The following is a 252,502-nucleotide window of genomic DNA, read 5'->3' as shown; positions in this document are numbered from 1 at the left end:
TCAAGGTTGGAAAGTCAGCATCTTCATGTTCTTTGCCTGCCCTGAATGTTGACACTTCCCCTTTGTCTCCCTATGACATCTTCCAGATGCCCTACAATACCTTGGTAGTTCTTCACCACTACTTAGAGGGCATGTCTCAGATGGGCAAGCTAGTGGGTCCCTTGTGTTCTTTGTGGCTTCAGTACTTTGGTTTTCCATTAGATCACTTACCTCTCTAAATTCCCGCCACATTTTTGGAGACACTTTGTAGAGCTTGTAGATACTTTCGAGCTTGTTAATGATCTCTTTAACGTAGTGCACTTCCTTAATTGTGTCTCCAGCAGTGAGCTTGAGGTGATGTGCCAGATAATGGACCGATACAATCCAGGAAAATTGTGTTGTCAGTCTTGCTGCCAAGCCTCAGTTATCCCTTGCATATTAGCAGCTCCGACTGCGCCAAGCCCAACAATCGAATCCCACCTGTCAAGGGAACCAGTGTCGCAAATAACTTTAGGGGGCGAAAATGTAAAGCAATCATATAATTTTGAAGTGTCACTGATAAAGATTACTTAGTGTAATGCTTGTTATAATTCAGATGATCATCATCACAGTTGTACAATGTAAGTTATATTTGACTGGATGTATCTTATCTTCAATCTGTGTTATACAAATGATGCACAGATATGAGTGCATCGGTAAGTTTTGTGAGCATAAGGTAACTATGGAACTGTTAAACCCACAAGGCACAGCCGAGAAGGTTTAGACTAGTTTCCATAGTTCTCGCATGCTCACTAGTCCTACTGATGCATGAACAAACTTGTGTATCATTTGTTTTATAGAATGGTGGATTTTTTTGGCGAAAAATAGATTTTTATCAACCATGCATAAGTAATTATTATAGAATGGATGGGAAAATCCCTGCAATCTGATTGGTTGAGAGCTATGCAAAAATTTTTACTGGGCTGCATGAACGATATCCCGATAATCAAAACGATATCCACTGTAAACAAGCTATCGTCCGAAAAGGTCATTGTGATGTCATCGCGCATGTACTGTTACGCTTGTTTACGTCAAAATTTTGAATTTTTGATCAAGGCAGAATGAATCAAATAAAGGATGCAAAATGATCTGTAAGTACAAATACGGTACCGTAATTGTCATAGGGATTAAAACTGCCTGCATACTCGTTAGTTGATTAGTCCAGACATACGATCGAACGTTAGATCTACTGCCCTGGGCTGGCTGAGCACAGTCAAATCTCCACTGCAGGCCCAGGCAGCCGTAGGCACTGGCCCCCGGAGCGGCCCGGGCATACACACACGGCTATTGGAGGTCTGAGGCTGCCTCATAGATCTAGTAAATGCAAAGCTGTATCTGGCATTTTAGGTATAATAATGCCTTTGTGCCAACATATTATCAAGTTAGGCATACATATTTATGTTGTCCAGGGTTATCAAAGGGTCTGCATTACATTTTGGAATTTTCATGCATCCGGTAATAAATCATGCGTCCGGTAAAATAAATCATGCGTCCGGTAAATATTTTCATGCGTCCGGTAAATTGAATTTACCGGACGCATGAAATTATCATGCATCCGGTAAATCATTAATTTTTGTGCTTTATTCAATAAATTTTTTCCATTCTATAAAACAGATGATGCATGGGTTTCTTTCGTGGGTCAGTGGAACTGTGTGCACGCAGTAACTTTGGCATTATGGTCTAAACCCACTCGGCTGCGCCTCGTGGGTTAAACCATGCCAAAGTTACCTTGTGCACACAGTTCCTACTGACCCACTCTAACCCATGCATCATTTGTATACTGGATGCTTGGCTGGCTGTGCATTGGTAATCACTTATGCATGGTTGCAAAATCTACAAAATTATTTTGTACTTCATATCAGTGTCCACCTTGACCTTAGATCTTGAGACCCTTAAATGTAATAAGGTCATCATTGCTCACATACATGCATCACTACATGAGACAAGTTGGTTCTTAGGTTAATGAACACAAGAACAATTCCATGTACACATGTCTTTTGTAATCTTTGACATTTTACCTCATGACCCCCAAATATAATCAGACTGCAATTCACCCACATTGGACCTAGCTACAAAGTTGCATGAAGATCTTTCCATCACACTGTGAGATATTGTGTTCACCAGCAATTAGTTATACCAACCTGCGACCTTGAACTTTTAATCTCATGACCCCCAAATCTAATCTAAGATTGCAGGTCCCCCACAAAAGACATAGCTTTAGAGTTTCATGAAAATCTGTGCATCTGATTTGAGATATTGCATTTATAATCTATTTGAACATACTTGTAGTTTCAATCTGTAACTACCGGTATGACCTTTTGACTGAAAGACCCCAAATTCTAGTCATTAGACCTAGCTATGAAGTTTTTGGAAAATCTGTCCTTTGGTTCTTGAGCTTTCCTGATCAAGGCCTTAAATCTTGTAAATATCAGTTTCTAAACTTTGGAAGGGGTTGAGCGGAGACTCAAGAAAATAACAATCAGGAAAGTTTGATACATGTATATCGACATTCATGCAAGCTTTCTGCTATGACCAGCCTATTAAAATTACTGAATAAAAACTCTTTAGACAAGACCAATTTTTTTCCCCCCAAAAAAAAATAAATTGAGGTCCCAAAGGGTAATTGTCTAGATTATCAAAGACCTGTAGAACCACAAGGATAAATTTGTAAATTTTCAAAATAAAGTAACCGTCATATAGCTGTTGCAAGTAATATTTTTAAAAGGATACTTTGCTCATTACACATGAAGTTTTATGGTTTTTTGGTTCATCTTTCATTTGTAAATATCTCAATTGGACAAAAATGGATGGATCTGTTCTTGCATTCAAACTATATGCTTCTGTGCCCATTACCCAGAGGCTCCAACCCTAAGCACCTTCTGATCTGGAGATGTAGAAAGATAGATCATATAGATATATCTGCTGATAAAATTTGTGTTTTTCTTAGTTTTCTGTTTCTGATTGTGAATTATGTCAATGCTATTGTTTTGAGGGCCATTCTCTACAAGCATTTTGCTTTTTTATGGTCCTAGCCATATTTTTTACCATTTGTTACATAACTATGTACACTGTTTGATTTGTATATACACATTTTTATGGTTGAATAAAATTGAATTGAATTGAATTGAATCATGCAATTGAATCATATATATTTCTCTACATCTGTGTTAAAGGTGAATTTTTTTGTCTTTCAATGTTCGTAATGTGCCTTAACACCCTCTACCTTCGTCTTTACGTCTATGTGTGTATCCCGGGGGGGCCACTTCCATTCACGAGTGGATACCATGTGCGACCATGGGGTCTCGAAATGCACCCTAAACACGTAATTTCCATATTCTGAAAATGCACCCCTTAACAAGTATTGGCGTGTAAAACCCTACCCTTAACAAGTATTGGAAACAAAACGATACTCTTGGCAAATATTCCCTGAAATTAACCCCTAAACAAGTACAGGAATGTCTTATTGTTACGGGTCCTTCGGTCATCGGCTTTACCTTATTTGGTTTAGTACGACCCCACCTTCTACACCTCGCGCAAATTGGACTCTAAACACGAAGTGTTGGGGCAAAATGGACATCCTTTATAAAACATTTTACTTTTGTTTTATCATTCCCGCAAATTCGACCCTAAACACATAATTTTCCTAGCGAAATAGACACCCTTTGTTCATTATTTTTGTGTTTTTGACACCCTTATCACGTTACGTACGTAACGTGCCCTATCGTGAAAAGGCCATCCTTTTTACGTGTTTTTTGGGTCGCGCATGGTATCCACTCGTCAATGTAAGTGGCCCCCCCGGGGTGTGTATTATGACGGAATAAACCCATTCACAGACTTTGCCCTTTCGTAGGATGTAGGCATAAAATTATATATATATGGGTATTTTCACGGTAAACTGACGTTACACGGCACAAGTTTACACACCTTTCATTGTGTGTATCTCTAAAACAACAAATGATGGGCGTTTGCTTTTCATAGAGTTAATAAAGTGAACCTTACTGTATACTCTGATGCTAAGTTTTTCAATGCGACCACATTTATTATGCATCAGCAAGCAAAAATGTGTCTGTAACTGACGTTAAGCAAAAAGTACATGTAATTTCAGGGTATTCAGTAAAATTGAAATATCTCATGTCCCTGAGTAGATAGAGTAGTAAGTTGAATATGTAAATATACCTTCGTTACTAGGTTAAGATGTGTCAAAATATTAAATAATTTGTTATTGTCTTTGGGGGGCTATGATAATTTTTTCACGACCATGCTGGTAACTGACATTAAAGTAACTGATGTTACACTTAAATTGCCATAGAGATAACACATGGAAGTCGAATGTGTGGAATCATTGCATTGTATCTTCTGTGCAGGGCTTCACATGAAAGTGAGTTTGATGTGGCAGTATACCTGAGTTTCTAGGAACATTTCAATGAAATTTTTTTTTTCTCTTTAATTCCTTAACTTTGATTTGAACATTTTGTTATTAATTGTCGGTAACTGACATCACACATAAACATGTACCAGGGCTATATGATTTTCAAAGGCATTATTTTCTTGGTACTTATATATACGGCTTTTTAAAATCATAAAAGTTTCATAATACTTCACATTCTAAATTATCAAAATATAAGAAATGTATGTTTTACTTACTCGGGGGGGGGGGGTCATAGCAGCTACATGTATTCCTATAGTAATTTGATATAGCATTGTATTTACACATAGATTTTCTGACTATACACCCATTTACATATATTCATCAGTTTTATATTGACTTTTTAAACCTTTTCCTTCCCCTACCCCTCCCCCGAATCTCATGCAATCATGCAGTTTTATTGATTTTCTATTCTGGTCAGTACAAGTAATGCTTGTTCATATCTGTCTGATTTCAATTTTCTTCATAATTTGTTTAAGGACGTTCCACAGTTATGTTTGTGCGCATTATGATCTGCGCATAGTTTACACTCTGCGCGCTGACGTCACAATGGATGAACAGGTGATTAATTAGCTGCGGGTATGTGCTGATTTTTCTCATCTTCTGCACTTTAACTGCAGATCCGATGCGTTATTTCATGAAGCTAAAAAATTGAATTATTCCATGGACCATTCAAAAAAAGATTCTCTACAATTTCAAAATACTTTACTCTGCAGTGCTGCCAAGAATCACGAATATTACCCCAAGTTTGAATAAATGGTAGAGTGGTTTTGATTTTTTCTTCACATATATACAAAGCATTCGGCGCATTTTTGGTGTTTTAAAAAGCACATTTGCTCTAATAAAAATACTGATAGTTTAAAAACAAGCACATGAACCCCTATTTTTTAATGTTTGTTCCTCTTAGGTATACCTTCCTCTACAACTCTACAAATTTTGGTGAAAATGACATGGATTTTGAATAAAGTGCATCATTTATTGTACTTATGTAGTTTGTTACTGAAATTTCACATTTTTTAGATTGGGATTTTGTTATCTTTTACGCCATTTTTAAGAACTGACAGTGCTGTTAAACTTAAAATTGCAAACAAATAGCACTATAAATATATTCTCCATTCTAACGATACAATTATTAACTCTCTTGCGAAATTTGATTACTTTTTCATGTATTTTGACTAAGTAATAGAGGTTTAAACTCATTGTAGTAATCTTGGGCGGTCTAAAAATGCCAAATTATTTTGAATGCGCAATTCTTAAGAACATCAATTTGGGTGAACTTTGAAGTTCTATAGCAAAAAATTAAGCACATGGACCTATGTTAATTTTTGCATATTCCAAATATTAAGGTTCTAAAGTATTTATGTGCAAAGTTTGGTGAAAATGACATGGATTTCACTTTAACTGTGGAACGTCCTTAATCATCTTGTTCATATCTGTCGGATTTCAATTTTCTTCATAATTTGTTTAATCATTCTCTTTGCTAATTTCTTTTTTAAGCTGTCAACAAAAAATAAACTATTTTTATATTAGAAAAAAATACACACTTTTAGTAGATCCATGCAACATTGATCAGAACTGTCAAATTTCACTTTTCATCTATACTTGTAAACCAAAATACAAAAATTGTATCACACATATACAACTACTAACAGATATAAAAACCAGGAATTTACTTTTAGCCTGGCAATGCTCAAAAGAACCCTAGAAACTAAAAAAGGGCACTGGAAACCCCCATTCATCACAATGTTAAGCTTATGAAATGTTGCAGATATAGGCAATAGGTTGGAAAAAGTACCCCCTCCCCCCGAAAACCGAAAATAAATTAGGTACTTGGTAAGTGCATGTTCATATGCAAAACAATTTCATAGCAATTTTTTTTGCACGATGGGAATGCAACTTCCTTCATAATTTCATGTAGTATTCCTTGTGAACTATACCTTTTAAAAGTCAATAGCAAGCTCCTGGTGTGATTTAACTAAGTGAAAGACTTAAATAACAAGTATACAATATTTCTTCACCATAAAATTGACCACATTTGCATTTCATTATTGGTAACCAACGTTTTATCATGGTAGCTGACATTACATTTTCCACTTGGTAACTTGGTAACACATATGTAATAGTACTCTATGACTTGATTGTTAATTGATTATCTTTAATTTTGGTGTAGAAGGGAGGGGTGTTACCTAAGGAGGAAATGTACCAAGTTTCATATAATATAACCTTATTTCTGGGAAATGAGAAAAAAAAGTTCATGTTTTTGGTAACTGACGTTACATACCATATCACATACTTCATCAATATTTTTTATCAGATAAACAAATTACTGCTGTTTCTTTCTATGGGATTTTATAAAGTGTAACAAGCTAAATTACAGGGGAAAACATCATGATCAAACCTGTTCTTTAAAAATCTGTCAAAACAAAATATGTGTCAATATACCATTTTCAACACTAATTTGTATCCATACTTTGGTGGCCATTTTGAAATAAAAAATGGCTGCCAGAGTCGGGAAAAAATTGTCCCAGAAACTTCAGGTCTTGTTTTGTTAAGAAACTTAAAGCATTTGACATGAATTTCAGTTTGATTGTTTTGCCTATGTGTCCATCTGTGGTGAAAATTCCCATATATATATATATATATATATATATATATATATATCCCTGAGGAAGACGTATGTTTAACGTCGAAAATTTGGAATTCAAAATAAACTGTTGGAACAAAGTACAATGCATTACCACTTTGCCTCATTAATATCTTCTATGTCCAACACGCGGAACGTAATATCGTCATATATATATATATATATATATATATATATATATATATATGGGAATTTTCACCACAGATAGCTCTTTCACACAATATTTTAATATAAAAGAGTTGCCAAAAGCTGTAGTACATGTATAACTTCACACATTTGTATACTTTTTCCCATACGTGTACTGTATCAAAGCAATAGCTTTGATCCAGCTGAGGCATGGCGGCTTGTCATTGTTCAAAACCCACCTTCACCCGACAAAGGAAATTATAATTGGTATGGTGTCGAAAATCTGTCTATCTGACGGTCAATTGGATCGGGGTCGCCCTAGCCACTAACCCGTCGCTGTGGTCTAGTGGTTAAGGCACCGGCGTTCAAAGCTGGGGGCCCGGGTTCGATTCCCGGCAGAGACATCTTTTCGGCATCACCAATTTTTCCAAAAAGGGTAGATAGCTCTGGGGAACCTTGATTTAAGCTACGCCTACCATTGTTCTCTTCATCCATTTCTTTCACACAATATATATATATATATATATATATATATATATATATATATATATATATATATGGTACAACAACTCGGTCAGCAGGGTCAGATTTAGGAGTCAGTTTTGGGTCCAACACATAACAGGTTCAAATACACATTATCAGTGTAAAATCTTCAGTTTCTTTCGATGGGAGTCCAGGTTTTGCTTCTAAGGGCCCTATTAAGAGCTCTTGGGTTTTTGCTCTTTAGCCCCTTGATGATAGCACACCTTTGCCTGATTAGCAGATTGGGTTTTCATATTTACAGGAAGTATCGCTAATTGCTGTGTATATTGAAATTAGTTTCCAGCTAGGCCCACACCCCTCCCCACGTCAGTTTATTGATAATTATTTTGATGTAAAATGTCATATTGGACAGTTTGCCTACTGACCAATGATTTACAAATAATTTGTGATGGTCAACAATAAAACTTTGAAAATTATTTGATGTTCAAACTGTAGGTATTGTTGCATCAGTGATAAGCCATCATTGTTCAATCAATTTATTGAATGTGTGATACACTGATACTATGGCTATTTCTATGCCAAACCATTGTGACAGTTTCTTACCCATAAGAATGGGGGTTATATACTTATTACCTCTGTATTTCTGCACAGCAATATAAAATTATATTTATATGTTTCTTCAAAACAATGGAATCTCTCTTGTTCTCTACACAATACTAGGTCTCGGCGGCTTACATCTCTTGTATGTAGAGACCATATCTCCCTCTATCTTATTAAACTCGAAGATATGCTAAGTTTTGTCAATAACGGATATATGTGATGAGTAAATCATAATAATTTTGCTCCAATGAAAATGTAAAAATATGTGCTGTTGATGACAATACAATAAGTACCTTTCGTAGATATACTTTTATTACTGAAAGTCAGATGATTCTATGTATCGTTTTTAATATGTTAAACATGTTTACATTATGTACAATAAACTGATTATATTTTGTGTTTTTGTATTTAATAATCTTTGTGAATGTGTTTTTATTTGTAAACACAAAAGGGATTCTTTGACAGTTATAATTAGTCTGAGTTGTTTAACATTGATGTTGATGATTTTCCTTTTGTTGATTTTAACGAAGAATGTTGCAGTTATGCACACAAAAAATGCATATACAATATATTCAAAGAAGACGGGATGGGAAATAGATATCGAGAGATGGGAGAGAGAAAGAGAGAAAGCAAGAAAAAGCAGAAGGAGAAAGAGAAGAAAAGGTAATTCAATCCAAGGAAAAAGTTGTTTAAAAAGATAAAAGATAATCAGGAAAGCAGAATACCATTAGTGAAAGTTTGAACAAAATTTAAAGAACAATAAGAAGTCACAAGTAGTTCACATCTCTAAAAGTAGGGATTTCAAATTAGAGGGACAAATTCACCATTTGTACAAAATTCCTAAATGTCATCTTTTTTCAAAAGTTTTAATAAAAAACATTTTTTGTATTTTTTGTGATGACTTATGATGATATTCTATCTGAGGGCAATTCCATAAAATGATAAACCTTTTTGTACGTCCGACCCCCATTTTTCTCAAATCTTACTTCACTTCATAAACTTCCCAAGTCATGGTCAATTAGAGAACATTTCAGACTGTCGAAAAAAAAAATCAGAGACAAAAATTTTCATGAAGGTCCCATATACAGTGCGTCCCAAAAAAAAACTATACACTTTTGAAATTGCTGCCAAATAAAAAATATATCACTTTGGGGGAAGAGACCTATATATATGGAAAGCCAATAAAGTAAACTTTTAAATGACACCAAAAACTTGGAAAACTATTTATGCTTGAGCGAGCACTGCCCACTGAAACAAAGGGTATGAAAATTAGGGTGGGCTGGAATTAGCCTCCCAATTTCTTTCAGGCTTTTTGTTTGGTACTTGCAAAGTTGAGGGTTATTTGGTGAATTAATGATCAGTTGTGATCAGTTTGTTGTTTGTGAAAATGTAATGCGTTATCAAATTGAAATTTAATGCATGAGTGATCATGAATTGCAATTTTTAGTGCAGCATTTTGACTTTATCATGTGGATCTCAGCAATGTGTTCATGAGAGTCAGAAGAGTCAGATGAGGGGATAATATGACTTAGGTAGGTGAAGTACGTTGATGGGATAAAGGTCAACAGAACATTTAGCAACCCCTCCCTCCATCTCTACCCCCCCCCCTCCACTTCTCTCCTGAGAGACTAAGCTCGACTAGGCTGGGCAGGAATTAGCCTTACCGTGTTTTTTTTAGTGGTTAGTCCTTTGGAACTTGCAAAGCTAAGGGTGTTAAGCTAAATTAATGAATGAGATAACTTTGGTTTCTTAGGCAAATTTTATGAGTTACTAAATTAAAATTTAATGCATGAGTGAACAGGAATTGTAATTTTAGTGTAGCATATTCATCTTGTTGACCTCAAAAGTGTGTTCGTGAGAGTCAGAGTAATGTGATGGTACCTGTTACAAGCAAAAGGGCGAGATATGCTAAGACCTGGTTAAAAGGGCATTCCTCTTCTTTTTGTCCTTTTACAAATTTAAAGTCATATGTACCGTCCACCTCCATTTCCCAGTCCCCCTCTCTCTCTGTCTCACTTCCTGGATTGTAGCCTATTCAAAGCTTAACTGCCAAGTGACCAGTGGCTGATGGTAATTTTTTTTTCATTGAATGATTACCAAGAAATTTACTGATTATGATGATTAATGAAATAATTTATTGAAAAAAAAACCTGAATGTTTGATTGATCACATTACACATTGAATGAGTTGGTTTACTGATAAATTTTTGATTAAATGATTGATATGAAAAAGTTGATGCCCCAATTCAGAATTTATCATTAAATCAACATTCTGCTCTGGACTTCACGCGTACATGACAATAGCCATCAATCTCTCAACAGGAGGGGAGGGCCGTAAAGAGGAAGGGGGCGGGAGCTGAATGTTCTGTTGACCCTTATTCCATCAACCTACTTCTCCCACTTAAGTCCTATCTCACCCATGAACACATTGCTGTGATCCAAATGATAAAGTTGAAATGCTGCCCAAAAAGTGTAATTTGTGTTCACTCATGCATTACAGTTCAATTTAATAATTTATGAAATTTGCTTAAACAACCAAAACTGGTCACGGTTGATCATTAATTTATCACAACGCCCTTAACTTTGCAAGTTGCAAAGGATTTGCCTCTCAAAAACTGACATAAATTGGAAGGCTAATTCCAGCCCACCCTAATTTTCATACCCTTTGTTTCAGTGGGCAGTGCTCGCTCAAGCATGAATAGTTTTCTAACTTTTTGGTGTCATTTGAGAGTTGACTTAATTGACTTCCATACATATAGGTGCTATATTTTTCATTTGGCAGCCATTTCAAAAGTGTATAGTTTTTTTTTGGACGCACTGTATAGTGGGTCGGACGTACATATTTTATTGAATTGCCCCTGAGTTGTATTGCCAATGCCTAGGTAACACATTCTTCATAGTTAAAAATATTTATAATGGAAGAAAAAAAAATTCACATCATTGTCACAATTATTCACAAAGTTTCCAACTTGAAATTTGCAGAGTGTCGGTGATCTCTTTGTTTTTAAATATTTATTAATTTTCCAATTTATTTATAATTTTCACACCACTTTGTTGTTCTAATCGAATTGCTTATACAGAGGTTGAAAGATGGTAAGAGAGAAAGGAAGATGGGGGAGAGAGGAGAGCAAAGTAATTATAAGAGGGGGGACATGATATACAAAATTATAAACAGGAATGAAGTAATGGATGTGTGGTTGATTCCCTGACCTGAGGCTTCATGTGTGTGTGGGGGTCCTATAGGCTGTATGGGTGCGTGTGTGGATGTGTGTGTGACTGTCTCTCTCTCTCTCCTTTTCTTTACTCATATCTTCTCTTTATTATCTTTCTTATTTTCTATCTAAACACAATCAAAAGTGACTAGCTCCCCCTTTCAAAATACAATAGCTTAATAACAACAAAACAGTCTTTAGCAAATTAATTTATTAGGAGTTTTGCTACACTCATTAGCTAACTTCTGTATAAAAATAATGTTACTCTTTCAAGTCATGCAAGAGTGAACACACAATAAAGGCAAAAACTCTCTTCTCAAAAGTCACATGGGTCAAGTTAGGTGAATTTTTTAAACTCGCTATTGACAATCTGTTTTGGGGGTGTTGATTAAGCAATATTAATGGTAATCATCTATCCTTTGATCTCTTAACACCTCTCATAATACAAGTAATGTTCTTTACAAAAGCATAACTGAAAAATTATCTTTTACACAAAGAAATACAGTAGTAAAAGCCATTATATGTATACTTTGTGGGGGGGGGGGAAATGTAACTATTCTGCAAAATTTTTGTTTACATGTTATATGATCTCTGGCGGTTATAACCATGTCATTGAGAGAATACACTTTATAAAGATTTTTTTTCATATGTACATGTATATTGTGTTCTGTTAGTTTGGCACAAGAAATAACTCCTAACTTGGATAGTTACAATATGAGTAGAAGAGGTACTCTGGGCTAAAAAATAATTATATCTAAGATATAGTAAAATTTACAAGGCAAAACACTGTATTTCTCATCAAACTCAACGATAACAAATAACAAAGTTATTGAATTTTAAACAGTTGTATGCATGCCGTCATGTATTATAGATGGGCTGGTGATGCTATATCCTACTTTCCTTTTTATATGGTATTACATGAAATCATAATTATTTCATATTTTCATTGTTGTGAGCATTGCACCAATGAATATCATTCCATCGCATTAAATCAGTTGTTAGTCCATTTTTATTTCAATTTTTAGGGACAAAATTCGAATAATTGTAATTTGAAATAAAAACAACTGTAATCCCCAAAGAAGTTAATCTTAGTGCATATTCATGAAGACATGAATATAAATGTTTCAACAAAATAATGATGCAAAAACTTGAAATGTCATAACCTTATTTCTTGTCCGATTTTGATAACATTTTCAATGTTTTTCAAATCATATTATTTTCAGCTAATAGAATTCCGCACAAAATGTTCGCTATCTCAAGCGTGCTTCAACAGATCAAAGAAATATTCACTCTCCAGTAAGTTAGTCAGTTGGTGTAAAAATCATTAAATTATTTAGCTCAAACTTCTGTTATAAAATATTTATGATATTTTAAAAAGGGGGAAGTGTCAAATACCACAAGTACATATCCAAATTATTGCAATTCAATAATTCAATATACACCAAAGTTACATCTTCTAATTAAATTAACTATAAATTTTAACATTAAAAGTTTTTGACAAGATTTTTAATGACATGCAAGTGAAAGTATACTATTAATCATACTCGAAGGAATGGAGTGCATGTACATGTATTTACGAGTTATAACAAACATTTTGCATCTACAGAACACATTATCACGCGCGATCATCTATCTAATTATTTACACAATTATATTTACGTGTAAAACAAGTAATAACTTTTGTTTTTTCACAAATACACAAAACAAACTTTTTCAATCGTCTTTTAACGAGAAAAGGGTGGGGTTTTTTCCAGGATGCTTTATTTCAAAGAGCAATATGAATCCACACAACAGTCTATCTGGCTCGAGGGTACACAAGTGCATTTCATCTTCAATATTTTCATTTTGACGGTCCTCTTTGGAACCAACGCAAACAATATGTGCCTATCGTGTTGGCATGGATTTTGATTGTTTTCTTAGTGTCTTCCACCTTCCCCTTCTAAAATGTTACAAGATCCCGCTATTATATATCGTATTTCATAAGTAATGAAAAGGTAGAAATTAAAACAAAATTATGTTAATACAGAGACCACATTATTGACAACGAGCAAATTATACGAATTATACATTAATCACACTGCAAACTAGTCAGGATACGATTTTTAAAAGTAATTCTGAAAGTAATTCATATCATACCAGATGCATTGTCATTCGTTTCCATTTAATGCGATTTACCACACCAGACGCATTGTCGGTCGTTTCCATTTAATGTTATTTACCACACCAGACGCATTGTCATTCGTTTCCATTTAATGCGATTTACCACACCAGACGCATTGTCGGTCGTTTCCATTTAATGCGATTTACCACACCAGGCGCATTGTCGGTCGTTTCCATTTAATGCGATTTACCACACCAGACGCATTGTCATTCGTTTCCATTTAATGCGATTTACCACACCAGACGCATTGTCGGTCGTTTTACAAACTTTCTCTATTTAAATCCCATCTTCATATATATACATTCTCCAAAGAAAGTACTATTATTTTTTTACATATTTAATCTATTACAGATTTACAAGATCTATAATTTTACTCACGGACTAAACTTCGAAACAAGAGAGTTTTCGCTCCGCGCGACGCACGACGGATCCAAGAACACAGTTTAAATTGCACGTCAAACTAAGCTGGAAGGTATTTGTCGAATTGGTAAACCCGAACAGCAATTTCGTTCTAAGTTTCAGAGCGGAAGAAAATTGCAAATAGGTCGTTTGCCCCGAGTCCAGGACGAAACTGCTACTTTGATTCACCAATTTTCAAAAAAATACTTAATTATTGGTTGTACTTGGTCATGAGGGGCATTATATTGACGATACATTTTCTACGTTCTTGTGGCCGTCGTGCGTTGTGGAGTTAAAACTCTCAAACATCTTACATTTACTTGTAGCAACTTACTAAAAACTAGACAGCTTGGCTACAAGATCGCCACTGGATTTCGTTGAAGGTCATGGCTTTTGATATACTGATCACTATCCGGAGCAATATTCGGGGTTTTTAATAACTGCGATTAGCTATATTCATACTGTTCGTATCATTATAAATCATAGACAATAACCTTGTATTTCGGGAGGGGGTTGCTAGATCTGAAATAAACATGAATTTGGTTTATCAAAGTAAGTCGGCTATACCGAGTGACTCTGAACAAAAATACACCTGAAATATCGCTTTTTTTGGAAAATTATTCTACGTCCTGATACATGTATATTCACCAAAATAATTGAATATCATAATTTTGTACATGGTATAATAGGCATGACTGCAACGGATTATCCAGATGTCCATGGATCCATATTCCTACATCAGTTGCAGTAAACTTTATTGCACGTGAAAATTGATAAAAAGTATATTTATCAAACAATTTTCAGGTCAATTAAGTTGAAATTATATTTTTGCTATACATTTTACTGCAATTCATACATTGACATCTGGATTCATAAAACACAAATAATATTTTAATAATAATGATGATGATGATGATGATGATAATAATAAATCGGCTTTTACATTACGTGCAGTAAAATAGGTCTATCCTTCCGCAGAAAATGGTATTTGGGACAACATATTCTTTCACAGATATCTTTGTGTGCTCATGACAAGGTTTGGTAATTTTGAGGCCTATTCTTTCTGAATTACTCGGTATAATTATATTTTTCATATTCTTGGAAATATAAGACATTCTGGTGTATTCGATTCCCTTTGCTCTCCTTCAACCAAACTCACATCAGCCAGCATCGTCATGTTTCGTTTCATAGCAAGGCTCCCGTCCAGATCGGGTAGATTTAATACTCCTCTCTCCATAGCCTGTAGTGACTCTCGTCTATGAACAAATAACAAACAGCTCAAACCCAACAAACTAATATTCATAGATACATTATTCATTAAAACAATTGGGATTTTTCCACATTAGTTACGATCAGGTATCATCATATTCGCTATCCCATCCAATCCTCCTATACAATATACATGGGACCACGTGACAGATCCCTTTGACCAATCATTAATGATCACACTGAATAAAAGAACCGGTTGTGCAGGCCCCCCCCCCCCTTCTCTCTCTCTCCAGTTTATATTCCTTTCCATTTTTCCTTTTTTCTTATTCTTTTATTTGTAGGCCTATCACTCTCGATCCGCTAGCTCCTATTGTGGTTTTTCCTGCTTTATTCTCGATTACGTGAGGATATTATTAACATTGCTTTAACTGTTGAAAGACGAAGCCTGTATACTCTACCTTGCAGGAATAAGAAGACGTTTGGCACGTTCAAGGCGTGGATTGTAGGAGCTCATTCTGTCAATGTGAACTTTAACCTCACTTTTTAATGAATAGTAGTAACGACCTCGTTGCGAAACCACCTGAAATGAAACAAGAACGAATGATGATGATCACATACCTTAAATATTATTTTGAATCCTGAGAGTAATACACATTTATAATGTTGCTTTCTTTCTTTTCATTCATCATGTCAGCAAGTTTTAGAGACTAATGCGAGAAATTATAGCAGTACTGTTCCACTATGCATCCACAAGTTCATTGTTTTAAGTCCCTTGTGGCGCCGTTCTAGCTGGTTTAACTCGTACATACCGTATTTGAATCCGGGGCACCACAAGCCTTCCTCCGTGCATATACTATCTGCATTGTGTTTCTTATTTTCAAATTATGCTTGAATAAATCGCTCTGAACAGAATCTTACGAATCATTCAATAAATTCGAAATTGAATATATACGTTGCGTTAGCTTTCTGAATGCATTAAACATAAGAACGGCACTGTGATGTAGGCAAGTAAAAATAATGTTTATCGATCTTTGCAAGCTGATCGACATCGGTTTGATAGCATGATGCAACTTACAGAATAATATACATCAAAATTTCTTCATAATATTATGTTTTCTCTTTGTATGGTATAACTTAATGATTGATGAGAAAAATCTTACTTTGAGCATATCTCTTTGTTGACTTTCATCCATACAGTTGAGATGCCTGAAGCTAACTGCATGTGATTTCATGGCTAGTTTATTAGCTTTTAAATCAATCAGATCATGACGTAGTTGATCCTTGATTCGATCAACTCGAAATTCAGCCAGTCGAGATGCCTTCTCAATCTGATATCAACAAAAAAATAGAAGAAATAATTGAAATATGCATCAGTCAGTAGGCATATCTTCTCCATATTAGGAAAATATTTTCCGCTTTGATTCTTTGTGTATTATGACACTGATTAAGAGTTCGTTTGATTTCCGTTATATGTATATCGATGATTCAACCGATTTGTGTTAGCCTATAATTAGGTCAGGGGAAAACATAATACAATAAAAAGAAGATCAATCAAAATCAACTGCCTCCCTCAAATGAAAGCCTTCACACAGAGAGCAATATGTCAGTACCCCCCCCCCCCCATCATAAACACCGATCGACAATCATGCTTACAACAAAAAATAGCAGTAACTCTATATAACGAAACTTTAAAGTACAAAATCTTGATAAACACAAATCATATCAAGTAAAACGAGAGGGTTCAAGGAAAAAAATGTTCATAAAACAAAACATTACTTATGATTTATACTCGATTTCTTTAGTGCCGATTTTGCATGGTTATTGAAAATTTTAAATCAAGAGAAAATGAAATCACAAGAATACTGCAATTGTCTGATTGTATAGTCAACTATGAAGTATATTTACCTGTCGTAGTAGTAACTGAAGCTTTGTCTTTGCGTTGGAGTTGGATTGCCCCGTCTTTGGATATGCTGCACTCTCTGTCATTTTACATTGTTGAAAGATGATATACAAAACTTGAATAAATCTGCTAGGTAATGAAATTATGCTTTTTCGTTACAAAACTTCATCATGAATCTAAACCTCAATATCACAATAGTTTAGGTCACATTCAGTCGGTTCAAGCGAATCACCGTATTAAGGGCCGTATTTATACTTCTTATCTAGACCAAATTAGTTTCATCTTATAATGCATGCTTTTGGCAGAATGTAGTCCGTCCACTGTTTCACTAAAAATGTTCAGTAATTTCAAGTTCGTATAGTCGATTCTCTATACTAACTGCTGCAGAATAGATTATCCATCCGTTCGATTTCCATTGGGAATTATTGACGGAAAGTTAGGTGATGGCGATAATATAGATAAATCGGGTCGGATATTGATTTCTTTAAATGAAGGAATTGAGATTCAAAGATTTGTTTCATGAGTTCCCAACGGGTTCACACCTGCACGGTGAAAAGCTTGATAAACGAAAGAAAATATTAAGTCAATTTCGATGAGCTTTGTAGACTCAGAATGATGATGTTGCCACGAGTAATTACGCTCAATATACACACGTAAGTGTATTGGAAATGTGTTATAGAATCGCTGAAATATCAGAATGAGCTATTGTTGAAAAAAAAAACATCGTGCCTTCCGATGAATTTTCAGAAATCAGGATCTGAAAAATAAATGAACGTCACGATAATGATGCAGAATACCAAAATTCCGCACCTTTTATAACGGAGACAAGGTGATGCCCTCCTCGGATAATGACTACATATTCTTGAGATCCGTCTTTCACTAAATCGAACATGTCACAAAATCACATGAAATATTTAGCAAATCGACGTGCTCATTGATGCACCTACTTTGTTTCTCAATTATTTTACTCTATGTCTTGCTCAAAACAGCTTGGTGTTTACCCTCGGAGCGAGACATATTTGCAGAAAGAGGGGCATCAAACACTCGACGTAAATTAGCTGGTTACCGCTAAAGGCGTGAAGTATTGTTTAGGTCGTTACCCCATTGAATGTAACCAAAATGGTCAAGAGTTCGAGATGTGGTGAGAGTAATTTGTTCTGCACAGAGTAATGATGACTGTAGTACATTCAAAAGAAATCTGAAACCAATACCTTTAAAAAACAAAGTTATAATTTGAAGAAAAAAAAAGAATAAGTAGGTGTATATAGGCTAAACCTTTTCATTGGTAAATGATGCCGACTTGTTAAATTGTAATAAACATGATAAAGCTTGGAAATAAAGCATCCTTTGATATCATGGCATGAAAATTCAATGTTTCTTCTTCCTCCTCCTCCGATCTTCTTAAGTTCTTCTTCTTTTCCTTTTTCTCCTACTCCTTCTAATTTTTTCTTCCTCTCTTCTTTTCTTCTTCTTCGTATTCATCCTCTTCGTCTTCTTCTTAATTCTGCCTGGGTTTCGTGATACTAGGGTGCACCAAAATAGGACGATAGGGAAAAAATTATTGTTTTCTATAATGCTTACATTGCATAAACTTTCCATCATTTGAAACAATAATTGTTCAAGTTTTTTCTTCTTCTTCTCATGCACAAACGACCCAGCCCCCATCATTCCCAAACTCTTTCCAAAGACCTTGAATAGGTATTTGTCTATACACATTGCAAAGGAAGAAATGAACTGTGAACAAACATATAATTGGATTGGTCATGTTGGGGGTGCTTTTCTCTTCTTGCCTACCCCCTCCCCTTGCCCACACCAGCTAGGCCTCCAACCCGTATATATGCGAACATAAGAAAGAGGAAAAGGCAAAGAAGAAGGAGAAGAGGAAGAAGAAGATAAAATGGAGAAAGGTAAGTAAGAAAAATAATGATGGGTCGAAAGCTTCAACCCATCCCTTAAAAGGGGGGGGGGGGCAAAGGGCACAAATTAAAAGAAAACGAATACAGAAACATAAAAAAGCACAAAACATCCACGATATAGTTTCCCAAACTGACGTTTCTCGATTCTCTCTTTCTTTTTAAGCAGGTTAGCTAAGAAAGAATGAAACAAGACAATATGAAATAAGTCCCGAAGGCAAGGATAATTCAAATACATGTACTAAAAGATTAATGTTTTAAATGGCGAAAGAGCACTGGTGCCACAGCGCACTTGCGAGGGGAAAAGGGAAAGGCGAGGAAAAAGGATAAAAGAAGTGAAAAAGGTGAAGAAGAAAATGAAAGAAATTGGAAGAATATGGGTAGAGAGAAAATATATAAGGGGGATGGGGGGAGAAGCCCATAAAGAAGGAAAAGGGGAAGAGAAATAGAGGAAAAAGTGAACTAAGAGAAAGGGGTATTGAAAAGTGAAAAGGAGATAAAGAAAAATAGGGGACAACATATACAATGGGAGGAAAACAGAAGAAAAGAAGAGGGGAATCAGACGAAAACAACTAGAATTCGATCTTCTCCAACAGCGGCGGATACTCGGATTATGTTCTCCATGTTATAAAGATACACTGTAGATAAGAAGGGAAAGCTCATGAGTTACCAATTCTTCAGTAGAATAGGAGTACAAATTTTCGCAAATATTATCATGGTTATGAATATAGAAGAGAAAGCACTGAAGCAATTATTAAAATACAACACCCATCCCTTCTGATAGCCAAAATTTAGATATGTAATTGGCATAGGGTCATAGCTTTTCCCGTCACGGTCACGTCAAGTGGCAGTTTCATATAGAGCACTTGCTATAAATTTTGATCTCCGCCTATCGAATAATGTGGCCTTGGCTTGTAATAATGCTGTACAGAATGTGTATTATAATGCTTAATTAAAAATATATTGAATGAATCAACCAATCAACAGTATCAGCATAAAGTTGTATATTATATCACTCGAATATCCCGAAGATCACAGGAGCAACAATTAAATAATGAAAATATAGGATACGAATCCAGCGGGAAAAAATCAGGAATTACTTTCAAATTTTGAATTAAGAAAATTCACCTCCTAAAAAAAAGAGTATATATATATATATATATATATATATATATATATATATATATATATATATATATATATATATATATATACATATATATATATATATATATATATATATATATATATATATGCCTGCTCTAACCCCGCCCTCACTCTCTCAATTTCCCTCTCTCTCTCCCCCCTCTCTCGCACGCTATCATCGTCATGTTGAATTAAAGCCAGTTCAATATCATCATGAATATTTTGGAGAAAATTTTATGGGAAATATCATTAGCATAAACTCAGAGTGATAAAAAGTGAATTTAGTCCTTTTTGAAATTTGCCCATTATGGCTTATGGCTTAAAATAGTATAGCGCCACCTATATAATTGGAAATATTGTATTAGTTTAATTACATAATAAACATGTCAACCAAAAAAGTTAAAGAATAGTCATTAGTTTGATGTATTTTACATGCTCTTGTATCTGATATAGGCTAGTTTCAGACGCTTCTGCTAAAATTATTGTTATAAGAATTATCTGAAAGTGACAGCGCTTTCTCTTTTGTAAAAAAAAAATAAAATGGGAGTCTTATTGGGCATGTTGGGGGTCTTCTTTTTTTGTAAAATGCAAGTCAAACCGGGAAGTCAAACTGATCTTGTCCCGTAGTGATGACAGCACCGGGGGGGGGGGGGTCAAATATATTGCTGTACACATGCGTGACCAAAAAGAATGCGTTTAAAGGGGTGTTTTTTCAGTTTTGGACGCGGGCCGCGTGATGTATTTTACATGCTCTTGTATCTGATATAGGCTAGTTTCAGACGCTTCTGCTAAAATTATTGTTATAAGAATTATCTGAAAGTGACACAGCGCTTTCTCTTTTGTAAAAAAAAAAATCAAATGGGAGTCTTATTGGGCATGTTGGGGGTCTTCTTTTTTTGTGAAATGCAAGTCAAACTGATTTGTCCCGTAGTGATGACAGCACCGGGGGGGGGGGGGGGTCAAATATATTGCTGTACACATGCGTGACCAAAAAGAATGCGTTTAAAGTTTTTTTTTTCAGTTTTGGACGCGGGCCGCGCGTGCGTATAAAAAACACCGATTTTTTTTTTAAAAGGGGTAGTTTTGAAAAACTGGTCAACGGTCAATCGCAGGCTCAAACGTATTTAGGGTATTTTTCCCCCGGGGTCATATTCTGGCGACAACTTGTTTAGGGACCAAAATGTGTAAATAAAGCCCGCGAAAAACTTGTTTAGGGGGTGTTTGGAAATAATTTGGCCACGCGTATGTACAGCAATACATTTGACTGCCCCCCCCCCCGGGTGACAATTGCATTTATGTCGATTTTCAGCAGTATTTTTATTTTTTTTACATCAAGCACTTTGTTTCCATAGTCTGTTGTAGACATTTGAGAGACCATGATCCTTTTCCCATACAGAAATTAGATAGGCGGGAATCGTCTATCAAGGCAAGATACAATGAAAATAACATCGCCATATCAATCTTAAAGAGGTATTATGGCTCAGTGGATAAGCCTCCAGACTTTGAACCATAAGGTATGGGGTTCGAATCCCACCGCAGCAGTCACGTCCTTTGGCAAGGCATTTTTCTACGTTTGCCACTCTTCACCCAGGTGTAGTAAATGGGGACCTGCATGGTATATATGAAATAATCCCTTGAATGATCGAGCGACCGATCAGGGTAGTCATGCTAAAGCATAATAGTAATAGTATGCAGCGCTTAGAAACATTGTAGGCTTAAGTGCTATATAAATTTTGTATATGATTATTATGATGATGATGATTATTATTATGAAAACACTGGACAAATTTAGATGGTAACCCCCCAAAAAAAAAAATTATATATATATTTATTGGTAATTATTACTCAATTTTGGGCAATGTTTACGAGAGGCTAAAAGTTTACATACAATAATGGAATTCAGTAAAATTTGTTCGCTTGCCAAATATTGTGAAATTTACTATATATATCTTCAGAAACATAAATACTATCATGACGAATTTGGTATCAGATGATTGGAATGCCATTCGGATTCAAGTATATTTCAGGTGGAATTTTAAGAAAAAAAAAAGTAATATTTGTGGCAAATGTATTATATTGTTTGTTATATTTTCAAACATTGTTTCATAGAAATATATAACTGTCAAATCAGTGATTTATATTACATTTTCTATAATGATTAAATGATATGTCACCAACTCACCATTAAACAAAAAAGTGTAATCTGAAATGTTTGTGTTGAGAAGTACCTAGCACAAATTTGAAATGTTTTTGTCAAGTTTGTGTTGTTTATTTGTCTAAAATATGAAGATTTTGGGGAAAAAATGACACCCAAATATTGTTCAGCTCCTGATGACAAAGCAATGTGATGAATGGGCATGGAATACTCATTTGTTTGATATCAAATTCGTCATGATAGTACAAATATTTTATAAGATAGGCCTACAGTAAATTTTAAGATGTCTGCCAAGTGTCAACTTTTCTTTGAATTTCCTGTGTGTAGGCCTATGTAAACTTCTGGCCTCAACTGTATTTATATAAAACATGGGTCATTCTAATGGACTTTTTGAAATCAATTTTGTGTTTTTCTCCTTTCCTTTTTTTCTGTTTTCTGACAGCATGTGGAGGCATTTGATATGATGTTTCCCACGGGCCCAAAATCCGGTTGGGCACCGGTCGACGTATGTGCCTGGACCCCCTGTCCCTCACCCACTAAACACCAAACTGCTGACAAACGACTATTGGAGCAATCAGATTTAAAGGTTAGGCTACTTTATGATTTTGGATTTTTCTCAATTGAATAGCAGGGTTATTATTGATCATTTCCCAATTAAGTAACTTTTTTTTGTCATTCCCTCCTCTTATCCCCCTCGATCCCCTTATAAAAGTAATATCGGCGTTGCGCCTGCCCCTATGCAGTTAGGCCTGTCTACTTATTCATGATTTTCGACCTAGTTCAGAGGTAATCTAGCATTCAAACGGTATGAGGATTGGGGAGAAACCCCGTATTGCTCACCATTTCATGTTTTTAAGGAGCCCAACTTCCGAGTTTGCAAAAGGGCAGATTACATAAAAAGGTATTTGCGAGGATCGTCTTTCCTGTCGCTCATTACTTATGGTGCGCTGTATGAGGGAATTCTGAAAATATATTATAAGGTATTGAAATTACTTCGCTCCCCTTTTAGTCCATTTTTATGTAATAAAAATATATCATATTATTTGTGACCAACGGTTATCGTTCGTTTTAACGGTAAAATAAAACATATTTGCAGGTAATTTATTTAAAAGGCGTTTCATACGGCGCATCATAATAATCAGGGATACGAAAGACGGTCCCTGCAAAAAGATCCTCTCGTGCAATCGGGTCGGCGTCGCAAGCTGCATGTACCGTACTGAGCGCTATTTAGCTATACGTACGGTGAACAGTTATTGTATAGCGCAGAGTGGAATCAGACATCTGTGTCGGGAACTATTTCCGCTTTTTGTTTGTGGATAACATGTATTGGACATGATTTAAAATACCACCATGTGGCAACCGGTGAATGATAAGGAGAGAAAGTGTGGCATCGGTAAGAAAAATCAAATTAAAAATCTAGTTATTTTTGTGAAAACTCATTCAGATAAAAAGTTTGCAAAGCAAAACAAGGCAACACTGCTGTAGTGCTACGCACCCCGTCCCGGCCCGGGGGGAACGGGGCGCGGGTGGCCTGGCTTAACGTTAGTTGATATGGACCTACCTCAGGCGATGTTCGTGCAGGCTCCACTCCACTTCACTACCGCTACACTACGCTCCACCTACCCGAACATCGGGACAGTGAACTAGATCGGATATACCGAGTCACAAAGGTGGGATACGGGTGTAAAGTAAGATATTAAGTCATTCATATCCCTCTTTATATTTTTTTTCTTTAATTTTTACTTTATACCTTTATACCGCATCTACTGGAAAAATACAGTTGTTCCTGCAGTCAAGTTTCCAGGTCTATCTTGTTGTCTTCCTATCTTGTTGTCTTCCTAGCTTGTTGTCTTCCTAGCTTGGATAAGTTCGAAAACTGAGTCTGTGCTATTTGTGCAATGTGCTGTGCCAATTAATGTATTGGAATGAAATAGGCACTATTCCCATGCGTGAACATAATGCCACGCAGACCAGAACTTGTCTAACTTTGTCTTGAAGCCATTGATTGTTGATGCTGTGACTACCTCAGTAGGCAAAGAGTTCCAGTTATTAACCACTCTAACACTGATGTTCGGGTTTACGATAACCACGATTGCCATCCCACCTTTTATGACTCGGAATATCCGATCTAGTTCACTGTCCCGATGTTCGGGTAGGTGGAGCGTAGTGTAGCGGTAGTGAAGTGGAGTGGAGCCTGCATGAACATCGCCTGAGGTAATATGGACCGTGTGTGAAACTTCTACATTACAATTTACATTTGAACTCTAGATCTAGTTCTAAATTTACATTCACGAGGACATGCATAGAACTGTTTTACTGAAATATAATGCAAAGCTTTAAAGTGTTAGACATAAGTTATGAATAATATGAACTTATTCCTTCATGTCCTTGTCTGATTTTGATGAAAAATAAATCAGATGTACAGACAAGCCACCCGGGGGGTAGCCAGGCGGCTTCTTGAGAGTAAAAATAATTTACTAACGTAGGCTTACTCTCAATGAAGCCAGGGAGTCCTTCCTATTCACCTACACGAAGGACCCCAAAACCTGAAACTTTCACCCCCAAGATTTCTACTTTCCTTCTAAAAGATCTAGCTCTAAATCATGTACATGGGATAAAACTTAATTTCCGACATTTCTACGCTCTCGTTGTTATTTTTCTCGGGGGCGAAAGTTTCAGGGTTTTTTGCGGTACACGCAGATGAATAGGAAGGACTCCCTGGCTTCATTGAGAGTAAGCCTACGTTAGTCGTTAGTAAATGATTTTTACTCTCAAAGAAGCCGCCTGGATACCCGGGGGTACCTCAGGCGATGTTCGTGCAGGCTCCACTCCACTTCACTACCGCTACACTCCGCTCCACCTACCCGAACATCGGGACAGTGAACTATATTGGATATTCCGAGTCATAAAAGGTGGGATGGCAATCATGGTTATCGTAAAAAATAAAGAAAAAAAATATCAAGAGGGATATGAATGACTTAATATCTTACTCTACACCCGTATTTCACTCCGTGTCCATTCTCCGGTTATCCTCAAAATTGGTGATTTTGGGCCAGTATCTTTTTCCTCACACGTATTATTCAAGGCCGATTTCAAAACATCGCATGCGATCGGTCGCTGATCGATCGCGGTCGCTGATCGATCGCGATCGCGATCGCATGCGATGTTATGTAATCGGCCGTGAATAATACGTGTGAGGAAAAAGATACTGGCCCAAAATCACCAATTTTGAGGATAACCGGAGGATGGACACGGAGTGAAATACGGGTGTAGAGTAGGATATTAAGTCATTCATATCCCTCGTTTTATATATATTTTTTTAATTCTTACGATAACCATGATTGCCATCCCACCTTTGTGACTCGGTATATCCGAAATGGTTCACGGTCCCGATGTTCGGGTAGGTGGAGCGTAGTGTAGCGGTAGTGAAGTGGAATGGAGCCTGCACGAACATCGCCTGAGGTACCCCGGGGGGGGGGGGGGGGGCACTCGACCAAAAAAGTAGTAGGTGTGTGCCGCGGGCGAGACAAAAAACGGGGGCATTGGAGCAGGCTTATTGTTAAAAGGAGGGTCCTCGGAACTACAAATGTTTGTGAAAACGGGGGTCCTTGGAACGGGTCGCCTGCGTGCGAGTGCGTATGCAACCCTATGGAATGTGCATGCAGCTAGCACGGCGGCACGACTGCCGGGCGCGCTAGTGCAGAGGCGATGGTCGGACAGGGAGCTGCGGCCGCTTTTCACCAAAATTGCAACCGGAACGGCGTAACGGAAAATATGCGAAGCTTTGGAGCGGATTTCTTTCTTCTTTTTCCTCGATAAGAAGAAAATGCTATGCTTTGGAGCAGCTTTTTTTGTTCTTTATCTCAAAAAGACAAAAATGATATGCCTTGGAACGGAAATTTTAGTGTAAAAATGGGGGTCCCCTCCGCGGCACATACCCACTATGCATTATACTGAGTGCCCCCACCCCCGCAAGCCACGCGCCACAAAAGGTAAGGAATTATTATGAGAAGAAGGCCCGGGGCACTCAGTTACTTAATGCGTGGTGGGTATGTGCCGTGGAGAGGACCCCCATTTTTACACTCAAATTTCCGTTCTGAGGCATAGCATTTTTATCTTATTGAGATAAAGAACAAAGGAAGCCGCTCCAAAGGAAGCCGCTCCAAAGCATAGCATTTTCTTCTTATCGATAAAAAAGGAAGAAAGAAGTCCGTTCCAAAGCTTCGCATATTTTTCGTTATGCCGTTCCGGCCGCATTTCCGCTACAATGAGCTGCATTTGTTGGTGAAAAGCGGCCAGCAGAGCGCAGTCCGACCATCGCTTCTGCGCGAGCGCATCCGGCGCCTGTGCCGCCAGGCTAGCTGCATGCACTTACGCCCGTTCCATAGGGATGCATACGCACTTGCAAGCAGGCGACCCATTTTCACAAACATTTGTAGTTCCGAAGTCTGTTCCTAGGACCCTCCTTTTTACAATAAGCCCGCTCCAGTGCCCCCTTTTTTGTCTTGTCTGCGGCACATCTGAATCTGAATCTAGATGGTTGATGTACAAACGCCTGGTGTGGCTATCCCGTACATACCTACCACTTTTGTGGTTGAGTATCCCCCCCCCCTCCCGGGAAGAAGGTCTAAGTTTAAGTTAATTTTAATTCCACTCAAGGGTTCATTACATGCCGCCGCGCACAGAAAAATCAAGCCATAGAAGTCATGTGTTGTGGATGCCAGAAGTTGCGTCGCAGCTCGCACGACCCACTAGTTAGAAATCCACTGCCATTGCCAAATGCGGTTCATGCTGGTGCGAGGTTAGTATAGATCTACATGTACCTCGCACTAGTGACTAGTGTGAGTGGTCTAGATCTAGATGTACATGAACTCACACTAGTGCGAGGTTATTAGTATAGGCCTACTAACCTTGCATAAGTAACCGCGTTAGGCAGTAGAAATTGTATGGCTATGTCAAGTAGCTTCATGCAATTACTACAAGATTGGAAATTGTTCGAAGTTAAAATTATAGTCGACCATAACAAATTCGAAAAAGGGTGTACCCAATCTGACCTCACTTTCCTGCTCAATGAAAATTATTAAGGGGGAAGCTAGCTGCAGATTGCGAGATAAAAAGGAAGCATAAACAGCACTCCCAGAACAATGTTTGCGATTGGCTTTCTGAAACAACATTTGAAAATGCTGAATCTGTCTCCACAATGGAAGCATAAACACACCCTTATACCTTGGTCACATTTGATCTACGGCGGCCGTACGGCGAGTCGATAACAGCCGTTTTATTCATTTTTATTCAAACCACCTATATGTAGCTGGTACAAAAAAATGTTAAAACGGCTGTTTTCGACTCGCCGTACGGCCGCCGTAGAGCAAATGTGACCAAGCTATAAATGGAAGAGGAGGGTCTAGTCCTTGCCTTACATCAGTATGACATGAGGTCGGGACAACTTGGCCTTGCCTAAAAAATGGGGCCAAGGTATCCCACCTGTTTCTTGATTAATTATTCATGATTTAGTGTCCATTTAATCTTCATTACCAAAATTTCTTTAAACATTTTTTTAAAGGAATAGTCTAGTCCTGGATTTGAATAGGGCAACTCGGACTCTGGAACAACTCGACCCTGCTTCAAAAATAGGGCCGAGTTCTCCCACTCTGTTATATGATTTTTTTGAAGATTTTATTTCCATTTAATCTTCATAACCATACAAAATTTCTTGTAATATTTTTCAAGGAATAGGGTTGGATGGTAATATTACTTTGTGTAAGTTGAAACAAAAAAGTGTAATTTTATGTAACTTTCCTACAGTCCGTGATCCCCATAGCTGCACGTATGTATTTAATAGCTGTGTTAGTGCTTGACTCGGCCTAAGCCAGGCTGGCACATGCTGGAGGGAGCCCAGGATGCTATTCACACTATTGAACTTTTGTGACGCAGATGTACCACAAATGTACCTTAAAAGTTAAAACACCCCCCAAAAGGCCCAAATTATTAAAAAAATGGGAATCACGCACCCACCTCAATTTTATCGATGTTTGTCCTGAAGGTCTATCATCAAATAGTAAATGAAAGAGCTTGTCCCTGGAAAAATAAAATACACCGGCATCCGTTCTCTCCCATTCAAAATTGCACACAAAATGGCAAACCAGAATCAATGGGCGCATGCACAGTTTTTATGACTGAAGTTTAAAAATCAAAAGATCTTCCTGCGGCAGTTCACCCGTTCTTCCTAGGGTCCTGGACTGGACTGGACTCTCACCTCAAATGACCTTGACTTTGTATCAAACAAAATTGATTTTGATCAGAAAAGGGTCATGCAGTACCTAACGTTAGATTTAAATGTTATACCACTTCCATCAGTCCTATGAATATCATTTACAACTCTAGGTCTGGATCTTCTGCATGCATCATAGACCTATCAAGATCTTGAACTTTCATCATTCAAGGCTATCTAGAATAATCAAATTTTCCCTCAGCGCTGCGTACTTCGGGAAAATAAACCCTTTCGGAAAATAGTCTAAAGGAGTCTAAAGGACTCCATATTTGCTTATTGCTGAAAACAATGCATTGAGAGCATGATATAAACACATTAGAAATTTTAATAGGAATTTTCTGATGATCAGATGACAATTGCACAATATTGACAGTGTGAAATTATGTATTGAAAACAGGAAATAAATTATTTCGCATTGCATTATAGGTAATACAGGGACTTTCCATGATCGCAGCGATCGAACTTACATGACCGTATCTGGTCGAAAGAGGGCCAGAAATCGATCGGTGACTATCATAGGCCAAGAAGGGATTGAGTAAACAATCGCCCCGGGCGCTCATTGTAAAAACAGCATAAAGAGAAATTTAACTATAAATAAAGTGACAGCAATTTTGCCAGCTGGAAACAGGTGATGGCCATAAAATGCTCTCGTTGAATGTCCATTTGTAGTACAGTAGGTCCATGCCTATAACAAGTATTTCCAACGCTTTGCATTTGCATTATTAGTTTAGTTTGATATGGATACTCATTCTGTTCATGATTGCAAATGGTGTTTAGAATGTCCAGTTGTTAGATCTAAATCCCCCACCAAAATTCTAGTAACAGAAATGTCCTCTTCGTATTAATGGCTTACATGTTAAACAGTGCTTAATATGATAAATTTGATCTTCATGCTTGCATTATTCTTTTTTTTAATGAGATACACAATTCGTTCTTTATTTGCGTACTTAAAATGTGCGGTTTTCACATAGGTATATAAAAGAATTTCAGCTCGCATCGTTGGAAAGACCCATCTTTGTAATAGCTTGTGAAGTGGCTGTGTGGCATGCTGGGGCAAGGGAAGTGGTCAATAAAAATAGGTTTATCGGGGGCTTAGCAGTAAAGCGGAAATAGAACAGAATTTTAAATAACATGGAAAAATTAACTTTATACAGGTATACCCCTTTCCCATTAAGTTCCTTGTTTTTCCAATGTTTATCATCTATAACTTCATATTTTGGGCTCAAGGGAGGGGGGCGTCATGCTGCCAGCCCCTAGTCCCCCGCCTTGTACTAATACCAGACATGCCTCTTATTTTTTTGCTGCACCCTGGCATTTTGAGAGACGATGTCATCAAAATTCTAACAGAATATGATCAAATTAATGATTCAGTGGCATTTTGTCTTTCTAAGAATGCAAGTACAAGTTACATTGTAGCTTTTGATCTCTTTCACTTCTAGGCATTTTCACCACAGATGGACACAGAGGAAAAAAAATATGATATTCATGTCAAATGCTTTATGTTTTTTAATATAACAAGACCTGAAGTTTCTGGGACATTTTTTTCCGACTCTGGCAGCCATTTTTTATTTCAAAATGGCCGCTAAAGTATGGATACAAATTAGTGTTGAAAATGGTATATCGACACATATCTTGTTTTGACAGATTTTTAAAGAACAGGTTTGATTATGATGATTTAGCTTGTAATTCAGCTTGCTATCATAACACTTCATAGAATCCCATAGAAAGAAACACCAGTAATTCATTTATCTTATTAAAAAATATTGATGAAGTATGTGATATGGTATGTAACGTCAGTTAACAAAAACATGAACTTTTTTTTCTCATTTCCCAGAAAAGAGGTTATATTGTATGAAACTTGGTACATTTCCTCCTTAGGTAACACCCCTCCCTTCTACACCAAAATTAAAGATAATCAATTAACAATCAAGTCATAGAGTACTATTACATATGTGTAACGTCAGTTACCAAGTGGAAAATGTAATGTCAGTTACCGAGATGTAATGTCAGTTACCATGATAAAACGTTGGTTACTAATAGTGAAATGCAAATGTGGTCAATTTTTTGGTAAAGAAATATTTTATACTTTAAAGTCTTTCACTTATAATCACACCAGAAGGAGATTGCTATTGACTTTTAAAAGGTATAGTTCACAAGAAATACATGTACTATATAAAATTATGAAGGAAATTGCATTCCCATCGTGCAAAAAATTAATATGAAATTGTTTTGCATATGTATGTACTTTATATCAAGTACCTAATTGTTTGTATCAGACAAAAAATATATTTTTTATTTTCGGTTTTCGGGGGAGGGGGTACTTTTCCCAACCCTCAGTATTGCCTAAATCTGCAACAGTTGATAAGCTGAACATTGCGATGATTGGGGGTTTTCAGTGCCCCCTTTTTAGTTTCTAGGGTTCTTTTGAGCATTGCCGGGCTAAAAGTTAATCCCTTGTTTTTTTACCTGTTAGTAGTTGTAGATGTGTGATACAATTTTTGTTTTTGGTTTACAAGTATAGATGAAAAGTGAAATTTGACAGTTCTGATCAATGTTGCATGGATCTACTAAAACTGTGTCTTTTTTCTAAATAGTTCACAGTTTTAGCTTAGAAGCTGGACTTTATTTTTTGTTGACAGCTTAAAAAATAAATTAGCAAAGAGAATGATTAAACAAATTTTGAAGAAAATTGAAAGACAACAGATATGAGCAAGCATTGCTTGCATCAACTAGAATAAAACATCAATAAAACTGCATGGTTGCATGAGATTTGAGGAGGGGTAGGAAAGTAGACCCTTATTCATTTTGCCTTTTTTGAGGAGGGGGGAGGTTGGAGAAGGAAAAGGTTTAGAAGGTCAATATAAAATTGATGAATATATTTAAATTGGGTATGTAGTCAGAAAAATAAATGTGTACAATGCAATATCAATACAGTAGGAATACATGTACATCTAGCTGCTATTCCCCCCCCCCGAGTAAGTAAAACATACATTTCTTATCTTTTTATAATTTAGAATGTGAAGTACAATGTATTATGAAACCTGTATGATTTTAAAAAGCCTTATTTTATATGCCTTTGAAAATCATATAGCAATGGTACATGTACATGTGCAATGTCAGTTACCGACAAGTAATAATAAAATGTTCAAATCAAAGAAAAGAAATTAAGAAAAATATTTTTTTTTTCATTGAAATGAAACTCGGGTAGGACTATACTTCCACATCAAACTCACTTTCCCTACATGTAGGTCCGAGTTGTCTTGGATTCTATGACATCACCAATGTGGTCAATTTGAAGTCTCTGTGGATGTAGTGATTACCAAATTTTACACCATTTAAAAAAAGTTTATTTTCAATTGGACTAATGCCGATTTGTCCAATTACCAACTCGTCTAGTATCATTTGATCTACAATCAGTTCATCCGCTATCCACATGGTCTAACTGCCATTTCGTCCACTCACCATTTTGTATAATAATCAGTTGGTCCAATTAGCCATTTAGTCCATGTATCATTTGGTCTAATTGGACTAAGTGTTAATTGGGCGAAATGAACGAAAATAAAATGGATATTGGACCAACTGGTTATGAGACAAAATGGTCATAGATGAACTGGTGATTAGACGAAGTGATGATTGGACCAAATGGTTATTGAACCAGATGGTTGTCAGACAAAATGTTGATGGACAGAATGGCATTAGACTAAGTGAAGGTAGACCATGTGGTGAGTGGACGAGTTGGCAGTACAAATTGGCAATTTACCCTTAAAAAATTCATAACTTTCTTATTGCTTGTCTGATATTGTTCAAACTTTCACCTCCATGTATCTGCTTGTCTAAGTAAATTTCTTTTCCCTCTAAAAACAACTTTGTTTTGGTAGGATTTCCCTTTAAAGATAATACCAGTTCAGTTGTGGTAACAATCTCAAAATGAGTTCGAACAGAATCTACGGAGCCTTTAAAGTGCCATCGACTTGACGAGATACTTTATCTTGCCATGTCGACATAATAACCTTATTATGTCGACATGGCGAGATAACGTATCTCGCCAAGTTGACTTTAATATAAAACGTTATATGTCAACATAGTGAGATATTTTATCTTGCCAAGTCGACTTATAAAACATATGTCGACATGGCAAGATATGAAGTGTCCAAGGCCCGGCAAGAGTCCAAGTTGACATATAACTTTTTATAAGTTGACTTGGCAAGATAAAATATCTTGCCATGTTTCATAGTCTGCCCATAATAAACTGAAGTCATACATGTAGCCATTGTATGCATACATTTCTGAACACTACCTGTCAAGAAATAAAAGCTCAGGTATTGTCTGAAAATTAGTTGTACATGTATGTACTTGTGTACAAATCAACTGTATTAGTGTTTTATAGTACTTCATCTTCATTCTATTACTGTACATGTATATTTTCTGTTACTTCCTTATTCATCCATTCCTGTTTGTATGTCATTCTTGTTCAAAGGGGAAGTATCGTGATACCGTACATGAAGGTTTTCCTGAATGAAAACATGCTTTGTTCATTCAATTTCATCTTTAATTGATGCTTATTTTGTGCTATACAATTTTTACTTTTTCATGGCAGACATTAAATATTTCATACAATGTATTGTGAATTATCATTGTGAACATGTCTCTACGTATAATTTCAAATGATGGATGCACATGAATTTATGTTAATTATTTTAATAATAGGAGTATTAAAGGTAAATTCCAGTTTCGGGAACGATCTCAAAATGACTTTTTACAGAATTTAATATAATGATCACCAAAGTGTCTGTTTGAATGAATAAAAAATATGTGCCAAAGGATTCTGGAAGAAATTGTGTAATTGCTGAGAAATAAGCAAAATAAGCGCGGATTCGGTCACTTCCGTCGGGTCTTTATTCCAACAATAATAATACACTGTCCCACGTGTGCCTATCTGTGTACGCGATCTTCAGTGTGATCGTTTTTTTAGCTAGATATTATGATTTCACAAAGTTCAGTTTATGTAACTATACCAGATCTAGATCCACGATGATATATCAATACTTTACCTTGGTTTTACAGACTTTCTCACGAAATCAGTGTTTTACTGCAACTACGTTCATTTAGCTTTAAACTCAGAGAGCTCAAGATTGTGGATCATTGAAGACTAGTGGGGTATTAAACTGTCCCAATAATTTTCACAAAAATGACTTGAAATAAAACTAATTAAGATCTTAAGATGCACACTTTAATAAATTCTGTGCTTCATCTTGAATACATGACCTATCAATTAATAGTTGAAACCATACAAACAAACAAACAATAAATTTCATGAGCAATATATTGAAATTCAGAATACTGTAATTCAAACCAATGTACAAATACATGTACCATTTAACAAGAATGGTTTTAAATATTAGTCTGTCCACTACCTTTTTTGTAATTAGTTTGATAAGAATCATAACACAAATGCTATCTAGTTGAATGATGAGAGGATCGAGTGATACATGTAATCACAAGCATGTCAAATATTTATTTAAAATGGGAAGTACTCAGGTGCGAACATTGTTGATTTCAACAGAGAGAGTTATGCCAGCTATACTGTTTGTTCCCATGCAATATCAACCTAATATAAGATGGGTTGTAGGAGAGAAGGCTTCTGATTGGTCAATTGCCCTCTTCTTCCAATTACAATGTATGTGATCCGGTATATCGTGGCATATACCAGCAATTTCTGCACTCTGTACAAAACCTATTTTGATACAATTTCAAGTCAGAAGTGTCCCTATCTTAAACACATACATGTAGTAGGGGAAGGCGGGATAAGTTGAGCCATTTTTTGTTTTTTTTCTTGGTAGAACTTAATATGATTCATCTTGTAGAAATAGTACCTTGCCTTAAAATTTAATTCTTGGAAAATATTTTTTACCTATATCATTCTACCCCCACACTGAAAGTCATTGTCACCTTTATAAAAAAAAGTCAAATGCTGCACCCATGGGTATTTAGTTGAGCCACCTTCTGGGATAAGTTGAGCCACAAAAACTATGTACAAATGGTATGGGACAAGACCCAGCATGACAATTTTTTATTTAAAGTCTTTTTCACTTGCTAATTACGGACTTTTCGCTGGAGAACATGACCGCATGTTTACGACGGTAGTTGATTTTGGAAGAGACTTTTGGGCCCATTGTAAAAGACTGTCCTGCAATGCAAGTTTTGTGACTTGAGAATTTGTTTACCTTTCGCATCGACGCTTCCACAACGGAAACATTCAATCTGCAGCTCATGTGCAAAATACTATGGTAACAGCGACATATCCGATTTAGGACGAGTTTCCTGGAGCTCGAGGTAGCTGCATGGGGGGGGGGGGCACTTCCATTGACGAGTTGATACCGGGCGTGACCACACGTAAAGAGGGATTTCTTTTTCAAGAGTGGCATGTTACGTATTGTACGTAACGTCATACATGTTTAAAATACTGAAAAAAGGGTATCGTTAGGAAAGCTACGTGTTTCAGGTCTAATTTCCAGTATTTTTTTAAGGGTAGGGTTTCACACGCCAATGCTTGTTAAGGGATGCATTTTCATAATATGGAAAAGACTTGTTTAGGATGCTTATTGAAACCCCATGGTCGCGCGTGGAATTAACTTGTCAAGGGAAGTAGTCCCCCCCCCCCCGGAATTTGAAGAAAGAAAAAAACCAAATGCTGATCGTTCTTGAACAGATTTGCTGTGCATGCAGATAACTCATGTGAAATGGTTTAGCTGGAGAGGTGAATATGACCAACGGATTTAATTGCCAGCGATCCACCAATAATCCATGTTAGGTGCGAAATCGATTTGATGGACTATAATTATAAATACCTTTAATTCAGTAAGTTTTTCCTCACTTAATACATGTATGTACTCGATTTGTTTGAAAAACCACTCTATTATCCATGTCATAATACACCATGTATGCCTGCTGTTTTGTCATGACTGCTCATCGTCATCGAGCATGCGCCCCCGCCCCCGGGACTATAGGCCTAGGCCTACAGTCCTGGGGTCGGGGGCGCATACTTGATGACGATGAGCAGTTGTACGTACTGTGCATGAAAGCATGGCATGCATTATGTTGCATGAAATAATTTTGCACACAAAATGCAGATCTAAGGCCCATAACACCTGTACCATAAAGCTAAGCAATGATTGTAGAACAGCTTTCTACGATTGATTCCATTGAATATAATGCGCAATCAGTCCTAAATATCGAGTGACCAATTAATTGTTAATCTTTGTGTTACGGAACCCTAATGTTACCGTTCTAGAGGTTTGCGTAAAGTTGCTATTCTCTATACCGGTAAATACTAACATCCTCGAAAAAAATAAAACAACTGTCCTGTGAATTTGGTCCTTTCTACCTGCATATCAATGGCTTTTCAATTTTAGGTTTAATATACAGTGCGTATTAAAAAAACCTTTACACTTATAGAAATAATGCTGTAAAAATATATATATTTGTAATATCCTATATAAGCTTTTTCCACATTTAAACATTGGTACAGATCTCTTTAAGCAAATAATGATATAACTGTCAAAAATCGTTCTGCTTGAGTGAGCACCACTTACTGTACTTTTGAAAAATTTGTGAAAAATGATTTGTGCAGAATGTGGAAATAGTTATGTGAATAAAAGTAGATGTTAATCATGAAGAACACATGGACTTTAGCTAGGAAGATATCTTCTGCCTTTTTAGCTTGTTTCTTTGCCCAAAACACTTCATAGAGCGCCATTGCGCCCCCCTCCCCACACACCGAGGCCATCGTGATGATATTTGCTTTAAACAAAGCTGTGATTCGCACGAAATGGCTTAAAGGTCAAGTCCACCCCAGAAAAATGTTGATTTGAATAAATAGAGAAAAATCAAACTAGCATAACGCTGAAAACTTCATCAAAATGGGATGTAAAATAAGAAAGTAATGGCACTTTAAAGTTTCGCTTATTTTTCACAAAACAGTGATATGCACAATTCGGTGTCATGTAAATGAGTCAGTCGATGATGTCCGTCACTCACTATTTCTTTTGTTTTTTATTGTTTGAATTATGCAATATTTCATTTTTTACAGATTTGACATTAAGGACCAAGTTGACTGAACCATATATGGTATAAAACAATGCTAATTCCACATGTTCAGGGAGGAATTAATCGTTGTTTTACTTGACAATGAGGAGAAAAATTGAATATTTATATTTCATATAATAAAATACAAAGGAAATAGTGAGTGGATGATGTCATCAGTCTCCTCATTTGCATACCGACCAGGATGTACAAATCACTGTTTCGTGAAATTAAAGGAAACTTTAAAATATCATAAATTTCTTATTTTACATCCGATTTTGATGAAATTTTCAGTGTTATGCTTGTTGGATTTTTCTTTTTTATTCAAATCAACTTTTTGTTGGTGTGGACTTGTCCTTTAAGCTTGATTTTAGGTTTGTTAATCATTGTCAAGCTTGGGAAAAGTGTGGAGAAACAAGTATTGAATGAAATATGAAATGTGGTCTCACTTTGAATGATAAAAACTTAGTGAAAGAATACTGGAGATGTCTGAAATAAACTTTTGTTTACATTCAGTTGTGTCCTCAGATCCGGCTGGCGCAAAAATGGTAAAGGTTCTGCTTACCTGGGGTTAAAATGTTAATTTGATTGGCAAAGTTGTTAAAAAAATATTCAAATGTATCCGTTTAATTCAAATTTGTTAAAAATGCAAAAGAAATGTATGAGAAATGTACCACACGATCAGTTTGTTTTCGCCTTTTTCACTTGACACAGCATGAAAATGAGCATTTCTGCGCAAACCGAGCTTTACAAAAATGATGGACAGTGCTCACTCAAGTGTAACATTCTGTCAAAAATTTTACTTTCATTTGATAGATGAGACCCAAACCCAAGAATATATGTGAAAAAATTATCCCCATATTATTGTATATTTTTCAATTCCTAGGACTTTTTCAAAGTATAAACTTTTTATTGATATGCACTGTACATTACCATATGAAAATATCATGGCTCAACTTGCCCCATGTTTGCTGGCTCAACCTACCCGAGTCCGAACCTAATGTGATATTTTCACATCAACACATTTCTTATGCGTCCATCACGTAAAAGACTATGACAAAAATGGAGATCCATTCTTGGACTAACAATATTGTTCTTATAATGCCTTTATTATATTTAAAGATGCATGTGGGTAAAAAGCATTTATCTATTTCACACCTTTAAAAAAAACTTTTTTGACTGAAATTTGTATTTTTCCCTCTGAAAAAACATTTTTTTGTTTCAACGTTGAAAACAATGTGGTGGCGTTAGGGGTTATGCAATGGGTCATCAATATATGGCACCACCACAATGTCTGACTCATTCATTATCGGCTTGGGGGTAGTGGCTCAACTTACCCCAATGTTCAACTTACCCCACCTTCCCCTACACGCTAATTGTCGTTCAATATACAATATCATTTGTATACATAAATTTCGAAATTCTCTTGTGCGTTTATATTTCAACTTTGCCTGCGGCCTCGTTGAAATATAAACGCGTGCGAAAAGTTTGAAATCTATGGACACTCATATTATGGTATATTTAACTCCTTATCATGCTCTATATGCATAAAATGACATAATGTACCAGTACCTAAGAAATCTTAAGAGTTAAAATTGGGTATATAGAAAATGGTATAAGTATAAACCATACTGTTAGTAATGTTTATATTAATCAATAATGTATTATATCCATGTAATAAATGTATTACGGTTTGCCTTGCTAAACTGGTTTAGGTGTAGGTAAGATACAACCACTCTTTGGGAAGCGATCTTCACATGGAAGTACAAAAGTGTGCGCATGTTGGGCGCGCTACTCAGTACACACTGTTAATAGAAAGCCTATGCTGCTGTTTCAAATTTGTGCGAAACATGTGACCTCACTGAGAGTGTTTCCATAGCAACAAGACCACTTTACATCAACTGGAAACCAGTTAAGGGGATGGTAATGAGAATGTTTTTTAGTGAAGCGATCATCTAAACTTGTTTCCTTAACTGATTTATGGAAACCACTATTTATTTTTTTGTCATCGTACCTGAGCACTATTTAAAATAATCATATTCATTACCTATTTGTTATAATGTGGGCAGTAGTAACTAAGGAAACTAAACCTTTAATCTGGATGAAGAGGCGTCTACGGTAAGTGTTATGGTTTCCTTGCCAAAGAGTTTAGTTATGCTTCCACCCTGTAGGTACATGTATGATCTTTTGTACATATACATGTATATTAAAGGTCAAGTCCACCCCAGACAAATGTTGGATTTGAATCAATAGAGAAAAATCAAACAAGAATAACGCTTAAAATTTCATCAAAATCAGATGTAAAATAAGAAAGTTAATGACATTTCAGAGTTTCTCTTATTTTTCACAAAATAGTTATATGCACAACTCAGCAGCATGCAAATGAAAAAGTTGATTATGTCCCTCACTAATTATTATTTTTTTATCATTTGAAAACAATATTTCAATTTTTACAGATTTGACAATAAGGACGAGCTTGATTGAACCGTAAAATGTTAAAACAATTGTAATTCCCCATGTTCATGGAGGAAGAAAACTTGTTTCACCTTCCAGTGAGGAGAAAATTAGAATATTTCATATTTCATATAATAAACTGAAAAAGAAATAGTGAGTGACGTCATTAATCACCTCATTTGCATACCAGACAGGATGTGTATGTAACTGTTCTGTGAAATTAAGCAAAATTTTAAAATGTCATAACTTTTCTATTTTCCTTCCGATTTTGATGACATTTATGCTTGTTGGATTTTCTCTTTTTGTTCAATCAAGTAATCAACTTTGTTGGGGTGGACTTATGTTTGCAGTCATATCATTCTCTAAATGTATGATACCATTCTCCAAAGGTCTGTCAGTACATGTATACCTACATTTAAATGATTATGCTTGTTGGATTTTCTCTTTTTGATCAAATCAACTTTTTGTTTGGGTGGACTTGTCCTTAGTTTGTTTGCAATCATACCATTCTCTAAAGGTCTGTCAACATGTATATCTACATGTAAATGATTAAATTAAACAAATTTACCATTTATTATACAGTTAAAACCAATAAAATGACCACCCAAGGGATATGAGGAGGTGTTCTTTATGAACAGCAACTAATGGACAGGTTTCTTTACATTGCGAATTCTAGATTCAGTGGAAGCAAATTTCAGTCTTTATCTCAGGGCATTGTCAGTTTAGATCAATGAAACAACTACAATTCATACTAAATTATCAAGTGATAACTGTTATATTTTGTAACAATACTAGTTTAGGAAAAAGTTAATAAATATTTTTTACAAAATGTATTTATGAGTTTTATTCATTTTTCCCCCTTGACATGTACATGTACCACAGCTATATGGAATTTTGATGGAAAAGTTGATCATGGATTACCTCTTTCAATTGGAGATGCTGTCCACATCTTGGAAGAAAACATGGGTAAAGAACCTTTATCATTCTCTTTTCATTTGCTTTTGAGTTAAATGATACAATAGAAGTGAGAATAGAGAAAAATCTGCTAAGTTTCATGCTGTAGTACATATTATTTTAGTTTTTTAGTTGAAAAAAAATAGAATTTGTGAGTGGAATGTTAGAAAAAATATTGTCATATTAATTTTTTGTTACTACATGTACGTGTAGTAATTAAGTTGTTTTCTCTAGGGCAACATTGATTTTGTGTGTGTTTGTGTTTAACTTTGTTGATAATGTTCATAATTCATCATGTAGAGAGAACTTTAATACAGTACATACATGTACATGTACTGTAGGAACTAGTATGAGAAGATCTTTGCTATTAGCTTGAAAACATTAAATAGTATCTTGTCATTTGCAGAGCTAATATAAATCGGTCTTCTTGATGTTCCCTGATGAAAAATGTTAGGCAAGCATAAAATTGCTGAACCTACATACATGTATGGAGTTAAATTGAAAGAATTTTACCCGTAGAAAACAAAGAGCTTTCCTTAATAGCATACCCCCCAAAGTCATGAATTTAAGTATTAAAGTGCACAGTGAGCTATTTAAAGACAGGGATATTATTATTAGTCTTTAGAAGTTGAAAGCTTGAGTATAAAAAGGGTGTATAATGCACTAGGGTTTTATGTGTGTATACAGTATGTTCATAAAAAACATTTTTTCCTTTCATATGATTTTTTTTCACTTTCTTTTGCTTAGGTTGGTACCGGGGTTATTGCTCAAAGAAACCCATGGTAAAGGTAAGCATTGCTCAATTTAGTATGCAGATTTTATTCTCTATTAAAAATAAATTGGTAAAATGCAAGATTACATTGGATGATTGAAATACACTATACTTAAAATCAGGCTGGTGTTTGGATTGACTCAAGATATCGCATATTACCAGACATCATTTTTAGCAATGGTGTTGATTGTCGTCTGCTGGTATTGACGATCTGTTGTTTCCCATTCACTAACACCAGTCTCTAGGACTTGGTGATTAGTGCTGGTGAGAACATCAAGGTAAAATAAGTTGAAACACTTCAGTTGAGCATTAATCATCAGAGCCTTATATATTTTAAGGAGAAATAATACAGGCTCTTAATTTGCAGTTTTACATTTGCATCTATATGAGAAGATCTTTGTGCAATTTGGGTGACCCACTACATAAAAATGATCCACAGTTTCCACACCTATCAATATCATTGTCTGTTAGTGGCATGCTGGCTGTATGAGCATGCATCAGGGCTGGTATTCAATTTGATACTTAGCCAGTGCTCATTTTAAGTATTCTACTCAGTATTTTGCTTAAGTAAAATACTTAACCATCTTTGGAATTCAGTTGTAATTTCTGGCTAAGAATTTTGCTTAAATCTTAAGTCAGTCCCTACTTTGCTTAAATCGTGCAGTTGGCAAATCTATTGTACGCAAAGTCAACCATTCTGTGCACAGATGGATACATACATTACGCATTATTTTACATCACAATGCTTATAGTACTGTATAAGCTGTTCTTTTGCATACATAATTTTTTGCAATTCGCGGGGCTCCCAACATTTTCGTGGGTTGTTGAAGATGTACCAAACACTTCCACAGCAATTCAGAATAGCAAAAATATGTGCAAAAATATATTCCTCAAAGCCTTCATGCTGATGTATCTTTCGTACATATTATATGTAAATAAAAGTTTGAAAAATTTCACTTTTTGTACCTTTAGATCTGAAAAAACATGTCACAGTTTGATCTGTAAAAGCAATCTTTGGAAATTGTGTTTTGTTTATAAATTCTTTTTTTTATAAGTTGATTGAAGTGCAAAAATTTTGAATTTTGTGAACAGAATCTTACACTTCTAAAACCTCAAATCATGTGACTTATGAATATTAATGAGTACCGGTATGCAAATAACAGCCAATGTACCTGTGTATAGAGTCAATCAGATGACAATAAAATCAAATTATTTCATGGAAAATACATTGTAATGTTACAGTGAGTGAATAAATATTGATAAAAATATGTTAGGGAATAATTTAGGCTCTGATTTTGTTTGAGAAATAAAGAAGTGACATTCTAGCTAACTTTTTTAATTACATGTACTAACTACTTTCTCAACCTTAGATAGGTTCATATCTCAATTTTTTTCATCACGCAGGATGTTTGCTATAGCAAAGCTTTGCTGTTGAGGACGTTGGCACTGATTACTAAATGTGTCAATATTTTTACGCATTGTTACATACGTGGCAGATCGGCAATTCGCGAAATCTGCCAAAATAATAGCTTAACAGTATTAAAAAAGAAGAACAAAGAAAGAAAAAAAATGTTCTTATTACATTGCCTACATGTGCATGTACCGGTAGGTTTTATTCACTTTATAGGCGTACATACATTGTTCAGCAGGTGCATGATAGTAAAGAGCTGTTTACTAGATCAGCTGAAACACTATTGGCCTCCATGAATAAATCTCTACCCCTTAATGGCACTGTTCCCACTTTTGGAATGATTAGTCACAGGGTTGACAAAGCAATAGGCTCATCATGGGTTAGTAATCAATGAAATCATTATATACATTCTGAAAACAATCTTGCCAAGGTCAAAGTCTGTTCACACTCACTGTATTCAAGGGGATATTTTGTATTCATATAGTATGGTAATTGTTCTTAAAAGAGAGTCTTAACCAGATTTCAGGCATCTCCCTTTGGTATTACTTTGTATTTCCCCTTCAAATGCTTGCAATTGAAGGCCTGCATAGTTTGCAAGCATTTGAAGGACAAATATAGAAATCACTGAAAAAAAACCCACCAATATATTCTGTCAGAAAAGGATACTAGTTACATGGCTGAAATACATATAGATTGATTATTTCCTTTCATTTTAAGACTAAGATTTATCACATTATACGATACCATTTTCACTTTATGTGTTTAGCAATTGAAAACTTAAATTCATTGCTAATTTGAAAAGTGAAAGGTAAATCAGACCTTAAGAACTTTGTTCACTGCACTGGGTTGCAGTTGAATAAGTGAAAGTCTTCACACAATTATGACTACAGTGTACATGTATATTATGATCATATGGTGGCACCCCCCTTCCCTTGCACCTCCTAGAAAATGAGAGGAATTTAAACAGAGAGGAATATCTTGTTTGTTTTGACTAAGCTTTGATAGTTTAGATTCAAATGGAAGGAAACCTTTCTCATTCACTTCCCCCTGACATGATGATGATGATACTGTCACTTCTCATTTCTCAAAGTAAGAAGTGAATCAGTTCTTTACCCAGAAAATCATCACTTTTTGATTTAATTTGGTTGCTAATCTTGATGACAGCTCATCATCTAAAGTTGGCATCTATTCAACAAGTTTTAGATCGAGAAACAAATTGTGAAATCTTCCCATGTCAGTACATTGGTTGACATGTAACAATAGACCTGTGCACATGGTACAGCGATATTAAATTTAGTATAGCACTTCCTTATTTCTTTGCCGTCGAGAATTTATTTAGATGATGTTATGATCACATTTTCATTGTTCACTGAGCAAACAGTGTAGGAAGGGAGTTTTTATGGACTTCCTAAAGAGTAGTTTCAGTACCTAAGCCTTAGACTGCACTATAACACAATATACATGTACATGTATGTAAATGCACTCCATGTAGCTGTAGTAATGACATGAGTTGACAGATTATTGATTTGTATGGCTTCCATTCATTATTTTTTTTATCTTACCAAATCAAACTTTATTCTACAGAATTTCATCTGTAAAAAAAAAATAGAATCTAATAATTCACCTTTTCAGTTATACAAATGTAGTATGAGTCTATGACTACTGCTTGTGAACAATCCTGGTTCGCTCATGCACAATGTGGGTATTCATAGGATTTGAGAAAGCCTGATTGTGCTCATGAATGTAACGGCAGACAAAAATATGAATTCATACTGATTCAAATCACAATTTTGCATATGATTCCTTTTAACTCAAATGACAGCAAATTTATATGAATCGCTAGTCTTGTTAGTCTGATATTTTGAAATGTCCTACAGAATTCAAGTTGAATATAACTGGAGAATATGAAAACTACAGCTTGTTCATGAAAAAACAACCTAAACTGATATTACTTTGTACAATGATGTTATACCACTAGTGCTTAATACTGTGGCTCTAAGCACTTTATATATAACGCTAGTACATGTATTCCAATTATTATGAACAATCCAAATGTACATTGATTGAAATTTTTTGTTTATGTCCATGCATTTTACAGGGTATTTTTCCAACATCATTCATTCATATACGAGAGGCACCAGCAGATGGGTAAGTGTGCACTGTTCATAGCATGTCATACATACAAGTTTCTTTTGGGCTCTGAAACAAAAAGGTGTCTTTAAATCATAGTAATCCTTCTATGTATATAAATGAAGAATATTCCCTTCTTTTTTTACTCTAAAAGATCGTTTTCATTTGATGTCACACTAGATCTACTAACATGAATGTCTGCATGTGGTAAATAGAATTCTAGTTTCACATGTAGACTTGGCCTCACCAATTTCCCAGGGACAAGGTTCATAAGCAGTGATGCCACTTTTCCGTCTTTATACAGAATTCCGGCTTTTTCCCTACTATCTGTTTTATTTCTGTATTTCCGACTTTTCCTGTTTTCTGTGTATTAAAAAACCGGAAAGTCCTCCTTTCCCCCCCCTCTCTCTCATGCATGTCGATCGACCGAGTGAGAGATATTTCCCCGAGATATTTGCTATTATAAACGTGCGCACTACCCACTACGTTCATTGAGCTATGCTTTTATCGAGGGTTTCCGATTATAAAAAATCCTGGCCAATCAATGCGAGCGACGAGTTCCGAACGCACGCACATAGACAAGCGCAAAGCAGCGGCACGAATGGCGGTATAATAGCGACTGGTAAATACGTCTGTAAAGATGATGACGTCATCCAAGATGGCAACTTACTATGACCAACGAAGGAATCGTGGATGACTAAGTTGATCATCATTTGAAAGGAATTAGCGGTAACTGCGGTCTAAGGTACGATGTTTCTGAATTTTATATATTTTCTTGTAAGTTTGGATGTAATTATTTTTTTATAATGTGACATTTTATGTACCAAAATTGAAAACGATCCGAAAATCAGGTTTCCGCGGAATGTTAGATTAACGTTACTGCTGCATGCTGATACGATACGGAACCAACGTATCAGCTAACCCAGGGAGCTCCTGCCCGCTTTCTGGGCCGGAGCTCCCTGGGTTAGCTGATACGTTGTCTTTATGTACGGGCCAACAACTCTTCAGTCTATGTATTGGTGAGTGGAGCCAACGCGGTTCAGCTGAACAACCAAAATACAGAGACTGAAGCTTTTGGTCTAGCGTTCTATGAGAAACACACAACTAACTTCCGTCAGTTTTTTCAAACCTAATTGACTTCAAAGTCATCAATCACAACAAGGTAAGAAGCCACTTGGTCCTCCCCCCTCCCCTAAATTTGAGGTGGGGGCGGACCTCCCCCCTCCCAATTTTTTTTTTTTTTTTTTGCTTGTCCAATTTTTTACCTGTGTCCATCCCAAAATTTAAGGTGAACCCGCGATAAATTTCAGTATTTTTGGAGGACACCTAGTGGCATCCCTGCATAAGCCCTCTTCTGTTTCAGACTACATTTTACCAATATGGGCTATGGTACTATCTGGCCCTGCTAAAAAGCTAGGATAGCTGAGTGGTGCTAGCCAGGTGCTAAGAGCTAAAGTCTGAAATCAAACCAGGCTGAGGAAATACGGGGATTAGTATAGCCAATAACAAAAGTCAAAATTAAACATGTGTTATGTGGCAAAATCATCAATAGGGCCGTTTGCACCAGCCCGAGTTTTCAAATTAGCGCGCTATTTCTGATCCGGCAAATTATCTCGAGATTATTTCTAATGGAGACACAATTATCGCTCTAGTTTGCAGGATTAATCTCTAGATTGCAATCCCAAGTCAACTTGGGATTATTTGCAAAATAGCGCGGTATTTTACTAATTATCCCACTAATTCGCAGCTGCAGACGCACTCGGGATTATTTATTTACGGCGTCGGACCATAATGCATCGATGCCTTGCTCGAGCAGGAATCACTCTTCTTGTGATGGTGGAGACAGGGTTTCTTGAATCTCAAGATTAATCGCGTAGAGGGCCAATCAGGCTAAAATCTGGAGATTGAGCAAACTCAGGCTGCTGCAGCACCGCCTAATATTTATTAACTGTGCAGGGTTAAGGCATTAAAGGGGTACTTTGGGCTGAAGATATTTACATGTATATATAAATAATAGTAAATATAGATAATAAATATATAAATAATAGTAAAATCCACTGAGCAAAATGCTGAAAATTTCATCAAAATCCGATAACAAATAACAAAGTTATTGAATTTATAAAGTTTAGCAATATTTTGTGAAAAAAGTTAGATGCCCTTCGTCATGATATTTTATTAGGTGGACTGATGATGTCATATCCCCACTTTCCTTTTTCTTATGTTATGACATGAAATCATGATTGTTTCATTATTGCATATGTGTGAATGATACAGTGTATGTCTCCCTTATAATGAAATAATTTGCAGCAATGAATATCTAATGCACTATTAATCAGTTGTCAATCCAACTTTTTAGTTCTTGGAGGAAAATATTTGAATAAACCAGATTTCATATAATAAGAAAGAAAAAAGAACAAGTGGCAATACGACATCATCAGTTTGCTCATTGAATATTTATGAAAACAAGCCTAGAACTGTTTCATCGGAATAATGCAAAACTTAAAATGTCATAACTTTGTTATTCCTTGTCCGATTTTGATCAAATTTTCAGTGTTTGTTTGTCTGATTTTTCTTTATCTGTTCAAATCATATTTCCAGCCTTGAGTACCCCTTTAATCCTGCAATAAGCAAATCGTGTTAGATTAAGAAAAACCAGTCTGAAACACACAAAAAATATATTATGTGGTTTATGATAGTTCTGGGTTAAGAAAAGTCCGGGGGTTAGAAAATGCAGTTTGAAAAGGTGAGTGCTGAACCCCAAATTTTATTTGATGTGCAAAATTACAATTTTTCATTTGCTTTCCATCAGTCATATTGAATGTGCTTAATATTGTTAAAAAAATCAGGAAAATTTCAATTAAAACTCAAAATCTGTACTAATTTGTTATGTGTAGAAATATCAAGTTGGAATACTAGTATTTGATTGATTTGCATACATACAGTACATAGCATGATACAAGTAATTAGTATAAATTAGTACATGTAGGCTTTATTTGTCATAAGAATTCAGGACCATTTGACAAAATACAAATTTTGTTTAATAGGTGAATAACATACAGTATTCATTGTTTATTTACTTGTTGTGGTGTCAAGCATGAGCGAGTTAGTTTGCCTCTATCAGGAACTCTGTGAAAGAAAAAAAACCTATTGCCCACACGCTCCATGCATTAATGCATAGGTTTTGTAACCTTGGTCTGTATTTGGCATTGGTACAGCATATCAGACTAAAACTGCAATGTGTACATTTTAGGATTAATTGTTAATTGCTGACACGTGACCGAATCTGAGTCAGAGTCCTACACAGTTTATTGGCTGCACTACTCCAGATATATTTTAGATTCCTTCTTGAATTCTAATATTTGTTTATTATGATATGCCCAGTGAGAAAGGTTTCCAAATAGGCCTACATTTTCTTTGTTTACTTAAAAGTTACTGTTTTTCTGTAGGCCTATATATTTGTCATTGGATTATACCTTTAATTATAAATCTGATGATTTTTAATAATAGTAATTAATTCTTCTGAGGTAATTTTGTTTAATTCTCAAGTCTGAATTCTTAAAATACATGGTTAATCCAATCAAAGTTTTTTTTTTTTGGATAAAGCTGATAATTAGTAAACTAAAGAGATAGCCTTCATTCTTGAGAGTTTAAGCCAGAAATAATGTTCATGTTGCAACTGCAAATTTTTAGACCCTAATGAAATATTATGGTTACACCTTAGATAAACACTATATGTATCTAACAAACACAAACAGGGAAAACTTGACAGATTACAAATTATCCACAGTACATGCAGCATGAGGGGGGGGGGGGGGGGGGGAGTAGGCTTCCCACTAGTAAATCAAATGCTGCTCACCAAAATATTATTCTTTGCCTAGATCATGTACACTTACAACACTGTTTGATGACAAATAATGTAAACAAACCTCAGAAAGAAAAAGTGAACTCTTTATTGTCCAGAGGCATATAGCTCCTAAAACACAATCTGTATCTATTTTGATCTCAGTTTCCTACAAACTACATGTAGCTCCTGTGTGAGCTGTGTATTGATGATACATTTACAGAACAATGTGATCCTCTAAAGGTGAACATAGGTACACCTTGAATAAATTTCTTGTTGGGAGATTTCATAATCAGACCTGGTTCATTGGAATTCTTAGGGAGATTCAAAACAATATTGTACTTTTTGTAGCTTTATTTTATACTCATCTCATACATGTATCTCAAACACGCATAAGAAAAAAGAAATTGCTGAAAGTGTAAATGAAACTTTCAAATTTCCAAATTCTTGTTTATATTATTTCCAACATAAAGAAGTACATGGCATTGCCCATGATATAATCATACAGACCATATAAATCGAGATACCATACACAAAGTACCATGGTGCTTGAATGGTGCATCTCTCGCATGCGGTGCTCGCGCTTGACAATAATTTTGGCAGGGCTGGGGAACTGAGATGTCACGTAACGGGGGTCTTGCGAGCGGGGCTGGGCGGCTTCTGAGCTGAACTTTTGTCATTCGGAGTATCTAGAGAACTGAAAATTACATGTAGGTCTGAAAAAGGGGGTCATCAAAGCGGCACGTCCTCATACCACCAATATATGTGAGTGCCCCCCCCCCCGGGGAGGAGATCTTTAATTGCACAGTTCTCTCTCTCTCTCTTGCTTCATTTCTGATGGATTTCAGTCTATTCATTCACACAGACCTATAATCAACTTCTGTAGTCTTTCTGTGTCAAAGTGCATTTGTGTGCATGTATGTAATTGGGAGAGGGAAGAGGTAAACCCTTTATAATATTAGCGTGCTTTTGATCTGTGACAGGAGAAATCTGGGACGGTAACTTGAGCCAAAAATCATGCGCGACCTTGTAAAATCTCTCCGTACTGCGGAATCTGAGACCGTCATCGAGCAAAGTAGCATCCGCGCTCCGATCTGCAACGCAGAGCGGCAATTTCTGTGCGATCGCACTACACCGACGTGGTATCAGAATAGCTACCCCCTGGACAATCACTCCCTGGACAATTACCCCCAGACAATTACCCCCAGACAACTTCCCTCCAGACAGCTACCCCACCCCCCCCCCCCGGACAACAACCTCCAGACAATTACCCCCTTAGGAAAATAACCCCCTAGGACAATTACCCCCCCCCAGACAATTACCTCCTGGACAATCACCCCCCCCCCATCCCCGGAAAGCTACCCCGGACAATTACCCCTGGTCAATTACCCCCGAGGACAATTACCTTGGGAACAGTTACCCTCAGAGGACAATTACCCCCAGACAAAGGGAGAGCACAAAATCATACGGCCGTACATTTGATGGAAGAAGTACTCATAGTCAAGGCATTCTCGAGTATCTTGGAATCAAAAGAACGCTGTAAGAAAGCTGTAAAAAAGGGAAGAAAGAAGGAGGAAAAAGCAAGGAAAATAGAAAAAAGTGATAGAGAGAGAGAGAGAGAAAGAACAATTTTTAAAAAGAAAAACTTCCATAACTGTCTAATTTTATAACTAATTTGAGGCATCTTGTTATGAATAACATCGATTCTCGCCTTGGGTTTTGGTTTCCTTTAATTTAAACATCTTTGAACCAGTACAGACCTGTCCTGACACATGTATCAAATGTATTATTTAAATGTTGTTAATAGTTGGGGTTTTTTAGAAACACTGTACATTTCCAAGACTGTTCTTAACATATATGTAAAAGGAAAGTTTTCTCATTGAACAACAAATATGTGCTTCTAGTTGAAAAAAATTGTTTATAGGCATCATCATAATATAATTTCATTTAGTGCTCGATCAAAATAGTTATGCAAATTTTTTTTCTTGTTTAAATTGTACAAAATATCTCTTCAAGCTTGGAATGGGCTGAAAATTTCAGGATATACATGTACGTGTAATCTTTGTCAGTGGCATTCTAATATCCAATTACTATATATTTAAACCAAACTTGTGCTCACTCAAACAGCTAATTTAGATGAATTTGAAAACATTAATGAGAGAAGGTGCTAGATTTAAATTCAAATACTAGTTGCCAGAATGAATGCCAAATTTAAATTCAACAGGCCAAACACATACTAAATTTTTGTAATATTGTAATGTTCGATGTTACTTGACCTGTTACCGAAGCTATATACAGGCTTGAACCTAAAATTGTCAATGCTAAAATAACGTTCACTCTATACATGTATTCCATTCTTTCATTTTGATTTGATAGAGAGGAAGAACGGCGCCGGAAGGCCAACGAGCCTCTGATACAGGAAGTGACATTGGTCCTACGAGAGTGGCATGTCATCTTTGTTGAACGCTTTATGGTAAGAATCATTGACCCCTTGACTCCTTTATCAATCCCTTCATTCTAATCATGTATAGCCACATTATTCATGTTTATTATTCATATTCATACTGTACATGTATGTTTGTCAAAGGTATTTGTATTTTGTAGCTTTTCATATTTTCAGACTTTATGAAATTAATTATTGCAGTGAAGAAATCCAATTTACATTTGGGTAAGCTTTTATGAAAAATAAGTGACTGAATGTCGACCCAGTTGATTAAATTCTATGCAGGATATTACTCCAATAATGTTTGAGTCTGTCCAAACAATATCAAATTTCAGGAACTTTGAGTAGGAAAAGGACTAATATTTATTTCTAAGTTAGAAAGGGGAAGTGGGAAGAAGAATATTGTATGCATGATTTATACTCGGTCCATGGACTTTTATTTTCAAGTACATGTACATATACATGTAGGTAGGTCCATGCTCAAACAGATTTATAATGATCTCATCAACATTGAAAATCAGGGTAGCATGCAGTGCCAAAAGCCAGGATGATATCATGCAGTTCTTTAATAGAAACATTGTATGATTGCTACAAAGTATGTAGTAGATGAAAATTGATGAAGTAATTTAATTGTTAAGTTTTTTGTAAGTGTGACAGTGTGACTTTGCATGTATATGCGAGCAGCTTTCCTACATATACTGTAGTATGGTAAAAATCAGTGCAATGTCATTTTCTCTGAAAACTGAAAATGGTTTCTATTGTACAGTATATCAATACACAAATGAGTTCACACCCGCTCCTAAAAAAGAAAGAAAAAAGAAAGTCATCTTGAACTATTAGAAAAATGAAATTTATGCATTATACATATGGGACAGCTGCTCGATTATGACTTCATAAATCAAAAACTTGAAATTCTAATAAATTTTTCAATCTTTAATAATCATGGATTATCCTTCATCAATGTTTTCTTTTTTAAATTTCTGCTAAATATTTTAACAGCAAAGTTTTAATCAGGGTGAACTTCCCCTTTATTAAAAGAGAGATTCAATTCAATTCAATTTAAAGTTATTTTCACATCTGATTAAAAATGCAAGTACAAATTCATATGCAGATAGATATATACAATAAAAAACATTACTTTAGGCGGTTTCAAACCGCCTCGATCACAAGAATCCCCGTTAAGTTACGAGAACATTTTTAGGCTAAAAAATACCCATTAATTATTCCTGCATTCACACCGCCCCGAAACATAACCTTCGGGATAAATTCCTGAAGTTAGGAGCATGCGCAGTATGGTCTAATAAGCAGGCAAGGCGCGAGATTCAAAATCACTAGCCCAGCAGCCACCCACGGCGCCCGCGCCCAACGACACGCTTGGCTAAAAGTTCCCGTAAATTGCTTTCACATTGCCAAAATACCTGCGACCTTGGAAAAATCCCCGCGAAAGTTCTTGTAATTTCGCCAAGTTCCTACTATTTAGCGGGTATTTTCTTTCGGGGAAATTACGCGTAGTTTGCTTTCACATTACCAAAATACCTGGTATTTTCTGATCGGGGTAAATTTCCCGATCAGAGAATACCTGGAACTGACGAACTTCGTGACGAACTTCGAGGCGGTCTCAAACCACCTAATGAAACATATTCAGTTTGGAATCATAATGTGGTGGGAATTGACAAAGGCCAAAGGCCTATCAGGGTTATTCCCATAGGTAATAAAATTTACATAAAATGTTTCTTAAATACATACAAAATATAACATAAAACAATAGAAAAAGAAATAGACACACATGGAATTCAGAAATATAAGTGTAAATGAAATAACAAAAGACAACCAGACATCCAAGACAGGCAATATTTTGTTAACTTTATTCTAGGATTCATTTTCAACTAGGTATTTTTTTAGTTTTCTTCTAAACATATTCAAAGTAGGGCATATTTTGATTTCTTGTGGTAATTTGTTCCAAAACTTAGGTCCTGCATAAGAAATGGTAGTTCTTGAGAAATTATAATTTAGCGTTTGTAGATAGAAAAGATTTGATTGACGGGTCGCATATTTACATACATTTTTATTATATACAAAACAAATTTCTAAAAACTCCAGAAGTATATTTTTGGAGATGATGATTCTTTTTTTTTAAGTTTGTACATATGGAAGTGTTTTTCTGTTGAATGTTTTAAAATTGTAAAATTTATATTGCAAGAAATAATAAGAAGGCCCTTGTTGAGACGTAATACATGAAGTATGAACATTTTTTTTTTGGGGGGGGGCATAGTGTATTATTGCAGAATCATGTCAGTTAATTCACTTTTAAAATGTTTCCCACAGAATGCAGTGTATATACATGTGTCTCTAAAATAGAAAAAAAAAATTAACATAAAAAAACATGCATCTTGAATTGAAAATCCATGAGTATTTTACTGACAGGAAAGCATACATGTAAGCAGTCATGTACATTGTTCATGTAGGTTGCAAGCTTCATACAGTAAGCTAATCATCTGGTAAGTGTGAGAATGAGATTGTACAGAGAGGAAAATGAAGCATGGTGGGTTATGACCAAGGCTTTAGAAAGCACAATGCCAATCTATCAAAATGTTGGGGTTTTTTTTTCATACAGTGACCCAAGGTAGAAAAGGACATGACCAAAGCGTGTGAGGCCAATAGTGTACATGTACCTACATGTACATGTATTTGCAATTTTGTCATGGTGCCATTTTTTATAACCAAGCTATTAACTGTCATGCAAATGAATTGTTGTGACCCCAAGAGTTGAATTGGCCTTAAATGAGATAATCATTAGTCTCTTGATTAAGTGTTGATTAGGCGTCTAATCTTTAGGCTCTTTGTGAGCTGTGCTGACAGACTCATTATCTGATAGAATACCTTTCAAGGTTTCTAGACATGTACAACACTCTTTAATAACTTCAGATAGGATTTAGGAAGAAAGAACGCAGACAGTTTTTAGAGATAAAATAACAAATTACATCTCCAGATTGTCATCTGTTGATTTTTAAATAGTTAGCTAAGTGAGCAGCCAAAAGTTTGTTGTCTCAACTGTCTGATTGATCAAAAAGGGTTTGCTTGTGTCAAGCATGAATGGCCCTTAAAAGGTAGATCACTCAAAATATTGGCTGGATTGTACAGTATCTTCGTAATTGAACCCTGGATCCTAGGATCCATGATTAAACATATGCCCACATAGGCTACTATGCTTTATTTTAAAATGACATCAGTGTATTAGTATCTGTTTTTAATGTATCAATCATCTCATTTTATACTGACTGCACATTAAATGACATTTTTCTACAAATCTTTGCTTATAGCTTACATGGAAGTACATGTTTTAATAGGTCTACACTGTACATGTATATACCCATACAGGCTGGATTATGTCTTCTGACTTGAAATAATGGGGGGGGGGGGTACATTTAGATCTTACAGTGTACATGTAGTTCTTTGTTTGACACTTTTTTTCTAAACAAGATAATCATCATAGATCATTGTATTAAGTTCATTTTAAGTTTTTTTTAATGTTTGGTGGCATTCAATTTTTTCATTTCAGTGTACACGAAGAATTAGTATCAATCAGTACATGCATAGGGAACAAGTTGTGAGGTATATGTCCATGTATATTTATACTGTACATGGACATATGTCATTGATTCTAATTCAATCAGAGGAACTGTAAAATATGATTTGTGCAACATACAGGTGCATGTACACTCTGTTTTTACTGATGTACACATGTCCAGAGCTGCAATTGTATGTACCTTCATGTTTCTTACATGTATACATCCATTTTGAAATGAGTTGACAGTTGGCATTCTTTGCTGATGAATGAAAAATGAAAGATGTTTGTGGCACCGCTACATTTAAATGCGTGCTGTAACAGTGCCTTGACTAGAGATGAAAAATCTGTTGCAAATGATGGTTTTCCATGTATGAGTAGCTACATGTACTTGTACACTAAAAACAGGTTAGGTTTCACACTTTATTCATTATTGACCATGAATAAACCAATCTCCTTTATATTAACCAAAGTATATTATAAAGAAGTTGACATGATGTGTATGAAGAATCTGAATCTGATTGTTGATACTTGATGACTTCCATACCGTCACAATGTCTATTATAAACAAAATAAGAAAAACTTCCTCATTTAATGAGGGAAGGATACAATTTCACAGTGAGTCAATATTTCCTGCTGTGCTCATATGTAGTATCATGAATCAGACTAAACTATAAACTCAGCTGTCCTTTCCCTTAAATCAAACTTTCATCCCACAAAGAGTTAAATAATTTAATTAAAAAAAACAATTTATGAATTAAAATTAATCTTAAAATCTGTTAATTACCTGTACATGTATGTATGTGTTTTCAGGTACATGTAATATCAACCCTACATGTTTGTAAATCTTAGTATATCATTCGTTAGAACCTGATGCTTTGTGTCAGTAGCATATGAAATATGGTCCTTTTCACGGTCAAGGGTGTAACTTTCAAAATTCAAGATCAAAATTTCAAAATGGACTTTCTTAAACATTTCTAATAAAAACAGGTCAATAAATGTCTAAATTCTTCATTTCTGTCTGTTCTGGAGCTTAATCTACTTGAGAAACCTCAAAATAATTATGTGCAACTGTGAAAAATGAGAAAAATTGAATAAAATCAGCCTTTTGATTTCATTACCAAAATTACAAATTTTTTCGTGGAAAACATTTTCATTTGCACTTTTTCATTCACAAATTAAATGTTCTTTGAGGTTTTTAAAAGTTTTGGATTCAAAGTTTATTAGTTTTCTAAAAATTTCTATGAGTTTTTGAAATTTATCACAAATTTGGATTTTGACAACAAAGTGTTTAAAATTACATGTCTTCCAAGAGGAAGAGGAAAGCAAAAATTATTGTACATTTACTTCTCCATGAAGGTTAATTACTAACACTAATCCCATGGAAATCAGATACCAAATAAGAAAGTTGGAAATTTCTCCCAAGTGTGTTTCGGAGGCTTCAGTTAACAAAAATATGTGTTTCGGAGACTTCAGTCATGTTAGCACTATGAAAGTCCCTTATTTAAGTTGATTACTTTTACAAATCTATCTTTTTCAAATGGCATATCAGTATAAGACTGAATGTAAACAAAATCAAACAAACTAATGTCTCGTGAATGGGAAAATGTAATTCACGAATGTTAACTACTGCACAAAGACATCATATTTCAATGCCTTGGTGCCAAGATAGGTAATAGTTCAGCTTTAAAGGGAATATAGTAATAGAAGTACATCTCATACAGAAAAGAATATTCATGATGCATAAACAAAGTGATGAAATACTGAAACTTGTGTTTCAGTGGCTTTGCTAGGGTTCCCAGAGTGTTTCGGAGACTTCAATCATGTTAACATATTGCGTTTTCCATCATATAGCTAACAGCTTATTTCAATTTTAACACTTGTTTATTATTATGTTAAATCCAATTGTAAAAAAATCCAGAATTATATGTTAAGTTCAATGCAGAAAGTTGGTTGACAATTATTTTTTGTATGCCTTTAGGTAACAACAGTGTATGTTTCGGAGACTTCAATGATGTTAATAGTCCAACAGTTTCTGTAACATATACATGCATATTAAAGTAATATCCAATATTTTTACAATGAACATGTCCAGGAAATATTTTCTATATTTAAATTCTGCTTGTTAGGTAGATGTGCATTACCCAAAATACCAAAGTACCAAAGTAAAGTAAGTGCATCAAAGTCACACATTAAAAGGCAGTTTGGATTTGAATTGAATTGACACTAGAAATGTATGATTTTTTTTAAACAAATGCACACCTAGTTAATACCAATAGCATTTCCATTTATTTGAATGCAGGATAAAAGAGCATTGTCAATTAAATGCCTTGCTAACGGGCATAGGTGCCACGGCCGAGGATCAAACTCCAGACTTTCCAAGTACATGGATAGCAAGGCACCTTAGACCACTTGGCCGCGGCACCTCGACCATATTGTTGATATGACAATATAAAATTGAATATTTATTCCTTACTGTTTTATCAAATGGAAGTGTTAAGGAACATAGCCATGAGCAAACATGTACATGTATGTGTGATTAGTGAAATTTTCTATGCTAGGGACTTGAATTTATTAATACTGCACTTTCAAATTAGTGCTTAATAGCACTTTACTTTGCATCATTCAACAACAAGCTTTTTAAAAAAGTACATACAATACATGTATTAAGTTATGATTATAATTCAAAACAATTGTTGGTATTGGAATCACTTGTAGTGAATGGAGTTAGGGTAATTTTATTTATGGCACAAGTACTGTCTGCATACCAACCTAGAGCTTAAGCTCACAAAATTAATCAAATTATACTTGAAAGGTTTTATATCATGCTTTGCTTTCATCTTGATCTTTTTTCATGTTACCATATCTTTGGCACTTGATTTTCTTCCCACTTTTTTTTCTTAAAAAAGACAATCAAGACATACATTGTAAGCTGTACATTAAGTATTTATAAACAAATCATTTCAAATCATATTCTAAAAACTGAAATGAAAATCCTTCAAGGCAAACTGATACAACTCTCACAGATAGTAATTTTATTTGAGAAAGTTAATGGGATTAACATTGCTTTGATAGGTAATTTGTGACCAGCCATCCCGAATCCAACTACAGTGTATATGTTGCCAAAATGAATTATGAAATTTTTATTGAGTTTAAATTATTTCATCTCAAGCTTTTAAAAGGTATATAACATGTCAAAATTAATCCATTATAACCCACATACATGTAAGTCATTGATTGAATGCAGAAGAAACTTTTTAAATAGGGAAAAACAATGTTCAAAGTTTAGGGTTCATTCAAGCTTAAGATGCAGCGATCTCAGAGAAAAGTCCAAACAGTCCACAAACACTTCTGTCAAGACTATTTTATCTGATTTTCTATCTAAGTTTACTGCTTGAGATTTTGACTGTATATGAAGAAGAAAAATTACTCTTTCCAATTATTTTTTTTTTCTATTTTTTTACAAAAACATAATATTCTGGCTATTTACAGAGAACCTTCCCTAGTGACTTATTGTAGGTTTGGGGTGGCTGGTCACAGTCTAACCAACCTGTATTTCAGAAGAAATCAATGTACAAAATGGATGATCACAATTCACAATCACTGATTGCGAACATGATAAGGCTGTGTCACTCTGCATTGCTCATACATTACTCAAAAAGTGTAATGCCAATTGTTATGTACTTATTACCAAGAGCTCATTGAAATAAATTGTAGTGACAGACTTTTATATTTTGAAAATACTTGAATTCACAATTCCATCAAAACAAATTGTGCAGAAAATATTGATAAAATAATGATAATGAAAAAAGCAAATGTATTATTATGGACTAAGTGCTTGGAGAATGAGAACCCTGTATTTGGTATTCATGCCTATCTTGAAGATACATCTATATGCTATTAGATGTTGCTTAAAATATTTACATAAACTTCTCCATACCAATACATGTTCATCATGATCTAGTCATTTGTGGTAATAACACTATTACTTCCTCAGAATCTATAAAAGGATGGTCTGTCCACCAATTTATGGTTTTTGGATGACAAACTTAAAACCTTAACTTATAATGGTATGACAAAGAGAATGAAGCCTCTGAAACATAGAACTTACATGTACATGTATTTACATGTACATATATACATACATGTCTCAGATACCTTGAACATTTGAGAAAATGCAAAGATTTATTTAAATCTTTGTATATTAAAATGTTCCTAAATATTGTATTTGTGCGTATGTGTGTAAGTATGCATGTATCTACACACTGAGTAACCTGAATTTGATTGAGGATAACACACGTTTACAAATGTAAAATTCAATCACAAATACAAGTTCTTTTGTATATCATTAAAAATTTGAAAATCTGATGAAGAAATACTCATTCCTGTAATTTTGTAGATCAAAACCAAACATGCTGTTGAAAAAATGCCTAATTTTTCTTATCCAGGACATTGGAATAACACAAAATATGGTGTTAACTCTTGTTTGAAGCCTCCGAAACAAGTGTTAACATAAGTTTAGGATGCCTGTCAATTTGGGAAAATGCAGAGCTTTATTTTGAGCCACTGTATATTACAATATTAATAAACATTACATGGTTTATATGTGTGACTTTTCTTTCTTTTAGTTGATATCTAATGTTTATATTCTGAGTTAGAAATAGGGAAATGCATGTTTTATGAGTGGAAAATCCCATCTCAAATACTTAGCTCAGGTATAACTTAAGAAATATTATTAATTATAAAATCAAATATGTTTCTGTTCTTAAGTAGATCAAAACCAACAACAAAAAAATAAAATGTGAACACTCTCTTATCTATGAATTTAGAATAACAAAAAAAAACATGTGTTAACTTATGTTCGAAGCCTCCTAAACAGAATTTTTATGTTATCAGCGAATTCTGAAAAAAATTGAATTGATGTTCATACAATTTCTACCTGAGGCCAGTCTATACAACATAACATATGATTATAATACAAATTTTACCTACAAATTTTGGACTGAAGTAACAAAAAAATAAAAACAAGTGATTTTACTGTTTCGGAGGCTTCAAGTGTTTCGGAGGCTTCAATTGTTAACGGAAAGTTAGTATCATCTCTTATTTTCAAACAGCAAGGAATATCTCTGCTATTTATTGACAGGTGAACTAGGTGTCCATATACTACATTGTGATGTATTGATTGGACAAGTTCCTTCGTTCATATTTATATGGGCAGTCTGTAAAGTTTGTTTCGGAGGCTTCAAAACAGTTAACGGAAAATTAACCTTGATCAGTTAGGCTTTGAAAAAATTGTAAAAAGAAGTGTGATCCAAGATATTTTGTTTTTATTTGGAAGTTTATACTTCAAATGTTGCATAAAGGTCCTAGGGAGCAGAATTTTATTTTTTGAAAACCAATGCTCGGAATACAAAGTTTGTTAGCTATTGTTAACGGAAAATGAAGCCTCCGAAACAACAAATTGGACCACCCCGTTCTCAGAAATAAAGAAGCAGTCACACTAAAAACCTATCTGGTATTTTTCATTGAACATCTAACTTCACATTCTGCATAACAAAAGTAATCATCAACATTCCAGAAATAAGAAAGGGCATTCCAAAAAAAGTCTATGTATTTTATGTACACAAAAAAGGTGCAACTTAGGGTACTTATGTGCCTGCCAAAATTAAACGAAGTAATGAGTGAAGATGTCTATGCTACCCGCGGTAGCACTCATTGAGGTTACTCATATGCCAAAGCATCTTTAAATTATGTGGCTTTATGAGACTGCTACAGATAAAAACATTGAAATTTCAGAGTTACACCATATATTGTGAAAATGACCATATGTGTATTTTACAGGTCTTCAAAAGTTCATGAAAAGTATTCCAAGGCCATTCAGTGAATTTCCAAAATGACAAGTTTGTTCACTCATCCAATATAAAGCTTTACATGTATTACATGTTCAAGACATGCAATATGCACATTTGTGTACATGTTTGTTTACAGGTGCCACTGCATGCTACATGTAGTTTATAATGTGTGAGTCATATTTCTTCCCTCATTGTTTCTGTGTCAGTTCTCTTGCCAAGCCTGAAATTAGGCCCTAATATAATATAACTTACAATTTAAGTGATTGCATGTTACATACATGTACATGTATAAAAAAAATTTGTACTAAGATTATAGCCCTTTCCTAGTGTTGAAAAACATTGCAGATTTTTCATTTTTGTCAGAATCCTGACAAAATTTATTTTCAATGAAAAATTGCAAAATGCATGCATCCATTGAAACAGGTTTTAATATCAATTATCATCCTGATTCAACAGTTTCAAGAGACATATACTTTACAATGTATATTAAACTGGAATGGGGGAGGGGGTAGTATGAATTGTCCATACTTACATGTAGTACTTTTTTTCATTTCATCTGTTGATTTCTTGCCTACATGTAGGACTTAAAATGAAAATAACTGATTCCGCAGCTTATCATATTTACAATCATTTGCATGTAGGTCAGACAGGAATTACAAGACATATTTGTCAGCTATTCACAAAAAATCCATGATTTTGCAATATTAGAGTATCAACATACATGTACTGTCAATAATTCTTCTAGTAGGTATGGTTTCTGTGTGTTGCATCCATCCACACTGTCTATCTGCCCATATCCTGATGTTACCAATGCCTTAAAGTTTTAACTATTTTTGGGATCTTATGCTTGAAGAAACATTGGGGTCTGGTTCCCAACCAAGCAGTGTTTTTTTTCATTTGGAATAAAACCATTTCTCAATCATGGAATGGGCTTTGAAAAAATTGGATGTAATATTTTGTTGTAGCTTTCTGAAGTATGGATTCATAATCAGGTTCCACCATTAGATAAATAATCAATTTGTAAGATAAGCCTAAAGCCCCCATCACATTTATTCCGAATCAAGCAGAATTGGCCTGAATGAAAGGACTATTGTTTGACCACCAGTTGGTCATTTAAATCTACTTCGAACACCGTTCGAAAATATCCCTGGAATGTTTTGAACATGACCAAAACCTTTGGGACGGCCAAAAGAAATGACAAAAATATTTCGAATGCACTCAGAATGCAGTCAGGATATTTAGAATGCCCCTAGAATGTCCAAGAACGTAGCACGAATTATCAATCTGACTCCATTGCGGTTCATTTTGACTAGTGTATGATCATGGAGCTATTAACAGAAGGAGAACCATCTTCCAAACCCTCTGTTAATCCTTTGTTATCGCTTCCTTCGGGCGAAGGAACGATATCTAAGGGTGCGTTTATCCGCCACTTTTTTTACCCTAGAATCATGATCTGAATCATGATTCAAATCATGATTCTGCAGAATCACGATTGCGTTTAGTCGAAATTGAATATAATCATGATTAGAATCACAAACATGAAACACGAAAAAAGGGGCTTTTGGAAAGACGTTTCTGCAGAATCACGAACGAAAATGTTCGAATAAACGATATCGTGATTACAATCATGATTCTATGACGTCATTGTGTCGGGCTACTTTCGGTTTGACTCTTGCCAAGCTCAAGACGCGCTATGCTCAGTGTATTTATACATAATATGATATGCATGCATTCTGTGTTGGGCATCGCATCGTCCACTTCTTTTCATCTTTTTTTGGTCATGTCTTCAACTTCAAGTGAACTAGTAAATGAACTAACTGAACAGACAATGACATCAATTGTTGTTGAGTTAACAAGTGTCAATATAAAATTGGATCTACGCTAAAATTTACATCCGATAAACCGACAAGAAGAATAATAAGTAAACAAATTGTGGTATAATAGACTTAATTCGGAAGGTACAGGATCAATTTTTCGAGAGCCAAAACACGTGCGAAAAAAGTTGACCTAACTAACTCTGTCAAACTGCGCACTTTGATGTGCACTGGATCGGTCCGAATCCGAGGAAAAACAGCTTTAAAAGAAGGTCGTCTGAACGCTGATTCTGTGGTATTGTGATTCATGTTTGTGTCTTGAATCATGATTCAAATCATGATTCTGGCTTGATGTCGCATAAACGCAGTCTAACATCAATCGGCAAGCCGCCAGGCGAAAGTTAGAGCCCGCTTACATAACGCGATAAGCCCCCTCGTAAATTCTGAGGTCAGAGATTTTTTGAAGGACCCTGCGAGGCACCGCTGTAAACGACGTTCTCCCACATAACTTCTCTCCGAGCTCAGTTTTTTTTCAAAATTGAAACATGACTTGCTGTTCTCCTAACATCCATATCTCGTCGTACGGATTCCTGAAGTACGTCTTTTAAGTATGGTTGAACTTCTGAGATGATCCCCTTTGCATACATACCAAATACGTCACAATCTGATTTGACTCAACAAAATTACAAACGGAGGAAGTTGGAGATTGGTCATTTTAGGTATGTCTGTCTTTCTTACGTAGTTAAATCTTTCCCCGCTCGTACATGTTCTAGAAATTATAATAAGGTGAAAAAGCATACATGTACTTTGAGCTTTATTTTTATGCAAAAATCATTTGCGTGATTACAATGGTCTTGATAATATAACGTCGAATCTGCAGGGCATTTCTCTGGCGATTGTCGCATCCGTACTCCTATTTGTGTAAGTTGAAAGTGAGTGTAATGAATGACGGGAGCTCCGTGCTCGCTCAGCTCTTGTCTCTGGATCGTTTTTGGAAAATAGCAGGGGCCGCGGAGCGAATAAATTTAATTTACAAACCAGTAAAAAGGAGAACAAAGTACAAAAAATTGTTATTCTACATAATAAAGAACTTAAAAATAACATGTTTGGGACCACAAAGAAGTATACCCAGTTCTGTGTCAGGACGATTCATTTTAAGTTACAAAGTCATTTGGAAAAATTTACAAGCGAAGTTTTACAATTTTTAGTACAAAAAATAATTATAATTTAAAAAATATTATAGAGAACAAAATAAAAGATGATTACAACTATTGAATTCATATTTTTAGTTTAATCTAAAGAAAAAAAAGAAGGCTTCCAAAATATAAAGTGTCCGGAAACCCGACCCCCCCCCTCATTTCTAAAACATTCTATTTCTATTCTAAATATATTTAGAAACACGAAATATCATTATGATTTTTGTTAGATTATGGGATTATGATGTTTGTTTTAAGATTGTTCTTTTTTTCTTTCTTTCTTTCATATCCTTTTTTCTTCATCATTCTATCCTTCCTCTTTGCCCCTTTTTTTATTCCATCTATCTTTATTCCCTATCTTTCTTTCCTGATCTTCTCTCTCTGTTCATTTTTCTTTCTTTCCTTCTTTGTCTTACTCTCCTTCCTTTTTTAAATTTCCTTTTTTCCCTTCATTTTTTCTTTCCTTAAACTTTTCTTTGCTTCCTTCTCCCTTTTCTTTTCGTTCTTTCTCTCCTTCCATTATTTTCTCTATATTTATTCTCTCCTCCCTTTATTTTTTCCTCCCTCTCTTTCATCCTTTCTTTTATTCTTTATTTTATTTTTTCCTTCTACTTTGTGTCCTTTTTTCTTTCTTTCCCTCCCTCCCTTCCTTCCCGTTTTTCTTCTTTCTTTATTTCTTTCTTTCAAAGAATGAAGGAAACATTTTTCTTTTATTCGTTCTTTCTTTCCTCCTTTTTTCTTGCTTCTTTTTTTCTTTTCTCTCCCTTATGTTTTCTTTCACACATCTTCCCTTCCTTCTTTTCTTTTTCTTTCCTTCTTAATTCATTTCAAAGAATGACGGAAACATTTTTTTTCTTTTATTCTATCTTTCATCATTTTATTCTAACATTCCTTTAAAAAAAATATATTTCCTTCATTTTCCCCTTTTTTTTTTTATATTTCTTTCCGTTCTCAATTCAACTCTTTTCTTTCGCCTTTTCATTCCCTCCTTCATTCTTTCGTTCATCCCCCTTCCAATTCTGTACATTTTTTCCTAAATCGAACACCGTGTAGCCTCCTTTGTTGATTTTTTTTAAAGACCTGGCTCGGTTGATCCGCTCATGCAGCGTACTTTGTCTTTTGTCCCGTATTTCTTTTTGTGAAATCTGGTCACCCTGCATTCAGCTTGTTCCAAAACCAGATTTCGTCTTCGAAATCGTGAGCTGCCATGTTTGCATAAAATTTGTGAAGCCGATGTGAAATGCATTATGGGTGAAAACGCTACTGCGCAAGTGCAAACCCGAGCTGTCGACCGCGTCGATCAACTTTCCTTATCTGATTTACGAGTGGCCTGTGTAATGCGCCGTGAGGGATCCTGCTGAGAGGGGATTAGCGGTGCCACGCATAGGGCAAAGCATTTGAGAGAGTCAGATCTCCTTCTGTTAATAGCTCTATGGTATGATGATACACCTGGTCAATTTACTGAATTTCAACTCCAGTTTAGTGAATTCATAAGTTCCTCCCAAAAATTTCTAGATTTTTTGAATATTTTTTTCTTTCCAGCTTCTGCTTGATTCCTGCTGATTCCGAATAAGTGTGATAGGGGCTTAAAAGGGCCTTTTAAAAAGAAAATGTGAAATTTACAAGAGAATGCACTAAATATCCTCAAATATAAAATTGCAATATTTTGCATAGAATCAACAGATGAGAAACTTTAACTGTCTGTACACTTTTGTATAAAGTTGAAAGAATGGATGGTATTCCAATGTAATTTGCATTATTTAAAAATAATTGGGCTTTAATAAAGTGAAAGTCAATTATAGTTTTTCCACAGATTGAAAAAAAAATGCTTTTTGAGAGTTAAAAGGACATTGACAAGTTAAATCCTTGTTTTACTTGTAGAAACATAAAATGGACTGGTTCAAAGAGCTGAAGAAGATCATGCTGGAGGTTATTAATCTTAGAAGTCAACTTCTACCAGGGACAATGACATTAGGCATGAGTAAAGAGGTCAAAGGTACAATCATGAACAGAGTGGATTGGGGAAACTGCAGACTTGAATTGGATCTAGTACCTAGTGTAGATGGTGAAATCATAGACAGTAACCAATGTAGTCTGGTAAAACTACATCAAGTGGTAAGAATATTAACTATTTACTTTCATTGTTCATTATACCCTTAATTAAAGTTCAAGTTCAAGCCATTAAAAAGTTGATTTTATGAAAGTAGAAAAGTCAAACTCGCATGATGCTGAAAACTTCATCAAAATCAGCTGTAAAATAGGAAAGGTAGTTTATGCACATTTATGCATACTTATGCACAAGTTATGCACATTTCCCTGAGACAGTTATATGCCCAACACAGTGATAAGAGAATCAATGGTGTCACTTTCATACTCAACTTTTCTTTTCTTTTTATTGTTTGCATTATATTTCCTTTTTCATATTTTAATGAGGAGAAAAATAAAATACTTTGTGTAATAAAATACAAAAGAAGTACATGAATGTGTGGGTGACATCTTCAGTTCCCTCATTTGCATTCTGGCCAGGAGGAGCATAACTTCTGTAAAATGAAGCGAAACATTGTTCCCTTTTTGACATCCTATTTTGATGAAATTTTCAGCTTTAAACTTTTTTTTTCTATTTATTCAAATAATTTTTGTTTGTTTGGGTGGACTTACCCTCTAGAAGGTAATCCATTCAAAGTGGAAAGTTGCCTTAAAAAAATCAGAGAAGCAGATTCTTGAAAGGTTAAACTAAATCGGACAAACAATATGAAAGTAATGACGTTTTCTTTTAAAAGTTGTGATCATTACATTCATGGGTATTTCAAATTTGTCGCATACTGTAGGAGATGTAATAGTGATAAAAAGGATTTACTTCTATACACAAGTTTACTATATCTTCTTTTTTTTAATTTACCAAGAATATTTTTCTTTTTTATTTGTCTATGGTGTATTTCAATCACTTTTCCCAAGGGAAAAGGTATTTATTAAAGAGAAAACCAAAAAATTCCTGATTCCACCCTTATGGGAGTTTTTTCGTTACAACTTGTACACTATCTGCTTACCAAGTTGCCACTTTGAAATCCACATTGTCTTGATGATCTTATTTTCCAAACAGTAATGAATATCTTATTCTAATAGGGAAATTTGCACAGAGAATTTTCTTTTCTTCAGTGTTCATTCAGTATATTTTGACAAAAAAGGGTTCTTCGCTCATACAAATATATGAATTCTTAAGGTTGATAATTTATATATACTTATTTCATATGCTTTGCTGGAGCTTATGATAATTGGTATATTCTTACCATCTGTGTTTCCATTCTATTTTTTTTTTAGCATCTGAGGAGTGCCCAAGAAACTAAAATTTCTGCACTGGTATGTATATGTAGCATAAGAAAATAAAATTTGATCACAATGGAATTAACTTGTAAAATGTGTGTTTTCCCTTTTAGATGGCTCACTTTAGTACAGTAGTAAAAGAGCTTTGCCATGTTAATGGCACCCCCCCCCCTCCCGCCACAAAAACGATTAAATAAAATAAATAAACAAATAACAGAAATAGAAAAAAAAATGAATAAAAATAGAAAAAAGTTATAAAAAAAAAGTTATAGAAACAGAGATTAATGGGAACCTGGTAGAAATGTTTTCCTTGAAACGCAGCACGCTTAACACCTGCTAAAGCCAGGGTAATTATGCCCCATTACTATAGAGCATTTTAATAGAGACTTCTGATAAAGTAGGTGTTAAGCATTATATAAGCAATTATAATTATTATTATGAATGAAAAAAAAAATCAAAATGAATAATGATAATCTAATAATAATGATGATGATAAATAGTTGTGAAAATCTAGAAAAATAATTGGGGGATTTGACACTTATAAACTTCATGGATATTTTTAGTGTTATTTTTATATAGCTCAATTTAGTTAAGTATGAGGAGAACTTATGAATTTGAGCATACCATTATTAACAAATTGATAATTATTCTTGCATAAAACATACCAAAATACTTTAACACATGTTGAATAATTATTCCAGTTTATAGTGCTAAAAAGGGTACACTAGCAAGTAGAAGTCTTTCAGTTTAAATTCAAGTACAAAAAGTTTAGTTCAATTTATGCACAGTATACTGCCTATATGTTACCGTACTAGGGTTTTCTCCCTAAATTAATAAGAACCAATTTTACTATTTATCTATGTTGATTTGATCAGAACGAAAACTTATGACTATATTTACTTATGCCAACTCTTGGGCAATAAATTCATATTTTCTCAATTGATAATTTCTTAAAAATTCAATACTGGATGTATGGTTTATTTTAGATTTTGCAGGGGCATTGGTATTACATAATTACATATAATTTCCTCCATGCTTGATTTAGAATCAGTTTACATGTAGTCTTCAATGAACCATATACCCTTGAAAAGTATTTCTGAATGTATTATAAATTTTCATGAAGATAAGATAATTTCCCTTGACTAATACCTATTTTCTTTTTCAATGTTTCTTTCTTGTATTGTTATGGTTATTCATTTGTGTGTATTCATATTCTTTTCACCTTCATCCTACCATCTTCATTAACTGTTACCCTGTTTTGTGTGAAAATCCTGGCATGCCTCCTTGTTGTGATGCTGTCCACCCCCTGTATGACGTGGAACTGTCCACTCACAGCCGGTCGCAACCTCGGTGCAACCTTTGCTATCACTTATTTCATTGCAAGTACCAGACCCAAGTGCACAGGCACAGGTAATTTGCACCAATAACCTAGAATTACATGTACCGTAGTCTTTTTATTTTTCAATAAAAAAGTCTTTTATTTTCTTTCAAAGGAAGTCTATCCAGAAATCAAGTTGGCTTTGAATAAGCAGTGAAATAAAAGACAAGTATTACTGAAAGTTTTGCAAAAAATCAGTAAAGAATAAAGATAAAGTTTTTAGACTTTTGATTCTGTGAGCAGCATCCCCATGTGTCATAATTTCCATAAGTTGTCATTTTCTCAGAAAGTTGAAATTGAATTACATGTGGAAAAGTATTCAGTCATCTTGAACCATTGATATTACAAATGAATTTAATAACAGGACATTTCAGGGAACTGCTCACATGTGTAGTCACCAAAATCTTTAAAAACTGCATGTCTTTTATTCTTTAGTGTCTTGTCAAACTTTCATTGATGTCTTTCTCGTATATCTCTCCCTTCATTAAAACCAATTTGACGGGAGTTTAATAGTATTCATCTTAGGCATCTGAATATTGTTAGGTTATTACATGTAGATTTTCTTTGTTGCATTAAAAGAGTAAAGTAGACCCACAGGCCTGTATTCTGAAGTCAGGTTTGATTTAGACCATGGTCGAACTCTACTAAAATTATGTGGAGCCAAAAATTTATATTGTACATGTATAATTCTTATGTTTACTATTTTATTTCCTTTTGCTTTCATAATGAAGAAAATTACTTCAGATATAATTCAAAGACAATTATGGACAAATTGAGTGTCAAATTAGTCAATAAATTGGATGTGTACTGTTAGGGATTTGTGCCCTAATTGCCATAGTTAAACCTCAACTTTACACCATATTTGAACCCAAGTTCAGAATACAGGCCATATTGTTCCTCTAATGCTAAAAGATAGTATTTGATTCATGGATCATTTAATTTAATTGACCATTCATAGAAATAGTAGTTTACAGGGGGCTCATTGGATCATATTTCTTATAAATACTTCCTGTAAAAACTGCTGTTAGAGTATTTTTAAAAATCATAAATACAATATCCAATGCCAAAACTTGCTCTTCTCTAATACCCAAAACACCAAAAAAAAAATTTCATGATTGATTTTACTTTTTCTTGTCAGTTCAGTGATAATCAAGCTGTTATGATTCTACATTCAATGTATTCTTCATTCTTTAACATGAAGACTTTATTCTTAGAAATAAGCTACATTTGCATGCTTTGTAAATTTGAAACCCCTCTCATATCTCATGCATCCTATTTAAATCTATCCTTATGTTTAATTATTTTGTCATAATGATCATGACAACTCCTGAAAAATCTTTTTTTTTATGCTGAACATGGATATACTTTGATCCTTTTTTAAAGTGAGTATTGTTTTAAGGTCCTGAGAATACATCTCATATTCTATGTGACTTGTCACCCCAAAACCATTAATAAGTTGCCCATAATGAATTCCAATATTTTTGGGGCTTAAAAAGCATATTCTGAGCTCTAAAACAATATGTACGCTGTCAAATTTATAAACTATAACCCACTCAAGTACTTGATTGGGTACAGAAGAAATTCAGTGAGAGCTTCAAGTTATATGAGAAAACAAGGTTTGAAGTTTAGGGTTCACTCAAGCATAAGATATGCACACTATGCAATGTCAGTGAAACTGGTATCAAAGAAACTCTTACGTCTTGTCTTTTATTCAACTTTACTTTTGACAATATGAAGAAGAAGAATAACACTTCCAGATTCAATATATTTATTTATTTTTGGCCATTTACAGAAAACATTTCCTGGTGACTTTTTGTTGGCTTTGGGGTAGCCGGTCATATACATGTACATGTATTTAGTTTCTCTGCTGTTGATGTTAATGCTATTGTTTAAAAACCTTTCAGTCTTATAAATGGAAGTGTTGCCCAATTTTATTGTCTTCTGTAGTTTTTGTATTTTTCTCCCAGTTCTGTCATGAAATATTCTAGTCATAATCACTGACTTTGGCATAGAAATGTATTCTGCTGCCTTGAACTCGGTTGCCACTTTATTGGCAATGCATATTTACTGAGCTTGAATTTTGTTTGTAGACAACAGAATCGGTGGAAGCTTTTGCGCATCATCTCCATCTTCAGTTGGTAAACTTTGGGATCAATACGGGTGAAGCAGCGGAAGCTTTCTTTGCTCTCTATGATGCTAAAGAGGGAACATTCATTACGTAAGTGTATACCATTTCTGATTTCAGGGATAAAAACATTGATTAATTACATTTGTAGTTCTTATTTGTAGTAAAGTTTGCATTTATAATATTTATAACTTTTCAATTGTATTGAGCACTATAACCTGTGACAGAGTGAAAGAACCTTTGTTATTAAGAAGGAACCATAATACTGAACCATCTCTCATATTGTTGAAGTAAACGAATACTGAGAAGGGGAATGTAAAAGCTGTTCATATGTGTACTTTATTTGTGACTTCAATATAATGGGCCAAATGCTATTAATCATCATAATTCATTTTGTCAGATGATGTTAAAAACAGATGTAGATGAAAGTCCTAATTGTGATTTGTGAATACAATATTATTATGCAATGCTACATTTTTACTACAACTCAATTGAGATGATTAGAATACTGTCATAATTTGTTATATTTGTAGAAATGTATGTTCATCTTACATGACATTATACTCATCCTGGGTAACTTTATGAAGTCATATTTGAAGCTTTCTGACAAGAGTATGTGGAGAAGTAGATATAAAAACAAATTTTAAGAAGTAGTTGTATACTTTGTTATTTGTACTACCAATGTAGTTTGAAATGATGTTTCTTATGTGAAAAATATTCCTTTTACATGCTTTCGTGTACAAGTATGTTGTCCACATTGTAATGAAAGTGACCTCTTCGGACAATTATATGATACACAAAGTTAAAATGTAAAAAAAAAAAATAACCTGAAATGACACTACGCAAAAAGTTGAATTATTTGCTACTTTATACAATATTGCATCACTCAAGAGAATTCTTGGCTACATCATGGTGGCCTCTTGATTGCTGCTCCATTCATCAATGATTTAAAGGGCAAGCTTGGTCAGGTCATTACTTACAGGAGCTCTAGTGAATGAAGATCCCAACAAGAGGCCAATCAGTACAATGAATGATCCTAATATGTGATTTAAATGTGTACAATATGTACAAGTTTTTATAAATCTTGATTTTGTTTTAAATGCATTCTACATGTAGGTTAAACAAATGAGTTGTAAAAGTGACATGTCAGCGAAGTTATTTAAGGAAAATTTATTCCACAATATACCCAATCATTAAGAAAAATTATCTTTGTTTTATATTTTTCAGAGAGCGGTATCTAGCCAAGTTCAACAGACAAGGTGCTCCCCTGAATGTAGAGAAGATTGGTAACCTAGTCACTATTTTCACAGTAAGTAGCATGATAGTATGTCTATGTAAAGCTGAGATCAGTTACCATTCCTATATTCTCCTGCATAAAGGCAGTCTGACATAGTTAATTTTAGTTGAAAATCTTAATAGTTATATTTACTAGAAATCTGAAACCAACTTTTGTCTTTAGTTTGGAATAAATGAAACCTTTAAAAGTGTTTGGTCCTGTTCATGAAGTTATAATCATTATCAGATTTATCACAGGAACCACCATTTCATGAGCATATGACAGAAGTTTGTAGCTTGCCATTGTTGACGTGTTTTTATAAAACATTGCTCTGGATTGGTAGAAAATGGTAACAGCAAAGATGACATATCAATATTGATTCCTCCTAATATCCCTCGATTAGTCTTTTACTATCAATTATACTTGATAGCTGAAAAACGAAGGTCTAAAATCAGTACTGAAACTGATTTTAGTATCATTGATACCATGATTCGGATCGTTAACATGTTATAGGTTGGAATGTTCATATCATATGCTGTTGCAAATTCTATGAGAATTGGGTAGTGATGGCTTATGTAGTGTGCACCTGTATTTCATAAGCTGTTTTCTACTGCTCCTCTGATCAACAATAAGTCCTGTTTGTTTTTTTCGAAGCAAACTTAATTTCTCTTTTGATAATGATGATTTGATTAAAGGAATTTGATAACATAAGAACACAATACGTATTATGAACTCATGTGCTTTGTTAAAAGAGAAGAGGAAGAAGATTTGTTACTGAGTTTACTGCACAATATGACAGGATGTGCATATTTCAGTACCTGGATTTTAGTGGTTATTTTCATCTTGTTCACCAAATCACTCATAATAATCACCATTTTCCCACTGTGGGTTAATAACAACTGTTTATAGTTGAAATGTTAATGAAATTACTTTTTTTCTTCCGTCTCTTCATATTGAGATAATTAGACTTCCAAGGTACCAGTACTTTTCTTCTTGTGTTTAACATGTCTCCATTTTGTTCATGAACATTTAGTTCATTCCAATAAACAGTTTTCTTTTGTATGCTTCAGGTATAATAATAAGATCTGGGTTTAAATTTTTAATACAACCTCAGTCAAAATACTTTTCAAATTATCTTTCGTTCTATAATGACATGGGTCATAGAACATTTTATCATATATTTCTCTTTGCGTCTCCTTTATTTTGTTGCTACTTTGTAGGATATGAGTAACAAGGACATGGAGAGGGATCTGTATCTCACATGTCATATCATACGATGTGGGCAGATGAAACAAGCTAAGCACATAGACAAGAAAACCAATAGTCCAAACTATAGAAGACCCTATGGATATGGAGGTAAAATTTGCATAATTACTTATTCGAGGTATAAGAAATATGTGAACAAGTGAGTTGCAGTTTGAATATGTATCAAGGATGTTTGATAACACAAATTGCATATGAAGTATCCTAGAAGCTACTCATTTCCCATGTGAAAACTATAAAAAGGTGTATCAACTATTACTGGAGGAAGCAAAGTTAAAATTATTTGGCGATATCTTTCATTTTGAGGATTTATTTACGAACAAATGGCACTGTGAAACTGCATCGATCCAAGCTTGTTAGGCATCATTTTCTATCTGCACAACATAAATCACAAACTTGTTATTTTATGTTTTCTATCTAGTCTTGAAGATCACTCACATTCTTAAGATGCCAGATGATGATGGTAGAGAAGGCAAGGAAGAGGTTATGAAAATATAGTAAGTATAATTGTAGAGGAGTAGTGGTCTACTGGATGGGTCTCTAGACGATGTACTGCAGTGTATGGGTTCAAACCATATTGTAACAGTAGAAGAGAACTATATCTCTGATTAGCTCACCCGAACCAGGAGAAGGAAAATCCTTGGAATGTTTGAGTGCCATGTAGGAGTTATACAGTGTATCATGGAAGGGAGTAATAACATGTCTGACAGACTATAGTGAAAAAAGGAACCTTCTATTATCATGATGAATGTTGCTATTATCCCAGTGCCGGACAAATAGCTCTGAGATGATGCATCTCTGCTGCCTCTTCATTCTTACAATTTCTGTCATTCTTATTATCTGTCCTTCAATCATTTTTCTTTCCTACAGTTCATAATACCTGAATTTTGCTGATAGCTTTAGTAACATCTGAAGGAATATTTTGAAATAAGTTTGAATATATAAATACCAATTTTGATAAGGTGAAATAATAGATTTTGTTAGCTGAGAGCCATTGGTTAGCATTGATTTTGTTTTAAAAATCTGAGCTGCAATTTTCCTTTTGTTACTTGTGTCTGCGATATGTTGTAAAATGAAGCCCTGAAATTATCACACCAAAAAATCAGTAGCGCTTCAAAAAATGGTAATACTGTAAACCAGCATGTGGTACGTTAATCTCCCCAGGAGATTAAGTGATGGTTTCGTAATTACAGATATCTTGATAGCATCTCTACGAATTTTTTTTTTTTCGTCTTCCTGGGAATTCTTAATCCATATGAACCATAGTAAGTACAACACACATATTAAAGGTATGTAATGTTAAGCAATGTCTTTGAATGGTAATTTGTATTGAAATTATGCCTTGAAATATTTCAATAAGAAGATCATATGTATCTTGGAATGGCATAGATTGGTCTTAAAAGATCTGAGAGACTATAGTCATGAAATTTACGCATGTGATCTTAATGCATTAACAAAGCATCCACCTCTCATACAGCTTTTTATAGTTGAAATGTATACATAAAAGTGAGAATAGCCAAATTTTAAGACACAGCAGATTTCAAATGTTAAATCATCATACAATCTTTGGGCCATATTCTGAACTTGGGCTTAAATTTAATAAACTCTGGTATAAGGTTGTGGTTTGTCTGTTGTGAAACAACTTACTCACAGAACAGGTTGATTTAATTTGATCTTTTGACACAGATATCATATATACCGTAATTGTGTGGGAATGATCAATTTTAAATCCTCTTAACCGTTAAAGGGTGGGGGGGGGGGGGAATAGTTATAATAACAAACATACAATGTAAACAAAATTTTGGCTTCTCATAATTTTAGCACAGAGTTAAACCATAGCCTAGGTTGATATGGACTTCAGAATATGGGCCTTAAAGTTTATTTGTATATACTATTGATTTATGAAAAATATTGACAATTGATTTTTATTTGAATTACAGTGTAGCGAATACAGCTGATGAGAAGGACTTTGCTTCACTCCATGATCAAGTCATCAGGAATACAAGTAGAAAGGGCATGTCTGCATCTGGCAATATAGGTACATTGCTGCACTCATTAAGGCCCACTTTCATTTAAACGTTTCTAAGCTTGCTGCCACAATACAAATTCAGTTAATAATGTTTGGTGAATATGGGTCCTTAAAATATGAAACAGGCATTACGAACTGTCACCTGAATTAATTTGCAGTGAAAAGTTCCCAGACATTAGTTCTGATACTCTGATCTGATCTACAGAAATAATAGAATTATGGCAATTTTACCCTGAACCTTTAGATGGTATGTATTTACTTTAACGCATAGTATATAATCTGCTCACATCTCAAATGCTAGTAGAGAAAACTCCAGAGGGGGCTCCAAGACTGTTTAATTGTTGTTTTTCAAGGGATGGGTTGTAAGAAAAACACAAAATAGTTCAGAACCTCCTGAAATACACACACTCAAGAAAAATGCAAAGTTTGTATTATTATGTTGAAATATCTTCAACTTGCTTTACTAGCCTACCATATTGAGGCACATTGTTACCTTAATTGTGCTGAATTGACCCTTGTTTCTAAGATTACATCATTAATGAGCCCATTGTTTATGTAAATCAATTAACATAATTGTGGACTCACTAATTGAAAACAGTTGTCTCATTAAAGTTGTAATCTTTAGTGTTATAATGTTTATGCATGTTTTATTGGACTCTTTCTCAATATATACATTGATTAAAACATAAAAGAATGCATGGTACTGTATCTGTATACACCTCAATTCAACGCCTCCCCGATTCAAAACCACCTATATGAATTTGGGCCTATGAATTTAGGCAGGATGACTTCAATCACATCTTCATGTTTAGAACAAGTTACCCCGGTATCAATTTTGCAGCAAATGACTGAATTTTCATGAACTAATATGCTTGTATGTGTCTTTATGATGCTTATGTTATTTGTGATAACTGTAAGAGTGGGATGATAATATATTGACAGGAATGTTCCATGAGTGAACCTTGATACAATGATATCACTCCTCAACCAGTATTATTGTTTATATTGTAGGTATCACTGTAAAGCTTCTGATGCTACATGGTCATCTTGATAGCCTCAAGAAAGAGAAACACCTTCTATTCAACAAAGGTCACAGTGTTACTCATAAACTAGGATTCAGTGATATCATCATGCCAGGTAATATATCCATCAATGGATCCTATGATATGTTCCTGTAGAAAAAGTAACAAGGGCTCTGTAACACATAGGTTTGTAAATAGCGATGACCAGTCTAGATCATTGTTCAAAATACTGATCTTGAAGCAGTAAGTGTCATTCTTTTATATATGATATCCATTGCAAACATTTTGTGTTGTGGAGCCAAGCTGTCAGTTTTAAATAAACCAAAAAATTCGAACCTAAATGAGAAGGTGCCATGATATGAAATAAGTATCTGTGTTTATTGTCATAAGATACTGTACATGAGAACACGCTCATGGCCTTTTTTAGTCATTAATCATTGTTGTAGTGGTTCTTCAATATTGCATGCTTCCTTGATTCTTTTTGTAGTCTAATTGAGATGACAAAGGCATAACACAATGCTAGTCATAGTTAGTTTCTTATAGTACATGTATGGAACCAAAACTTAAGAGGATATGAAAGTGACTGATTGCCAAAAATTGAAACTATGGATATAGGTAATGACATCTTGAAAGCAATTAGTATTTGATTGAAATTAATGTAACTGACACTACCCTTTTCATCCAGGGTACAATAGCTTTATAGTCATTGACTAAACTGGGAGAAGAAAAGATGGTTGGCAAATCATAGTTATGAATTTAAGTTTTGAAAACAATATTCATATTTAGAAGTGAAATACTACTATATTTATATTTGTATTTTTATTCTGTAGGTGACTTGCGGAATGATCTCTTCATTGCATTAGAGAGAGGAGAATTTTTTGATAAGAATGCTGGCAAAAACATTGAGGTGACCATGTGTACATTGGATGAAAAATGGAGAATGATTGTAAGTCTATTTCTGGAGCACCCCAGTTTCCTACTCATGATATCCATTAAATAGATTAGCTTCAAACATGATCCAAGGATTTGTAATGATTTGATTTTTTTGGCGGGGTATCAATGTCCAAGTTCAAATGAAACGGCGGTCATGTACCAAGATAGGTAAAGATATATTATGCTTGCGATAACTGAAGAACTATTTGATGGATCAACTTCAAACCAAATACTTGAAGGGATGGTGAGTGATTTAGATATTAGAGTAATGAGGTCAAAGGTTGCTTACCTAAAAGTATTTTTCAGTGAGAACTAAAGAATTGTTTAAAGGACCAATTTTTAAAATGGTGCATGTTTGCATTTTCAAGAGATGGTGATCAGACAAGGTTCTGGGGTCATGAGGTCACAAGTCAAAGTGGTATTTTACATACAATGAAATATCTAGCTCTCAAGAACTGTTTTTTAGGTTAACTTAAAACTTGGCTCTTGTATGCATATTGACATGATGGTGATTCAGTGGTCTACAGAAGTATACCAGTTTGAGAACATGTACATGTATATATCCTAGTGTAAGATTACCAAAGTGAATAGGATGCAGTGTGTTGAAATTATGGTTAAATTTCAATGAATTAGAATTAATTTCAATGAGTTAGATGTAGGATTATTGAAAAGTGTAATCCATTCTTTATATTTTCTAGTCTTGCATATGCCTTGTAGACGATGAAGCACCTGAAACTGAATATAGGTCAGTGGTGTATGTTCATAATCAAACCCCTCGCTGGAATGAACTCCTTAGGCTCAATGTTCCTATGGACAGCTTCAAAGATACACACATTCGCTTTGAGTTCAGACACTGCTCAAGAGATAGTAGTAAGTATGCTAAATATTTACATTAAAATAAGTCATTCCTACTCATTTAAGGAGTATTTTTCACCCTTGTGAAACCTATGTAAGCATGTTTGACTGCATTACAAGTTTTTTTTCATGTTTAATTATAAATAATGAGAATAAGTGAACACTACATTGAGTGATACAGTCCGACCTCTCTTATCCGGCCTCCCCTTATCCGGATCTCTCTATTATCCGGACGCACACTCGCCGAGATTTTTTAATTTTTTAAAATTCAATCTAGTACGTGAGGAAATGAGATTTCAATCTAAACTCAATCCTTTACGCAAACTCACTTTGTTTACATATATTTTCCAATATAGTCTACCTACAACAAAATAACTTTTCATGAAAATATCTCACCCAAATCACCGAAAGAACTAGGCATGATAATATCCAGTAAATCAGGGCACAGCACAAAAATTTCATCACGTTTCTCTTTTTGCTTCCCGAGAAAAAACAACGCATAGCTAACATTAGGCCTCAATACGGACAGCGCCATCTATCATGTTTGAGCCTACAGTCAGTGTAACAATGGCTGACATTGCGAAGCTGCGATACCTGCCGCGATGATCTAATTTTAAAACTTAGTTTCATCGAGTCATTCTCTCTCTTTCGAGGTATGCTCGATGTATACCTCAATCATTTTAGTAGGTAAATTATCCAACAGTTTTGGCCATCAATCGATTTCATTTCCTTAAAAATATTGCCTATAATTTGCACTGACACTGCATGCAGTGAATACTGTCTGTGCGCCCACTACAATAGATAACGTGTAGCTACCGCCGTTGGCCTGGGGAGGCACCTAGCAGCGCAGCTGCATGTATTTAATATTGGGTCTCCCAGATCCGGATAAATCCTTTATCCGGATTGGTGCTGGTCCCAACGTGTCCGGATAAGAGAGGTCGGACTGTAGATGAAATCATCCTGCATTGACCACATTGTAATTGGGCTATTTCGGACGAGGTGGGTGTATCATGAAGCTGTTTGTAAGTTAAGAGTGACTTTAATAACGACTGCTGAACATTTCTTATGTGCTAGATAATCACCAATGAACATTTAATGGTAAATATAATTTCCCACAAGAATCACCAGTCATTCTATAATTCACTCTCAACTTACAAAAAAGCTTTATGAAATGGCCCAAAGATACCAGCTGCTGATTGTGTGACTATGTGTGAAAATGTGCACGCATGTAGAGCCAGATGTGAATTACAAGATTGTAGTAAAATGTTTAAAAAATCAATTGTTTCTTTTTGTCCTTAATGTTTTTTTATTTTGTTTCTAACTCACTTTCGGTAGCTAGAAGTATTATTTTGCCACTTTTGACAAATAACTACAAAAGAAATTGCCACAAACCCAAAATGTCATTAATTTCCTATGTATTTTATATATTTTGTGAATTTCTTATGTATTTCTTTGGGTTTTTTCCAAAACTTTTTTTTAATATGTTAAAGTGTATATCAATTTTCTTAATTTTATAGCATAACAAAAACAATAATCATACAGTATCACAATGTTCTGCAATCTTGAAGAACAGTAATAAAGAATGAATTATTAGTTCACTACAATAAAAAATGAATAAAAAAAACCAGAAAAAAATAAAATGATACAGAATCTTAACAACTTAAAGATAACTCTGGTGGTTTTGATTATTCACAAATTACAAGAAAAACAATATATTCTCAACAGGGGACCATTTCCTAAAGTGTTTCTTCTTGCCATTGTTTAGCAATAGCCAAGTCAATACATTTGATATTCATTGGAAATATATGCTTCAAGACCAATGAAATTTTGCATCTCTGGATATGAATGTCTCTTTTGAATAAAATGATTTGGTGGTTTAATAACGTTTTATATGTTTTTTTTTATATTTTATGATTCCAAAATCACCCTCTTTCAAGTTAGGCCTTCATATTTAACTAGCAACTTTACACAAATTTTATCAACTAAAGCTATTCTTTAATCTTTAGCAACATTATAATCATAGAAAAGATGTACAGGAGTTTCAACAGAAGTCTCACAAAAAGTGCAAGTGTCTGATTCCACTTTCTCTATTTTGAATAGTCTTTCATTTGTGTACATGAGTAGTAGTACATCATGTCTTTATTAAAGATCAAGAATAAAAAAAAAAATCTTTTTTATAAAACTTTAAACCGAAAGACACAAAATTGAACTTTCATTGTACATTGAAATGGGATAAGATAAATTTGTGATCACTCCTCTTCCTGTATATATTTCGTTAAAAACAAAGGCTCACAGACAGGTCTATTAATATATTTGCTGTCCAGATCAACATGGATATTTCTAGTTTTCAATTTGTGTATTTCTGCTGCCAAAAGCTCTGAATGATTTTCTTCATAATCTCTTTTATCCAAAAACATTTTTAATACTGTTTGATGAAATATAATTCCTCATTTCTTCCTTACTATTGACACAATTGCCAAATATTTCATATAATATTTACATGATACTCCTCTTTGCTTCCAAAAGTCAAGACTTAATTCTTCCCTGTTGATCAAACAAGTGATATACATAACAAAGACCTGCCTCATGTAATGCCTTACAATAAACTGTTTTATTATCAACAAGGACATACTGATTGTTCCAATCAATTTGACTGAGTATACTTGCTTGAGTTGTCTTCGACCATGCTAAGAATAAATTAAGATAACATTGGTATTCCAAATGATTTCAGATGGCCCAATGCAAAATTACTAATAAATATCAATTTTCCACCAAAACGTTAATAATGATAAAAAAACAGCTTCCAATAATGATCAGATTCTTCATATTATATCTGAATCCATTTGACCAGTTGTGCTTCTATCATATATTTTAGTTTAGGGAATTTAAGACCTCCATCAACATAATCTGCAAACATTGTTTTTCTAGATATCTTGTCTGGACCAAACATCTTTTCATCGTTTGTAACAAAATCATCAGGTATTTCAATATTTGAAATTGTATACATGATTTTAGACATGACAAAAGTTTTCAGCAGTTGAATTTTTCCTGTCAAAGTCAACCCTCTATTCTTCCATCTCGAAAAAGTACATTGTATTTCATCCAGTTTATTATAAAAATACAGCTTCTTAAAAACTTCCAGGTCATATAAAAAATGAATGCCTCAAATTAATGCCTTTATCAGCCCATGGTATATCACTTGTTTTTTTTCTTCTCCGTTTGCCTATCTTTCCTAATCCTGTTTTTGTTTTATTCAAATGAAGACCTGATATCTTTGAGAATTCTTCGAAGTCAATGAAAACCATCTTCATTGATTGTAAGTTACTACAAAAGAAAGTTATGTCATCAGCATAAGCAGTTTACTTTATCTGTCTTCCTTTAACTCAACAACCTGGATATTCTCATTATTATTAAGTCTTACAAGAAAATTTTCTCAGCTCAATATAAACAAAGGAGCAAAAGGATCTCGTTGTCTGACACCCCTAGACACTGGAAAATATCAAGTGGTAATTCCATTCACCAATACACAGTTGCTTATATTAGAATATAATGTTCTAAATGATAGTATGAAGGATGGCCCAAAATTAAAAGCTACTAAGCAATTTAGTATGAATCTATTATTATTATTATTATGAATAATATTCATTTGGCCATAAAAGCATACAAAAATTGACAATGCAAGGACAAATATAAAATTTGATACTGAATAATGAAATATAAATAAGTAGATATGAAAGAAAAGAAGAAGAGAGGATAGAAAATGGTTTTCCATGGGCCAGGGCTTGCAAAAGTAAGATTCATTACTATTGCCCAGAGGCATGCGAGTCCTCATAGAAAGGCCAGTGAGAAAGTATTGCACATTCCAGTATATACAATACCATGTAATTAAAATTCAATAAAAATACACATTCAACTTAATCAAAGGATTTTGTTAAATCAAGGGCTCGCATAATTCCTCTTAAATTCTCTTCCACAGTGCAATTTAGTCAATCTGATATCAATCTTATTCCTTCCCCTAAATATACCCCTATATAAATGCAAAATTAAAAGAATCAACCATTTGTTTTAATAATAAACTTCTATGGTTAAATCATTGTTTCCATGTGTTTTAGTCCTTGCCGTTTTTAAAATTTCTGCTCTGGCTTCAGAGCTACATGTAGTGATATCATTCACAGGAGTTCTTTATCTGTAAGTTGTTTAGTATTACTCTCACATTTGTATTCTTTACAAAACTCATCACCTAACAATTACAGTATCATTATCCTCAAATAACTTTTCATAAGATTTTTTAACAAAATGTTGTAATTCTGATTGTCTATAAATATGACCCCGATCTGAAATCAATACACCATTCATAGAATTCGCTGCATGGTCCTTTTCCAAAGACAAAAAATACTTGGTGATCTTACCCCTTTGTTAATACCATTTACACCTTGACCTCATTATTGCCCCTTCTGCAAAATAATCATATATCATTTTCAGTAATAATATCCAGAAATGATTCATGTGTCAACCAATAGTCCAATTTAGATTTGGACCGTAGGGTTATATCTTCTCCGTTTATTTATTTTTTCTTGATAGGATTTCTGATTCTCCATATACCATTCAATCCAAAATACATTTTCAGATTTTCAATGAGATTCACAGAATGATTCCAAACATTTTTCATTGAGCCACCTGCCCTATCAAAATCTAAGTCTTGAATTAAGTTGAAATCTCCACCAATCATTAATATCTCTCCATTTTCTTGTAAAGTCAATTCGACCTTCCTCAATAAATCCCCTTGGTCCTTCTCATTATTTTTGCATATATGTTGCATATTGAATTTTTTTTTTTGAATTCAACTTTTACCAATAAAAACGACCCATTGTATCTTTAGCAAAGTCTAATAATTTGATGTCCGGTGTCTTTCTCAAAATAGTACACACACCTCTGCTCTTGGAAGTTCCGTGACTAAAAATGATATCATGTCTAGTTCGGTTTCTTTCATAACAATTCCTCATTTTCTGTAGAATGGATCTCCTGTATAGAAGGATACCGGTAATATCTTTATTTTCTTTAGGCATGTAATTTAAAATAAAGTTTTCTTGCTTTGAAGTCCCCCAAACCATTAACTTCATTTCCATGATAAGAGTATGAGAGTCTAGAAAGTATCACCAATGCAATACATTTAATGAATACTAAGTATCCAGGTTCATCAAACAAACACTAGAAAAACATACAACAAAAGCTAAATCTACTATTTATCTTAGAAAAACCATGATGGCGCGCTACATCATGGTTTTACATTCCACTTGTTCTAAGAGTGCCCTCTTTCACATGATCACCTGTAAAAGTTTCTGCTGCGATAAGATATAAAGAAATAATAAGCATACCAAAAAAAAAAAAAAAATATTTAGTCCACGTCATTAACCACAGTGAATCTTTTTCACTAATGTCTTTTATATGGTAATTTATGAATTAACTCTTATTACAGAACCAACTTCCTTCTGTTAGAGATCTCGTTTTTCTTTCTAGTTCTTCCTGCATTTCTAGGTGATTATGTCACTGATTGTTTTGTGCTCACTTTATCTTTCCTTTTCACCTTTTCCATTGTTAAAAAACATGTGCAGGGTATTTGAAGTATACCACACAATCTGTGTTTTCCTCTTTCACCTTCTCCTTTATGGGAATCCAACGTTCTCGCCAGGTTCATTCTGACGCTTGGCGGCGCGAAGCGATGATACGCAAGCCGCGCAGCGGCCTTGGTGTGCGTGCGAAGCACGCACGGGGGGAGGGTCGCGGGAGGGGGGTGTCCCCCCTCCCTCGCGGAGCGCGGTAGCTATCGAAAATATCAATATCGACGAGCTTAGATTGCTGCTAAATGCACCACATTTTATGTCTATTTAATGCTTCTCCGGCCACACAGCCGGAACGGTTGCGCGAATTGCGATCGATTGAAGCAGAAAGGCAAGTACTGATGAAAAAGGTCAAAAGAAAAGATTTAAATTCAATCTCATTTTATACTTACAGTTTATAGATTTATTCACATCAATGACATCGATAATGTACTCCATACTTTCCAATGTCTAGATCACTACGTCCTTAGAAAGTGCGATTCATTTTGAGAATGCGTGTCAATGACCGACTACATCTACGGACCGCATGCGCGCCGCGCCACGCCCTTACTCAATCCAAAGATTGTTCCGACTTTGTTTGGAAGCCTCGGAAGAAAACTTCCGAGGCTTCCAAATAATGGGCATCGGTATTCATGAGACGATATAATTTGCATGTTTGTTTTGTTTTCAGATACTCACTGAAACTATGACTCTCATAATTAAGACTTCTGCTGATGATGTTTATACTAATAATATCCAATCAAGATTCGTTTATCACTGTCAATTATTGCTATGTTCATTTGTATTGTTCTATACTCACCTATAAAATAATGAATGTGTCCATCACGAGCGGGAGAAATATTTTTAGTCATTCATCATACTTTAATATTACGATTTTGTTCTTATTATAATTAATTGCGATTTAAAATGTTTTAAAAGTAAAGCTTAATTGACAGGAAAGTAGATTTATACTCACTGTCAATTATTGCTATATGTTCATTTGTATTGTTCTATACTCGCCTATAAAATAATGAATGTGTCCATCACGAGCGGGAGAAATATTTTTAGTCATTCATCATACTTTAATATTACGATTTTGTTCTTATTATAATTAATTGCGATTTAAAATGTTTAGAAAGTAAAGCTTAATTGACAGGAAAGCAGATTTGTATTTTTAAATAATGCACTATGTAGGCCTACAAATACAGCGTGTGTGAAAGAGAGGAAGAGGGGGGGGGGGTTGTAGCTAGGATGGTCGAAGGGGGAGCGCGAAAGGGGAGGGGTCGTGGCGTGGACAATGACAAGGGGATGTTGAGATCGTACGTGTGTGTGGGATTGGTGAAGAAGTCAATATTCGAAGCGAATGCATATTTATAGACATGTCTATACTACTACTGATGATGACGGCTGAATAATCTTTCTTTACATGTATATTTTGGCGATTTTAGATTTTTAAAATATTTTCTTGCACCATGAGTGGGAAGATCGAGGTACGTGATTCAATAAATTGCATCAGTTTTCAAGTTACAGAAATTCACGAACAGATTATTAAAATTGAAAAAAAAAAGAGTCAGAAAGATCTTTTTATAGCCCCCATCCAGCGTAAACAACATGAAGAATATTTGAGGTCACGAAACCAGCTGATTCGCATTCATACAACAGGTTAACAGGTCACGCACATGGTACACAGTCATTCCAAGGGCGGGAATTCGGGGAAACCCGTTTTCAAGCACAATGATTGGCTCAACCCAGAAAGTGAATACTAATTAGATCACGTGCCATCGGTTTTGGGGCGTCTCGTTCACATTCCAATTCATTTCATAAATATAATCCACTCGCAGTAATTAGGCTAATGACGTTGTAAAGATAACTCTATATATAAAACACAATTCCGATATAAAACATATATAACGACATAAGTGAAATTGAAAAATTCATCCAGCGATATTCAAATTATACTAGCGACTCATGTGGGCGTGGGCAAACGAAATACATATCCTCTAAATCGTTCACACATATCAACTTCAATAATTCGTACTTGAAATGCAGGGGCCGCGGAAAGGTCTTGAAAGTGGGGGGGGGGCTGACCACCATGCAAAAAACGCAATCAGGTGGTCCTGTTTTTGTACACGGTTTTGGAAAAAAAAGTGGGGGAGCTGAAGTCCACCCAGCCCCCCCCCCCCTGTTTCCGCGGCCCTGAAATGAATATCTGTGAATGAATTGTCAATTCCACTTTGTTGAATGTGTACTTTTATTGAAATCTATTGAATCACGTACCCCTCCCGACCAAGTCCAAGGGTTGATTTTCCACTCGCCATAAAGATTATGCAGCCACAATCACAGTAGACACATCCATAAAAGAATATTAATTTAATTCGCTCCGAACATTGACTTCTTTTCGCCAATCCCCTCCCCCACCAAGTCACAAACATCCCATCATTTTCATTTACATTGCCCACGACCACCTCCCATTATTCTCTCTCTCCTTTACACAAATTGATTTCAAATAATATTTTATTTTAAATCGTAGTTGTTACCGGGAGTTGTTAAGCAATTGTACAACAAATTTATGAAGCATTCACTGTAATGACTAATTGGCAGGCAAAGAGTAATAAAGAACAATACAAATGAAAATACACTGTACGTATAACTCACATTAAAAAATGAGTCGTAATATGATAAAAAGCGTGAATAAAATTAATAAAGATTATTACTTATGAAAATTATAACAGATTCAATGAATATCTGAAGAAAAAAAAACATTCAAATCGGTTTTGGATCCCATCTAATTTTGGAAGACTCGGATAGATTTTGATGCCATGTGCGATTTGTATTATGTATGTGGCCATGGCGAGCGCTAGTGCAGTGACACAGAACTTGGTAGACACACCGTCGCGAAATTAATCAACACTTTCAAAAGATCGATGTAGAGATCAAGACTTTGGAAATTATGGAGTAAAATTGGAATATAAATGTGAATAATCATTTTGCTGTAAGTAAATCAGTTGGACATTATATCAATCCATTCCTGTGGCTGTGGCTTTGTCATTATTAACGTGATCTTTTAATAATTTTCTCAATTCGTTCTACGGCAGTGTCATCAGAAATGCATTCAATGAATTCATGTAGATGTAGCTATAATAAGGCTGGGGCCTGGGACGAGATGAAACTAAATTTCGATCGAATTTTTATATTATTTTTTGACACACTTTACTTTTGACAAAATAAATGACAATATCAACTGAAATTCGTAACATCTAAATTACATTGCCCAACCCAGTAACCCACGGTACCCCTCTCTTCTCACTTTATTTTTGAGCGTATTTTACTACCATTTTAAAGACGTAAATAATGAGAGCAATGCGATACGCAAATGCGAGGTTAACATCTTCGCACTTCCCAGATAAGAGAGAGAGAGTTAAATTGGGCCTCGAGTCGAGGTCGTATCGTATACAGCATAGTAGCGAAGCAAAGAAATCCCGGGAAGAAATCGTGGAAGAAATAATCGACAAGTTTATTTTAGGATCTGAAAAGCAGATTGTTTTTATTTTAAATATATTATTCAGTTTTTTGTGTGGATCTAGGCCTGTTTTACAGTTGTCGGCCACGGTTGTCGGGGAAGTTCACGGTTGGCGGATTTGCCCTGAAAATTTTCAGGGTTGTCGGCGCCCGCCAACCGTGACGCGTGGTAGCGAGAACGTTGTGGGAATCAGCTACTTTCTTTGGTCTCAGATCTCTTTGGGGGAGCATTTCATTGACAAAGATCTGATGCTTTCCATTGTGTTCATATGGTCTTCCTATCAAGAATCTGCGGGAATTCGCTAGGATGATGCTTTTTGTAGAATGCTGATTGAGGCCTACAATAAACAGCCTTGGTCTAGAAGAGAAGTTTGACCACTATAGTGCGCCCTCTCTATGGTTAGGTCTACCTCTGATTTGATCTGCAAGTGAGACTTGGCAAATGCCTTAATTAACAATTCACAGTCCTTGTTCTCCACACCCTCTGGATAACCTTGAAAACAAGCATATTTTTCATCCCCCCTGGCTGCAAGGTCAATCACACGTTCATGCAGCTTCTCCTTCACATGTTCTTGTAATTGCTCTGATTCAATGTCAAAGTTCATTCCCTCTTGTTTCTCCTTCACTTCATTTATTTCTCTTTTATTTGTATCAATCTGAGTTATATAACTAATGTGGCTGCTATGTCATTGAACTTTGAGTTCATTTCATCAAATCTGTCCAGAAGCTTTGCTTATAGATCATTGGTAGTGCGTGCCTGTATCTGGTCCCCATTGATTTCCTGATTCCTCTATGCTAGTGCTCGCAGTTCGTCTTCTCTCACCGTTTCCCCGGCATCTTGAGGGTGCGCCTCGCAGGTATCGGCAAACGTTGACTGCTGGATTTGTATTTCAACCTGGATGTCCGAATTTTCACTATGTCCATTTCGATTCTACCTGAATCTGATCCCGATGAGGTGAAGAATTATTAGATTCTCCATGAAACATTGTTTTCTTGGTCTCTTTTTTCTTTGCACTCATGTTAATGAATTTTAGGAGCTTTCCACGATGAACAAGAAATAGATGTTACTTAAATAGAAGAGCACCATCTTCAGAACTTTTTCAAAACATGGTTTATTGTCTTTTTGATGAACTTTGTTTGGAGCCTTTTTTATCATAAATAGTATGAATAAATCATTTTACACAAGCAAAAGTAAAAATAATCATGCATTTATGATTTTTTGGTATAAAACACAATTTGCATTGACTTTTTACACAAAATCATGTTTTTTTAAAGCGACTTGGGTCTGAGATGCATTTACAAAATGTTGTATAATTTCAGAATTGCACAAAGTCATGTAGCTTTGTGCTGAAGTAAGGATACTGTAATCATTATTTGTCAAGAGTAGGTGTCAGTTGTTATGTTGTGTACTCTTTATGGTTAATATTTTCTGCTCAGCTTTCTAAGCATGACCTTTGTAGAATCGTCTCTGTGGTATTGAGTGATACATTGTCAATTGAAAGTGTGTAGAACTTGTGCAAGAATTTTATGTACTCTCAGTTTCAACCGAAAAAATGAATGCAGCAGTTCATTGTATCTCATATCTGGTCTATGTTTTTAATGTCATATTACTTTCAGTTTTTATACAGGCACTATCCTACAATATCTTTAAATATTGCTATCTCTTTGAAAAGAAAAGAAAGAAAGAACAAAATTATCACTATGTCTACAGGTACCTTAACTTGCCACTACATCAAAAGCCAATTATATATACATGGTAAGTTAGTTGCATGAACATGTTCTATCAATGAAGCTGTATGCCAACCATCTTTAAATGTCCATCACTGATTCATCATTAAAAGGTCAAGTCCACCTCTGAAAAATGTTGATTTGAATAAATATAGAAAAATTAAACTTGCATAACACTGAAAATTTCATCAAATTTGGAGTCGATGATGTCCCTCACTCACTATTCCTTTTGCTTTTTATTGTTTGAATACTACAATTTTATTTTATTTTATAGATTTGACAATAATGACTAACTTGACTGAACCATATAGTATCAAACATTGCTAATTCCACATTGTCAGGGAGGAATTACTAGTTTCACTTGGCAATGAGGAGAAAATAATATTTCATATAATGAAATACTAAAGAAAGAGTGAGCGGATGACGTCATCAGTCTCCTCATTTGCATACCAACTGGGATGTCATAACTATCTTAGTTTACATCCGATTTTGACAAAAATTTTCAGTATTATGCTTGGTACATTTTTCTCTTTTTATTCAAATTAACTTTTTGTTGGGGTGGACTTGTCCTTTAAAGATCATTTAGCAATATCCTCTTTATTCTCTTTAACAGAAAGGAGAGAAAAGCGTTTGTTTGCAATGGCTTTTATGCCACTCATGAAGAAAGATGGTACAGCTGTTGAAGACAGTACACACCATCTCTATGTCTATAAGGTAAATACCTATCCATCAAGATATCACTTGAATCACGATTTGTTTACACAAACTTGATCAAATGTTATAGAGAGTGTACTAAATGCTGGTTATTACTATCAATATTTTATATCACATAAAACCAATTTTGCTTTCACTACAACCATTTTTCTTTAATGTATGTATTGGCTCTCTGCCAAAGTCCAAGTTAGTCCTATTCCTAGTATTAGTTGCTTCATTAAATGGTCATAAATCAATACATGTACTAAAATATTTGGACATCAGCCTGCACACACTGTACATGTATATATATTGACTGTTGAGGGTGTGCAATATAACATTGTGTAATATAAGGTTGCCTGAGTTGTATTTACAGGGAGTTATAGTTTAAAGAAATTCTTTACACTGTAGCTGATGAAAAGTATGATGAAGCTAAAGCTGATGAAAAGTATGATCTTGAAAGTACAGTAGTACCACATGGACTTTGAAATGTAGCTTTATAATTACAAAATTTTGGATTTAGAGAATCAAGAGAGTTAGTTAATGAAAATAATCATTTTCCTCTTTTGTATAGTGCTTATAAATACATTGTTATATTTTGAAATTCTTTTATATACAGTGCACAGATCATCATGATTTCAGAGATCCTGCCCAATACCTTCGGTTGCCATATTGTTCAGCTGATATGGTTTCTAAGGGCAACGCAACAAGCAATGACATGTATGAACTTAACCAAAAAGACACATTCATTGTTAAGACAGTCATATGCTCAACAAAACTTGTACAAAACAGTAAGTAATAATATAAATATGTCTTTTCCTTTGAATTTATGATTCTTTTCAGATTTGATTTTTTAAAACATATTTTTGGGGGCTTTATTCATTTGTAAATTGCTTAGATATGATTACTATGCACTACCAATTTAGTACCTTATTATGATTTATATTTTAAGATCTGACAATATTCTTTTGTTTTGCTTTATATGATTATTTGGGGGAAAAGATTGAAGGCTATTGATAATGTATATTAAATACTTCACTCAACCATATGTTGTAATGGTAACTGCTCGGATAAGTTATTCCATAAAATGCATGTCTTCCAAGATGACCATCAGGTTAATTGAAGCAAGGTTGATAATGACATTTAGTACCTTGAATACTCAACAGAATGCTTGATAAATTACATGATTATGATGCTTCATGTTAGAAAATTGTGAACAGATTTTATCAAAACAATATGTTTTCTCTTTCGATCATTACATTTTCTAGTAATTATGTATATTATTATGTAGCAAAGTAGCAAACCTCATGATAGAGATAAATATAACCAAGTGGTCTGCTGTGTATCATTAAACTTTGTTACATATAATCTGTAAGATTTGCTCTATCATAGCACATAGATAATTTTAGGATTTTGTATCTTTTTTTGTTGTTGTTTCTATCAGTAAACCTGCTTGGTTTGTTAAAGTGGAGGCAGCATCCTGATAGACTACATGCTATCCTTGAGAAACTCAGCAGTGTCAGTGGTCAAGATATTGTCAGGGTCAGTCAACTATTTCTATCATAAGTTTATTTTTTCTATTTGATAAATGTCAATTGGACAGTGGACATCTGCAATGTTCTTTGAATATTAAAGTTATTTCTTTGTATTTTCACTTTTTATGGCTTCGATCAATACACCTTTGGACATTGTTTCTTTCTTTTAAGTTTGTCATATTACTGCAGGCCAAATTTTCTGTTGTATATTTCATGTGTATTTTGTCATGAAGGATTCTTGTGATATGCAATACAAGAATACATACAGTAGGGGGGCTCATCAATTCTATCCTGTTATGATACCAGGGGGGCGTTTCATCAAACAATTAGTCGGTGGTTTTCTCCGACTAAATGTGATTTTCACCGACTAATTTCATTTTCACCGACAATTTTGCCATCACCGACTAAATTCCATTTCATGAAAATTTGTCGGTGATTTTCTCCGACAAATTATTGGAAACCACCGACTAATTTTGTCGGTGGCCTTCACCTACCGACAAAACTTATTTTCACCGACTAATCAGCCTTTTGAGGGCCTTTGCAGCTAAAATCGATCAATTTCAGTTGATTTTGAATATAAAATTTTGATAAATTGCTTATTTTTCATTTCATTGAGAAAATTCAAAGAAAATGTATTTATTTTTAGTCAATGACAAATAAAAAGTAGACATTTCAAGAATAATATTTTCATCTTTAAAACTATATTATATCAATCAATACATAGGAAACATCTTCAAATGTACACATTTTTTCAAACATAATTTTCTTTACCCCAAATAAATCATTGTGCATTTTTTAATCAATAATGTCTGATAATGTCTGAAAAATGCGACCTCATTGACTTTTGTACAAGTTTTTTCAATGTTCATTAGTGTTGTTGGTGTTGCTGCTGCTGTTGTCATCGTGATTGCTGGAATTGCTGTTTGTTTTTGCTGCTCTTGGTGTTGTGGGTGTGGTTGTTGCATCTCCTGGTGCAATTAGTTATTTTTGCTACTGATGTTGCTCAAGGTGTTGCCTGTGTGGTTGCTGTTGTCATCGCTGCTACTGCTGCTGTTTACGAGTGTGGCTGTTGCATCTCCTGATGCATCTATTGATGTTGGCGCTTGTGTTGTTGCTTGTATGATTGCTTGTTAGAATCCTTGCTGTTGGCTTTGTTTCTACTGTCGTTGTTGCTACTGCTGTTGATGTTTACCACTGTGGTTGTTGCATCTCTTGATGAAGTTATTTATGTTGCGCCCGATGTTCCCTGCATGGTTGTTGGAGCTCCTGCTGCTGTTGATGTTGTCGGTGTGGTTGTTGCATCTCTTACTGCAGTTGTAGTTTCAGCTGCTGATGCTGTTGTTGCTCCTGCTGCTGTCCATGTTCATTGAAGTAACTGAAATGGATTTAATTTATAGAGCATGTGATATTTTATTAATAAAGATATCAATTTCCATCATTATTGATATCAGTCATTTATTCTTAATTTAATTATCATTGTTAAAACTAACATTTTTTTATTTCTAATGTTTGAAATAAGAACTTTAAGTTCTAAATGGTTAAAATATTGTCACCAAAGCCTTATTAAACAATGAAAACGAAAAAGTTAATAACAAAGAAATGCATAAGAAAATGATTAAAATTTCCTCTTTTTTTATACACAATTGATTTTAATGACTTGGGTTTTTCTCATTGGTTTACCAAAGAAAGGGAGTCAAAATCCAAAATTATCACATTTGGTCTTTATTTCTTGAGCCAAATGCTGATTTCATGCAAGAGTCATGTTATCATATTAAATAAAAAAAAAACAACATCAGGAACAGCAGCATGATTTCTGAAGCGAGTGCACAATCAACAGGCAAGATCCTGAGGCACCCCCCCCCCTACCAAGATCATTTGAATTAATGAGGTTTCATGACTGCTTTTGTAGGCATTACATTTATACAGGCCTACAAGAGATATAATTTTTTTTTTTTTTTTTTTTTTTTTTTTTGGGGGGGGGGGTAATCTTCCAGTGTTACTCCCATACAAAGCAGATGGTGATGAGGTGGGGGGGGGGTCTAATAGGAATGCAGAACAATGGAACATTCATTTACTACTTTGGCAATAGAAAGCAAGTCACACCATCTAGCATTGATTGATATTGGTTGTTTTACAACTGTCCAATAAATATCACCATTAATCAATTAAGCATCTAAGCACTTATAGATGTCATTGTTTTCAAATATTTGAGTAGACCAAATAAAGAAGAGAGCAGTACCAGTAATTTAATATTTTTTTAAATGTGACTTTACTTTCTTCGCCAAAGTGAGGCAGTCATAATTAAGTGTGTTTTAACTTACAAGTGACATCACATTTCCTGCCTTCTTGTCTGGCTCTCCTAAACCTTCAACCATTTATACTTGTGTAACTTTGTATCTCATGTCTGTCTGAAAAGTTTGGTTGAAGCCTCCACCTGAAGGAAAAATAGTATTGAAATAACTCATTAAAATATTTGCCATAATCTGGTATTTCTTCTCACATGTATATGTACATGTCTAAAAACAGGAAATAAAACATCTTTTGATTACCAGGTTTCATATAGAAGGGGGTTAATAAAGGGTTCAAGTTTTTATTATGTTAATAAAAAATACAAACAATAGTAAATGACATATGCTCTGGCTGAGAAACTTAAAAAGTGAAATTATTCCTCACAATGTAGCTTGTATGTACATACACATGAGCAAGTAGTGCTAAATAGATTGAGGGGTGAGAGCAGGGGCTCCGGAAACCGGGGGGGGGGGGGGGGGGGGGTGCATGTTAGCTGCAGGGTCAGCGGAACGGTTTTTACAGTGAGCGGGCTGACCATGCAAAAAATCGTAACCAGATGGTCATTTCATATTTTTCAGCCCCCGCACTGTTTTCCAAAACCATGTACAAAAATGTAAAATTGACCATCTGCTTATGATTTTTTGCATTGGTCAGCCCCTCCCCCCCCACTTTCGGCTCAGCCCCCTCACTTTCAAAACCGTTCTGCTGACCCTGCAGCTAACATGCAAAATATATTGAATCTATTATGTCTTTCATGCTTATGTAATGTTTGCATTTCAAACTGACTTTAAATAGAAAATCTGGTCACAGTCCGATTTCATTGTCATTGATGTGGGTTTTTATGATTTTACATTCTGCAACCAAAACAATATCCTTCATTATTTTTTAATCATTATCGCATTTTACTAGTCTACATGTTACCTGTGGTTGCATTTCAATCTCAGTATTTCTTCACCCATTGCCAAATCTTCTGTCACATGTTCATCAGATTGGCCGCTGGCACATTCCTTGCTGTAGTAGACCAGTCAGAGCCTTGCTTTCTAGTTCCAGATCCGTCTTCTTCTGCATACTGTTCAAATGTCCATAGTCTGAAATTAAAATATTAATAATATCACATTGTTATACATGTAGCAAAGAAAATATGTAGATTTACAGTGATCATTGAAAAATACTGCACTTTCAATGAATATTGTTGACATTTCATAAAGGGGAATGATCAAATATACCAATCATTTTTCTTCTTTTATTATCCTGAAATTTATAGAATTTACCAACAATCGGTCAACAATTTATCCTTGTTAATTCATATAATTTTCACTTGATTATAAACAAGACGGTAATTAACACATTAACCATACAAAATAGTAAAACAGCTTTTTCAATAATTTGTTTTTTAATTCAAAAATAAAAAGAAAAGTTTTTTTCTAACTCAATAGCGCGTGGATACCTTGCCGGTTAAAAGCCACGATCAAATTAATAAAAAATATGAATAGGCTCCTAATTCATAACTGCAGCAAATTGCATCCCCATCAAACTGTCAACTATTTCTGGACTGTGACCTTTGTTCAATGGAACTTTAATATGAGATTCAAGGCAGAAAAATACTTGGGATTGATGAGATCCATTCCATATTCTCCTATATTTTTTTCTAATGAAGAGACCTTTAACCTTTACATGCTATTTAAGGTTAGGTATGACTAGACTCTAACTTTATGTGGTATGACAGTATTTTTCAAAAAATAGATTAAGAGACATTATCAACAATAATTTAATTTATTTACCCCAATAACACCGATGCTATTGCAGATTCATGCTAAATAGTAATTTGTCTAAAAAATTGACTTAGAAAAATAAAAGCAAAACAAACTTCATAATCGCACACAAATGAAGAGCATTATTTCGTCTCCCCCAAATTGGACGATCAATCTTTTTTTTTTAAAGGGAGCTATGCAACGGCTCATTTCACTTGGGTGCGCAAAGTCAAAGATAATTTAAGATAGATCTAGGCCTATAAGCTATACCAGTACGGCCACGGGCCGGGTGCACTATTTAAAACTTAGATCTAATAATTTTTTTATATCTAGATTTTAATTTTTATTGGGTTTGAACGCACCTCTGCCACAATCGCATCACCCCCCCCCCCCCCCCCCGAATCCTCGCCAGCTGTCGAGAGCCTTCACTTCATTCGACTTGTGACTTGCTAAGGCTAAGCCTACATTAATAGTTGAGAACATCCACTTTACAAATTTACCACTCACACTATTACCATGTGATTTAGCTCCTGTTCAATTCCAATATCTGTAACACAGAATTAGGATGGCCCCATTGGATATGTGTACATTTACAATTGCACACGCTGGTTTGCCTGGTGATCAAGGATATCTCCGACCACACCGAGCAACAAAATTATTACAAAACCAAAGGAAATGAAAAAATATGATTTGCAACATAGAATGACATAAAGTTAGAACAATATAAAGAATTCTCTTTGCAAAATTTATAAAATTGCAGCCATGTGCAGATCATAAAAACGTGACAGCCGTGAGCCGTGTCGTTAGTTTGGTCTTTGGACCCGAGATAGTTCTACAGACACAGAAACACGGGTATGGGACTAGACTGGATTTTGTACTGTCAAGTTCACCGATCGTATCGACAGGGGTCCTGCCAGAAGATCCTCTTTTCTTGTAATTCATTTGATAATCACGCACAACGAATAATTCAATCACCTACATACAATATGAACGACATTTTGAAGGGTTTTACTTACGGTAAAATCCTCATTCACCTCTACGAGGACCTTCGCTTCTTCTCATTTCTTCGTTTCATTTCGAATCGTCGCGGCGAAAACTTCAACTAATTTTACATCTTTTTCACGACTTTGGGAGTGGGCGTGGCCTAATTAGTCAGCGAACCTCGTTCAAGACGATTTGTAAAATAAAAATTCACTGACAATAGTCAGAGAAGCTCCGAGAGTTTGATGAAACGAATTATTGTCAGCGCTGACTAAATTGTCAGCGCTGACAATTTTAGTCAGCGCTGACAGTTGTCGGACAAAAATATTGATGAAACACCCCCCAGGTCTCAAAAATGCAATGTAGCCATAGTGAACTATGTATTCTCATCATCTAATGATTCCATCTACAAAAGTGGTACTACTTAGTTCTAAATATGATATGATAACAAATTTGCTTTGGTAAACTTGATTGTTATCACACCATCAATAAATGGGAAATCAGTAATTGAATTCCTCTGGACATTTCTATATCTCTGAGTCTAAAGTGGGCTGATTATCCTCTGATATGATATATATTTAGGTGGTCTGTCATGAATATGACAGATCACCTTTTATATTCATCAGAATTTTCTTTATTTTCATTGCCAAATTTTGTCCCCACTTTATCTCAAAATTGGGCATGTCAATTTTCTTGATATTCATGTCATGTATGGACATCGTTATGGACATGGGAAACAAAACTTTTCAAGGTTATCAAATCATGATGACGTCATCTAGGCGCCATTTTGTAAAATTAAATGATTGATCATATCATCGCAACTAATCATAAAAAATCATCCATATTTGCATCATATCAAGTTCAGGTGACAGGTCATGAGGACATGTCATCACAGGTCATGCATAGGTCACGACGCGCACGTACGCGCGCATCAAAATTTTAAAATTCCCCAAATGGACCGTGGTCAAGTTTGGGTACGTTTCAGGTTATTTTGAGCATTTCAACAATTTGCGTGCGCACAGGTATGCGTGCGCGTTCTTGCACCTACCATTGGTATGCATCTTCGAGTCATCATTTATTTTATGTCTGTCCATTGTCCATTATCTTCTGATTAATTTGATACCTCACTCAGCCTCTTACGACCAATTATACGGGAATGCGCGTCCATTCAAATTTGCATTACTCGCGCGTGCAAACTCGCAAAATAAGTCATGAGTGGGCAAAAATGTGCCTATATAAAATTCACTGTAGCTCTTCAGGGAGTCCGTTGACCCCCAATTTTTCCTCACTCTTGGATATAGTCAATATCTCATCTAGAGATTTCTTGATTACGTCAAAATTACGTTAGAAGTGAAAATTACACAATTTCGCAATTACGTCAACGTATTTATCCATATTTGACCGTATCTTCGTTATTAGTGTTCAGTTTTCTCCCAAATTTTGATATGATGTGGTGAAGATTTTTCTACAAATAAACCACAGCATCAATGTGTTATGACTTGTTTAATTTTTTGCAAATTTTTTCTTGGCCTAATTTTTGAGAAATTTTTAATTAATTAATTATATGGTCTTGCTGATAATTTCAAGGCCACTTGCTTTGCATTTTTTTATGTAGGACATTTTTTGGAATTTTGCCGGAACTTTTCTAGGGGTCATTTTAACATTATAAAATATCATTTATGTATTTTTTTGTAAACGCTGCAATATTGAAACGCTCTTGGATTGCAAAATTTCATTTCGGACATTTTGCGGAAATTTCCCGGATTTTTTTTATTCAGTCATTTTTAAACATTGTGCAAATTAGTTAATTACACATTTTTTTCAGAAATTTTAAAGGAAAACCGCCTGTATTTGAATCTATTACATGACTTTTTTCATTTAAAATCATCAAAAAATGTTGTTCAAGTAAATGTGAAAGTCATACACAATTAATGGATCGTGAAAATTCTTGACGGAAAATTTTGGAAATTTGCACACTTTTACAAAAATCTTTCTGCATAATTTTTTATCAAAAACATCACCGATGAGTTTTGAAGTGAATGCTGTGGTATTGTAGCATTTTGAAACTTTACATAAAAAATTATTGAAATTTAGCATAAATTTTGAATAAAAATATTTAAGATATTTTTTTTCAAAAAGTATTACCTATGAATTTTCAAGTCAAATTCGGTGAAATTAATACCCATTGACATTGTGAAATTTCTCGCTTGAAACTTAATTGAAATCTAGAAAAAAAAAATTGCGGACAGTACAAAGAATTTCTAAAAAGATGTTGCATAAAAAACATCAATAATGAACAACTGTCCAGTAAAAATTAGCTGCTGTGAAAATTAAGGCGCCTTTCATTGAGCAATTTTGGAAAGCAAATTTCAGTAAAATCGTCTGAAATTTTTGAGAAGTTTTCATGGCGTTTCACGTGCCTCAAACTTTATTTCGTATTTACCGTCTTGCATTATCACCATCATCATTATAATCATCACGATTGTCATCACCACATTGATAATCACTTTAGTCATGGTCAAAATCTATTCCCATGATGTCTTTGATCAAGATGATCAAATAGATCATATGTAAATGAATCATTTTATACATGAGCCGACACTGAATGGAAAATCATGACAGACCACCTAATTCGTCCTCGTGACGAATTAAAATCTAGTTTGTTTTGTAATTGTAGGTACTTCAAGATATCCTCGATGCACTGTTCTCCATTTTAGATGAGAGGAGTGAAGAATATGGACGCCAGATATTTGAATGCCTAGTAAGTTAAAACAAAAATCATGTCTTTGAATTATTCTATCAAGATCTTAAAAAATTTCATTATTAACTTCAAATGAGTGTTGATGAAACTGAAATTGCAAACAGAGACCTATTCTAAGTAGAGCTTATTTGTGCTATGATTATCAAAAATATATTTTGATTCTAATTTTGATTTTGGAAATATTGTTTTGCTACCCTGTTGGTTGTATTGTCTACTAATGATAATTATGATGATGTCTACTGATAATAATTATGATGATGTTGGTGTTCTTAAAATGATTCGACCAATGGTACCAGAACATCTGGATGTATTTGATATTGCTTGATTTTATTTTGATTTTATGTTTGTAGGTTCATATCATCAGTGTACTTGGTGAGCAACGTTTCAAGTCTTTCACTACTGTCCTGGATACTTACATTGAGAATCACTTCGTTAGCACATTAGCCCATCAGTGAGTATCCTTGTTCAGTGAACTGGGGAACATTTCATATAATTTTCAGTCATTGTATATCATAAGCTACTGAAATCCTTGCATCTGATTGGCTCTTGCAAGTTTTGTTTCATGAAACACCCCCTTGATCTACTACTGTCCATGCTGATATTCCAGTCTTCATGGCTGTCCCTTTATTATTTCATGCGTAGTTATGTAACACATAATAAAAGTCATTATTTAAAGTAATTAGCTGAATTTTTGTTATATTTTACATATATCCTCAGTAATGTGACTTAAAGAATGGAGAGTGCTGATGAGATGCTTTTAAAAACAATGAGTGTTCTTTTCAATATAAATGCTGCAATAAAGTTGTTGTTTGAAATATTTTACTTGCAGGTTCTTGGTACATTATCTAATGATGTACATTGACAAGGCATTGCAACAGAAGGATCATCACATCACAAACATGCTGGAAGGACTTCAATATCTCTTCAAGTTCATCTTTAGGTCTCATATCCTCTACAAAATGTAAGTATAAAAGATATCAGGCAGTGATAAAATAGATACCCCAAAATTTGTCTTTGTTTTAATATAGTGGGAGTGCATTTTGCCATAATATGGCATTTCCATTTAGATGTCGTTTGACAATGAGAATTTTTAATCTACAAAAACTGGATTTGAACTTAAGCTCATGGTTACAAGAAATATTATTATTAAAGGATAGACATGATTGAGAATCTAATAAACCATCTGAGAAAGAGTCAACACCATTCTTAAATTATTGCATTACCCGCAGACAACTCTATGAAACACAGTGCATCAATAGTGCCTCAAATGGTGGTATATGTTTGTTCAATATACTATTGATCACTGGAGACTTAGTAGACAAAGCAAAAGTTAATTCACTTTGCTCAAGAGTTGAGAAAGAAATATATTTATTCTTAAATAATGTATCAAAACTAAGGTAAAATTGATATTTTTGTAAAGAGGAAGGGCATTCAGACTGAATGAAATTCTGGCATGGACTAATTGAACAAAGCAAATATGGATGCCTTTATTGATACATCAAAAGAGTGTTCTTCTCAAGAGTTGTCGGCCAGAATAGAAGCTTTCCATAGACTCTTTACCCAGTGAGAACCTGCTCCTTCATCAAAAAATGTTTTCAATATTCATATATGGTTTCATTGCAGGGCTACAGGTGATGTCCATGATGGTGATATGCAGGATTCTATCAGGAATCTATTCCAATCAATCAATTGTCTAATGCAGAGAGATGATGACAGACTAGAAAAACATCAGGTTAGTTTCTGTTTTAACACTGAGCTCTTCATAGATACCAATCCTCATACAGTAACTAGCTGGAATACTCAGAGAGGAGTGAATGTTTGTGACAGGCAATACAGATTGAATGTAATGACAGGGGTAATAACAATCTGTGAGTGCTTAGCTTCTCTGTCTCAGGCGCCTTCTTGAATAACAAGATTATTAGTATTATGGTTTATACGGGGGGGGGGGGGGGGGGGGGGGTGAGCGTTTGTAAGGAAGCTTGGGCAAAAAAACATTGGTTAATCATTGCGGAGAGGGTACTGTCATGTAAAGAGAAATACAGATAGAATAAATCAGCATAGATGAGTTTGAAATCAATGAACTTGATCAAATGCAAAGGCTTGTAATGATATGTTTGTTTTCTCCAGCTTGTTGTGCTACGGAAGTTCAGTACCATTTGTAATGAGCTGATGGCTATGTCAATGTACACTGCACCTGAAGTGAGTCAGTTTACTGCAGACCTATTGGTGTGTATACCACATACATTGAAGAGAATGAATGTTCTACAGAGCAAGTTAGAATGCATCAAAGAAGCTGTTAATAGCACACTCTTCCAGGAATCAAGTAAGTTATTCTTATGTGTTCTGGTGAAGAGAGAAAGAGATCACAGGGCAGCAATGATGAGGGAAAGTAACAATTCTCTTTAAGAGTATTTTGTATGCCTGCTCAAATGCATAATCTGTCCAGTGAAAGTATTTGAATTTATACAGGTATCTAGGAATTTTAATGTGGCATAATGTTTTATCTTATTTTTTATTTGTTCATTTGCATTATGTATATAATTTAATATTATTTATTGATATTATGTATATAATTTAATATTATTTATTAATATATTAATTAATTGATAGACAGTCGTAAGATGCTCTTTGTATATGTATGGAAAGGTAAATTGAATGACATGTTTTATGTGGTTTCAGTGGCAAGGAGAGTACTGCTTCATCCATGTCTCACTCAGCTTCAACACCACATTCAGACTGGAGATCTACCAGATTTGTGTATCTCTATTGTAGAAGATGTCTTGATATCTCTCCATACGCTTTCACAGGTAAACCTACATACTGAGTCATTCAGATCAGACTGAAAATAATCCTTGATTTGTCACAGCAATGCAAAACATGTTTCCTTAGTGTTATTATCGCAGTATTATGCAATATTCTTTAGGAATAATATCTTCAATATGTAATGTAATGACGTCAGTATGCAATTGTTCTTTTCAATTTATTTTGTTCTTGAGTCAGGTATTATTACATTTATGAAACTTGATAATTCATAAAAAAATTATGTCAATATGTGATATGATCTTTGATATTAACAGACAGAGAAAGTAGAAGAGGAGATTAGTCTAGTAATACAGCACCTCTTCAGAGAGATTCTTGGTATGGTGCCAACATCAGAGAATATGACTGATTTACATGTGAGTATCATCTCCCATTGCCGTTTGTGTTTGTTAAGTTTCTTTCACTGCTTTTCAATTTTTTGCCTGTATAGTATAAAATTAATTAATCCTTTTGAAAAGTATATACATTTCTTTATGAAATCTCTCTGATATTGTTTCTAAAAATTTGTATTGCAGTTGCATCTATAATATACTGAATGCTTCTATATTTAATTCTTTTTTTGTAATTGTTTATTTATTTATTTTTATTTATTTCAAAGCAGTTCAAAAGGAAAGTGAGTATTCATCAGATTCAATGTCAAATGTCTATTTTGGCTTTGCAGTGCATCAAGAATATTCATCTGATAAATTCATTGTGAAATTTAATTATTTGCTAAAAAATGTACATATATCTGATCTTTGTCATCAAAGCATTGTTTATGTAGGCCTCCAAGGAAGAATCAAAATATTAATTTTAACATTGCAAACTCTTGTTATGATTTGATTTTCCTAGTCTTCTTAATATTTGTAAAACACTCTTATGAAAAATGCTGTTGCTATCATCCATATTTCTATATTAGAAAGGTTTGGAGGTTTGCTTGTGTAATTTTTCCCCCTACAAATTGATTTTTTTTAGCATAAAAATTTTGTTTTCTTGTTTTTTTTTTACATTGCAATTGCATTTTCATTTTTGTGCATTTATTGCGTAATAATAAATTTATAATAATAATGTTTTTTTTTTTTTTTTTAATTTTAAGATAATGCCCATATTAGTGCTGAAGCTGTGTATGTTTGATTGTTTATTTGTTTATTTATTTTAAGTATACTTTTAGAAGGATGGCTCCATATATATGGTATATTGTTCTCCTTGGATTTGTCTTGAATTATTGGTTAATATTCTTTTTCTATCATCACAAGTAAAATAAAGGTATGAATATTATCAACTGTTACTTGAAGACAAAAGCTAGTAAAAAATAAAACAAATTTCAAGGTGATCACAGCTCATTATTCACCTAAGAATTAAACAGAAAGTCATTGTATCAACATACTAAACATCTCATGCAATTTGTCACAGAAATATTTCAAGAGTATTACTACATAGTAAGCCCCTGTCACATCATTCCGTGACTGTTTTTGCTATCTATAGCTTGCCTGCGTGGGCACAAGCAAGTCTGATTTTCTCGCAGAAAAGTTTTGAACATACTTGCACAGAACAATGTGACAGACCCATAGAGGCCTTAAGATTGCTGCACCTTTGCTGGAATTATGATTTGTGAAAGTGTGAAAGTATGTGCAATAGTCATCAAAGAACAAAAAAAATAAAAAATCAGCAATTTCAAGCAGATAAACTAATCTAATCTAATTTTGTTAAGTAACATTATTTCATTTTTCATTTTATTTCACTTATTTCAAATTATCATTAAAACATAAAACATACAGTTCATGAGTGGTGACGTAGAATAGGGTGCCAGATGCTGTTGATGTGGAGGCCAGGGTCTTGAGGTACAGTGTTGTGTTGATGTATCTCAATGGCTTCCCTAACCCTTCTGGTATTCCAGTGACGGATGTTGGTGATTAAGTGGCTCTTGTCCCAGTCTATGCGGTAATTTTCTTGCTGTGCGTGTTTGACGATGGCGGATCGGTCCCAATCGCTGCGTCGGTGGTGGGTCTTGTGTTCCTTGTTCTAGTGTCGAAGTCTCGGCCGGTTTCTCCGATGTAGACAACACAACACTGTACCTCAAGACCCTGGCCTTCACATCAACAGCATCTGGCACCCTATTCTACGTCACCACTCAGCTTCCAACCAGTCCACAAGCAACCCGCCGTCCGTCATCACTCTACCAAGCCCACCTACCCAGCACAACAGTCCAATTGTACCACCAACCCAACCAGCGACTTCGCCAACCCACACACCACCGCCACCTACACCTCGCTATAACCTCCGCCGACGACCCAACACCACATCCGTACACCAGGCCACCCACTCACTCCCGCCAAAGCTTCCCCGACGAATCCGCCGACCAACACGCACAGAGCGCCACCACTGATGTATCTACTACGCCGCCGACACACACACACGCCGCCGCAACTCACCCCGCCGTCTACACCACGTCCGCATACCAACGCCAACTCGTTTCCCGCCCAACCGCCGACCCACGCACAGAGCGCCACCTACGACATCAGCCCGCCGTGACCGCCGGCCCAGCGCTTTCCCCCACGTCCGCACGCAATCCACAAGTACCGCCGCACGCCGAGCGAACACTCACTCCTGAAGACAGACAGTCAACCTGCCCGAAACGTCGAGTCTCTACTGCTTCTACTCATCATCTCTACTCGCCGACTCAAGCCAGCAACTCCTCATCCAGCCTACTACTCAAGCTGTTTCTTCAACTCATTAATCTCTTCTGGTTTACAGTCCTTTTCAGGACTACTTTCAAGAAAAGAATACTCTACTCTACTCACAAATTTCCACTTTCTCGCCTATCCAATTCCTTTTCTTCTTCTTTCCACTGTTTCTATAACACTCCACATGGTGTACCGTAAACCACATCAGCGATTGTACATGCCACCATGCAAACCTTCAAACAACATAATCATAATAATTATAGAAGAGAGAGAGAGAGGGTACTGTAAACATCTCAAGATGTTGCTGGGCGATAAGGCAATTTCTTCATATTTTCCAGATTTATGGGTGTCATTAAGGCATTTTTATAACTGTTTTTTAAATATACATGAGATGGGCATCTATTTATTTCCTTAGGTATAACATAATTCTAGCATATTTCACAGATTTTTTAAAAGATTCATAGTTTAACAGAGGCATATATAAATCTTTAGATTTTTTCATTGAATATGAATGGACATTTTCAGTCAACTGCTGCTCAAACATATGAATAAACAATGCTATTTGTAAATTGTAAATATAATAAAATTGAGAATTATGAATTTGTAGAATAATGATCCAGAAGGTGTTCTGGGATGGGAGTTGTTAATTGCTCATAATTCCCATTTTCTGCCAAACAAAGATGCTATTTATATGTGTTTAAGCACAATTACCCCATGTCATTGTACAGTAAGATAAATGTGGTAAAATATGAATATATCTTTTGAAAATCAAAAGCATTAACCCTTTTTTTATATTTTTTCTTTCTCTCTTTTATATTTTATTTATATGACTCTTCAAACCATACTCATGTATGTTACAAAATCATCTTCATGCATAAAATGAGAGAGATCATTATACAAATTTAATTTTAGTAGCAGTCAACCCAGTGCATCAGTTGGTGACCAGGGAAGAGAGCAAATTCAGCCACTGTAACTTGATGATACCTCTGCCCAAATAACCAATGCACTGGGAATACTGGTACTCTCTCTTCTTTCAGTCACACTCACCTTTTCTCTCCAAAGTGTACTCCCCCCTCTCTCTCTCTCTCTTTCTTGCTCTTTCCTGTCTGATCATGCAGACTACAATGTTTTGAACTACACACGGACCTTTTGCAATGTGACTGTATTATCAGGCTTTGCGTACACATGTTAAAAATGACAAATACAGAATTTGCTGATAGTTTAGATATTCAACATCTTTATTGTCAATACTTTTTTTTAAATCAGACCCGATGCATTACCTGTCTTATGGAGATGTTACGTCTGATGAAGGAGCAACACTATGTTCAGCTAACAGATTGCTTCCCAAGCTCACGATATAAACAGGATTTCCTCAATGGTATTCTAATGCTCTTTGCTGAGTGTGTAACAAAAGATATCTACTCCAAGGACTGGGCAGCAATGAGGATGGTTGTAAACAGGTACATTTCACTTTGAATTATGACTTTTCTCTGTTCTAGCAATAATTCAATTCAATAATGGCTTTTATTAAAAATAACAATGCAGAGGAGCCCAATGGCTGAGTTTGTTTTAACATATTACAATGCAGATGTACATAAATACATTCTATACATTTCCTGACAATGAAGCCATTATACATTTACTATAGCTGAGGATAAAAGTGCAAGAATGAATAAGAATAGGAAGAAAATGAAAGTAACTTGAGAGTCCATTTGCCATCATTATTAGATGAAATAAGATGATGTAGTATTATAGCTTTGTGGCCCTGTGGATTAGTCTCTGGGCTTTGAAGCAGAGGATTTGGGGTTCAAATTCTTACCATAATGTGAGCAAAAACATTGATCAAATTTTGCTGCAGTCAACCCAGGTTAGGTAAATGGGTGACTAGCAGGAATCAATTCTATGAAATGCTTGTGTGCTGTAAAAGGCTTGCTTCGCTGAAGCTTTGGCAATAATTTTCAAAGTCCCTATGGAAGCACATTGGATGAAAATGTGATATGCGCTATACAAAAACTAAATATTTTCTTATTATTGAAAACTTTTCGATTCACTTCAATTAGTGAATTCATTAAAACATTACTTATCTTTTTTTATTGATTTAGGTATAGATTTGAAACAAATATTGTTTGCAGTTATAAACCCCATTGCAAGAGCTGTATACAAGGTCCAATACACAGAAAATAGATAAAGGTTTTTGAAGTAGCCATTTTCTCTTTCAGATAGTAAATCTAAGATTGTTTTGCAAATTAAAACTGTTTTGCCCTGAATTATCAAAATTTAAGATATATTCATTATAATTTCAACTAAGTATTCAGATAGGTTAAAGAGTGCTCTTATTTTGCCATCCTAATTTAAAGATGCAGAAGCTTCCTTCTATATAAAGTATTACTTGTTTTGCTAGTATGATTATATTCAACATGTAACACTTTCATTACATATACCACAAGTTTTTAAGAGGTTTATTCTTACCAGCAACCCACCCCTCCCCCCAAAAAAAAATCCCTAGGGACTGAGGGTAATTCAACCCCTGAAATGTCCAAAATAGTCCTCCATATTAGAAAACATCTCCAATATGATATAACACTTGCCAACTTATAGCTATAAGTTTCACAGTAATAGGGTTCTCTGTTGGCAGTTAGCCATGGGTTATGTTACTTGGAAATATCTTCTGATAATTTCTTATTGTAGCATCTAATGTTATATCATTGATTTTGACAGGGTCATTCTTTCAGCAATCAAGAGGTTCTGTTCAGATCTCAATCAAGATGACATGATAAGGGTAAGTAGATGATCTTTGAAGGTTTTAATGGTGTCGGAGAGGGTTATGGGTCACCATGTTGTTAAACCTGAAATGGTCTGTTGGGGTGGTGGAGTGATGGAGATGAAAATGAAAGACGAGAAAGAGAAAAATGACATTAAGAACTATCTTTTGTGATATAAGGTAAACCAGATTAGATTGATGACAGTTACGATGATGACAGACAGTCAAGCTGCCCAGAATGGCCAGCTATGCCAGGCTACTTGCTGCAGTTCATCCACATATCACTGCCAGAACTTTTCAATTCGTCTCAATTCATCTATTCATCTTCGACATACCTCTGCCAGTATTTGTAGAGCATTTTATAATGATTGTCCTTTTGTCCAATAATACTTTTACTTATTCTTATTTGTATAGATGAGATCTCAGTACTTTGAGTTAGCAGTGTACTTCATTATTCAACCAGTGCTGCAGTTAGAAAGCTTCACATCAGCTAAAGAAGAAAGACTCAAAAAGAAGTTTGGTGATATGAGAATTGCAATGACTAATGAGTTGATTGAGAAGTGGAACAGTCTAGGTAAATCAATTATTCGAGATAATTTTTTTATATGTGTAGTGATAGGGGTTTATATTTGTATGTACATGTGGATTGGGTGATTGTCTTGAAAAGGGAATTACCTTTGGTGAAATTTGATAAAAATACCTTTAATATCACTTATCAATAAATTTTACATTAATTATAATATCAAAGACTTATACATGTACATGTATAAAAAATCTTGAGAAAATTTTCTGCAGCATATAAGATTGATTTGATATCAGTAATTGTATTACAACCTTGTTACATTTCAATGAAAAAATCCATTTGATTTAGGCCCCGACAAGAGTCAGTTCAGTCATTTGACGAGGAATTTCTTAGAGGTAACAATGATACCTCATGATGACATACGTAAAGCTAGTCTACCACTCATCTTTGACATCATGTGCTCAGAGATGCAGGAGAAGCCTTCTTTCATCAAGGTTAGTACTATATGTCCGAAATATTCTATATCTATATCTTAGTAATAGCTAACCCTTTTTAGTGTTGTTAATGAAATTTATCTTTTTTATGATAATTACATACAGTTCCTACGATGCTTATGAGATATATAAGATATAGCTGTTGATACATATTTGGATGAGCAATAAACTTTGTCCAGCTTGAACAAAACTCAGGCCTATTGAATATAGTGTTAAAATCATTTTTTGTCAGATGAAACGTCTGCATTACTGTAATATTTCAGTTTAGTATTAAAAGAAAGGTAACATATTTCAGATTGATTTATTTTCCTTTCAAATATCTTAGAATGTAAAGATGTTTGAAATAATGTGTGAAAATGTTTTGTTTTTTATTTGATTGGAATGACTTCAGCTGGAGGATGATCTGATTGACAAGTTAGATCACATGGTTTGTGATCAGAACAAAGGTGATGAACAATACACAGTGCTCTTCAACAACACGTAAGCTATTATATTCTATACAATATGGAGACAAATGCCCTTAGAATCCGGAATCCATTTACCTGATATATGTTTTTTATATATTATTTGTTCACTTCTGTTGTTGAATAGTGACAATATAACATATCATATAATTAGTTTGTTTGCAGTGGATAAAACATTACTTAATTTACTGCAGTAACAATGTATCATTTGAATGGTATCGGCCTTCATATATTAGCAAAACTGATGTGCTCAGTAAAATGGTGAAATTGAGATCACTCTTTGATTAAGTTGGTCAAATTTTTTTTTGTTCTGACAGAGAATGAAAACCCATTGCTTGAATTGACCCAGCCTTGTGAAATGTATATTTTCAGTATTTAATGTTGCCCATCATATAAAGTTGAAAGACCATTCTCAATTCAGGTCCATGTTACAAGAGTCCCATTGATATACATGTATTTGTTTAAAAAAAATTGAATTACGTCACTTCCATTCTTTTGGAGATGTTTATCTTGATATTTTGAAAAATTTATCACACAAACTTATGATCAATTAGATAGATATAATGGCTTAGTTCAATTTAATGTATTATCACAGCTTGAGAGAAAAGATAGCTACACAGTCTTGGAGGACAGAAGGAGAAGAATTTGTTGAGAAAGTTACTCGCTTACTAGAGAGACTGATTGACTATAGGAATGTTTGTAACAAATCGGTAGAGAACCGCTACCTCAAACTCAGCTGTATTTATCAACTCATGGTGAGTAGTCTCTCTGATAACTTTTTGAATATAGGGTCTACAGTATTTGTTTTATAAAATTCTAAGGAAAACCAGAAGAAAAAAAGTAATCTAAATTTTTTTGTGTTAAAAGTTTGTCATTTTATACCTCAAAAGAAATCAATGTCTGTTTGATTTTCTGTTTTTTGATCTCCTGAAGCATCATAAAAAAAAGTAAAATAAAAGTTTGTTGAACATTGATTTGATTGGATATGGCACTGTACAATGATTGTAATAATTAATGGTATTTCTTGTGACAGATTTGAATATGAATGAACTATTTAATGCCACTTAGCATTGTTTCCCATGCTTTTGGAGGTTTCTTTGAAGATAATTAGTTAGATCAATACTGGTGCAAAGGATAGAATTTCAGAACATTGTATTTCAATGATATTTCATAATCCTAGGAGGTATTTCATAAAGTTGTTCTTAAGTTAGGCATGGTAGATCACCCTCTCATGGATGCTATGTCAGATTTTCAATCATGTTCATTCCCATCAATTAAACTTATGTAGATAACATTTAAATGTGAACAACTATCTAGATTTTAATATTAAAAAAGAATGATCTGGGTTATGGGAAATGCACTCCCATTTAAAACGGAAGAAATTTGAGGTATCTCATTTTGCAGACGAAAGGGTCACCATCCACATGTCAAGTCATGCATAACTACTGTATGAACCGCTTAAGATAATGGTGATGATGGGTTCTTTGTCTTGCTCAAAAATAGGAAATGAAACAATATATATATATAATATAGGGTATTTATATTGCGCACATATCCACCTTGTTAGGTGCTCAAGGCGCTCCTATATTACCCGGCTAAGCTAGGCGTTCATAGCGCACACAGCTTTTTAAGAAATTACTTCCTACCGGTACCCATTTACCTCACCTGGGTTGAGTGCAGCACATTGTGGATCAGTTTCTTGCTGAAGGAAATTACGCCATGGCTGGGATTCGAACCCACGACCCTCTGTTTCTAGTGTGATGATGACAATGATGCTTGATGATACAATCCTTTCCTAATATTTTTTATCAGAACTTCTACAAGGATGATGAGAGAAGGAAGGACATCTACATGAGGTACATCTATCATCTTCATGATCTTCATCTACACGCAGGAGATTACACTGAAGCTGCTCATACTCTTCTTATGTTAGCAAAGACACTTGACTGGACAGACAACTTACTGCCCTCAGACAAGAGACATGAACAGCAAACTGAAGCTGAACGGAAGACTAAGCTCTATGGTGAAATTATCGAACTGGTGAAGAAAGGACAGGTGAGAAATTAACCTTTCAAATAAGAGATACATGATAAAACGAAGATGATGATTATGATGATGATGATGATGATGATGTTGATGGTGTTGGTGGTTATAATGTAATGATGGATATGACGATTAATGATATTGATGTTGTTGAAAATTGTGATGAATTCATTATATTAGACTTTAATTAATTCCATTCTTCTTTCAGGTTTGGGAGTATGGTATCCCTCTGTGTAAGGAGTTGGCTATTCAGTATGAGACCAAGCAGTTTGACTACAAAAATCTCAGTGTGCAACTGGTAAGCCTTAATACTCCCCAAATATTAAGAGAATAAGATATTGAAGTTAATCTTTGCCCCTTTTCACACTTAGAAACTGTCAAATTTACTTTCAGATAAGCAAGTGCCGTAATAGTTATTGAAGCAGGGGCATGAACATGACTGTAATGCTCTTTATTATTTTCCCTTTTTGTAAGTCATTACGTGGTTGCTGAAAAGAAGATGTTATCAGATTGTCTGCCAGTTCTCTTTTTGTTCATATGATAGCTAAAGAACAAGTATATAAATGTAATCCCTGTAGTTTAGTTGACACATTGTATATTCCAGCTCAATTAGTTATTTTGAAATGCTGCATGATCAAAAAAATCATTGAAGGAAAGGTTAAATAATGAACATAGAATTGACCAGAAAATATGCCTTTTCTGATTATTCTGTAAAACTTAGATTTATTTCATATCTTCAGAAATTATGTATTATGTAGTTATCATGTTCACTAGTTTCTGATTTGTGAATCACCTTTCTTTATGTAGGTGACCCAAGCTCAGTTCTTTGAGAACATCAGAAACCAACCAAGGCAGCCACCAACCTTCTTTAGGATCAAATTCTTTGGTACATTCCCTATTCTCAGAAAAGTAAGTATTTACCAAATAATCAAACATGGTTAAAGCATTCCATTACATATATAGTCTATCAAGTTCTTTTGATTCACATACATTATAAACTATGACAGTTTGATAAACTGAATATTGAACACCTTATTAAATGAATATAAACCATATCGTAGTATTTTAACTTTTCTTCATTTGTTCATTGTGTTTAAGAAATCTTATTTGATATAGAAAAAAATATTTTTGTTGGAGTTACATGTATTGTAGGATATGATTAATAGTGTAACTTATATAACGCTCTCTACCAGATGGTACAAAACAGCTACTAGTATTATGCTGGCTTTAGCTTACGCTGCTGCTTCATCAGCACCGCTCATTGTTTATATTGAGTAGATATTTGATTTATTGTATGAATAAGACTTCATTTGTAAACTTTTGTTTAATCTTTGATAGCATCGTGAGTATATCTACAGAGGTCAACCATTTGATCAACCTCAGATTGTTATACAGCGATTCCAGGCAGACTTTCCGCAGGCCAGGGCATGGACAAGCAAACAACCGCCAACAGAAGAAGATCTTATAGCATATGATCAATGTATCCTTTTCATTGGTTTCCTGCTGAAATGTTCGTAGTGCTAGCTTTGTCAATAGCAAGTAGGCCATCCTTTGGGATAATATCATAATGAATGTTTAAGTTAAGTGGTTTGAATATATTCCCCTCCTTGATTTAATTAAGATTTACCCTTAAGATGCAACTAAGAATGCAGAATAAAGGTAAAAGCCCGTTATTTTGGAGATTGTCAGCTGCCTCGATTTAAACTATCCCATAATAGAGACTTTGTCAGTAATGATAATGATGATGTTTTATTTTATCAAAGATAGTCCTGAATTTACCAAATACTTTTGGTCCTGTATGCTATTATTTCCCGTCCAATATAAAATGGAAGAGGAGTTGAGTTTATTATGTGTTGATATATTGAATGATCATTGTGAGGATGCCAAAGGTGACTATGATGATCTTTCATACTATCAAAGATGTATTACACTCTTGTAAAGTACGTTAGATTAACCTTAACCTACCATGATACAGACATTGAAGTGAGATTAGTGACTTGTGTTCCTCCTCAACATCCTCACCTAGAGGGTAATGTACCTCCAAACATCCGTCACTTTGCAGAGAGTTATGATGTCAGTGTCTTCAGCTTTGACCGCCCTTTCCATAGAGGGGAGAGGGATAAGACTCAGGATTTCAAGGTACATATGGCAATTAGATTAGCTATTTTATTAAAAAAGTTTTCCGGTCACGATGATTTTGTTATTTCTCCTTCCTTCACCTCATTTTAAGTCCTTTATTCAAGGAGCTGACTGGTTTTAGCATCTTGTTTCTGTTCACTTTTGAGTGTTCATCCATGATCTGTTAGAGTTGGGATGGGTGTCATTGTTACTGTATTCATGAATACTTTCATGATGTTATTACTGGAGAATAAAACCTCCAGTTTTCTGTGCTTAACTTCCATGATCCAAGTTGAAATAGAGGTCACAAAGTCAAGGGAGACTCTAACCCTTCCACAGTCACATGTTTTACATTTATGTAGAATGGATATGCAGTGTATATTGCATTATGTTTAATGACATAGCATTTTTTATGAAAATGATTATCATAATCTTATCCAAATTATAAGAATTATATATAGAAGTGAGACGGCCTGGTCATGGTTTTGTTGATTTGTAGACACTATGGATAGAGAGAACATTCATGACAACGAGATCATCATTACCAGGTTTGCTGAGCTGGTCTGAGATTGTAAAGACTGAGGTGGTAAGAAATAGCAAATAACAAAAGAAATACTGACAGATGTCACAAATATTTTTTTTTCTGAATAATGATTTATGAATGAAAATTTTGTTCTTTTATGGTGCTCTCGGTCACTAAATAATGATTCAAATGGAATAATTTCAGATTTTACTACTATTTGTAGTAATTTAAAAACCTTGATTTTAATAATGTTGTTTCAATGCAATCTTATGCATTACTTTGTTCTTCGGTCCTTTTATTTTTTTCAATGTTATTTTCACTAAATTTGTTTGTGACATTATTACGACCACTAAATGTCAGACAGTGTTATTAACAATGACAATTGTGAATTTCATAGTGTGATAGTCAATATCATGTGTAGCTTTAGTACTACATGTAGATACCTGGGCATTGCATATTTGTTAAACAATGTTTGGGACTCAAAAGAAAGAAAAATGAAATGTTGCAGCAAAAGCAGTTTACATTACAAATTCATTAAAAAAATATGTTGGGGTGCTATTAGGGATAGGTATTGATAATTTTCTTTTGATTATTGAATTTATTCAGCACTTTTATTTCTCTGATGGCCTATACATGTAAACCCAATGATAAAAAGAAGAAGTCATGATGTTTGCATTTCTACCTTGCCCATGATGATACAGATGAAATTAGATGATTTGCTAGAGATGACTGAATGATATATACAGAAGCAAGTATCTTGTTTATTGAGTATTGTTGATGATTTGTCTTTGTAGGAGGAGATCCGACCCATTGCCAATGCTATCAATGTGATGACAGAGAAGAATACATCAATGCAAGTGCAGATCCAAGGACATCGTGCTCATAGAAACTCTAATATTAACCCTCTTAGTATGGTCCTTCAAGGAACCATTGATGCAGCTGTACAGGGTGGCATTAAAGTCTACCAAGATGTAAGTCCTAATGAAGGGACTAGATCATTATTAAGTGATTAATTTTTACTGTGAATATGACCTAGTCATTAAGTGAGCACCCAGCTCAACTACCATGTTTAGCCATAAATATTAGATGATAATGATTTATTTACATACAGGATCCACATCATCATTTTACAAAGCAAATTGTATTTTGTCAAGGTATTATTATGATTACACTTATAACTTTTGAAATAGTCAACATCTTTAGCCTAACTGATGCCTAACTAATTCTAACTGATGTCAAATCTTGTGTATATATCAGTGATGATATTCCATGTGGTTCTTTTCTGATTTTAAGATAATTTATATGCTTGTTTGCCAATGTTTAACTGTCAGTTCTAATTTCATATTTTGCCGAATTTTAGGAAATGGAATTTGAGTTTTTTTTATTCTGTGTTCTTGCATCTCCTACGATCAAAGAATGTAAATATTTGCAGATGTTAATTGAACTTTGAGGAATATGAATGAAGTCAGGATAAATCAATAACAATCTATATTAATTACTATATGTATTTTCTTTGTGGGTAAAATCAGGGTTGATCTTGGCCGAAGGTATACTAAAATGATTTTTTAAAACCCTGATTGCACTTTCAGGTGTTTTTGACTGCTGAGTATGAGGAGAACAACCCAACAGATAAAGATGCTATCATTAAGCTAAGGGAACTCATGGTCAACCAGGTAGTATTTTCAGATGTCATCAATTTTCTTATCTTATTTTTTTAAAATACAAACCAGCTTTGATGCATGCAATTGATGTTACATGTATATATGAGAGAAACTTTATTAATGAAAAAAATGAAGACCTTATTAGAAAATGAAAAAATGGGATTGATAAAATGAATGCATTTGATTCATATTATTAAAAAAAAAATTGGTGGTCAGCATTTAAATACAATTTCAGCTTCAGTCCGTTTACTGGGAAATCATTGTTATGTGGAGTGATGGTTTTAATTTGCTGGATGTATAAAGATGAAATTATTTATTCAAGATATAGAATGTAAATGAACATAAACTCCATGACTAGTAAATACTGAACAATTAAAAATTGGATATTATATTGATTGTGTACAGTTGAAGATCTTGGATGATGGAGTATTGCTACATAAGGAATTATGTTCAGAAGAACTAATGGACTTTCATCTTAACCTGGAGAGAAAACTTGCCAAGCTGATGAAGGAATTTGGACTGGTAAGTTTTATTTGCAAGTCATCTTACATCATCATATGGAAGCAAAGATGTATAAAAAAAGAGAATGATATAGGAATCAGTATAGGTATGCATAATGATATAGGAATCAGTATAGGTATGCAGAATGATATAGGAATCAGTATAGGTATGCAGAATGATATAGGAATCAGTATAGGTATGCAGAATGATATAGGAATCAGTATAGGTATGCATAATGATATAAGAATCATTATAGGTATGCAGAATGATATAGGAATCAGTATCGGTATGCAGAATGATATAGGCATCAGTATAGGTATGCAGAATGATATAGGAATCAGTATAGGTATGCAGAATGATATAGGCATCAGTATAGGTATGCAGAATGATATAGGAATCAGTATAGGTATGCAGAATGATATAGGAATCAGTATAGGTATGCAGAATGATATAGGCATCAGTATAGGTATGCAGAATGATATAGGAATCAGTATAGGTATGCAGAATGATATAGGAATCAGTATAGGTATGCAGAATGATATAGGAATCAGTATAGGTATGCACGCACCCTGATTTATTCTTTCTACCCCCAGGATGTTTATTTTCTTCTGCAACAAATGTTATTTTCCCAAATTCACTTTAATTGCCTTAATTTTTTGTTTCTTTGTAGGGACAACCTAAAGTGTATTCCAAAGCAAGACCTCCCTCAAGACCCGTGCAGCAACCTCTTCAACCAGTTGCTAACATCACATCAGGAACCAAAACGTATAAGAGAACTACATCAGATACAAACTTCCATCCGTAAGTACAATAAATTATTAATGTGATATGAAATTAATATTACATCATAATGAGTTCATCTAATTATTAAAATGGATACTAATCTTAAAGAAATAAAGTAACTCTTTTTATAGCAGTATTTTTAATTCTATTGACGAATATTACCAGAGCCCAGTATTGTAAAATTTAGCAAATGACATTGGGGATGATTGATTTCTTTTGATCATACACAATACTCATTGCAATCAATTACAGAAATCAGCCCCACACTCAATTTCTAAGCTTTGCAGTTTAGGACCTGGATTTGTGGGAACTTTATTAAGATATAAACTAACACTTGCAATTAAGGCTTTCAAAGTAATGAATTATTGAGTGGAATATATACACAGACTTTACAATTGTCATGAGTTAAGAAATGGACTGGTTTGATATTTTAGTTGTGTCCTTCTATTTTCAGACCAAGAGACAGACATGCCAGCAAGTTCTACTGCCAAACACCAGTGGAACCAATACCGGTAATGTATTATTAATATCAAAGGTCTCATCGTCATGCTGTTTAGGATTTTACATTTCTTTTCTAAATAACCTCTTGTATGTGACATATTCAGTCAGTCGGCAAGCCCTCAAAAAGTAGCTTCTTTTATCCAAGTGATATTCATGACTTAAGGGTTTTTGCATTGTTAATGAGCTTGGTGCGGACGAAAACACCTATTTTTATTCGGCCATTGCTGCTCTAAATATTGACAAAATTTCATGTTTTTGGTATCTTTATAAAGAAGAATTATCATTCTTTCAGGTCTGGATTTTTAAAAAGAGTTTGTAACAGGTGAAACTTTTGATCTAAAACATGAAACAAAATAATTATTTTCATACAACAAAACTTGTTGTTTTTACACTTAATTTTTGGTTGGGCCCAAATAATTTTTAAATCATGATAAAGCTGAAGATGTAAGCTTTAATATGATATAATTTTTATAAGAAGAGGTATCTTAGATGGGTCAGCAGCCAGCTTTTCATAGGCCAGGTACATTTAGCAGTTTAAAAACAAGAATACTGAGCTCTGATTGGTCATAGAGACCACACACCCACGCAAATTCCAATGTTCCCACACTGGGCCTCTGCAAGGTCACACTCACCATGTGCTAATCTCTTCAAATTACCTGCGCCTGTTGTTTTGACAACACTATTCAACCAATCAGAACTCTGGATTTTATGCTACTCAGAAATTTCAGAAATCTTGCATTTTGGTGAAAAAAGCTGGCTGCTGCCCATCTAAAAGGTGCCACATATCAAGAGTGACATTGTAAGAAAGTATAGAGTTTGAGCTTTCTGATGATATAAATAATGTTTGTGCCTAAAACACAAAATTTTGCACAATTTGCAAGAGAAAAAAGGGGAAGAAAATTCAATTTGAGGCATCTTTTCAAGCCTAAATTTCACTTATTTATCAAAATATTTTATTCAAAAGAAATGATCAGTATAAAAGAGTAACATTTACTCTTTCATATGGTACAAAAATAATCAATTTTACTCAAGGAGAAAGTGGTTAAATTCTTTGAGAAACAAAGTCACAATTCACGAGATTTTGCAGGGACATGAATTCAGCCACAAGAGGACTTGGATAAATCTTGCTCATTAACACAGGGGCTTGCAGACTGACTCTATTGGTTTGAAATTTCCATAAAAATTGCAGTAGCTTTATCAAGTTTATTGTAATAACTGTTGAAGAAAAAAAAATGTGTCCTTGACTTCATTTGAATATCTTCAAAGATGATTTGTGCTTTTTGTTTTGAACAGAAGAAAAGCTAAAGAAATATGCTACTAAACATATTTTCAATGTATTTACATGTGTGAATGCAAACTGGTTAAACTTCTGCCTTGTGAATTTTGCTAGATATGTTAATGTTCCTTTGCAGTTAATGTTTTGTTTTTAGTGTTTTTCTTCAAACCCAGCACTTCCTTTCTTTGTATATATCCTGTTTATCTAAATATTCAATCTGCTCTTTTCAGTCTATCTGAATTGTTTGTCAATGTCATGTCTTTGCCTTCTATCTATCTGTGTCACATTTAGCTGGTATAAGGGGGTTAATTACAGTGGTCATTATGTCTTACAGAGCATTTTGCATGTAACAACTGCTTTCACTTTGCTTAGCTTTTAATAATAATTAGGGATACATCTACGGTGAAGGGCCATACTGTGAATGAGAAGGAAACATAAATTGATTGCATGCAATACAGCCTTCAAGCTTTCCAATCCCATGTCACTTCTAATATCAGACAACAGATTGAAAAAAGTCATGCATGCAATTATTTGAAATGAAATAAGACCTTTGACCAATCCTCTTTGTGATTCTCTGTGGATATATTAGATACCTTTTGAAATTTCACAATTCTACTGATTAAAATCAGTAACGGAGTCAATATTAGCCTCGTAGCTGAATTTTTTGGTATTGGCTTGCATCCATTGCTCTAAAACACTAAATGTAATGCTCCTTTATTTCGCCTTAAGGACGTTCCCCAGTTATTTTTGTGCGCATCCTTATTTACGCTATGTGACATCACAATGACTTGAAAGGTTTCAGCTAACATTTCTGTTATTCGTATCTTAACTGCACATCTGATGTGGTTGAATATAATTTTAACATTTAGGGATATGTTTTTGATATTTTTTCAAACATAAAAGCTCTTGTAACTAAAGAAAGATTTCATGGGGCCCAGTATAAATACATCTTTGGTATACATTTCTGAATTAAAGTTGAATATCTGGTGAAAAGGGATTTAAACACAACATTAAGATCCGTCAAGATCTAATGGAGGCCCAAATTTTACAATTCAGCCATTTTAATTGACTCTCATTTTCAAAGGTCTATAGAACAAAATGAGCATATGAACATACTATAATTTTTTTTTGCATGATTGCCTTGTATACAGTACCAAAGTTTGGTGAAAATATGATGGTTTTCAATTTAATTGTGGAACGCCCTTAAAGCTTACATGTACAAATGCTACTATATTTCCTCTAAAATCATAGTCTATATTTTTCCTAAAAGGACATCTTCAAATGCTCCTATATATCTTTTATGTTTTAGGATTCTTTGAAAATAATTTTGCAAAATTAAATATAATTCTTGCATTTTTTTAGGGAATGAAATAAAATTGTCTGATTCTTTTCAAAATTTAGATATTTTCTTTCCGAATCTTGGTATACTTATTTATTTGCCTTATATGATTTTTATTATTTTTCTTAAATATTTTATTAATTCTCCTTTGCCCATCTTTCAAATTGATCTTTTCTACCTGAATGTGCTACTTTGATTTCAAATCTTTCTCTCACTTTTACAAAGTTTTAAATTATATTTCCCTTGTTCTTTCTTCTTCAATTCTAACTTTGTCATTCCATTCTTTATATGAGCTGGCCTTCTATAATATCAATTTACTGAATACATCATACATGCCTTAATTTTTAGCATAAATTTGTCCTTGTTTATAATTTTTGAAATGTCTTTTGATACCTTCCCACTCCTCTGAATCTGTGCCGGGCTCCTCACCCCCTTTGCCTCCTATAGAGCCGTACAGAGGGTGGGGGTACATTACAGCGTGGTAGAGCAACCATTGCCACTACCACTCCCATGTCTGAAGAGGTACATGAACCCCCTGGTATGCCTCCTCCTGATATGCCGCCACCACTACCACCACCTAATCTCAGGCATCATGTCTCGCATGTAGATCACACGGGATACATTCGCATTCTGCCGGTACATACATACACTGCACTTTGCATTTCTCATTTGCCATTTTATAAAGTATTTATCAGACAGGTCACCATACACTATATCAACCAACTGGGGTCAGATCATAGAATAAAATGATATCCTTCTATTAAATTACTTGGCATATTCTTTATTTAAATAGTAAAACTGAAATTACCAAAAACTCTGTCTCCCAGATGGATTGTATGTGTAGTAAATCTTGGTCATGTGTGAGTTATTGTCACAAGATGTGATATGATTTAAACTGATCAAATCTTTTCCAAGGATTGACTCACATTTCCTCTGTTAAATGCCACTGGCAATTGTGTTTAAGATATTTAAAATCATATTCAAAGCTTTAAAACTGATGAAAATGTGTTTTAAAACCACCATTACAATTGTTTTGTATAGTGTATGGTGAACTTATGACTTAATTCCACACTGTGCTTTTCAATCAGTTAGCATCTTTGTGATATTTAAACAATGCCTGTGAGTTGATTAATTAAATAATTTCATTAGGGTAAAATATTTTGCTGTGATTTTTAGTAGATGTGCTAGCCTTGTCAATTTTGCAGTCAACGTTATTATTTTGAGTGGGATGGTATTGTTTGGCTAGATGCTGCGAATAAAAATGGCGAGTATTTATATCATTTATCTGAAAGGAACAAAAATTATAATGATAAACTCCTGTAAAAAATTAGGTTTATTTCAAAACACATTTATAGTTCAGTTGTTTTGATTTAAATCAAGATCTCAACCAAGGTCAGTCTAATTGCATTAGGGCACATACAAGTGTGGAGTTGAGTCTGCAATTGATTAGATATTGTTATTATTATTATTATTATTATTATATATATATATATATATATATATATATGGGTTCCAACAGTTTAATTTGAATTCCAAATTTTTGACGTTAAACATATGTCTTCCTCAGGGATACAATAAAGCTCACAGAGACAAGAACTGAAATAATAACATTCATGACTGTGGTAGTCATGGAACCGCGCACAAAACAGCATCACCATCATAATAATAATAAAAAAAGCATAGGCGCAGGATGTAAAAATTATCGCGTGAGGATATCATTGTTACATAACAATAACTTATTATGACGCCACCACAATCATGAAAATGCAAGAATAGAATGGATAAAGGCTTATATATCAAGAAAATAAATTACGATAAAAGGAGGTGACAATGACCTCCCATATCACTCTATCTTGAAATCAACTGTTAATATGTCAACTTCCTCGACGTCACTCTCTCTACCAGTGGGCACAAAATTGAAATGTCCGTGTACACGAAGCCAACCGACTCGTTTACCTATCTCAATTTCAACTCGTTTCATCCTCGACACATAAAGGAGTCGATTGTATACAGCCAGCTCCTCAGATACAAACGCATCACGTCCGATCCTAAAACCTATGAAGCTGATGCCATTCAACTTGGCAAACGTTTTATCGAATGTGATTACCCAGTTAACATGGTAAAGAAGGCAATGAAAAGGGTCAAAGAAAAAAATAGAGAAGATCTACTTAATCCAAAAATGAAGATAAAAAATGAAGGTAGAATTCCCTTTGTTTTCACATTCCACCCTCAAACTAAAAAGCTTGCCCAGACGGTTAAGAAAGAGTGTAGTGAAATCACGGCGGACAAGCATCTCACTAAGGTCATGCCTAAGGCCCCGTTGCATGCACAGAGGCAGCCTCCCAGCCTTAGAAGGTTGATCGTGAAGAGTCGGCTACCGGGACCCCCTCAACCTAAGGGTAACCAACCCTGTGGAAAAGTCCGTTGTCAAATATGTCCGCACATCATAACCGACAGCTCAGTACACCTCCCTACTGGTTATGCAATCAAACCCCCCAACCACAACTGTGATTCAAGCAATATTCTGTATTGCTTACTCTGTAGCAAATGCCCAGATGTAACATACATTGGAGAAACCAGTACTAAATTTAGGACAAGATTCAATAATCACAGGTCTACTATCCGACAACACCACGATGGTTTCCCGGTAGCTGAGCACTTCAACAGAGAAAATCACTCTATCAGTGATCTCAAAATAGTTCTTTTCGGAGGAGGTTATAAATCCGCGGAAGAGAGGAAACTCGCTGAACTTCGAGCCATTATTCATAGCCGAAGTTTTCAGTATGGCCTAAACAAGGATCTGTCTTGGCTGGACAAACACAATTTTTATAAATAATTTCAGGAATTTCTCATAGGTTTATTATCATTATTATTGCTCTACTCTCCTCCATACATATTAACAGTTGATTTCAAGATAGAGTGATTTGGGAGGTCATTGTCACCTCCTTTTATCGTAATTTATTTTCTTGATATATAAGCCTTTATCCATTTTATTCTTGCATTTTCATGATTGTGGTGGCGTCATAATAAGTGATTGTTATGTAACAATGATATCCTCACGCGATAATTTTTACATCCAGCGCCTCCATTATGCTTTTTTTATTATTATTATGATGGTGATGCTGTTTTGTGCACGGTTCCATGACTACCACAATCATGAATGTTATTATTTCAGTTCTTGTCTCTGTGAGCTTTATTGTATCCCTGAAGAAGACGTATGTTTAACGTCAAAAATTTGGAATTCAAATTAAACTATTGGAACTACGTACAATGCATTACCACTTTGCCTCATTAATATCTTCTATGTCCAACACGCGGAATGTAATATCGTCATATATATATGCACATTTTTATCACACTGGTTTGATGTTTTTTTAGTGTGATCATTTGCACTGTTTCAAAATCAAAGTTGCATGTTTCTTTTTTATATTTTAATTCTGTTTTCTTGCTTAAAAATAACTAATTTCTGTTGTTTGTAAGTAGTTTGGCCTCAATACTAATTTTCATATTTAATTGCCTCTAGTTTTTTTTAAATGTGCTCATGCAAAAAAAAAATAGAAGAACCTATTTCATTGTTGCTTGCTTATAGAGCATAACTCAGTCTTGTGTGATAATAATGCTAGTAAATGTATCCTTACATATAAATAACTTCAACCTGAAGGAAACTGGCTGATGATGCTATAATATGCATTATCCATATAACGCTGCAGGCTTAGTCACCAATGGGTTAATCTCAAATATCATGCTACATGTAAAAACAAATGTGATATTTGTCTGTATTAATTTTGTTAATCAACTTAACCACATGTATACTTTAAAATTTATTTCTGATGAAGTTTGTGGAATGCTTGTTTTGTCTTGTTAAATATCATTCTTGAAAAAAATGAGATAAATGCAATCTGTAGGTCTAGTGTTTCTGTTATAACCTTTCCTATTTATTGTTTCTCTGCTGTCAATGCAATTTTCCAAACAAACTTATACATGTACAGTTCATCTTAATTTTACATGAAAATAAATTTTGAAAATAATAATTGTGAGAATTAAATTTGAATTTATTTGTAAGATGGAATTTTCTATGAGTTTAGCACAACAAGAACTTAAGAGGTTTCATTTATTGTATTCATTAGTAACTTATGCCATCCTGATTTAAAGGAGAAAGTAATTCCATGTTTGATTTCTTTTTTTTCTTGTGTGTGGGGATTTGTTTTAATCAAAAGATATTGCCTATGTTGTTTTTAAGGGAGGTCATAGAGGCATTAACAATTTCATATATTTAAACTTTGCTGGTCAAAGATTATAGGCTTTTATTTGCAGGTGATTGTGTCATGTGTTTAACATGATTTTCTGTAACATAATTTTGTTGAAAGAAGTTAATTGGTAAAACAAAAATGTATTCTGATTCAGCTCCCCCCTCAACGTTTTCTGTGATAAATCTGACGTGCAAAATTATTTGACCGCGTCGCTCACTGAATTTTTACTTTCAAGTCTAGCGCAACTTTTGAGACCAAAATTGTGACCCCCGGGTACGTGGTTCCGAAATTACGCAACATTTCGTAAGTGTATGCAGATCCAGAATTGCTCAAAAACGTGAATTTGTGTACAAATCCAATGCAAATAGTGTTTTTAGCCCAAATTCATAAATGTATCATTTTTCCTTTTACTGATTAAAAATCAATTAATTTTATCTTGTTGAATGTCAAAATAAAGTCCATGAGAATGTCTAATGAAAAAAACAAAAAGTCGAAAAACAAAGAAGTACATACGAAATTTAGAAAACAATAAAGTGCATAAGAAAATAAATATGATGTTGAAACTTTTTTAAAGTACATTTGATCAGAATTATATAAAGAGTCTGTGAACCAAACATTAGCATTTTGGGGGCATTATTTAGTTAATTAGAGCAAACTTTTGATTTTAAGCATAAATTAGCATAATTGGCAATGAGATTTTTGCAGAATTTGATCTTATAATTTTGTAGATTATGCCATGGGTAACGTGCATGCTAATTTTTGTCGCGATTGTGCGATCGACAGCCGTGATCATGGGGGGCTGAATCAGCCCCTCCCCCCTCCATCTTTTTAGGTGTCGAAATAGCCTTGTCTATTTGAGTTAAGTGAATAAAACTTGCTGTCGAGGTTAAGGTACCACATAATGTACATACATGTACTGCTGTACAGACTCTGTATTTTTATCATTTTGCTGTCAGAATCTCTTTTATTTTTTCATTCAGATGGTGCCATGGTGAAATTCTTTGTAAAATTAAAAAAATTATTGAAATGTATTTAAACATAGACAAGCTATAATATCTTCTGTTATATGACAACGGTCAAATGCAAGTTGTTGCTCTGTCAAACTATAAATTGTAATTGTCAAACCAAGAAACATTTGCAGTTACCGGTAGTTAGCATTAACATTCTGACTATCAGAATTATACCATTCATGACAGGTGAATTAAATAATTTTATCCAAACAATTCGAGCAGACATTCAGACATTTCACAATATTTTTTCATGTTATTTTTTTCATCCATACAATTGCTTTTATTCTTGAGTTTTGATATTGCTGTTCAACAAACGATGAGGCATTTAACTACCTTTTATCTATTCCTATTTTCATGAAATGGATTTGAATGACTTTGCTTGTATCCACAGTCTCGGAATAGGTCACATTCTGTCTTTACTGTACTGGATCAAACTCATTTAATACAGGTATATGACTGCTGGTGAACTAAAGATGCTTCATATACATGTAGCCTCATGCCATCAAGGCACTTTGCCATTTTCAGCCATATAGTGTGTGGCATCCATCATCTTTTAAATGCTTTAAAAAAAATTGGCTTGGGAAATGATAGATATTTTATTTCATGGGAATATCAGGAGATACAAATATGCCATAATCTTACTAATTCAGCTTTCAACTAATAGCAATATCTTTATTTTTCAAGTATTGTTTTTTTTAGTATTATTTTTTAAAGATTTCTTGCTTGATGATGATGAAAGCTTATGGTTGGTCAATCAGTAATCAATGCAGAGCAAGTTATTTCACATGCGTGATATTGAACAATAACTTTGGTTTTGTTTGCGATACTTATTTTTTGTTGGAATTGTCTGGAGCTTCTTATTAACCAGTCTTAATAGTTTAATGCATTTTATTCAGGAGTGGTTGCATACTCTCAAATTAATCTTCATTTTTATTAACATAACACAAAGATAGATTTCCCCTGAATGACATGTCTTTTTAATGAAAGTAAAATATTGAATATTTCTCGTTACTGACTTACTTCAGTATGAAATAAAAAGAAATTCTTCAAGTCATGAATGAGTGAGCACATTTTAAAAGCAAAATTTTTACTAGTGAAGTGATCTGGCTGATTGGTCAAAGGCACTGAACTATACCATGAAAGTCTGGGGTTCAATTCCCAGCATAACCCTTGACCAAGGCTTTTTTATCTCTTTTATCTTGCATCAAATAAATGAAAATGCTTTATGCATTGCTGATACCAATGTGTATACATGTTTTAAAAAATAAGTAAATAAAAAATTGTCACTATTGAAAGTTCACAGGATATGCATTCAAATTTATTTAATTATTTTTTTGGAGGGGGGTGTGAATGTTCATGTACATCATCTTAAAGTGATGTTAATATTTAGGGGGGATTTCATTTTTGTTATGTATAGATTACAGTATGGTTACAACTTAGTTATATTATATACATGTTCATATAGTATAATAGCTTGCTTTTAAATACAGCCTTATTCATAAATGCTAAAATCTACTTTTGAAAACCGTGTCAACATTGTTTATTGTTCATAGTATTCAAAGGGGGATTTTTGAAAAGAAATTGTAGTTTAGTTTTCATTATTTTCATCCCCGGAATTTTTGTGCAAATATCAATATATCTATTTGGTTTGCATATTAAGAGTTGTCATAGATTAAACTTTCTATCATTTCTTTTAACATTGTAGCATTAGATATCACTATTCGCCGTACATTTCATTAGAAATCGTTGTAAAAACATTCATGTAACACTTTATAAAAACATTGAAAAAATTGAACCATGTTTGATGCACAATATGACACGATTCCAAATACCAAAGATTTTTTGAAAACTCTTCTGCATTGTCAGTCATATTGTAATTAAGCAGATCTTAATGATTAAGGGAATTTAAGAAGGTTTTATGTTTATATTAAAGTAAGATTTTAATTCTATGCAAGCAGTGAATGACTTATTTTGCCATGAAAAAAATTGTTTGTACTGTTGTACCAGCTCCCTCATCATTCCAGATAAAAATGGAATGTGAAATATTTGATGCTGGGTTAAGAATGTTGCTGTTTTTTGGTGTGACATGACAATGTCTTCTTTGTAAAAAAAATTAGAGTATTGCCACAAGTGCAAAATATATGATTACAATTCATGAAATCTCATTGCCTAAATTAAATTTTGTATAGTTAGTCATTTCTTTTCTGCTTTTGATTCCATTATTTTAGTTTTCAGTCAATGTATTCATATCGGTAGACTATACTGAACAGGTTTGGCTACCATGATCAACTGCCTATGTTGTTTTAGACCTAGATGATTATGATTTGTGTTTAGGACTCCCACAACTTGTATCCAATAATTATCATACATTTCTGTCATTTTTTTATGATTCAAAATATTCTTACTATTGCTATATTTCTATCTTGTTTAGTTCTTTATCAGTTCATGCTTTTTTAATTCATATCAATGTATTTTATTCATTATATTACTAGCCTGTAACAGATATATGCTATGTATTATTTGTATGATCCTCAGTTTATTTGTCATTCTTATTCTTTTATAGCAATTATAATTCTCTCTAGGCATCAGTTATCTTGTAGAATAATTGTTCCTCATCCCTGTTACAGATTTAATCATAGAGAGGAACATTCTGTTTCCCTCTTTTTTCATGTCCAATATTAGATGTTATTTCATGTTCATGTAAACAATGTGTGTGAGTTATAATTAACTTTGTCATGTTCATTTAGTTTGTGTAGTAGTTGTTCTGACTGTCATATTGGCAATATACATGTACTTAGTCTAGTGTTGACCGTTATTTTCCTTGAAAATGTTACCTAACTCTAACATTTGGCAATTTTGCATTTATGCATGTTGCATTTTGTGTTCAATTTACATGTACGTGGCAATTATATCACTTAACATCTTTTTCTATTCTTTTGAAAATTAAATAGTATTAAAGCCTGCCTTTAGCTTTGGTAAATTCCCCCAGACTGCCTATCACTATTTCAAAATATTACTAGATTACCGGTATATGAATGTGTATGCCCTAAAACAGATATGATGTGGAGATATGAAATGATATGTGTTCTACAGCTTAAATTTTGTTATTTTGCCTAGAAATTCATTTTTATTGGGTACCTGATTGAAATAAAATGTGTATCTTTGTTATATAAAACCTATTCCAAAGCATTGAATGGGCTGAAAATTTTAGGATGTGATCTCTATATGTAGCTTACTGATAGCCAGTGACTATTTTTGTGAGATATGTGCAAAAAGAAAAAAAAAAAAAAAAAGCTGAATCCATTATCAAGAAAGGGCATTAGATAGAAAAACCAAATGCCAAATTTGGCTTTTAATGGTTGAAAAAAAATTGTATGATTGAATATTAGATGATGTTCAAGTATAATTCACATTTTAATCCTTTACCAAAGCTTTAGCCAGGCTTTAAAGCATTTCATATTCACACAATAATTTATCCAATGGCTAGCAATGAAAATCAGTGAGTGAAATGTCACTATTCAACAATAAAATAATGAAAATATTCATGAGAAATGCTTTGGAATTGATTACATCTTTTTTTGATATAGTATTATCATTATATGAATGCAGATAATTGATTATTGTCTTTTATTTGTCTTTCTTAGAAGCAGAGTACGAGGAGAAAGGATTCCTTGCCATCACTATCATCACTATCACCTTATCCAAATTCAGGTAATTGTGGTACTTAATCATTACCTTGTATTGTGAGTTTTACTCTGTGCAGATGTATTATCTTTATAGTACCATTAATTCTATCAGGTGGAATAAAACATAAAAAAGTCATTTGAAATTGGGATTGATATGTGTTTAATGGCTTGAATGTATCATTTTTAATAACATGGCATTGTGAATGACAGTTTGTTACATTAATTTTGTTAATTTCTTGTAACATGGTATTGTGAACAAACATCTGCTCCATTTCCATAATGCCATGGTATCAGAAAATGTTCTTTTCTGTCCCACGTAAATATTGTTATGTTGAAGTATTAAAAACAAGGTAACTGGTACCCATGATATTGTAGCATTCACTCTAACTGTTGTATTAGATATGGTCCATATTGAAAGATTTATCAATTTTTTTTTTTTTTTTAAACAGCAATACAAGAGTTTGTGACTGATGTGACTGATTCAACATCATCATCAAACCGTACAAGTGAGAGCCCATCTCTTTCTTCAGCTCGTTTATCTCAAGAAAGTCAATCTTCATCTATTCAAGATGATAGACCAATACTACCAAAGAAAGGAAGCTCAAGACCAAACTCATCTGGCTCAGGTATCCAGTCATTTCTCTTTATGTAATCAATATTATATTGCTGAAAGAACTTGCAATCAATAGCAAATCAGTTTGAGGTTCCAAATCAATCATAAGTGTTGCAATATTTCTCATCAGCTGAAAATATAAATTGATTTGCTGCAACGATTGAATGTCAATTGCAAATTTGCAATACAGATAGAAAAAAAGTTTCTTGCAACAAGTTAGTAAACAGAGACTATATAATGGTTGTTAAAAAAGCATTCCACATATTGTATTACAACAAAGACAGAAAGTGAAGTGTTTTAATCATGAAAGCAAAGAAAGTTGTTACAGTTCACTCTTCAGTTAAAAGAAAAATGAGATGGGTTTTGCCTGTCCTTTCAGTTTGAGTCCATCTACTCCTTATTAATAATGTATAATAGTTTGTTGCTTATGTTACTCATACAAGCCTTATTTTTGTTGGTTACATTTTATATATCTTAGGATGTATAGACAAATAAAACATATCCAGAAGTTTTTCATATTAATGAAATGCAATAATGCACATTTCTTCATATGAATAGCATTTTTTTACCCTTTACATCAGTTGCATGTATTATAAGCAAGTACTAGATGTACATATAACAAACACCTTAGGTCTCTGCACGGCAACACTATTATTTTATTTCCATGTAAAGAATTCAATTTTTTGTTTAGCAGTGCTACCATGATTTTCTTCATTGATGACAAAGTTACTAGTTCATGCAATAGGTTATGAAATACCTCCTCATTCCTTGATAGGCTTTGAAATTTCTTGCACAGGGAAAATCGACTTGCTATTTGTTTTCAATCATGCCCCTATTTTCTAAATAGAGAGTAGACAACTTGATTTCCTGTTAGCTTGTCTTACCTACATGTATCTTACCTACAATTTTGTTTGGAAGCACAAACTTTCATTTGCATGGTTGCCATTAAACTCAAATTATCAATGAAAGAGAATGAGCTACCATATTTATATCATTCAAGAGCAGTCTAAACAGAAATAGGTTCATCTTTATTTCTCCTTGTATTCACTGCATCATACATTTTTTTATGTTTAATAGTATATCCTGTTCATTCATATTGGAGTATTACCACAAACATCTATCATTCCATTTCAATCATGAATCTTCATGATGTACTTCCCCTCCAAAGTTGTTCATTTGACAATCTAGAATAAAGCCTCTATTTCTCTGTTTTTATAAAATCAACTCTTTTTTTAATGTCTCATTTCTGTGTTAATAAAAAAACATATTGCAAAATTGTTAGTACTGTACCTGCATGATTACAATGAAATTTGTACATTGTATATTACATACTTTATTTCCCAAGTTATTTCTACATGTGGTGGCACAAACTTTTAATGGTGTATTTGTAGCCCTATCAAATTAGCCATGTGAAATGAAGCACTGAGTTATAGATGTCATGAGAGTGAGAAAGATAACCGGTAGTAATGGGGGGGGGGGGGAGGGGTGGCTAATGTAAATGCTCATGCTTTGTAATGGTATATTTTCTTGAAAAATTATTTCAGACATTTTGATATTTATTTCTATTGTAATTTGCTACCAATTCAAAGGTTGTTATTACTGCATTCCATATTTTTTCATTTTATACTTTCCGTTTCTATAATTTTTTTCTGTTATACATATCGTAGAGAAATGGTGGCTTTAATCTAGTATTCATGTTATCTTGAACATTCATGTGCATACAACAACTTTCTTTTCTTGACTTGATTGCAACTTTATTCATCTTACTGATGATAATGATTAGAATTCTCTGGAGTAACATCATCATCTCGTATTAGTGAAAGTCCTTCAGTATCATCATTGATGAGCAGGATATCAGCAGACAGTCAAGCTTCATACCTTGATGATCGTCCTCCTCAGCTACCTCCTAGAAAGATTAGCTCAAGACCGAGCTCAGGGGGGTCAGCTGGAATCATCGATCACAACCGTAGGTCTCTCTCACTTTAACTACCCCTGGACCTGTCTTGCCTGAGATCATCCTAACATACATTGTAGTAGCATCCAAAGGATGTCAACAAAAAAGCCATTGCTGCATGTGAATCATTTCATATCATCATTTACTTCATGTTTCTATAGGATAGTCTTTTCGCCCTTCCCAAGATACTTGTGGATTTGAGACCTGAATGTGTCCTTGTTACATGTTCTTGTTTTGCTCACCTACAAATCATGGCTTATTACATGTGTAAAGTAAGTGTTGCCCAGTCTAATGCTTGTGATGAACAATATTGGAAGGAGATACTTAATACTTACATGTGATTCCATCTGGACTAAGATGTTTTCTTTTTCGTCAGAAGAGTGTCTTTTCCACAACGTTCTTTTCTTTCTCTCGCTTTCCTACTGCAGCGCATGTTACTTAATGGCACTTAATATTTGAACTTAGGAATGTATTTCTCCCTTTAAGTGTTTTGTCCAAAGCATTTTGGCTTATAAAATATATGTCATGCTTCTCTATGTTCGATTTGCACCTTGTAATGCACATTTTTTTAAATGACAGTAATGCAACCTATAAACTGCTGAAGAGGAATTACCTTAAGGATTAATTGTTATTTGCCTTGCTTTCACAATTTTGTATCGAGGACAAAATGATTGATATATCAATAAATGCAGTATTGATGCTGTTCATTTTAAAGAGAATAAGGAATGACCAAAATTCTAATTTGTTCATCTCTTTTCAAACTATCCATTCATTGAAGAGTACTTTTAAAAAATGCCCCAAAAATAAATTTCTCTCAATTTTCTGCAAGATTTGTATTTATATATTTTTTTAAATTTTCAAGCCAGGTCAAACATCAACATGTGATAACTTGTAAACATTTATAACAAAAAAAAACATGAATTATTACTCATGCTTAAAAATTCATTTCTTTTTTATTATAAGCCAAAGAATATTTGCATGTTTAACATTGGTGCATTGGGCATGGCAAGGTCATTAGATAGTTTAAGTGGTATCTAGGGGTGTGCGACTAGTGTAAATGGGCAATCTAGATATTAAAGATGGTGATACATTCATTTGTCTCATTACTAACCCCCCCAAAAAAAAACTTTAAATGATTATATGGAATTGAAGATGGTGTGAAAGCCTGTTAAAAGCTCATGTCCACCCCAACAAAAGTTGTCTTGCATGAATAGAGAAAATCAACAAGCATAGCACTAAAAATTTCATCAAAAAAGTTAGAGAGTTATGACATCCATATTTTTCATTATTTGCACCAAACATTATTACAAGTTGATGATCATGTCACTCATTTTCTATTTCTTTTGTATTTATTATGTGAAATATATCAAATTTTGATATTAATTTTCTAACAATATAGAACTAAGTTTGATTCCACATTGGAAATGTAAAATCATCATAGTTTATCGAGATCTGGTGGAAATCCTCTTTATCATCAAATCTACAAAAAATTGAATTAGTAATTTGGCTACCTCATTTGCATACTGTTTATGAATGTGCACATAACAGTAATGTGAAATTGTGGAACTAAAAAATGCCACAAATTTCTTGTTTGACATCCAATTTTGATGAAATTTACACTGATAAGCTCAAATCATCTTTCTCTTGGTTTGGATGATGACAGAACTTATTTAGTGTTAGTTTAGAACTTGTCAAAAGCATAACTGCATCATGCATTGTTATTCAAAGTTTTCACAATGGACCCATATTAAATCTGTCAATTTATCTATCTAAGTTAATTTATCTAATATTCTTTGGAAAAGACCCAATTTGCCTTACTTTGATCTTACTATTTGATGCGTATTTCAATTATTGTTCACTAAGATTTTTTTGATTTTTTTTAAGGACATATACATGTACACAACAAAAAAGTAAGTCCCCCCTGAATCAAAGTGCTGTAACTTTTGAACAGAATAATTTTGAGATATAATATTTCGTAGGTAGTTTTCTACACTCATTAAGCAACTCCTGGGGAAAAATGAGTCATGTACGAGTAATCAAAGATTCAATTAAAAAATACAATTTTTAAAAGTCACAAGAGTTGTTTTTCAGATTGTGTAAAAAATACAAAGTTGGGCGAAGGGTGGTTTTATTTTGAGAATTTTATGGTGTTAATGCTATTTTACTATTCATCATTTAGCCACTCTACATAAAATTTTGATAACGTTTGTTCATGGTTGAGTGAGTACAATTTTTTGTGACGTATTACCATAGGGATTTATGGTAGTATCCTCTATAACTTTAAAAAAAAATGTTAAAATGTAAAAATTTTATTGGCTCCCCTCCCCCAATTTCTCGCCCCCTCCCTTCTGGATTCTGGATCCACCACTGATTTGTCTTTAAATTCAACTGATCCTGAGAAATTATTAGGAAAAGAATGCATTTATGCAATATAAAGAGTATTCATTCCTAAGTTTTCGAGTATGCTCGCTCAACCATGAAAGTGTAAAAAGTTCAGTAAGTGTGTGGTGATAAAATAATGATTGATAAAACATCAGTATTTAAGTCACATTCAAAACCGAAATTTGCCCCCATTATTCACTTCATAACCCCTTTTCCCCTTTGATGCGTGCTCACTCATCCATAAATAAACAAATCGATTTGGGCAGTTCCATCGGAGTGACATTCAGGAACAAATTTTAGCATTCAAACAAATTTATCACCCATATTTGAATCGTTATTTGCAAAGAAATGGTACCTGACAGTAGCTCCTGAAACCCACTTTTGAAAATAATATTTGTTTCAGCGATCCACAATGAGATATGAATATTCATAAACATGGTTACGGAGTGACAGAGTATGGCCATGCATTTTTTAGGATAAAACATATCGGCCAAACTCTGTGAACTTAAAATGGTTATCACAAGTTTGAGTTATTGATTTGATTCTCCGTTGTTCTAGCTATAATATGCTGCATTACATTACAAATATTGGTGTATTATTCTGTTAATTACGATTTAAAACGTAAACCCATTCTCGGTTACGGAGTGACGGTTACAGAGTGACATCGGAAATATCCACACACAGGCAATGTAAAATGAACTTATATTTGAGAATTTTCTTTTATTATGATGTAAAATGATGACCTTCAGATTATCCAAAGGAAAATTTTACAAAACAAGCAATAGTTTTTCTGTTAAATTGGAATTAGGTAAAAAAATATATATGTAGTCCCATATATAGAATTTTTTGCATGGTTTGGATTCTCCTATAAGGAGATGCGTAAGAAAAACAATTTGTGGCTTATTATGTTTCCCTTTTGTATTACTGAAATTCCATATGTGTGATGGAAAATTTTGATCCAGATTTGAAATAGAGCCGATATAATTTTTTTTGAAAATGTTCACTTTTGCTTGGAATTGCCCATTTCATTTTTTGCACAGAAGTCTGCCCATATGTTGATAAAAAAAGTTGATAAGATAATTTCAGTTCCCAAAATTAAACAATACTTGCCTATGATATTTGAAAATCGCAAATTTTGTTTTCATTAGATGTTCATTGAATCGTAAAATGATGAATATTGTTGAAGATACTCTTCCCCAGAATAATTGTCATGATATTCGATCATTTTTATCGATAGAAATGTGTAAAAAAATCAAATTAAAGCAAATTTTGACTTGAGTTTATTCAACTGTAAAATTGAGCAAAACAAGTTGCATCGTCTTTTAGAAAGTACATTTTACAAGCCTTCTGACAATTTTTCATGGTGAAAATGTGGAATTCGTTCCTATAAAATGGAATCAAAATCATGATATTTGGCTTGTGACTTTTGAAAAAGTGACAATTTTGCCTTCTTGCATTGTTCACTCAAGCATGACATAATATGCGTCCATATCATTTACTCAGAGGGTAGCTTATAAAATTACCTACATGCTCATGTATAAATATATTAAAAAGTCCCAGTGGTATGGAAGTTCTGGATGTTTGTTTAAAGGGGGAACTTCCTTTTTTTGGTGTATATATTATGGAAAATGTACATTTATCAATATACTATTTCTAATTGGTTGTTTTAATAAAGAATTTAATATCAAGATAACTACTAGGCTTGGTGACAGGGTTCAGAAATCAAAAGGGGAGTTTCCACATATATGTAGCTAGCTTTTCAAGGAATTATCTCGGAAAATACCCTTGAATGAAATATCATTTGATTACAATTCTGTTCGTCAGCTTTCATAAAGATGTTCATCTATTCTATCATCAGGACATATCTGCTATTATATCCCTCTTATGAATATTAAGGAGTATTCTAGATAAACGATTGGTCAATTCGTGATCATGTGATAAAGTATAATTTCAATAGAAAAGCACATTGTTGCAAGTAGCTCCATATAGTTTTCTTCGAGCTCCGTATATTTGTCAATATACTTTCATGGGGTGAACTGCGCATGCTCATGCTCGATATGTTCCCTCAACGTTAAACTGCGCATGTTCCCTGACCCGATATCCGCAAAAATAAATAAATAAATAAAATAAAATACAAGCTCTTGCTCAAATTACCGACAAGCTGAAAAAACAGTCTGGAATCGGGTCTAGATCATCTTGCAGAAAATTTAATTGCATGACAGCCTTTCTTACAGGATTATTCAAAATCTACCTAACAAGGTGAGTCAGGATTTGATTAAGTTAGCCTGCGCGTTTACAATTGAGTGCAGCGGCGCAGCGGACCTCTCATTAACTGTTATCTCGTTAGCTCGACAGGCCTATATTGTAGGACTAGGTCTGGCAACGATAGAATTTTGGTCTAGATTGTCTACACATCAGCAAGGACTTCATGTAGGTCTACAAGTCAAAGAGGGATATTAAAGAAATATATCCGGCGTTTCCTTCGAAAGCATAGTGGGAATTATTAATCCTCAGTTGGACTGGCAATAATAACTATTTTTCCTCGGGGTTTCGCCCCTCGGAGAAAATAGTGATTGCCAGTCCATCCTTGGATAAATAATTCCCATGATACTTTCTCAAAGCGTGATATATTTGTATAGTATAAAGTATAGATCTATAGGAAGAATGTAATAATACTCAATATTATTGCAGATATTTATTATTTTGAAAAATTTTTTTTTTTGTCGCGCCTGTGTAGCAGAGCGAGACTAGTATAGGCCCTGCTTTTCCGACGGTGGCGGCGTCGTCAATATCAAATCTTAACTGAAGGTTAATTTTTGAAATGTCATCAAATCTTCAAATGTATATTGCCCTAGTTCATGAAACTTGAACATAAGGGTTATCAGGTATCACTGAACATCCTTTGTGAGTTTCAGGTCACATGACTAAGGTCATACATGTAGGTCATTTATGGTCAATGAACTTAGATATGTTGCGGGAATTCGATGAATTGCCATCGTAACGTTGAGAGTTTATGGATCTAGTTAATGAAACTTGGATAAAAAAGTAATCAAGTATCAGAAAACATCCTGTGCAAGTTTCAGGTCATATGACCAAGGCCAAAGGTCATTTAGGGTCAATGAACTTAGACTATGTTGGGGGAATTAATATCAAAATCTTAACCAAAGGTTAAGTTTTTTAAATGTCATCATAACTTAGAAAGTTTATAGATCTATGTAATGAAACTTGGATATAATAGTAATCAAGTATCAGCAAACATCCCGTGCAAGTTTCAGGTCACATAACCAAGTTCAAAGGTCATTTAGGGTCAACGATTTTTGGCCATGTTGGAGGTATTTGCTGAATTGCCATCATAACTTTGAAAGTTGAAGATCTAGTTCATGAAACTGAGACAGAGTAATCGAGTATCATTAAATGTCCTGCTTGAGATTCAGGTCACATGACCAAGGTCAAAGGTCATTTAGGGTCAATGAACGCATTATTTTATTATATGATTTTTTTTTTTTTTTTTGTAAATAACTATTCAATAGTTGTTTTTCAAAGTCAGCACTGCTGCTATATTGAATGGCGTAATGCAGGCAAGACTGCCAGAGGTGTTCCACTTGTCAATTCTTACATTATGTCATATTCTTGTAGGACAACAGAGTTTGATTGTCTACTTGTTGCATGTCTTTTTGTGTAGCTGCCAATGTAATGAGAAACTGTGCATTTTGTCTTTCACTCATGTTCATTTTTTCATGGTTCATTTTGTATGACGATGCTATTCTGTGAGAGTACATGTTTACAAGTAGATTTTCCAGTCAGAAAGTATTTGTGAAGAAATGAGCCTTGCTTTATGTGTGAGTGGAGTTGCCATTCAATTATATGATTTTACATAATGAATTGAAATAAGATTATAACTTCTGGAATATGACCTATTTTTTAGGAGTTAGTTATTGAATATTTTGTTAGGTTAGGTGCATATTCAAAGAAGTTTTGAATGAATACATGTCTTATTCCCCATAAAACAGGGTTAGAGAACTGAGGCTCATACCAAATGTTTTAGAAAAACAGAAAATACAACTTTCATTTCTTTTACTGAAAAAATAGTTAATCAATTTCAAGGAAATAAAATTATTTAAAATTACATGTCATAAGCATTTGAATGAAATATTGAGGAGGTTGTATATTTGCATACTTTTATATATTGGACATGATAAACAGAAATACAAACATGAGACAGCTTTCAACTGTTTTTATATCTACCATATCTATGTACCTTCTGCTTTCAACTTCTTGAGCAAATTTTGATTAAATGCTGTACATAAACAAATAATACTTAGTTGAAACGATCTAAGTTGTATTTTCCATTCTCTTTTTGTTTTGTTGATTCAGGAATGAGTAGCTCTAGTTCCTGCTCTGGTACAGATATATCTGAAGAGGGTGTAGCTCCCCCTGTCCCTTCCAGAACGGTAAGTGTAATGTTTTAATCATATTGTCTTCCAGTTTTGATGTCTTTCCTGTGATATTCTTTCTTTCTTTCTTTCTTTCTTTCTTTCTTTCTTTCTTTCTTTCTTTCTTTCTTTCTTTCTTTCTTTCTTTCTTTCTTTCTTTCTTTCTTTCTTTCTTTCTTTCTTTCTTTCTTTCTTTCTTTCTTTCTTTCTTTCTTTCTTTCTTTCTTTCTTTCTTTCTTTCTTTCTTTCTTTCTTTCTTTCTTTCTTTCTTTCTTTCTTTCTTTCTTCCTTTCTTCCTTTCTTCCTTTCTTCCTTTCTTCCTTTCTTCCTTTCTTCCTTTCTTCCTTTCTTCCTTTCTTCCTTTCTTCCTTTCTTCCTTTCTTCCTTTCTTCCTTTCTTCCTTTCTTCCTTTCTTCCTTTCTTCCTTTCTTCCTTTCTTTCTTCCTTCCTTCCTTCCTTCCTTCCTTCCTTCCTTCCTTCCTTCCTTCCTTCCTTCCTTCCTTCCTTCCTTCCTTCCTTCCTTCCTTCCTTCCTTCCTTCCTTCCTTCCTTCCTTCCTTCCTTCCTTCCTTCCTTCCTTCCTTCCTTCCTTCCTTCCTTCCTTCCTTCCTTCCTTCCTTCCTTCCTTCCTTCCTTCCTTTCTTTCTTTCTCTTCATTTATCTGTTTCTGTCTTCCAGTCTGTCTGCCTCCCTTTTCTCCTGCACATTCATTCCCCCTATTCTTTCCTTCTCTAGTTTTGATAATTCCGTTTCCATACACCCCTCACTCAAGATGTTTATCCCTTCATCTTCCTTATTTCTTATCCCTTATACCCCCAAATCTCATTCTTTCAATTTTCATGATTTTTTTTTCCTCTTCCCATTTCTTTACCTTCATTTATTTCTCTTGTCATCATTTTGTCAAATTCTAAGTGCTAATATTCATTACTTATACCATTCTATTCCATTTTTCTTTGTATTTTGATACTTCATAACCTGTTTCAGAGCCTGTTAATATATTCCTTGTTTAAATTCTTGCTTCCTAATCAAAACATGTAATGTATTTATATCACTTTTATCCATTTCCAGAAGTATGTTCATATCAGTCATGTGTAGCAGCACACTTTCTCTTTTGCAAGTTAATCTAAAAATTCATAACTGTTTTGTGGTTTTGGCTATATTATTAGACTTCATCTATATTTCAAGTTCTGCTATAAATATAAGGAGAGGTATATAGTGATTCTGAGACATTTGTTTCTGTGACAGTCACTCATATAAAAAAGGTGCACATTAAGACAAGCATAAAACATAACTTAATCCAAACACCAAATTTAATCCTAACCCTAACCCTATTTCTCAGCCTCACATTACCTGGATATCACAAACCTACAGTAACTCTAATCTTGTGTATTCAGAGATGTTAAGACAGAATCAATTGTTATGGGATTAAATATTAGGTCAATGTGAGATATGAAATAAAATCAGACTTACAGTAATGAACTACTCAATATTTTGTATTGTTTGTGGGTTAAAATAACCGGGATGGTGTTTTTTAAAGCTGTTCAAAAGTTATACAAAAAAGTTGACCTGTCATGCATAAAGTCAATGCATAACTTACAAAATGCCTTATGAAATGGTTACTTGGTTGGTGTGTCACTTTATCTACATAAATATGCAACAGCCATAAATTCAGAATTAAGAAAATAGTTCTTTGCTCTAATATTGTTTTCAGCAATTGCACACAAAAAATTGTTGTGGTTGCTAATGCTCAAAATATCATCAATGCCATTCAACATATTAAAGAAAAAATCTACGAAAAACTTTTGTCTTGTTAGATTTTTAACTATCTTTACAATTATTTATACACAAATTTTTGCTGTCTAATCAAATCAGTAATAAATCTCAGCATAGGCATTTAAATGACTTCAATTTTACTCAACTTATCCTTTTTTTGTCTCGCCTGCATAGCAGAGCGAGACTATAGGCGCCGCTTTTCCGACGGCGGCGGCGGCGGCGTCAACATCAAATCTTAACCTAAGGTTAAGTTTTTGAAATGACATCATAACTTAGAAAGTATATGGACCTAGTTCATGAAACTTGGACATAAGGTTAATCAAGTATTACTGAACATCCTGCCTGAGTTTCAGGTCACATGACCAAGGTCAAAGGTCATTTAGGGTCAATGAACTTAGACCATGTTGGGAAAATTATTTTCAAAATCTTAACCGAAGGTTAAGTTTTTGAAATGACATCATAACTTAGAAAGTATATGGACCTAGTTCATGAAACTTGGGCATAAGGTTAATCAAGTATTAGTGAACATCCTGCTCGAGTTTCAGGTCACGTGACCAAGGTCAAAGGTCATTTAGGGTCAATGAACTTTGGTCAAGTTGGGGATATTTGTTGAATTACTATCATAACTTTGAAAATTTATGGATCTAGTCCATGAAACTTAGACATAAGGTTAATCAAGTATTAGTGAACATCCCCTGTGAGTTTCAGGTCACAAAACCAAGTCAAAGGTCAGTTAAGGTCAATAAACTTAGGCCATGTTGGGGTAATTGTTGAAGTGCCATCATAACTTTGAAAGTTTATGGATAGAGTGAATGAAATGTGGACATGGGTGTAGTTGACAGTCTTAAGTCTCCGTTCAAATGTCATTTATGGTCAATGAACGTGGTATTATGTCATTATATGAATGATGTTTTTGTGAATGATTATTTTATAGTAGTTTTCAAAGTTAGCACTGCTGCTATATTAGATTGCGTAATGCAGGCGAGACTGCCAGAGGCGTTCCACTTGTATTCAAATGAATTGCCTTTTCTGCGTAACATTCTGAAATTACCATTTGACATCACAAGATACATGCAAATCATATAAAGCTTATAATTCCCCTTCAGGTGTTTATTAAAACTTTTTGTCATGACTTTATGAAGGATTAGCAGGACTCATGTTCTTACATTTCAATTGTTATCCCTAATTTTCTCTGGTTTTAGAATTTCCTAAGACCTTAATTAATTTTTTTTTATGAATGATAAACTTTGCATTCAACTGTCTGTAACTGAAAAGAATTGTAATTTACAAATATCATTTTTATTAAACTTCAGACAATACAATAATAATAAACACAGCATTTATTATGCGCCATCTATCTAGTTAACTATTCCGAGGCGCCTCTGTTTTGTGAATTACATTGATTGAGAATCTGGTCAAGACTCAAGAACATGTTTTCAATCTTTGTCATGGGTAATTTACGATAGCTTTATGAAATATTCCCCTGGCCTGTAAGGGTTAATAAAACAAAAATAAATTCCTTTTATTGTTTAAATAAGAATGAGATACAAATAAGCAATATATTATTCATGTAATTGACTAGTCCTTCAGGATATCTCTGCTTAGTACCTGGAATTCTTTGGGGTAAGTCAGGGATACATACTTTCACCTCTTTTACAATACACTCACCCACATATATCCTAAGAGTGGGTATCATCAAACTTGACTATGTTTTTTTTTAATTTTAAGTATGCAATTACTATTCTTTTAATGGCTTTGACCAGTTTTTGTATCACAAGCACAGAAATTGCTTATATTTGTTGATTGTATTTATCACGGAGCTATCAAATCTACTTTGGTCAGTTGTATGATATCTAAGTTGTGTAAGGAGAACACATGCAAGATCTGCCCAGTTTGACATGATGTTCACCATAAGCAGTTTTCAAATGAAATTGACAATTCTTAAAAATGGACAAGAAATATATCATCAAGCTATCATTTGTATCTTATTTAAAGATAATTTTAAGAGCTTTAAAAGTATGATTTTGCATCTTGGCATATTTCAGAATAAAAAAATCTGAATATTGACCATTTCTTGAATCTTAGCATATTTATCATATACGTTTTAAATACATGTACCTTGAAAAAAGAAAGGAGGTGGAGTTCGTTGTCATTTACTAAACAAATTTACCTTAAAACATTGTTTGCAAAACATACATTTCCCATAATTTTATTTTTTTAATTTGAAAAAAAAAATAATAATGCAGATGTAAGAAGCTGGACAAGCATATTTAGAATTTAATGTTTTCAAAACTGAGACTGAGAATCCATATACAATGATCAAGGGAATTCATGAAGGTTTACAAATCTGCAAGACTCCTTTGAATTATCGTATACTTTTTTCATGATTTTTAAAGTCTGAGATTGTACGAAAAAATTCATTTTGCAATGATAATTTTTCTTATTTTAGATTACTGGAAGTAAATCCTAGTATGAGGTAATCCAGTTATCTGCTGGCAAGTCATTTCATAACATCTCACTAAAAATAGAATTTGATTAGGCTGCTCCATAAAATGGTTAAATGGGTATAGTTGGTCACAGTTTCACCCGTTTTATTTTATTTCCTTTGTTTGTAATAACTTCACATTGTCATAGATATCAGCAAATCTAGCAGAACTCATGAATAAGCTAGGAATACCCCAGATGGAGTTAAGAAAAAGCTTCAACACAAGTAAAACTTGCTATGATTTCTTTTTTTTTTGGTATTTTGTTTTTTTATGCTGGTTTTTATGCATATGATAAAGAGATTATTAATTACAGATTTAAGGTGCTGTCTGCTATCAATTCCCAAAAGCAATGGGTTGATAATGGAGGTGTCTAGGAGGGAAGAGTATTCCAATGTTTAATTTTTCTTCTTAACACACTTCTTGTCTATATCTAAAAGATGTGTTTCATTTATCATTGTATTGCAAAACCTGACAAGCTTCTGTTTACCTCAGCTTCAAATTCCCCCAAAATATGAGCCTTGTTGCATGAAAACCCAAGTACTAATGGTGTCTTTGCCATCAGGGTCAGTTACCATGTCAACATCTCTAAACATCTATCGAGCTTTGTCTGGAAGTTAACATCAATTAAAAGTAAATGTTAGTGTTCAAATTTTGTACAACTTGGTCCAGATTTAGCCACTTGCCTCTGCCTAAAGCTTCATGTCAAGTGTAAATATTTCACTATTTTATTCCTAGTATTTAAGAGATAAAAATTATCTTTTGCTGGGTAAGTCTGCAACTGTTTGTTAGTGAATGAGTCTCTTGTAAAAAGGCATGATGTCAAGTATATTGTTTGAAAAAAAAAGATATTAGGTAGTGCTTGACCATTGGGCTCATTACTTTCATTGTGGAATCACTTCTGAAAAATAACTGCTTCAATTGCATATATGAGTGCATTTCCTATGGAATGAAAGCAAACATGACAAATTTGCATATGGTTTCATGAGGTTTATACATTTAAATATACATAAATGTTTATATTCATATGAATAACATTAATAATTTTTTCATAGTAGAATGGAAAATTCAGATTGGCAATATTATGTTCACCAGTCAAACTTCTTCCTATGGATTAAGATGTAAAATTTGGGGAAATTTTTTGGTTATACTACATTTATGAAGATCATTAAATATGATTTTTATATGAATAAATGCTATTCTGATTTTAGAATTGTTTTACACAGCTTACCCATCATTTAAATTTGATTTCTCAGATGAATTACATCACCCTAAGCACTCTTATGTACATTTAGTCACAGCAGATGCTTATCATGCATGTTCATAATCTCAAAAATGAAGAGATATCATTTGCACATCATACATAAGGCTCATGTTCCATCAAAAGTCTGGATTGCTTTCAGTTTCTGTTTTCATAGAAACGTATGTAAACATTTAGCTGTGTTTCATGTCACCATGCAGTCATTGGAACACTAGCAATGTAGTGCTTCTCCATGGACAATTTATGTGACGTAGAGGTCTGAAGTCCTTAGCATTTGCCTTAGAGATCCTTGGACAAGGCTGGACAAGGCCAGGAAATATTTCCAAAATAAGAGGGAAACATTGGACAATAAAATGATATTGAATTGGTGAAATATTTTTATGGAAAATTATATGAAGTGTTGTGATCCTTGTGCCTGGATGTGGCCTCAAGGACAATTATTTGGCTTTGGCCTCAGTGGTCTGAAGTCCTTGACCTTGGACAGTATGGCCTCGGCTTTGTGCCCTTGTGCACAACACTGAACTCTAGATCCTTGCAAGTAAATTTATGTACAACATGTCCCCACAAAAAAAAATGTTTAATGGCACTCTAAATGAGTTACAATTTTCTAATTGTAAACTGTATTTTATACAACTGGCTGAAATGTTTATTTGATATGGTCCATTGAACAAAGATATATGTGCCTTCTTTCAGCACTCATCAGAAAGCCTCTCAATCCAAGTTTTGTATTGAATAGTATGTGTAATCAGGTTCAGCTAACACCATTTACTATCTATTCAAGTGGTGTAAATTATATCTTTTCATATTTAGTCATGGGCATAAATATGCAAGAATATATATTCATCAGAAGGGAATAAATGAATGGGTCATCCCAGAGTCCTGAATGAAATGAACAAGAATAAATATAATTTGCACCACTTGATTGATATGATTACATATATACTACTTGATAAAAAACTTGTATGGAGAGGTTTCCTGATGTGTAGTGAAAAAATGCACATATATCTTTGTGATTATTGGACCATTTAACATCAAATATCCAGTTGTTGAAAATTGATTACAGTTTACTTTACAGGTTTAAAGATATAAACAATATGTTGTAATTTTAATGTTACACCCATCCAGAGTGCCATTTTGTGGTACACACTGAATGTAGTGCAGTTAAAGATTGGGGATTATAAAATGTATATATGGTGATGTATACAGTAGGGTAATGAACCAAACATTTTGAGGGGACCAAATATAGTGTATGGGACAAAATTTCAACCAAAAAAAACCAACCTGCGAGCCAGCAAAAATTTACACCTTTTTAATACAAAACTTTTTATTTCGACACAAAACTCAGAGAAAAAATTATTTTAACTGCCTTTCATGTTTTATATGACTTTTGTACATATAATCTACAAATGTTAGTATTGGTACATGTTTGCAGGAGTGTATTGTAATTATTAATATCACTTAAAAAGTGATTCAAATAATCTGTGGGTAAGCTTGGTAGTACTGTATAATCGTAAACTGTACTGCTATCCCATGCATTGTTAGTGTATAGTGCTTAGTGAACGATGTGCAATATAATAGTGACATGACTTCATGGAATCAATTCTCAGTATTATAGATATGGTATTTCTTACTTCTTACTTATGGAAGAGATTATTTAATTATCTGATATGATACTATCAGGAAGCTGTAGGGATATTTCTTTGAACAATACATTATGTTTTACTCCTTAACACACATTTAGATTAGCCATTCTAGGCCATCTATTTTGAATAATTTTTTTTTTCAGATCAAGTTGAACCTTTAACAATATTTAGCTTTGGCAGCAAAAGTGAGGAAAGTGTCATTAGTAAGAAATATGGATGGTTTAAACCCAAATGTTTGTTTCAGAGTGAGGGAGAACTTTCAATCCATACTTAGTGTCAGAATTATTTTTTCATTCTTATAAAATACCTAGTAAGGCAAGGTAGGGGGTGGAAAATTCAATCTTATCATTTTAACAAGGAAGGAAGGTCCATTCATTAGTTCTGCAATTATCATGAGGGTTTGCTGAAAGTCATTCAAGTTGATCTTGAGGGCCATTTTATAAAGCTGTTCATAAGTTAAGAGTGACTTTAAGAACGACTGGCGATCCTTTCTTGTGGTAAATGGTATTTACCAAAATATTCATTGGCTATGGTTTAGTGTGTAAGAAAGGATCACCAGTCATTCTTAAAGTCACTCCTAACTTTTGAACATCTTTATGAAACACCCCCAGTTCTCTTCAAATCCTCTCAATGTCAATAGCATTATTTATGAGATCTCTAGCATGATAGTAATAATAATGATAAAAAAAATAATAATGTATTTGTAAAGTGCTTAGACATGCTGTTCTGGTGTGATAAGCATGTCATGACTGACTTCTCATTTGCAATTTATTTCATAATATATTCCTATATTGACTCACATTGAATGGGATACCATAATATCTTGGGAATTTTTTGTGGAGTCTCAAAATTATATTAAGTAATTAATTAAGTAGTTTGAATCCATAGGATAGTTAAAAAAATGAATAGCGATAACATTCTATATTTTGTTTGTGTACTATATTATTTCAAATGCTACCTACGAAGTTTCAGTATGAATATATGTGAACAATGTCATTGGAAATAGAATGGAAAAAATATTGCATTCATTTGACCTTTAAGATAACTGATAGCTGGGGGAGGGGATGACTTTGCCCCGCCCTTCCCCTCACATCAAAACTTAGTCTTTAATCCCATCTTTTGTTGGGAAATTGGTATAAATATCTATCTCTCATGAGCATGAAACTGGGTTTTTAGCTATTTATAAAATTTTGGTCTATATATGGATTTGTGAAGCATATACAAGACACTGAATCTGGAGTCTTTCACCTTGACATGATGTTATTGTATTATTATTTTACTTCACAAAACATATTTATTGTAATTATGTACCACATCCACTTTATAGATCTTTTTCTTCTTTCTCCTCTTCTAAATGTGAAATAATCATTTTTTATTCACTGTAAAACAGGGAGATTTAAATGAGAGCAGTCTTTGGTAATCATCTTATCTCTGGGCTCAAGCATTCAAAATAAAGCTTTCTGTTTTCTCTCTTTTTGATAATAGAGAAGTTAGTATCCATGTTGATCATTGATTTTGCACTCTTTTAAATCAAACCCATCTTAATATAAAAAAGGGTTTGTTTTCATATTCAGACAAAGTACAGGATTTTTAGCAAGAAGCACCATTGGAAAGTGATTATTTGCATCCTCAATCTTCTTCCTTTTTTGTTCCCCATCTCGTTACCTAATGCTTTCCTAATCGTTGACCTTGCTTTAAATTTTTTTATTTGTCTGACATTGCAATATAAAGAGCAGTGTCCATTTAACCCTAATTCTCCCGGGGGGGGGGGGGGCCATAATGGCCCCCCCTCGACAAATTTCTCGATATATCTGCTGCGCAAAACTTTTTGACCTCGCCGCTCACTGACTTTTTACTTTCAAGTCTCGCACAAATTTTGAGACCAAATTTGTGACGCCCGGGTACGCGGTTACGATATTACGCAACATTATGTAAGTGCATGTCAGACCCCAAATTGCTCATAAACGTGATTTCATGTACAAATCCAATGCAGATTGTGTATTAGCCAAACTTCATAAATATATCATTATTTCTACTTTTACTGATGAAACTTAATTGAATTTGCCTTGTTTATGATCAGAATTAAGTCTGGAACAATTTCCATCAAAAAAACAATAAAAAACAAAAAGTAAAAAAACAACGAAATACATAAGAAATTAAAAAAACAATAAAATACATAAGAAATTGGTCTTGGTACCAAAATTTTTTTCATTCACAATTGTTAGGAATGCTATAAAGAATATTTTCACCAAAAAAATAGCATTCTAGGAGCTTTATTTAGTGAATCAGAGCAAAAAGTATGATTTCATGAATAAATTAGCATAATTAATTCATATAAAATAAAAATATATGAATTCAGTGAAATTTACCAATGCAACTGCGTAGATTACGTCATTCTCTACCATCATGCAAATTTTCGTTGTGATCCGCGGCTGAGATCTTAAGGGGGGCCATAATGCCCCCCCCCCCCCCCCCCGGAATGACAAGAATCAAAATACCCCGGGAGATTTAGGGTAAAATTCCCAATAGAATTTGAAGTCTGTTTTTGTTGGTAAACTTATTTTTATCTCACCTGCATAGCAGAGCGAGACTACAGGCGCCGCTTTTGCAATGGCAGCGGCGTCGTCAACATTGAAATCTTAACCGAGGTTAAGTTTTTGAAATGTCATCATAACTTAGAAAGTATATTTACCTAGTTGATGAAACTTGGACCTAAGGGTAATCAAGTATTACTAAACATCCTGCCTGAGTTTCAGGTCACATGACCAAGGTTAAAGGTAATAAGGTCTACAAACTTTGACCATGTTGGGGATATTTGTGGAATTGTCATAAATTTGAAATTTTATGGATCTAGTTCAAGAAATTTAGTCTTAAGAGCAATTAAGTATCCCTGAACATCCCGTGCAAGTTTCAGGTCACATGACCAAGGTCAAAGGTCATTTATGGTCGACGAACGCTGATCATTTTGGGGGTATTTGTGGAATTGTCATCATAACTTTAATAGTTTAGAGATCTAGTTCATGAAACTTGGGACATAGAGTAACCATGTATCACTGAATATCTTTTGCATGTATCCCTGAATATCTTTTGCATGTTTCAGGTCACATGACCAAAATCAAAGGTCATTTAGGGTCAATGAACTTTGGCCATGTTGTGGGTATTTGTTGAATTGGCATCATAACCTAGAAAGTTTATGGATCTACACATGTAGTTCATGAAACATAGACATAAGGGTAATCAAGTATGAATGATTGTTTTGCACATGCCTTGGGTCACATGATCATGGTCAAAGGTAATGTTGGGTCAATGGACATAATATTTTATTATCCAATGAGTGTTTTCTTTTGTGAATAATTATTTAATAGCTGTTTTCAAAGTCAGCACTGCTGCTATATTGAATCACTTAATGCAGGCTAGACTGCCAGAGGCGTCTAGTTTTTTTAAAGGCATCTTGTTTTTCTTGAAAGCATAATTCATTAATAGTTTAAACCTAAATCTCCAACATGACATTTGTCTGAGCCTCTATTAGTCACCCTGCTATACAATACATACACTGCAACACTGGTGTGTATCAGTCATACTAGATCCTGCCAATGAAGCAATCATATTGTAAGACCCCCCCCCCCCCCCCCCGCCAAGTGATCTTTTAAAATATTCATTCTAACCTATTGCTCTAATCATTATGCCAACAAAAATTAGGTTTCTTTTGATTTGACTTTTATTTTCAGTAATGCTTAATTCACATGAACGCGCTTTAATGGTGCTTTAAAGTAGCGTGCAAAGTGGCACCAAAGCTTGATTAAAGTGTCAGGGTCGTAATAGATCATGGGAAAGCTTGGAGTAAAGTGGGACATTCGGCAAGAGTGTCAAAAAAATTTAAACTGTTTAAAAATGCTGGGCGCTCTGTCACGAATTGATTAAAGCACGGAGAGTGTATCAAAGCTTAACAAAGCGTAACAAAGCTCAGCAAAGCTTGACTCAAAGCATAGGAAAACTTAACAGAGCTTGGTTCAAAGCTAGGATCCCAGTCTTCACAGTCTGTCACCATTTGACATGCTTTGTTATAGATGTCTCAAGATCTGGCATGAAGATCTGACACAAGGTCAGATGCTTTCATCAAGATCTGACATGCTTTGTTACGCTTTCCTGAAGGATTCCACGCTTTCCCACGAATTGAGACGCTTTGATCAAGGATTGACACTCTTTGTTACGCTTGGCAAGCTTCCTTACGCTCTTTCACGCGCTCCCATGATACCCACAGTCTGTCTCCGTCCCTATAAATAGCGCTGCGACTTGAGTACCACTCATTGCACTGTTTCAAAACGAAGATGAAGTATCCTGAACCTGATAAACTACTTTAAAAACACAAAGATGGGACCCAAGAGAGGTAGAGTTGCAGCAAAGAAGAGCCAGAGGGGGACAGGCAGAGGCCAGGTGGCTGAAAGGTCGAGGTCTTGTGGATCTGCTGCATCTTTATACGCCCTGGATCAAAAGCGGCATGAAATCGGCAATCTCAACATTTTCCGATGCATAACACAGCTTAACAGAGTGTAACAATTCACAACAGAGCTTAATAATCGTATCAGAGCCTGATTTAAAGGGTCATAATCGCATCAAAGCATAATAAAGCTGATCAAAGCGTGATTTCAAGCGTAACAAAGCCATATCAAAGCGTGAGGAACCGTAACAAGTTTGGAAGTAATTTGACCCCCAAAGCAGCAACCAATTCGTATATTTGTGTAATAAAAGAACATTCAAATTTTAATTAATTATTATAAAGAAAAATAGAAGATCTTTTATTTATTATAAGGAATTTGCTTTGAAATTACGGTATCTTCATTAATTGGACAGACACATGCATTTAGCTGAATAAATGATTAAATTGAGATCGAGATAAAAATGATTGATGGTAATAATGATAATGATAATGATGATGATGATATTCAAATCCCCCCCCCCAAAAAAAAAAGAGAGACGATGGCAAATAATATGAATTGATTTTGGACTGAAAATCATATAAGTAGTGGATTTAGGAGAGAATTGATGAGGTTCAGCCAACAGTTTCTAGTGAATATATGGGCAATAAGCCTTTTTAAGCATACGTTAAAATGAAACACTGAGCAAAGATCAATTTAAATGTTTACTGAGTGTAAGTAATGTCATAGGATTGTTACATTCCTTTTCTGTGTATGTATCTGTCGGGGCATAATACCTGTAGTTCATGTATTTTATCTTTAATATTGAACATATGAATACAAGTAAGACTTTAGATATGATATGAAGGACTTGCACATTTTCAACTAATATGACAAAATTATTTGAAAATTAAATGTTATTACATTCTATCCATTCGTTTCCCCCAAATTCTAGTTTTTAAACCTTTCTAAAATTGATGTTTGAAATACATGTACATTGGACTAAGAATAGTAAAATCAACAACATCAATGTGGATGCAATTTGTTGGGTTTTTTTTTCAAAAGATTAACATTTCTGAATTCTGACCAATATTTTTGTGTTACACCACGAGAAATCCCACATAATATTTTAGTGCAGCTATTGATTTAGTTTATTCATGTTGACTGGTCACCTCAGGGGTGGATCCAGGATTTTCCAAAAGGGGGGGGGGGCACATTTTCCCGAGGAAGTTTTTCACCCAAAATTTAAGGTCATTTCGTCCATGGAAAATTTGACAAGCAAAAAAAAAGTCCTCGCTTTCAAAGGGAGGCACAGAGTGTTAGAACGGCAAATTTACTTTACAAATGTTTATTATGCCTCTCAAAAAGGGGGCATGCCCCCCCCCTTGGATCCGCCAGTGGGTCACCTTATGAGTGTATTTAGTTTAGCAGGATCAGAAAGGCATGCCATCTTTACATCACACTAAATGCCTTCAAATGTTGGGGGGGGGGGGGGGTTGCATTAACAAAGTACACTTTCAAAAAGACAAACCCAAATATTCATTTTAGAAGACAAAGCTATCAATGATTAAGGTACAGGAACCTTCTTCTAATTCTTCAAAGTCAAAAGAAATGTAACTCAGCTATACCTCTTTGAATAGATTGGTTCACTTTTGTGAGATTCATCCTTTTGTTCTTCATGTCGCTATCATTATATTTGCTATCTTTTAAAAAAAATTGTGCAGTGAATATTAGTCGCATCAAATTGTTATTGAAATTGTTATAACTGAAATTACATTTTTCTTTGCATAACTTGAATATTTTCCCCATAAAAATATGAGCTCTTCACTGGATATAGTGACATACATTTAAGTATTCACACACTGTTTTACTGCTTAGTTTCACAAGCCAATTCAATATACTGGATTTCATAGACCCTGTTCTAAAACTAGTTTACTGTAATGAGAACGCTTGAAGCGGTCTTGGAAGAAATCTTCCAAGCTTTTCTTCAGGAAGCGATCTTCACCCATTTTGAGCATGCTATTCCAAATGCTAATGTCTACGCTGCGAAACATGGCACTCTACAGGGGGAGTGTTCCTGTAACAAGACCACTTTACATAAGATGGGAATGCGCGCAAAGCAATCTTCCAAACTGGTTTCCTGAATCGGTTTCTAGTAAAGTATTTGTATGGGGTCATATTTTGCTTCTCAAATTGATAGACATGTATCAATGTCTTTGAAATGGGTTATACAAGAAATTTATGAAGATTCATTTGAATGATGGTATCATGACATAATATCAATGCATTTTATTGATTTTGACTCAGCTTAAACGTTTTCTTAGATGGTAAATGGCAGAATTCATCCATACTTTAAAGTGAATGATCATACAATGGTACGCAAGCATGAGTGTGTGGGACTGTCAGGCATGCCTAACAATGTATATGAGAAAGATAATCATCTGCTCCAACTTTTCTTTATCCCTTTATTGTTTTTTTCTTCAAATTCTCAACTGACAGCATCTGCATTTTCCTAACAGACTGATACAATATACAGTTGACATGGTTTTCTGAAGACTGTCATATTGGCTCAATATTTCTAGCCTTTTGTTATATATGCAACCTATGATTTGTTAATGATTTTGATGAGTATGTGACTTAAAATGATGCCCAACTAAAGCATTAATGTCCTAAGTATGAATTTCATACTGTTCACTGAATTAGCAGCAGAATGAATTATAAATTAATGTTTAATTGCAGCATGGGGTTTTATCTGGCATTCTGGTTTGTAAAATGCATGTATGGTTGGAATTGTGTTCCTAAAAAAAAAAAAGAATTATTGAAGCATGTCATTTTATCTGATTAAAGTCATCTGACTCATCTCAAGTATAGAATCCGTTTATAAGCAAGGATCAAGTAGTTTCTAAACAGTAAAGTAATAAATATTTTTTTTATTTGAAAATTGAGCATTCTGAGACTCGTTGCAAAAACAATCAAGCACGAGTCCCATCTTCTGACTGGTTGAAAACCTATTTGTGTTTGATTTTTTTGGAGTTTGTTTGCAATTCTTTTTGCAATGGGGCATCTGTAACAACATTTCAATATGGTACCATTCAAAAGACATAAACTTTTATTTTGGAAACCTTTAGCATTTATGATATTGAATTATTGAATTCCATTGCCAGAGGTTTAGAGTGAGGAGTAACAACTTTTTGAATGTTCGTTTTAATATTTTTATTTTTAAGTCAGCATTAAAAAAAAAACCTCAAGAAAACTACCGCAACAGGAAGTCATTTGGATGCATAAAGCATACACTGTTGTGGTAGTGTTTGGTGGCATGCATAACCCATATTTGTGTTTTCACTGACTACAAAACAGCAGAATTAAAGAGTAAAAGTATATCTTACACAAATACCGTTAGACAAAGGGATGCAGGTATTTGCAAAGTTTGATAAATACATTTAGGTACTGGTAGATAGATGGGCTGATTGATGGATGGATAGATAGATAGATAGATAGATAGATAGATAGATAGATGGATGGATGGATGGATGGATGGATGGATGGATGGATGAATGAATGGATGGATGGATGGATGGATGGATGGATGGATGGATGGATAGATAGATAGATAGATCTTGACTACTTTATGATAAAAAATAGGGGAAAAAATATAGAGCTTGACTTTTTTATGACTATTTTGAAAACAAAAAGGAAGAGTTGTATATAATAGGAAAATAATTTTCAATTCTAAACTGTTTCCACTTTAATTGTGAAATATATCAATTAATCAGCGGATAAAAGGTTATGAAGTAGATGAGAAGAATATATTTGACATTATAGATATGATAACTAATATATTTTCATTTCTCTTAGCAGCAGATCCCGGCAAAGGACACCATCCAACATGGACCTTCGGGAACCGGTAACACCAGTCTCCTCAACTCTCCCTCTGCGGTCCAAACGCCGCCGTCAAATACAGCAACCAGAGATAGTGTTCACCCCTCCCCCAATTTTACCACCACCCCCAGCACACCTGTTGTCTCCACAGCTACCACCCATGATACTAGACGTTCCCCCGGAGGAGCTCCCCCTCCCACCGTCCCCAGACAAAGAAAGCCATCTAATCTGACCTCTCCTGTACCACTTCCTAGACCCAATGGTTATTCTAATGACTCTCCTGGAGCCAAGTCTGATGGCACCCCACCACTCCCAATACGCCCTGAGAAGAATAAAGCTAAGACACCAATAGCCACCTCACCACCCATATCATTACCTGTTACCCCTGGACCCACAACTCCGAGCAAAGTGACTTCACCTAATAAGAATGGAAATGTTCAAGGGGCACCACCTGTTCCATTACGACCTGCTAAAAGGAAGGAATCTATCATTAAGGATAGCAGTGGCACTAGTCTTTGAAAGAGATGGACTTTAATTTTCCATTTGTGCCTTTACAGTATGTGTTGATCACATGATATAGATTATGTAAGATTTTTTTAGCCTGTTCTTTCTTCTTTTGTAGAGGTTGGTTGAATTCAATTCATGAAAGTTATTGAATAGACATGGCATCTGTACTTTAAGTGAAGTGTTTATTTAATCTTATTATTCCTGGTAAAAGTAAATAAAGGGTTTTGTTCATTGTACTATACACATGCAATCCTGTACATTATATGCATTATGTATATGAGAGGATGTGGTATTGAAATTCTCATATTGAAGATTATGAACTTTTTGGTGCTGATTTTTGTAAATTTATGACTTTGATTTAATATGAATTACATTGTGTCAAAAAGACATGCCTCCTGTTTACTTTATAGACATGTCATCTTAAATGGCTACTTAAGTTGTACCATTGCAACAGTTTCCTTGCCATCTGTTTTTAAAAATCACTATGTTAAAAAAAAATAAAGTTTTCCATGTTCACTAGAAAATAAAATAGTTTTATGTTTGAATAAATAAGAACAACTCTTTTAAGAACAAAGTCAACATTTTTCTGATGCACTAGGGGTAAAGACCAAGATTGACATATTATAGCACAAGGGAAGTTCTGGATTCTAAGAGGAATGTATGTTGTCATTTATCAACAGAATTAATCAATGTTATTTATTTATAGATGCTGAAGTATTTGCATTCTGACTTTCTTTGAGAAATTCAGATTTTTCCCCATTATATAGCCAATATAAAAAAATAGATAAAAGCAAAATAAAGATTAAGATAGTCATTATAACTTTTCGCACACCTTTGACTTTGGCAAAATATTGTGTATGTATATATTACATGCCTTTGCATGTCCCATGACTGTTTTCAGCCATTAGGATGCATCCTTTGGGAAGTTCACAAAACTATTCATAAAGTTGCAAACAAATTGTTGCAAGTTTAATAGGATTCTCATTCATTTCAATAATATCAGCTTTAGATGAAATCCACAGATGATTAAATTTAATATTAACAGTGTCATCAATTAAAAAAAGTATGCTTTTGCAATTATTCAATTGAGGTTATTGGGAATAAAATAACTTTTGTTTGATTATTGGAGAAAACTTCATCTCACAATTATCATGCATAAGGAAACACTTGTGATTTAGAAAGGAAGGGTGTGTGTAAGTCAAGTTTGTATGGATTAAATGCATTCCATTTTTTGTGCCTCCTACTTGCAGTGTGAAATATGTTAATGTTTGCAGGTAGATTTGAATCAGAAATGATAATATACTTTGTAATTGTACAACACATATCAGTTTTAGCTAAATAGGCATAGTGTCTTTTGTTGTAGTATGAAATTTTACCATTAGTCTTTCTCTAATCTGTGGACCAAGTGATACTACAAAGCAGACTGACTTCCAAGATAATATCTTCATATAATTTTTGTATATTTGTTATTGATTTTCTTTTCATTTCTTTCTTATGGCTTTCCTACTTCTTTCACCTTATATTTATGTGCTGCAGATATTTCCACTATATACTTCCTTAAAATGTTGAGCATAAGATGGTAAAAGAAGTGATATATACATGTATAAACCAAACTAATCCATCAATTTGTGCATGTAGCATGATTGTCCAGTATTTATTTTTTTTTGTGAAAGTGATGAAAATCAGCTATTAGATTTGCATGTGACCAAATAATTATATTGTTTTCATTAAATGAGTTGTGTTTTTAAAAATATTCCAAATTAATTAATTGAATTGAAGTTTTGATCATATCCTGTGATTTTATGTAAGAAAGTTTTATGGTTCACCAATCTAACTATACTGACCACTAAGCCTACTGTCTAGCGTCAACATTTTTTCCCTTGAATTACATGTTTTGAGGGGTTTTAGAAGATATAGTTAGACAAACAGGCAAATCATGTTTATCACATGAATTTAAAGTGCTTTATGGTAAACTTTATCATGATGACATATGCAAGCTTATTAACTGTTACAGGTCAAATTTGAGTAAAAATGTCACCATCACTTTTTTCACAGTTGCATTTTGTACTATTTGTATTGTTCCCACCATCATGAATTGATTGATCTCTAATGACTGTTCCGGTAAGAATCAAAGCTGCAAGATATATGAAACTTAATATTACTTATATAACATAATTTGATTGGAAAAAAGTTCAGTGTTGCAGATCTACCAAGTGGTTCTTATTAACACAAGTCATATGCTGCAAAGTTACTATATCACATCTAAATTAAATGACTAAGTTTTCAATTATGAAAATGTACATATTTTTCACATAATAAAACTTTATGGTTTACCTTATGTTGATATGATTATTGGCCATCTTTCTATAAACGACCACATTTCTATTCATTAGCTGTGTATTTTTGATTTTCAGTGAAATATCATAAATAAATAAATTGAATTCCTGAGCAAAGGCGGTATGTGTCCTTGGTGACTTGTCAATCAAAGCACTACATCGCAAATACAAACTACGATGAGTGCATCACAATTGTATTATATACGGAAGTGCTTGAAAGGCTACGTAAGCTCTGCCCCCCAAAAAGATGTTTTGGAGGTCAAGTCTTTCACGCGCAAAATTTGTAACGTAATTTGAGTGAAACTTAACTGGAATTCACCTCCGGAGTAGAATTTAAATTCATGATTGTGATAATCATGTTCTAGTTTGGTTTCACATGTGCTTAAAATTCGTCATTAGCCTTATTTTTCACTGTAATCATCATTCAAATTATTTTTTTTTTCTTACGGTGTGAAAGGGTGGTTATGCCCTTTGAGTGTCTTTTACCAAATCTTAATGAAAATGAATACAGAATGAAACACAATGGACTTCCTGACCAAGCAGCTTCCATTTAGATTGAGAAGTTGATTTGACATTGATTACAAAAATGAGAATCAAATTGAGATTACTGAATTTCCAAAACATGTGATTGATTTCATAGAAAAGGAAAGAAGGAAATGATTATTGGAATTCTCTAAAAAATTAATAGGAGAGAAAGTTATAAATGAATTTTTATTAATTAAAGTGGTATTAAAATTAAGTTTGATTTTTGTCTCGCCTGCATAGCAGAGCGAGACTATAGGCGCCTCTTTTCTGACGGCGGCGTCGTCAACATTGAAATCTTAACCAAGGTTAAGTTTTTGAAATGTCATCATAACTTAGAAAGTATATGGACCTAGTTCATGAAACTGGGACATAAGGGTAATCAAGTATTACAGAACATCCTGCCTGAGTTTCAGGTCACATGACTAAGGTCAAAGGTCATTTAGGGTCAATGAACTTAGACCATGTTGGGGGAATCAATATCGAAATCTTAACCAAGGTTAAGTTTTTGAACTGTTGTCATAACTTTGAAAGTATATGGACCTAGTTCATAAAACTTAGACATAAGGGTAATAGTGTATTGCTGAAGATCCTGACAGAGTTCAGGTCACATGATTAAGGTCAAAGGTCACTTAGGGTCAACAAACTTTGGCCATGTTTGGGAAATTTGAGGAATTGTCATAACTTTAAAATTTTATGGATCTAGTTCATGAGACTTAGACATAAGAGCAACCATGTATCCTTGAATATCATGTGCGAGTTTCAGGTCACATGACCAAGGTCAAAGGTCACTTAGGGTCAACAAACTTTGGCCATATTGGGGGAATTTGAAGTATTGTCATCATAACTTTGAAATATTTATGGATCTAGTTCATGAAACTTGGACATAAGAGCAATAAAGTATCTTTGAACATCCTGTGCTAGTTTCAGGTCACATGACCAAGGTCAAAGGTCATTTAGGGTCAACAAACTTTGTTAATGTTGGGGGTATTTGTGGAATTGCCATCATAACTTTAAAAGTCTTTGGATCTAATTCATGAAACTTGGACATACATGTAAGAGCAGCAATGTATTCCTGAATACCCTGGTGCATTTCAGGAACATGGCCAAGATCAAAGGTCATTTAAAGGTCAATGAACTCTGGCCGTGTTGGGAGTATGTGTTGAATTGGCATCTCAACTTAAGAAGTTTATGGATCTAGCTCATGAAACATCGACATAAGGGTAATCAAGTATGAATGGTTGTTTTACACATGTCTTAGGTCACATGATCATGGTCAAAGGTCATTTTTGGGTCAATGGATATAATATTTTATTATCATATTAGTGTTTTCTTCTGTGAATAATTATTCATTGGCTGTTTTCAAAGGAAGCACTGCTGCTTTATCGAATTGCGTAATGCAGGCGAGACTGCCAGAGGCGTTCCACTTGTTGATAAAAACAGTATTCAGAAGAGATGAAATTTGATGAAACAAAATTCTGAAAAGATGAAACGGATGCAGAAAGAAATCATTTAATGTACTTAATAATGTTTAATATTGTTTGCCTCCGATGACGCAGCCATTTTAATTGTTTGTAATCCTTTGCGCAATATATGGTTTTGAATAGACAGATACATTTATCAAGATATGAAATCGTATCATATTTTTTTATTATGGAATCTACCTCTAAAATGGGATTCTTTTTTTTCTTGGATAAACTACGGGTGTATCTATATATATTTAATTGTAGGTTGGTATGATTTTTAGTTTTGTATGGAGCAGCATGGATATTGACTTTCATTCAATTCATTTTGCTTTAGGGGATATGAGGATTCACTATAGGCTTGATATGTGTTGGGGTTAGCGAATGAAATACCTTTCAAGGTACGCCTACAATGCTTCAATGTGAATTCTTTTCTTTTCATGCTAGAAAGAAATAAAAAGATGGTCATTAGCTGGAAGTCTTTCTTTGGACAATTGATCGGAATTGTCATTCATTTGAAGAAAGCATGAATTCCAAGTAAAATTAAATTCATATCCTGATTCCTGTTAATTGTATTTAAGCTCATTTGCTTAACTCTTCTTCATTATACAGTATTTGAAACTGTAGTTTTGACTATTCATATATTTATACCACTCTATTTATGCAGTATACTACTATTATAACATTTATATTTGTTTGCAAGTAACCGCATGGATGTATTTTAATATTTGGAGATAAATTGACAAAGGAAGTTATAAACCATTTATGTGAAGTCTTGCCGTTGATGTTGATGATTCTTTATAGATGACGTAATCATTGTAAACTTTTTATCCAAGCATTACCTGTAAATCAACTTGGAAAGTTTCATCACTTGTTCTTTCCAAAAAGAAATAAATGCAACTAATAACTGAAATGTCTTCCATGCAACAAGCTGAAGTAATTCTTCTATCCCATTTGTTATTCAGTGAGTTGTACTTAGTAAATTGAGATTGAAGAAATATACATTTGTCTACTTAAAAGTGATACTTAATTGCCATAATAATATCATTGTGGGGCTTGTTTCTGAATTCTTAAAAAAGGTATTCAATACAAAGAAATCTACAATACAAGAAGCATCATGAGAGCAATTATGTTGAGGTTAAATTCTTGTTTTGAATTGAATTACTCTAAACATTATATAATTTTGCTTATCATATTTCATATTATCCCTGCTGAGATTTATACAGACTGTATGGATTTATCTGTGACATGAATAGCCATATCCCTGCTGAGATTTATACAGACTGTATAGATTTATCTGTTACATGAAAAGCCATATCCCTGCTGAGATTTATACAGACTGTATGGACTTATCTGTTACATGAATAGCCATATCCCTGCTGAGATTTATACAGACTGTATGGATTTATCTGTTACATGAATAGCCATATTTTTTTTGTGAAACCTGAGAGCCATTCTCACAGCTTTTAAGAATAATGAACTGTAATGTTGGCTCACCAGATTCATTATGAGTGTCAATGTTTGGATATCAGCTCTTATTTTTCTGCACATCGTTCTAACTTCCTGAATTAATACAGAAAATATATATATCTTAAGAAATGTTGTATTAACATTTTTATATATTTCTAATTACATGTATGTGCTTCCAAAGTATTGCAATAGCATTTTATTTAAAGATGCATAGTGTTCATTTCTCATTAGGAGATGTTTATGTTATGTAGGGCCAACTGAGAGAATGGATCATAATAGCTGTCTACCAGGAGTAAAGAAAATATTAGAAAACACATTCTCCTGAATGGTCATTCATATATAATTATAAAGATGTATCTTTACTTCAGATTTTGATTATTAATGTTTTAACAAGCTGTAATTTATATTCAGCATTTCTTTATAATGTTTGTTTTCTTTTCTTGTTTGATTGCTGAATTGAGGAGAAAGGGAATGAATAATGTGTTTGTCAATACCAATATTCTAGGTTGCTAGAATGATATTCATGTTATTATTTTTGTAATTGAAGTATTTTGTTCAGTATGATATGGTCATTTTATTTTTGAAAAAAAAAATTAGGGCAGGATGCTGAATATTTGTGGAAAAAATCATGTATTATGCATTTGTTTTGTTTTTTGGGGTGTAATTTGGGAATTTAATATGGTGTGATGGGACATAGAGTCCATGCTTTCTCTTTCGTTTGATGAATTGATGTGTGGTAAAAAATATAGAAAATATTGATTCAAATCACTGGATTTTTTTTTATATATCTTTATGACATTGTGAAAGAAATATCTATTGTAACATATTCTTGGTATATTATCACTGTTAGATGTATATTTGATTCTTTCATGGAAAATGAAACTATATACAGAGTAATCATGGTACATGAAAATTATAATGTATGTGGGTAAAATGGATTTATTTTTTACAAAGTGTGAATTATATGTGCGTATTAGTCTTGGCATTTACTTCAATAAAATTATGAGAATTATTGCATATATTTCCTTCCCATGTTTCGTTATATAAGGTGTTTATTTATATGAGGTCAGTTTTGAAAAATAGAGGGGGAAGGGAGAGAGAATGGATAGTAATATTAGTGGTAGTAGACAAAGTATTATTATTATTATCATTATTATTATTATTATTAGAAGTAGTAGTAGTGGAAGTAGTAGCTAGCAGCAGTACTAGTAGTAGTAGTGGTAGTAGTAGTAGTAGTAGTAGTAGTGGCAGTAGACGCAGTAGTAGTAGTTGTAGTGGTAGTAGACGTAGTAGTAGCAGCAGCAGCAGTACGTAGCAGATAAAAATTGGTCCATAAAACCATAGCAGTATTTTACACCAGACTATTATTATTATTAGAAGTGTAGTAGTAGTAGTGGAAGTAGTAGCTAGCGGCAGTACTAGTAGTAGTAGTGGTAGTAGTTGTAGTAGTAGTAGTAGCAGCAGCAGTAGTCGTAGTAGTGGCTGTAGTAGTAGTAGTAGTAGTAGTTTGATGGATTTGACCATACACATACAATATAGAAAATTCTTCTCTGTATAGGCATGTCACTCTCAAATTCATATTCCACAATATACCATAAACACAAAGCATGTTATGAACAACTGAATTTATGAATATACAATGAAAATATGGAACAACAATATTCAGCCCACAACCCTCCCCTTCAAACATTTGGGGACACCTGTAATATTGATAAGCTGGTTAATTGTGTTTATTAACCAGTTACCAGTACTGCATCCTATGATGATAAAAATTGGTCCATAAAACCATAGCAGTATTTTACACCAGACTGCATCCAATTTTGCTTAGGTATTGCCGTCACTACCTTTGACCTGCAGATATGAAGAGACCAGAAAATCTGTCAGAGGCTGTCCAAAGGGTCCAAATGGCAGGCCATGTATCATAAGTACATGCACCTAGCTGCATATGAAAGTACTGAGAAGAAATACCAAAAGGATCAACAATCTATAAGATTGTGTGTGAGTCCTTCTACAGGGTGACAGAGAAAAAAGTGATAACCCTGAGTTTTATACTAAGTAGCAAAAGTGTTGTTGAGTTTCCTTCTCAAACTTGACTATCTACATATTCCAATTTCAATACTACATGTCTAACATGTCTGATGGTGTTAACCTTCTCTGCTACTGTTTTTATTATCAAAATTGAACTTAAACTGCATTTTATCTCTGTGATAAAATATAAGAACGACGTAGCTAGTTTGTCCTAGTGATTGTCAATTGGCCAAGGGATACAACTTCATTTTTAATCACAAAAAGAAGATAAAAATATTGATATGGTTTAATGCAATTGATCCCCCTTTTTTTACATTCTGTTGCACACCTGACAATGAGACTTCTATATTTGGGCCAATATTAGTGGCCCAAACAATAGTTCTGAAAAAAAGGAAATCTTCCTTCCAGGTCAAAAGTCATATGGGCCATACCTGAGCACATTGTTATGGTGATGTAAATTAGTTTAAAATGCTTCCATGATTTGATAGATCACCTTCAGCAATTATCATCAGCATGATCTATCTCAAAGTAGTCGTAAAACAATTACACCATATTTCCAAAGGGTTTCAGGCGAAACGTAATCATATTGATATGGCTTGGGTTGAAAAATCAATATCCTTCCATAGATATAGGTGCCGACTGTGCAACAGTCTGTTAATGCAAATATAAACATTGGCACTTGGCAGCAGTTTCTGTCACCATTCCAAACTATTATGCTTACAATTAAAAAAAAAATGTTATTAACTTTATTTCAATTATATGCGGACAAATGCTTTAATTCGATTTCATTCCCCATTAGATTGTGCGATATTTATGTTTATGTGGTTTACTAAGAGGGCATGCATACATGTGTAACAGTAATGAAGTTATTACTTTTTGTTAGCCTTGGCAAACTGAATAACCATTCGTCTCTTCCAATTTTTCTGTCTTTCATGACCAAATTAATGAATTACAAATAAATAAATGAATATAAAGATATTTAAAAAAAAAAGAAATAATAGGCCTTAAAATAATAATGATGGTGATGAAGATGATGATGGTAATAATGATGAAATTAATTAATTAATTCCTCTTTTCCCCTTCGTACTGCTTTCTCTCCCCTTCTTTCCTCCCCCTTTCCAATATCCCCCTTTGTTTCTCTTCTTTCTTTCTCCATGTCTCATTTCCTAATTCCTTCTCTTTCTCAATCTATTTCCCCTTTTTTTCTTCTCTCTCTCTTAGTTTCTCCTTCATTTCTTTCCTGTCTTCCTCCCCCTACTTTTCCTAATCTGCCTCCGGTTCTCTCTTTCAGCTTCCCTATATTCCTTTCCCCTCTCTTTCCCTATATACTTTTCCCCCTTTCTTTAACCCTCCTCCCTCCCTCTCTCTCTCTTCCCTTTTTTAGTTTCCCCTCTATCCCTTCTTTCCCCTCTCCTATATTCCCCATTTCTCCAGTGGCGTACACGGATAAGGGGGCTTGGGGCGCTTGTCCTCCCCCCAAATACATTATATAAATAGCAAGGAAGGATCGAAAGAAACAAGGAAAGAGAGAAGGGTGAAATACTTAGTCAAAATCTATCATAAAAGTGGATTTTTAACTAAATGTCCACTTTTTTGTTCGCTCAGTCGCTCTCAAATTGTTACCAATGTCGGCATGCCCCAATGTCCCGATATGGCCCCGGCGATTTTTTTTTATTTTAAAATTAATAATCTTTTATTCTCTTTCATCAAACAAATTTGAACATATAGTAAAATATTACATTCATGATCATAAATAAAAAAAACGGTATCAAATCAAATTACATTGTAATTACAAAGCTTGGTTTGAACGTACAATCATTGTGATCAACACACATCTTAACGAAAATGAAGTAAACAAATGTCATGAAATATTTTGCTCATTCCTTCCGATCGATGTGTGTCGGCCGCGCGCGCGCGCCGATATCGGTGATTGCGCAATTCATTTCCCGATTTCGATTTCTGCGCATGTACGGTACAAATTATGCAGCAGACGACTGCGACTGCATCGCAGATCGCACACTCAACTGGCCACCTTGACGAAACTTCGAAAGTTAGTTGATATTCAACCGTATAACGATAACCTAACAGAAACTCTTAAATATATGAATGATGATGTAAATTCATCACCGACTTTTGCTGAGAATAACTTTTATCAACAATGAATCGACAGCATGTTTTGAACTGTAGTTTTTCGTCTTGGTACTCTAGCTTCGTAGAGCGTACGATCGAGAGGTACGTACGTACGTAATGTGAATACAAATGCGAATCGGTGTGAGATCGCACGTTGTCATCAGGGGCCGATTGAACGAAAAGGGTCTTTCCAAGGACCGTCTTTCGTGTCGCCCATCTTGTATGATGCGCTTTAGTTTAACTTTTAAGCGGGGTGTTTCTGAAATTTATGATAAACAAATAAAATTTGTAAGCTCGCTTTAAATCAAATTTTATACAATTTCATGAGTCTATGACAGCACTAGTATGAGATATCACATCATTTTATAAACAAATATTTTGTTTATTTTAACGGAGGAATAAAATATGTTTGCAGATATTGAAATGCGTTTCACATGGCGCATCATAAAAGATGGGCGACACGAAAGACGGTCCTTGCAAAGACCCTTTTTGAGCAAACGGTCCGAGGGTACAGCTCGGTCAAGTGATACTACTGATGTTCTTGTGGGCTCCACTCTATTTGGGGCAAGCCAAGAGTTCCAATTTCCATGTCCCCTCCACTAAAGTTGAGAAAAAAAATATGGAGAACTATCTAACATATATATTCTAAGACATTTAAGAAGGAAAAGTTGGATACATACCAAAATATGGCTTTATTCCATCAAAATTTTCGAGTGTTTGTAATATTCCCAATGGCATCGGTTTATTTAGTCAGAAAAATAAATACCCAATACTCTTGGAGAGGAGACCAGTCGTAATATCGGTTGATAACCGTTATGAAACTCATGGGCCATGGCTTTCAACAATTCCTGCTAGCTCAATGAGAAAGGCGACAGACTGGAGATGCTTCGTTCTACAGCGAGAGGTTCGAATCCAAGTTCCAACCGGAAGTAAGAAGAAAATAAGAATGAAAGAAGGAGGTTTTGGAGAAGTATTTTTTAAAATTAGTGGAGGGGACATAAGGAAGTCTTTCCCCATTTGGTAAATAGCCAATTTGTCCACTGCCAACTAGTCCACTCGCCACATGGTCTACCTTCATTTACTTACAGTCTAATGCCATTCCGTCCATCAACATGTCATCTAACAACCATTTGGTCCAATAACCAAGATTTGGTCCAATCATTACTTCGTCTAGATCTATTAAATCACCATTTCATCTACCATTTCGACAAATAAGTGCTACAATCCAATTAGAGCACGAACTGAACAATACAAGAACTCGTTCTTCCCATCCACTATTGAGTCGAATCACCTGAGTGACGCTGTCATCAACTCAACATCAACAAGCTCATTCATGAAGACCATTGACCATGTTGACAGGACCTTCTAATCCTCACTCCGCCCTCTCTCACGCAATCCGTTTATGCCCAGGAGGGCCCCGCACCGTATACATCCAGATCCAGGTCTGATAACCAGTTTAATTTAATTGGACCAAATGATATATGACTAAATGGCTATTGGACCAACTGGTTATTAGACGAAATGGCATTAGACTAAATGAAAGTAGACGAACTGATGATAGACCAAATGGTAGTAGATGAGTTGGCAATTGGACGAATTGGTATTAGACGAATTGGAAATAAACCTTCCATTTCACTACCGCTACACCTACCCGAACATCAAGGTACAAAAGTCGCTCTGAATCTGATACTCCGAGTGACAAAGATGGGATTTTATGGGGGGGGGGGGAATATAAAAATCATGCACCAAAAGGACCTTAAAAAGAATAAAAAACTTATCTTCTTTTCATTTTAATTTTACTCCATATCCATCCTCCGGTAAGTCTCAAAATTGGTGATTTAGAGCCAGTATCAGGTTCCTCACGTATTCATTCACTGCCGATTCCAAAACATCGCAAATGCAAATTCCGCATGCGCGGAAATCGCAGCTCAATTCATGAATATTCACGAGATGGACTATAGATCGTGATCTGATGCAAATATGAAACGAACTCGATCTATACAGTGCATCTCAAAAAAAAAACTACACTTTTGCAATGGCTACCATACAAAAAATATGTCACTTTAGGGGAAAAATACCTATATATATATATGGAAACATAATAAAGACTAAAGTCAACTTTCAGATGACACAAAAAAATGGAAAACTATTCATGCTTGAGCGTACACTACCCACTTAAACAAAGGGTATGAAGATTAGGGTGGGCAGGAATTAGCTTTCCAATTTTCAGTTTTTGAGATGCGAGTCCCTTTGAACTTGCAATATTCAGGGTGTTGTTATAAATTAATGATCAATCATAATTAATTTAGGTTCTTCAAGCAAATTTCAAGAATTATTAAATTCAAATTTAATGCATGAGTGAACATGAATTACATTTTTCTGTGCATCATTTTGACTTTTTCACATTTATCTCAGCATTGTGTTCATGGGAGTCAGAATAGGGATGAGATAGGACATAGATGGGGGAAGTAGGTTGATTGGATAAGGGTCCACAAAACACCTAGCCACCCCCCCCCCCATCTCTCTACCCCTTCCTCTCCTGAGGGACTAGCGTTTGCTAGGATAAGCAGGAATTAGCCTTCCAGTTTTGTTTAGAGGTGAGTCCTTTGGAACTTGCAATGTTAAGGGTATATATATGCTAAATTACTGATGAATTGAGATCAGTTTTGGTTTCTTAAGCTAATTTCATGAGTTACTAAATTGAAATGCAGTACATGAATAAATAATTTTAATATAATTTTAGTGTAGCATTTTAAGTTTATTATGTGGATCTTGTAATTAATGTTCTTGTGAGAGTCAGAGTAATGTGATGGTACCTGTTGCATATAAGGGGGTCAGATAGGTAAGACTGGGTTAAAAGGGCATTCTTCTTCTTTGTGTTCTCTTACAAATTACAAATCATGTACCCTCCCCCTCCACCCCCTCTTTCTCCCTTTCTCCTGGATGTTATTCAAAACTTAACTGCCTAGTGACTGATGGTTGATGGGTCTTTTTTTCTGTTGAATGATTACTAAGAAATTGACACGGGGAAATTGACTAATTATCATGATTTATGAAATAATTTATTGAAAAAGCTGAATGTTTGATCACATTGATTGAGTTGATTTACTAATAAATTGTTGATTGAATGGTAAAAGTTGTTGACCAAATTTTCAGAATTTATCATCAAATTGACAATCCGCTCTGGACTTTATGCGTACATGTAATAGCATTCAGTCTCGATCTAAGGGAGGCTAAACATTCTGTTGACTTTTTCCCATCAACTTACTTCACCAACTTAAGTGCTATCTCACCCCTATTCTCCGTACTTCAATGAACACACTGCTGAGAACCACATGTTAAAGTTAAAATGCTGCACTAAAGATTACAATTGATGCTCACTCATGCATGAAATTTCAATTTAATTATTCATGAAATTTGCTCTAGCAATTTAAATTGATCATGATTAATCATTAATTTATCACAACATCCTCAACTTTGCAAGTTCCAAAGCACTCGCCTCTCAAAAACTGAAAGAAATTGGAAGGCTAATTCCTGCCCATCCTAATTTTCAAACCCTTTGTTTAAGTGGGTAGTGCTCACTCAAGCATGAATAGTTTTCCAACTTTTTGGTGGCATCTGAAAGTTGACTTCATTGGCTTTGTAGGTATTTTCCCCCAAAGTGACATATTTTTTGTTTGGCAGCCTTTTCAGAAGGGTATAGTTTTTTTTTTAGACGCACTGTAGACAGATATCTAAAGATGCTATCGTAGAAAATTGTACGTATTATCTATGGGCTGGCATGCAATTGTAATAAATTCATTTTCTCCTTAATGGTGGCAGTAGAGGATTTTCAAGGCAACATTGCTTCTTGTTTTGTGTGTGTGGATTAATTTCAAGTCATTTATACCAATCAAGTGTTTTCCACTCATTCAATTAACAAGGATATATGATATATTTTTTCCATATTTTCCTAAACATTAAAAAGGAAATCCACTATTTTTCAATACAAATTTATATGGCATGTTAAGAACAGCTTCATAAAACGGACCCCAGGCTGCCCAGCGCCCAGTCTGTAGTGTAGTCCAAGTTTTCTTGAAATTATTTACTGAATGGTGTGCAATTGGCATGCCTGCAAATCATGTCATGTAGGACCTTAATAAATACTTTTCTTCGGTTGACTCAGTTGGCGAAATTGTGGTTCAGGAAACCACTTGTTGATACATGTGCACACAATGAATAGGGAGCCAAATCTTGTAAGAATGCATGTGGTTACCCATTTCATGATAATGCCACTCAAAGAAATTAATAGGTGAAAATAATTTGAAATAACCTCTTATCTTAAGAGGGTATTTAAGTTTAAGTGTTCTTTATTTTTAGGAAAAATTATAGTTCAGTTCATTCATATCTATGAAGACAATAATAGGTTTTCAATATTTATATCTAGACTATATATTTTTTTGAAAGTGGCAATTAAAAATGTCATGATTGGTGAGTGAAAGAAAGACCTTGCCAATTTCATTTGTGTGTTATTTTTTCTACTATCTGTTGTATCTGATGTATTATTTCAGTTTTTTTCAGCACATTTTCATTTTTCTTTGCAGTGAAGTCATAAAGCTGCCACAGTTCTTTGTCAACTATTTACTAGAAGATGGAATCTATCTTCCTCTTAGGTATGTGAAAACGGCAATTTGACTGAAGCAGTCCTAATTGCATCATTTAGAGACAGAAGTTAATCAGCTGTATACCCTGGTTATGCTTTTTGTAAAATGTATAGTTCTGCTACAGACAACATGCTTGGCTAATGGGGCAGACATATTTCCCCAACGGCGGCTGTACGGCAAGTTGAATACAGCCGTTTTAATGAAACCACCTATATGTAGCTGGTGCAAAAAAATGTTATAATGACTGTTTTGTGATCCATTTACTTTAATATAGTTTTCGTTTTCATATTTAAAGCTGCTGTAAACTACTATGGATTTATGTTATTACCTTTGTTAGTATTTCATACCATTTAGACCTACATGTACATACGTACACAATATTTTAGTAATTGATGTAAAACATTTTGTTTTCCTATTTTTATAGCAAAGCTGAATTAGCGGAGCAGAATATCCATCATGAGCTATCATCCAAGGTAAATAATGAAACATTTTAAATATATTTCAATAATAAGCGAACCTTTCAAGGAGAATAAAAAGTCAATAAAAGATTTATTATTTTTTTAGGGAAGGTTCATTAATGACAGCAAAAGAAAAAAAATTGTATAAACTAACTGATTGAAATAGCAGGGTCTGCTGGGAGAACAGATATCGGAACTGAAGTGGCTACCCTGGGTAAATATACTGTTATTATAGTGTCATATTGTTTGCATTCCAACCTAACACTTAACAAAATCATAGAGGCTACAATGCCTGCTGGTAGTCCATAAATATTACAGTATTAATATTTCATCTTTACAGCGTCCATCTTTTCCTGATCTCCAAGCAAAAGTAGAGAAAGTAATCAATCAACTTGGAGGTGCAGTTTTTCCCAAGCTTAACTGGAGTGCACCAAGGGTGAGTATTCTGTTCACAATGAAATGAACAAGTGTGCCTGGAGAAAGTGTTGCATTTTATGTAACATTGATATTCTGTGTGGCATTTAGAGTAATTAATAGTTTGTCTCTGAAACTGAGAGGTGATTATTAGCTTTATAGTCCGTATTAGCAATAAACTAGAGAAAGGAAAGGATGTGAATTGTCTAAAGAAGACACAAGCTTAAATTATCATATTCACCAAAGAAAATTACTTCCTCCCTGTTGCTGTATGCATATCTTTGATTTCAGCATGTTTATAGGTAAACATGCTTAATTCAATCCTCATTTTAATTAAAAAACAAAAACACTTTTATCCAAGATAGTACATTATGCAAAGAACTTTAGTAAAGACCGTACACAATTCAACATCTCTTTCATTAAAAGCCAAGCAGTTGGTTTAATACCTTTCAAGTTGTTTTATATGTGATTTTGTTTGTTTTTATGAATAAATAAAAATATAGTGCTTCTCATGTAAGGGGACATCAAAATACTTGTATGATTTTATTTTTTGATAAACTTTGACTAAAAATGTGTTTTTAATCTTGATGTTTGTATTTATAGGATGCTTCCTGGATTGTATGTGGCAATTCTTTGAAATGCAACACTTTTAATGATATAATCCTGCTCCTCAAAAGCTCCAACTTTATATCCCATGATCTTACCAAACCGTAAGTATATCATATTTTCTTTCAACCCTTGATAACACCTTAATTTCCTTATTTCTTTTCTATGTGGGGGGGGGGGGGGTGATACTCAATATCCCAAAATAATACAAATATTTCTGTGCAGATCTTTGAATCTTTTGCAAACTTAGGATCCAATATGAGCACCCATTAATGCGCTAGTGCGACTTATGTATTGATTATCTCAAACTTATTCCTATGAATTCTTTCCTTCGCTTTCATCATCTCTTGATATACTGTATGTTAACTTAAAAACCACTTTCATTGACTAAATGGTTGGTTTAATTGGCTGAATCAAATATAAATTTGCATTTAAAATTGTACTTTTTTTATTGGGTAATTTTGAAAATTCAGTATATTTCAGAAATTATAGAAACTTTTTTTTCAACCATCTTCAGGGACACTACTCTTATTGTTACTATTTGTTCATTCTCCTTCATCTGTCTCCAATGTTCCATTTGGTTTTCTTACCTTTATACTCGAGTTATTTTATTGTTTCTGATAACAATTTTATGAATTTGTATTGTTTGATGAAATGATAGTACCATAATGTTTTATATTTACATTTGTAAATATATAAAGCTGTGAAAGGTGTTAAGATACATTGTTCCGGTGTATTTAACCTCTATATGAACATACAAGTGGAATATTATTATTGCTGTTATCATCATCCGCAATTTTTCAAATTTAAATTCATTTATTTCACATCTCTAAAAACAAACAAGATACAGTACATCAATATCAAATCAATCAAAGGATTCCATAACAATATCATTTTTTGTCTCGCCTGCATAGCAGAGCGAGACTATAGGCGCCGCTTCTACGACGGTGGCGGCGTCGTCAACATTGAAATCTTAACCAAGGTTAAGTTTTTGAAATGTCATCATAAATCAGACCAAGGGCAAAGGTCATTTAGGGTCAATGAACTTAGACCATGTTTGGGAAATCAATATCGAAATTTCAACTAAGGTTAAATTTTTGAAATGTCATCATAACTTAGAAAGTATATAGAGTCCTAGTTCATGAAACTTAGGCATAAGAGCAATTTAGTATCCCTGAACATCGTGTGCGAGTTTCAAGTCACATAACCAAGGTCAAAGGCCATTTACGGTCAATGAACTTTGATAATGTCAGGGGTATTTGTGGAATTGTCATCATAACTTTAAAAGTTTATGGATCTAGTTCATGAAACTTGGACATAAGAGTAACAATGTATCCCTGAATATCCTGTGTGTGTTTCTGGTCACATGACCAAGATCAAAGGTCATTTAAGGTCAATGAACTTTGTCCGTGTTGGGGGTATTTATTGAATTGGCATCATAACTAAGAAAGTTTATGGATCTACACGTATGTAGTTCATTAAACGTAGACATAAGGGTTATCAAGTATGTTTGCACACGTCTTAGGCCACATGATTATGGTCAAAAGTCATGTTGGGTCAATGGACATAATATTTTATTATGATATTATGTGAATAATTATTCAATAGCTGTCTCCAAAGTCAGCACTGTTGCTATATTGAATCGCGTAATGCAGGCGAGACTGCCAGAGGCATTCCACTTTTTTTTCAATTGACATGAACTGAATCACTTGTATTTTATGTATGTGTTTGTCTTCAGGTTTTCAAATGATCATAATTAATTGATATTTGACTGACTATGCATGAAACAATCTAATATATCATTTTTTAATAGGTTTGAGTTATGCAATGAGGCAGAGCAAGGGGGACAAGTACAGTACGAGGTAATCTTAAACATTCTATTCATTGAGTTCAATTTTGTGTTTGATAATAATGATAATAGTAGCTAGTTTTTATATAGCGCTTTTCCCATAATGGCTTAAAGCGCTTTACAGCATATTATTAACCTGGTCATTGGATTGAGTTAAATCCCACACGAAAAGTGCACAATTCGATTCCCTGGGCAGTATTCCTTGCATTCATCGCAGCGTCATCATGGCGCTGGCAAATTCAAACATACAATAACTTTGACATGATGTCCTTGAAATGATGCATTTAATTATGTGACAAGACACCTAGTTTTCATTTTTTATTAAAGAATTCCAAAAAGATGCACTAGTGTACAGTGCAAGCGCATTTGAGTGAAATAGGGTTCACATGCGTACGGGCAACAGGAATGAATTTCCTTTTGTGAACCCTGGCCCACATGTCACTTATGTCACATGCTAACTTGTCTTCATTTTCCTTTTTTTGTCTTTTACTTTATATTTATGGTAGAATAAATAATGGTAGTAAACTGACACTCTCACTCCATTGCCTCTCCTCCTGGTGGAAAGGATTTTCATTGGATTAATGAGATGAGAGTGCCAATAAAAAGCTTTTCTCATTGGACATTGCATCATGGGTCTGACGTAGAGAGACAAAATGAAGATAAAATGGTTCTCAGAATACCAATTCAAAGAGATTAGAAGGGTATTTTATCTCATTGATTTTAACAGAGATAAAAAAGACATTTTTTTCAAGATAAGATTAATTTTAGAATACCATTCCTGGGGATCTTTTTTCATGGTAATCTTTCCTCTCAAGTGGTATTTATATCAAAATTGATTTACATGTATTCAGTCACTTATAAAATGATTTAAAACATTATTTTAGGAAATGGGATTATTACTAGACTATGGTAAGTTTCTAGTATACAAATAATGAATGTTTATGAGTGCAATGGACAGAATACTTCATGAGGTGAAAGATAAAATGATCCATTCAATGAGGCGTAGCAGAGTTGAATGGATCATTATTTCATCTTTCATTTTTTTCATATGAAATTTATGAATTTCGATGCAAAACATGCACATGCAGTGCGAGTTTGGTCTGTTGATTGTTACATCATTACAACAAGCGCACAGCTGGTGCCTGCAGCTGCAGTCTCGGTGCTCGAGTGCAATGGACAAAATGGTATGGATCCAAAATTGCACGATGAATGGATCTAAAATTGCACGGTCGATGAAGTCATTGTAAAATGGGCTGAATGATCGATATCAAACAACCAATCAATTTACAAGGATCTATTTAGGTGTCATATAATGCAATCTATATGTTTCACTTTCAGTTGGTGTTAAGAAGATGGATAGAAATACCTCCTTCAATGGAATTCCGTGTGTTTGTTGCAAATCAAGATGTCATAGGTATGTGCACATTTTTAGGGCTCTTGGTTGTGGATACTTAAAGTTGAATTAAGAAGGGGGTGAGTTTCCATAAATATAGGTTCTACATACAATATATAGTATATATAAGTTGTTCAAACACATAGCATGTCACAATAATCCTCTGCCTTCTCGATATTTTGCTTTGAAAGTCTATGAAATTAGCCACCTGTCAGAGCCCGAGAGACGAGTGTACAGAAAAGTCACTCGGAGTGTGACGTCACCGGGGGGAATTTAGTATAAGAGGTGCCTGAATGTCATACAGAAATGCTATGCAGAGAGAGAAAGATATTTTACAATTTTTTTTCAAAGCAACTCAAATCAAACAAATAGGACTGATATGTACAAATCTTTACTTTCCCTGTATAAAAAACAGTATGAATAACCACCATGAACTCTTCAATCATGATGTAAGATAGCAAACAGTGAGTTATTGAATGATATTTTCACTATTTCTCATTTATTTTATCACGATGTTCAATCAAGTGAGTAGCTGGAAAGTAATTCCGGCGGCTAGCTCAGCGCGCGCTGAACGCATAATACTAGTACACACAACACCCAGGAATTGAGTGTACTGTTATGGTCTGGTATGTCGACTTAGTTCATGGCCGTGCAGCGATCCCCTGGCGTTTTTTCTTCTTTTCTTTTGTCTTTGACTCCACTTTTATATCCTCTGGATCATTTCCACTCATAGCTCATTCCACAGAACAATCTTGAACCAAACGTATAGTATTCTTTCTCGGCCTTCTGAGTTGTTTTCTATATTTAATTACGCTAGGGGTCACCGTCACACATACAAACGCAATTCGGAAGTGAGTTGAAGACAGAAAGATATATAGTAATTAGTATACATCTCTATGGTTGAAGACAACAAGAACGGTACGGTAGCTCGACAGCTAGCTGCGCCGGAGCGGGCGGCCGGTCGGCACAAAGCAATTCCGCAACCAACTGTGTTTTTTTGCAAGAGCCGCGTCACACGCGGATAAATATGTCATAATAACACGTCTGCTACGTTATCGACTGGTGAGAAGATCTCGATCAAATTTCATATTATTCACCTTGAAATTATTCCTTTAGGGTCTATGGTATCATTCTGAGGGAATTCACATATTTGGAATAATAGTACGGCCACAAATATTTTAATCATTTCCTCTTTGCAAGTTCTATGGCTCGCAGATACAACTTCAACTGCAGTTATTCCATAGTATAGTACACAAAACGGCACTGCCTTGTTTACTAAACCGGGACCGAATACCCCCCGGTGACGTCACACTCAAAGAACACCCGTCTCGGTAGGCATTGCAGGAGCGAACTCAGGGAAAATGGGTAGGGATAAATCGTTCAAATTCACTATTTTGAAAAAAGAAAATGGGGGGTCGAATCACCTATTAGTGTTTGGGGGGTTGTAAGGTTGCTATTAATGTAAATATCTCAATATTTGGAATCGTCTTCTTAATTCAACTTTAAGTGATCTTGAACTAACAATCATGTTACAATCAAAATTAATATGTATGATAAGGGGAGGGGGGTTCAGATGCCTCCAATAGCACATAGCATGCACATGGAATCAATTTTATCTACTTACATGCAACGTTCTCGCTACCACGCGTCACGGTTGGCGGGCGCCGACAACCCTGAAAATTTTCAGGGCAAATCCGCCAACCGTGAACTTCCCCCGACAACCGTGGCCGACAACTGTAAAACAGGCCTAGATCCACACAAAAAACTGAATAATATATTTATAAAAAAAACAATCTGCTTTTCAGATCCAAAATAAACTTGTCGATTATTTTTTCCACGATTTCTTCCCGAGATTTCTTTGCTTCGCTACTATGCTGTATATGATACGACCTCGACTCGAGGCCCAATTTAACTCTCTCTCTCTTATGTAGGAAGTGCGAAGATGTTTACCTCGCATTTGCGTATCACATTGCTCTCATTATTTACGTCTTTAAAATGGTAGTAAATACGCTCAAAAACAAAGTGAGGAGAGAGGGGTACCGTGGGTTACTGGGTTGGGCAATGTAATTTAGATGTTACGAATTTCAGTTGAATTTGTCACTTATTTTGTCAAAAGTAAAGTGTGTCAAAAATAATATAAAATTTCGATCGAAATTTAGTTTCATCTCGTCCCAGGCCCCAGCCTTATAGCTTCATCTACATGAATTCATTGAATGCATTTCTGATGACACTGCCGTAAAGATCACGTTAATAATGACAAAGCCACAGGAATGGATTGATATAATGTCCAACTCATATACTTACAGCAAAATGATTTATTCACATTTATATTCCAATTTTACTCCATAATTTCCAAAGTCTTAATCTCTACATCGATCTTTTGAAAGTGTTGATTAATTTCGCGACGGTGTGTCTACCAAGTTCTGTGTCACTGCACTCGCGCTCGCCACGGCCACATACAGAATACAAATCGCACATGGCATCAAAATCCTTGCTCCGCGGGGATCCGAGTCTTCCAAAATTAGATGGGATCCAAAACCGATTTGAATGTTGTTTTTTTTATTTTCAGATATTCATTAAATCTGTTGTAATTTTCATAAGTAATAATCTTTATTAATACTATTCACGCTTTTTATCATATTACGACTCATTTTTTAATGTGAGTTATAGGTACAGTGTATTTTCATTTGTATTGTTCTTTGTTACTCTTTGCCTGCCAATTAAATATTGAACGCACCTGTCACGGTCCTGAGAAATGTTTTTAGTCATTACAGTGAATGCTTCATGAATTTGTTGTACAATTGCTTAACAACTCCCGGTATCAACTACGATTTAAAATAAAATATTATTTGAAATTAATTTGTGTAAAGAAGAAAGATAATAATGGGAGGTGGCCGTGGGCAATGTAAATGAAAATGATGGGATGTTTGTGACTTTGTGGGGGAGGGGATTGGCGAAAAGAAGTCAATTTTTCGGAGCGAATTAAATCAATATTCTTTTATAGATGTGTCTACTGTGATTGTGGCTGCATAATCTTTATGGCAAGTGGAAAATCAACCCTAGGTCGGGAGGGGTACGTGATTCAATAGATTTCAATAGAAGTACACATTCAACAAAGTGGAATTGACAATTCAGTCATAGATATTCATTTCAGGGCCGCAGAAACAGGGGGGGGGGGCTGGGTGGGCTTCAGTTCCCCCACTTTTTTTTTCCAAAACCGTGTACAAAAACATAAAATGGACCACCTGATTGCGTTTTTTGCATGCTGGTTAGCCCCCCCCCACACTTTCAAGACCTGAAATTTTGAATTTTTCAATTTCACTTATGTCTTTATATATGTTTTATATCGGAATTGTGTTTTATATAGAGTTATCTTTACAACGTCGTTAGCCTAATTACTGCGAGTGGATTATATTTATGAAATGAGTTGGAATGTGAACGAGACGCCCCAAAGCCGATGGCACGTGATCTATAATTAGTATTCACTTTCTGGGTTGAGCCAATCATTGTGCTTGAAAACGGGTTTCCCCGAATTCCCGCCCTTGGAATGTGTGCCATGTGCGTGACCTGTTAACCTGTTGTATGAATGCGAATCAGCTGGTTTCGTGACCTCAAATATTCTTCATGTTGTTTACGCTGGATGGGGGCTATAAAATTAAGATCTTTCTCTTTTTTTTTTTCATTTTTAATAATCTGTTCGTGAATTTCTGTAACTTAAAAACTGATGCAATTTATTGCATCACGTACCTCGATCTTCTCACTCATGGTGCAAGAAAATATTTATAAAATTTTAAATCGCCAAAATATGTAAAGAAAGATTGAGCCGTAATGTCTATAAATATGCATTCGCTTCGAATATTGACGTCTTCACCAATCCCACACACGTACGATCTCAACATCCCCTTGTCATTGTCTACCCCTCCCCTTTCGCTCTCCCCCTTCGACCATCCTAGCTACAACCCCCCCCCTCTTCTCTCATTCACACACGCTGTATTTGTAGGCCTACATAGTGCATTATTTAAAAATAGAAATCTGCTTTCCTGTCAATTAAGCTTTACTTTCAAAACATTTTAAATCGCAATTAATTATAATAAGAACAAAATCGTAATGTTAAAGTATGACGAATGACTAAAAATATTTCTCCCGCTCGTGATGGACACATTCATTATTTTATAGGCGAGTATAGAACAATACAAATGAACATAGCAATATTGACAGTGATAAACGAATCTTGATTGGATATTATTAGTATAAACATCATCAACAGAAGTCTTAATTATGAGAGTTATAGTTTCAGTGAGTATCTGAAAACAAAACAAACATGCAAATTATATCGTCTCATGAATACCAATGCCCATTATTTGGAAGCCTCGGAAATTTTCTTCCGAGGCTTCCAAACAAAGTCGGAACAATCTTTGGATTTAGTAACGGCGTGGCGCGGCGCAAGCTCAAAGGGCTACGCATGCGGTCCGTAGATGTAGTCGGTCATTGACACGCATTCACAAAATGAATCGCACTTTTTAAGGACTTAGCGATCTAGACATTGGAAAGCATGGAGTACATTATCGATGTCATCGATGTGAATAAATCTATAAACTGTAAGAAGTATAAAATGAAATTGAATTAAAATCATTTCCTTTGACCTTTTTCATCAGTACTTGCCTTTCTGCTTCAATCGCAATTCGCGCAACCGTTACGGCTGTGTGGCCGGAGAAGCATTAAATAGACATAAAATGTGGTGCATTTAGCAGCAATCTAAGCTCGTCGATATTGATATTTTCGATAGCTACCGCGCTCTGCGTGGGAGAGGGGACACCTCCCTCCCGCAACCCTCCCCCCGTGCGTGTTTCGCACGCACCGAGGCCGCTGTGCGGCTTGCGTCGCTTCGCGCCGCCAAGTGTCAGAATGGCGAGAACGTTGCTTACATGTCATGTCTTCCCTTGATGATGTCAACATTAAGTGTTAATGATTATCAGTAGTTTTGAGAGAATTACTTATCAAAGTTCTTCATTAACAAAATGCTCTCCTGAACCTGTAAAGATGGCTACTGTATATAGTCACAATGAATCAATATTAATTTTTATTCAATTTTTCAATGGTACAAGTGTTTACTATTGTGATTTTCACTGATCCTCTGTATAACAACCATTGACAATACTATTTTCTTACTTTTAGGCTGTATCACCTAGATTTAAAGATTTTGTTTTTAAATATTTCATTACTTCTCATCTAAATCATTATTTGTATAAGGCTGCAATGTTTTGAATATTACAGAAGATATTGTTTTTATTTTTCCTGGACTAGCAATCTCACAACGTGACTGTCAAAGTTTCTTTCCATGTGTACCTCCGCTGGAAGATGACATCACATTTGAGATAATCAACCTTCATGACAGATACATAGCTGGCACATTCAAAGAGCGACATTGTAAGTTTTATTGTCTCGCCTGCATACATGTAGCAGAGTGAGACTATAGGCGCCGCTTTTCCGACGGCGGCGGCGGCGTCAACATCAAATCTTAACCTAAGGTTAAAATCTTAACCGAAGGTTAAGTTTTTGAAATGACATCATAACTTAGAAAGTATATGGACTTAGTTCATGAAACTTTGAAATAAGGTTAATCAAGTATTAGTGAACATCCTGCTCGAGTTTCAGGTCACATGACTAAGGTCAAAGGTCATTTAGGGTGAATGAACTTTGGCCAAGTTGGGGGTATTTGTTGAAAACCATCATAACTCTGAAAGTTTATGGATCTAGTTCATAAAACCTGGACATAAGAGTAATCAAGTATCACTAAGCATCGTGTACGAGTTTCAGGTCACATGACCATGGTCAAAGGTCATTAAAGGTCAATGAACTTTGGCCGTGTGAGGGGTATTTGTTGAATTACCATCCTAAATCTGAAAGTTTATGGATCTAGTTCATAAAACTTGGGATATAAGAGTAATCAAGTATCACTGAACATCCCCTGTGAGTTTCAGGTCACAAAACCAAGGTCAAAGGTCAGTTAAGGTCAATAAACTTAGGCCATGTTGGGGTAATTGTTTAATTGCCATCATAACTTTGAAAGTTTATGGATAGAGTGTATGAAATGTGGACATGGGTGTAGTTGACAAGTCTTAAGTCACCGTTCAAATGTCATTTATGGTCAATGAACGTGGTATTATGTCATTATATGAATGGTGTTTTTGTGAATGATTATTTTATAGTAGTTTTCAAAGTTAGCACTGCTGCTATATTACATCGCGTAATGCAGGCGAGACTGCCAGAGGCGTTCCACTTGTTGTACAGGGTAGCTAAATGATGCCTTCTTGAAACTGAGATATAATATTATACATCAACATTATGTTCAGCAATACATTATAAAGAGTATATTATAAAGAGTGGCTGTTATCCAGTCAGTCTATTATACTTCTCATTTTATGGTTATAAATTGAATGTATTAACTGGTATGACATACATACATTTGTTGAAGACTCTTTGTATCTCTGTAACAGCAACAAAACTCTGTAATTTTCACATTTTTTATATGCTAATCCAACATCATTTAAGTTGAAATAAGGGATTTTTTTTCTCTAAACTTAAAAGGTATAGTTATTTGTAAATCAGTACCACTTTGACTCCTACCTTTTCAACTGATTCTTATCTTGAATATGATTTCATTTCCTACAGAAAATGAAATAAAATATTCCATTGTTATTTTCATGCTTCCATTCTTTTTTTTCTGTTATGCATTCAGATGTTGTAGATGTATTCCGCAAAGACAAGGTGAGTATGTGTTATGCAATGTTGCATTTCCATGTACTAGTAACATCTAGGACCAGAATTAGTATTTTGTAAGAGCAGGCAAATAATTTGCTTCCAAAATATATATAATTAAAAGTTTGTATGGTTTTCTGGAGAAACATAAAAAATAAAGGCTCGTAGATGTTATATGGGGTTTTCTTAACCCTTTGAGTGCGACGGGCTTCCACAGAAGCCCAGCGAGTGTTCACTTAGCTACGACGGGCTTCTACAGAAGCCGAGATTTGTTTGGTTTAATTCGATGAAGTTTTTCATCTTTTTCGTAATTGTTTTGTACTAAAACCTCTGCCACTATTTCCTTTATAAACCTATTTCGATAACAGAATGAAAAAAATACACGGCTACGTGGGAAAAAATCACGAAAATAGGTAATCATTTCAACTATACCTGATTTTTTCGTTGGAGTCAGACGGGGACGAAAAATTCTGTGACGAGCACGTATGCGCGCACAAGGCCTGATCACGTGATTTGATCAATATCGTTGTTCTGATAGATAGCTAACATTTTTCTGCAAGATCGTCATGTAATAAGCTACGTGTTTATTCACCATTTTTGTCTCGCCTGCATAGCAGAGCGAGACTATAGGCGCCGCTTTTCCGACAGCGGCAGCGGCGTCAACATCAAATCTTAACCTAAGGTTAATTTTTTGATATGACATCATAACTTAGAAAGTATATAGACCTAGTTCATGAAACTTGGGCATAAGGTTAATCAAGTATTAGTGAACATCCTGCTCGAGTTTCAGGTTACGTGACCAAGGTCAAAGGTCATTTGGGGTCAATGAACCTTGGTCAAGTTGGGGGTATTTGTTGAATTACTATCATAACTTTGAAAATTTATGGATCTAGTTCATTAAACTTGGACATAAGGTTAATCAAGTATTAGTGAAAGTCCTGCCTGAGTTTCAGGTCACATGACCAAGGTCAAAGGTCATTTAGGGTCAATGAACTTTGGCCAAGTTGGGGGTATTTGTTAAATTACCATCCTAACTTTGAAAATTTATGGATCTAGTTCATGAAACTTGGACATTAGGTTAATCAGGTACCACTGAATATCCTTTGAGAGTTTCAGGTCACATGACCATGGTCAATGGTCATTTAAGGTCAATGAACTTTGGCCGTGTTGGGGGTATTTGTTAAATTACCATCCTAACTCTGAAAGTTTATGGATCTAGTTCGTAAAACTTGGACATAAGAGTAATCAAGTATCACTGAACATCCTGTATGAGTTTCAGGTCACATGACCATGGTCAAATGTCATTAAAGGTCAATGAACTTTGGCCGTGTTGGGGGTATTGTTGAATTGCCATCATAACTTTGAAAGTTTATAGATAGAGTGAATGAAATGTGGACATGGGTGTAGTTGACAAGTCTTAAGTCACCGTTCAAATGTCATTTATGGTCAATGAACGTGGTATTATGTCATTATATGAATGGTGTTTTTGTGAATGATTATTTTATAGTAGTTTTCAAAGTTAGGACTGCTGCTATATTAAATCGCGTAATGCAGGCGAGACTGCCAGAGGCGTTCCACTTGTTGTCTTAATATTTGTTTCATCAAGGAGATATCACTCTAGAATGATATCTTCTTGGTTTCATCGATTGTATTTTCAGAAAAAACAACAAGCTTTTATTACAAAAGTAATGTCTTAGTACTTTGAGCTGATCTGGTGCACTTTTGAACTTTTTCCCTCCCCTCTTCTTCTCATTATTTTTGTCTACTATTCTGAAAAAAGGAGAAAAGAAAGCAGTCTAGCACACCATTCATCTTACGCTCTTTTCAAAAGGGAAAATCCATGTAGTTCATGATATCAGCACTACCCGAACAAAAGAATGTCTGGGCGGCCACTCAAACAAATTCCTTCCGAAAAGAGCAGGATACAGATGGTCAACGCCCCGAACAAAAGGAAATTTAGTGTTTATTGGCAGGATGACCTATTGAATGCTTTTCATACTTAGCAATACAAAAAGCTTTTATGAATACTTTTTTTGGACCAACATACCGTATCTAAAAAAACTTTGTCTCATTTACCGACAACACAGGTACTTATGACATTCGTCAGTGATTCATATTGCATAAAAGCGCTTCCCCTGGGTAATGATGCATATAAAGGATGGAAAAAGAATCATTTAGGGAAATGATATTTAAAAGATGTTCAGATGTCACGGAGAATGAGAGACAGGGATAAAAGGGGGAATAGACAAGTGTGCGTTTGCTAAAATTCCATGAATATCTACTTAAACGAATTACAACATGACTTTATTTTTTGGACAGCGAACTACCAACTCCGCCTCCTCTGTACTATTAGATTGAACGATTAAAATGATAGAGACAAATGAATTCCGACTATTTTGAATGGTTTTTTGTCTCACCTGCATAGCAGAGTGAGACTATAGGCGCCGCTTTTCCGACGGCGACGGCGGCGGCGGCGGCGGCGTCAACACCAAATCTTAACCTGAGGTTAAGTTTTTGAAATGACAGCATAACTTAGAAAGTATATGGACCTAGTTCATGAAACTTGGCCATAAGGTTAATCAAGTATTACTGAACATCCTGCCTGAGTTTCATGTCACATGACTAAGGTCAAAGGTCATTTAGGGTCAATGAACTTAGACCATGTTGGGGGAATCAACATCAAAATCTTAACCTAAGGTTAAGTTTTTGAAATGTCATCATAACTTAGAAAATATATAGACCTAGTTCATGAAACTTATACATAAGGTTAATCAAGTATCACTGAACATCCTGCATGAGTTTCACGTCACATGACCAAGGTCAAAGGTCATTTAGGGTCAATGAACTTTGGCCGAATTGGGGGTATCTGTTGAATTACCATCATAACTTTGAACGTTTATGGATCTGATTCATGAAACTTGGACATAATAGTAATCAAGTATTACTGAACATCCTGTGCAAGTTTCAGGTCACATGATCAAGGTCAAAGGTCATTTAGGGTCAATGAACTTTGGCCAAATTGGGGTATTTGTTGAATTACAGCCATAAATTTGAAAGTGTGTTGGTCTAGTTCATAAAACTTGGACATAATAGTAATCAAGTATCACTGAACATCCTGTGCGAGTTTCAGGTCACATGATCAAGGTCAAAGGTCATGTAAGGTCAAAGAACTTTGGCCACGTTGGGGGTATTTTTTGAATTGCCATCATATCTCTATAAGTGTATTGGTCTAGTTCATAAAACGTGGAAATAAGAGTAACCAAGTATCACTGAACATCTTGTGCGAGTTATAGTAGTTTTCAAAATCAGCACTGCTGCTATATTGAATCGCTTGATGCAGGTGAGACGGCCAGAGGCATTCCACTTGTTTAATGATTTATTACTTTGTTTTTGGTTGTGAAATCAAGGAGACAAATTAAAAATAGAACAAAACGAAAGAACAAATAAAAAAAACACTTTTGATTGTGGATGCTATAATTTATTCAAGAAAAAATACTTTCTCTTACTTTCAGTAATTTCTAGCATGGCTCTTTTTGAGGGAAAAGTAAGATAAAGAAAGAAACGTAGAAAGTGACAAGGAGAGAGTTGGGAGGTATGATTTCAGACTTACAATTTAAGTCACTTTTACTCGTTTAACTCTTTGAAATGATTTCAGGATATTACAAATCGAATACCAGTGCGCAAACTTCAGTAACAAAACTATTTTATTATAATAATAACTGCATGGAAAATCGAATTAAATGAGACATAATTTATGAAAAAATCTATAAAAAATGACTTTTAGTGAAAGATGGAGGCCTCTGTCTTGCCATAACCCTATTGTCTTTTGGGAAAGATATCTACCCACGTTATCAATATAGAAAATGGAAGATGATATAGAATTTATTGTAAAATGACAGTTACAATAGTAGTTTTGAAAGGTTTTTTGGGACATTATTTGAGAAACTGGGGAAAACCCCCTAAATTTTCGACATGATGGCCACGATGCAACAGGACGAGAGGCCCATAAATGCAATTATTTCCGATCAATACAAGTTGGCAAAATCGAGGCATAATCTCGGAACGGTTTCCGATGAAGAGAGAGGGGGGGCGGGGGACGTTAGATGTAATGTAAAATGACAGGTACTGAGAATATAAAATCAGAGAGAAAGGATAAAGGGGGATGAGGGCGGGTATATACCTCATAATCCTAATCCGGGAGAAGGAAGACGATACAGATATAATTTAAATGAGAACTCGGAGAAAAAAGGTGTAGAAGGGAGGGGATATAGAAAGACGATAGATGTAATAAAGGGAATGAAAGCGGTAGATAATACATTCAGTTACAGGTTAGAAACCAGAGAAAGGGAAAACGAGGAAATTCCTTGGTACCGTTTTATAAATACATGTATATTTTGTATTGACAAATGCGCAATAAATTAAACAAATTTACAATCCGCCAGTCAAATAGAAGGATTTCAGTAGCTTTCAAGTGTTATTGAAAATGTGTAAACAAATTTTATATAAAACGGGCCCCTGGTGCACTTTTGAACCCCCCCCCCCCCCGCTTTTTCTCATTCTCTCATCTCATTGCTCTTATTTTTGTCTTCTATTTCAAAGGAAATAAACAGAAAATAAAGCAATTTAGAACACCGTTTATCCTCTACTCTTTTGAAAATGAAAACGTCAATGCAGTTCTTTATCTCGGCACTCCCCAAACAAAAGAATGTCATGGCGGACGCTCAAACAAATTCCTTATAAAAAGAGCAGGGGACAAATAGCCAACGCCCTGAATAAAAGGAAGATTCGTGTATTTCGTCAGGATGACCTACTGAATGCTTTTCGTATTTAGCAGTACAAAAAGCTCTTAGGAGTAAGATTTAAAAAGTAAATGATGCATCAATATTCAGAAGATAAAGCAGATCCGTTGAGATTTAATTTTTCGCTCATTTATTGAAAAAACATGGCAAGAACATTTTCTTCTTGAGCATGACAGTGCTTTCTTCATAAAAATATAATTTCCCCTGGGTGATGATACGCATAGGGATGGAAGAAGATGCAAGTGAGATTCAGAAAAAGAATAGAAAATGCAAATCGAGATACATGTATAGGAAAATGATAAAACAACAGAAAGGATGAGAGGGAAAAAAGAGGAAATGTAAACCATAATGTGCGCTTTTGCTATTGCATGAATATTTACTTATAAAGAATTAAAGATTACTAGTCCCCCACCTCAATTTGTGATTCACGTCAATTTATAGAATGAATTTGTCATTTTAGGTTTTGGAAGCTCTTCATCTCATTCTCTCTTTCTCTCCCAGGTGAAATTTTTTGCACTTAAAATTCGACAAAAGCATAATCAGTTCAAATGCTAAAACTAACAATGAACTAAAAGTTTCCTCGCCTGAAATTGAGGAAATAGAATGAGAATTTACGTTGAGGCATCCACCTAAATAAAACATGTTTGTTTGGTGTGTCCCGACAAACCCCTTTTAATCTTACACCTACCCCCCTAAAAAATGTTAATAATTTTCCTACTTTTTCGCCAATTACTTTTTTTTTTTCTGGCGAATAGCGTAGTAGAAAAGGATCTATATAAAGAAAAAAAAGGCAGGTTGACCTTATATTTTTCTTTACGGCAAACATACTTTTGGGGCGCTTGCCCTGGTGAGCATCATTACTAAAATATTTTAAAAAGATGTATAAATAACAGGTGCCGCTGAGCGTTTTTGATAATGGGGGGGTTGAGCTGAATGTGGGAGGGAGTGATCCGGCCCCCCAAAATCACAAATTTATGGACTTCGCGTTTTTGTATGTTTGCTGATTGGGGGGGGGGGGTGGACTGACGCCCCCTACCGACTCCAACGCCTCTGTACTATTGAATTGAACGATTAAAAGATAGAGACAAAACGGGATACAAATCTTTCATGATTTGAGTTACTCTCACATAAGACAGTAATTTTTGATGCTCTTTTCTCATTTTCAATTGTCAATACTGAATCTACTTAAAGCCGTTGCAACAAATTTCCTTTCAATTCTTCTTTAAACCCATATTACATCACAATAATTTTATATTTAGTGTATTTTTTTCCAACATATTTACTTTTTTCAAAGCTTTCCAAAACTAAGATCACTTCATTATTATCATGATTATACCGTAATTGTTTTTGTAATTTCTTGACTCTTTTGTAACATTACTTTTTAGTTGATTTTATATATTTTTATGCTCTTTTGTAAAACATTTGTCAATTCAGCTTAACAAGCTGCGATCATATGTTTTAATAAATCTTGAATCTTGAATCTTGAATTTATTACTTTTGTTTTTAGTTGTGAAAACACCCAGAACGGTTAAAAAATGAATAAAATGAACGAACAAAATAAAACATTTTTAATTTAGATGCTATAATTGCAATAGATACAAATAATTTACTTTCTCTCATTGTGACGAACAGTAATTGTTAGCATGGTTATTTTGGAGGGAAAAGGGAGAAAGATAAATGAAACGTAGAACGAGACGAGGAGAGCGTTGGGAGATGTGATTTCAGATCTACTATTTGAGTCACATTTACCCCCTTCCCTCTTTGAAATTGCAACAGGAAAACAAATCGAATACTGGTATGCAATCTTCAGGAACAAAATTATTTTTTATTATAATCTATAATTTATGAAAAGAAGATACCAAAGGCGATTTTTTGTGTGAAACATTGAGGCCACCATCTTGAAGCCCAGAAGCCAAAAATCACAAAATAGTTTCGGACTTTTGTTGCGCAGCATCATCATCGTACTCGAAAGGGAATGTTCACCCTTTTTTATTCATTCTGGAAAATAAAGGTAGTTGGTATGCTATGATTTCACCCAAAACGGATTATCGTCGTAATTATACACTTTGCAAATGATCTCTATACAAGGAGGTAAAGTGTGACAATAGGCAATGAAAAAAGCACTAGAGCAGACAACAAAGCGGTATCGATCGAACCTGACCTGTCCGCGTGTGCTGATTGCCCTTACGCATTTTTGTACACAGTGCCTATTGACTTGGGGAAAAGGCGAAGATTTGACAAAATAACACGACTTTTTCCTCGTAAATTTCTTAATTATTCTGTTGATTTGAGAAGCAAAACCTTTATTTCTAGAAAGAAAAATGTCTGATCTTTCATCTTTACATTTACTAAAAATCCTGAAAATACATCAGTTTGGCGCAATTAGCAATTAATTCGGAAAACACCGTCACAGATCCATATACCTATACCAGCAATGTACCAAAACGGCTCCGCAGCAGGGAGAGGTATCCGGTTTCGCGGGCCCGCACGCAAAGGGTTAAACAAGATGATACAGTTTAACAGCTGCCATTGATGTTTTTTATATATTTTGGTCATATTTGTGATGTAATACTTTGATTTTTTATCATATGTTGCAGGCTGAGTTTTTGATAGTAGATTTCAACCCATTCAATGAAGTGACTGATTCCTTACTTTTTACATGGAATGAGCTCTATAGAATGAGAGACAATGATGAAGAATGTCAGTTAAGATGTATCAGAGAAGAGGCTGGTGTACAACCCAGTCCATATCTAGCTTATTCTATGCCTTCAGACTTCTTAGATCTTTCTACTGGAGCAGATGCCAACAAGCTGGTCAACTTCTTGAAAATGGTAAGAATTTAAGGAATAACATTTCTGAGCAGTCAAGATTGTACTCTTTGTTTTTACGAGAAGTTTTATACCATCCTTGATTTTCTGTTGAAATAATATTTGCGATGTACAGTATGTATCACAAAATTGCAAAAAAAAAGGAAAATGTGAAAACAATCAGTTATATACACAGAAGAATATGAGAAGTTTAATTGCCATTATCATAAGATCATTGGAATTTAATTAAACAAATATTGCCATTAAGGAGACAAAAACTTGTATCGCAAAAAATTTAAGATTCAACAGAGTGAAATGAATTCAATCTTTTGAATAAGCTTCAATCTCACATGGTGAAAAGGCTTTACGTTCAGATGCTGAAAACTTAGAAATTTGAGATCACTTCAAAGCTTATCAGTGAATAAAGCAAAAGTAGTTATCAGCCATGCCAAGAATGTATGAGATATAAGGTCTAAGCCCCAGCAACAATATGTAAATTTCATTACCATGTGAAGGGTTAATAATGAAATGTGATACTCCAAAGTCCTTTGAACTCTCAAAATGACCTTATAATGGCAGTCATTTTGCAGCTGGTAGTAATAATAACATTTTGTAGGACTTTGAGCTGGAGTATCAAATTGCTTTCATACTTTTACACTGAAGCATGAGACATTCTCAAATTTCTTACCTTTTTGTGTGCTTGTATCTGTCTTATAAACGTTTGAAAATACTTTATTCTTTAGAGAAGCACACACCTAGGATTTAATCCTTGAGGTATTAGGCAAATTCTTTTGATCATTTCATTTTCTTTTCATCCAAATATTACATTGCAAGAAGTTCTATAGAATATGTTTCATGATCATCTTCATGGTGGTTAAAAAGAATAAATGTCCTTTTTTCTTTTTCATTATTTATAGGAGGTCCAAAGACAAGATGATTGTTCTTCTGATGATGATGCTAGGTGATGATTTGTCCCTCTGATGCAATAGTATTCACTGTTACCTTCTACCCCAATATATCTTGCGTGTACTTTTCCTTCTATGTTTCTCTTTCCTTACTCATTTCAATCGTTCTCCTAAATGTTCAATCTGGTTAAGATGATAATCATGTTTTAAATGTATTACAAGTAAGTTGGTCGTTTAAACTTATGTAACAGTTGATACATATTCAATTCTCAATACTCGTGTAATTTTGTTCACATTGCAATCTCTGTATTCAATGGTGGTACAACGGCATACTATACTCTTTAACTTCTTGATAATTATATCACATTCTGACATGTAAATATCATATGCTTTTTGAATTTTATCTTCATGTGAAAAAGACATTCACATATTGTAATGACATTCAACCTTGGATATCCTGTTTTCATATGGGAACATACATATGGTAAAACAATTAGTTTAATTTTCTTATGTCAAGGGTAGCATTTAAAGGATGTGGGAAAAGGGAAGGTCAGTTCTTACAGGAAATGAATCTTAGATCTAAAGTCCAAAGTTATTGCAATCATCCATTCACATGCTTCATACTATAATGCATTCATCTATATTTCTGTATAATGTTATCTCTTTTGTATGTTGGGGATTTGAAATTCAACTAAACTTTATGCATGTTCATGGTCTAAGAAAGATTTTATACCATGTACTTGAATAAAGGATACTATGCCTCCGTCAAGTTTTTTGCATCACAGAAATCTATTCCACGTAGGACAAATTTGACTTTGAAATTGTTACTGGTATCCATTTTGCATAACATGGTTTGAAAATTAATTCATTTCGGGTGATAATGGGAGGTAAATTTATGAAGACTTTTAGTGTATTTACATTAAGGCTGTGGCTAATACAATAATGCTACAGTCACATTGGTCATATTTTAAAATCATGTATGATACAATCACATTGCATTGCTCTTTGATATAACCCCTTTTATATCCCCAAAAGAGGGCATCCAAACGGAATTACTTTTCAGTATGATACATATCATATAATGACATTTGTAATGATGTAGGGGTAGAGAATTACTAAGAAGGATGTAATATATATGGGAGAAGTGCTTTTAATGTAGGCCATTGTGATTAAATATCTTTGTTATCTGGAATCTTGTGATATCAGGAAGCTGCTTTTCAAAAGGAAACGGGCCATGTTAAAGTTTTGATATTTTGGGGTGGGCTAAGCTAGAACCAAAAATATATTTAAAAAATACAATCAGCTAGTAATGTTTATCTTTTTGTACATGTTTATGGGGGGAAAAAGAAAGTGGAGGGGGCTGAAAGCCCCTAGTTAAGTTATGAAAATTCTGATTTATTTATTTTATTTTTTTATTTTTTTAGTGACAGACAATTCAGAAATGAAGCTTTACAAAATTCTGGAAAACAAGCATTAGTTGAATCAAATTAATCTTTGTTATACTCGATGTGTAATATTCAAGGGCAGAAAATCAACTGTCTGAGCTCTGCCTTTTTAAAATTCAGATTCTACCCACCTTATGACTTATGGTAATATTTCTTCATATTGTTTCAATTCACTCATGCATAAATTATGTATATTGTAAGTTAATTGATACATACTTAGTATTTAGGTCGTCAATACTTTATATTGTGAAATGTTTCTTAGTTGCTTTATATTATAATAAAGTCTTAATTGAAATGGGATTTATGTCTGCATGTATGGGGGTTTCAATTGTCCTTAAAGGAAAATGTAATCCTTGAAACAGGATAGCTTGTGCAAAAACAGAAAAATCAAAGAAGCAGATAAACAAAAGTTTGAGAAAAATGAATGAATAATAAGAAAGCTATGTGCATTTGAAGTTTAGATCATTATCATAATGTAGATCCTCCCATTGGCAATGCGACAAAGATGTGTGATGTCACATGTCAACTACTTTCCCATTACATTTCTATATATTTCACTTAAAATGCCTCTTTTATCTCATCTATCAGTAGATCATATTATATTCTTTCTATAGGAGGGCATGTAATACAGATTTTCAAAGAATACATTATGGATAAAGAGTTTGTATCACCATAAGAAAGCAAACATATCGGGTATTTTATATTCCATCAAAGGGGAAGTTGTTCACATGTGACATCACAAATATTTGTTGCATTGCCAATGGGAGGATCTCCATTGCATTAGTGATCGCAATATTCAACTGCTCATAACTTTCTCATTATTTGTCGAATATTTCTCAAACTTGCTTTGATCTTATTCTTTGATTTTTCTGTTTCCACAAAAGTCAACTTGTTCTAAAGGTTTCATTCCCTTTTAAATGTCTGTAATTGTTTATAAATTGGGAGAAGCTGCTCCTTTGAAACATTGTATGCCATTATATCATTCTGCAAGGACAGTAGTTTGCAGGAAATTGTAATATGTATAGAATTCTGTAAAGAACATATAAAGTGGTGCTAAAAAGTTAGTGAACCCCACCAGAAAATACACTCCCTCATACTGAGTGTTGAATGGAGACAACAACATTACAATGTTTGGCGAAACCAGACAAAAATACTTTATTGAATGCAATATTTTATAACCTGACTTCACAATTAAAACATGGCAGAAGTTAAACATTTGAAAAATATTCACTTTCTGGTGGGTTCACTAAATTGTTAGCATCACTGTTGAGCCAGAAAAGAAGGGGGTTATAAAGGGGAAAGCCCAGTTTAATAAGAAAAAGCCACAGTGTGTAGATGTCAAAATTACCTACTGATAGAACAATGAATAGGTGGAGGGTTTGGCACGCAGTCAAAGGTTCTGGCATTATAAAAAAATGGCAGTAATAAATGGAATGCGGAATGGTTTTGAAAGTGAGGGGACTGACTATGCAAAAAAAAACACCAAAACACAATCAGATTGTAAGTTTACGTTTTCGGACACGTTTACGTTTATTGAAAACGTAGGTTGAATCCAGCTCCCCCCCCCCCCTTTTACGCGGCACCTGGAAAGGAACTCCTACTTGAATTCTACTTAAAGGAGAATGAAACCCTTGAAACCAGCTGAATCCACATCAAAGAGAAAAATCAAAGAAACATATTGTTGAAAGTTTGAGGAAGATTGAATGAATAATAAGAAAGTTATGAGCATTTGAATATTGAGATCACTAATGCCATGTAGATCCTCCTGTTGGCAATGCGACCAAGATCTGTGATGTCACACACGTACAACTCATTACTTTAGTACTTATTTCACTTATATTCTCACTACTTTTATATAGTCTATCACAAGGTGAGGTGTTATCTTTATGAGAGGACAAGTACAGAGGTTTCACAACATTATATCATTGATGAATCGTTTGTCATATGATTAGAATGAGCAAAAAGAGATGTTTTGGGGTATATTTTCAGTGTCCAAAAGGGGAGAGTTGTTCATCTGTGACATCATAGATCTTGGTCGCATTGCCAATGGGAGGATCTCCATAGCATTAGTGATCTCGACATTCAAATGCTCATAACTCTTCTATTGCTAGTCCTATTTTACTCAAACTTTTGTTGATCTTATTCTTTGATTTTTCTGCTTTCACAAAAGCTAACTTGCTCCAAGAGTTTCATTCTCCTTTAAGAAAAATTGTCCTGTCCGTTGATAACTGTCGTACGTCATTTCAGGTCAAAAACTGATTAGAGATATGTGTCTTTCTAATTTCAATAGTAGATCCATAAATGTTCATGTCCATGAAGCTGTTATATACTTAACACACTGTAAGTAAGTGTTGTCAGGGTTTCCAAACTTATACTCACCCCTGTAAACTAAATTTCGAGAACACAAAATAAAACTTCATTATTAAACGAGCTGAAGTTTGACTAATAAAACAGAGCTTAGCAATGTCTACTCATATACCATTGTTTATACTTGATGACGCAACACTTCTCTCTTTTGTTTGCTTTTTCCATGGGCTATGTCGCGGTGAGGATGTGCATGAGAGAGGGGGATACCATCAAAGAACCTAGAATTTGATATTAGAACTGTGTTTATGTACGTCTATTACCTTCTTTGAATGGTTCCATTTGTAAATACATAAACTATTACAATCGTCCAAAAAGATTCATTTTTTAACTGCATGTGAAAAATTATAAGCTTTTGAAACGGGAATAATTTGCTGTCTTTCTGCAAAAGTCTCAAGACACTATACACAAAATTTCATATATTTTGTTACAATAATGTAAAATCTGGTTTTATTTCTCGTGGAAGATTTTGACTCATATCAGTACTCTTTGTCATCCTGGGTTCGCATTGGGATTGTACTCGGTGTATTGGGAGAAAAGGGGAATTCAAACCTCAACCATGATCATGACCTCAGATCTTGAACCCATAATCTTCTATCATCAAATAATTGGTATGTACATAGTTTGGTATCCTATGATCTAGTGCATCCCGATCTGTGTTTGTCTGTGGTATTTTGGGCCTCTAAATGGGTAGGGTCAGATGTGAAGATGACCAAACTCAACATCAGGAGAGGTCAACAAATTAAGAAAATTCGACATACGTTGTTACATGAAGAAAACGGACGGCAGGGTAGCAGGTGACCGCCCCTTCGTGACTTTTTTAAAGTTGTGACCCCCCCCCAAAAAAAAAAGACAGACAGATAAGAAGAAAAGAAAAGAAGATAGAAGGAAACTCATGATACCATTAGATAAAAGATGACGCCACTGTCAGCGGGTCGTCTTGCACCCCATATCAGCGGCGCCACATTGGAAGGAATACCAAAGTTCAGAATGATATGCGTCTTTGTTAACGTCTGAATGGATTTGACAGCTTTTCTCCACTTTGCTTGCATGTTATCATTATCTTTTTTTTAAATCAAATCAGGAACATTATACTGTACTTGCCTTACCGGGTTGCCATATGATTAGCATTGTACATGTGAGCAAAACAAAACCTGGTTTTTGGTTGAAGGTGTTGGTTGACTCTTGAACTTCCTATGTACCAAGGCTTCTTTCGATTAGGAGGACATTGAAAGTGTGATAAATTCAAGTATCAGGGATCAGATTTTAACTTTGTATTCATTGTGCTATACGTTCTTATTAAAGGGATAGTCTACTCCGGACTGAAAGTAATTATTCTTAATGAATAGAGTGAACTTCACTGAGAAAAATGCTGAAAATTTAATCAAAACGTGATAACAAATAAATTGAATTTTAAAGATTAGCAATATTTTGTTTAAACGATTATGCCCGTCGTCATAAATATTTAAGAGGTAATCTGATGAGGTCATGTCACTTTCCCTTTTCTTAATTTATTACATGAAATCATAAATATTTCGTAGTTTTATACATGTGGGTATGGTATGTCTCCCTTATAAGTTGCAGCAATGAATTTCTAATGCATTAAATCAAATGTCAAACCAATTTTTTTGCTAATGAAGGAAAGAAATCAAACATAATTTCATATAATGCTAAAGAACAAGCGGGGATATGACATCATCAATTTTCTCTTTGAATATTAATGAAGACATTCATAGAACTGTTCCAACGAATTCTTGGCGACTGGAAATCAGCCCGTGTGACTCCTATCTTTAAAGGTGATAATGTTAAGGATCCGCTGAACTATAGACCGATCTCTATTCTCCCTGTTTTATCAAAAATTCTTGAAAAAATAGTATTCAAACAAATATTTTCACGAAAATTACATATTTACAGATATGCAATTCGGTTTTCGTCCGAGGATCTCTACCTCTCTTGCACTCCTAACAATATTATTATCGAAAATATTCGAGCTAGTTTAGATAAAGGCCTTGTGGTCGGAATTGTTACCCTAGATTTGAGGAAAGCGTTCGATATGGTTCCCAATGACGTCATCATCGATAAACTGCGTATGCATGGTTTTGATAATCAAAGTTTGGCCTACTTGGGTAAGACTATCTTCATATGAGTAAGCATATATAAAGATAGTAAGCATATGAAGATTTAACTGGGCGTTGTGGCATGCGCCTGTAATCCAAGCTATGTTGGGAAGTTACAAATTGATGCAGAGGATCGAGCCCTATAGCTGGTCACGTCTTTCGGATGGTAACGTTAAAGGTCGGTCCCAGACGTAAATAATCATATATGATTGATACACGTCTGACAAAACTCAAAAACACACACACACGCAGGTTACTTATCGATGGAAATTATTCTGAGCCCCGTTCCGTAATTTGCGGAGTACCCCAAGGAAGTATCCTTGGTCCGATGTTTTTCATAATGTATTTGAATGATATCATCAAAGTTGTTCGGCACAGCACATTATCACTATATGCCGATGATGCATGCCTTTATTTTGCTTGCAATGACCCAGTTGAACTCGAACGTAAAATTAATGAAGATTTGAATAATATTGCCAATTGGCTCCGTTGCAATGAGTTATATGATTGAATACAAGCAAGTGTGAATTTCGTCGAAACGCAAACAACGTCAGTTTGCCGATGTTCAGATCAAGATAAATAATTTTCCTATAAATCGTATGCACAAGTGTAAATATCTCGGTGTGGTACTAAATGAATACGTGGAATGACCAAATTGATAAGGTGAAAAGCAAAATTACTTCAAGTCTATACTGTTTAAAACACATGAGAGCACAATATCAAGGTACTGCTATGTTATTGTATAAATGTCTTATTCTACCCCCACTTTGATTATTGTTCATATATTTGGAGAAATGCAGGGAAAACCCAAATTAATCGTCTCATTGTAAAGTAGAATAGGGCCCTTCGAATTGTGCTAAAAGTAGATTCCTTGTTCAGCACATCAGCATTATACACCAAATTGAATGCTGAACCAATCGTCCTTAGATGGAAAAAACAAGCACTTGTATTAATATCTATGATACTCAATAAGCTTTTACCGCATTTTATATATGTAATAGGATTAGTCTTAAGCAACATTCTACCCACACACTCCGTAGCCGGCTCAAACAATATAACAAACTTAAAAACACCCAAAACAGACTTTGCACGAAAAAGAAGCCTATATCTTGCGATACTTAATTTTAATTCATTGGCAGAACGTATATTCGCACTTTACCAAATCTAAATTTATTTGAACTTGAAATTGGAAAAGTCCTGAAATTTTGATATATCCCTTTTTTTACCAATTTTTTTTTATTTTTGTTACAAAAAATTGTGTTTTTGTTTTTCTGTTTTGATTAAGTTTCTGTTTTGTTTCATCCTCCCTCTTTGGTTTTGTATATAGGTTTTTGTTTTACTTTGTTATGATTTGTTATTCTTTGTATTGTTTGTATATTGCGAGGCCTCTTTGAAAATCAGCCATTGGCTGATGGAGGGCTTTTTACCGTGTTTGAATAAAATAAATAAAATAAATAAAATAAAATAAATAAAATAGATAAAATAAAATCTCTAAAATGTAACTTCGTTATTCCTTTGTCCGATTTCGATCAAATTTTCAGTGCTTTTTCTGATTTTTCTGTTCAAATTATTTTCAGCCTGGTGTATCCCTTTATTATAAAAAATCTTACCTAATCGGCACAATTTAATCCCCCTTTAGACATTTAAACTACTTTGTAACATTGATGCTGTCTAAATTGTGATTCAAATTGCACGTAAGCACAGACGCTTATAATTCAAATTTTCTTAAATGTTAAAGATAAGATTCTCGGGAAAACCACGAACATAATTTTTTTCATAAAAAATACGTCATATGCATACTAGAAATGTTATTCCTTATTCTAAATCGCCAATCAAATTATCCACAGGCTGAATATTTTGAATATGTAGACCTGAAAACTGAACATTTTAAGCACATCCGTAACTCACTAAATAAATGTGAGTGCGAACTGAAATGTCTGAAGATTAAGACAGGCAAATGGCACGTTTTAAGCATTTTTCCGTATCATATACATGATGCGTATCTTACTAAAATGAAAGCATGAAACGTGAGCGAAAATATTGTTTGTAAATTGACTTAAAAACCCGAGATATTTTAATTCGTTCATCTTGAACATGATGTGTATGTAAGAAAACAATACGAGCGGTTCTATTTTCCAATTCTTAACTTCTCATTTCTTTTTAATTTTCAATTCCTCATCTTACCTTTATTATCTTTTCTTGTCTTTTCCTTTTTTAAGCCACCAACACCGATGGGGGGGGGGGTGCTTTGCAGCTCCTACAAACCTTTAAAACTATTTCATTTATAATGCTCACGGAACACTTGAATAACAGGTAAAGTTGATGATATAATTTAAAATGGAAGCTGTAAATGTATAGTAAAAAGTATAAAACTATCATATATAGGACATTACACCTGAAACAGGTTAGTATTGGCCCAATTGTACTAGTGGTCAAAGGTCTACTTATAAAAAGATAAGATAAAGCTTTCTGAACTATCGAGCAATAATGATGGAGAATTGAAAAGGCCCAACTGAAGATTTTAATGTTCTTGAGCTGTCGCTATGTTCATGGTTTCAATGTTCAATTTCAATTCAGGTCTGAATACATAAATTATCCAAAAATTTGAGCTGGCGCTTGTATTACTAATTTTATTTAGGGCCTATATGAGATGCATTATCTTGTTTGTAAGAATAAAGTTAAGTTAATTGTACTTAAAGGACAAGTCCACCCCAACAAAATGTTGATTTGAAAAAAGGAAAAAATCCAACAAGCAAAACACAGAAAATTTCATTAAAATTGGATGTAAAATAAGAAAGTTATGACATTTTAAAGTTTCGCTTAATTTCTATTATATGAAATATTCTAATTTTCTCCTCCTTGTCAAGTGAAGCAGTTTTATTTCCCCCTGAACATGTGCATGGAATTACCCTTATTTTAACAATTTATTGTTAAGTTAAGTTGGTCCTTATTGTAAAATCTGTAAAAATTGAAATATTGTATTATTCAAACAATAAAAAACAAAAGAAATAGTGAGTGATGGACATCATCGACTCGCTCGTTTGCATATCGTTGAGTTGTGCATTTAACCGTTTTGTGAAAAATAAGCGAAACTTTAAAATGTCATAACTTTCTTATTTTACATCTGATTTCGTTGACATTTTCAGCGTTATGTTTGTTTGATTTTTCTCTATCGATTCAAATCAACAATTTTCTGGGGTGGACTTGACCTTTAAAACTTCAGTCTTTAGTTAGCTTTTAGCGGCTGATCGGAGAGAATTATTTAGATGAAAATATGCCCCACGTATCCCCCTTTCTTGGCGAAGTACAACGGAATTGAACATAGGTACGAACTGATTATGAACTACAATTATTTAACTAATAAAGGTCCACTTTTATAACTCAGAACCTCCATAAAAAGTTCCTGACTACGGGCCCGTGTTTTGGTCTATCATCAGCCCCTTCCTTTATTATCTATACAGCGTGTCCCTCAAAAAATGGTTAATGAGTATAATGTCAGAATTACTTAATCACATTGTATATCATTTTATAATCTTGGACTAGCATCTATTTCATACAACTTGCTCAAATTTAATGCGATATGGTTGATTGAACACAGAGCTATCTGGCTATAAACCTTTTTTTTTTGCGCTCATCAGAAAACGTCTCAATCCAAGTTTCGGTATTCCGTAGAATAAAGTACAGTGCATGGTCCACGTCTTCATTCATTCTTATTATATTTCCTCTTTTTTTACGAGAGAGATTTTGGGCCCACAATTTCCGGGCCAATAGTTTAATTAAAACAAATTAAGGTTCAAGAAACTTATACTAAAAGATATATACACTTAAAAAATAACTACAAGAAAAATGAATTTAATCTTTTTTTTAAATCAGTAATCTCACATTGAAAACTTTTGTAATCATGCCTAATCTGCAGTTTGTATAGGGGCGAAATTTTAGGTCTTTATGTGTAATTCGGTTGAATATTGATTAAGATGCTTTTGGAACATTGAACTATTACTCTTCTCCCGATCTGCCATTGTTAAGGTTTTTGCTTGTAGTCTTTTTCCTGTACTTGAGCCTAGTATTGTATTGTCATCTTGCATCATGTGCATGGTGCTCGTTGATTGAATTCTGCCTCGAACTCATCTGTTTAACCTATTCAGATTTTTATTTTTTGGGGCATATCTTAGAATCACGAAGGCCCTTTTTGCTCGGGTGTGAACGTCTGCCCTACCACAATTAATTATCAATAATGGTTGAGAATTGCAGTTTTCTTTTGAACCAAGATGCAATTAAAATGTTGGTATGTTATGAGATGTGTCCTGATCAAGATGATAACCTACACTGCTCAGAATTTGAGACCCCTGTTTCAACAAGGACCTATATGAAGAGATGGACATTCATCGCTTAGATTTTCACTAAAAGGTGACCGTTATTGTCATGAATAAAATTGTCTTCATAATTTATACTTGTCTACTTTGGTCCTATGATTGTTAGTACCGCAAGAAAGGCCTGAAGCAGTTCGTGATTGGAACTTTATATTTCACAGATATGCGCAGTTGATAACAAATCACCGTCATGGAAAATCGATGTGCAGTTCTTGTTTACCTTTGGTAATCTTATAGGTCCATGTGTTTTATTTGAGAAAATGTCTGCATATTTCAATATATAGCCAAATTTGTCATTGATTATTAATCATCTAGAATTCAATTTTCTCAAGTTTCTCCATGATATTCCATATATATATATATATACGTGGCAAAACGTGTATAGATCGTGTCTTAATGTTATTGAGGTCCTTACGTGCGTCCGGAAGTGTCCGGATTGAATTATATCATATTCTATATCACAGAAATCGTCTGCTTCACAAGTTTGCTGCTCCACATAATTATGAAGCATGTTGATTGAAAGGCACATGCTGAAAAAGGGTATCAGTCAACAAAACTAAGACTGGGGAACTGATCCGTCTTTAAGTGATCAGATACGTCTTGGTAGTCATGGTAATTGCTATTGTCACAACATTCTGTATGTTCTTATTAATACCTTGGTCACATTTGTTCTACGGCGGCCGTACGGCGAGTCGAAAACAGTCGTTTTATTCATTTTTATTCAAACCACCTATATGTAACTGGTACAAAAAATGTTAAAATGGCTGTTTTCGACTCGCCGTACGGCCGCCGTAGAACAAATGTGACCAAGGTATTAGATGTACATAACCAGGTGACGGTGACTATCACTGGATCAAAGAAAAAAAAATGCTCGCGTTAATCGTCAATCTCTTCATAGGTCCATGGACCTTTTCGCACGTGAATCATGAATCATCATTGTATTGATGATTGCAATTCGTCTTTAGAATCATCGGACCTTTCACTCGAAAACTGTGATTTGAATTCGAATTCCCGAGCGAAGGCGGCATGTGTCCTTGGTGACTTGTCAATCAATGATTATCTCCGGAAGTGCTTGAAGAACACGTAAGCTTCCCCCCAAAAAAAATGTTTTGGAGGTCAAGCCTTTTACAAGTAAAATTCATACCGTAATTTGAGTGAAACTGAACTGGAATTCACCTCTGGAGTAGAATTCGAATTCGTGACTGGGATTAGTTTGGTTCTACCCGGGTTCTACCCGGGTTTTTCACTGGAATCATTCAAATTACATTTTTTAACAGTGTTAGTGTATCTCTCTGTTGTTTATCATTGTATGCGAGAATATCTATCCATCAGGTGAATGAGTAGGTCGTCTTTAAGTCCTGAAGAAAAGAGCAGATTTACGCTTGTGGCTGAACGTGAATTGTTAGCTAATCCTAACTGCACATAACTACTTAAACAAATGCTATTATTATTGGATCATATCACTTAAAATTTCATCCAGTTGCAGTAAATGAATTTACGGGTGTTAAAGGCATAAATAACATTATGTTTTAATTTCAATATTGTACCCATCTGAAGTGTCATTAATATTTTTTGTGGGACACGCTGTAGAAACAAAACTCAAAATCATGAAAGTCGCAACCAGTCATATACCTCGGTCACATTTGGTCTACGGCAGCCGTACGGCGAGTCGAAAACAGCCGTTTCATTAATTTTTATTCAAACCACCTATAATTAGCTGTTACAAAATGTTAAAACGGCTGTTTCTGAACAAAGTGGTTTTTAACGGCGCTCTCATAAAAAAAATATGCGCCTCTGGAAATTATCTTATCATAGACTTTAATGTTTTATTTTATTATTTTCAGTAGATACGACCTTATATTTCAAAATATATTATATACATTTTATTATATATATAATACAGTCAAGGCCGTTGGCTGAACATGACCAGTTCGTAAACTGAGCACTATAAAAAAGCGAGAATGTCCGGGTAGAAGTTTAATTTTAACTTATTTTGAATTGGTAAGAGAAAGAAGTTTGTCAAGATATGATTCTAGAAGCGGTCACCTCTCTGACCTGTTATATTGAATTTATCTCAAATTCAGGTGGAATTTCAATGCTCATTCCCTTAGGCTGTTGTGTGTTCTAGTTTCATTACGTTATTTCCCATGACTTGCATCATATACTTTCCCTTATACGTTGATAATTCCAGTGTCACGAGAGATCGACATGTCTTTTTCAATTTTGTGTGACAAAGAGCACGCAAATATTATTTCTAACTATCACAACTATTTTGTACAAATTGGATTGTCATTACAAAATGTAATAAAAGGTCAATATATATATGAAAACAGTGAGGTTTAGCGAATCAATACCCCTGGAAACCAGTATTAAATCAATAGTGGAGAAACATGGCAAAGCTATGCAGTATAGGTTCATTAAGAATTGCCTTGTTTCGTTGAAATAGTTATATCAATGTATAATTTATAATGTATCAGTGATGACACACGTTCAACCATTCATTCTTGTTTTCAACATGATCCTAAAAATCAATTTTTGTACTTTCTTTATCCCCGAAGATTTGACCTGAAATAGGGATTGACTCTCAACAACTATGAAAGATAATTGTGATAGGCCTAGTGATATATTATAACTTAGTTTTAGATGAACCCCATTATATTAAAAAAGGAAATGTATTTGAGTTTCCATTATGGAATTTAAAATCCACAGTATATTTTTCTCGGGAAAGATATGTATACATATTGGCCAACTAGTATTTCCAATGCTTTGACCCGTAGACATGTTTACTAATTGAATGAAATCAATGAATGTCTCTTTCCTATGAAAGTAAGGAGGTATTCATTTACTTGTTGCTATGTCTTGAACGCCTCTGATCTCGGCTTTTAAATCAAGAAAGTTTTCCAGGGGCGGCGCGGGGAAATTTTGATATAGCTGGAGGGGTGGGTCGGACGAGACGACCCTCTGTCATATGTCAGTGTCAAAGTGATTTCATATTTCTTTTAAATCGAATTATAGGATAAAGAGTTGCACAGACATCTCCATTTTATACTCTACCACCCTCTTTCTTCTCTTAATTCTCTCACCCACCCCCCCCCCCATTTTTTTCACGACTTGAAAAATCATGGGGGATCGCTTCTGTGGTGCTGTCCCTGAAGTATATGTCAATTTGAATATGTTAGAGAACCTAAAACAGGTCTATTTCGTGTTTTATATGATTTTCACAAAATGTCATATAAAATATTGTCTTGTATATTAAGGTTTCTTTTGATAGTGTTTGAATTAAAAACAATAACAAAGAAATCATGCTAAAGGATTTGGTAAATATCTTATGTGTTAGGGAATATAATTATGTCACAAATAAAGAAACTTTTTTGGTCAAAATTCACTAAAACATCGCTTAGAATATACAGAAAAGTGACCATTTTAGGTCGGACACAAATATTCACAACATATATTGATTATTATAACTAATCTTTTGAACATTGTGTGATCTAGATAGTTCCTAGGTGAATTCAGACCTTTTGTTAATTAACGACCGGACAGTCTTTTGAACATGCATGTTAGCTAATATAAAAACGAGAAACTAGTCATCCATATTCCTTCACATTCAAGTCACCTTTTTCATCCTATATTTCACAAAACATAGTGTCAGACATACAGTATCAAAATAAAGAAACGTTAAGCCTTCATTTATTGTGTTAAATAAATTTATTTAACTGATTTGAAATTATGTAGGATATTTTGTCACATTCTGTCACTAATAAATTGAGGTGTTCCGGAAAGCTAGAGAATATAAAAGTTCATATACCGTAAGGGCACTAGTATTCAACCCGTTTCGAGAGTTTCCTCAAATATATAGAAATATAAAATTTACCTGTATTTCAGACCCGTCTTATTTCCAAGAGCAAATGATGGTTATTATTTTTTCGTAATTTTTTTCTTCAACCCGTCGACTGTTGGCGCGGGTGATCGAATTATACGGCGATGGTTTTTGGCACTAGTATTCAATCCGTCGGCACTAGTATTCAACCTAGCGATGAAAGATGGACCTGTCTCTCAATCTGCCATTGTCCCATCCGACTAAGGACTAGACCATTTGAGATGAGACCAAACAGGGAATTAATCAAAGCCAGAGACTTACATAGATCTAGATCTAAAGCCCCTTTCACAATTGACGTACGACCATTTGCGACCTTTTGGTCGTGCGACAGGCTGCAACAGGCATCAATCGCTAGTCATCTCATAAGATCGCACAGAGGCTTTCACAGTTGCAACAGCTGTCGTACAACAAAAACAACCAGTAAACCCCGTTGCACGAGTAAGTCGAATATGCTCTTATTATGCTCGTGCGATCACATGCGAGTGTTGCACGAGGGATTGCGAGTGGAACGGTCGCATACATGCGAATGAAACGGTAGTGCAATGTTGTAAGCCGTTGCGATCGGTCTTGCAACAGTCTTATGGCCCATATTATTATCGCAACCAGTCGCAAGACAGGTCTCTGTACATGTAGGTCGCTTGCACATGTGCAAGTGTTGCACGACCTCCAGTCAAGTAAATGCGACCACTTAATTGTGCCACCTCTCGCACCAAGTCGTACAACGTTGAACAACGCTCGCACGATGATCGCCCGACCGATGGTACGACCCCGGGTACGGCCTGATGCGAGTGAATCGATCGTATTTGATCGCGTTCGGATTTTGAACATGTTCAAAGTTCAGATGTGACCAGTCACGACCACCTCGAGTTCGTAAGACCGTCTACAACGACTGCGAGTGCTCGCAAGACACCAAGAGATCGATCGTGCAACAACAAGAAAAAAATGTTGCAGGCGGTCGTAAACTGGTCGGACGTCAATTGTGAAAGGGGCTGAACGGTCGCATACATGCGAATGCAACGGTAGTGGAATGTAGTAAGCCGTAATTTCGATCGGTCTTGCAACAGTCTCATATTATCGCACCCAGTCGCAAGACTGGTCTCTGTAGGTCTCCAGCACATGTGCAAGTGTTGTACGACCTCCAGTCGACTAAATGCGACTATACTTAGTTGTGCCACCTCTCGCACCAAGTCGTACAACGTTGAACAACACTCACACGATGATCGCCCGACCGATGGTACGACCTGTTGCGAGTGAATCAATCGTATTTGATCGCGTTTGGATTTTGAACATGTTCAAAGTTCAGATGCGACCAGTCACGATCACCTCCGACCACCTCGAGTTTGTGCGATCGTCTACAACGACTGCGAGTGCTCGCAAGACACCAAGGGATCGATCGTGCAACAACAAGAAAAAACTGTTGCAGGTGGTCGTAAACAGGTCGTACGTCAATTGTGAAAGGGGCTTAATTTAGCAATCTAAACCATTTTGAGATTCGCTATCTATCCTCACTAGGTTGAATACTAGTGCCATTCAGTGCAAGAGGCCATCGCCGCATAATTCGATCCTCCGCGCACACAGTCGACAGATTGATAAAGAAAATACCGACAACAGATTACCCTGGAAATAACAAAGGTATGAAATTAAGATAAATTCCCTATTTCTAAATATTTGGGGGAATATGTCAAAATCTTTGAATTATGCCAGGTTGAATACTAGTGCCCATACGGTATACATATATTTTGCTCAAAACAGGTGGATGATGCGGATATAGGATATATTTATAATAAAGGTACCGTAAATCAGGGGCGGATCTAGGTTTTTTCAAGGGGGAGGTGGTATTTTCGAACATAATTTACAAGCCCCCCCCCCCCTCCCCCTGAAAAAAATGTCTTCACTCCCAATTTATGGTGATTTATGCCAGGAAATATTTGACAAGCAAAAAAAAAAAAGGGGGTCCTCACTTGCGTATATGCACCGCATATTTTCCTAACAAATATTTGTTATGCCCCTCGAAGAGGAGGGGGGGGGGGGGCACGTACAGACCGAATGTGCCCCCTCCTGGATCCGCCACTGCCATAATAATATATCTTCAAAAATAGTTTATGTGCGTTGTGTGGTATATAGGATCAGTTTGACTATCAAATTCGCACCAACGCAAGTATGAAATGTTCCATGTTAACATTGATGATATCAACGAATCTTTGACATTCTTTAAAGGACAAGTCCACCCCAACAAAAAGTTGATTTGAAAAAAGGAGAAAAATCCAACAAGCAAAACACTGAAAATTTCATCAAAATCGGATGCAAAATAAGAAAGTTATATGACATTTTTAAGTTTCGCTTAATTTCACAAAACAGTTATAATTATGCACATCCTGGTCGGTATGCAAATTGGCAGACTGATGACGTCACCCACTCACTATTTATTTTGTATTTTATTATATGAAATATTAAATATTCTAATTTTCTCCTCCTTGACAAGTGAAACAAAGTTTTATTTCTCCCTGAACATGTGGAATTGTCATTATTTTAACAGTTTATGGTAAAGTTAAGTTGGTCCTTTTTGTCTAATTTGTAAAAATTGAAATATTGTATTATTCAAACAATAAAAAAAAAAAAGAAATAGTGAGTGATGGACATCATCGACTCTCTCATTTGCATATCGCTGAGTTGTTCATTTAACTGTTTTGTGAAAAATAAGCGAAACTGAAAAATGTCATAACTTTCTTATCTTACATCCGATTTCGATGAAATTTGCAGCGTTATGTTTGTTTGATTTTTCTCTATCGATTCAAATTAACAATTTTCTGGGGTGGACTTGACCTTTAACTTTCATCCGGAAAATGGTCCACAGTCAACCAACCATGACAGACAGTCCCTGAATAGGGCAACTCAAATACTTATTCTACACAATGCTTATAAAAAGTACACTTCTGAAAGCAAATATATGAAATTATATTCTCATGTGAATTTAAAATTACATGATTAAACACTATAAGCACTGTAAAATAAACGTGAAGAAGTTTTCTCTCTAAATTCGTTTGCTTTGAACTATCTGTAAAATATATAGGCCTATTCTATTCTAGCCTTGTTAAGTATTTGAAATTTTCTTTTAATTTCACGGAATGTTACAGCTTATAATAAATGATATTTGTCAATTTATCAATAGAAAATGCTGATTATTGTTATGCAAGGGCCTTTCACAAGCTACAGATAAAGTTTTATAGAAATTGAAGTAATATAATCAGCATAATTCAATCTGCACTTATTGTCAAAGAGGGAAAAAGAGGAAATTCTTTGGCAAACATCTCACACCATTGTATTTACCTCCAATCGGCATCTTTTAGATGTATTGACATTAACTGAACTACCATTTTAGTTGATATTCCTAAATGCCGTTTTGATATTTCTATAATTGAAGCTTGTTCAATGCGGACAATTTGCAAAATAGTAATGTAGCAATTTTTACTCAGACTTAAACATGTAACTTACGTAAGCGTTTTGATACTGTTTTATAAGACTTAGTCATCTGCAAATACGTCCTGGAGATTATGAGGGGACTTTGTATGGTAAATGCATGTTTATACATGGGCTTGATTACTAAAACGGTTGATTTATGTACATTTGTAATTTCATCGAAAAGATTGTGAGATATTTTGTAGCAGAACCCAGAATCCATCTATGGATCCCAAGAATAGTTCATCTAAAAACATGGTTCCGGTTTCTAGCTACCTATAAGAGAAACTTCATCTTGAATATATTTGTTTGATAAAGTTTAATTTTTAGTCTTCAGTAGAATGTTAGAAAGATGTAATATACTACATCTATAGATATCACATTTGAGACTATATTCATTGAATGTCTAGAGGTAAACAGTGATATAAATGAATATCGACTGACATTCCATACCTATAGTGCATTTTCATGCTATAGAAAAGGCACTTAAATGCAAAATATTCTACTCCCTGAATTATATTCACATAAATTACGCACTGTAGGAAATTACTGTTTTGAAATCCTGAATATAACGAAGGAGCTGTTATTTCCCACCTAATGTTCTCTGGTAGTGATTTGACACTTCAAAGGCACTTAAAGTTGTATTGATTTGGTTATAAAAAATTTTATATACATAAAATTACTGTTTTGTAAGAATGTTTGCAGAGAAATAAAAAAATATAAGCATATATATTACAATTTAGTCCGCTTTTACTTTTGACATCGTATGTATGACTCTATAGCAAGTCCTTCCTATTAATATCAGGAAAACTGATAAAACAGCGAGGCAAGCAATGAAGAAAATTGATACATCTACAAGGTTTCGTTCAATAAAATTTAGGTTAACAATAGGTACTTGATACTGTGCTCCACCATGTTTGATGATATGATCCACCCAGAAGGCTGCCTTCTGAGAAGGAAGCATTGGTCGATCAACAAACATGCCCGATAATCTGTCCATGTTCCTCTGAAAAGTTTCATTGGTGATGACGTCATGAAGTGCATCATGTATTTTATTTTCTGTTAGTGTGAGTTTATCGATGGTGATGCCGATTTGATGAGCACTAACCTTAGCACCTGTGTCGTACTGATCACCATGGATAGGTATAACAACAATTGGTACACCGTGGTAAAGTGCTTCATAAAAACCATTATTTCCTCCTTGGTATAAAAAAGCACGGGTCTTTTCATGACCCAAGAGGTCATTTTGCGGTAACCATGGCAACGTCTTCACGTTGGGAGGCAGGTTAATACCAGTCGGGGTGCCTTGTAATTGGAAAATTACCTTTTGGGGAAGACGTGCGAAAGCATTGATGAAATCTCTGATGACTTGAATAGGAACTGAAGTGAAATAGGTGCCCATGGTGCACACGATGACACCGTTCTCTCCAGAGCTTTGCATGAAATTTTCAAGTTCTTCCGGAAGTGCATTTGATGGTCTTGTTGTAAGACCCCCTACAGGAATAACATTAGGAGGTATGGCGCATGGAAATTCCACCGCAAAATCACTATTTACCAAAAATAATTCACTCTGAGCAAAAAGCTGCTCGATGGAAGTATCTGATATGATGTTATGTTTTACTTTAATTTCATCGTATGGTCGGCGAAAGTACATTCCAAAAAGTATGATGAATAATTGTGCAATCGAGTTTTGGACACGTTCCTTAAAGTTCAGTTTATTAGAAAGACCACTAAATATTTGTGGAACGTAGGCTGGGGAATTATCAGATCCAACTAACGCGGTTACCATACATGGTGAAGATACAGCTGACAAAGCTATATGAGGTATATTAAACCGATTAGCAATAATTAGAGGGCACATCCAACCGATGTCTGAGATTATTACACTGTAATTAGCACTTTGAAAATGATCCATGATATTAAGATCAGAGAGTAAGGCGTCGCAATCATTAGCTCTACCGTCTCTCATCACCTCGGCTAGGGTCCACATCTGGGCAGAAGCAGGCATGAAAGCACGTTCATTAAAAGCATTGAATTGTTCATGAACTTTCTGCACCGGGATAGGATGACGAAATATTACAAATTCAAATAGTTGCGAGAATTTGGGATCAGTGGCCCTGTGGGCGTAGGCATTGCTGATAAGAAACGTTACATTATGACCCTGCTCAACAAGACGTTCTCCAACAGAGGCTGCACATAAAAAATGGCTTCCCTCACCGAGGATGGCATTCATTAATATCTTATGTCCAAAACCAATCTGGATAAATGACATAGCAAAGAATACAGAAATCCATTTAGATGACACACTCTCCATCATCTTGACACAATTCACAACCTATCTGGAATAGTTGGATGAAGAGCTCAGACTGCCTGACGCATGACGTATCATCCCAATACTGTAGTATGGAATAAGATTGTTCGGCTACCAACGTGGGAACGGCCGCAACGCAACCTGTGCGGTGCAACTTGAATATCGATTATATACGGACAATATCTTTCAGGCCCTGTGGTGTTCTTGGTGACGAACTATTCAGTAGAAACCCACCGTCCCTTATTTATATGATTGTACGTGTAGCCGGGATACTAGTTCGATATGAAAGGTTTGCTTTAACCCTGTTCAAATCCAGTGTATTTTGGAACCAGATATGAATAACATATGTTGCGTTTGGTGAGCTGAAAGGGGGCTATTATAGTATGTGTAGGATGTAGAATTTGTGGCGCACATGGGGTGGGGGTATATGAGGTCATGAGTGACGTCTACCAATTAAGTGAGTGATGGTAAGATACGTACAAATCATTCACTCACTCGAGTGAGTGAATGAATGAAGGTTTATGGCATGGAGGGCACGTCATAGGGGTAATGGTTTTGAACATGTCCAAATCCTTTATGCGTGGATATATTATCAATCATAAAAGATGTCAATGGATACACAGGCTTTTTGGTTTTGTTTTGTGTTCAAATTGTGCTTATTTCATGGATTGTATTGTGGTTGATAATGGGCGTTTTTTTATAGAGAGGTACAACCGTATAGTGGTTTGAAGCTATGTTAGGATGCTGATCGAGGATATAAGATCAGGTTTCACTGCCCATGTTAATCATTAATTAAAGAGCAGAGAACGTTTGGCTGGAAAAGGGACAGTTGTTGATCAGAAAATTTGGGTGGTGAGAGGATATGCATTGCCCCTACAGGGAATTAATACATCCTCAAACCTTGTGTTTTTTAGATTGAAGGTGAATGTTGGGGTAGTTATAGTGTACTCACTATAGTTGGAGATGTTTATGTGTGGATGTGTCCGAAGTCCTACCCAGTGGCGTAACAGGCGGGGGGGGGGGGGGGGGGCAGGGGGGCAAGTTGCCCCGGCCCCCTGGCGGATTTCACCGGGAAAATAAAAGAACAAGTGGAATGCCTCTGGCCGTCTCACCTGCATCACGCGATTCAATATAGCAGCAGTGCTGATTTTGAAAACTACTATAACTCGCACAAGATGTTCAGTGATACTTGGTTACTCTTATTTCCACGTTTTATGAACTAGACCAATACACTTATAGAGATATGATGGCAATTCAACAAATACCCCCAACGTGGCCAAAGTTCTTTGACCTTACATGACCTTTGACCTTGATCATGTGACCTGAAACTCGCACAGGATGTTCAGTGATACTTGATTACTATTATGTCCAAGTTTTATGAACTAGACCAACACACTTTCAAATTTATGGCTGTAATTCAACAAATACCCCAATTTGGCCAAAGTTCATTGACCCTAAATGACCTTTGACCTTGATCATGTGACCTGAAACTTGCACAGGACGTTCAGTAATACTGCAGGTGAGACAAAAACGGGAAAAAGAGAAAAAAGGAGGGAGAAAGAAAGGAAAAGGGGAAAAGGAAAAGAGGAAAGGAAAGGGAAAGGAAAAAATGAAAAGAAAACGAAGAAAAAACTTTTTTTAATAGAAAAGGAAGGAAAGCGGGAAAATATACGAAAGAAGAACATTTGAGAAAGAACAAATCATTCCGAAATAGGCCTATGTAATGCAATAGCACGGTGGGAAATAAATTAAAAGATGACAAAATGGCAAACAATAGCGGGAAACGAAGGTAGAATGTAATTAGTCAAAAGCTAATTTTTGGAAAATAAAGAAAAGGGACAAGAAAAAAATAACACGACCGGGCTGCCGATGATTGAAATTAAAGAGCGGGAAGAAAGATACAACATTGTGCTATAAGCTTGCTAAATTTTGTGCAAATAAGTTACCGGGGCTTTGCCCCAGACCCCATGCAGTAGGGGCTTTTCATTTTTAACCTCATTTTTAACCTTCAAATGGCTCTATAACGCCCCCCGTTCACAATCACGTTCAATCACTGCATAAGCGCGGGGGGGGGGGGGGGTCTTGGTTCAACACCCAAGAGGAAATAAAATAAATTACAGGAGACAACGTATAATAAAATGAATGGAAACAATGAAATGTGTTATTTGCTGGATATAATGAAAAAATCTATCACATAATTAGAATGAAATTTCAATAGGCAATTTTTTTCCAGCTCGCTTTGCACGTTGGTGACTTTTTACAGACTTTTCCCACAATACTATGTTTTGCCCCTCAAAATATTTGGTTCATTACGCAACTGGGTTGAATAAATGTGTTGTATAAAATATCCTTTACATTCCCGCGATTTGATTAAAATAGCGGCAATCTTCGAGGTTTAAATGGCTTTGATGTCAAGAAGTTCCGGGGGCTCTGCCCCGGACCCCAACCGCACAGCACTTCGTATGGAAGGGTTGGGCCATTGCCCAAAAATGTTCTACAAACAAGAACAAAAAAAGGAGGAAAGAAAAGCAAAGGAAAAGTATACAATATGATTTTATTTACTTGGTGGTGGTGGTGATTTTTTTTACCTGATTGCTAAGAAAGCATGAACGCTTGTAAGCAAGCAACCAGAGGACCGACGGATTAAGGTCCCCTCCGAAGGACCTGGTACTGAGGATTAATGCCTTACCAAAGGGCACTAGCGCACCAAGTGGGAATCGAACCCGGGTCACCGGAATACGAGTCCCCCCGCTCTACCGACTGAGCTATCGCGCCTGAATATAATATCAAAAAATATCAAAAAATATCAAAAAATATCAAAAAATATCAAAAAATAGCTCAAAGTTATATTCTTCTTTGTTTGCAGTATGTGTATTTAGTTTCCTTTATTGTAAAGTGCGTATATAGAGAAACTTTCAGTTTATTATGCGCTATATAAGAGAAGTATTATTATTATCATGAAAATGTGATTTTTTTTTCGCTCGCTTCGCTCGCTCGGGACTTATATAAAGCAACTTTTTAGGTCATGTGCTATACTGCGCCCCTCGTTTTTTTACTCTTCACGCTACTGCCGCAAAGAAGAGTGAAATATATCATTCTCTGGATATCATGTCAAAATCTATCACAAAATTGGATTTTTGTATTAAAATGGTCCAAATTTTTGCTCGCTCCCAACTTTTTTAAAAAGATAAATTCTGTCCAATACGCAATATCTGGCCCTCTCAAAATAGTCGCCTCATTACACCATTACCCCTGTTCATACCATGATATGACCGGGAAATTTTTTGCTCTTGCCCCCCCTGGCCACTGACCCCTGTTACGCCGCTGGTCCTACCCTGCCTGCTAAGTGCTAAGTTAGTGGTGGGCGCATGGGCAGGATCGGCCGAGGCAGGTGCGCGCGCGCCTGCCCAATCGCTAGCTAGCCCTAGCTTAAGGACGTTCCACAGTTATGTTTGTGCGCATTATGATCTGCGCATAGTTTACACTCTGCGCGCTGACGTCACAATGGATGAACAGGTGATTTGCGATGCGGGTATGAGCTGATTTTTCTCATCTTTTGCACTTTAACTGCAGATCCGATACCTTATTTCATGAAGCTAAAAAATAGAATTATTCAGTGGACCATTAAAAAAAAAATTCTCTACAATTTCAAAATACTTTACTCTGCAGTGCTGCCAAGAATCACGAATATTACCCCGAGTTTGAATAAATGGTAGAGTGGTTTTGATTTTTTCTTCACATAGATACAAGGGATTCGGCGCATTTTTGGTGTTTTAAAAAGCACATTTGCTCTAATAAAAATGCTGATAGTTTAAAAACAAGCACATGAACCCCTATTTTTTAATGTTTGTACCTCTTAGGTATACCCTCCTCTACAACTCTGCAAATTTTGGTGAAAATGACATGGATTTTAAATAAAGTGCAGCATTTGTTGTACGTTTGTAGTTTGTGGCTGAAATTTTACATTTTATAGATTGGGATTTTGTTATCTTTTACGCCATTTTAAAGAACTGACAGTGCTGTTAAACTTAAAATTGCAAACAAATAGCACTTTAAATAGATTCTCTATTCTAACGATACAATTACTAACTCTCTCGCGAAATTTGATGACTTTTTCATGTATTTTGACTGAGTAATACAGGTTTAAACTCATTGTAGTAAACTTGGGCGGTCTAAAAATGCCAAATTCTTTTGAATGCGCAATTCTAAAGAACATTCATTTAGGTGAACTTTGAAGCTCTATAGCAAAAAATCAAGCACATGGACCTATGTTAATTTTTGCATATTTCGAATATTAAGGTTCTTAATTATCTATGTGCAAAGTTTGGTGAACATGACATGGATTTCACTTTAACTGTGGAACGTCCTTAAACAAATTCCAATCTTATCAACTAGAAACTTTCACTTCAGGATAATTTTTGACCGCTTTTTCTGGTAGTGATATAAGATTTTCACGATATTAAGTTCTTTCTGAGATATACGACCGTCCACGAAATATGGTCACGCGTGAAGTAAGGTCACACGACCATACTTTTCACTTACCAATCACCCTGAATAATAAGGCGAACAACTATGTCAATGATGACCCACGTATATGCGATATGCAGTGTGCACTATGTGATGCACTAAATATAGCTGCGTTTTCTTTTCCGAATATTTCCGAATAAAAAACGTGTACGATGATCAAAACGAACAAGATAATTCTCAAATCGGAAAGTACCCGAGAGCAACAAAACCTCTGTACCCGGGGAACGTTGTTTACACTATGAGAAAACCTACTAAAAACAACAACGCCTGAGTATTCATTGAAAATAAAGAATAATAAATTGGTTGCTATTGATACCCATTCTTTTGTACGCACAGATATCGCCCGACGATGAAACTTAAAGGAGAATGAAACCTTTGGAACAAGATAGCTTGTGTGAAAACAGAAAAATCAAAGGAACAGACCAACGAAAGTTTGAGAATAATCGGACAAATAATGAGAAAGTTATGAGCATTTGAATATTGCGATCACTAATGCTATGGAGATCCTCATATTGGCAATGCGACAAAGATGTGTGATGTCACTTGTGAACAACTCTCTCCATTACTTTAGTATATTTCACTTAAATTGCCTCTTTTATCACATATATCTGTAGATCATGTGTTCTTTCTATATATACGAGGGCATGTAATGCAGATTTTTAAAGAATTCATCATGGATAAAGAGTTTGTATCACTATGAGAAAAAGCAAAAAGAGACATTTTGGGGGTATTTTATAGTCCATCAAAGCAGTGGCGTAACAGGCGGGGGGCAGGGGGGCAAGCTGCCCCCCCTGGCGGATTTCACCGGGAAAATAAAAAAAAAGGGAAAAAGAAAAAAAAGGGAGGGAGAAAGAAAGGGAAAGGGGGAGGAAAGGGGAAAAGGAAAGGAGGAAAGGGAAAAAGAAAACGAAGATTTTTTTTTTGAAATGGAAAAGGAAAAAAAGCGGGAAAATGTACGAAAGAAGAACATTTGACAAAGAACAAATCATTCCGTAATAGGCTTATGTAATGCAGTAGCTTGATGGGAAATAAATTAAAATATGACAAAATGACAAACAATAGCGGGAAACGAAGGAAGAATGGAATTAATCAAAAGCTAAATTAGAAAACAACCAAAAGGGACAAGAAAAAAAAAACAACACGACCGGGCTGCCGAGGATTGAAAATAAAGAGCGGGAAGAAAGATGAACTGCACGCAACATTGTGCTATAAGCTTGCTAAATTGTATGCAAAGCAGTAGGGGCTCTTCATCTATAACCATCAAATGGCTCTATAACGCCCCTGTTCAATCACGTTCAATCACTATCAAATAAATTATACAGGAGACAACGTATAATAAAATGAATGGAAACAATGAAATGTGTTATTTGCTGTCAGCATTGCTGAATATAATGGAAAAATCTATCACATAATTAGAATTCAATTTCAATAGGCAATTTTCCAGCTCGCTTTGCACGCTGGCGACTTTTAACGAATTCAATTCAATTCAATTTACTCACATCCATTAAAAAGGTACAATATACAATATTATATGAACAATAAAAAACAATACATAAAAAATCAATATAATGACAAATAGAAAGAGTAGAACCAACATGCAGTGGATGTAGGATGTAAATTTTCCCACAATGCTATGTTTTACCACCTCAAATATTTGGTTCATTACGCAACTGGGTTGAATAAATGTGTTGTGCAAAAGCTATATTCTGTATATACTCGCGATTTGATTGAAATAGCGGCAATCTGCGAGGTTTAAGTGGCTTTGATATCAAGAAGTTCTGGGGGGCTCCGCCCCGGACCCCAACCGCACAGCACTGCCATATATGAGTATGGAAGGGTTAAGCCATTGGCCCCCAAAAGTTCTACAAACAAGAACAAAAAAGAAGGAGGAAAGAAAAGCAAAGGAAAAGTGTAGGATATAATTTTATTTACTGAATATAATTTCAAAAATATCTCAAAGGTAGATTCTCATGAAAAAGGTGATTTTTTCTCGCTCGCTTCGCTCGCTCGGGACTTATATTAAGCAGCTTTTTAGCACATGTGTCATACTGCGCCCCTCGTTTTTTTACTCTTCACGCTAAGTACTGCCGCAAAGAATCATGTTCACAGTGGCGTTCAGACCACAAAAAAGGAATGGAAGAGAGAAGAGTGAAATATATTATTTTCTGGATATCGATCATTTCAAAATCTATCACAAAAATTTTTATGTATCAAAAAGGTAAAAAATTTTGCTCGCTCGCTTCGCTCGCTCGCAACTTTAAAAAAATATTAAATTCTGCCCTATACGCAATATCTGGCCCTCTCAAAATAGTCGCCTCATTACACCATTACGCCTGTTCATACCATGATATGACCGGGAAATTTTTGGCTCTTGCCCCCCCTGGCCACCGACCCCTGTTACGCCGCTGCATCAAAGGGACAGTTGTTCACATGTGACATCACACATCCTTGTCGCATTGCCAATAAGAGGATCTTCATAGCATTAGTGATTGCAATATTCAAATGCTCATAACTTTCTCATTATTTGTCCGATTTTTCTCAAACTTTCTTTGTTTTTATTTTTTTATTTTTCTGTTTCGACACAAGCCTAATTGTTCGTTAGGTTTCATTCCCCTTTAAAGCGGCTTTACGAGTTTTCTTGGACAATCATGTTGTGCATCTTTGAAAGGAAGTGGCTCCCCCGAACGTATTATGGTACAGGGGTAAAAAAAAACGTCATCAACCACGTGCCATATAATAATAAACCGTATTTTCTTTGTAATCAGTTTCAACTTTTTTAATTTCAAGTCAGTGATATGTAAGTTAACCATTAAGTGTTGTATCCATGTATTTCCCCCAAAATATGAAAAATGCCATTATAAAAAACGAGCGTTATTTAGTGACGACAAAGATTCTGGTAACGAAAGTATATGAAACGTTCCGAAAAAGCTTAAGATGTGAAGAGCGCCACACACGGCGTTCCAGGAACAGGGCGTCAAGATATAACTGGACTGTTTACCTTACCCTGTTCAAATAAAGCCCCCATCACTTGTTCCGAATCAAGCAGAATCAGCCGGAATTAAATTACTATTGTTCGACCACAAACTGGTCAAGTTTTAGAAAAAACATAAATAGAATGCAGTAAGAATGTACTTTGAACACCATTCAATATTCTTTCCACTTCGAACGCACCTAAAAAAATTCGAACATGAACTCAACGTTTTGAGCGCCCACAAGAACTGGCCCGAATATTCCGAATGCAAACATAAAACGGTCAGAATTTTTAGGATGCCCCTCAAATATCCAAAAACGCAGCACAGATTTTAAACCTGACTCCGATTGAGGCTCATTTCGACTCTAGTGTGACAAGTGTATGAGTCGCCTGGTAAATTTACCTTATTGATTAGAACTCCAGTTAGGGTGAATTCGGAACCCCTCCCGTAATTTTTCTAGATTTTTATCTTTATTCATTCCAGCTGATTTTGCTTGATTCCTGCTGATTCCTAATAAGTGTGATGGGGGCTTTAAGAACTGGACTGAGAAGGAATATATATTTGGTACACCATTGGTTGATTATGGACCTATTAGAGATGGACAGTCATCGAATTGTTAAAGGAAACCAAAACCCAAGAAGAGAAGCAATCTTATTGGAAAGAGTAAAATGAGAGGAACAATTAAAAAAAAAGTTTCATCAAAATCGTTTATGAAATAAGCAAGTTATTATGGACGTTTAAAAAGTCTTGTTGTACTTTCTATGGGGATCCTAAGACTGGTAAACGTGCTTCAAAATTGCTGATTTTGTGGACAACTCTCCATTTGTTTTGTACACAAATTTTCAGAATCTCCTCCTGACCTTGACATGTGTGATGTGAATTATATTTTCACATTATGTTGTACTCAGAAGGATGCAAGATGCAATTTGAAAGATAATGAGGAAAATCTGAAAATTTGTGTACAAAACAAATGGAGAGTTGTCCACAAAATCAGCCATTTTGAAGCACGATTGCCAATTTGAGGATCCCATAGAAAGTACTCAAGAGTTATCAAACTCACATAACTTGCTTATTTCATAACCGATTTTGATGAAACTTTTTTTAAATTGTTCATCTCATTTTACTCTTTCCAATAAGATTGCTTCTCTTCTTGTGTTTTGGTTTCCTTTAATGAATTCACTAACGTGTGACCGTCATTGTGCTCTGAATAACATTCTCTTCATATTTTTCCTACTTTGTTCTGCCGTCAATTAGGCCATGAGTTGAAAGAAGCAGTTCAGGATTAGACATTGATATTGCACAAACTGTATGCGCAGATAATGATAAACCACTTAAATCCTGGAAAATCGATGTGCAGTTCTGGTTTACCTTTGACAATCTTAGTTCTATGTGTTTTATTTGGGAAAATTTATTTTAAGATAGCGATATTGTGTTTGATTGTCTATCTTGTAATCCAATTTTTCAAATTTTACTCGATATTCCAGAGATACATGACTGTGGCTCAAATCGTGTACAGAGAGGTAGGGGAACATAGGCGGATCCAGGGGGCGAGGGGCCCGCCCCCCCCTATTGGCGAAGAAAAAACAAGATGAAAGAAGGGGGAGAGAAAGAAAAAAAGGAGGGAAAAAGAAGAGGAAAAATAAGAGGGGGAGACGACTGAATGAAATAAGGTCAGGGGAAGACTTGGAAAATGATTAAAAAATATATTTCATGTCACTATATTAAATTTTCGCTCGCGCTTCGCGCTCGCATAGCCTGTTCGATGAGATACCCATCTTGCTCAATAGGCTGATATGTAGCTTAAAGTAAGTTTTGAAGTCAATATACAAAACATATTTCAGCTCGGAAATCGAGCTTTCATTATTTTGTTTGGTTTACAAATTGATTATTTTTTAAGTGCTCTGTAAAATGTCCGTTTTATTGTGTGAATATCATTTGCAGCTTTTTGCGCTGTGCTCTCGCATTATTTGATTTGCCAAGCCTACATATTTTTTTTATTTATCCCATAAGATTCTTCATATATTAATTCTACAACAAACTACTTAAAATCCCCATTTTATGACAGTTTATCTAAAATTTCGTCTCGCGATTTGCGCTAGCATTATTGTTGAATCAACTCATAAATCCTATATTCATGATTACAAACGCGCTTAAAATATCCAGTTTTCAGGCCTCAATGTCAACAAATATCAATCACTCATTATAGGCTAATTACATTAATAAATATGATAATAAAATTCTCATGAATTCATAATTACTAAATTGTCCCTTTTTCAGAAAGGAATATCGACAAGTTTCATATCGCGCTTAGGAAGAGGAATAGGAAGTCATCATTTTCATATGATGACAAATGTCCTTAGGCCTATAGAATGTCCAGGTCCTAGGTCAAAATAATTATAAAAATGTCAGCTCGCGCTTCGCACTCGCATCATTTATTAAGTGCTATATCCGCATCCACTTTACTGTTTTCAGAGGTCATGAACCAATTTTGAGAAACTTGTGTTTAATTTCTAGCTTTTAGAATTTACTTTTTTTATTTTGAATACCAACACAAGTGATCGATCAAGAAAAATAAATGACTGAAATTTTACGAGATGTTTAACAATTGACATCTCATTAGAAATTAACAAATTAAAATTATTCTTTGATTCTGTATTGACTCTGACCTCTGAGACACTTCGTGATGTCGATGACCAATTATATCAATATATATATAAATGTATATTTTTATTCGATAGGATCGAAACCTTTATTTTGTATCTTTATTATTACAGTGCCACTGATACTTCGTGTTTAAAAGGTTCCTTCGCATACCAATCATGGCTGAGACACTAAAAAATAAGAGTGTTCATTACATTTAGATTATGAATATTCATTATCAGGTTCCGGTTGTAGGATTTCAATTCTCCAATCATCACCTCCATCATCATTGTCGTCATTGTCATAATTTTCATCATCATCATCATCATCATCATCATCATCATAATCACCAACAGCAAATTCGATTTCACATTCATCCTTTATTAGTTTTTTTAAACTTCATCCTCTCTTCATCTCATCACCGTTACTACCACCATCTTGCTGTTATATGACACAGAAAATTTAGACACAAATCACATATCATACCAATAATCTTAAGTTTTTGGTAATATCAAATTATCCTCCTGAGTAATGACATGGACATTTTTTCTATATTCAATACAAACAATAAATCATCTGATAATAAAGCAATATTGACTGGCCTCGGGGCGATACGACATATATCGCCCAAACTAGATTTATATCGCCCGAGTCGTAGACGAGGGTGATATCAATTTAGTGAGGGCGATATATGTCCTTTCGCCCCCAGGCCAGTCAATATTGCTATTATTAACCAAATCAGACATCTAGAGCAAAAATCGTTAAAATTTAGATATTTTAATTTTTTAGAATGAGAATCTAGTTTATCAATTATCATGTTGAGCAGACTGGGCCTCTGAACTTTATCATTGTGACGTAATTGAAATGACGCGTCCCTGGCCTAGGGACGCAGTATCCATCGTTGTCTTAACTTGATTACCATTATGACGTATAGCACTGCGCGGTTCAAGGACGCGTGCAAAAACGCGTAGAATACCCGGATATTAGCGCTGCCTTTTATTGCCCGCTACATTTCCACGCATTTTCTCATTGACTTTCCTGAGCGGGCAATAAATTGGGCCCGTGGATAAACAATTGGAATTTTATTGACCGGCCATTTGATCCCAGTCTTAAGCAGGCAACAATGTTTCAAAGTTGCCCTGCTCAGATGTCTGATACGGTTAATAATAACTATTACTCAACTGAAAATTTTACTTCTAGATTTAGAGACATGGAACATAAATTCAGTTTGCTTCATATTAATGCTCGTAGTTTGAACAAAAATTTTGAGTCATTGGAATCATTACTTTTCACTTTAAACAATTTCAAATTTTCCATTATTGGTGTCACGGAAACATGGCTTCACAATACTTCACCTAACATATTCAGTTTGGAAAACTATAATCTCATTAGGCGTGACCGGGAAGATCAAAGAGGAGGTGGTGTAGCATTTTACATCAGTGAACATTTACAATTCAAAGTAAGGAAAGAAATATCATTAAAACAGAGTGAAACTTTATTCATAGAAATCACGAAGCCAAAAAGCAAAAATATAATTATTGGATTGATTTATAGCCCCCTCATGATAAAGTAAATTTATTTTGTGAAGACCTTGAAACGTGCCTTCATACTATTAGAAAAGAAGAGAAACAAATATATTTAATGGGTGATTTTAACATCAACCTGTTATCCCAAAATAATGAACATGATTTATTCCTACACACAATGCATTCATTTGGCTATTATCCCCATATACAGTGCGTCCCAAAAAAAACTATACACTTTTGAAATGGCTGTCAAACAAAAAATATAGCACTTTGGGGGAAATAACTTATAGATATGAAAAGCCAATAAAGTCAACTTTCAAGTGACACCAAAAAGTTGGAAAACTATTCATCCTTGAGCGAGCACTGCCCACTGAAACAAAGGGTATGAAAATTAGGGTGGGCCGGAATTAGCCTTCCAATTTCTTTCAGGTTTTTTGTTTGGTACTTGCAAAGTTGAGGGTTATTTGGTGAATTAAAGATCAGTTGTGATCAGTTTGTTGTTTGTGAAAATTTATTGCGTTATTAAATTGAATTTATTACATTGAAATTTAATGCATGAGTGATCGTGAATTGCAATTTTTAGTGCAGCATTTTGTCTTTTTTCATGTGGATCTCAACAATGTGTTTATGAAAGTCAGGAGAAAAGGGGGTAATATGACTTAGGTAGGTGAAGAACGTTGATGGGAGAAAGGTCAACAGAACATTTAGCAACCCCTCCCTCCATCTCAACCCCCCCCCCCCGCTTCTCTCCTCCTCAGACACTAAGCTCGGCTAGGCTGGGCAGGAATTAGCCTTACAATTTTTTGAGTGGTTAGTCCTTTGGAACTTGCTAAGCTAAATTAATGAGTGAGATAAGTTTTGGTTTCTTAGGCAAATTTCATGAGTTACTAAATTGAAATTTAATGCATGAGTGAACAGGAATTGTAATTTTAGTGTAGCATATTCATCTTGTTGACCTCAGAAATGTGTTCGTGAGAGTCAGAGTAATGTGATGGTACCTGTTACAAGCAAGAGGGCGAGATATGCTAAGACTTGGTTAAAAGGGCATTCCTCTTCTTTTTGTCCTTTTACAAATTAAAAGTCATATGTACCCTCCCCTCTCCACCTCCATTTCCCAGCCCCCCTCTCTGTCTCCCTTCCTGGATTGTAGCCTATTCAAAACTTAGCTGCCAAGTGACCGGTGGCTGATGGTCATTTTTTATTGAATTATTACCAAGAAATTTAATGATTATGATGATTAATGAAATAATTTATAGAAGAAAAAAACATGAATGTTTGATTGATCACATTGCACATTGAATGAGTTGATTTACTGATAAATTGTTGATGAAATGATTGATAGGAAAAAGTTGATGCCCCAATTCAGAATTAATCATTAAATCAACATTCCGCTCTGGACTTCACGCGTACATGACAATAGCCACCAGTCTCTCAACAGGAGGGGAGGGCAGGAAAGAGGGAGGGGGCGGGGGCTGAATGTTCTGTTGACCCTCATTCGATCAACCTACTTCTCCCACTTAAGGCCTATCTCACCCCCTATTCTCCCGACTCCCATGAACACACTGCTGAGATCCACATGATAAAGTTGAAATGCTGCCCAAAAAGAGATCCAAATGATAAAGTTGAAATGCTGACCCAAAAGTGTAATTTGTGTTGACTCATGCATTAAAGTTCAATTTAATAATTTAGAAAATTTGCATAAGCAACCAAAACTGGTCACGGTTGATCATTAATTCATCACAACGCCCTTAACTTTGCAAGTTCGTAAGGATTTGCCTCTTAAAAACTGACATAAATTGGAAGGCTAATTCCAGCCCACCCTAATTTTCATACCCATTGTTTCAGTGGGCAGTGCTCGCTCAAGCATGAACAGTTTTCCAACTTTTGGTGTCATTTGAAAGTTGACTTTATTGGCTTTCCATATATGTAAGTCTTTTTCCCCAAACTGCTATATTTTTTATTTGGCAGCCATTTCAAAAGTGTATAGTTTTTTTTGGGACGCACTGTAGATAAACCGACCAGAATTGATAGCCATTCATCAACACTTATCGACAACATTTTTTCAAATATATTAAACAGAGATATTACCAGCGGATTGTTAATATCTGATATATCGGATCATTTGCCGATTTTTTCATTTTGCGATAAAGATATTCCAAAAGAAAATATACTCAAATCGACAATGTATAGAAAAGAATCTCAAAATAACATTGAATCGTTAAAAGGGATCTTGCTATATTGAAGAATGGTTGGATGTATTTCATGAGTCTAATTCAAACATTGCATACACAAATTTTAACAATAAATTGCAGACATTTTACGAGAAAATTTTTCCTCTGATACCACTGGTCAAAAGAAAGAAGGCAAAAATGCCATGGATTTCTAAAGCAATTTTAAGATCCATACGTACCCGAAATAAACTTTACAAGGCATTTTTAAAGAACCCTTCTATTCAAAACAAAAATAAATACAAAACTTATAGAAATAGACTAACCAATACAATTCGAGCTTCTCGCAAATTATTTTATTCCGAGAAGCTTTACAAAGTCAAATCAAACATGAAAGCAACATGGGAGATTATAAATGATTTGATTGGCAAGAAACCCAAACTATTACCCAAAGATAATTTCACAGCTCATGATGTTGCGATAAATTCAGAAGATGTAGCTGATACCTTTAATTCCTTTTTGTTAACTTAGGACCCTCATTGGCAAACAAACTTGACAGAACTGATGAAAATTTTGGAAAATTTCTTCCCACACCCATTAACTCTTCTTTATTCTTTAACCCAACAAATTTTCAGGAATTAATTGAAATAACAAAAAATCTCAAATCAAGCAAATCACAGGGAATTGATAGAATATGTACTTTCCTTCTTAAGCAGATCATACACTATATTGCCTCTCCTTTGTGTCATATTTTTAATCTGTCGATTAGCACCGGAATATGTCCTGATTCCCTAAAAATTGCAAAGGTAAATCCTGTTTTAAAAAAAGACAATCCGCATGAAATAACAAATTACAGGCCTATTTCTATTCTTCCCAGCATTTCCAAAATATTAGAGGAGATTATTTACAATAGACTTTATAAGTTTCTAGATACTTTTCATTTTCTAAATTCTAACCAATATGGATTCAGGAAAGGACATTCGACTGATCAGGCGTTAATACAAATATACGATAAAATTACAAATGCAATGGCAAAAAAAGAACATATAATAGGCGTATTCATGGACTTAAGCAAAGCCTTTGACACTCTTGACCACCAGATATTACTTAAAAAACTTGAAAATTTTGGAATTCGCGGGATTACACTATCTTGGTTTAAGAGTTATTTGTCCAATAGAAAACAATATGTAATTCACAATAATATTCCTTCTGATTTTCAGTTAATACAATGCGGAGTTCCACAAGGATCAATCCTAGGCCCCTTGCTTTTTTTAATATATATCAATGATTTGACTTCTGTAACACCTTTATTATCATATGTATTATTTGCAGATGACACCAACATTTTTTGTTCACATAATAGCTTAGAAACTTTAGTAGATATAATTAACCGTGAATTACCAAAACTATCTTCGTGGTTTAAGTGTAATAAGCTTTCACTCAATATATACACAACAAAAAAAGTAAGTCCCCCCTTAAACAAACATCAATAATTTCCGAACCAATGCGAGTTTTTAATATATTTTTACATGAGCGTGTAGGTAATTTTATAGGCTACCCTCTGAGTAAATGTTATGGACGTATTTTAAGTCATGCTTCAGTGAGCACCGTCAGAAGGCAAAAATGTCATTTTTCAAAAGTCACAAGCCAAATATCATGACTTTGATTCCATTTTTATTGGAACTAATTCCGCATTCTCATCATGAAAAATAGTCAGAAGGCTTGTAAAAGGTACTTTCTAAATGACGATAACACTTTTTTTGGCTAAATTTCACGGTTGAATGAACACAAGTCCAAATTTGCTATAATTGGATTTTTACACATTTCTATCAATAAAAATGATAGAATATGATGACAGTTATTTTTGGGAAGAGTATCTTCAACAATATTCATTGTTTCACGGTTCAATGAACATTTATTGAAAACAAAAGATACGATTTTCAAATATCATAGGCAAGTATTGTTTCATTTTGGTAACTGAAAATGATATTTTCTCAACTTTTTCGTTATGTTCATGACCAATTAACATGCTTCAATGATTCAAAGGCATTTAATTAAACATTCACGCTTGAATGAACATGTGGAATGTGATAAGCTCTTTTTTAGGTTATTGGAAAAAATGCAATTTGTAACTATGGATATCTATCACAAACCTCCTTGTATGGTTCATTTGATTTGATTTTTATGAAAATCCCGATGTTTAATGCATCAGTGAGCACACAATATTCGAAAATTATGGAAATGAGAAGAAAGTTCAAGGCCCTGGCCCCACTCTGTGCCGTATCAAATGGTTATTTTGGTGTGCGCACATTTTGGATAGTGTTACACCGAAGCCATGTGCGAAGTTTCATGAAATAACTGTTGGCAGAAGTAACAAAAACCGTCCATGAAACAAACCCTCATTTCATATTTGTTAAAATGTTGACTTCCTCTCTCATAGACTTTTGTACATTATGGGTGCATATGTTTAAGAATAAGTAACCCCCTATTCAATGTGGTGGAACTTTTTTTCAAGGCTGTCTTTAGCAATGTCATTTGGCAGTAAATGTTTATCAACCTATGGGTATAATTCTGTGCAAAAATGAAATCGATTTGTTTATTTATGGATGAGTGAGCACACATCAAAGTGGGAAATTGGGTATTTTCAATGTCACAGACCCATTTTAAATGGTAATAAAGTGAATATTGGGGGCAAATTCGGTTTCAAATGTGACTTTAATTGCTGTTGTTTTTATCATCCATCATTTCTATCACCACACACTTTCCGAAGTTTTAAAATTTTCACGGTTGAGCGAGCATATTCGAAAACTTAGGAATGAATACTCTTTATACTGCATACATGTATTTTTTCTTACAAATTCTCATAGTCAGTTTAATTTATGGACAAATCAGTGGTGGATCCAGAATTTTTAAATGGGGGAGGGGCCTATAATCGGGGGAGCCACCAACATTTTCAAATTTTAACATGATCTAACAAGTTGTAGAGGATACTACCATAAACCCCTTTGATGATACGTCACTACACAGGGGCCGCGGAACGGTTTTCAAGGGGGGGGGGGGGCTAACCATGCAAAAAATCACAATCGTATGGTCATTTTTATATTTTTGTACATGCTTTTGGAAAAAACCCAGAGGTTGCTTAATGAGTATAGAAAACCACCGACGAAATATCATATCTCAAAATAATTCCGTTCAAAAGTTACAGCAATTTGATTTAGGGGGGACTTACTTTTTTTTGTTGTGTATAGATAAAACAAACTTTATATATTTCAAGCATACACACTCACATGATAACGAATTTCCTTACAATATAAACATAGACAATATTCCTCTCAAAAGGAAAAGAGAAACAAAGTTTTTAGGTGTCACAATAGATGAAAATTTAAATTGGAATGAACATGTACGTTGTATAACTACTAGTATTTCTAGAAACGTTGGTATACTTTACAAAATGAAAAACATAATTCCACATACAACTCTTGTCATACTCTACAATTCATTAATATTGCCTTATATATCATATTGCAACATAGTTTGGGCAACATGTGCAAAAACTAAAATTAATACAATATACTTGTTACAGAAAAAAGCAATTCGAATCTGTACTGATTCCCAATATTTATCACACACAAATCCATTATTCCATAAACTAAAGACTCTAACAGTATTTGACATAAATACTCTTCAAAGTTTACTACTTATGTTTAAGTACGTAAATAACATGCTCCCACCTTCATTCCACAATTTTTATACTCTGAATACATCTATTCATTCTTACCCTACCCGTAACTCTTCAAATTTCCATTTAATCAACCCTAAATTGCTTATTGCGCAGAGATCCATAAGACACCATGGTCCAGATTTGTGGAACTCTCTACCAGAGCCTGTAAAACAATCTTCGTCTCTTCACTCATTTAAGGCAAACGTTAAATCTATGTTATTATCAGAATATTTGAAGTAAAATTTCTGTGTCGTATCCTTTTTATCGTGAATTTATTCCTCCTTCGATTTAGTCATTACCAATATCTTCATCATGACCACCATCATCTCCTAGTCTGCAGGCACAGACCCTGATTGGAACTTTGATCAATAGTGTGCCTCCACGCAAAGACTAGCACATACAAAACTTGCTGTTCCAATACAGAGCGAGAGAGCCTTCAGTACACAAGGCATGAGTAGGCTGCACATTCAGACCCTTAACTCGAGTGAAGGGTTTGCCCAGCAGACTAATCATCTCCATGGCCTTCATCATCATCATCATCATCAACATCATCATATCACCGTCACCCTCAGCTTTATCATCTTCATCTTCATACTATAATATTGCATGAATTCATGTTTCGTATTTGAAAATATATGCCCATTCTGCTTTATAAATGTATTAATTAATTCAATTAGTATAAGTTTGGGATTGTCATTTTTTTCAAGCAATCTGCTTATGATGATAATCCTTCTCCTGCAAATTGTGAATATCATATAGTTAATCATTTTTGTCTGGAATTATCTTTTTAATACTCTTTATTTATGATTCATGCCAAAAATGCTAGCATATTATGTTTATTATGTAATGAAAAATGTATTATACGAATGTTATGGATGCAGAAGAAAACAATAAATCAAATCAAATCAAATCAAGTTCCCTACACAGTGCTTTAGATAGTGCTTAAATTCACCCTTTTCATAACGGAATATCAAATATTTTCCGCTCGTGCTTCTCACTCTCATTATTGATTTTCATGATAAAAAATGAAATGTATTCAGAATGCCCTGGGGCGGTATTCTGAGGTCATTTTATCTTTAAAATATTTTATCTTATCTCTTAAAATGAAATTGGTATTCTGAGATGACTTTTTATCTCTCAGATAAAATTTACAATTTTATCTTGCGCAAATTTTATCTTGCGTATGTATAGATGATACGCAACAGAACAGTGCCTGCGTAGACATACCCATCGCGTATCTGGACATTGCAACGCGGATGTGCTTGCGCCCAAGTTACTTTGAAGAAAAAAAACAAAAAAACTTAAAAGAGGGTAGGGGCTATTTTATCTCCGCGACGTTGATTTCGTCAATATTTCTAGGTGAATGAACCCCAAATGTTGATATGAAAATGAAGAAAAATTATATATTTATTGAGAATAACACCTTAACGTTATTCCTGTACAATCAGAAAGTATTTCATGAGACTTGTCTTGACTAATATTGTCTTTGAAACGATGCTTGAAAAGATGCGATATAGACTTCGAAAAAAGATGAGAGTATTGTCCAACGAACGTAGAGGGCAGCAACACACAAGCGTGTTGCTCTAAGGAAGGTCAACTCGATACGCGCATGCAGCTGAGCTGCGCGCGTATTTTATTGTTCATGCCAACGAACGTAGAGGGCAGCAACACACAAGCGTGTTGCTCTAAGGAAGGTCAACTCCGCTCGAATTTTGTGACTACTCTAAAAAATAAGGTGGGGTTTTGGGAAATTTGTCGAGTTGATTTTTTTTCATTTGTTAATTTCAAATATTTTTTAATGAACAATTATTAGATCGGTTATTCTGGGTATAAATATTAAAGATATTACTTTTATTTTTAAAGAAAATATTTAGCTTAAATAATCATGATTTTGACATTTTTCCTCATTTTGGAATATTAAGTCTATGACGAGGATACCTTATATCTCTTATTTTCTTCTGCTGAATTTCGCCGCACCACTAATAAATGCATAGACAACCACCGTAATAATCGAGGTCATTTTTCTGGCCTGGGGCGGTATTCTGAGGTCATTTTATCTTTAAAATATTTTATTTTATCTCTTAAAATGAAATTGGTATTCTGAGATGACATTTTATCTCTCAGATTAAATTTACAATTTTATCTTGCGTATAAATTTTATCTTGCGTATATATGATGATACGCAACAGAGCAGTGGCTGCGTAGACATACCCATCGCGTATCTGGCCATTGCAACACGGGTGATGTGCTTGCGCCCAAGTTATACTTTGAAGAAAAAATAAAATAAACTTAAAAGAGGGTAGGGGCTATTTTATCTCCGCGACGTTGATTTCGTTAATATTTTTAAGTGAATTAACTCCAAATGTTGGCATGAAAATTAAGAAAAATTATATATTCATTGAGAACAACACCTTAAAGTTATTCCTGTACAATCAGGAAGCATTTCATAAGACTTTTCTTGACTAATATTGCCTTTGAAATGATGCTTGAAAAGATGCGATATAGACTTCGAAAAAAAGATGAGAGTATTGCCATTTTTGTTAAAAAGAAATCTCTGTAAAGACGCGCAAGCGTATAGTGCAAGCGTATTGAAGTCAATAAATTGACGCAATCTCACCTCTTCGCCACACCTCCTAGCGGAATGGATTTCCATTGGTTGAGTGATATGAGAGAGCTATAAAAGCGTGTTTCTTATTGGATATTGATTACAAAATAGGTGTGTCTTACAGAGATAAAATGAAGATAAAAATGTTCTCAGAATACCAATTCGGAGAGATTTTAAGGGTATTTTATCTCACTGATTTTAACGGAGATAAAATATTTTATTTTATCTGAGATAAAATGGATCTCAGAATACCACCCCTGGGTGCGCCGAGTCTGGCCCGATCGCGCAGCTAGCTAGTGACTTTGATGATGCGCTGGGGCTTCAGGCGACTCGTCATAGACCTTCTAGCAACATAGACAATGACGTCCAATTTGCCTAGTCTGATTTGAAGTGCAATTGCTTCAGGGCTGATGTTTATCAACGATGATTGTTCAAGGTTTGATTTCAAATTTTTAATTTCATTCGACTTTTAAATCTATAAATCTGAAATAAAGGCGCTGTTTCCCCGAAATCCGGGTCTAAATTTCAACTTCGATAATAATAATAAACAGTTCTTGTAAAGCGCATATCACGATTATGAATAATGTCTCTATGCGCTTCCAAAGGACTTGGATATTATTACCCCAGCTATAGCTTGGCAGCCGTGATTACTAAGATTACAGCGCACACGCATTTCAAGGAATACATTCACCTCACCCGTTTTATCAATCGAAAAATAAGGGGTATAATTACTTAATTTCTCTTCTTTCGAGTCCGAGATGTTTTGTATAACGAAAGGGGGAATGTTAATGGTAAATTATTTGTTTGTTTTATTGTTGTTTTCATTACTATTACTATTAATATGACGATCAATATTGTCACTATTAATTATTATCATTGAAATCAATATTTTTTGTTATGATCATTGTCATCGTTATAATTACCATCATCATTAGGGCGGTGAATATCCTGCTTTCTTTCTCTCTCTTCTTTTTTAACAAAAAAAAGTTGAGGCAGTTGTTGCCCCCCCCTAATCATCACTATCAAAAGTATTATTTGTAATATTGAGAATGATCCAATATGTGTAGATTCTTATCAATAAATTTTGAAACTTGAAACTATCTTCTTTTTAATAGGGGACAAAGGACCAAAGCGTTATGTCAACTTTTTATCAATCGAAAAATAAGGGGTATAATTACTTAATTTCTCTTCTTTGTTTGAACTATTTTAATAAAAAGAAGGGGCGATCAACCAGTGGCGCCCTATCATCATTGTCATAATATCTTGTAAATATCTGAAGAAATGTAATCTATAGTTGTTCATATCCTAACTTTCATCAGCGGCTGCCATGTTTTTATTCTAAGTGAAATCATCTTGGCTCATTCTGAAATGAGTAACTATATAATAAACTCTTACACTCTAACACTCTATAGAAAAATTTGGTGAAAAGTAAGCCATGTGGGAGGGTAATTATGTGTCCATCTAACATCTGGCATTTCTTTGGGGCATTTTTATTTATCCAGTGTGATGATTTTTTTGCCCATTCTAAATTAATTGCTGATTATTTTTTAACCTCACTGGACAATATGCTTCCCGCATTGGGTTAACATGGTAAAATACTTTTCAAAATAGGCTGGACACATAATTACCATCATGGTGGTAAAATTTTACTCATTATTTTTTACAGTGTATTTTCGGCACTTTTTTATTTTCTTATAGTAATCGTGATTTCTCTTGATTATGAATTTGCTGATTGGCAATAGTTGTCACATAACAAAAATGTTCTTTCCATTTCCTCTGATTGATTTAATCTGACAATTCTGGCAAATGGTGGAAACTGTCAATAATCTTTTAGTTGTGAATTTACCCCTCCCTTTATCTATCACTCTCTTTGCCCCTCTCATCTCTGGGTCTCTCTCTTCTGTTCTCCGATTTCCCTCTTCCTTTCTATTGTGTGGTGTAACACTGTGTAATGAAAAAAAGAAAAAAAAAACAGTCTCAACTAATTAAACGCTTGTAATGCATATTTAAAATGGAAAGCTTATAGCTTTAACAGGATCAAGGACGAATATTGAAAATGAGAGACAAAATAACTAGACTGCATAACCTGATCGGATTTACCTAAAAGAGAAAACAATAAGATATCATAAGTGATTTCCATGTAAGAAATACATCTCTCTATGCACAAGAATGTGGATCCAAACAATACTTTGATTGTAATATTGTGTTATGCCACTCCCTCCTTCACATCCACTAAAGGTCAACTAACTATAATCATAAATAACTTTGATTTGCGCGTGCATATCCTGTATATAAGCCTATAACCTATTTAGAATGACAATATAAATGAAAATAAATTTCAATTGGAAAATTACATCTTGGTGAAAAGAATAAGGGTGAACAATTTATTTTTTCAATTTTCCCATTTACATTATCATATGCAGTGAATTAGACATTCAGGCTGTTGAATCGATTTTAAATAAACTAGATTTTTTATTAATGAATTTAAAAGTTGAATAACAGACACTATATGGAAATGCATTTTGATATAACCTAAAAAAGATGGGTGTATGGAAATAAAAATGTACATCCTGCATAAGGTGATGACAAGGAAATTTTATTTAAAATGTAATACAGTAGTCCCAATGACATGATGCATTTGTGGAAAAAAAGGAAAATACCATAACGACAAATTTATGAAAATAAAAAAAATAATTATACATAAAATTGATATCAATATAAAGTTGTTCATTCTATCAAAATTGCACAATTATTGTTACAAAGGGGAATGAACATATATTTTACTTTAGTTCGATATTGCATTAGGTTCTGATTGTGTTAACATTCATTCCTTGATAAATTGTTTTAAAACATTATCAGCTAAGATATTTCATTTCATTTCATTTATTGGTTTCAGCAACACTTTTTCATACACACATAACAAAGAAAATACAATAATAATATACGAATAACTGACAAGCACAACATTGAACAAATTGCATTTTATATCAATACATATTGATATTTTTCATTTCATTTATTTATTTATTCATTTTTCCAAAAAAAATTATAATACAATAATTACAATAAATAAAACATATCAGAAAATACAAATTACATAAATCTTCAAATAAACCAAATATGATTTTTAGAAGGTTGCAGGGGTTGCCACTTTAAGCTAAGCTTGACTGCGTGGCAACCCCAGAAAACAATGATAATTATTGATTACAGTCTATGACTTATCAGAAACCACCTTTAAATGAATAAACCCTGTTCCCGGGACTCTGTTCAGCTAGTTGTTTCCAAAGTTGATGCTTAAAACTTGTAGTCACTGAAGTCATTACCTTAATTGCATGACCTTTGAAAGCACATGCCATTATGATAACAAAATTAGTGAGCAAGTACAATTACCAGCAGATAATCCATAATGTGACTATTAGACCTGTGCCATTTTCCTCATCAGTCCAAGCAAGTGTTATTGTCACAGTTATAAGGTCAAAGCATATACATACGTTAACACATATTGAATTAATCACACAAAGCTAACGTACTCTATGAGTGAATAAAGGTACAGTAGTGAGTACTGTCAGTATAGGCCCTGAACTTGTACTAATTAACATAGTAATAGCTAGATGAACTCATGACAATCACCACACACCAAACACAGATGGGTTACATGCAGCATGGACCTACTAGTACTAGGTCCATGCATGCAGCAAATCTGATATTTGTACATGTAGATGTAGATCCATTATTGCTTGTGAGGACACAGGTCAAAGCACTTTGAATCATTACGGTATTTCTTCTGTTTGCATTAATAAAGTAATCTTAATTGAATCACTGGCTGTCTTGATAGGTAAGCTCTGGTCTTGGACTTGGATTTTTTTTATCTACTAGGACTAGACTAGGTCTACATCTACTATAGAACTTCACTAGACCCTAGACTAGTCCAGAGTAAATTTACTCGAGCACTGCAGTTCCTTTGTTAGATTGCCCATTTTGGCACAATCGTGATATAGTCCCCAAATCCAAAAGTGGGGATTATTAGAATCACACCTACCAGAACGCATGAAAATCACTTCCTTTCTCCAGAACACAGTCTCCAACTCTCGCACAACTCTGTGGCAAAATGATAACACACACAAATGAAACACATTGTATATAAACACTAGGGTTCTCTCCGGCTCCCTATTATATACTCGTGATACAGTCCCCACTCAACGGGAAATCAAGCTTGATTTTCACGGCGGTGGGGACAGTTTCAACAGTATATATACTCGTGATCCAGTCCCCACGCTATGGGATACACGGTTCACTTTGCACGCAGTGGGGACAGTTTCAACAGTATAGTATACTCGTGATCCAGTCCCCACGCTATGGGATACACAGTTCGTTTGGCACGCAGTGGGGATAGCTCCAACAGTATATTATACTCGTGATACCGTCCCCTCACAACATAAAATCGTGCTCGTTCAACAAGGGGATGGGGACAGTTTCCCGATGCATTGTGACAAGGATAAAACATTTTAGGGTATGGCTGCGGAAGTTGAGGGAGGGGGGGGGGGGGGGGGGGGGACTTCAGCCCCTACCTTTTTCCAAAACATTGTGAATCATTCTGAACTAAAATCCTATAGAAATGCCTTCATATAGCATAAAAGTGCAAAGTATAAATTGTAATATAAGTTCAAAGTCTTTTTTTCCAGACCCGGTTGTTTAAAAAATTATAATATAAGTTCAAAGTCTTTTTTTCCAGACCCGGTTAATTAAAAATTATAATATAAGTCCAAAGTCTTTTTTTTCCAGACCCGGTTGTTAAAAAAATTATCATATAAGTCCAAACTAAGATACCATAATGATATTCCAGTGGAATAAAAATTAAAAATCGAATTTAGTCTTTCCTCCAGACCCAGTTATAAAAATCGTTAAATACACAACAAAACAAAAACCCTGAAATCTTATCAACATTGAATAGCACGGAAATAAGGTGTAGTCTTTGCTCTAGTTATTTCAAAATAGGAAATCATGAGTAACAATAAAAACAAACAATATTAATTAACCAAGGCCCCCCTAATATTATTGATGTAGAATAACGTTGTTGTTGTTGTTGTATTTTTATTTATAATTTTGGAATAACAGGGTTTGGAGAAAAGACTAAATTCGATTTTTAATTTTTATTCTACTGGAATATCATTATGGTATCTTATTTTGGACTTATATGATAATTTTTTTAACAACCGGGTCTGGAAAAAAAAGACTTTGGACTTATATTATAATTTTTAATTAACCGGGTCTGGAAAAAAAGACTTTGAACTTATATTATAATTTTTTAAACAACCGGGTTAGTTACATTACATAAGAAACATTTTTATCATAACTTTATGAAACATAATTTGCCCAGGGCCTACGTCTCAATTGTTCCTGGTGCTCGCATTGTCTGTTTAACGAGATATATAATCCTGTTGTACTAAAACATCCCGTTTTCAAGTCAATATAAACAAAATATATTTCCTAGCACTTGAGTTATCATTGTTTTATGTAGTGACATATGCTTTTTTTTCATGACTCAAAAGTGATTGCCCCATGTTAAGGTCTTCGTATATATGAAACATTTCCTGTCCGTGATTACGTTCGCATTTTTCATGGATTGGTGAGATATGTCTGCTCTTCATGAATTCCTAAAATCAGTCCTTAAAATGTCCCTTCTTCTGATCTGAATATCAAAAATGTTCAGCTCGCGCTTCGCGCTCGCATCATTTGGTTAATGAAATACGTATGGTCCTGGTTAATTCCTACAAAGAAAACTTAGAATGCCCCACTTCAGGTCTGAATTATCTAAGTTTTCAGCTCGCGCTTCGCGCTCGCATTGTTAAGCGAGACAGGTACCTATCATGATTACACAAATTTGATTATAATGTCCCTTTTTAGGTGTGAATATAAAAAAATTTCAGCTCGCGCTTCGCGCTCGCATTATTTGATGAGTGAGATACATATCCGTTTAATGACATTGTCCTTAAAATGTCTCCATTAGGTCACTCACTCAGTCATTCAAACATTTTGCTGGTGCCCCCCCCCTAATGCCGTGACCCAAGGTACGCCACTGTGGACATATCAGTGACAATTCCTTGCATATCTAAAAACATGATTGCAAAAAAATGCCAAAATATTTCAGTCATCCCCCCCCCCCACCCATTAACACGGATTTACGCCAGTGATGTGCGTATCATTTCAGGTTTTTGCATCGATTCTGCATCGGCTTTTGGTTCTGAACCAAAAGCTGATCAAGTGTAAACACGGTAATACATATGATTTATATAGCGTCTTTATCAAAAATTTTCTGCTCGCCCTTTGCGCTCGCATTATTAATGTAGAAAGATACCAAATTAGTTTTACCCATCCTTTTTCATGATTTACAAAACATGAATAGAGTGTCCCATTTTTAGGTCTGAAATCTCATTTTTTCCGCTCGCGCTTCGTGCTTGCATCAATTGTTTGGTTTTATACCTATACCGTTAATGATTACAAAAAGTGCTTAGAATGTCAAAAAAAATCAGCTCGCGTTTCGCGCTCGCATTATTTAATAGCTGAAATATGCATCGTCTTAATGGTTAATTGCAAAACGTCTTTTACAGGTCCCTTTCTGATCAAGCCAGAACCCATATTAAAAATTTACACTCGCGCTTCGCGCTCGCAGTAATTATCTAGTTACATACGCATCTTGTTCAGGTTCACAAAAAAATGAAAAGTATTCAGAATGCCCAGATTCTGTCCGACTCAAAAACACGCGCACACAGTCATGTTTATTGAGATGTGCAGCTTGATCTTTATTCAAAACGTGCTAAAATTATCAAGTTTCAGATCAGAATATCAAAATTTTTCTGCTGTAGGAGGATACATATTAGTTTTACCCATCCTTTTTCATGATTTACAAAACATAATATTCCATTTTCAGGACAAAATACATAAAATTCCAAAAAAATTTAGCTCGCGCTTCGCGTTCGCACTTTTTAAATAGGGCTTATGAGATTATTACACCTTTTTATGTTGTTTTATAAGAATAAAGCTAAGAACTGACTGTTAGGACATCGGCGTTTTGCCCCCCTCTCCCCCCCCCCCATTTTTCACGACCAAGAAAAAAAGGAGAAAAGGAAAGGGATAAGGGTGAAATATCGGCCTATTATTTTCCACTCGTTCGCTCGCTCGCAACTTATTAATTTTATGCGATACGCCGTATCGAGCCCCCTCAAATTTTGGGCTCATTACGCCCCTGGGACAACCCATTCAAAGAAACAAACAAAAATCAACTTTGAGCGGCGATCGGGGAGAATATGGGTGAAAAAAAATTCGGCCCCCCTATTGGCGGGAGCTGGATCCGCCCCCGGGGGGAAGCGGGGTAAGCTGAGCATAGGGGTAAGTTGACCCACCACCCCTAGACATTGTGGTGGTGTCATGTATCATGGACCTATCCATGTATGTATTGATGACCATTACATAACCCTTAACCACATTGTTTTCAACTTTGACACAAAAAGTGTACTATTTTAGAGGCAAAATACAAATTTCAGCCAAAAAAGTAAAAAAAAAAGGGTGTGAAATAGATAAATGCTTTTTACACACACACGTCTTTAAATATAATAAAGACATAAGAACAATATTGTTAGTTCAGGTATGGATTCTCATTCTTGTCATAGTCTTTTACATGATGGATGCATAAGAAATGTGTGGATGTGAAAATATTGCATTAAGTTCTAGTTGGGGGATTTGAGCCAGCAAACATGGGGCAAGTTGAGCCATGGTAATTCTTATGGTAATGTGTAATAAAAAACTAACAAACAAACCTTTACAAGCCATTGATATGCAGGCAGAAAGGAGCAGATTCACATGACAGTTCTTTTACTTTCAGAGGATGTTAGCATTTATAGAGAATTAGCAAGTGAAAAGACTTTAAATGAAAAACTGACATGCTGGTTCTTCCCACATACATTTTGTACATAGTTTTTGTGGCTCAACTTACGCCAGAATGTGGCACAACTTACCCCTATAAGATGGGACAAGTTGAGCCATTTGACATCGTGTTTTTTTCAAAGGTGATACTGACTTTCAGTGTGGGGGTAGAAGTTATATATAAGTGAAAACAAATTCCAAAGAATTCAATTTAAAGGCAAGCTACTTATTTCTACAAGATTATTAGTCATATCAATTCTAACATGCAAAATGCTAAAGTGTCACAAATTACCCCGCCTTCCCCTACAGAGCGTTTATCTCTTAATGTTGTTGAGGTCAGTATGTACGTGCGGAAGTGTGCGGATCAAAATAATAACATATTTTATGTCAAAAAATCGTCTGCTTCTTAATTCTGCTGCTTCAAATCTAAAGCATGTCGATTGTTAAACATTTTTTAACACAGGGTTTCAGCCAACAGAACCAAAACAAAGAAAGCTGTCCAGTAGCGTACCGTGAACCGCAGGAGACAAAGCATTGGGGGGGGGGCAGTGCATTGTCTGTGAACAATGCTTTGCCCCCCCAATGCTTTGTCTCCTCCTAGTCACGGTACGCTACTGAAGCTGTCCCTTTGTAAATAATCAGATACGACTTGATAGTTGCTATTGTGAAATCACCTGAATGTTCATTAAGATGCACATAATCACAAGGCTGCGGATCTCGTTCGATCAAAGAAATAATCATGATAGCCTTGACTGTCCATCTCTAATAGGTCCATGGTTGATAAAGAGAAGACGCATTTGTTATATCATGTAATTCTGATAATTGAATATATAATATTAAATCCCAAACGAAATATGTACTTCTCAATAGACAAGATGTGGAAGAAGTATTCGTAAGAAATCAAATTGAGGAAAAAAGGGTTAGCAACGGATCGTACCCCTTATCTTTATATATCAAAAAAATATCTCAAAAAATGGGAGGATTTTGATTCCGATCGAACGGAGAGCAGTTTTTTATTTCTTCACATTCACTTCTTTCTTTTCTCTATTAGTCCAGGATAGGCCCCATAGAGAAAGGGTCGGACCTTGTTTTTTTTTATATATACAATATGTTTAGATGGTTTCTTGTCAATTCGAGGGTGCTGATTCCGAAACTGAATAATGCCACTCTTGTTACCTTGAGCATTTTCCGCAAATTGGCAAAATCCAATATGGCCGACAAAATATGCAAATTACCCATGAAAATCATAAAATTGCCCACACATCAACTATAAAATGTATGTAATTGTTGTGCAGAAGTGAAATACTCGTTGGAAAAGTGATATTTGACAAAATATTTATCTTATTGATGTTCAAAATGGCCGCCATAACCCCTGTATATATACTTTATTACGTAGAATATGAATGGGGAAAAATAAATTTTAAACAAGAGCACTATTATTGCATGTGATTGTGACCTACGAGTGGACTACTGTCTGAAAACATGATTATTAACAAAACTATGTCATTTGTAATACTATCTAATGTGATAAATGCTGTATTATGATATTCAAAAAATGGCTGTACTGCATGTGTACTGCATGTGTACAATATATAAAAGGGGACAAATATTTTTCACATTTGAATTTGCTTGACTATAAAATGCCAATAACTGCGAAATATTGGTGTAACACTGTCTGACAACAATGATTTCTAACAAAACATATAATTTCCCTTGCAATTTCAGTAATTATGCTGCAATTTGACATTCAAAATGGCTGACATAGGCCCTATCTGTATTATGAACAAAGCGAATGAAGAAACTAATTTTCACAAGAGTATAAGAACAAGAAAATGAATGTAATTGTAATCTACGAGTGAAATATTGTCTAAAAACATGTTTTCTAGCAAAACATATCATTTCTTTTTTCATGCATGAGATAAATGATGTATTGTAAAATTCAAAATGGCCCCTATCATTGCCTATGGGCCCTTACAGTACTATCTATAATGTAAATGTGGACAAATACTTTTGAAAGAAATTTTTGATTTGCCTGACTATGAAATCCATATAATTATGTTGTATAAGGAAAATATTGTTTGAAAACGTGATTTTTTAAATGATATATAGTATTTCCTCTCCCATGTAGGTGATAAATACTGTATTTTGACTTTCAAATTAAATGGCCGCTACAAGCCCTTACTAAATTATGTAACATATAGGGAACCTAATTATCACCAGATGAGAACCAAAAACGCACGTAACTATGTGATGTATAGGTAAAATTTGGTCTTGAACATGATTTCTAACTAAATACATCACATATTGGTCGAGAAGGTCATAAAGTCCTTACTTTGAAATTCAAAATGGCTGCCATAGCCCAAAGTAGTACATGTATGTACATTGTAAATGGGGACAGATAATTTTGACAGAATTTTTACTATGAAAATTGCTTAATTTTGATGTAAGTGTTAAGTATTGTCTAAACCCAACGATTTCTAACGAAATTATCATAGCTTGTGTCATAAAGGTGATGAATGCTGCATTTTAAAATTGAAAAATGACCGCAATAGTCCCTTATCTTAATATGTAAAATTTGAAACGGGAAAGATAATTTCCACAAAAAAGCATATTGCAGCCATTCTGAATTTTAAAATATAACATTTATCACCTAATTAACATAAGAAATTATCTATTTTGTTAGAAATCATATTTTCAGACGATATTTCACTAATACATGCAACACCATTTAGTCAAGCAAAGCCAAATTCTGTTAAAATTATATGTTCCCGTTCACATAGTACAAATTAGGCCTACCGTTATAGGGTCTGTAGCGGCCATTTTGACTTTCAAAATAAATTATTTATCACCTACCTGGCAGAATAAATGATATATCTCGTTAGAAATTATGTTTTCAGACAATATTTTACTCTTAAATCACAATTTATGTATTTTATGGTGCTGACTCCTGTGAAAATTGTTTTCCCAGATCGATTGTACATAATACAGTCAATGTCTTTGGCTGCAATTTTGAAAGTCAAAATACAAACATGAAACCCGAATAATATATTTCGTTGAAAATTATATTTTAAGACAGTATTCCACTAATTTACCACAAAAACACGCGTTTTAGCGCTCACCTTGTGAATATTTTTGTCCTCTCGCACATCGTAGGCCTACATCTTAAATTTTAAATATCAAAATACAGGATTTATCACACACACGGCATGTTAGATAATAAATTTCGTTAACAATAATGTTTTTAATCAGTATTCCACTCGTTTATCTTAACAAAAAGCATTTTAGTGCTCACTCTTGTGATTTTTTTTGGTCACCATTCACATTGTACATAATAGTGTTAGGGCTTTTGGAGGCCATTTTGAATATCAAAATACAGGATTTATCCCATACATGATATATATCGTTAGCAATCATGTTTTCAGATATTACTTCACTCATAGATCATTATTACTTGTACTTTAGTGCTCACTTTTGTGAAAATTAATTTTCCCCATGTTGTACAGGAGACTATGGCGGCCATTTTGAATATTAAGAAAATAAATATTTTGTCAAAAATCATTTTTTCAGATATCATTTCACTCCGGCAGCACAATTGCATGTACTTTATAGCCATGTGTGGACAATTTTATGATTTTCATGTGTAATTTGAATATTTTGGCGGCCATATTGGATTTTGCCAATTTGCAGAAAATGCTAAAGGTTACACGAGTGGCATCATTCAGATTCGGAATCAGCACCCTCGAATTGACAAGAAACCATAAAAAAACATTGTATATCTAAAAACAAGGTTCGAACCCTTCTATCCTGGACTTTATCTCTCTCCCCTCAATTTAGGCATGGACCTATTATGATTTAGGGGAGAGGAGAATATGTATATACGTACGGGTGTATGTACGTGTACACGCAGGGGCGGAAATCTCTCCCAAAAGGTAGGGGGACACAGGGGCGGATCCAGCCTTCGCCAATAGGGGGGGGGGGGCGGAAATTTGTTTCAGCCATATTTTCCCCGATCGGCAGCTCGAAGATGATTTTTGTTTGTTTCTTTGAAGGGGTAGTCCTCATTAGTCACTTCTTAGCTTTATTCTTATAAATTGATATATAATATCATAATCATTATTTATATGATGCGAGCGCGAAGCGAAATTTTATGTATTTTTTCCTAAAATTTGAACATTCTGGGCAATGTTTGTTATCCTGAAAAAAAATGTGTATGCAACTTAATAATTATTACGAACGCAAAGCGCGAGCAGAAATGAACTGATGGAAAAGATACCTGTTAAAGACTGCGTGCAGTTAGCATCTAACAATCAAATAATGCGAGCGCGAAGCGTGAGCTGATTTTTTTTTTGACATTTTCACCTAAAGAATGGAAATTCTAAGCACTTTTTGTAACTCAAGCAGAATAGGTATATAAGTAGACAATTGATGCGAGCGGAAAATTTCGAGATTTAGTCCCATAATATTTACTGAACGAGACACTCTATTCATGTTTGTAAATCATGAAAAGGATGAGTATTGATAATGCGAGCGCAAAGCGCGAGCAGAAATTTTTGATATACGTTTTGAACTGGTACTTGTTGAAAAGGTAGCTGTTAAGGACTGCTTGCACTTAGCCATGAAGGCGTTACATATTTCAACAATTAAAAAATGCGACCGTGAAGCGCGAGCTGAAAATTTGTGAAAATTTCTAAAGAAAGAATGGAAAATTTTAATCAATTTTTGTAATCGTGAACAGGATAGCTATATAATTCATCAATTCATCAAAAAAATCGAGATTTAGACCTAAAAATGGGCCACTCTGTTCATGTTTTGTAAACAGCCATAGGCTGATCGAGGGCTTTTTACCGTGTTTACATAAAATAAATCAATCAAAATCAATGTTTTGTAAATCATGAAAAGGATGAGTAATAGGGGGTCTTCCTACATTAATAATGCGAGCACAAAGCGCGAGCAGAAAAATTTTGATATTGTGATCTGAAACTGGAGAATGATTTAAATAGAGAACAAGTTAAGTATTTGAATAAACATGCGCGCGCGCGTTTCATATTTAGACCATGTTATATAAACCTAAAGAATCTAGGCATTCTAAATACATCTTTAATCATGAAAATCATGAAACGTTCATATTCCGATCTGAAAAAAGAGTCTATTACAGCTTTATATTTCAAGCACTTTGTAGGAAAATTGCAAGATGGATATGGATCGCAATTAAAAAAAAGAGCTAAAATTTTCATTATTATTACTTTGAGTTTTGACATAGGACCGGGACATCCTTACGACATGACATGAAAATGATGAATATCTTCCTATTCCTCTTGCTAAGCGCGAGATGAAACAAAAGGGACAATTTATTATTAAATTAATATCATATTTATTAATGCCTAATGAGGGCGCGAAATCTGATGATATTATGGCATAAAAACTGGACATTTCACTTTTGTAATTATGAATAGGATGCATCAGTTAATATATTTTTTACCATTAATGCGAGCGCAAATCGCGAGCTAAAATTTTTGATAAACTGTCATGGAAATGGGATTTTAAGTAGTTTGTTGTATAATCAATATTGAAACATACATAACTCGCCAATCAAAATGCCAGCGCGCAGCGCTAGCTGATACCTCTTGAAAATAAGACCTGAAAAGGGACATTTTAAAAACTTTATGGAATACACGAAAATAATAGGTACCTGATAAATCAAAATTTGCGAGCACGCAGCGCAAGCAGCAAATGTTGATAAAATTATTCAGACCATAAAACTGATATTTTTACAGAGCACTTTTAAAAATCAATTTGTAAATCACACAAAATAATGAAAGTTCGATTTCCGAGTTGAAATATGTTTTGTACATTGACTTCCAAACTTGATATTTGAGCTCCATATTGAACAAAATATGTAAATCACCTAACAGGCAATGCGAGCGCGAAGCGCGAGCGAAAATTTTATATAGTGGCACGAAAGATTATTTTTATTTTCCAAGTCTTCCCCTCATCTTATTTTATGCACTCGTCGTCCTTCTCTTCTTTTTCTCCTCTCTTTTCCCTCCTTTTTTCCTTTTTCCTTCTTTCTTTCCCTTTTTTCTTTTTTTGCTCCGCCAATAAGGGGGGGGGGGGGGGGGCTCGGCCCCCCTGGATCCGCCTATGGGGACAAGGGGCGGGAACATTTGACAAGCAAAACAAAGGTTATCATCCCAAAAGTACGGTCATCTCGTCCCAACTCGTCCCAAAATACATGTTTTATTTCGATTTAGAATGATGTATTTCTTACCATCATAAACGACAAAAAATAGTAGGGGGGACATTTGATATTGTGTCCCCCCTACTATTTTGAGTAGGGGGGGACACGTCCCCCCTGTCCCCCCTGGGATTTCCGCCCATGTGTACACGTATGTATGTTTATGAATTAATCATGGTACCTTGATGTCATATTCATGAAGTTATTATGATATGTAATTTATGAAATTTATGAAGCCAGTATAGGTTTGTTTTCACAGGAAGAAGCAATAAAAGAATGCTTTAAGAATTGACACAATGTCCTCTATATAGGAGCATTGAACAAAATACTGCTATTCCATCTCAACCCCCACTGTCGATCAAGATGCATAGGCTAAAGTTAGAATCAGCTGGAAAAAAAAAATCTGCAAAATTTTCGCAAAACAACAAATCACTTTATCCAATACGTGTAGTTGTGTGCTTGTGGCGTAGGGCCTACAAAAAGAAAATATTTGAAAGTCATGCAAGTCAAAAGGTCTGGGATAATGTATCGTGATGTGTTTCATTGCATATTTATTGTAGACAAAATAAATTCCTGCCTAACTACAGATTTACAGGAGAATTGCAAAAGGAAACATGCTTTTGTATGAAATGATAATTACTTTACGCTGCCTCTGGTCGGATAATATGAGCAGACACATTGTTTACTTTTACAGGGGTCAGCAAAAATAAATATTACAATATTTCTTGATATATGATTTAAAGGGATGGTCCAGGCTGGAAATATCTATATCTCAATAAATAGAGTAAAATTCACAAAGCAAAATGCTGAAAATTTGATCAAACAACTTCGTTGTTTGTTATCCGATTTTGATGAAATTTTCAGCATTTTGCTTCGTGAATTTTACTCTATTTATTCAGATATAAATATTTTCAGCCCGGACCATCCCTTTAAAATTATTCGACTGGCCGCATTTCTAATATATAGAATCACAAATTAATATATAATAATATTATCATAACATAGTGATGAAGTTTGTGGGAATCGTAAAATGTTGAGTTTAATAATGTCAAATTATTAGGTTTTCTCACATTTTAAAACATTTTTCATTCAATATTTTACCAAATTTCAGGACATAATAAGCCTTTGATGTATATTTCGTCATGCGTTTAATATCTGAAGAGTTTTGTTCCAAAATGAGCTAAATCAACTTTTTGTATTTTTCTGTAAATCAAGGTTTTTTAATTCACCACTTTCCCTTAGCCACTGTTGTTTTATTTTGATATACTTGATAGTACTATCATCTTAGATTAATTAAATCATGATTTTATAAATCTAGCATTCATTATCAATTTTTAAAGAATTTTTGAAATTTTATTTTTCATGAATTTAGCTTATTTTGGAACAAAACCTTAGTAAAATGTCGATTTTTGCATATTTAAACATGTTGAATATTGGAAATTGAACACAAAACACATAAATATGGCTAGCAGAATACATTTCAAATCTTTTCTGATGTTTATCCATTGAAAATTACAAAACGAAAAAAAAAAGAAGATATTTTGTCATCTTTTATAAGGACGGCGACTTTTTTATATCTAATTCCAAAAGGAGCTAAATCCAAAAATATTCATAAAAGTTGCAAAATTCTGTTATTTTCAGCAAAATTTGCAACGATGATTTAAACTTGTATCCACATAATGTACCTTAAAATATGTATGCGTGACATTATGTAAAATAGGAAAAATAACCGTATAGTGGATTTAGCTCATTTTGGAACAAAACTGTTTTGGATTTAGCTCCTTTTGGAACAAAACTCAAATTTGCAATCAATTTTACGAACCCCCCCTCAAAAAAAAAATCAAAAGTGATATGTTGCATTTGATTCCCACGGCAAAGATACATATATTAATGTAAAAAAAACATCAATTTTGGTCAAAAGTGGATGATAAACATAGAAATATCTCAGTTATCTATTTTCAACCCAATTCACCTTTCAGCTTTGGTGTGGAACTGGTGGCATCATCATAGGTCGCCACCAAAGCATACATAGCACCTGTGTATTCTTTTATACTCCTTTTGAAATTGGAAGCTATTTGCATATCGTTGTCTCTCTATTTGTTTTACCTCCATGGTTCTTTCATCTCATTTTAAAATAGTCCCTTATTTTCTAGGGAGAGATTCAAAGAAATTTCATGGGGGTGGGGGTGTGCATGGGGGTGGCTTAATCGAGTCTCTCAACTCTCTTCTAGTATTTTGAAGGTCTAAACACTACATGTCACTCAGTATATTCTTTAAAGGTCAAGTCCATCCCAGAAAAATGTTGATTTGAATAAAGAGAGAAAAATCAAACTAGCAGAACACTGAAAAATTTCATCAAAATCGGGTGTAAAATAAGAAAGTTATGACATTTTACAGTTTCGCTTATTTTTTACAAAACAGTTAAATGCACAACTCAGTGACATGCAAATGAGACAGTCGATGATTACCCTCATTCACTATTTCTCTTGTTATTGCTTTTATAAAACAGAAGGACAGCTTGCGGGCTGTCGAGTCGAGTCGAGTTGTTGTGCTATGCTGTTTCATTTTCGATTTTGGACTATCTTTTGGATTTATATAGGAATTAGGATTTATACCTTGGATCCTTTTGGATTTTGCTATTGCTAATTTTGGGGAAATTCGGATTGCAGAAGGGTAAGCTGACATTTTTGGGCCTTTCACGCACTCTGCACTTAGATAGTATAGCGAGGGTTTGAATTTCCCGCCAAACCACAATGGCGGGCGCCACTAACGTGGCGGAGAATCTAACTCACCGCAAGCCTCCAGAAGAGGAGGGAGGTTTTCAAGTAATAAGAAAACTAAAATTAGCCAAGAAAAGATTGAGAGAAGGTGGTTTAAGTGATGTTGAAGAGCTGGCAGCGGATACCGATTTTGGCACACCGCCGTCAACTCCTTTCAAAACAGGAATAAATGCCCCAAAAGCAGACCACCTAAAAAGGTACTCTTAGTACCCATTGATAGAAATAAAAACCTTAGTGTAGTTAATGAACTAACTGTCAAGAAGGATATTGGAAAGGCTTGCAGGTCCCCCCTGACTTCATTAAGTTTGTACGAGGTGGGAAGGGTCTCTTAGTAAAGTGTAAAAATGAGAAGCAACGTAAAGCCTTAACTCAGATACCAGAGATTGGCAATATTCCAGTCAAAATAGAGGAAAAAACCTATGCCTCGAAAGGGGTCATATTTGGAATTTCTCTAGAAACTTCTGAGGAAGATATTCTGAAGGAGCTAGAACAAAGCAGAGTATATAGTGAAGGTTGAGAGAATGAAGAAACGAATTGAGGGTGATTTGATGGCCCTAAAGACAGTAATATCGTTCTTCTCTACCCCCCAAATTCCAGAACATGTTGAATTTTGCTTCCAGAAAATAAGAGTCAAGGAATACATTGCACCAGCACCAGTGGCGTACCTAGGATTTTCCACAGGGGGGCAAAACCGTCCGCCAAAAAATTTGACAAGCAAAAAAAAAAAAAAAAAAAGTCTTTAAGCTCGTCATGGGGGACATTAAAGGTCTTCAAGCTCGTCAGGGGGGGGGGGGGGGGCAAAGATACGTTTTTGCATGGGTTGTGACTCGTCAGGGGGGGGGGGGCAGAGTGCCCCCCTGCCCCCCCCCCCCCGTCGGTACGCTAGTGACCAGCACCCAGGTGCTTTAAATGCCAAAGATACGGGCATTTAGCAAGTGGATGTAGTGCTAAGGAAAGGTGCCCCAGATGTGGCCTAGGACATTCGGTAGAAAATTGCGAACTGGAGCGACAAAATTTCAAATGTGTAAATTGCAATGGTAATCATTCGGCTGCTTATAAAGGTTGTGAGGCATCAAAAGAAGCACAAGAAGTGCAGCAAATTAAAGTACAAAATCGCATCTCATATGCGCAAGCAGTGAGACTACGCTCCGAACAAAACGAGGAAATTAAGCAGGGAAAACATTTTGTAAACAAGGCAGAAATTAAAAAAGTAACAAATCCAATTAATAGAATAAACACTCAGAAAGGAAATGCAGTTTCTGATCAAACCGAAATGGAAATCGTCTCGGATTCGCAATTTTCTACCAAAACAGAGGTGACAAGTAAAATGTCTGAGAATGTAGGCCAAACGCATAGTAATTTCTTGAAAGGTGCTTCAGACATCACACTTATTTCTTTCTTTATTAGACTAATCAGAATAGTAACAAAGCCTGACTGTAATCCATTTGATGAAATAACACATATTTTGAAAGATACTCTGGGTTTACATCCCACAGACGTTGATTTACAGTCAATTCGCAGCCTATTCTACTAGTCTGATCACCCTCGTGGCATTCAGTATTCTCCAGTGGAATGCACAGGGTCTTGAATGCCACGGGGATGAGCTAATTAGATTTTTGAATCAACAAAAAAGACCCTTAGAAATTATTTGTGTACAAGAAACTTGGTTAGAAGAGGGGAGGGTCTTACAGATACCAGACTATATATGTGAATATAGGAATAAAAAAGGAGGGTTCCGAGGGGGTTGCGCTATATACGTCCATTCCTCACTTAACTACAAAGGTATTTTTAAACACGATGATCTGGAGATCATATCATTAGAAATTTTATTGGATGATGAGATTTTAAATGTAGTTAATTTCTACAACCCATGCAGCAAACTTAGCACAGATTCGCTGAATGAACTTTTCAAAAATGTGAGGGGGAAAAACTTTGTAATATTGGGAGACTTTAATGCCCATAATACATTATGGGGCAGTAAAAAAACAGATGCTAATGGCAAAGTAGTGGGAGAATTTGCAAACGAGAGAAATCTTGTTATCTTAAATGATGGAAGTGCCACTAGAGTAGAATACCACACGGGTAATTTTTCTTGTTTGGATCTAACATTAGCCCCTCCTTGTACAGCGAACAAAACAACGTGGCAGGTCCTGAACAACAGTTTTGGAAGTGACCATTATCCATTGTTAAGCCAGTTGAACATACTGAAAGGGAATGGTACGCAAACAAAGATCGACCACTCCCAGTCTATCAGTTCAATGTTATCCACAAAGAATGTAAATTGGGATGAATTTAGGCGGCAAACTGATGAGCAGTGGAATACCTTACAGAAAGGAGGCAAGGTCATAGAGTTCGATTCTTTCATGGAATCAATTAAGATTACCCTGGAAAATTTGAAAGGACATCGAGCTACTAAGAATATTAAGAAAAACCCAGTACCATGGTGGAATAAAGAATGTTCCTCTAGAATAAAGGAGAGAAATAGAGTAAGGAGCAAATTGAAAAGTTATGTAATACCCCCTCCAGATTTATTGGAGGATTTTAAGAAGAAAAGATCTATTGCCCAGAAAACTTTAAAGCAAGCCAAAAGAGTTTACTGGGAAAAGTACTGTCAAGACATTGATCGTTTTACCCCTTTATCCGAGATCTGGAATATGATTAAAAGGATCAATAATGATGGTATTTCGCCCAGGAAAAACATTGTGCTCATTAGAGAGAATAGTTCCGTTGTTACTGGCAATGACGTTGCGGATACTTTCGCCAACCACTTTAAAAACATAAACGATAGTTTTAAGGGCAAAGTTTTTACCCCTGAACAAATAGATATTGTTAAAAAATATGAGGACATCATATCATCATTTGGTGATGCTAAGGGTAGTAGTGTCCTTAATGAACCCTTTAGCATGTACGAATTGAGAATATCATTAAAAAATGTAAAGAGTCTTCTCCAGGTAAAGATGGCGTTGGGTATGAAGTATATAAAAATCTCTCACACAAAGGGAGAGTGATAATGTTAACTATAATTAATAGCATATGGGAAACAGGAATTGTTCCCCTCCAATGTAAGCATTGCGTCATAGTCCCAATATTGAAACCACACAAGGAAGCTACAGCCGTTTCTTCCTACAGGCCTATCGCTCTTAATGACTGTTTCATCAAAATAGTTGAGAAAATCATCAAAGAAAGAATGGTATGGTTTACGGAACAACATAGTTTGTTACCATCTTGCCACAGTGCTTTTAGAAAGACAAGAAGCACAAAAGACAATATAACCCAACTTGAAAATGACATTAAAAAAAGTATTGGGAATAAAGAACATACCCTGGCCGTTTTCTTTGACATGGAGAAGGCTTATGATAGACTATGGAAGGAAGGCTTGATTTATAAACTTAATAAACTTGGTTTCCAAGGCAACATGGTCAAGTTCTTATGGAACTATTTAAGCGGGCGCTCTTTCCAGGTCAGGGCAAATAAGCCCCTCTCAGTTATACAGGACATAGAGGAAGGGCTACCGCAGGGTAGTTCCCTAAGTCCCCGTCCTTTTCAATTTAATGTTGTCGGACATACCAATGGACGAATCTGTCAATATTTCTATATACGCAGACGACTGTGTTATATGGAAAAGTGGACAAAACATTGATTTTCTAAAAAGAAAAGTACAAACCTATGTAAATATCCTAAATGAGTGGTTCAACAGATGGATTTTTACCCTTTCTAAAAAAAAACTGTTACTTTGCTTTTTAGTAACACTAACAAATGTGTACAGATTGAATTAGATGAGGTCCCCTTACCACAAAAGGACGAACATCTATTTTTAGGAGTAGTACTGGATAGAAAGTTAACATGGAGACCACATATAAATATGATTGTAACAAGAGCAAAAAAGAAAATAAATATAATGAAAAGACTAGTGGGAACTAAGTGGGGAAGTAGTTATAAAAGCCTTTTGACTTTTTATAAAGTGGTCATCAGGCCATTGTTGGATTATGCAGCAGAAGCATATGATTCAGCTCATGATCATGTGAAGAACTTATTGTTGACTATTCAATACCAGGCTTTAAAATTGTGCACAGGGGCGTTGCCGGGTACCTCCCTGGAATCCTTACAGGTAGATACTGGTGAATTACCACTCGATCTGAGAAGATACATGCTTAGCAAGGTTTACAAAGCAAAAATAAGACAAAACGCCAAACACCCACTCCAATCTTCATTGAAGAACTGTTGGCAATTTGAATACGAAAAAAATAAGAAAGCACGAAAACCTTTTGGTTTGAGAGTTTTGGAAGATGAGATATACTACACAACTGAATCTTTTCAGTCTTATACACCCATGCCTCCTTGGCATCTCTCTCCACCAGAAGTGTCATTGAAGCTGCATGAGCTTGTATCCAAAAGTGATAACGTTTTTTTATCAATATAACACAACTGTGGAGTATATTAATACAAAGTGGAAAGAGAATCTCCATATTTACACCGATGGTTCTAGAGACCCGGTGCACGGCAATGCCTCTGCTTGTTTTTACGTGCCTGCTATGCGGGTAATCGAATGTAAAAGAATGCAAAATTTTACATCATCGTATAGATCAGAATTGGTCGCCATTGTTCTGGCACTGCAGTGGTTGGAAAATTTGAATGTTTATAATAAAGTGGTAATTTTTACCGATTCTCTGAGTGCTATCGAAGCAGTGAAGGAAAACAACGATGATAATTTCGTTAGAGAAATCATAAATACCGCTACTTGTCTAAAATATAAAGGTATATTGATTTGCTTAGAGTGGATTCCATCTCACTGTGGGGTTAATGGAAACGAAACGGCTGACTTCTATGCAAAGGCAGCCCTAAAACAAGAAATAGAGATAAATAATGGTTTGAATATCCAAGAAACAAAAAAGATTGTAAGAGTCCTTGCAAGAAATGAATGGCAGAAGAGATGGGACAAGTCAACTTCAGAATTAAGAAAATACCAGAAAGTTGTATCAGAAAAAACACCCTTTGATTATCTCTGCACAGACAAAAGTGGTGAAAAAATGATCCACAGATTACGTTTGGGAGGTTTGGGTTTGAATGACTTCCTTTTTAAGACGGGAAGACGCACAACTGGAAAGTGTGATTTCTGCAATGAAAGAGAAACGATATACCACTTCTTATATGTTTGCCCTAGATTTATAATTCAACGAGCCCTATTACTTGCTGAATTAAATGTTAACAATATCTCTGATGCGGAACGTAAAGTGGAGAATCTCGCAGTAAAGACCCAAAGTGCACTTATCAGATATTTCAAGAGGACTCATAGTTTTCAATTTGGTTGCCAGGATGGCAACCATTACAACAGGGTGTAGTCAAGACTTCGTGACCATAATACTTTTCTGAGCAAGGTGTATATATAATTATTTATCTTGGGGGGTAATTGTTTATGATGTAATCGATGATGTTTTCACCTAAATAGTCTATGTGTGCACCTTTCTTGTCACGTTCACTTTATCATATGGCCCTTGAATGTCAGTATTTACTCTACTGTAAATGTTTTTTTTTGTTAAAAAGTTTTAAAAAAAATGTTGATATTGATCTGATCGATTTGACATAAATTTTCACCTGCGGAATTTTAAATGGAGTTCTACGAGGTATCGGATAGAGCGCCACCTGCTCACGTTTGAGAGACATAGGGAGTACAATTTGTTTGTACGCCTGAGACGCCCTCGAAATGTACCTCGAGCGGGCTTGTCAGGATAACGTTCTAATACAGGGCAGGAGAGGTGGTCTTGCACGATTTCCTTAGAACTTTTCTTTCCTATCTTTTCTTTACTTTTTTTAACTGATATAGATTGAACAAAGAAATTATTCTTTTTGAAAAAAAAAGGGAAAGCAAATTTACAAGGCAACAATAGTCAAAACTGACTAGTTTGCCTATTTAAAATAACAACAACAACAACAGTTGAAGAGTGAGGGAATTAGGACCAGGGCGCTGATCTCATTTTATGTTAGTTATTTACTTATTAATTAATTTATTCATTCATTCAAATATTTTACCAGGGTGCTCATTCAACATAAAGTTGGCGGTCTCAGATGGGGGCTTGTGATTATTATTGTTTTTCTTGTTTGTTGTTTTTGGACTTTTGGTAATGGCAGGACTTGAGCAACTTGAGCTGTACGTTGTGCTGTTTTTGTTTGCTTTTTTGTGCGTGTATTCCTAATTCTCCCCTAGCATAATCTAACGCCTCGGGTTTAAGCAAAGGAAAAGAAAAAGGGAAGAAATGTAAGGTGAAAAATAAAGAAAGAATCTCCATTAACTATTTTTTGAATGTTCATTTTATTTTTTGAAAACTTTAATACAAAATGCAGCGAGTGTAGTGAAGCTATGTACTAATACTATTATAGTCATAATCAGCCATACGAAGTATTGGTAGCAGTAGTAGAAAAGTAGTAGTGAGAGCAGTAGTAGTGGAGTAATAGTAGTAGTAGTAGTAGTAGTAATAGTAGTAGTAGTAGTAGTAGTAGTAGTAGTAGTAGTAGTAGTACAGGGGCGGATCCAGCATTTGCCAGTAGAAGGGGGGGGGGCGAAAAAATATTCACCCACATTTTTCCGCTCAAAGTTGATTTTGTTTATTCTTTGAAGGGTATAGTCCTAACAGTCACTTCTTAGCTATATTCCTGTAAAGCAACATAAATATATAATTATCTCGTGTGCCCTATTTAAATATACGTTTTTGCCTGATCGAAAAGGGACCCGTTAAGGACTGTTTGCAGTAAGCTATGAAGGCGATGCATATTTCAACAAGCAAATAATGCGAGCGCGAAGCGCTAGCTGATAGGTTTTGACAACCAAACCTGAAAAGGGATATTTTGAGAACTTTATGGAATACACGAAGAGAATATAGGCACTTGACAAATCAAATTTTTAAGGAATTACTTCCTACCGGTACCCATTTACCTCACCTGGGTTGAGTGCAGCACACTGTGGATCCGTTTCTTGCTGAAGGAAATTACGCCATGGCTGGGATTCGAACCCACGACCCTCTGTTTCAAAGTCCGAAGACTAATCCACTGGGCCACAACGCTCCACGATGTCGATATTCAGACAATAAAATGGGAGTTTTACAGACCACTTTTTAAAAATCAATTTGTAAACCAAACAAAATAATGAAAGCTCGATTTCCGAGCTGAAATATGTTTTGTATATTGACTTCAACATTTGGTATTTTAAGCTCCATATTGGGCAAGATATGTAAATCACCCAAAAGGCTATGCGAGTGCGAGCAAATATTTTATTTAGTGACATGAAAGATCTTTTAAATTATTTTCCAAGTCTTCCCCTCATCTTATTTTATTCACTCGTCTTCCTCCTCTTATGTTTCTCCTTCTTTTTCTTTCTTTCCCCATTTTCCCCCTCTTTTTTTGCTCCGCCAATGGGGGGGGGGGGGCCTCTGGATCCGTCTATGAATAAGATACCTAAAAGAAAATGGTCAAGCAATAACAAGGTTCCATTTTTTCCCCCTTTTTTATAATGCTTAAATTAAAAAAAAAATCATGACAATCATCAATACACAAAGTCGTTTGTTTACCCTGCGGTAGGCAATCCATAAAGTCTCATTGAAGTTATGGAAAGCAAGTATATTCTTATAGAACAAAAGTTTGTTATTCTTTGGCCATTTTCTTTGATGGGGGTATAAAAAAAAAAAAAGAGTCGTGGAACTTAATGAACGTGTAATTTTCCCTTTGAAATTCAGATGTCTGTCAAGCAACTATTTTGGTATCATTTCTTCAAATCGTTTTCACTTTAGCTGAGAATGAAGAACAATCTAAGGTTATACCAAATTGGAAAAAAAGGACTCGAAGCTATACAATCATGGGTAATTTGTCTATTGTATTTGCAGTTAAGATATGATAAATCATGAA

The 252,502-nt window shown here is 34.7% G+C and overlaps 5 protein-coding genes and 1 long non-coding RNA gene across 10 annotated transcripts; 3 read left to right on the top strand and 3 right to left on the bottom strand.

Moving 5' to 3' along the window:
* Positions 1–11,704: 11,704 nt before the first annotated feature.
* LOC129256123 (uncharacterized) lies at positions 11,705–18,155 on the bottom strand. Of its 3 annotated transcripts, none has more exons than XM_064097658.1 (5): positions 17,988–18,155; positions 17,183–17,256; positions 16,438–16,605; positions 15,736–15,857; positions 11,705–15,324 (listed from the first exon to the last, which is right to left on the bottom strand). In XM_064097658.1, exons 1-5 carry the CDS (start codon positions 18,067–18,069, stop codon positions 15,159–15,161), a joined length of 612 nt encoding a protein of 203 aa, XP_063953728.1. In that variant the 5' UTR covers positions 18,070–18,155; the 3' UTR covers positions 11,705–15,158. The 3 variants fall into 3 exon arrangements, with proteins under 3 accessions (XP_063953728.1, XP_054750377.1, XP_063953730.1); XM_054894402.2 differs by having other exon boundaries at positions 17,183–17,303; positions 17,988–18,150; XM_064097660.1 differs by having other exon boundaries at positions 17,183–17,303; positions 17,907–18,080.
* A 19,710-nt stretch (positions 18,156–37,865) lies between these two features.
* LOC129255365 (dedicator of cytokinesis protein 1-like) lies at positions 37,866–55,031 on the top strand. The gene is made up of 4 exons (XM_054893725.2): positions 37,866–40,164; positions 40,900–40,940; positions 44,434–44,483; positions 50,683–55,031. Exons 1-4 carry the CDS (start codon positions 40,035–40,037, stop codon positions 50,825–50,827), a joined length of 366 nt encoding a protein of 121 aa, XP_054749700.2. The 5' UTR covers positions 37,866–40,034; the 3' UTR covers positions 50,828–55,031.
* Positions 55,032–65,062: 10,031 nt separating this feature from the next.
* On the top strand, positions 65,063–153,002 carry LOC129256755 (dedicator of cytokinesis protein 3-like). The gene is made up of 45 exons (XM_064096070.1): positions 65,063–65,291; positions 66,495–66,533; positions 67,833–67,907; positions 69,966–70,093; positions 71,228–71,309; positions 72,497–72,632; positions 72,961–73,036; positions 74,480–74,577; positions 75,580–75,705; positions 76,421–76,536; positions 77,222–77,393; positions 88,836–88,936; positions 89,535–89,706; positions 90,360–90,457; positions 98,149–98,232; positions 98,583–98,683; positions 99,062–99,193; positions 99,856–99,964; positions 100,360–100,555; positions 100,912–101,039; positions 101,310–101,408; positions 104,982–105,175; positions 106,434–106,494; positions 106,891–107,050; positions 107,348–107,493; positions 107,885–107,973; positions 108,553–108,712; positions 109,770–110,012; positions 110,209–110,298; positions 110,808–110,909; positions 111,339–111,480; positions 111,976–112,139; positions 112,618–112,704; positions 113,436–113,612; positions 114,231–114,314; positions 114,708–114,824; positions 115,474–115,604; positions 116,041–116,098; positions 119,150–119,338; positions 124,354–124,410; positions 127,607–127,673; positions 128,098–128,274; positions 130,045–130,227; positions 136,972–137,048; positions 152,460–153,002. The coding sequence occupies exons 1-45, from the start codon at positions 65,067–65,069 to the stop codon at positions 153,000–153,002; spliced, it is 5,991 nt and encodes a 1,996-aa protein (XP_063952140.1). The 5' UTR covers positions 65,063–65,066.
* Positions 91,358–95,587, bottom strand: LOC135153671 (uncharacterized). The gene is made up of 4 exons (XR_010293167.1): positions 95,507–95,587; positions 93,661–93,827; positions 92,772–92,884; positions 91,358–91,825 (listed from the first exon to the last, which is right to left on the bottom strand). It is a non-coding gene; the product is annotated as an uncharacterized LOC135153671 (long non-coding RNA).
* Positions 153,003–162,640: 9,638 nt separating the features above from the next.
* LOC129256757 (translation initiation factor eIF2 assembly protein-like) lies at positions 162,641–191,520 on the top strand. 3 transcript variants are annotated; one of them, XR_010293166.1, is made up of 12 exons: positions 162,641–163,041; positions 167,523–167,591; positions 168,007–168,055; positions 168,381–168,476; positions 169,058–169,164; positions 170,874–170,922; positions 172,248–172,323; positions 177,607–177,729; positions 179,042–179,070; positions 186,458–186,691; positions 187,585–188,459; positions 191,071–191,520. XR_010293166.1 is itself a non-coding variant. In XM_064097657.1 (11 exons), exons 1-11 carry the CDS (start codon positions 162,968–162,970, stop codon positions 187,630–187,632), a joined length of 954 nt encoding a protein of 317 aa, XP_063953727.1. In that variant the 5' UTR covers positions 162,641–162,967; the 3' UTR covers positions 187,633–189,317. The 3 variants fall into 3 exon arrangements, 1 of the variants encoding a protein (XP_063953727.1); XR_010293165.1 differs by having other exon boundaries at positions 189,785–191,520; XM_064097657.1 differs by lacking the exon at positions 191,071–191,520 and having other exon boundaries at positions 187,585–189,317.
* A 10,037-nt stretch (positions 191,521–201,557) lies between these two features.
* Positions 201,558–209,024, bottom strand: LOC129256125 (UDP-glucuronosyltransferase 2B23-like). The gene has a single exon (XM_054894405.2). It carries the CDS (start codon positions 207,519–207,521, stop codon positions 205,944–205,946), a length of 1,578 nt encoding a protein of 525 aa, XP_054750380.1. The 5' UTR covers positions 207,522–209,024; the 3' UTR covers positions 201,558–205,943.
* Positions 209,025–252,502: the final 43,478 nt, after the last annotated feature.

This window comes from Lytechinus pictus, chromosome 3 (genome assembly GCF_037042905.1).
Source record: "Lytechinus pictus isolate F3 Inbred chromosome 3, Lp3.0, whole genome shotgun sequence".
Taxonomy (NCBI): domain Eukaryota; kingdom Metazoa; phylum Echinodermata; class Echinoidea; order Temnopleuroida; family Toxopneustidae; genus Lytechinus; species Lytechinus pictus.
Note: the sequence above shows the minus strand (reverse complement) of the source record. Positions and strands in the feature narration are given on the sequence as shown.

What these genes read in the sequence shown, in the direction of transcription:
- LOC129256123 (XM_064097658.1), bottom strand. Translation starts at nt 18,069, where the DNA reads ATGTTCGATTTAGTGAAAGACGGATCTCAAGAATATGTAGTCATTATC. An exon ending in CCTTGTCTCCGTTATAAAAG is followed by an intron (nt 17,257 to 17,987) that starts GTGCGGAATTTT and finishes GTAAAATGACAG; the next exon opens with AGAGTGCAGCATATCCAAAG. An exon ending in TTCAGTTACTACTACGACAG is followed by an intron (nt 16,606 to 17,182) that starts GTAAATATACTT and finishes TGTTGATATCAG; the next exon opens with ATTGAGAAGGCATCTCGACT.
- LOC129255365 (XM_054893725.2), top strand. Translation starts at nt 40,035, where the DNA reads ATGAGTTTTATTCATTTTTCCCCCTTGACATGTACATGTACCACAGCT. An exon ending in CAAAGAAACCCATGGTAAAG is followed by an intron (nt 40,941 to 44,433) that starts GTAAGCATTGCT and finishes TGCATTTTACAG; the next exon opens with GGTATTTTTCCAACATCATT. An exon ending in CGAGAGGCACCAGCAGATGG is followed by an intron (nt 44,484 to 50,682) that starts GTAAGTGTGCAC and finishes TTGATTTGATAG; the next exon opens with AGAGGAAGAACGGCGCCGGA.
- LOC129256755 (XM_064096070.1), top strand. Translation starts at nt 65,067, where the DNA reads ATGGACTGGTTCAAAGAGCTGAAGAAGATCATGCTGGAGGTTATTAAT. An exon ending in AAAGAGGGAACATTCATTAC is followed by an intron (nt 70,094 to 71,227) that starts GTAAGTGTATAC and finishes TATATTTTTCAG; the next exon opens with AGAGCGGTATCTAGCCAAGT. An exon ending in CCCCTGTCCCTTCCAGAACG is followed by an intron (nt 137,049 to 152,459) that starts GTAAGTGTAATG and finishes CATTTCTCTTAG; the next exon opens with CAGCAGATCCCGGCAAAGGA.
- LOC129256757 (XM_064097657.1), top strand. Translation starts at nt 162,968, where the DNA reads ATGAATCGACAGCATGTTTTGAACTGTAGTTTTTCGTCTTGGTACTCT. An exon ending in TGCAAATCAAGATGTCATAG is followed by an intron (nt 172,324 to 177,606) that starts GTATGTGCACAT and finishes TTCCTGGACTAG; the next exon opens with CAATCTCACAACGTGACTGT. An exon ending in ATGTATTCCGCAAAGACAAG is followed by an intron (nt 179,071 to 186,457) that starts GTGAGTATGTGT and finishes CATATGTTGCAG; the next exon opens with GCTGAGTTTTTGATAGTAGA.
- LOC129256125 (XM_054894405.2), bottom strand. Translation starts at nt 207,521, where the DNA reads ATGATGGAGAGTGTGTCATCTAAATGGATTTCTGTATTCTTTGCTATG.